The sequence below is a fragment of the Triturus cristatus genome, chromosome 5_2, assembly GCF_964204655.1.
Source record: "Triturus cristatus chromosome 5_2, aTriCri1.1, whole genome shotgun sequence".
NCBI classification, from domain to species: Eukaryota; Metazoa; Chordata; class Amphibia; order Caudata; family Salamandridae; genus Triturus; species Triturus cristatus.
The window spans coordinates 1,124,967,135-1,125,255,492 of NC_140588.1; the positions used below are offsets into that span (position 1 = coordinate 1,124,967,135).

The 288,358-nt window shown below is 45.8% G+C and overlaps 1 protein-coding gene across 1 annotated transcript; it reads right to left on the minus strand.

Moving 5' to 3' along the window:
* Positions 1–104,482: 104,482 nt before the first annotated feature.
* Positions 104,483–225,691, minus strand: LOC146829878 (vomeronasal type-2 receptor 116-like). Its single transcript, XM_085606554.1, has 4 exons — positions 225,110–225,691; positions 216,394–216,621; positions 157,754–157,877; positions 104,483–105,384 (listed from the first exon to the last, which is right to left on the minus strand). The coding sequence occupies exons 1-4, from the start codon at positions 225,689–225,691 to the stop codon at positions 104,483–104,485; spliced, it is 1,836 nt and encodes a 611-aa protein (XP_085462680.1).
* Between the last annotated feature and the right edge of the window lie 62,667 nt (positions 225,692–288,358).

Sequence of the window (288,358 nt, forward strand, 5' to 3'; positions counted from 1 at the left end):
GGTGTGTCACGTAACTATTAAAATATTCAAGGTAGGCATTCCTATGTTAAATCCAATGCATTTCCGACGCAGTCATATTTACATCACTTCCCAGCGGTGACATATCTTTATGATGCGTCACGCAAATATGAAATTGTGCTTGCAAGCCTACGCCTTCTAAATCCATGCACAGGAAATGACGTAAGTACCACATACATTGAATAGAAGTCCAGCAGAGCAGTTTTGTAGCTGATCAGCCAAAATGGACCTATTAATACTGCAGCTGGAAGTTTGGCCAAGGAGACGACAACCACCCCCAGACCAAAAACCACAACCTCACCCTCCAGAATCACCACAAAGGCAGCTCAGGAGAAGGGGACGCATCTACTGTCAAAGGACCACCCTTATTGGACTCCGTGATGATCGCGTCATCAAAATGTGTTGCCTCAAGAAAGTGTCCATCTTGACCCTGTTGCGTCAGATCTCACCACGCGAGAGACACCAAACGACAGGGTCAGCAACATTCCACTGCAGACAAAGCTACTGGTGGTGTTGCACATGTTGGCCTCAGGATCTTTTCAAGCAACCGCAGCATGAGTGGCAGGGGTCTCACAGGCATCTTTTTGTGCCTTCCTCCCTTCTGTCTTGGATGCCATCATTCGGCTCACACCACAACACATCCCAGCAACAGATGGACATTGAACAAGGCTTCTATGCCATCGCTGGCTTCCCACACGTACTTGGTGCAATGGACTGCACGCGTGTTCAACTGCAGCAACCTAACTCCTATACCCCAACAGGAAGAACACACACTCCATCAATGTGCAGGCCATTATAGACCATCGGCGACTCTTCACCAATGTACTGGCCACATATCCTGGGCGTGCGCACGATTCATATATCCACAGAAACAGCATCATCAATGGGCGTTCCCAAAATGGACAATATGGCAGTGGTCTCCTTGTAGGTAAGCAACAATAACTGTAACTATAACAATAACACATAACTATACTCCGCAAGAATATCTGGCCGGAATAATGCAATAAGGTAATTTGAAAATGCCAAACCACATATACACAATGACCACATAACATACAGTACAAAGCTGCATACATACCTAGCAGCTTAACAGAGAGTGCTAAGGGATAACAGATAGAAATCCAGGCAGATATCCTAAAAAAAGTTGTGAAGGTCAATAAGTCACACTGTCCACCTATGCACACATCCCATCTAATTCAAATCAACTATTAAAAGGCGTAATGCATTGTAAAGCATGAATGGAAATAGCTAACAAGCCAAATAGAGGGGCATATTAACAAGCGGCAGCGATAATTATCGCTGGCCGCTCTTAGCGAGAAAAATGTTAACTGGCAATCGCAGGAAATTATCGCCATGCTAGCATTGTATAACAACGCATAACGCAATGGTGATAATTTCCCAGCGATAGCAATGTTTTCCATGGAACATCGCTGGTTTTCCAGCGATGTTCCATGGAAAACGGCGATAACCTTGCTGATACAACCCTGTGCTCGTATCAGCATAATCCACCCCCAATGGTAAGTATAGCTAAGTCTGCATTTTAGCAGACATTAGTTTTTGGAGAAAACAGCTGTTTTCTCCAAAAATGAACGTCTGTTAAAATGCGTGGACAGCCTTGTAAATATCGCGATGTGCACATCAGCGATATTTTCAAGGTTGTGCTGCCCAGTGACGCCCACTTTGCATCTCATTAGAGATGCAAAGGGAGGCGTCGGGTAAAAAGGTGCTAATGCATGTTATCACCCTCTTGTAAATAGGGCGATAATTTTATCTCTGCTTTTTTGGCTTTAAAAGCCAAAAAAGCGGAGATTTGGCCCTTGTAAATATGCCCCAGAATGTGTACGTGCATTAATGTATACATACATGTCAAAATATATCATACACAGGATGCAGGTATTGGTGCACCATGTGACAAAGATGCCTGTGCAGGGCCATGTCAACAAAATGTGTGACAACACACGGGCAAACACATTAAACCATAACATTAACAAAATGTGTTGGATCGCGCACCTGCCCTTCAGGTAATTCTGGCATGAAGTGTGTCTGTTGAAGTGTCATCTTATTGATGTCAGTGCTGTGTGGAGGTAACGGCTGGTAAATGCTGCATGTGAGCAGGTGCCCACATGTAAAGTTCATGAGGTAAACATGCTGCACATTGTCCTGGATTACCCACAAATGGTCATTGCAAATGACATGTTGGCTCAGAGCTACCATCTGTGGTTAAAAAATATAGACCTGTATGTCTTATCACAGCTACTGACCGGATGACACCACAGCAGCGTGCATCATCCCGGGGACTGCATGACAGCCTGGCTGCAGCGTTGAAACACTCGCGCACCTGTCCTTCAGGTAATTCTGGCATGAGGTGTGTCACTGGCTTAGACTCCGAAGCCATGACAGAGATCCAGATCCCCCTCTGCATGTAATCAGCAGTTGTTGTTTACAAAGTGAAATACAAATCAGGAGTGTCATGTGCCTGTCTGTCAATTAGTGATGCAGATCATTGAGAATGTTGTCACTTCCCTCTACAGCTGCTGGATCAGGGACAGCTATGCCTACAAAAGCTGTGAGGAGACAGGTCCAGCAGGTGACACTAGGGGGGAACACCAAGGGACAGAAAGTTGTGGCTGGAGCTGGTGAGTTTGCCTGTATCATGTACATCTCTGTGTAACACCTCAGTGCTATGGTGTGAGCTGTCATTTGTGGTGGTACCCTACACAGGTCACATGATCCTCATCTGTTGATGCAAAGTACAGTTAATACAAACCCTTGTGTTGCACCACATGTTATACCAGGTCAATCCCTAATACGGTTGCAACCTCTGTTCCAGGGGATACTGAGGATGAGGATGACAGGCCTATGACCAGTGCGGGCCGATGGGGAATCAAAGAGGAGAATCCACTGATCCTCCAAGCAGTGATGTCGGCAGCAAGTACTGCTCAAGAGGAGGAGGATGAATTTCCTGAGGACGCGTCGACTTGGTGGATGATGAGGACAACATGTCTGATGACGACAACATGTCTGATGACGATACAGATGCCAATGAGAGCTATCATGCCAGATTGGCAAAATCGGTCAGGGCATCACATCCTCTGCCAAGCAACGTTTGTCAGCCTCCTCCCAAGCAAAGTATGGTCTGTCCCCAGCATCGAGCAAACCAGCCACAGCTCCCACGCATCACAACACAGACATCACTCCCTCACAGCCCTCACGTCCAGGACCAACATGGTGGTTCCCCTACCCGCTCTTCCCTAGACAGTGTATCCCTGGCATCATCTCCACCATCTGGGGGAAGTACCAGCCCTGTTGTGGTGCCGGTATCCCCTGGGCACCATTCTCCTGCCCACAGGCTCCCACCTGCCACCCCCTCCCCTGCTGTTGGACCTGCTCGTCCCATCCATGGCAGACAGCTGCAGAGAGGGCCTGCACCTGGCTATGATGGCCAGTGTGAGCAGGACTTCTTCCAACAGCAGACAGATGTGAGCCAGGACATTTGTGCCATAGGGGCTACCCTGTCTGACATGTCGGAGTCCCTGCAGGACATGGTCCACTTCCCTCAGGTGGTGGAGAGGCTGAGCCAAGTTTTGGACAGGATGGATAGGACTTGGCAGGACAAGTCCAGAAATGTGCGAGACATGATATCCATCCAAAGAGAAGAGAGTGCAAGACACCACGCCTTGGCCATGAAGATGATGGTGGGCATATTGAAAGTGATCCAAACTATCCCTTCACGGTCAACGTAGGGAGGGGAGCCATCACATCTGCACACAGGACAGCACATCCCCACACCTGTACCAACTGCAAAGCAACAGAGCAAAGGGAGACATCCACACCAGCGGGCTGAACTGGCACTCCCACCACCAACCCCTGTACAGGCACTCCCGCCACCTGCACAACCACCACCAACCCCTGTACAGGCACTCCTGCCACCTGCACAACCACCACCAACACCTGTACAGGCACTGCCACCACCTGCACAACCACCACCAACCCCTGTACAGGCACTGCCACCACCTGCACAACCACCACCAACCCCTGTACAGGCACTGCCACCACCTGCACAACCACCACCAACCCCTGTACAGGCACTGCCACCACCTGCACAACCAACACCAACCCCAATGGCCATAACCATAGCATTGTCGGGCCAATGTAGGTGGCCTAGAGATGTGAGAAGGTATGTGTGTGTGTGACACAGTTACAAGTGTAACCCATCATTGCAACAAGCCATTATGTGCATAGCAGATGACTCACCAAATATGTGTCCATATTCTGAACCAGACATTCAAAATGAAGTCAAACAAGTTGAAGTAATTAGAATTCCTCATTGAACTTTATGAAGGTACAGAAGAACAACCGTCCGTTTGGAAGGGAGAAAGAAAAACAAATGATGGTCTTGATGCAGAGGGAGAAGGGAACCTGGATTGGGGTGGGGCAAAGAAAATATAACACGTCAGGGAACGTCAGGGAAAACAGTCTATTTACAAGGGGAAAATGAAATAATAGTTCACGACAACGTCTCCGTCAAAAGTCAAGTGTCCTTCTCGTCATCCTCTAGGACCACAATGTCCAGATCCTTTGAGTCTGATGCAGGCACACGGCTGGCGGGGGCAGGAACAGGCACCACTTGTGTTTGTGACACATGAGGAGCACGGGGGAAACAGTGTGTGGCAACGGACATGGGGAGACATTGACGGTGGTATGGGAAGGGATTTGTGAGACAAGAGACGACATGGCTGTGGCCATTGAATTGATGCTGGTGGTGAGGGTGGCCAGAGATCGGAGAATGTCCTCTCGCATCATGCGTACCTCCATACACACTAGTAGCATGATGCGGGCGGACATGTCAGGCTGACCCTCACACATCCACATCAAGTCCACTGGCACAGCCACAGGAGGAACAACACCAGGAGGGGCCTGGGGGGGACAGGAGGGATGTGGTGCCTCAGGTCCGGAGTCAATGATGTCGTCGAGCTGGCAGCTACGATGAGGGGGACTGGTTGCAGGGGATGCAGCTGGAGCCCCTGATGGAATGGGGGACTCTAGAGGTAGGGAGAGGCTGATGGCAGGCCCAGATTGTGTGTTGGCCTGCCCCGAGGACACCTCTTCAGGGCCCACAGGTGAAGAGTCTTCGGGAGAGTAGCTCTCTACCACATCATGGGCCAAGGTGTCGTGTTCACCCCCCCCCCCCTTCAATGTCCCCAGCCTCCACCCGGGATGTAGCACCAGCATCAGGGTGTTCCTTGTCAGTCTGGGTGGGTGCAATCCCCTTGTCTACTGATGTTGAGGGTCCCTCCTCATCCTCTTCTTCCTCGCTGGTGGAAAGAGGGTGTAGCCGCCGGCGCACTGATGGCCTCGCGCTCCGGACCTGGTCCTACTGTCCTTCCATTTCGCCAGCTGTGCCTGCTGAAATGTGAGCAAAATCCTAATGTTATGGTTGTGTCATGCAGGACGAGACACATACATAGATGAGCCAAGGTCAGACTTTGTTTTCCTCTGATCACACTCTTCTGTTGTCAGTGTTTATGAGCTGACATTACGTGTATGTTCACCGTCATTTACTGGATTGAGTCTGACATGGCCATCTCACGTGGATGTTTGTGGCTTACACAACTGTATTGGCCAACCCTCAACCTGGCATTCTGGTGATCTGTGTGTCCTGCCACTGCTACATGTGCAGGTTCCAAAAGCAGTCCACCAATGGAGAACATAAAGAGTCCTGATTTCTCAGATTTTGGCCATTTATAGGGAGTCACAGCTATTTAAGGTCTGGACAAGTGTCATCTGGTTTGTAGCATTGTATGGGACACGACAAGTGGCGAATGTGGGTCACACATCCACAGAGGGTCTGGGCTATTTCTTTAGCTACATTGTGAGTCTAGTCTTTTGCTGTCCCCACACATGATCTGACAATCCAGTGGCACATATTGGCTTTGGTGACTGATAAGGTAGTGCAGTACACAGCTGAACAGTGGGGGGATTGTTGTGACAGCTACCTGTACATTTGAAATGTCAAACAGGCCACTGAGGGTGAGACGTCTGTCAGTGGACACACCTTGCAAATTGAGAAGCGCTTAAGAGTGATGCAAAGATGTCAAAGTCTGTCTTGACTCCATGGCACATGATGATTTGTCTCAATTGGAACCCAAACTCTACAAATGCAATGCAAGTCACAGCATCCAATTCCCTTTGGCCTGCCATGCGCACACTGGACAGTGTCTGTACCATTGCTCATCCAATGCACGCATCAGTTATGATTTCCTAGTGCCCTTTGTAGTGGTGCGGGAAGACCAGATTTCAGTATGAATGCACAATTGTGGCTCATTTAGCCAGTTGTCATGACGAAACTACAACTCCCAAAATGCACTCTGCCCTGTACAGTCCATATGCCACAGTGTGCCTTTTTAAGCTTGGTTACTGCTGCATGGACACGGAATCTGTGAATGGAGGCATCGGACACACAATGGTACAGCACTGTTTCACTCACATCATACTCCCAGACACATTTTGCATATGATGCACTTACCATGTCCCTGCTGCTCATGCTCCTCCAGCTGAGCATGGAGGGTCGGCCAAGCTGCTCGCAGGACCCTTCTGTGCAGTGGGGAGAGGCGAGGACGATGCACATGGTGCTGGTAAGACTGGCCCACCAGATCCTCAGCCTTGTGCCGGGACCACCGTTTTAGGTCCTCCCAGCGCTTGCGGCATGCCCTCGCACTCCTGGTGTGGACTCCCACTGCACTGCAGCGCTCACCGATGTTGGCCCACAGCCTGTCCCGGGCTGTATTGCTCAGCTGGTGTCCAGGGTCCCCATATAGCTGAGGATATTTGGCCAGCACCCCCTCAGCTAAGATGTCTAACTCCCTTTCAGTAAAAGGGGGTGCCTTCTCTTCGTAACCCTCAGCCATTATGGGGAAAATAAGGATTATGAGAGCAGCAGGATGTCAGAGGATCTGATCTCTGATAGAGGATGACTCAGAATGAACACAAAATGGCTGCCAACTATTTCCTGTGAGGTATTTCCTGCCTCCCACTTCCTGTAAAACATTTCCTGTATGAAATAATGTGATTTTCGGAGTTTACGGCCCGTAAGCGCAGTTTCCGGTTCCGGAGCAGAGGGTCCGCACACGCGCATTACGCTCCGTGATCGGGACTTCCGCTTTCGGGCTGTAAACTCCGAAAATGACCTGGAACACATTATTTCATACAGGATATGTTTTACAGGGAGTGGGGGGCAGGAAATACATCACAGGAAATAGTTGGCAGACATTTTGTATTCATCCAGATCCATCCACAATCAGGAATCAAATCCACTGCCATCCTGCTGTTCTGTTGTGGATAAAAATGAAATGACAGTGCATGTGAGAATTATAAATATGTAACAAAAGGGGAAGAGATTTCTGCACGGATGGGGTGGGGAGGGGCTGACACAACATCAAACCTCTGTTTCAGTTTCTCCTACTTTGCATTATGGTACATGTAGTCCATATTGGGTGCTCATTTCCAGAGTTGTGTGATGTGTTACGTAACATTGGGGTGGAGCAGTGTGGATATATCACAGACACATGGTGTCTGATTCACCCATGACATCACTCACGTTGTGGGCGCATCATTTGTGGGGGAGTCACATCTGGCCCAGGACACAGGCCCGACAATGCTATGGTTATGGCCTTTTCTGATTAAGTGACCCATCCTCATGAGGTCCGGCGAGGTCTCTCAGAACATATATCATTTTCCATCTGCGTCAATAGATTCTTTAGGGACATCCACTACACTGATCGCTGACATGGGCACATGAGCTGAAGCACGCTCAACCTTTTGACTACTGTCAACAGCTGTGATTTACATGAAGTTAGTGTGGCTTGCAAAGTTGTCTCAGGAAGGAATTTATTGACACAGTCGTGTATATCCAAGTTTCATCATTGGCAACAGACAGCATACCACATTTTGTCCATTCCACTACAGGTTGCTCATGTGAAAAACGTGGCAACGAGCTGCTCACGGACTTGCATGCCCTGACCTCGGTTATGTGCAATGGCCCAGTTTCCCAGATTCAGAGCTAGCCGAGGTTCCAGCGGCATGTGTAAGCCATGCGTTAAGGCAATGTTGTGCAAAACACAACATGCTAATATGATCTTGCACACAACTTCTGGGGAGTACTGCAGCACACCCCCTGTACGGTCGAGACATCTGAATCGCGATTTCAACAGACCAAAAGTGCGCACTATGATGGATCAAGTCCGTATGTGTGCCCTATTTTACCTAAGCTGTGGTACAGTGTTTGCACGCCTGTAAGGGGTGAGGAGATGTGCGGAGAGTGCATACCCAGCGTCACCTGAGGAGTGGAGAAAGGGCATTTGGTTACATTTCCCCCTTTGAATTGCACAGGACATGATCTATACTGTATTACATGCAGTATCTGTTGGGCCATGTATGTAGCTTTATGATTCTTATTGTACAATGGTTAATGTTGGGGGCATTCAGACATTTCAACAACACATTTACCTAATTTCTAACGCTTGGTACTTACCCAGTAGCCACATGTCGCCAAATTCTCCCGCAGCCATCCGCCGGGCAAGAGGTGACATGCGGAATATGAAGCTGTCATGGGTACTGCCTGGGAACACCGCATGCACATTAATGAACCTCCCACTGGCATCACAGACAGCTTGCATGTTGATGGAAGGCCATCGGTGTCTGTTGCAGAAGATGTGTGCAATGTGGCGGGGTGGCTGAAGGGCCACATGGGTACAATCAATTGCACCCAGCGCACGTGGGAATTGTGCAATGAGATAGAAATCTTGTGCTGCCCTTTGTCTCAGGGCCAGCGTACGTGGCATTTGTATGTGGTTGTGGGATCTTGCAGTGATGCATCTCAGTACCTGATGCAGGCACCGCGACTGGCTCGCTTGGGAAATGCCCACATGGTCACTGGAGACCCTTTGGAAAGACCCAGTGGCAAAGACATGGAGCGCAGAAAGGATCTTGAGATATGCTGGGATTGCATGTGAGCAGCAGGTCACAGAGTCAAGTTCCTGCTCCCACTCACATACCATATCCAAGATGACTTCTGGAGGGAAACGGTACCTGGCCCTTACATCTTGGCTGGAAATTCCAAATAGGTTGATCCTCTGTCTGAAGATCCTCTCTGCTCTCCTCCTCCTCCTCCTCAAGTAGTTTTGCCGCATGGCAAGGGGCAGTGCAACAAACACATTCAGTGACATGTTGTAAGGGTTTGTGTGTGTGTCTGCTCTGCAGTTATACATGCTGCAGAGCTAGGATTGGCTGGAGTGTGTCAGCTGATGCATGGTGGGGGATGGTAGGGACTTGGACAGGTGTTTACCCTTGGCTCAAATGATCAATGGCCACAGTAAATGTAGTCTGGCCCCAAATATGAGCTTCTGGCCCGAGAGCGGACTTTCCGGCCCGAAAGCGGAACTTCCGGCCCGACATCGGAACTTCTGGCCCGCAAGCGGACTTTCCGCTCCGAATGCGGTACTTCCGCTCAGAATGTGGAAATTCCGGCCCGAGTGCGGACGTAAAGTTAGTAGTCGTAAATCCATTCTGTGAATAGCAAAAGTAGTAACTTCATTCTGTGAATGCCAGAAGTAGTAACTGCATTCTGTGAATACCAGAAGTAGTAAGTGCATTCTGTGAATACCAAAATGGTAGTAAGTTTAGGATTTTGTCTTAAGTTTGTTCTGTGAATCGGGCCCAATGTATGTGAGTTTTGTGTTAGTCAAGATGTTTGTGGCATTGCCGTTTTGGACAGAGTTGAGTTGGCCTTTGGTGATGTTGTTTCTGTTTCTTTGTGGAGGGCGGTTTGTGCGCTGATGTTTTTTCTTTGTGGAAGAGTACACAGTGGTGGGCAGTCCATGGGGGTTGCGTGGGGTGGCTGAAGTGGATGTGTTGAGGTTGTGCCCTGCCCTGTGGGTGGGGGTGGTGCCAAGTTGTTTATGTCTGAGGTTTGCAAGGTTGTCTGGGCTTGAGCTGGATGCTGTGAGCCTGTGGAAGCTCTTGTGTGCAATGGTAAGTCCTCATCCTGGGTGGTTTTTGTGGTCCTTACTCTGGTTCTTGTATCAGTCGTGATGGCATTGTCAAAGTTGGTGGCAAAGGTCTGTTTTGTCCAGGTTTCAGTCAGGAAGGTGACGTCTGGTTTGATGGTGTTGAGGAAGTTCCAGATCTTCACGGTGAGTCTGTGCAGGGAGCGCACGTTGTGGAGGATGCCTCACAGGGCTCCAGAGGTGGTGGTGTTTTGTGTGTGAGGGGTGTTTGTGTATGTGCAGTCAGTGGTGAAGCTCTGATGGCAGGATAACTATCCATGGGTGGTGCTCTGTGTTTACAGCTTGCATTATTTTTATTATTTTTCTGAGTTCAGTGCAAGTATGTTCTCTGATTCATAGCGGAATAATGTTTTGAGATCCACGATCTCAGGCGTTGGTTGTGTTTGTGTTGTGGACAGCTGCAGATGGGCTTGCCTGTGTGGACATGCAGCAGCCAGCATTAAATAGGGAAAGGGGAGGGAGGTGCAGCTGGGAGTCATAAATCAGCAGGGGTGAGGCACAGCGGGTGCATCAGCAGCATAAAGGGATGGGAAAGAGGGCAGAGGATACAACAACCAGACAGGCACAACACGAGTGCAACAGTGACAAGCAAGGCACAGTCTGGGTACAATACATGGCAGAAGATAGAGGTTAACATGCGGCAAACATAGAGATAGCCAAACTACTATTGTGACTTATCACGGTCAAGAATGTGTTCAAATGTGCATGTACAAACACATTTTGATTGTCATCACCTTCCATCATAGTGCAACTGTGTCTGCGTAAGGCATTTCTGATGATTCTGGCAAAGCACATGCAACCTCCCAAGGATGCTACACATTATTGTGTCACTCTCAGTGAACAGTGATGTGGAAGTGACCCAGCATTTAACCTGTGCAAGTGTCAGTGGTACTACATTACTGTACTTGATGTTAAAAGAGTTACATAGTCTGGAAATTAGCTGCATGTGTCATGACAATATTAATATCAAAATGTATAGACTGTACACATGTCTGGCTTCCACAGCTGATTGTAAATCTGTTCATGTTTCATAGGTGGACCCCAGCCATATGCCCACGGGAAGGTACCAGGGAGTATCATTCATCATTTATTGTGATGTTGATGATGAGCAAGGATAAAAAATGGCTATGTTTGTAGAGAACTATGGGAAGAGCTCTACATCCAGCTGCTGTCTCAACTATTGAAGTTAAAAAAACATGACAAAGCACCTTGTGAATGTTGTACTGCGTGAAGACATGCCTGGACCTATAGAAAACATGAGTGTCCTACATGCCTTCCCGCAGTCCAGAATGCACAATGGAGGGCCTATTGCAACTTTGACTGGAGTAGCAGAAGCCAAGTGTGGACAGCAGCATCAGCCTCTACAGGGACTTTGCAGCAATCAAATGGCCGACCCATCATGCCCCGGACCAGAAAAAAGCAAATTGAATTGAGAGGAAGGGAAATTGGGATGAATGGGATATTTAGTGGGGATGGACGAGGGGTGGGGCAAAATAAGCATGCTGAATTGGGACCAGTTACACTCAGGGGGGACATAAATAAAGGAACTGAGAAGTAATCCATACCCAGGGCATTATTGTTCAGCTTGGTATGGGGCCGGTAACATTTTCAACCTACCCTCTGACTGCACGTCTTCAACAGTAATTCTGACAGGTGTCCCTTACCTCCTTTCAGGGCAACAAGAAAGTAGCTCGAGCCTTATAAATAAGTCAGCACATTAGAGCTCTAGGAGAATTCCATCACTCATCAACTGGCTCAAACACATTATTATGGCAAGGAGGGTGGGCTGGCTAGGCCCTACAACCAAATGCTTAGAAGGGGACTGCGTTGTACAACACTTCAACGATGCAAGGTGCGCATTTTTCGCAATGAAACATACTAGAGACTCATTAAATGACTCAATAAAGGTCTGCCCTCTGGGTTTCTTCTGCCCCCCACATCTGGAGACGAGCATGAGGCAACATATTTTAAGGCACAGGCCAAAAAGACACCCTCCTCCCCAGCCCCTCTCATTTACTCACTCTAACCGCTTTGATGTTCTTTCGGGTCTGACAGATATAGACTGACTGCCTGCTCAATCAGGCAGTCTAGTCGATCTGAAAAGTTCATGGCCATAGTGTCCTAGTTATTATTATTATTATTATTATTAACGAATTTTGTACCGCGCACGGTTACCCAGAGGCATCCCAGCGCTTATAGAGAATCAGAGCAAGCTGCCTGTGTGAAGCAGAACAGATTTAGAATTATTCTGGAAATAGATAAGTTTTCAAATGTTTCCTGAACCTGAGCAGGTTTGGTTCAGAGCGTAGTGAGAGTGGGAGGGAGTTCCAGGCGTGTGCAGTATGGATGGAAAAGCTCCTGCCACCTGAACGGGCTCTCCTAATTCTCTTTATCTGAAGGAGGTGTTTATTATCGGAGCGTAAGGCTCTGGTGGGCTTATAGGGCCGAATCATGTCCTTCAGAATAGCAGGTCCTTTCCCCTGAATGCTCTTGTGAGCAATACAGAGGGCTTTGAAGGTCACTCTCTCTTTGACCGGGAGCCAATGGAGTGCCTTTAGAGCGGGCCTGGCTGATTGCCTGGCCGGAACGTTCCGCAGCAGCCTGGCTGCCGCGTTCTGCACTTGTTGCAGGATTTTGAACGTTGATTCCGGTGCTCCGAGAAAGAGTGCATTACTGTAGTCCAGGCGTGAGATGATTAGACCTTGGACTAACAGCTTCCGGGAGAGTTCCGGTAAGAGGGGGAGAACCTTACGGGCCGAGCGGAGCAGTCCATAACACACGCCAGCGATCTTCTTGGCGTGTGTCCTAAAGGACAGATCAGGCTCCAGCCAGACCCCCAGGCTCTTAATTTCCTTCTTTGGGTCAGGCGGAGTGCCCATACAGTTGGGCCAGCTGCTCGGCGAGAGGGCGAAGTTTGAGTGGCCCAAGATCATCAGCTCAGTTTTTGAGCCGTTCAATTTGAGCGATGACCTGGTCATCCAGTCAAACACCTCTCTTAAGCATGAATGGAGCGTTTCAGGCTGCTTCTCCAGCTGTGTCAGACCCACCACTAGCTGAGTGTCCAGGGAGAAACTCGGATATGGTTGATATCTGGAGTGGGCAACTAATAGATCTTCCCAGTCCCTTTGCATTAAACATCAGCACCTCTAGCAATGACATCAAGATTCCTGAATCTCTCATTTGGGCCTTAATTCCTGCTTCCAATACGAATTTGGGGGGGGGGGAGGGGTCGGTATCTTAGCATGCCCACCGTACCACCATCGTCACTAACTAAGGTGGGTCTGTGAGGCAGGACCCTGCTACCCCCTGTGTAGAATCACCTCAAGGAATATTGCACAAATACTTGTAAAACTAACCAATGAGGATTGGGTGAATTTCATTAAGGATTTTGATATTATTTGTCTCCAAGAAACATGGCACCGAGTTGACATCATGTTGGATGGTTATTGTTCCCTCGGCAGCTGGAAGGGCAAAAGGAGGGCTTATGACTTTAATTTCAGTCAAATATGGCCATATACAAACCAATGTTGTAAAAATTACACCTTGGTACCGGTTAGTCCTTATCTCAAATTTAATTCAAGCTAAATTACTGCTAATAAACTGGCATTATAATATTTTTGACCAGAAGAGCTGTCACATGATCAAGGTTTTACAAGTACAGATAAATAACATTGTGGGGAAGTGGCAGCCCTTATGTATTTTGTGGGTGGGGGATTTTAACTGTACCATTTGTGCTTTTAGTAATACTGGAGTTTGTGGGCTGCTGGACACAGAGGGTCAGCCTCAGCCATATTTTACCCATACTAGACAAAGTGAGGCCTTGATTTCCATTATCATTGATAACAATTTAGGTCTCATTAATACTAAATAATTTGACTGCAATCCTCTACCTCAGTGCCCCACATATGTTGGAGGAGGTAGAGGAAGTACAATTAATGTCATTTTTATTACTAGGAAGTATTTTCCTGTGGTTGGTGATTTTGAGGTAGTGCCACATGCGGCAAGTGGCAATAATCCACTGACTGTACGCTTTAGCATAAGAGCCAGGCTAGGCAAAGGAGGTGGATGCTCTATTGATTTTAACCAAAACAAAGGAATGAGGCTAAATTGGGGTAAGGCTGATCCCAGTCAAATTCAAGCAAAAATTGTTTAGGCAAATTTAAATTTTATTATGAATTCCCTCCAGGACAATACTTCCCCTGATGAGGTGGTTGAAGACTTTGAAGTGATCTTTGCAGACCGGACCTGATCAGTTCTAAGAAGAGGACCCCAGGAGTTGCGATGGTTTAATGTGGAGAATTCTAAAGGACATAGGAATCTTAAAATGGCCCTCAATACCACTCCACGTGATAGAACACAAATCAGAAATATAAGTCAGATTTATAAGTGCACTATCAAACAAAGACAAGATGAACTGAGGAGTTTGGCCTGGGAGGACCTGGAGAGAGCGAGTGCTCTGAAAGATTCAAAGAGTTTCTGGGACATAATCAATCGCCCTCTATGTAAGGATGAACCTAAATCTGTGGATTCCCAGATCTCGGGGCCTATCCGGGAATTCCTCTTTTCAACTATATTCAATCCAAACAATGCCTTAATAGTCAAAGCAAGCGGTAAACTGGTATTTGATTTAAATTTGGCCTCACAATTAAGTTTATCGATTACAGTGATAGTGGTAGAGGAGGCTCTAACAAGAGGAACCAGCATGAAAGCCCCAGGCCCGGATGGGGTTCGTCTTGATTTTGTTAAAAACAATCCTAAATTATGGGCACCCATACTCACCAATGTTTCTAAAGCTGTAGTGATTGGCCCCATTTCATCAACCTGAAGGGAGGCAATTGTTGTTCCAGTATATAACAAAGGTAGTAGGAATGACCCTGCGTGCTACAGACCAATTTTGTTAATCGATGTCACTCCACTGCAAAATAAAAGGGGGATGGGTACTACCGAATAGTGCCTAATTGTTCCATCCATCTGGCCTTCATGGACTTGTCCAGTGCTTTTGATACGGTTAACCGGGAGAAATTGTGGGGGTTGATGGAGCAAATGGGTTTTAAAGAAGCTCTTATATCCCTTATACGTAGGCTTGACACCTCCACAACGGTTGCCGTACGTTATGGTCCCAGGGGGGAGAAGACGGGCCCCCTTGTGTCTACAGAAGGTGTCCAACAGGGCTGTAATTTCGCTCCCTTCCTTTTGTATTGTATACAAACGGTTTAAAATCTTTTTTTTAATAGAGAAGGAATTTGATTTCCTGAAAATTGGAGGCAAACCGATCCCATTGTTATCCTACACGGGCGATACTATTTTATTGGCCCTGTCAGCCAATAGCCTCCAAAAGTCACTTAATGCTTTTACTAATTTTATGGCATCTTTGGATTTAAAAGTCTGTGGCCCCAAAGGTACTAAAGGAAAATTTGAGGTTGGGGTCAAGACCATTGACAAGCTGAAAAATGTTACATACCTAGGGAACATTTTTTAGGATACTATATATTGGGACCATCTTATCACAGCTAGGACGCAACACACAAGTTGGTTGTGGAAGGATTATTTCGCTTCTCCCGCAAGCTAGGCCATAAAGCAGTGACAGAACTGGTTACCCTTTATAAAGCTAAATGTTTGTTGGTGGCATCCTATGGGGCAGGAGTTTGGGGCTACCACAATACCCGACAGTTGCAGGTCTTGGAAAAAAAATTTATAAAATGATTATTATTGGCTCCTAATAGTACCCCCACATATTTTGCCACCAGGAGCTAAGGTTGGCCTACCTTGAGGACCGAATTGCTATCGCTCATTGCTTTTATGGGCGAACATTTGGTCATCTGAGGACCTCATTTTCTCATGAGACGTTGTCAAAGATTGTATCAACTTTGATAGCGCACGGTCTATTCCCTGGCTTTGCTTTGTGAAGGAAAATTTATATGAGCTAGGCCTGGGGCAATATTTCGAAAATCCTGCAAGCATTAACATAAATGCAAACGATGTTATAAAAAATTATTTAGTGACGTTCCCTAAACAATCAGGTTGGGCTCATAGCTTATTACCCTGTCTGTGTGATAATTTGACAGTACAGAGCACGGTGCACTTTATTTTGTTCTGTGCCCCTTATAAAGATCTGGTGGGGACATTTTTAATCCCATTACTGAAAGAAATGAGGCCATGCACTTATATTGCTGGTTTTAATTTTCTACTGTCATTGTCTACTTTAACTATTTGCACTGCTGTATCAAATTTTATTAGAGTTGCAATGTCCATAAGAAAACATTGGGAGCCATTATAACTGAAGAAATCTTTAGTAATTCTTTCTTATGAATCAGTAACACGGTCGATAGTGCATGGATGACACTGGAGGTGGATGCTTAGGGTATTTGATATCAGGGTTCATATCTCGTTTAATATTGTATTAAATCAATTAAATCAATTCTATTGATTGTTTTTATGATTTGTTTTTATCCATGTTTCTGTATATCATGATATGTAAATGTTATGTTCGTAATGTATTTGTGCCAAACATTTCTGGGTTATTTATTTATTTATGCAACTTATAAAGCGCGCAAATACCCTTGGGTGTCTCGGCGCTGTGGACCGGTCAGAGGACGGCTGGCACGGATGTCTACTGATTAAAGAGCCAGGTCTTTAGTTGTTTTCGAACAGTGATCAGAGTGGGACTATTCTTGATGTGGAGGGGGAGCTTATTCCATAGTGTGGTGGTGGCGACGGTAAACGTTCTGTCACCCCAGGAGGCTTTTTTTGGATTCGGGGAACAATCAGGAGGTTTGCTGCTGATGAGCGTAAAGGTCTGGTGGGGTTGTAGGGACACAGAGATTTCCTTAGGAACTCCGGTCTGATGTTGTGGACTGCCATGTAGGCAATACATAGCGCCTTGAACTTGGATCTGCTCCTGACGGGCAGCCAGTGGAGCTGTCGAACCACGTTGGATATAGGTTTGAATTTGGGGGTGGCTGTCAGTAGTCTGGCAGCAGCATTCTGCACTAGTTGTAGCTTGTTTAGGACTCTTTCTTGGGCATTGATAAATAGTCCGTTACAGTAATCGACCTTGGACATGACTAGTGTGCTGATGAGAGTCCTGGCAGCGCTGGTTGGGAGGAAATGTAGAAGTTTCTTTATCATTTTGATAACATAGAAGGATGACGAGACGACTGCCTTGGCGTGGTGTGAGAATGACAGCTTGTCATCGAACTTGACACCTAGGTTTCTTACTTTTGAGAGGGGATAATCCCAACTCAACTGGCCACCAAGAAGGGGACAAGGAGGGGGAGAGGTTACCGAAGATCATCACCTCCGTCTTGTCGGAGTTTAATTTGAGGCAATTGTTTGCCATCCAGGCACTGATGGCTAGCATTCCCTCTTGGAAGTTTGCAGCCACCGCTCCCCGTCATTGTGGACCGCCAGCACTAGTTGCGTGTCATCGGCGTATGACGTTAGTAACATGTTGTAAGATTTGATGACCTTCGCCAGGTCCGACACATAGATGTTAAACAAGGTCAGACTTTGCGAAGATCCTTGAGGGACACCACATGGGAGGGCAAATGGCGGGGAGTTGAAGTCAGCGAGCATCACCAATTGGGTGCGATTGGAGAGGAAGGAGGCTAGGAGGTCCTTGGCTTTATGTGTGATGCCCATGGCTGTGACACGGTCGATCAGAGTTACATGGTCAACCGTGTCGAATGCTTCTGAGAGGTCCAGTAGCACAAGGACCGCGACACCTGCCCCATCAAGAATCTTCCTGATTTCATCGGATGCCTTGATGAGAGCAGTTTCAGTTCCATGGCCCTTTCTGAAGCCGAATTGGGTGTCGTCAAGTAGGTTGTTTTCGTCACAAAATTGTGCTAACTGCATGTTCATGATTTTTTCGCAGATTTTTGCTGGGAATGGAAGACAGGCAATAGGCCTGTGGCTTTTAGTATCTGAGGGATCGAGGTTGTTCTTTTTTAGTTGTGGCTTGATGAAGGCTTTTTTCCAGATGGAAGGGTACGAGCCTCTCCTGAACATCAAATTGCAGATGTTTGCCAGGTTAGTGCCTATAATGTCGGGAATCAGTTTGAGAGTTGAAGGGGGGCAAGGGTCGTTTGGGGGATCTGGATTTGACTGTGGTAATTAGATGAGGGATCTGTTCTGGAGAGACTTGGCTAAATTCCTCTAGTGTGGGGGAAGTACGTTGGTCGGTTGGGGTCATTTTGCGGGGTTGGGGAGGGTTTTTGTCTTCACTGGGAGATCCTGTGGGGATGTCGGTCGTAGTGTGGGCTGCTAAATTGGCATAGATGTGACTGACTTTTTCTTGGAAGTAGCTGGCCAGCGAGTTACAGAGTGTTTGGGAGGAGATTATAGGTGGGTTAGTCCCTTTTCCTGATAGCTTGGTAACTACCTGGTACATCTGTTTTGCGGAATCTTGCGCGGATTCGATTCGTTTAAGGTAGTAGTTGCTTTTCTCAGTGATCAGGAGGCTTTCGTATTTTGTAAGTGCCTCTCTATAGAGGACTATTTGGGCCGGATCGTAGTTTCGGCGCCAGCGCCGTTCTTGGTACCTGCATCTTTGTTTCTCAAGTCTTAGTGTCTCTGAGAACCAGGAGGCGGATGGAGTCTTTCTATTGTTGGATACATTTTTGAGGGGGACCACCCTGTTAACTGCATTCTGGAGCCAATGTGTGTAGTTGTTGACTGCGAGTTCGGTGCCGTGTGGCAGGTCTTGCTGGGTGGAGAGCAGGAGGGATTTAAAGTCTAGCGGTGCGATGTTACCCCATGTTTTGAACTGCCTGGGGGGAAAGAAGTTGTAAGAGGGGTGGTATTCGTTTTAGTTTAGATGTCGAAAAGGACTGCACAGTGGTCTGTCCATGGCAATGGGAGGACGTTCTCTAAGGAGATTTGTTGATTGTTGGAGAACAGTCCGTCCAATGTGTGACCGGCGGAGTGAGTGGGGAAGTCACTAGTTGCGAGAGGCCTACGGCCTCTAATTCGGCTAAGAGGGCTGACTTTTCTTGGTCATCATGGGCTTCTAGATGGAAATTGAAGTCTCCAAGGATGGAGAAATTACATTCCCCTGCTACTAACTCTAGAAGGCAGCCTATGGCTGAAAGGAATTCCATTCGGGAGCCTGGCGGGCTGTAAAGGAGGATGCCTTTAAACGGAAGGGAGTGGGAGACCATGATCGTGAAGGTGAAGGCTTCGCAAGTCTTGGTGGGGATTGATTCAGTCCTAACTGAGTATTTTTCTCTGTAGAGTGCAAGGCCTCCTCCTTTTTCGAGAGATCTGTCGAATCTGCAGGAGGAGTAGCTTCAGGCGTTGCCGTGCAGAAGTCTGGACCACAGGAGGGGTCACCCCAGGTTTCTGTTATGAAAAGAAGGTCAAGCTTGTAGTCTTCAAATATGTTCAGTATTTCGTATTTGTGTTTGGGGAGGGAGCGAGCATTTATGAGAGCGGAGCGAAGTTTTCCTTGGTGTATTGACCGTAAGTTGGAGCCTGTGGGTGGAGGTTAGCTAATGAGATTGGGCAATTTGGGCAGTGGGTGGTGAGCTGAGTGTCTGTGGCCTCAAGGTTGGGGTGAGGGCAGCTGTGTGTGTGTTTGCTGGTGCTGAGTATGTGCTTGAGATGTCTGCTGGTGTAAGTTATTTTCTTAATGTGAGACTCTGTATAAAAAGGGCCAGGGGACGTGGCCCTGGGCCCGGTCCAGGCGTGGACGGGTACAGACGGGCTTGCCTTTGGAGCGCCTTCAGCGCGCCTGCGGTGCACCCGCTTCATGCATCCGCTACATGTAGCAACCGGCATGTGGCTTTTAAGGTGTAGGAGAGGAGAACAGCTAGACTGCTCACCTGCGTGGAGTTTCAAAACCGGAAGTAGTATTCACTTCCGATGTGTGCGTCCAGCTTCCCTCCACTCAATCTGACACAAATCAGCAGTGGACCGGGGAATTGCGCAAGGAAAGTGAGGTAAAAAATATTTGAAAGCAATCTTATAAACACTCTTAAAAAGCAGTAATGTGCAATTTTTAAAACAACATCTTGTGGCAATGGCGATTACGTGCTGAGGCGAGAGCGCAAGATAGCTGTCGGGGAGCCGTTTGCCAGGCGCTCCGAGTTAAATTTCAATAGGCGTGTTCAGCAGTCCTCAGCGCGTCCGCTGCACATAGCAACCAGCATGTGCTTTTAAGGTGTAGGAGGGGAGAACAGCTCGACTGCTCACCTGTGTGGAGTTTCAAAACCGGAAGTAGTATTCACTTCCGGTGTGTGCGTCCAGCTTCCCTCCACTCAATCTGACACAAATCAGCAGTGATCTGGGGAATTGCGCAAGCAAAGTGAGGTAAAAATGATTTTAAGGCAATCTTAAAAACACTCTTAACAAGCATTTGCAATGCAATAGGTCTCGCATTTACGCAAGTTTAAGCTATTGGCATTATAAATGACAATGCTTTTTATTTGTTTTAAAACGAAAACAAAAATAAACGGCATTGTCATTTACAATGCCAATAGCTCAAACTTGTGTAAGACCTATTGAATTGCAAATGCTTGTTGAAGTTTGCTCTGGCCGACGCTACAGTCAATGTACTGTATTGCATTCATGATGTTTGGTTGATGTTTCTGCCTCAAATCCCTGGTTGGCAATGGCTAATGGATATAGTGAGAAAGGGCGCCATCTACATTTAGAGAAGCTTCTCTAGCCTACTATTTTGTATGTAGTCCATTCAAGATTAAACAACAGGATTGAATGAACGTTTATAGGGCACTAGGCTTGGTATGTAAACAAACAAGCATCGGCATAGCCAATAGGTCGCACATTTGGGACCTTATAAGTGTTTAACCATGCAACACTTGATGTTGTTGCACCAAGGATATTGTGCTGGATAACTAAACACTTATAAGTATTTAGCTATGCATCAGGTCCCAAAGGCTATGCCAATGCTTGTTTCGCTTATGGAGGGTGGTGACAGCACAGACAATTGGAAGTTGATGGGTGGTGTGGAAGAAGTAGGAGGGTCAACAGAAGGATGGGGGTGGAAGGGAAGGAGTAACACGGACAAGGGGGGGTGGTGGAAGGGTAAGAAGCATCACTGACAAGCAGGGGCTGGAGGGGAGGAAGAAATCAAGACAATTGGGGAGTGGGAGGGGAAGAAGCGACAAAGTGGGGGGTGGGGTGGTTGGGAGGGGAAGAAGAAATCAAGACCATTGGGGGAGAAGGGGGGAAGAAGCAACAGGTACAGGGGTACCCCGTCCTCTGTTACTTTACTTAGGTAGACTGTAGTGTAGAGCTCATATTCCTGCATAACGTACCCAAGTAAAAATATAAATTACACATTCTCTGCTTACTTTCTAAAGAGAAAGCTGCAATGTGCACATTGTGTTCTTGAGTTGTTATAAAAGTAAAACTGTAATGTACATATCATATCACTCCCCTTACCTTCCACTAGTAAAACTGTGATGTACACACCTTTTACCTGCTTACTCGACAATAGTGACTTTTTGTTCATACATGTTACACCAGCTTTCTTGCCATGACTTCTGCTTGCTCTATGATACTACAATTGTAACGTGGACATCTCCTGCTCTCATTCCACAAGTAAACCTGTAATGTACACATCATTCCCAGCCAAGCTTCCTTAGAAAAATAAACTGTGTAATGCACACATCATGTCATTGCTTCCTATATGAAAGTAAATAGGTCATAATATATACATACTCAGCTTAGTTTACACATGTATAAATGTAATGTACGCATTCACAGAAGTGAGGCGGTAATGCACACATCTACTCTACCTCACTTACACGTCACTGGCAGAAAAGCTGCGCAGAGACTCGTAAAAGCCTTTGTTCAATTCAAGAGATGCTCGTTCAGAAAACAGAACTGCTTCAAACATGCGCTTTCTTTTCCGCCTTTCTCTCTCTTGCTCGGGGCCAGAGTAACAGGCTGAGGTGGTGCATCTCCCAGGGCATAGCTTTGTATGTCTATCAAGCTACATCACTGTATCATTTCTCATTTTACCAATCCCTCCTAAGTCACATGAATACCATACATTGTAATGAGGGAGCCGGACAGGGCGATAAATATTTCCGGCCTGCATTTAGTTTGATGTATTGCATATCCCTAGCTGGCTGTGTAATAAAGTTTACAAGAGGTGGTCAGGGACTGCAGCCTTTTTGATCACAGTTGAGCGTGTGGCTGTGGTGGTTTGAGGATCAGGGGGAAGGGAGGGAATGGTGGTTTAGGAGGAGAGGGCTGTGGTGGTTTGAGGATCAGGGGGAAGGGAGGGAATGGCGGTTTAAGAGGAGAGGAGATGAAGCCTGGGTAGAAATCGATACAGATTCAGTTCAGACCAGCTATAGATCAGCCTCAGAATGCACTGTGAAGCCGCTGCTATATAACCCAATCACATACATCAACACCCAGCTGCTGCTCCGGGCCTGTGAGGCAGCTCTGACGCCTCAAACCACACATAATCACACATGTGCAACAGACACACAAAGAACAAGCACGCACAGACACACGGATCACCTACACATGCACAAAGGAACATACGCACTCCCACGCATACAAACGCGCACAGATCACTGATGTAGAAAATCAGAGACGCCCATATGTACAACCACAAACACAGAAAACGGACCCCACACAAACAGGTACAAACACACACACTCCACGCGATAATCTCGTAAGTGTGTTAATGTGCTGCCGGGTTGAAGGGTCTATCTGCAGCATAAATTGACACGATCGCTTTCGGCACAAAGGGGGGGATATGCAGACAGCTTCAAGAGGACAGGGAAGAGAAGGATCAAATCACGGACACCGAAAGAGATGGCGCACACAGGAGGGATGGGGTAACAATGAGTGACAGGGGGTGCGTGCCTATACAGAGTAAGTGAGGCAGACGGCGAGAAAGAGGATGAAGGGGTGGGCCACGGACAGAGAAGTGCCAATGGAAGTGGATTGATGTGCAGTGATCGCGATCAGCAGAAAAGAGATGCCGTCCTCAGGGAAAATAAAGGCACAGATTGCGGCAAAAGCAGAACCGTGAGGATGCGGAGAACAAGCTGCAGGGATGTACCTGAGGAAGATGGGTGAACAGAAACAAGTACAGGGAAGGATTAGAATAGTGAGCGTGGCGCTTATTATGAATGGACGTCAGGTCTACTAAAGGGAATCCAAATGCACTGCGTAAGCGCTTATGGCAGGGAAATGCACACACAGCATTTTGTATTCCTGGAGGGGAATGCTTTTACATGTTACTTGTTTATCAGTAAGTACGAGCAGGGCGGAAGTGGGCAGGTGCAGCCAGGGACAAATGCATGTCGGACAACAATCGCAATTAAAAAAAAAACGAGAAGGGAGGGGGGAATGCCAGCAAACAGAGGAGCCCGCGAAAGTGAAAGTGATCGTGATTACGATCGCTACGGAGTTAAGACAAATGGCGCTGCGCGCGTGCACGTTCACGTGCACTGTAGCTTTAGGCCACGGCAGCACTTTGAAAAGCCCAGATATAAAATGTCTCTTCGAGCCTTTGGCTCGCGAGACCTAAAAAGCAGTAATGTTGAAAAAAAGTTATTTTGAATGACTGATTGCATAAATTTTCTATATACATTTGTCAGTTATGTACACATTGAATGACACATGTGTACTTCTTTTCCAAAAGATAACATGACTGCAGTGGAGGAAAGGAATTTCCGTATACGTGAATCAAGATACTCACACATATGTGAGGTGGAGAAGGGCTTCCGATGGATGTCACAGGAATAGGAGAAGCAGAAAGTGGCCAAAACATGGTGTGCAAAGGATTCTGGCATGAAAAAAATGGAAATGGAAAGCCATCATCAAATGTCAATGTCAATGGAGGTGGGACTGTCCTACAGCCAGGACCATCTAATGCACCAACACCAGCCCCAGGACCCGTAGTTGCAGCGCCCTCTACTTCTGGACAGTGTTGTAGCCATGGGATCTCAACCCAAACTGTGGATTTCTTTAAATTAAAGATCCGTAGACATGAATTGCAGATGGTACATAACATGGACAAATGCAGCAATATTTGGACCATCTAATGCGCCAAATATAAATGACAATTTGTATATAGTTTGATATATTTGTAAGTAATTATAGTTACGATTAGTCACAGTGTAGGTGCAGGAAAGGTATATCATGTAGTGTTATCAATTTGTCATATACTTGCGGGTGGGTGGGTCATCTAGTATTCTATCTGTGTTTTACTACTTTATATGTTAGTTTATGTATAGGATAACTATGTTTATGTCTATTGTACTTTGATGTGTTAAGGGTGGTGGGGGTTGATGTGTAGTGGTCTAATGTGATTCATGTTTAGCTTAGGATGAGTTAAGTTAAGTTAGGTAGGTTAGCCATAGTTTGGATAGATCGTTTTTTGATAGATGTTTAGTTTTTAAGATAGTTTAGTATGAGTTGAAGAGATAGTTTGGTACAGATATTTCTTACCCTATTTTCAGTGTGAATAAAATTATGTTATATTGCAACATTTGATAGTATTGATTGATGGGCAGTAGTTTGAAATTTGTATGTGTGAGTAGTTTGGCACATGGAATGTAAACTCAGATTTGTGTTTGAGTGTATTATCATAGCTAAATCTAGCATGTTGCTGCTCCATGATGAAGTATCTGTACATGTCATTCCAACACCTGGGAATCAACTGTTTTGTGTACACACTTGTGTCTTCACATACATATGGCTATGAACTAATTAATGGCTATACAGGGAACATCTGTATGTGTATAGATCACAAATCAGTGTCAACTATGTTGGGTGATGACATATTTGGGAGCATAGGTGTTGTCTCTTACACAGATGGACAGAACATACACACTACACATTGTCCCTCTGGGTGTTGTTATAGCTAAATCATGGCAAGGGACAACTAGTTATTGTATAACAAGTAGTAATTGTATACCACTGCAAACCACAATGTCTGTATACAGGATAATTTGAGTTGCACGGATGGTGTATGTAGTACCAAGGGGCAACTTTGCCCACATCTTCGTTACTGGTATGAATAATTTCACTTGCTGTACATGTTGATTATTTCGACACTACATCATTAATGTTTCTGTGTGCTATATTTGAACAGGTATTGCTATATTTACATTGTCATACTTACCAGACATTGAGCAAGTACTTACACACTCTTTCACGGTGATCAAATGTATTTACACACAACAATCATAGTGACATGGTGTGATAGATCAAACATAAAACAAGGGCATATTGAGCTTGACACACAAGTTGTGAAGATGCACTCATGTTGACATGTTTGTGAGTATGGATAAAGAAAGAACATTATTTACACATTTTGTAGTGATTTATACATTGCTGTTGTCACAATGTATTGAACTTCAGTAATGAAGAATCTAATGATTTGTGGCACAGGTGTAACCGGTTTAGAGAGGAGATTGTCTTTTGGCAATATTTGTCATCAATGGAGAAAATGTTCTCTTGGTATACAACACCTGTGACCTGTGTCTCTGTGTGGTTTTAGTGTCCTGTCTTCCTTTTAAATTGTGTAGCTGATGAGTCGTCCTCATCAGATTTTTCCGATTGCTGCTCAGTTGGCTCTGTAGTTGCAGGGTGTATGGAGTAGTGATAACCAACAGCAGTGGCAGAGAAGTTGTGAGGTACCGCATTATTATGAGTCAAGAAGCTAGCCATTAGCGCATTTAACATAACTTGCTGGTTTTTGATGACAGTTAACAACTCACTATGAGTGCCAGACATTGTTGCTATGTAATGTCCTGTTTTTGCTCCATGTCCCTCGGTATGTCATACATATTTTGAAGATGATTCACAACATTCCTGCTGCCACTTTGTGGTGGCATTTGTTCATGCCTCTGACTCCTTATTGACAATATGTTTGATAATGATTGTGCAAGACCAGGTGTTGGGTTGTTGATGGCTTGTTCCTGAGCCATGTTTCCAGATTCACAGTTTATGCTTCTGAGTATGGCCTGCAGTGTACCGCCCACACTCTCCACAGCCACATGCACCTCTCGGAGTAGGTCACATTGTAAACCAACTGCTGTTCTTTAGAACTGTATCTGCATCTCCTCAAAGTCAGGGGTTGAATGTGTAGTGGCAGATACTGTGTTGGGACTTTGTTGTGTTTCTGAAGGAGCAGCTACCATATTGTTGTCAATCTCGGGAGGTGGTGTAGGTGACTGTATAGTGGGCAGTATGTCATCCAGAGTGTCTTTTTCTATTGTTGCCAGATTGTCATCCGTCTCTTCAAAATCATGTGTGTCATCCACAACTTGGGAGTAGGATCTGCTTCACATGTTTACCCCCACTTTTTGCTGATGTTTCACTGTTTTTCGACTTTATTCTGGCTGGGGCCCTGCTATTCAGGACCCCAGCCTAGCTGCTTCCTCTCTAAATTGATTCCCTGTACCTTAGGTACATCACAGATTGGATTCTGGAGTGCCTTATAAGCCCCTAGTATATGGTATACTATGTACCAAGGGCATGGGTACCCCAGAGGTCTACCAGGGGCTGCAGCATATATTATGCCACCCCTGGGAAGCCCTCCAAAATGACACCACAGGTCTGCTACTGCAGCCTGGGTAAGGTGGCGCATGCACCCCTTACTGAGCTATAGGTTCACTATATCTCACCCTATCACTGCACATATAAACCTACCAGTCACCCCTATGGCAGGCCTTATCAATCCTGAAGGCAGGGTGTTTTGTTTTGTGTGAGAGGGTGCAAATGCTTGAGCAGAGCCCCTCTGAAGCCTTTGGATTCTCTTCTCTGGGGTTGTCTGTGATGCAGCCTGACCATATACTCTTAAGTGCATTATAACCTAACGGTAAATGCAATCTTTGGACTGGCTGCACCGAAACATGTCTTATTTGGTGTCAAACACATTGGAATCATATCGCCACACCAGTAACTGGTGTGGGAGTATGATCCCACCCTTCCTGAGGGAGAGACATGACAGCACCGGTATACCCGGTACCAGCTAAACAGAGCCTAGCATCACAAAATGGATGCTGCCAGCCAGAGACACGGGTCTGGCCTCCTGCTGCTGACTGGAACTCCGGCAGGGGAGACCTGGACAATAGGTTTACTGTCACAGGGAGGTGTTACCACCTCCCAGACAGGCCTTAGTGGATTAGGGCTGGGTGGGAGCACTCCAGGAGTGCTTTGAAGTCTTCACTAGGGGCACATTTGGTGTCCCTGTGTATAGTCCAGCTCAAACCGGTTGCAGGGGCTACCAGCCCCTGCTCTGGCGCAAAACTGGACAAAGGAAATGGTTGTAGCCACCCCTCTTTCCTGACCCTCCCATAGGTTGGTCCCCAGAGTATGTCTAACCCCTTCCTTGGGTATAAGAATAGAACCTCTGGCTACAGGACTTTAGATTACACCTGGACAAAACTCTGCTACAGAAATCCTGGAACTTCGACGATCTACACGACTAGATGACTGAAGAATCTCCCTTGGAGTAAAGGAGCTACTCCCCTGCTAGGCAGGCACCAAAGATGCCCCTGTCCGATCTGCATTTCCAAAGCTCCCGCCGGACGCTGAAGAATTTGCAACACAGGAGGTGGGTTTCCAGACTTCCCAGAGGCTGACCCGAGTCCCCAGCAAAGCTGAGACCCATAGCCCTCGTGGGTGCCATGGAACTGGAAACCCTGGACACCGTGCACATTTGCAAGTGCACTAGCTTCTCGACATCCTTTGAGGCTGTGCATTGGATTACTTGTAGCCCAGACCCGAGCACCTCTTGCACCCAAAATTGCTGGCCTACACTCCACGAGTGTTCCGTGAGCCCGCCCTTTGTGTCATCGCTCAAGGTACCTTCGTGATCCCTGGTCTGTTGACTGGTGGGTCCCTGTGAAGGAAACTTTGACTTTATTTGGGCTTCCCTGTTTGCTCCATCACTTGGGGAGTCCCCAGGTCCTTGCTGGTCTGCACCAAAGCATTTCTCCTCTTCCTGCGTGAGTTGCTGTTGCCAAGGCTCTTTGTGTCCAATTAGGGCACCGATGCTGCAGCACTCGACATCCTTCGTGGGACAGCTCGAATCCAGCTCCTGTTTGCCCTCGATGCCTCCTGCTCCTCGTGGCTGAAGAGTCAAGCTTCCCCTCATTGCACTTGAAGCACCCGACATCGGTGGGCATTCGTGTATCGTGCCCCTGGTCACTGGCAAGTGACATAGACTCTGTCCCATCTGTTTTCAGGTTCTTCCCGTCTTTGGTCCAGGCTTGGATCCCTTCAGACACTTCTCCTCTTCCCGGCATCAGCACTTTTCAGTCTCCTGCCATTGAAAACGACGACGCGACCCGACACCATTTGACACCTATGCACCCGGCTTCCACTGGGTGAGGTAACACGAGTACTCCAGTGCTCCCGTGGGTGTTGGCCCTAGAACCATCTAAGTCCAAAAGGGCTAGTTCCTTGTCCACTCCTAAGTGTCCTTAAACTTTAAAAATCTAACCGCGACTTTCCCCATAGAAGCTAACGGGAGCTTGCAACTGTGTTCTCACACTGCACACGTCCCTCGTGGGTCCCCTGTGTCACTCTCTTGGGTGGTGCCTTGGGGTCCCAACGATTCTACAGGCTCTAGGCCTTGTATCTAGTCAAGTCGTGGTTCTTATACCACTTTCTTAATATATGGTTTGGTCCGCCCCTAGGGCCTAACGTGTATTGTGCTAATTTATTGTAATATTTGAAGTGTAAATTATGTGCTTTGCCTCTAGCCTCATAAAGAGACTAGAGGGGTGTGTTTAGTAATAAATACATATATTTTATATATATACCAGGTGTGGTTGTCCTTTCATTTAGCCACTCAAGCGATTATAGACTGGTAAAACAAGCTGCTTTACATTCCTTCAATATTATAAAATTACCATGGGGTAACCCTGTGTCCCTCAGAACCTGGGTAAATTAACAGAAAAGCGACAATGGTTCTGTTGGGTAAGTAAATAATTTCTTTAAAAGGAACAAATCAAGTGGTATCATTCAACAATGGCAATGATGGAACACAAAATAAACAAAGGCAAAAATGCACTTTAAGGGATATCAATGTTACTTCTTATTGGATAGAGCAATCAGTATATACATTTGAAAGGCTGTCAAGAAACAAGTGTAGAACGAATGGTGACACAGATTATAGTGACGTGAGGTGCTCAGTGACTTATAGTGAAGTGACGGTTTTATGTACAGGTGTAAAGATGAAATATGTACAAAATTGAAGGATTGGTCAGAACAACATTAATCAATGTCTCAGGTAATCAGCAGAAATGCTCATTTTTTGTGACCGTGAGACCTATTGTAGCTGAGCCAACGTTATACGCCGACGTTTCGACCCTGACAACAGCCTGATTGATAGATGTCAAAGCGGGTCTTCTTCAAGGCTAAGATGTAGACAGCCTAAAAATGAGAGATGTTTTATCAGGGTATGTGTTCCAAACTCCAAAATGTAATGTTTACAAATGGCAAAAGAGTTATAGATAAATTACTCACCCAAAGTGGGGGTGAACTCCTTACTTTCTCAGCAGATGCGTCATGCTGACTTGCTGCAGTTTTGCGGCAACTACGTCAGTTCTTCAGACATAGGCCTTTGCGTGGCACTGTGGTCTGTCCCAATGTAAATTTGCCGCATCCTTGGAAAAATGCGTTGCGGCAGCGGTGCATCAGTCCTTGTGAATCTGCCCCAGGATATTTAAAGGAAAAATGTACAATACAGGAGGTATATACTGGTGGTGAAGCTGAGGTGCTCTCAGACCACTGGATGACAATTGCTGAATTAGGGCTGGGGTATGGATGTCAACCTGTCATACTAGACCCTGTTGAATTAAAATGATAGCCCATTCAGAGGAGATATTCCAAAAAACGTAATTTAAAAAATGGAGAGGTCTGCTAATCACTTACCCATGTATATGAGGTTGAAAGAGGCCACGTTGGGTGGACTCTCTGTGGGAGAGCGCGTGCAGGATGGTGGTATCAGCTTTGCATGCTGATCACTGCATGAATTAGATAAGAACAAGGGGGGATTGCGGTAGCCCATAGGAATCCTATGATGGCGTCGCGTTCTGCATGGAGGAAATGAGTTGTTCCTTACCCGTAAAGAAGGATTGATATAATCTTGTGAGTGTGAACTCCCTATCCTGCAGAACTTCCTATCCTGCAGGGAAAGAGTGCCTGACCTCACGGCGGGAAGATAACGATGCGGCAGGGGAGCAGCTTAGCGTACTCAAGGTCGCTTTCTTGCGGCATGTCACTTGGCATGTTGCAATTGCAGGAGAATATGGGAGAAGACGGTATGGTCGCAATAAAATTATTGAAGATATGATGTGCATAAAGTTGTGCATAGAAACAATAATTAATCGCACACAAAGGGAGTTTTATTGAAAAGTGTAAAGACTTACGGGCGGCCGGGAAGCAGACCCTGGTCAGTGTAGTGACCTGCTGGTCACTGTTCCAGTTGTTTTGTTACCAGCCACTCCCTGAGGGCTGGCTCACACCCCACCCCCCACCCATCCACCACAGGCGTCACTGGACATGTGCCCCTGACAATAAAAGGCGCCAGGCACATGTGCACTGGGCCAGTTCCACTATGTAACCATTTGTGTTTGTGTCATGATCATGTCTGTATGAAGGCCCCGGGCCCCACACCATTACAATGGCGACAAGCGGGACCTGCCCGCATGTGCAGCTGCCTTGCTGGAGGTGCTTGAAGGGGGAGTGTCCTGCCTGTATTGACTGCAGCCCCATTGAGCTGGCGCAGGACGTGCCTGATGGCCTGCAGGGTATGTGAAGAGCACTGGGGTGAAAGAGGTGATCGGGAGCCCACCCCGTACCTAAGATGCCTGTGAACATATGGTGGCATCCGATCCAACTGCAGTGAGACCTGCGTGGGGAAAATGAGAGCCCCGTGAGGCGAATAAAGGAGCCGGTGGCATGCCCCTGCCAGAAGCCTGCTGAGGCCCAACGGAAGGAGGAGCGGGAGCCCACCCCGCATCGTGAGTGAATGTCAGGTCGTCAGCCATGTGGCGAGCCCCACTAATGGAGGAGGAACGACGTGTATGGGGCCGGTCTGCCAAGACGCCCACTGCCGGGACAGACAGTGCCTTGAGGTGGAGGCAGGCCCCATCAGCTATTGGGCGGAAGGTGAGCCCTGAGCCTGGAAACTGGGCCCTAAGAGAGCCTGAAGAGGGAAAGAAGAGAGGGGAGTCGCTGCCCACTCCTCCCCACTTCCGTGAAGAGGAACTTTGCCCCAGACTCTATCCCCAGGTCCCGGGGAGGGGACCACCAGAAAGAGACGCCGTAGAGCACTGGAGTCTCTGTTTGGCACTACAGCTCGTGAGGGGAGAGGCTGCAGCGGAAGGGTGGAGCAAAGAAGACACAGAGTGTGGCTCATGGCCGGGGAAAAGAGAAGAGGCAAGTGAGGGAGGAGCGCCCGCCCCGAGTCGTGGCCGATGCCTGCTGTGCCCTCTTGCGCAGCTGCAGCTGAGGGCGACCGCTGCTGTCCAAGTAAGAGGCTGGGCCTCAACAAAGGTAGAAATTAGGCTGAAGCAGTTTGGGGGTGGCAGCAGCCGTCTGAAAAAAACTACAAAAAGACCCTCCCTTGGTGTGGCGTGACCCGTCGAGGGAGCCGTAGGAGCCGCCCAGGTCAAAGGAGAGTCCCAGCACCGGCATTAATCCAAGAGAAGAGAGAAGATCTTGTGGGGCCTGGGAGTTAGGAAACATGCCTGGGACCATACTGGAAATAAGGAGCAATGGTGCCATCTAGTGGCCGTTCTCTGCTACCGCGGTTAGAAAAGAAGGATTATAGTGTATGGACACCCCTGCAGAACACTGGACCGAATGCTGCTGCCTGTGATCTGTGCCAGGGAGAGGCAGCTCCATGTGTTTTGTTTTAAGAAAAGAAAAAAAAAGAAAACGCAACAGTGACAAGGAAAGACAGCAGCAGCACAGGACCAGCTATCACAGCTCGAAGGGGTTAAGGGACAAAGAGCACCACCAAAAAGAAGGTAAAAAGGCAACACTGGACAGGGACACAGTGAGGACTGCCAAGGGCATAAGGTTAGTGTCAAGAGACTGCGCAAAGGAAACTCACACCTGCACAGACAAAGATGCTGCAACTTAAAGTTCATATAGGAAAGTGCAGCTGCTTACACCGAAAGGGCAGAACACCCCAAGCCTCTACCTTCCTACGTGGGGGGAGAGGCAACATCATCGGCCAGTGGCGATAGCGCTGAAAGGAACTAGCAGGACAAGGAACGCCAAGGCCGGCAAAGGAGAGATGCAGTGATGCCTACTGGCCACAGGTGGTCACTGCAGCAGCAAGAATACAGGAAGGAGTGCCACCAGGAGAACAAGGGTTCAAGACAACAGCCCAAAGCAGCAAGTCTCCGAAGGGACCGGAGGAAGTGAGCAGCATGCGTGCCTAGTGGCGTCAGGACGCCACCTCAAGTGGAAGATGAGCAAAGAGTGCAAGGAGAGACAGTGCGCCGAGGAGGTACCCCAAACACTGACGTGGTGACTGGAGCCCTAGAGGAAGTCAGGTGGTCACATGGTATGAATCCTGTGAAACCAGCCCGAGAGGAGGCTGCAAACAGAGAGCCACATCAGTGTGGCATTGAGGTGCCTGGAGCGCATCCTCGAGAGCAGAGAAGATGACCTGCCAGAGGGTCGCAGAGAAGACGACCTGCCGGAGGGTTGTGGCAAAAATTACCTTCCAGAAGGTCACGGTGAAGGTGACCTGCCAAAAGGTCACGGAGAAGAGGACCTGCCAGAAGGTCATGGCAAAGATGACCTGCCAGAAGCTCACGGAGAAGAGGACCTGCCAGAAGGTCACAGAGTAGATGACCAAGAGGTCTGACAAGATGACCGAGTAGAGGTCCATGGAGAGGACCAAAGAAGAGGTCAGAGAAGAAAAACTTGAAATCAAAGACTGGAGACTGAGAATGAGTCTTGACAGGAAGAAGGTTGCGATGACAGGTCTGGTCACCGAAGGAAGAGAATGCATTGTCCAAGGGGTAGGACAAGACCAGGGAAGTCTGTGTGAAGTGCACATCACATGGGGAGACCTGGTCGGTGAAGACTAGCAAGAAGATGGGACTCGACCGCGTCGCGAAGCGAGAAAACAAGAAGTAGGAAATGGTGTGGCATGATGCCACCGCAAAGAGACACGAAGAAGAAAGCTCAAGCAGAAGAGATGAGTGTGTGATATGACAACTTGCACACCAGAAGGCAAAGGTGACAAGTGCAAGAACATCTGGCATGGAGCACAGCACTTGGAGAAACTACCAAACTACCTTTCCTTGAGTCCTAGGAAACATGGTGATTGCAGATGCGAGCCGGCTAGACCATTCGTGACATCCACATTTGGGTTCGCACGGGAGGCTTGACGGTGAGACTGCTCGGACGTCCTGAAGAAGAGGATCCGACCATTCCACACCATTCCACACCAGAACGTCCAAGGATTAAAGGCCTCAGGGACGCCAGTGAGAGCGGGTCCCGCCACGAGAGATGAGTCTACAGCTGCCCTTCCACAGGTGTCAGGAAGACAAAGATCTTGTGCTAAGTTGCAGGAGAAAAACAACTACCCTTCAGGTGGAGCTAAGGACTTGAAGGCGTGACTCAAAGCGCTACCTCCACACACCTAGCGAGTGGCGTTGGAGCGACACGGCGATGTACACCAAGTCCAGTGGATGCCTGGTAAAGAGGGCCCCGGGTGTCAGACTTTAAGTTCTGTACGCTACTACACAGGAACAGAGATGCTAGCTCCCAAAACCACCCCGACAGCAACCTAGAGCTTAGTGTAACATGTCTCTAGAGAGGCTATCATGGGGAAAGGGGGAAAAGTGGATAAAATAACAAAAGAGAGAAGAGACTGTTCTGGACGGTTTCTTCAGTAGTCCGTCCTTCAGACTTCTATTGTTGATGAGAAAAACCTGTAGACAAGAGTTAATGTTATCCTAAAACTATTTAATCCTTAAACCTGTCTTTATCTTTTTAACCCTGTTATCTCGCTTCCTTACCCTACTAATTCCAGAACACAGCTCCTCTTCTATTTCTATTTAGTTTTTTCTGTGTGTGCTCTTTTATTCTTTAACTGAATTCTTCGTCTGCAATTAGAATAACAACCTTAACCAAATGTTTATCTTCTTTATGCAACCTTTTTCTTTTTCCCCTGTGTAATTCTGCTTACTTCTCTATTCTCTGTTTATTCTCTTCTATTTTAATCTTCCTTGCTATCTGCCTTTATTCGCAGTTTTTCTTTCTTTCTGACACACCTGCAATATATTTACATTTTTTGTTAAGGACTTCCACTCTCCTCTTTGACTCTGTATTATTTATATTCAAATTAGAATTCAACTTACTGTTTTTAGGGTCTTTTCCTATTGGTAATTAATCATTTGTTTTTAATGTATTTTCTCTTCCTGTTTCAGGTTTGCCTTATTGCTCTCAATTCCTAAGCTACAGACTGAGACGTCATATATCTCTATAGCGAGTATTGTTGCTCTTATTTTTACTATTTACACCTTACTAATGAGTTCTAACATGTAATTCTAACAACCTCTTCGTTGTTACAGGTCTTGCCGACTCAGCGCTCTACTCCAGTGCTGGGTTACAGAAATGTCGTTTTCTTCACAGTAAGTTCGTTTACGTATATAGCTATCAGCAAATGTACTTCTATTCCAGTCATGTAAAATACGCTTTTGATAACTTAGCTTTGTTTTCTTCTTCTCTTTTCAGATGCTCCAGTGCGACGCTGCTTCGTCTCTCTCAACGCGGTACAAATGCCTCAGCAACACGGAGACCTGCCGCTCTCCTCACTAGCCGTTTAACTTCTTTGAACACGGTTCATGGATTCGTTATCAGCAGACTCTCGAATGCCTTTCTCTACCCTGATAACGATAAACCCTCAAAAACTAACACAATAACAATTTCGCTATCACACTCTAAAACGCTCCTGACTCCCTGAAATTCTTGGTGAAGTGCGCAGTTCACAAGCAGCGCGAGCCTCACCTGGAATTCCAGCGCGTTCTCTGCTGGGCACTAAAACGCTAACAGCTACTTGATTCTGCTGGCCTTTTTAGGTGCCATTTCCGAGTCAGCTCCACCCATGTATCTTCCATAGCACGGGATTGTAAGCTTTGACCTTGCGATGCGCTATTAAACCTATCTGTCATTTTGGAGTCCTGACACCGGGACATACCGTGAGAGGGGAACACCTGCGATAGGGCCATCCTGGTGAAAGGGATGTCTTGCAACTATTCTACCATTTTGTAGAGAGAAGCAAGGCTGCCAGTGTGGAGATGCCACGACTACCAAGACTGATTGGTAAAAAGTGACATCTATCAGATCCACCATCACTCTACCTGCTCCGTCACCAAGAGAGCCATGCCTAGAAAGACATTGGAGTCAACTTCCATGCCCAGAGTTAAAAGAGGACAGGACCTGCAGGGCACCCCTGAACTGTGCCAAATAGAACTGGGGTCCCAGCTGCTGTCATATTATCTTCTTTGCTTTGCAGGCAGCTTAAGAGTCTCAGCAGAAGTTTCTGTTATTTACTGTGTTATTCTCTCCCATAGGTTGAACTCTGTTGTTTCATTTTGAATTCAGTTTTGGAGGGATGTAGTGACCTGCTGATCACTGTTCTAGTTGTTTTGTTACCGCCACTCCCTGGGGGCTGGCTCACACCCCACCCCCCACCCATCCACCACAGGCATCACTGGACACGTGACTCTGACAATAAAAGGGGCCGGGCACACATGCCTGGGCAGATCCACCAAGTAACCATTTGTGTCCATGTCATGATTGTGTCTGTGTGAGGGCCCGGGGCCCCACACCATTACAGTTAGCAGGATTATAAGACTTGGAAACCAACACGGGACGGCGTGTCACTGCATGTGTCAAAATTGAAAGAAAAAAATTACCTATACCTCTAGTGACTTCAACACTTATTCATATGAAGTAAGATAAACGAAAATTAATACTTTAATATTTAATTATGAAATTCGATAGCATCAACCAGGGCCTCAACTGCATGAGCGAGCTAAACAGAGCTCACGTTGTTCATTTTCATTGTGTAAGTACTAATGTGGTATTTTGTGTAGTTCATTATGTGTTCTTTTTGTGATCAAAGATATTAATTAAAAAATAAATAAATAAATAAAAGGCAGAAATTACTGCTTAGGTAAACGTATTCATTTTCGTTTATCTTCCTTCATATGAATAAGTGTTGAAGTCACTAGAGGTATAGGTCATTTTTTTCTTATGTAGTATAACTGGCCCTACCTACCCTCTAATCCTTTGGGCCAAACCCCTCCTTTTTTGATAAAATTGAAAGAAAAACATTATTTCAAACAAGCCATCTATTACTGTTGACATATCCCTATCGATACCTGATTGGATCACTTTCTTGGATCAAGAAAACCAATCCCAGCAATTCTTTCATTTTAAACTGTCTCGGGCTTGAAGCAAGGTTTGTGATTTGTACATTATTAAAGCTTTAGTCACATCTTTTTCCTCATTGGATATCTCTTTTGGGGCTAACTTCAACTGTGTTAATAATTGGCTCTTATCAACTCCGAATAACATAGGCCCAGTGGCAGCTTCTCCGCTAAGGCGGAGGAGCGTCGCCCCACTGCTCCTTGAGCAGTGCAAAAGAAAAAGACCATGATCACCACAAGAAGTTACTGTCATTTTATTGTTCTGTGCTCCAGCCAGGGCGGGCGGGGCAGGCTCGCCACAGAGGGAGCAGGAGGGGTCTGCGCTCCCTCACTGCGTGCACATGACAGCTGGACTAGGCTTGTAGGGAGGGCCAAACCGTCATGCGCACTTGGCATGTTCTCCAGTGGGCTGTGGTGCACAGCCCTATGGAGAAAATGGGCAGCCTCCCCAGGCACTGCCTGAGCGGCGTGATTGGCTGGGGAAAGTGTGGAAGCTGAGGGTGCTGCCAGCAGCCGGAGGAGAGGCGTGCAGTCACCGGAGAACCGTGCGGCTGCGGTGGCAGAGAAGGTAAGTTTTTTCGTTTGGTTGTTTTACCCGCCACCCTGCCCCCACCCCACCATCCTGTTCAGAAGCAGCCGCCATTGCTTGGACCCCCAAAGTAAAAGCTTCAGGTTGCTCCTCATGTCAGCCTAATGTTTCTCAGGCCTTGTGGGAAGAAAAATGCAAGTGGAAAGCAATGGAAGGTGTTAAAAAAGGTCATACATTGATCATGAAGACAAGGGTAGATTTTTATACACATAAAATGAATAAGGCCCCTAGTGGTTCCAAGGAAATCTTCACAATTGTAAATCTTGCTTCAATCCCAGGCTGTGTAACCCTGCTTCTCTGAGGTCTTTAATGATAGTAAAATGTTACCTCGTGTTTTAGTTCCTACAGGGAATGTAGACACTTTGCTAACTTTGGAACCAGCTTTATCTTCTAATGAGGTTAGTCTATCTTAGTTTAACATCATCTCGTTGGAGAACTCAGCCCAAAGTTAGCTTAAGTGTAGGTCTTGTCTGACCCTGGCTCTCTGCAAGATCTGAAGAAGGCAGTGGAGAGTATGCATTCCAAAGCATAACATACTTTTTAATTAATTGCTTCTGCCTGCTGGAAACATGCCTATGTTTGCTTCCAGTAGTCTTAAAGTGATTTGAAAATGTCAGATGTCTCACTATGTAGAACAAGACAGGCATCTGCATTCACCCGATGGGTTTCCATCCAGATCTCAGAGAGGAGTCAGCAATGCTCGAAGCTACTGACTCCATTGAGTTCTGCTTGCGTCGAGGTCGCGTGTCTGCTCTGACGCTTTTACAGTGTCGCGCGCCGTCTTGCGTGGACAGCTTGCAAGTGTTGGAGTCCATGGGCTGCTCCCCAGCTGGACACCATCTTTCCCTCCTAGGAGAATCCAAGTATTCATGGCCTCTTCCTTTGGCTCAAAGTCTAAAGAGCTGTTGAGTCAAACATTATTTAGTGTCCACAAAGCCTTTTTATCTACAATTGATCAATCCTGTGGCATCCAGGCCGGCTTTCGATACAGAGCTGATGATACAAATCCTGTCATTTCTCTGTAGGCCTTTAAGCGACACCGCACTCTGGTTGCCCAATTAATGATACCTATTTCTTAAATTTTGTTTGAACAAAAGAGATTTTAACCTTTAACGGCCCTCAATACATCTAGTTGCCCGACTGGTGGCCTAAAGAACGGGAAGCCCCCCTTGCCCCGCTAGTCCTGCTAAAGATCTGGAGGTCAGTTTTTCTTCTGCACCCATGCACTGTCAGTGGTGGCACCTCTTTTATGCTCTTTAAAGAGATACTTGGACATCTTGCCAGTCAGTGTGGAGACCCTCATGCATGCTCTGTGGACATCTTGCCAGTCAGTGTGGAGACCCTCATGCATGCTCTGTGGACATCTTGCCAGTCAGTGTGGAGACCCTCATGCATGCTCTGTGGACATCTTGCCAGTCAGTGTGGAAGACCCTCATACATGCTCTGTGGACATCTTGCCAGTCAGTGTGGAGACCCTCATACATGCTCTGTGGACATCTTGCCAGTCAGTGTGGAGACCCTCCTGCATGCTCTGTTTGCATCCAGAGTGGATGATGCTGCCTGGCGTCACCTCGGTCTGGCTTCAGCTGGCGCATAATGCTGCAGTCTGGCTAGATTTGAAGAGACCGGGTCATCACAACACAACATCACATCTCACATCCCTACACTGACATTAATTAGTAGATAATTCAATTTTAAAGGTGAGTGACCCTTTGACCTCCTGGCTGCAAAGCTTTTAAATGATCTTCCTTTGTTTACCTGGCATTGACACCACAATTGGCTTCAAAAACACAACCTGCCTCTTTAGATCTGCTCGATGAACGCTCACAGCTCTCTTTGTGACTCCTCCTGCTCACTGTAGCGCCTGGACGCCCATTTAGGAAGCTGTTGTGCTTTCATGTGACCAATAGATTCATGTATTGTAGGGACAGAAACGATGAATCCAGGACTCATTCAAGGTGAGTAAATTATCAGAAGCGAAGCAGAGGGGTTACTCTGGTAGCCTTTATTGAAAGAATCTTGCACCCCAACCACTCTGTCTCTACAGTATATGTAGAAATAAGAGAAGCTATTCAAGATATAAAAGAGTTTGCTTCCACCTCCAATGACCTCTCAGGTGCAGGACTGAGGGTGGTTTCAAGTAATCCCCCCACGGTAGCTGCTGGAGAGAGGCCAGGCAGTAAAGCATTCCTTCCCAAACTCAAAACAGCTTTTGAAATGAACACACCCAAAGGAATTACCACAAACATCCCCTTCCTTGGTTAGGAAAACTAAAATCCTTAAAAAGAATAAGAATTATTGGTAATGTACATAACACTTCAACTTTGGAAAAGAGTGGGGTTGAATGATGAACTCCTGATCCATTCTTCCAAATGTACACAAAACATGCTATAAATATTAAGAGTGGAATGCCTCGACTCCACACCAGACAAGCAGTCTTATACAGAATACAGGAAACCGAGGAAAGCCTTTATGCAGCAGGCAGACTATCCAAGGAAAGACTGGTGTGTCACCAATGCTGTGCACAGTATTTATTGAACTGTAAATGTAACTAACTTCTGCCACCTATATTCTATTTTCGGTTTTGTCACAATATTAAAAATACAACTTGTGATCCATTCACCCCAGGAATAAATCAAAACAGGATTTGGAACACATTGATGTTTTTTTTTTTTTGATTTGTCGCTAAATTTAGTACATTTGTTTCTGTGGCCGCTCTAGAGACCACTATAGGCTTCAGATACTAATGTAAAAGACATGCGTCATTGTTTATCGGGGTGGGCGGAACTTCGCAGAATCTCAGAGTTTTTATGTATCTCTGCAGAATTCAGCTCAGTAAAACCCCGCGAGGTCTGCCGACCCCTTATCTTTACACACAAAATCAAGGACCTTTTTATTTATTTTTTATTTTCACTACAAATTTAGTATAATATACACAAAACATCCTTATCAAGGAACTGAATGATTGATAGCAAGTTATGATTTGAAAGTAAAACAAACAAGCAGGTGCCTTAGTTGCCCACCCCAAAGAAGTAGCTGGCACATGCATCAACCAAAAATCAACTCGCTAAAATATCAAATCGCAAAAATCACCCGTTAGCGAGTGGCAAAAAACGATTCCCAATGCATCAACACCAATAGCGAAAAAATAAAGAATCGCTAAATATTTGCCCGGTAAAATAAAGAATCGCAAAAAAAATCCCCGTTAAAATAAAGAATTGCTAAATAAAAATTCGGAAATACCGAAATCACTATTAGCGCCTGGCATTAGCCAATTGCAAATAAAGAATCGCTAATGAATGCATCAAAAGTCGCAAATACTGAAAATTCCAAAATTCGCTATTTTGCATGAGCAGATTAAGGGGAATCAGAACCAGGAGGTAAAGTTGCAGGAAAAAAACAAATTCCAAAAATATTCCCTAATGTGCCACAGATGCTATCAATCAGAATGCCATACAAATAGGGCCAGGAGACCCTGTTTCCTTTCAAAAAATGGCAGCCCTCTACGTGCTTGCAAGGAGGATGAGAATCAATGCAGCAGCACAGCGCAGGAGAAGGGTCCAGGAGAGAGTCTTCAGAGTGCGCATCACATTGCTTGGCCAAAATGAGGATGAGGTCTACGACAAGTATCGTCTCAATCGTGCTATGATAATGCGCCTAATTGCAGACCTGAAACCACTACTGCAGCACCAGACATGTCGGACCAATGCTATTCCTGCGCACGTCCAGGTCCTATGCAGCCTGCACCTACTGGCGTCTGGAAGTTTTCAGGGGGTCATAGCGGTAGCGGGAGGCGTATCACAAAGCGCACTATCACGCTTCCTCCGCAAATTCATTATTGCCATGCTGACAATGATACATACCCACATCAGCTTCCCCACAACCCCACAGCAGTTGGACCACACCAAACAGGCATTCTACCAGGTGGCCCAATTCCCCCATGTCATAGGATGCATTGACTGCACGCATGTCCCCATCTGTCCAGCCTCAGCCTATGAGTAAATCTTCCGTAACAGGAAGTCCTACCACTCCATCAACGTGCAGGTCGTGTGCGATGCCAAGCACATCATCACGGACATAGTGGCACAATTTCCAGGGAGCACACACGACTCCTACATATTCAGACACAGTGGCATCCACAGGCGTCTACTCAATGGAGAATTCAGAGAAGGACTCCTGCTTGGTACGTACACATACCTCTTCATAACATCAGCATCACACATGTATCATCATGACTGTCGCTAAGCCTTTGCTTCCATCCTGTAGGTGACAGTGCATACGCCCTGCGTGAATATATCCTCACCCCCTACATCAATCCAGCAACACCACAGGAGCAACGCTACAACACGGCCCACATAAGCACCAGAAATGTGATTGAGAGGACCTTTGGGATTCTGAAGAGTCGCTTCCGAATCTTACATAAGACTGGTGGTGCCTTGCAATACAAACCTGATACCTGCTGCAGGATTGTAGCAGTATGTGCCATGCTGCACAACATTGCAACCAGAAGGGGGATACCCATAGAGGTGGACAGGAATGACGACTACCGGGATGACCAGCCACCCACACAACACCGACAGGCACACGTTCCAAACACAGCTGAGGGCCAAAGGAGGCGGACATACATCACGCAACATCATTTCTGACCCAGGTAAGAATGAGCCATGACGATTTCATTAGTAGTGCTACTGTTTAATTCACAGGAGTACTGATGTATGTGATGTCACACAGAAATGCAATGTAGGTTCCCTCACACATTGTGGACAAAAACATGCTCGTTGTAGTCACGGGAGTGCAATAGTCAAATAAAAGTGGGCCATGGTTACCCCACCATGGTCAGGGATGCCGTACAGTATGACTAGTGGCGCTTGCCACGAACGCCCAGCCTCCTATCACGTGGCTCCTCCACCTCACCACGCCCTGTCCCTGTGGCTGTGGAGCAGCGTGAACTGCGCCTCCTGGTGCTGGTCTCCATCACGGAGACGCTGCTTACACTTGAAGCAGCCTCACTGCCGTCCTCCCCTCCCAAGTTGCTGCCACTGAATGTTCCTGACTGCAAGTGTTCCACTGCAGTGGTCACCTGGCCTAAGGCCTTTGCCACGTCACCACAGTAATGGCCAAGGTCCACCTGCAGTGACACGGAGCGGCGGGACAACACAGCAGTGCTGTTGCAGAGCCTTGTGATGGCCCTGGTCGATGCTGTGGAACGGAGCAAGTTCTGTCTATGCCTCCGGCGCTCACTGTGTTGTCCTGCTCTGATGGCATGGGTGAGTTCCTGGAGGTCCCCACTGATTTTGTCATTGCCCTCTGGCACAACTGGGGTCATGTTCCGCACTGCGTCTGTCAGAGAGCACATGTGTTTTGCGAGACGCGACATGTTTAGGTTAATCGTCCCCATGTGTCTCCCCTGCAGGTGCTGAACACGCAGCATCTGAGCCTCGATGCCACCATATATGTACCTTGCCTGGTCGGCTCCATCGGAAGTGGTGCGCAGGGACCTGCGCCGCTGCGTGACTCGGCCATACGCTGGTGGTGGTGCTGGCGGTGTGACACCTGTCGGACTTGGCCCAGTTGTGGTTGCAGGACTCGGGCATGCATCCATCACCTGCATGGAGGGGACTTGTGCCCTGCGTCTTGCTGGTTTTGTCGCAGTTGTCGCAGGTGGTGGGGGTGGTGGTGGTGGTATTGTTGCTGGAGGAGGTGGGGATTGACCCTCCTGTGGAGTGTCGCCATCTGAATCAGCCGGTGTTTCTGAGATGATGAGGCGCCCACTATCATCCGAATCGCCAGGAGATGCATCTGTGTGTGAAACAGTGCATGGTTAGTTTGATTTAAACTACATCTGTTTGTAATTCGGCATTAATGTCCTACTATGAATTACATTATTTGACTCTATGTTTTGCCTGTACTACTGATCTCATTTATTTGAGCATTTATGACTATACATGCACACTTGGCTGACATGACTACGACATGATGCAATACTGATGTGAGGTCATATGTGTTGTGAACTTCTGCCTGCACACTGTGATTGAGCTGGGGGGATGGGTATACGATACGCAGAGTAGGGGCGCAGGCATGCATCTTACCTTGTTCAGTGGTGGCTGCGCCGGAGGTGTCCATCTGCGTAACTCCCACAACCGCCTCTGGCTCGATGGTCCCCTCGACTAGCTCCTCAAGGGCAGTGTTTGCAGGCACTGTGGATGGCCCCCCTCCTGTGCCAGCTGCCTCCTTGACCCTTTCTGCAATCCTCTCCTTGGGCCTCTTCCTGAGGTCATACCACCTCTTCTTCAGTTCATCGATGCTGCGGGGTGTCACTCCCACGGCATTCACCCTCTCCCTGATGCGAAGCCAAATTCTTCTCTTCTCCGCCTCGGGCACCTTGAGGGACAGCTTACCGAACAGCCTGTCATGCTTGCTGCTCACCCCCTCAATCAAGTGCTCCAGTTCCCTGTCAGAGAACTTTCTCTTCCTCTTCCCAGCAGTTTCAGCAGTGCCTGGTGCATCCTTGTCCATCCTGGTGAGGGTAGGGTGGATGGTTTGTGAGTGATGATTCAGTAGCCTCAGCCTGTGTCCTGTGCCTCCTCCTGTGAGCTCCTTAGGCGAGTGAATGAGGGTGGGTCAGCTTGACTTCCTGGTAGTGATGTCATCAGCCCTCTCCCGGAGCGACCAGTTTTTAGCGAAATCGCTATTACCGAATTTGCTATTACCGAAATCGCTAATACCGATTTCGTTAATACCGAGCTCGCAAAATGCTAATCGGTGTTTGCTCCACTCGCTAATGTGGATTCGGTAATTAATAGCGATTTTTAAGGAATCGCTTTAAATTACCGAATCTGTTCATGCATTCCGAAATGCGATTCCTTAATAACGAATCTTTATTTCTCGCTAGTAAGGAATCGCTTTTCCGAATGTTGATGCATGTGCACCTAGATGTCTTATACACAGCAATAATACAGACAAAACATTTATCACATATATCACAAAATAAAGATTAATTGATCCCTACAAACGCACTCAAGAAGAGCCCTGGCAGCAGAGCGAGGAAGGCTCTGGAGGAGGCCAACCTGCCACGCATACTAGACCCTGCACATGCCGGTGTGAACTACACATGAGAGGGTCAGAGCAGCACGAGTCGTGAGCCGGGAGGGGCAGAGACTTGCTAGAAAGACGAGGCAGCTGCAGGTGCTGCGGAAGTGGCCAGAGCACTGGAGCAGAAGTGCATTGAGGAGCACGGGAGTGGGGCAGGAGAGCTGCGGCCAGGAACACGACAGAGGCGGAGCGGAGGTGCCTGCTTCTTTGCCTGCGTGACTCCGTCTTTGCCTTTAGAGATTGAGACCACTGACATTTAAGAAAGCTCAAAAGAAGCAGGAGGGTCCGGTCCGGGTCCAGCGGCTACCTGAAAAACTCAGGGAAACACCACTTGCCACTTGAGAGGGCACCGCCGGCACTGCTACTGCCGGTACTTCGTTTGGGAGCAGGAGCGGGACTGTACTACATGTCCCGGGTGCTTTGCCACCATTGCAGCTGACCACGCGCCTGGGCCAACTCCCATTCATCTGCTTTCCTGTTAAGGTACAGTTTATCCTTTGTTATCCTGGCGCACAACAATGTTGAAAGGAAAGGGCTGCAAAGAGAAATCCGGAGGGAGGGTCGGAGCAACATTGGGCTCCGTCCTAGTACGAGCGGCAAGTGTCCTCTCCCATGAGATAGAGTTGACAAAAGACGTCTTTCTTTGGACTATGCCTCACTAAAACTGAGTCTATCCCCGACACCACCTCCCGAGCCTGTTACCTTACCACTTACAACGTTGCCAATTTCTGTAACTCCAAAAGTCCTGGCATTAGATAAGAGTGTCTGTCTTCCTGTAAATCACATTTCAGAATCTGCCCCAGGAAGGGACCTAGATTCCTCCCCCCAGATTGTCTCCCCTCTGAATTATTCCTCGCCGCTGCCACCCGCCAAACAAACCAGGGCGGGCGGGACCATAAATTGTGCAATACCCCAAAACCCAAGTCCACTCGTGCTCCGAAACCTAAACCTGCCCAAACGAAGGCCAACGTCATGAACCCAAAGGTAATATCGTTACCGGAGCAAGCAAAGTCTTTGTTACCTCCGGACACTAGTGGCATAGAGGCCTGGATGGGGATTATAGGGAAAAAAATGAGGTAGTGGCTCCTATTCTTGACAAACTGACCCAAATCGAGTTTCGCTTGGCGGAGTTGGAATTGCAGAATTGGACTCTACTTGCCAGAATGCCTGCCATCCGCACACCATCAAGAGAAATTCGGGACACTCCTCTAGTGGTAAATTTGAAGCATCTGGAGGCCCTGATAGTCATCTAATGCAAGACTCGAACGCTCCCCAAAATGCCAATCCAATTGGTGCCACGCAGAGCCTTTCAGGCCCGAAGGAAAGAGCCATCACTTCCCAGCTATTATTATCCCAGAAGGCAAAAATGAGAGTGGCACATAAGGAAAGAAGCCAAGAATAACATGCTGGAGTGCAACAGACCTTTAGGCATCACATCCTTCATCTTCCACCGGCCGCTGCACCATTGGTCCTGGTTCTGGTAAACGTCCCTCTTCTACCGTGAAAATCAGAGTGAAACTACCTGACAGTTAATGGACACATGTCTGCATTGGTTACTGAATAATGTTAACGTGACCGATCGGTCATGTTGGCTCATGAATTGATTATGGCCAGGAGAGTTGGTTGGGTACGGGGACAAAGTAAACATTATGATGGGGATTGCGTGCTAATCAATTTTAATAACACGCAAGTACTCCCTCCTGGCCAACCTACATATTCCATCATTAAGGAACACCGAGATAATACCCCTAGCGTTGGAATATCTTTACGGCAGCCAGGATGATCCCGGGGGGAGGGCTCAAATGGACAAAACTAGGAACTTGTTAACTGACTGGAACGGGGGTCCCAAGATAAATCCTGGGGTTAGCCTACAAAATAGATTCGCTACCCTGTCTAACATGGAGGATTGTGATTGACTAACCCTGTCACCCTCCCAATCATCCATCAAATCTCCCATCACGGCCATAGCAGAAAACAGCTTACGGGCACCTCTACTTAATCCAACAGCTTTTGAAGTGGTCCCTGTAGATGTAACTCTGGCGCAAGGAACTCAGGGACTTGGGAAGACCACCCCACCCCCCTCGAATATAATCAAGGGCTCCAGAGCAAACATGGTATTGTGGAATGTGTCAGGCTTAGCCTCCAAATTAATGAACCAACATTGGCTGAATGAGTGGCAGGATATGGAGTTAGTCTTATTTCAGGAAACTTGGGCAATAGACCTCCCTTTTTTACAGGGTTTCGTTCCTTCCACTCCCCAGCTGTGCCTGCTGCATCAGGAAGGGCAACGGGGGGTCTACTTACACTAATCTCAAATACCCTCCCACTCCAAGTTAGACAAGTCGGGCCGCTACACATCCATTTCCAGATACTAGAGTTGGACATTAGGAAACAGAATATTTGTACTCTTGTCAACATCTATAACAATGAATTTGGGAGAAAGTCTAGGACTGTGGTGGATGCCTCAGCGGTGGAGATTGACAAATTGTACAAAGGGAAGAACGGGGGAAATGTGAATCTCATATGGGCAGCAGATTTCAATACCCATCTATGTAAACTTACTGGGACTAGAGTCTGTGGTGTAGAAGCCACCGGCGGTAATCCCCTCCTGCATTTCTCGCACAATGGGTATGGAGAGGCCTTTAACAACTTGTTATCCAAGTGAAATTTGTTTATATTAAGCGAGTCTAATGAAAAAGGGCAAGGGTAATCTTTTAGAAGAGGCACTCAGGAAACCACCATCGATTTTGTTTTAGTGTCGGGACATCTACCACAGAAGGTAGACCTTTAGAGCATTAGGTTTTCACCCCATAGCGACCACGCCATTCTATTGACTCAGCTAAATATCCTTCCTACACCCTAAGAACATAATCTGGTTCTTGCGGATGTGAACCTGTCCAGAAAAAATGGTTACCAACTGAAATGGACAGTGGTAATAAAATCAAAGTTGGTCCCCGAAATTCTGGCACACATAAAGAAAGATATTATAGAATGCCTGGGAGAAGACCCCCACAGACACGGCCACCAGATTCACTGCCCTGCTGGCAAAAATAAAAAGAGCAAATACGCGGCAAAGCCCTCAAATTCCGTAGCAAAAAAGGGGTGGTTCGACTCAGCCTGCACTAAAGCCAAAACAGATCTTGTAAATGCTTTAAAAAATCTTCCCAGGGACTACCCCAAGATCCGTTCACTATGCTTAGAATATGAAATAGCCAGGAGGGTAAGAGAGAATGACTTAAAAACACAGATGTGGGATGATCTTGAACAAGCAGCACAGGCAGTAGCAAAGCTTTCTGGGAAGTTGTAAATGCTCCTTATTTTAAAGATATTAATGACCCTTACTAGATGTTCATGTAGACGAAGAGTCTTGGCTGAGACATTTCGAAGAGATCTTTAGGTTAACCCCTCCTCCATTCACACAAACACCCTCCCCACCTAACACTCCTTAGGAAGTACTAGTCTTTACTACACCCGAGCTCCGAAGGGCACTAAAATCCTGTATCTGGAGTAAGGCACCAGGGCCGGAGGATGTTCCGATTGACCTCTTCCAAATTGATTGCGATATGTGGGTCCCCTTACTTACAAACACATTTAACAGCATTGTGTTAGCCGGCCCACCGCCTTCGTGGAACCATAGTATAATAGTCCCGATTTATAAAAAAGGGGATGGGGCCTCACCAAAGAATTACCACCCTATATCCCTCCTTGATACCACAGCCAAACTAATGGGGAGGGTCCTATTGGCCAGACTGGAGGAGTGGGCAGAAACACATAATATAATCATGAAGGCACAATATGGGTTCCAGAGAGGTATGGGGACAGTCGACCAGTGCCTAAACCTTTCCCTAACTATAGGAAAGTACTCGAAGGCCAGAAATGGGAAACTTTACATGGCGTTCATGGACCTAACATCAGCCTTTGACTGTGTGTCACATTCTAGGCTATGGTCCATGATGCAGAACATGGGTATAAACCCACCGATTATTGGGTTCATCCACCAGCTGTATACCAATGTCACTGCCTGTGTAAGGTATGGTAGAAAGGGGGAGTGCACAAGTCATTTTAAAATTGAAAAGGGAGTTAGACAGGGGTGTGTGCTCGCCCCGTTCCCTTTTTCAATCTATACGAACGAGTCGAGTCCTCCCCGTCTGCTCTCTCTTTGGACGTGCCCAAATTTGATCAAACCCCCCATCCCGATTTTAGCATATGCCGATGATGCGGTGCTGATGGCAAGAACGGACCTGGCCCTACAAAAACTAACTAAATCTTATACCATCTTTATGGCTTCCCTTGACCTAAAAGTAAATGAAACAAAATCTTTCATAATTGTGGCCGCCAGAGGAGAGAATCTACCGCAATTCAGATGGGCGGCAATGAAATTAAGGTGGTTGACTCCTATTCATACCTTGGAGTGCTCTTTGATAAGGATCATTCTTGGTCCAAACTAGTAAAAACAAGAGCCCAGGGTATGCAATTGAGCCTAAACGCATTTAAAAGATTTGGGTGGAAGCTCATTGGACGTAACTAAAAATATTTACCAAGCCAAAATAAAATCAGCCACAACATATGGAGCAGGCGTGTGGGGGATGGCCAATACTGGCCTGTTACAGCAAATGGAAGACTCCTTTTTAAAAAAAACTCTGTGTCCTTAACCCAATCGGCTTCAAAATATATTCTACATCTTGGATTAGGGCTCTCCTTTCTGAGCGACACCATAAGAATGGCCCCGGTCCTCTTGTGGCTATCCATTTGGCAAAGAACTACGGTAGACTTGACACAAACCATTATAAGAGAATGCTGCAACTGAGACTATTACAAAGGAAGTGGGTGGCTAAATCATGTAGAAACTGTATTGAAGGCTATAGGGATGGAAAAACTCTTTCAGGACCCTGACTCCTGTAAGGGGGTCACAAAGAAACGGTTAAAAGATCTATATTCCCAAAGAGCAGAATACGCCCGCAGGGAGAAAACCCAGATCCATCCCTCTACTATTGTGTATGACTTGGACCCATTAATATCAGGAGATGGTTTTCATTACTTAGCACGGATAACCAACGCCCAGCACAGATTTATTCTACTGCGCTTCAGAGTAAACATGATCCCGTTACTCCTGGGATATCCACATGAGAAGTGTAGGCTAGCAGATCTCGATCGCTGCCCCTGTAACAACCTCGCGGCGCAGACAGATCTGCATATCCTACTATTTTGTCAAAAACATTCATAGGAAAGGAAATTATTTATACTGCCAATTCTGAGGCATCATAGTTTTAGGCAATGTCGGGTCGCAATGTATTTCTTAAAAGCCCTACGTGACCCATTTGTCTGTTTCTGTGTCACCTCATATCTACAGGCCTGCCTCAGAAAGAGGAAAAGGGTGGACATAGTTTCTAGCAGCACCCGGTAACCAAACTATGAACAGTTTTTTTCTATTATAACTGATTTTAAAGGTTTTAATTGGACCACAGCAACATTTGTTTAATAATGTTTTAACTGATGTATATATGAATATTTATTGATCTGGGTGTTTTTTATATGCATTCTTTTGCTTTAATGATCTGTTCACAATGATGGAATAAAGCTGTGTGAAACTGAAACTGAAACTGACCCCTTCACTGAACTAGTTTAGGACGGACGATGATTGGCTATCTAAACCGATCATGCCCAAGGTATTAAATTAACTGGTGCGACTGCTATTGGACCTGTTCAGAGGGGGGATAAAAACAGTGCTGTAGAGAGACAACAGAATTCCTTATCTAGCTCTATAGGAAAATCATACCATCATTTCTCTCATGTCCTGGAAATGTTGAAAAAAGAGCAATGTGTCTGAGGAATTGGACTGTTGCAATCTTTTTCAAGTAGTCTGCAGCCCTAATATCAAGAAACCAAAAGACATGCCTCCAGAGGGAGCTTGGGACATCCCTGCTTCCATAGGAGCATGCCAAGAATGAGAAGCCCTGCCAGGTAGATTATTAGCCAACAGCCATTCTTACTCCTGACAATGGACTGGCCTGAGAGGACACACATCTGCTGCCACTCACATATGAAGATCCTGGCCTTAACCCTGACAGGGGACCAGCCTGAGAGGACACACATCTACTGCCACTCACATATGAAGATCCTGTCCTTAACCCTGACAGGGGACCAGCCTGAGAGGACACACATCTACTGCCACTCACATATGAAGATCCTGGCCTTAACCCTGACAGGAGACCTGCCTGAGAGGACACACATCTACTGCCACTCACATATGAAGATCCTGGCCTTAACCCTGACAGGGGAGCAGCCAGATCGGACAGACATATATCACCACTCACTGATGTAGACCTGTTCTTATTTCTGATGGGAGACTTGCCTGAGAGGACACACATACACTGTCACTCAGGGATGTAGATTCTGTTCTTAACCATGCCAGGGACCAACATGAGTGGACAGACATACACCGCCACTCACCGATAAAGGATGAATGGACTTAGAAGAGAGACGCATCACCGCTCTCCTTACCTATGACAGCTTTCTTGCTCCGGTCTCTCCCTGTAGCTGATCTCACTCTGTGTCACTCCAGAGTAAACATCAATGATGCCCCCCAGGAGAAGCTGCCCAGGTGTGGAGAGGGTTTCCAGCCCCCATGGTTGCAGAGTGCAGGCAGATCTCACCAGTGCCTTCAAAGTGCAAAGGATGAATGTGATGTGCAAGTACCTGTGGAGCTCCATCTGATGGGGTGACCTAGAGCTGGAAGTCCACCAGAAGCCTCTCGGAGGAGGATGAAGAGGTGAGCTAGGCAGCAGTGTCAGAATGGCTGAAAGGTCCAAGGGAGCCTGCCCTGCTGCTCAGATCGGTCTCTGACTTACTGACTATCTTCCAAGGTATGCCTGATGCCACCACAGGCTGTACAGGTTCACAGATGCACCAGAGTGGTTCTCCTGTGACTCCACTCTCTAGGAAGCAGTGCAAGCATCTTATGAAGGCAAAATAATGACAAGGTAGGGGTGCTTAATTACACAGCTGAGCCCCTATTTCCCTGAGCATCTCACACTGTTATTAGAGAGGTGTGACCAACCCTCCCTCACTGAGAGGCAACATTCTCTTCTACTTTCCACGAGGAGTGGCTCTCACCTGGGGCTAGTAGTAGAATCTCTGAGGAGGCATGGAGACAGGTGCAGGGCCGACTTGGCTGAACGTAGTAATGAATGTAGTCTTACCTTTCAGGGTCCTTGCGCAGCGGTGAAATAGAGCTAGTGCTGATTTGATTATTGCCATGAAGTCAATATTACCTCCTCCATCCACCAGCTTCCACATTAAATCTCAATCAAGCTGCTTTTGGTAGTCTTCAATCTATCAATCAAAACATTTATAAAGCGCTCTACTCACCCGTGAGGGTCTCAAGGCGCTGAAGGGGGAGGGTGCTGCTACTGCTCGAAGAGCCAGGTCTTGAGGTATTTCCTAAAGGTGAGATGGTCCTGGGTCAGTCGTAGGTGGGTGGGTAGGGAGTTCCACGTCTTGGCAGCCAGGTAAGAGAATGATCTTCCTCCGGAGGTGGTTCTGCGAATCCGTGGTACGCTGGCGAGGCCGAGGCTGGTGGATCGGAGCTGTCGGGTGGGTGTGTAGAACGAGAGGCGGTTGTTGAGGTATTCGGGGCCTGTGTTGTGGAGTGCTTTGTGTGCGTGGGTGAGGAGCCTGAAGGTGATCCTCTTGCTGACGGGGAGCCAGTGCAGGTATCTCAGGTGGTCGGATATGTGGCTGTGGCGAGGGATCTCAAGGACGAGTCGTGCGGATGCGTTCTGTATGCACTGGAACCTTTTCTGAAGTTTGGCTGTTAGTCTTGTGGGATGTGGCATCCACTTCATATTCTGCTGCACATCTGGCCGTGTGCAGCTGGGTGAAGATGGAGCCTTTTTAATAGTTGACATCCAGGGTCGTATCACATGTGCTGAGCACTGCAAGTGGTATTTTAAAACACAGGTTTGGGCTGTCATCTTGAATAATTGAAGTGCTTGGGCAGCACTTTTTTAGCACCGTAATGGCCGTGCCCAATTCATAGAAGAATAAGTGCCGAGGCTCAAGTTCTTCTAAGAGGCCTGCATGAAGTGCAGCCAAATGTCGAGTTGTCAACAAGCGTCTTCCATTTACCATGCTGACCCTGCCTCTCAATCACACGTTTGTGGGTATCTTTATGTCCATGCTTTTCTCACTTTGCCAGTGTGTTTCAGACTTGCTTTTTGCTGCTTTTCTTTTTCTTGCATTGGGTAAAACACCTGAATAAAAAAAGTCCTGGGCCTCAAACAAGAGTGCTCAAATTAAGCACTGCTTAATGGTAAATGCTTGCTTGTCATGGGAACTTGCAAGGTATTTGTGGCTTTTGAATGGAAAAGTAGCAGAATGTGTTGACATTCACAGTAAGGAGCAGTAGATAACAACAGCAAACAAGGCCACCTACCAACCCAGTTAAAACATAACGTGGCACAACAAAACATTCACAACAGAACGCAATACATCAACTACAGTACAACATACAGAAACAGAAACTCTCAAAATGTCTTTTGGCATGTGCAACAATTGTATGAAAATCTCAAGAAGTGTCTATTTGGTGCTATGTTGGTACAATAGCATCCTTGTACCAATGATGCATAAAACACATTAGTACATGTACCTCTGTGCACACAAATATGATCGCAGTACCAAGGAACTCACAACAATAGTCAAAGAGAGTAGTTTAAAAAGTTCATAATCTCATTATAGTTCATTAAAAATTAAAGACAAAAGTTGGATGGTTGTAGATCGTAGCTGTATTAGAACCAGGATAAACAGCCGACACGTGTTTCGTCACGCAGTGACTTCTTCAAGGCTAGGTTTGCGGTCACGTTTTCATAAGTAACAGAAGAGATAAAAGGGGTGTGCTGTTGAGGAGTAATCATGATGCAGTAGATTCTATGTATATAGTTCTCCTGAAAACTGTAAATGCATCCAAATTGCTCCTCCTTTTATTATGGCAATGTGGCCTTCTGTTCTGTTCAGAGTCTCAGGACCTGAGGTCGCGAATGAAGATTCTAGACTGGGAGCACAAACCAGCCACGAGCATTGGTAGTGCGTCCTGCCCTGATTTAACAGACTATAATGTTGCTCTTTAACACTATGGACCACCTGTCTTGCCTATTAGTTTATTGATGGTTTGTGTTTAAGAACTCTGGTCCTCATTTACAATATTCTGACACCCGGCAGTGTAGCAAGCCGTCCTGCTGCTGTGCCATGCATCAAAAGAGAACCGCAGAATGCAATATATGACAAGACACTGTGCACTCCTGTCCTTCTCCCCTGTGGTGCCGCACTAAGGGCTGCATGCGCCAACGTAGGCACCCTGGTGCCCTGGGGTCTGCGTTGTAGAGGTGATTGTTTTTGTGCAGGAAGTGGTCCTTCCTGCACAAAAACAATCTCAAGAGGTATTTTAATCTTTCTATGTATTTCTTCTCACTGTGCCTCCCTTACGCCTCCCCTGGGGAGGCGAAGAAATCTGACTCCTTTCCAGGTTTACGAAAATTTGTAAATCGAATTCGTCGGGTTTCCTGGATGTTGCATGGGAACAACCACAGCAACACCCATGAAACTCCCCTTTCACTAAGAGTGATGTGTTCTAGGGCCTATCCAAGGTGCCCAATATAGAACCAGATCAGATTCAAATAATGATGTTTGTTTTTACCATTTGGTATCCACGAGTGCATGGTATGTTAAACGTCTACTCTGTGCCTAAAACCCTCCATGAACATTTTGACCTTATTTACAGCTTAAAAGTTCCAATTGTCACCTCTCCGTTTCTTCTTTGAATGGCCCTGTCCATGCTGTCCATCCTCTGCAGGCCTTTCCTCTGATTCATGTGTAAGTTTGCCTCAATCTCTGTTATTGTGTCTGTGCAAACTGCCCACACCTCATCTCAAAGCTTGAAACAAGTCCTTCTTGGTAAATCAGACCGTGCAACCTCGCGATACCTACTGTGCTCTCGCTCATCTACTGATTGCACCGACCATCTGCATGACCTGCAATCGGCACTCTCACTGAGGGTCGCACCCAACTGATGCGTATTGTAATCCACCTCAAAGACACTGATGGAACGGGCTCCTTGAGAGAATGAGACTAAACCCTTTACAAAAATAACCGCTGCATTAACCTCTTACCTTGGCTCCCAAGCAAAGTGCTGATTGCATGAAGCACTTCAAGACCTTGTTAGGGCTGATCAGAGCTAGGTAAATGTAATTGCGATACAATACTCAAGAAATGATCTTTTAGCTTTCCATAGTGTCCACTCCTGGTCCGTCCATCCCCTATCGACTTTTCAACAGATGTCAGCTGCAGGGCTAAAGGTCAGACAAGGGGTCAACCCTGAGGTGTCATCTTGGGTTAAAGGGTGAGCGATCTCACTTTTGACAAATATCACCGATTCTGGTAGCGCACTCGCTTGGTTAGTGAGTTGTCACAGGTCTTTCATGTACATGGCCTTGACTGCAGTGCAGAGAGACCGTTCACTGCTTCACACGGGGAAAAGAAATTAGAGGGAACATTGGTGGTGACCCCCGCTGGGATGATTATTCCTCTCAAAGAGTGACAGAGTGTTGTAACGGAAGAATAGTCCGGATTCAAGATGGTATCAACCAGTAGTTTATTAGGCAAGGGACAGGTGGAAATGAGGTGATGAAGTAACGAACTAAGAAGTAAGAAGTAAGGTACAATGTACGAAGAACGAAACCCCAACAGGGGCAGCCTCCTTGCTGCTCAGCCCTACTCTCAACTGACATTCACCCACGCACACAACACTCTATGACATCATACACTCATACTAACATTCTACACACATCCACTGGCCGAGCAGCAAGCTGGAAGCAGATGCCACTCAGAGTCCCTTTCTGAAGAAGGACATAGACACGATGCTTATCTTTTTAAATTCTGGTCTTTCACCAGGACCAAGCCACCTGGGCCAGGATCCATAATGGTTGGCCTGAAATTGTACCCTGGACCTGGTCTTCCTCAACAATTGGCTGTGAATGGCACTTTACTTTTTCTTGACACATTTTCCACTCAAATCTTTAAAGATTCATATCCCCGGTTCCCCTTATTGCATTTCTGTTGTTTGGTGTCATTTTGCCCATTTAATTTATCTCTATTTTTCTAAATCGGAGTGTGATTTTTATTGAGTTGTATCATTGACGTGTTAACTGTTTTGAAACTTCTAAATGCTTTACACTATTTTTTTTAATTAAGCTTTGTCTTCTCTGTGTCACAGCTATCAGGCGTTGAGCTCAGGTTCAACTTACTAAAACGTTTGACTGGACTTAACAGGTTAGCTACTTCATTACCTGTAATGGTCTACCATCCACCCCAATTAATAATTTGCGTTCTTACAGGCCCCAGAAGCAATAACCTTGGTTTTCCTTAATTTACATATATAATAATATTTCAGCATTTTAAGTTTAGTAAAAGCCATCTCTCAACAACCAAACATGGGTAATATTCATCAAAGGCGAAACAGAGGAGCAAGAGGCGTAGAAGAGAACACGAATGAAAAAACAGCATATTCTCTTCAAATACATTCTTAATACAAGAGACAGTATCTCATGAAGAAGGCTTCATGAGTACAAAGTCAAACAGCAAGTGCGAATCCCCCCTTAGTTTTGGCCTCGAGGAACGTCTCAGCCGGTCAAACCTGTCTGAAAAAGAAGGACCTGCCCCTGTGTAGAACCTTGAGTTCTTCAGCAAAGAGAAGTGAAACTCCAAGGTGCTGGACAGAAAGAGTTTCTTGAGTCATTGCAGTTCCCTATCTCTGTTCTCAGTAGCCTATTCCCCTGTCTCGTAGCACAATAACACATTTCCTGCTTCTGGGATGCTTGTAGCTGAACCTTTGGCCAGGATCCTCATCACCCTTCACACCTTCCAATCAGTTTTTATACCCTCTTCGCCAGAACGTATGTAGTCAGGACGCGGAGCATCAGAATTCTCAAATCCTGCTTCTTGGACAGGACGACAGCCGGGCACTCGCAGTGCACCAGCCAATCATGGAACCTCATGTTCCAATCGCTTGGCAATGTGCCTTAAATCTTCAAGTGGGGAAATGATCTCTCCCTGTGCATGTCCCATCGGTTTGTTTTGCAGTCACTTGTCCTGCTTGCTGAAGTGGCCAATCCGCTGTGTGGTTTTAGCAATAAACCCTCCAATGACAAAACTCTAGCATCAACAGCTGTTGAGAGACCCTCCTCTGTTGCAACAAGGCATGGAGAAAACCTCTGAAGGTGGCCCAATGGCTCAAGAATTCCTGCTTCCTTCCCCTTTCAGTTGGGTTCGCACAGCTCTTCCCATTCACTCCCCAGTTCAATGTTCTGAAGCTGGTCAGCATGCCTTCTTGAGTCCTTCACCATGACCATGAGGAGAGTCTCTAGCAAAGAACCTCAGTCATCAAGAGCTCTTAAGTTAAAAACAGGTCGTGGCTGCCCATAGAGTCATCTTCTTATTTCCCCAAACTATAAAGGCATTGTAAAACCTAGTAAATTCTGACAAATAGCAGGTGAAGGAGGAGAAATACTGTCTTCCTGACCATCCAGTAGCTGGGCAAACCCTCAGTGGTGAAAGGTCAGCAGGCCAGCTTCAGTACCTCTTCAGTGATTAGTAGCCAGATGCTCTTCAGTTACTGAGGATGCCACCACCCAGGTCACAATGTCCCAGAATCCTTCATCCAGAGGGAAGGTTCCAGGAGAGTAATGATTCATAGCAATGATGCTACAAGATGTCCTACTTTGCTGTACAGAGCAGACCAAGTGAAGTAGAGGTAGAGCATAGCATATGTGTGCATGCGTGTGTGTGTGTGTGTGCGTGTGCATGTGTGTGTGTGATATGGAATTGGGACTGAAAGCCACAATTAGAGTGTAGTGTCTCCCTCTCAGACTCTGTCAAACCTGACTGAGGGACCTGAGCTGCAGCACACCTTTCATCCCAATTGCGAAAGCTGAGTGATGATCTAGATGGAAAGAGAAAATATATATTAACTGCTCCGTAAGCTGTGGAAAGAGAATGATATAGAACTCAGCGGCCAGACTCATCCTCAACCTGCTCAAATGGACCCACATCCCCCCACTCCTTAGGAACCTGCACTGGCTCCTCGTCCATAAAAGATGCCAATTCAAGATGCTTGCACACTCCTACCAAACCCTCCATGACCAAGGACCCGCATATATGAACCAACATCTGAATGTCCACCAACCATCCAGAGACCTGCGTTCCACCTCCCTTGTCCTTGCACAGATGCAGCGTATAATCTGAAGCCACAGCAGAGGTTGTTCCTTCTCCTACCTCACCACTAGGTACTGGACCAGCCTTTCCCGCCATCTCCGAACATCGCCCTAGCTTGCAGACTTTAGAAAGAGACTCAAGACCTGACTCTTTCACTGAGACCAGCATCCCAGTGCCTGGATAATCTCACCTATGATTAGAAGTGCTATTTAAATGCTGATTGGATCATTGGTGTCTGTACATGAGTAAGAGTTAATTGCCCATCAAGCGTGTAGTAAATCTATGGTCTGCATTTGTTGACTGATGCGCTGTTTCCTGGATGTGGTACTTTAAAACTAGATCTGGCGTAGTGGTGGTACTACTGCATGACGAGATGTCATCGAAGGAATATCCTGCTTGGATAATAATGCGCCATGTTTCAAACATGAAACATAAGTGTGTTAATATACGTATTCATGACCTAAAATAGCAAATGAATCTTTGAAGTGAAGTGTTTAGTTGCATTTAGCCAAATAATGTATCGGTGTCAGTCCCTATTAAGTCACTATTAACAAAAGGCGATATAGTAGTAAATATCTTGTGTGTTAAATATACCTGCCAGTACAGTATACAAGGCCTGTAAAAAAAGACTGGATGAATATGTTATAGGTTTGTAGAGATTCTCAACCAAACAGGGCAATTCTGACATACAGCTATGTAAGTTGAAGATATGTTGGTTATGCAGTGAAAAACTGCAGTCTGTACAATCAATTGTGGCTAACTCCCATTCATCCCTATTTTACTTAAGCCACAAACACTAAAAGCAAGTTGAAGTTTGTGTAAATATTTGCCACAATAATCATTCTTCCAGCATGTACATGGAAGTTGTTAACTACTCCTAATTTGCTTTTCAATCTCTCTCATCAGGTGGTCAAGGGTATGGCACACCTTATGGCCCTGTTTAGCGAAACAGTGATTGAGCCCCAGAAAAGATTTAGCTCTATATTGTGAAGGACCCAAAATGTTGTAGGAAGGACTTTAGGAGTATGAAAATCCAGTTTTCGTTTCTTGTGAGACACCACTACACATCACCCATGGTGTGTAAAATGATTCTGGTCTGTGCCATCCTGCAGAGTATATGTGTCGGAACACATTTGGAATGGGACTACCAATGTCTACTAGCAAGTGCTGAGGAACAAGGTATGGAGACTAAGGACACTGTGCACTCATTGGACTGGCACACAAGAAGAAATGGTATTTGGTTGCAATTTCTTCTCATATTTTATGCTTTCAGAAGTGTAAATCTGAAAGTATATCTACATACGCACTGTAATAAACATATTTGGTTATACAAAAAATCTGTATGAAATGTTGTTGTGTTTTTGTTGATTAAAATGTACAAATGTTCTCCAACAACCCTTACAGTGGTCCATATATCACCGATATCATTTGCTTAGTTCATTTCCTTTGCAATATTCCACATCTGTAACTTGAGCAAAACATGTATGTGCAATGTATGGATGTAAGATGGTTGCTGAGTTGAGTCATCCTAGACGCATCAACATAGTTATCTAAAGTCTTGATCACACGTTCAAATGCCACCAGAGTAGTACTGCACGCATTGTCTGTAATGATCCAAACTGCTCTTGTGTGAAACTACCCTAGACTCCAGTCCAGGAGGGCCCAGATGGTGTCAGTGGCGGTGATCATGGCTGTCTCGGTGCTCTGGGTGCCTCGAAATCTGGACTGAAAGGGGTCCAGGAGGTTGTGTGTTCCAGTTGTTCGGTGAGTTCCTGGTTGATTGCCTTCTGGAGAACCTTCACTGGAAAAGGGGGCATGGAGTGGTAGTTCTTCGCTTCCACCTGGTAGGTGGATAGTTTCTTCAGGAGCAACCTCCCTTCAGCTTATTTCCAGTCCACAGGGAAGGAGGTTGAGGTGAAGGACGTGTTCATGAATTTCATGATCTTGTCGTCATTTGTCTTTTGCTCCCGAGGTTGAAGATGTGGTGTGGACAGGGGTCCGTGGGTGTTTCTGAATGCACAGAGTTCATGATGGAGATTGTGGCTTGAGTGGTGTGGGCGTCCGATGGGGTAAGCAGGTTTTGGGGTTTGTATTTAGTGTGTGAGCAGGCTGATGTTGTTGTCGGCGGGGAGTTGGGGTTCAAAATGTTAGTCAATGACCGCTTTGTTATCATGGAAGAAGACTGCCAGGATGTTGTACAGTTCTTTGGAGGGGTTGGTGTCGTTCTCAGGGGCTGCAGGGTTAGAGAACTCCTTCACGATGGTTGTAGGAGAGCAGGATCTGTTTCTTATAGTTACCTCCACTTTTTGCTGATGTTTCACTATTTTCGACTTAGATTGACTGGGATCCTGCTATCCAGGACCCCAGTCAAGCTGCTTTCTCCTCTAAATTGATTGCATGTACTTTAGGTACACTCCAGATTGGATTCTGGGGTACCCTTATAAGTCCCTAGTATAGAGTATACTATATACCCAAGGCATAGGTACCTCAGAGGCCTCCCAGGGACTGCAGCATGTATTGTGCCACCCCTGAGAGACCATTCAAAATGACCCCACAGGTCTGCTACAGCAGCCTGTGTAAGGTGGTGTATACTCTCCTTACTTAGATATAGGTTCACTTTATCTATTCTATTCTATATCACTGCACATATAAACCTATCAGTCACCCCTATGGAGTGGTGTGGCTCACTGGTTAGAGGCAGCAGACCCGGAAGCAGAGGACGGCCCGGGACCAGGGTTCAATTCCCGACGCGGCAGGGTCGTGCACCAGGGCCAGCGGACTCGATTAATCTCGCCTCTGTGCCTACTCTAACCAGGGATCACACTCTGCAACTCTGGGCATTAGCTTGCCTCATCTCCACAACGGCCCCCCACATTCACCGGGGATGCCTGGTTTCACCTTGGAGATACCCAGGAGGGATCATCTTACAGGGATAGCCAGGACGGGTTCCCCAGCGGTCTACAGCGCCAGGACGCCTCAGGGCAGCAGTGCGCTTTACAAGATGCATACATGGCATTCCTTATCAATCCTGAAGGCAGGGTGCTGGGTTTTATGTGAGAGGGTGCATCTGTATGAGCAGAGCCCCTCTGCAGCCTTCGGAACCTATTTTCTGGGGTTGTTTGTGATGCAGCCAACTATATATACTTAAGTGCATTATAACCTTGCGGTAAATGCTAACTTTAAAACGGCTGCATAGAAACATATTGTGTTTGGTTTCAAACACCTTGGAATCATACCTCCCCACCAGTAACTGATGGGGAGGTATGATTCCACCCTCCTAGAGGGACAAATATGACATACCTGGCTACCCAGTACCAGCTTTCTCGACCTGGACATCACAAAATGGATGCTGCCAGCCACAGACATGAGTCTGCCCTCCTGCTGCTGAGCCAAGCTCGAGCAGGGGAAGGCTTGACAATAGGCTTCCTGTCACAGGGATGTGTGACCACCTCCTAGACAGGCTTTAGTGTAGTGGGGCTGGGTGGGTGCACTCTGAGAGTGCTTTAATGTCTGCACTGGGGGCACATTTGGTGTCCCTGTGCATAGTCCAGCTCAAACCGGTTGCAGGAGCCATTTTCTCCTGCTCTGGTGTGAAACTGGACAAAGGACATGGGTGTAGCCACCCCTCTGTCCTGACCCTCCCATGGGTGGGTCCCCAGAGTTTGTCCCACCCCTTCCTTGGGAATAAAGTAGGAACCCCTGACTACAGGACTTTAGATTTTACCTGGACTAAACTCTGCTACAGAAATCAAATACTTTGACGATCTGCACAACGCTGGATGACTGAAGAATCTCCCTTGGAGTAAAGGAGTTACTCCCCTGCAAGGCAGGCACCTAAACACATCTGACCGGTTTGCATCTCCCAAGCTCCTGAGGACTCTGAAGATTTCTGCAACACAGGAGGTAGGTTCCCAAGGTCTCTGAGGTTGATCTGTTCTCTCAGCAATTCTGAGGCCCGTATCCCTCGTGGGGATTGTGCAACCCAAACTCCAATGCACCGTGTACTTTTGCAGCAGCATATGCTTTTCGGCAATCTCTGAGGCTGTGCTTTGGGCTACTTGTAGTCCTGACCCGAGCAGTAATTCCACCGAATATTTCCGGCCTACACTCCACGTGGGCTGGTATTTTGTGATTCAGCTTGAGGTCCCTTCGAAATCCCTGGTCTGTTGGCCTGTGGCTCCCTGTGAAGGTAACTTTGAGTTTCCGTGAGCTTCCCTGGTTGCTCCAGAGGTGCCCTGACTCTCCGTTGCTTAGAGAGACCCCAGGACCTTGCTGGTCCTCACCGAAGCATCTTTCCTCTGCCTGCGTGGGTTGCATTTGCCAAGGCTTGTTGGTGTTCAATCTGGACACTGACCCCCCCAGCACTCGACATCCTTCGTGAGACAGCTCACCTCTGTAGTTTGGTTGTCGTCGACGTCTCCTGGTGCCTGTGGCTGCAGAGTCAAGCTTCACCTCTTCTCACCTGAAACACCCGACATCGGTGGGCATTCATCTATCGTCCCCCTGGTCACTGTGAAGTGACCCAGACTCTGTACCCTCTGCTTTCAGGTTCTTCTCACCTCGGATCCAGGCTTGGATCACACCGGACACTTTTCATCTTCACGGCAGCAGCACTTATCCGCATCACACCATTGAAAATGACGAAGGTTCCCGACATCCCTTGACCCCTTTGCACCCGGCTCCTCTGGGATAGGTAACACGGGTATCTTGGTACTCTCAAGGGTGCTGGCCTTAGAACCTTCTATGTTTAACTGGGTTTGCTTAAAGTCCTCTCCGAAGTGTCCTTAATCTTTAAAATTCCAACCGCGACTTTCTCATAGGATTGTATAGAGCTCGCACCTGTGTTCAGCTTTCCTCCGTGGGTCCCCTGTGTCACTACTCTGGGTGGTTCCTTGGGGTCCCAGCGATTCTACGTGCTCTAGGCACTGTGTCTACTCAAGTTGTGGTTGTTATACCACTTTCTTAGTATATGGTTTAGTCTCCCCCTGGAGCCCACTGTGTATTGTGCTATTTACTGTTGTTCTAGTGATTTCATATTGTGTGCTTTGTTCTCTAATCTCATAAAGAGGTTAGTAGAGAGTGTTTAGTAATACACACATATATTTTATATATTCCTTGTGCGGTTCTCCTTTCATTTAGTAATTCAAGATGTTATAATCTGGTAAAACAAGCTGCTTTACATTCCTTCGAGACTTAGCCTGAAGGCTGCTCTCCATAGCTACCACTAGGATAGCTTTCAATAAAGGACGTCTTTAACCTAATCATCAATAAGGATCGTTTGGACTGGTCCAAGGTGCCCACTGTAATTAGTGGTCAGCATATACCAGGCCAACTTCTCACAATGGCTAAGAGCTCCTTGCTTCGGTTTGAGATGACTTGTATGCGGTCTGCTAGGGTGTTCTTTTGTGTTTCTTTCAGAGGCGTTGGTACTCGTTGAATGCTGTCTTGAGGGTGGTGTCTCATTGCTGGAGTGCCACTTCCTCTCTAGTTTCTTGAAGTTGCAGTTGGTAGATTTCAGCTCCATGGTGAACTAGCTAGTATTTCTGGTGGGTCCTTTGAGTTTGGCTGGCTTGGCGGAGGCGATTGTATCGGCTTCTTCTGTGATCCACTGAGAGAATTTCTTCGCAGCCTGTTCTCCTTTGGATATTATTTCTGGGAGATGGGAGTTGAAAGGGCTGTACCACTGGTCTTCCAATATATTTTTCCAGTTCCTGCACATGGAGCTGGGGGGCATGGTGCCAGTGTTGGTGGGTCCTGAGATGATGAAGTGGACGCTGTAGTGGACAGTCCAGGTAAGCTGTGAGAAAATAGGGTAACATGTGCATTGTATTGTATTTGTGGTATTTCTAAAGCGCATTACACCAACCAGTATCGAAGCGCTATACGTGAGGAGGGACAGACAGAGCAGTGGGTTACAACGACAGGCACATCAACGACACCATCCCAAAAGATTTGCTACTGAAACAAACAGTTTTTAATTTGCTTCCAGAAGCTCAAATGGTGCTATGAATCCTGATAAGTTCAGGAAGAGAATTCCAAAGCTTAGCAGTCACCAGCTACCTTATACAGTATACCTTATACTGTTCAGCAGATCTCCTAGAAACATACCATTTTAGGGTGGTCTTCAAATAATTTGAACCTGTAAAATGAAGGGCTTTATGCATTAAACACAATGCTTTAAACAACACTTGTTTCTTTATTGGCAGCCAATGCAAGAATTTCAATACTTCTCTGACAGAGGCATGTTTGGGTACTCCCAGGACCAGGCGAGCTGCTGCATTCTGGATGACCTGGAGCTTATTCAAAGATAATTGATTGATGTTTAAATATAGGGCATTGTAATAATCTAAACGCAAGGTGATGAGTGAGATTGCCACTGAGGCCTTAAACTCCTTCAGAAGCAAAGGTCGGATCTTTTTTAAGATCCTGATCATCCAGAAGCAAGAGATTACCCTTCTATTCACCTGGGAGTCAAAGTTCAAGGTGTTATTCAACAAAACCCTAAGGTTTTTGACTATCGCCACAGGAATGGGACGGGTACCCCAGTTTTTGGGACACCAAAGATTAGTCCAAATAGAGCTCTCTGCTCGAAACATCATAATCTCGGTTTTCTCCCCATTAATTTTTAACCAGTTGTCTCTCATCCATCTAATGGTTTCCAGCATATATACCCTAAAACTGTCCACTACCTCTTCTCAGTCATCAGTGATAGAAATAATGATCTGTGTGTCATCCGCATAGGATGACACCTGGAATCCAAAAGACCATATTAATTTCACATAAGGGGCAACGTACAGGTTGAACAGGGTAGGGCTTGAGGATGGCCCTTAAGGAACCCCACATGGAAGCTGAAAGGGGGCTGCTCTAAAGCCACCACAGCTGACAGTAATAGTTCTATTGCACAGAAAAGAACCCAGCAGCTCAAGAGCCACATCCTTAAACCCGACCTGTCAGTCTTTGCACCAACATGGATGGAGATCTGGTGTCAAAGGCCGCTGACAAGTCAAGTAAAACCAGGATGGCTGCTCCTCCCTGAACAACTTGCCTACGTATAGAATCAGTCATAGCAATAAGCACTGATTGGAGTTATAATTCTTCCTGAACAAATTCAGCGAAGGGTCCTGTGATGTGGATGGGGTCGGTGACCAGTTGCTTGAGGCTGATGTTGCTCATGTTTTCCAGGAGGTCGGTTGGGTTGGTGTGCTGGTGTCGTCAAGGTAGAAGTTAAGTTCCCCTAGGAAGTGCTCTGAGTCGATGGTGATCGGTAAGCGATGAGGTCAGTAACGGTGTTTCAGAAGCTGGGGCGTGGTCCTGGTGGTGTGTAGGGGAGGGCACCTCTGATGGTACTTTTTCTGTCTGTGTGAAGTTGGAAGTTGAGGTGCTCCAATAGCGAGGTTGAGTCATTCGAGGTGGTGGCGCAGCGGATGGTGTCCTTGTAGATGATTGCGATTCCCCCTCCATGTTTTCTGGTTCGGTCCTGGTGTGTTATCTTGCAGTCTTAGGGGGTGGTGATGGCGATGTCCTGCGCAGAGGAAGGATTCAGACAGGTCTCTGTGAGGAAGATGATGTCCAGGGTGAGGCATAAGATTGTGTCACAGATCTCCATGGTGTGTTTGCCGAGTGATCGTGTGTTGATTAGAATGCATTGGAGTTGTGTCATGGAGTTCTCGGTTGGTGTGGTGCGTACAGTCATGTTCGCGGTGTCTGAGGCATTGTTGGTTGCTTTGCTGTTGCAGGTGAAGCTGCAAAGCTGGCAGGAGAATGATCCTCTGGTGGTGCTTGGCGATGTGCGGCAGCAGTTGTGGTTATGAATGCGCCTGGGATCCAGGTCTCGGAGGTCTGTGGCGGTGTAACTGTGCAGGGTGGAAGAACCAAGATTTCTGGAGCGGGGTGCAGGTTGCGGTCCAAGCACAGACGGGCTTGCCTTTGGCACACCTTCAGTGACATGTCTTAGCAAAGCAGTTTCCCCACAGCCATGAAAGAAAGCATGGAAGGCAAAAGTCCAAAACCTCTTGGATTCAACACCCTAATTGTGGTTGTAAATCTGTGTCCTAAAAGAGAAGTGTTCACAAGGAACACACAGCTCCCCAGTCTTTTACCAGCAATGTGCAAATCCCTCCATAAACAGAGAAAATATATTTGTGCTGCTAGAGACAACTGCAATTTATAGAATATTCCAATGATTAGAAGGAGTTCTCAATCTAGAGAAAGATTGGACTGCTGAAGTGAGTAACTGAAACAGGACAAACATGGCCTATCCTGAAGCCTTTGTTTCAAAGGGGAAGGCTGGTGAAGGCATGACGGGCTTAGATCATGTGTTCATTTGAAGTTCTGAGTCTTTGAGATTATATAAATAAATGAAGACCTAGCCTAGTTGGGAAGCATCATTATATTTTGTTTATACTCAAAAATAAAAGCCCTTTTGTCCACATACTTCAGGCATGATATACTAGCTATAGCCATCCAATCACTAGTGCGGGTGGCCATGCAGAACTGTGACTTCTTCCAAGGTGTGTTCACTCTCTGTCCTCTGAGGTGCTCAAACGTGCAGGTTGTAGGAGACAATAAAGCGTGCCTAGAAGCAGTAGATGAGGTAGCAAGAGGTTGAGATGAAACACATTACTCAAAGGACCAACAATGTAAACCCTGTTGAGCACATATTTCCATAGCTGGCTTTTTGTTTCCACAATAATGTAAACATTTGTACTGCACAGTAATGATATTTGAGCTTTTTAGGCACCATAACATAATGTATTAGCAATGATGCACAGAAGATTGAATCTTCGACATGATATTACTTTTAATATATATCACTGGATATATTGTCTTTATTTGGGTCAATGTGATTGTTGCGTCATATGGTAGGAGTCCCATCTCATCCCACCTGGCACTTTTCTGCATCCCTCGAGAGACATTGCAGTCAGATGATGCCACCTGCATGAGCCTTTGAATACCTCAGAAGGAGGTCTGAAGGTTGACAAAATCAAACACAAGTGAATACTTCTTTTACAGGGATTGTGTTAAAGCAGCAACTGTGGTTAAGAATCACAGGAAACTCTGGAAACTGACATGAATCCATAGACTCTGCCCTGCATCTCCACCTGTAAGTGATCTGCTCCAGTCCTTGGGCACCAGGCACGTGGAGTGGAATCACAGCTTGGAAACCCCACTTGGCATCTATGACCTTGATGGCTGATCAGGAATCATAATTACCTCATTTTCTCAAAATGTCACAGTTATACTCAATAAAACTGACACAGGAATATATGCCTGACTTTATCTTAGCAGTCAGATGCACGAGATGAAGTGCCTGAAACATGCTGATTCTACCACAAAGCATGGTGGGGGGGAGACATGCTGATTCTACCACAAAGCATGGTGGGGGAGGGGGAGGCATGCTGATTCTACCACAAAGCATGGTGGGGGGGAGACATGCTGATTCTACCACAAAGCATGGTGGGGGGAGACATGCTGATTCTACCACAAAGCATGGTGGGGGGAGACATGCTGATTCTACCTGTCACGCAGAGCTTGAGGGGACGTACCTTGGAGCCGGGTACAGCGGGAACGATGTGTAGGGAGTTTACCCTATCCCCTCGGAGGTGCTAACCAAGCGTGCTCATAAAACACGGCTTAGTTACCACCCCCCCCCCCCGGGGAAAGGGAAAAAAGGGACAAATAAGCCAAACGAAAGTAATCAGCAGTGGTTTGGCAACGGCAGTGGCAGTCTTCACTAGGTAGTCCCTCCGTCACCTGCGCTTCACCCCAGAACCCTGTGTGTGATACATAAAACAACATTCAATCACGCAAGTGCATGGCGTTACACCACCCTCCTCCCTTCTCCCTTATGTGTCCAGACTCACATAGGTAGCCCGCGTATATCCTCACAGTAGCAATCGTCACTCAACAGACTTTCCAGGGTAGCAGGATAATGAAAAGGTACTTAACTCCGGGCATATGGCGTCATGATCTTCTCCCAGGGAAGACCGGTCTCTCGACTGTTACTAGGACGATGCCAAGTGTATCTACACAGCATGAGATGGTAGCCTTCGTGGGGAAGTCTCAAGATCCCAGAAACAACAGCAGTCCGCTGCAGGCGGAAGGAACTGCTTGGGAATGTCCTTGCAATTGCGGACAAAGAGCACTCGTAGAGTCGAAGGTGCTCTATAGTTGTTTTAGCTCCTCCGGAGCCGACAATTCACTGCTTCCGGGAGAAGATCTTCGGGGGTGCATGCGCAATGATAGTCCTCATGTACGTTAATGCTTCCGTGAAAGTCTCTCTCCTCCTTTAGGCAGTAACTCAGGGACGCAGGTGCATAGAAAGTCCTCATATGCGCTCGCGTTTCTGTGACAAAGTCTCTCTCCTCCGTAGGCAGTAACTCGGGGAAGGTTGCAGAATCCGCAACCGGCAATGGTATCCAGGAAGTGAACTTGGACGCAGGCGCACAGAGAGTCCTCGTATGCGCTCGCGTTTCCGTGACAAAGTCTCTCTCCTTCGTAGGCCGTAACTAGGGGAAGGTTGCAGAATCCGATACCGGCAATTGTATCCAGGAAGCGAACTTGAAGCTCGCGTAGGCTTTCTCGATAGTCCTCAAGGAAGTCTTCGTCGTGGCAAGCCCCGTCCTTCGTGTGGGCGGAGCTTAAATAGACCAATCTCTGGCTGTCCCCGTATCATGGGAACGGTAGTTCTTTCCCCAGCCTTCTGGGAAAGATAGTTTGCAGTCCCCAAACACTCATATCTTACATCGTGTGCCTCCTCTAACGCGCCCCCTCACCCGATTCATGACAGAACCCCCTGGCAAGGTCCGACGTCTCGACGGACTGCCTGGTCTCATGGGGTATCGGGAGTGAAAGCGCCGTAATAGGAGCGGGCAATGGAGATTGGCCTTGGGTTCCCATGTGCGGTCCTCTGGACCTTACCCTTTCCAATATACTAGGTAATAAACTCGCCCTCTGACGTTCTTTGAATCGAGTATGGTGTGTACTTCGTATTCCTCCTCCCCTTCTATGTCTACAGCTGCGGGCCTGACTGGTAATCTCGTACCTTGATGACAAGGTTTGAGTAATGACACATGAAACACAGGATGTATACGCCATTGAGGAGGCAATACGAGTTTCATGACCACCGGATTTATGGCCTCGGCTATTCTGTAGGGACCTATGTACTTGGGTTGTAATCTGTTATTCCCTTTAAGTTTCAAATACTTCGTGCTCAGCCACACCCTCTCTCCGGCTATATATGTGGGTTTAGTTGTGCGTTTTTTATCTGCTTGTGTTTTGTCTCTTTTACGAGCTTCTTCCAAATGTTCCCTGGCAGTGTTTAAAGTCTGTTTTAACTTAGCGTGATGTTCCTGTATGGAAGGGTGTTTGGATGTAACCGGAAACTCGAAGGGCAACATGTTTGGATGGAAACCCTTAAGGCAGTAAAAGGGTGAACAACCCAGTGAAGAATGAGAGGCGTTGTTATATGCAAATTCTGCTGTCCATAATAAGGCGCTCCATTCTTCCTTCTGTTGTATTGTGAAACAGCGAAGATACTGTTCCAGAGTTTGGTTGAGCCTTTTGGTTTTTCCATCCGTCTGCGGATGATAGCTGGTAGAGAGACGGGCGTCAATTTTCATTTTCTGGCATAATTCCTTCCAAAACTGGGAGGTAAACTGGGTTCCTCTGTCAGTGATGATGACTGCTGGTACTCCATGCAACTTTATTATATTTTGCAGGAAGATAGAGGCAAAGGTAGACGATGTGGGTATCTTGGTAAGCGTGATGAAATGAGCCATTTTGGTCAGGTGGTCAACTACCACCAGAATGGTGGTGTAACCTTGACTCGGAGGCATTTCTACTATGAAGTCCATGGAGATGGTGTGCCATGGGGCTGGTGGGATGGAATCAGTCGTAACAGACCACTGGGTCGCTGATGTTGTGTTTTAGCTTGAGAACAAACGGAGCATTCAGAGATGTAGGTGGTCACATCTTTATGTAAGGATTCTCACCAAAAATAGCGGGTTAAAGCAAGTCCCGTTTTATGTATTCCGGGATGTCCCCCCAAGGAGGAGTCATGTATCCACTGTAAGGCCTGGATTTGCAGAGGACGTGTGGGCAGAATGAGTTTACCCTCTTGGTACATCAATCCTTCTTTCACCGTTCTATGTAGAGGTGCTTCTTGTACCCATGTGGCCTTATCTATCATCGCGGAGTGGTCTCGGACTTCCGTGAGGAAAGTCTGTGAAGAGATAATCGCCACAGTCTCAGAGGGGAAGGTTGCCTTTTGTAGAATCACGGGGTATTCTTCCGTCTCTGGGTGTTCAATGTCTCCCGCCGAAGGGGGTCTAGAAAGGGCATCCGCTTTCCCGTTCTGGGGGCCAGATCTGTATTTGATAACAAAATCAAAGTCCGCAAAAAACAATGACCATCGTAGCTGCCGTGGTGTGAGGGCTCGAGCGCTTTTCAGAAACAACAGATTTCCGTGTATATTTCGACTGTGTGCCTGGCTCCCAACAGATGGTGTCTCCACTCCTCACAGGCTCTCTTGATGGCCAAAAGTTCTTTGTCGGATATGTTGTAATTAGTTTCACAACTGGTTAACTTCTTTGAAAAGAAGGCAACGGGATGTAATTGTCCTGTATCGGAGTGTCGTTGCGATAGTATTCCTCCTATGGCGTAATAAGAGGCGTCAGTCTCCAGGATGAAGGGTTGCGAGGCATCGGGATGTCAGCAAAATGGGAGCACAAGTAAAGCGACTTTTGAGAGTTTGGAAGGTTTCTTCGGCAAGTGGTGACCATTTGAATACCGCCCCTTTCCTCAGCAGGTGTGTCATAGGTTGAATGATTTTGGAAAAATCTTGGATGAATCTCCTATAAAAATTCGCAAGGAAACTCTGTAGGGACTTGACACTTGATGGTGATTCCCACTCTCTAATGGCCTGAGTCTTCTTAGTGTCCATACATAAGCCTTTGGGACCGATGACATATCCCAGAAATTCCACTTCTCTGGAATGGAAAAAACATTTTTCCAGTTTGGCGTAAAGGGAATGTTTGTGGAGGCGTTCCAGCACTTCGGTTACATGCACTATGTGTTCAGGCATAGATGAGGAGTACACTAGAATGTCGTCAATATAGACGATACAAGACACATCCAATAATCCCCTCAGTACTTCATCCATGAAGTACTGGAAGGCGGCGGGGGCATTACAAAGCCCAAAAGGCATGACCTGATATTCATAAAGGCCGAATTTAGTTCTAAAGGCCGTCTTCCATTCATCCCCCCGCCGCACTCGTACCAAATGATAAGCTCCACGGAGGTCTAGTTTCGTGAATATCGTTGCTCCTTTTAATTGGTCCAATAGTACAGGAATTAAAGGTAACGGGTACCGATTCTTTTTGGTAATGCGGTTTAGAGCCCGATAGTCGATGCACACCCTCAATCCTCCCTCACGTTTAGGAATAAAAAAAAGAGGCGAGGATGCCGGGGAGGTAGAGTGACGTATGAATCCTATATCCAGCAATTTCTTCAAGTACTGTTGAAGATACGTGGTTTCAGCTTCGGTGTGAGCGTATATGCGACTGCACGGAATGCTGGCTCCTGGTTCCAGATTAATCACACAATCATATGCTCGATGTGGGGGAAGAGTACTTGCTTCTTGTTCGTTGAATACGTTCTGGTATTTCAGGTAGACTTAGGGTAGCGTCGTGGTACAACTCACTAGCGGTGACAGCACTGTTAGCTAAGAACTCTGCGGGGTTACTTGTGGGGGGCGAAGTAGATCCTGCCTTTGAATTGCAATGTTCAATACAATAGGGAGAGTTCAATGTAACTGTCCTAGCTGCCCACTGTATATGCGGATCGTGGAGCATGAGCCATGGCATCCCTAGTATGAGAGTGAACTGAGGAGCATCAATTAAATCGAACTGGATGGATTCCTTATGCTCCGATCCAACCAGCATCTGGACCAAAGGAGTGTGGAACCTGATGGGCCCTGATGTTAATTCGGAGCCGTCCACGGCCTTTACTAATTCGGGTATCTTCTTTTTAATGCATCTCATGCCTATCTCATGGGCATAACTTTGGTCGATGAAGTTGCCTGTGGCTCCGGAATCCAATAAAGCATGGACAGACACCATCCCCATTCCTGGTACCTCCAAGGTTACGCAAACGTTGATATGGGCTACAGCGTTCTGAATCGTGTTAACTACCGTATGGCAGACCTCGTCTTCTGGTGGCCGCAAACAAGGGGTCTGAGTCGTGTTTGGGCAATTTCGTTTTCCGGCATCTCCGGCGAGTAGACCAGAGCAGGGACCTTTGGTTCGACCTTGCCTTCTCTATAAGGGAGCCCGGTTTTCGCCTTACACTCCTTAATGAAATGTCCTGCTTTCCCACAATATAAACACAGGCGCTGCTTTCTTCTCTTCTCCCTCTCCTCCGGGGTTAATGGTCCCCTAATGCCACCAATTTGCATGGGTTCTGTCCCTTCCGAGCTGGGTGGGGCCCCTTCCGTAACAGCTCGATTGCGAGGAGTTGGGTATCGTATTGTAACGCCCTGAACGTCTCAGGATCGTTTAACAGACACGAGAATGAGGACGCAACCACTAGTGAAGGGTTAGTTGTTTTAATGAAGGCAAATATAATACAAAGAATAAACAAGTTATTGTCACTGGAATCCTCCAGGCTAAGTACGTTACCAGCCCACAGCACGGATGGTCCTAACCGTCCTCTGCATATACGCCGGTCCCGGCGTATGCCAACAGAGGGCAGAAATGAAATGGCCGACAATGCCAATCGGTAGGCTGTGAGGGGCACGAAGAGTGTTGGGGAGAATCGAGGAGTCAGGGAAACACCCAGCCGGGGTCTCTACCTGAAGGGAGCAGCCGCTCAACCTCTTCCTCAGACTGCACCGGGACGCGGAGTCACCTCCTGGTGATGCGTCACCGATACCCCAATCACAAGCAAGAAGACTGAACCGAGAGCAGCCGCTCGATCGATCCTGTGGACTTCCGAGTCTGTAACGCGGCAAACACCTCCTGGTGTGCGTTACAGCTGGCAGTCCCTGTGTCTCTGGTCGGGCTGGGAGTTACGACTCCAACCAGCAAAAGCGCCACTGCGCTTGGACTCAGCCGAGTCAAAAAGCGAAGCTCAATGGTTGACCGGTAGAGCTTCCGGGTCCTTCACAGGTGACGATGGGGCAAGACACGGCCCAGGGAGTAACGACTCGACCTACCTCCGTTCTTGCCTTACTGGAGCACCACTCCGGAACACTGCTCTTCACGAAGCAGGTACGTCGGTGTGAACACAATATCCGACAGCGTTGTACCTCCCGGTTCCTCCCTTTATAGGGCGTGTTTTCCTTGAGTTATGTAACAGCTCTCCTGTTTACATAAGGGCGTGTTTCCTTGAGTTATGTAACAGCTCTCCTGTTTACATAAGGGCGTGTTTCCCTTGAGTTATGTAACAGCTCTCCTGTTTACATAAGGGCGTGTTTCCCTTGAGTTATGTAACAGCTCTCCTGTTTACATAAGGGCGTGTTTTCCTTGAGTTATGTAACAGCTCTCCTGTTTACATAAGGGCGTGTTTCCCTTGTATGACAGGAATTCTTGACACGTATCTCCGGACGTTGTTTATCTCCTTTCCTCTCCTGTAGCCGATGATCTAGTTGTACAGTGAGATCAATAAGCTCATCACAGGCTGAGGGCAAGTGGACTACCTGGGCCAAAACATCTTTCAATTCGCTTCTTAATCCTTGGTAATACAGGGAAGATCTTTTCTCCATTGGCCAATCAGTTTCAGAGATGAGTCTATTGAAAGTAGTGATATAAGTAAGTAAGTCTTGGTTTCCTTGCTTCAGTGTTATCAGTTCCCTGTCTAAGGAGAGGAGGTGGGCCTTCCAATCAAATAATTTACGCATTTCATCACGAAATGTGTCGAAATCACGCAGGGCAGGATCATCCCTTTCAATGAGAGGAAAGGACCAACTAGCTGCATTCCCTCCCAAATAGGACATAACGAACGCGGTTTTGGTCTAATCGTTAGGGAATACTGCAGGCTTACACATGAAGTGCAACTTGCACTGTCCCAGGAATATGCCAAACTTTTTTGGGTCTCCATAGAATCGTTCAGGTGGCGCTAAAGGCAGATGGGCAGGCTGGATAACTTGTATGGTCGAAGGATCTAAACTACCCCCTGACGCCTGTGCCGGTTGCCCTGAACTTACCCCAGGATGATGGGGAGGGGGCAGTGTCCAGGGTTTAATATATTGAGACCCTCGAACGTCTCCAGGTCCCTGGCGTGACAGACCTGCCACCTCTCTCCTCATAGAGCTCATCTCATTACGGAGCTCTAAGTTCTCACCCCTGAACGTCTCCATTCTCAAGGCGGTTAACGTTTCCATCACCGAGGTTAACACGGCTTGCATATCCATCGTTCAGGCTGTATGTAACCGTGGGGTTGCCACTCTGTCACGCAGAGCTTGAGGGGACGTACCTTGGAGCCGGGTACAGCGGGAACGATGTGTAGAGAGTTTACCCTATCCCCTCAGAGGTGCTCCCCAAGCGTGCTCATAAAACACGGCTTAGTTACCACATCCCCCCCGGGGAAAGGGAAAAAAGGGACAAATAAACCAAACAAAAGTAATCAGCAGTGGTTTTGCAACAGCAGGGGCAGTCTTCACTAGGTAGTCCCTCCGTCACCTGCGCTTCACCCCAGAACCCTGTGTGTGATACATAAAACCACATTCAATCACGCAAGCGCATGGCGTTACACCACCCTCCTCCCTTCTCCCTTATGTGTGCAGACTCACATAGGTAGCGCGCATGTATCCTCGCAGTAGCAATCGTCACTCAACAGACTTTCCAGGGTAGCAGGATAATGAAAAGGTACTTAACTCCGGGCATATGGCGTCATGATCTTCTCCCAGGGAAGACCGGTCTCTCGACTGTTACTAGGACGATGCCAAGTGTATCTACACAGCATGAGATGGTAGCCTTCGTGGGGAAGTCTCAAGATCCCAGAAACAACAGCAGTCCGCTGCAGGCGGAAGGAACTGCCTGGGAATGTCCCTGCAATTGCGGACGCGGTTCAAAGAGCACTCATAGAGCCGAAGGTGCTCTATAGTTGTTTTAGCTCCTCCGGAGCCGACAATTCACTGCTTCCGGGAGAAGATCTTCGGGGGCGCATGCGCAATGATAGTCCTCATATACGTTAATGCTTCCGTGAAAGTCTCTCTCCTCCTTTAGGCAGTAACTCAGGGACGCAGGCGCATAGAGAGTCCTCGTATGCGCTTGCGTTTCTGTGACAAAGTCTCTCTCCTCCGTAGGCAGTAACTCGGGGAAGGTTGCAGAATCCGATACCGGCAATGGTATCCAGGAAGCGAACTTGGACGCAGGCGCACAGAGAGTCCTCGTATGCGCTCGCGTTTCCATGACAAAGTCTCTCTCCTCCGTAGGCCGTAACTCGGGGAAGGTTGCAGAATGCGATACCGGAAATGGTATCCAGGAAGCGAACTTGAAGCTCGCGTAGGCTTTCTCGATAGTCCTCAAGGAAGTCTTCGTCGTGGCAAGCCCCGTCCTTCGTGTGGGCGGAGCTTAAATAGACCAATCTCTGGCTGTCCCCGTATCATGGGAACGGTAGTTCTTTCCCCAGCCTTCTGGGAAAGATAGTTTGTAGTCCCCAAACACTCATATCTTACGTCGTGTGCCTCCTCTAACGCGCCCCCTCACCCGATTCATGACAATACCACAAAGCATGGTGGGGGGAAGACATGCTGATTCTACCACAAAGCATGGTGGGGGGAGTCATGCTGATTCTACCACAAAGCATGGTGGGGGGGAGACATGCTGATTCTACCACAAAGCATGGTGGGGGGGAGACATGCTGATTCTACCACAAAGCATGGTGGGGGAGGGGGGAGGCATGCTGATTCTACCACAAAGCATGGTGGGGGGAGACATGCTGATTCTACCACAAAGCATGGTGGGGGGGAGACATGCTGATTCTACCACAAAGCATGGTGGGGGGGGAGACATGCTGATTCTACCACAAAGCATGGTGGGGGGATACATGCTGATTCTACCACAACGCATGGTGGGGGAGAGACATGCTGATTCTACCACAAAGCATGGTGGGGGGGAGACATGCTGATTCTACCACAAAGCATGGTGGGGGGAGACATGCTGATTCTACCACAAAGCATGGTGGGGGGAGACATGCTGATTCTACCACAAAGCATGGTGGGGGGGAGACATGCTGATTCTACCACAAAGCATGGTGGGGGGGGAGACATGCTGATTCTACCACAAAGCATGGTGGGGGGATACATGCTGATTCTACCACAAAGCATGGTGGGGGGGAGACATGCTGATTCTACCACAAAGCATGGTGGGGGGGAGACATGCTGATTCTACCACAAAGCATGGTGGGGGAGGGGGGAGGCATGCTGATTCTACCACAAAGCATGGTGGGGGGAGACATGCTGATTCTACCACAAAGCATGGTGGGGGGGAGACATGCTGATTCTACCACAAAGCATGGTGGGGGGGGGAGACATGCTGATTCTACCACAAAGCATGGTGGGGGGATACATGCTGATTCTACCACAACGCATGGTGGGGGAGAGACATGCTGATTCTACCACAAAGCATGGTGGGGGGGAGACATGCTGATTCTACCACAAAGCATGGTGGGGGGAGACATGCTGATTCTACCACAAAGCATGGTGGGGGGAGTCATGCTGATTCTACCACAAAGCATGATGGGGGAGACATGCTGATTCTACCACAAAGCATGGTGGGGGAGGGGGGAGGCATGCTGATTCTACCACAAAGCATGGTGGGGGAGACATGCTGATTCTACCACAAAGCATGGTGGGGGGAGACATGCTGATTCTACCACAAAGCATGGTGGGAGGGAGACATGCTGATTCTACCACAAAGCATGGTGGTGGGGATACATGCTGATTCTACCACAAAGCATGGTGGGGGGAGACATGCCGATTCTATCACAAAGCATGGTGGGGGAGTCATGCTGATTCTACCACAAAGCATGGTGGGGGGAGACATGCTGATTCTACCACAAAGCATGGTGGGGGGGAGACATGCTGATTCTACCACAAAGCATGGTGGGGGAGACATGCTGATTCTCCCACAAAGCATGGTGGGGGGGAGACATGCTGATTCTACCACAAAGCATGGTGGGGGGAGACATGCTGATTCTACCACAAAGCACAAAGCATGGTGGGGGGGAGACATGCTGATTCTACCACAAAGCATGGTGGGGGGGGAGACATGCTGATTCTACCACAAAGCATGGTGGGGGGAGACATGCTGATTCTACCACAAAGCATGGTGGGGGAGACATGCTGATTCTACCACAAAGCATGGTGGGGGGGGGAGAGACATGCTGATTCTACCACAAAGCATGGTGGGGGGGGATACATGCTGATTCTACCACAAAGCATGGTGGGGGAGACATGCTGATTCTACCACAAAGCATGGTGGGGGGGAGAAATGCTGATTCTACCACAAAGCATGGTGGGGGGAGACATGCTGATTCTACCACAAAGCATGGTGGGGGGGAGACATGCTGATTCTACCGCAAAGCATGGTGGGGGGAGACATGCTGATTCTACCACAAAGCATGGTGGGGGAGACATGCTGATTCTACCACAAAGCATGGTGGGGGGAGACATGCTGATTCTACCACAAAGCATGGTGGGCAGTGGAAGATGGAATCCTCTTCTTTCAGGTGAAATAAATGATCCTGGCAGCAACACACACACACCAGAAAACATCACGTTCAAAGCAGATAGAGCCCTTTTGTTCGAGAATTGAGCAGCAGCCACACTGCCCACATGAAGAAGCATATAAGAAGCAACATCTTATCAAAATAGGAAGAAGCCTTGGCAAAGGCAATACGTGTGGGATATTTTAGGGGGTGTAATTTGTTTCACTGGCTATACATGCTGGTGTATTTATGTTTCCTCTGCTTCTACACTCGTAGTGTTACAATCCACAAAAGTAAATGTATCTTGTGACAAACTATAATTTTGCAAACTATAATTTTTTTAAGCTAAGTGGCTTCATTTAGAATCAAGACTGTGTTGATGTGTACTTTGAAAGGATCAGCTATCATCCCAACAGACATGTTCATATCATGGCAGTTAGAACAATAGAACAGAAACTATTTATCATGGTGAGATCTGGCTTCACATCAGTACCAGGGTCAGGACTGCAGCAGCCCCACAGATGGCCTGCACTGTGCTTTGCAAGCCATCTACCAATGAAGGGAACGGGATGAGGTCATTAGCTGATGCTTGGAATATCCATCTATGTAGCGCTACAAGCGCTGCACCTCTAGGAGCGTTTCACCCTTTGGAGCTGCTAGTTGTGACACAAGTGCCCACGGCTTCCAAATGCTCCATGGCTCTCTCCATCTCTGAGGGTCACATGCACTGCCGCCTCAGCCTTCCCTCTGTGATCCACACGCGTTGTGATGTGCAGATGGTAAGAGCGCCTGCATGCCCTCTGGAAACCTGTGCATGTGTTTACGGCGAATGTTTCATGTTAATATTAACATGTAAGCATGAACAAGCCATCACTTGGGTATTATTCACTTCTGCACTGGCCATAGTTGATCTGGGCCTGCATCTTGAAATGGCTATTGCTTTAGAGTTCTCTTGATTCATGAGACATGAATTTTATTTCTAGGAGACACTGAAATCCCAATTAACAAACACAATGTGTCTTTCCCATGTTAAACGTTTCTCTTTATATGGTAAAGGATGCATAGAAGAGCTGTTTTCCTGGAGAAACCTAAGAAATTAAAGAAATTAAGAAACTTTTGAGCCCAAGATTGTATGCAGGTGGAACAAATGCTAGAATTATGTGATGTATGCCACTGCAATGTAAAGGAGAGCCCAGGACCTGCCAGGACACTTATGGAACACCCCCTGAGCAGAGTAGAGTAGGAGGCCCAGGGCACTCTCTTCACGACAGAACAGTCACTTACCTTTCCTTTGAGACACATTTATAACAGTTTGTCCTCCTACTTATTTATGAATTTGATTGATTTGAACTTGGTATTGACCTATGCATTCATGTATCGATTACTGATTTGACACACATGTTGTGACTTTGCATCTGTAAACAAGTTTAACATTTAATGACCTTTCTGATATGGAAACACATTCACTGCTTGTTTGTTTCACCTTGTGGAGTCTAATGCGCTTCACATTTTTTAAATGTATTTATTCGATGTCTAGCCTCACTTGAGAGCTTTAATTCAACAGATGGCACTTTATGGGATCTAAACTCAGCACAAAGAAAGCTCTCATAAGGTCAAACTTGCACTCTGCAGTAAGAGCTATCGCCCGCTCAGACCCAAAGGCGGAACCTATAGAAATGCACATGCAATGAATGCTGCTTCTGTCATTATTTCTGACCGATGTATAAAAATACAAATATCCAAGCCTCAAAGCTCAGTTGGAAACATGCTGCAGAAGAATCCTTGGAAATATGTGTTTCCAACATATAAACAACACCAACAGAAACCCCACATGAGTGCGCGCCTGCATTATTCGCCTTTGCTATGAGGGCTATCCACAAAGGTACATGATTTATGTGAGTACATCTAACAGTATCATTTACTTTAACACTTTTGATTAACTTTACAAAATGTGGCTAGTCAGAAAACTTGAGCGTAAAGTTACTCAAAAGTATAGACATGCATGTCTCCACACCCTCAGCATAGGGTGGTGGAGTCTAAATAATCCTAATTTACAACCGTATAGCTACTGAGTGTAATTTACAGCTGTATTTTACATCTGGTAGAGTCTTCACACTGGGGGCAGAGTCTCCACCCTGAGCGTGAAGACTCTGCATGGCAGGGAATATGGGACCCCTGCAGGACACCGTGCCTTGACCAAGAAGATGATGGAGGTGAGAGGCAAACCTCGCCAGCGTCAAGCCTCACAAGAAATGCATGCAGAAGATCCTTCAGAGAAACTGGAACTAGGTGCCCCCCACTGCACCACCTGCACTACCACCACCACCTGCACTACCTTACCCACATCCACCACCTTCACTACCTTGCCTGTTGAGTAGTTCCCTTGAATCCCCTGGACCTGCACGTTTTGGATGACCTAAACTGAGGGCTTGGTGTCCAAACCGCTTCCGGACACCCCCACAGGATATGTAAACTGTTAAACCAGCTAGCTCTCAAGTGCCACTACCACCCCCTGTATCTTACAGTAGTCTAGGTAGTTTCTGGGAACCACTGAACATGACAAACCTGAATCCTCAGGGATTGTGGAAAACAGTACGGTACGTTTCACTCAGTCACTCATGCATGCTTATTCTCAAAAAATACACAGGATGGCGATTCAATAAGTATTTATTGGTCCAGTGTCAGTCTTGTACAAAACATATTTGCTGCGAAAATCAGTAAACAGAAGCATACAAAGGAAATTGCAAGTACCAATATAGTAAACAGTAGATACATTTCTACCATAGTGCTTAGAAAGATGAACATATACAGTTCAGACAAGACAGTAGCTCTTGCATATTCCTAAAATGCGCACCCTCAGTACTTTGCCTAAATGTACTTAGACTAGATATGTAGGTGTAGCATGTATATGTGTATAGATATATATGTATATATAGCCAAGAATTCCTTAGGGAAGATGTATCCACTTCACCTAATGGTAGAGAACAAACAACTCCGTCTTTCCTTCAAGAATGACACCCCGCAAGGGATGTCAGACCGCTGCCTCTCAAAGATTCAGCATGCAGGTCCCCGTATGAGATTGGAAGGAACTCTCCTCTAATTTGAAGGGGGAAATAAGGGTCTTATGTACTAGAGTAGTCACTCCAGGGTTTCTTCTAGAATCAATATGTTTTGAAAACGATCATAAGAGTTTTTCCAAACAAATGCGAATGTGCACAGTGGGCTGTTGGCCAAGGATGAAAAAAAGTGGTGACCCTTATACAGAATAATTATGCCGTGCCTCAGGAAATGTTTATGTATGTGAGGTACAGGATTATTGTAGAATACTAAGAGCCTGGTGTCGAAGAGACAGGAGCAAGCTACTGGGTAAAAGGTCACCTGCTCGGAACGGGCCATGCATGACAAGACTATCCTAAAGGACATGACAGCCTACATCCACCACCTCGACTACGTTCCCCACATTCACCACCTGCACCACCACCACCTGCACCACCTTCTCCACATCCACCACCACCACGTGCACCACCTGCACCACATCCACCACCTGCACCACCTTCTCCACATCCACCACCTGCACCACATCCACCTCCTGCACCACATCCAAACCTATTTAAAACATGTGAATGTAATGCTCAGAGAACGACTCTCGCCATCCAGAGTGCCCCCCCAGTCACATTTTTTATGTTCATATTTAGTCACTTTTCGGAACCTCAGTTTCTTCCAAAGCAGCACATTCAATCCCACTGTACCCTGTGCAGACTGTATCCATCTTTTGGCTTCCTCAGGTACAGAAAGTGTTCCGAGGAGGGTGCTGAGGTTGCCTGGCACTAGCGTGTGGGTGGGGGGACTCCTAACCAATGGAGTAAAAACCCCAGGGTTACCCTACACGTGTTTGTCGCAGTTTCTGTTTGTCCTACTGCAAATAAATTCATTGGGCCCCTAACTACCTAAATCTAACATTGGAATCCCCCTAGTGCAGAGTCTGTTTGCCCACCTTGAGGTGCCATTAGTAACTCTTCATTGTCTCCCATAGAGCTCAGAACATTTCAATGTTTAATCAGTATTACAATGAGTAATTGAAGTATGATTTTAGATGTTTCCTAGCTGAAGATACAATTTTTAATGTAATAGTGCACCCCAATGTTTCTCTACAGAATAGTCAGGCTTGCTACATAAAAATAGCTTTTAGGTGCTGGTCACTGCGAGCACCTCATTAACATTAGCTTTCTACATGTCCTATTTAGGAAACCGTGACCCTGCCTAGGTAGCGGTGCTTTATTAATACTTAAATACAAGGTTTAGATCTGGCAAAGCTTTTTATTTTTGACAGGCTGAATTCAAGTTTTGACACTGCTACTGCCAGGCTACAATGGCAGGCCTGAAGGAAGGTGGTGGATGGCCTGATAAGAGCTGCAGTCGACTAGTGGCCCTAGTTAGACCCCATGCCATACAGTGGACACTCAACGGTAAGTTGAATATGCCATTTAGGAGAATGAATATACCAAGGAGGAGCGCAGCCACTTCACTACTCTTAAGGTTCACAGAAGACAGCCAACAAAGACAGAACAGGCACAAATGTGGGGGTGCAGAATGCAAAGCTGGTCATTTCCTGCAGATATTTTCACTGTTATTTTAAAAAGTGTAAGACTTTTAAAAACCACACTTTGATGTTGTTTAATATATCAGAAAAATAATATCTGGGGTAAATGAGCATATGTCCTTGGAAAGGGGCACCATATAGTCGTGACCCAGAGGGGAAATGGTAACTTTAAATGAGGTTGCACAAATAATAACAAAACATGTTAGGAAGTATAAAGGGAATTAGTCTATAAACAAAGAGGAAATAAAAATGAGCCAATAAGGCTCCAAACCTAAGAGGCCACTGTCCAAAGTAGAATAAAGCCAGAGGTTGTGTGCAACTCAAGGGCCTGGTTTCGAGGACCAATGTCACTGGCCATTCCCACTGTTGGTTTTGATCATGATTTGGAGATTGTCATCCGACGCAAACATAAATTGTCTGGCAGCATTAAGACCACTTTAAACAATTAAACAGAGAGGTAGAAAGGGAACCAGGGATCACAGACTTCTCAAGACCTGGCTCTTCGATCAGTAGCGGCCCCTCAGCGCCTTGGGACCCTCACGGGTATATAGCGCGCTTTACAAATGCTTGTTTGATTGATTGATTGATTGAGACAGACTGACATAAGGAAATAAGAGTAAGACCCGACTCCATTTTAAGTAGACTGATGCTCCGTTTTCAATATTTTTTAGAATCATAAGCATGTCTGCCTTTGATGCGGAGGTCGTCTGTCCTTATCTTTCCAACAACCAGTGAAAGAGTCAAGTCATTTAGATATAGTCATCAACAAGACACCAGAGGGGGTTCACAAACTAACCAGAACAAATCTTTTCTCCTGATTTACTTTCTAGTGCATAACCTGTGCTGCTCTGGAAAAAGTACCCAAAAGTAAGGCAAAGCATTACTTTGCCTCAAGGGGGCATTACACAGGTGGTACATGGGCGCTTACTCATGCAACCACCCATGGTTTGTGATGCTTAACCATATCTACTAATATTACCAGACAAGGTTTAGTGCCAAAAATTATCACCATTTAAATGTAGCCATTCTTATATGGCTGTTAGGGTCATTGCTAAGTTCGCATGAGCTCTGCTGCCATAATGCTGCTTTTGCGCACGTTACTACATGACTTTATTTTGCAAGACTCTGTTTGTGTCTTTCACATGAGAACTGTCTGCTGTCTGCGTTCTCTGCCTGCTTTTGGAGTTTAGACTGAACACGATGTGCAAGGTCGATAAACAATGCCCCTTGTTATTCTGTTCTGGTCAGTCTCTAGCACCTAGACAACACATACTAACACAGCTGCTGCTGGAAGCTCGTAAATTGATATTACAAGTATGCATGTTCTTCAAACACACACTTGGAGAGAGACCTTTCCAGGGAGAAGAGCTATGCTGTTCCTATGATGTAAAAATTCCATCTAGGCACTAAGGTATGGGGTCTGCTGACAAAGCCCAGAGATCTTCCTTTATATAGTGAACTTAAACTTACCAAGGGAATGGTGATTAGGCCTTATAGTCCTTTTTCCTCCGTCTGTATATGATGACACCCCCCTTTCTCATCCATGGAATTGTAACAATGCTAACTGTTTTAGGTTTATGCATTTTGCTGCTGGTAGTGGCTCGTATACTGCATTATAGAGCACAATAGTTAAAATAAACATGTTGAACTATAACCGTGACTCTGACAATCCTTATTGTGGACAAGTGCAAGTGAGTGAGCGAAAGGGTACGTCTTGCTACCGTGATTCCTGAGAGAGTCGGGAGTGTTGTGTTCTGGGTTGTCTAATTATTTGTAGCTTTGTGATTATGTCGGAGAACGAATGAGACATTATAGCTAGTCGGTTTGGGGATTTTGGGTACTAAGGTGGTAGGAAGGTACAACCCCTATACACCGAGGTCCTGTTTTCCATCTCATAGTTCTGTGTATTTACTGAATCCCTGCAACAGCATTAAAAGGACATTTTCATTTCTCCTTTATTTTCTGACTTTTCATGTGTGGACACTGTACAGCAAACATTCAAAGTAGGAAAAGTTAACAAACCTAAGGTGCAAAACCTGTAGTAGACTCAGGAATGCACTCTAGCTCTATGGCACTACGGCGTGTGCCTGGTGCACAGCAGTACAAATCAGCACCGGCTCTAGGGTGAGGGGAGGAGAGCCATATCTCTGGTAATATGGCCCTCTCATGCTCTATCTCTGTCATGTCACCTTGGAGAATCTGGGCCCATGTGAAATCAGTCTTGAACACGTGTCTTGTCATCTCAATTTCAAGGGGAAACCGGAACAATAGCCAAAACAGTGAAGTCTGAAAGAAGGCATCTTAACTAGCTTCTTGATGTTTATTAGTTATATCAAACATTCCTAAGGTGAAGTTGAAAATTCCATCCGAGAAAAGATATAGTATAAAAGGACTGCCACTGACCATTCATTAGGAGAGGTCCTTCGCCCCAGATAATTGCAAGCAAAATACTGCGAGAGACGATCCTGCCTGAGATGCTGCTGTATCGTACTTTCCACTTAAAGCTGATATCGAGCCGGAATCCAGGAGGAGCTGATAATGCTGCGACGCATGTTTGTCTTTCACAGGGAACATGGCCTCCCTGACTCCTGATAATAGGTATGTGTTGTACGCATTCTCACTAAGACAATCTAGATACTACTCCATACTCTCCTAGCGTAACCCTTAGAAGTAGGCTTAGGGTGTTAGGTTTTCGAGATGACATTTTAACCATGATAGAAATGCTTATTTCATTATCGTTGTTGGCAACATGCATTTGTGGTGTTTTAATTGTATTCTGTGTGGTTATCTTAGATGTTCTGAACAGCAGAGTGCACCTGTTGAAATCAATACATTTCTTAGTAAAACTGTCTTTTTCTTAGCACAGCGACTGTGTGCTATTAAGGAAAATGAAATATGTTTATTTCTAATTACCACTGTGCCCCTGGACCCCTGTTTAGGGACTGCTAGTAACTCAAAAGCATTGACACTACTTCAAATATCTATTGAGTGTGTTTATATGGGGCTAAAAATCCTGTCTTTTACATCAAGCATTGGTGCATTGAACTACAATCACTGGAGTCTCCCGTCGGTGTGAAAACAAACCTAGTAGAGACTCAGTTTACGCAACATTGGCATCCAATCTCCTGGACCTGGATGCTTTGGAAATCCTTTAGTAGTTTATTTTTTAAATACATGCTGCTTGAGTTCAAAATCCCTTCGATGACAGAAGACAAGAGGCGTTATGGCAAAACAGGAAGAGTGTATTTAATGAAACACTATGGCAGGGAGCACGGTTACTGGCACCGGGTCTGAGGGCTGCCTCAATTTACAATCTGTAAATCACTTTCTTATATACAAAACATGTTGAATTGTAAAAGTTTCCAGCGTACCATATATAGTGAGCAATGTTGAATGCTGCATTTGGAATCATGAAGTAATTGTCTAATGGTTACCACAGGTGGGTTTCGACCAGACATAGATATAATGTGGCCTGTTGTTTACATGTCCCGCTTACCATTTTGAGGAGTGGGTGATCACTATGTGTGCTAGGTCTTGATGAGCTATGTGTTCTTAACTCATGAGGCATCTGACTTTTATGGGGTTTTTAAGGAGCGCTTGTACCCCCTCTTGCCATGTATGCTTTACTGGGACAATCTCCCTTGTAACTCTTTTTAATGTTGCCGCGCCTGTCTGTGGAATTGATCAAGAGTTTCCTGCCTGAGTATCAGCTGGCCAGCTACGCACCCTCCACCTGAGACCTATCAGTCAGCAATCCCAGGCCTTGGTCTCAGGGCCTGCTTGACTACGTATTTGCAAGTCAGGGTTGATGTAGAGTTCAAAATGTGTAATTCTCCTAATAAGGACGAGATATCATTTTCACAGATGAATGTATTGTTTTTAAGATATCTGTAATAATCATTGGTACCTCCTAGAGCAAATAAGGGAGCAACTAATGCTGTATATTTGCAAAACTCTTATTTCTCATTCTGTGGGTTTTCTAATTCCATTTGAATCAGTATTTCTTCATTTAGCCCCTATTATGATAGCATTGAAGCTTTGATGCAGGGGGCATCGGTGGAATTTGATGTTATAGACAGTGCCTCCAGGCAGTTTCAGGCAGTACAGTCACCTCCAAATTGTAGGGCTTACAAAGATATTTAAATCCCTTTTTACTCACCAGGAACACCAGAACAGGTTTGCAAGTCCGTTGCCACATACACATAGAGACATGTCCATCTGGGACCCCTGCGCACTGAAGGAGTCACATGGCCAATTGTGGCTGGCTATACACCCTTTGCTCATCCTGACACATTTGATTTTGTAGGGTTTTAAATTACACAGTAGCCTTACACAGGAGACTTGTACAGTTTGTGCTACGTGCTATGAAATGTAGACCTACTTTTGAAATGGGACCGACAGTTCCAGCACAAGTATAAGCCATTAGTCAACAGACTATTAACACTATCATGGGAAAAGTGACAGCACCCACCTCGCCGGACACACACTCGACGCCGTCTTCTCATCCAGCAAGGACATCGTCTTCAGCCACGCCACCGGACTCCACTGGACGGACCACAGCTGCATCCACTTCAGCTTCAGAAGAACCACGATCCACCACCATCAGCAACAGGTTGCACGAAGAAGCTGGAACAAGATCACAGCCGACCAGCTTGCCGCATCCCTGAGCCAGCACCCTCCCGCCAGCTCAGCGAACCCCAGCCAGGCCGCCGACAACCTCACGAAGTGGATCAGCAACTGCGCAGATGACCTCGCCCCTCTGAGGACCCCGCCCAGCAGACCCGGCAGCAACAAGGCCCCATGGTTCACCGACGAACTCAAGAGCTCCAAGAAGAACTGCCGAGCCTTCGAGAAAGCATGGAGAAGAGACCCAACACCAGACAACATGACCACCCTCAAGCTCGTCACCCGAAAGCACCATCAACTGATCCACGCCACCAAGAAAACAGCATTCAAGGAGCGGCTGGACAACAACGCACACAACAGCAAGGAACTCTTCAACATCGTGAAAGAGCTCTCCAACCCCAACGCCAGAAACAACGACATCACCCCTTCGCAAGATCTCTGCAACTCCCTCGCCTCGTACTTCCACAACAAGATCGCGGACATACACAACAGCTTCAGCACACAACCAGTGCTCCCCACGACCGCACCAACGCCCCCCACCACCACCCTCAGTGCCTGGATCCCAATCAGCACCGAAGACACCATCCGCACGATGAACTCCATCCACTCCGGATCTCCGACCGACCCCTGCCCTCACCACGTCTTCAACAAGGCCGAAGCCATCATCGCACCCCACCTGCGGGACATCATCAACACCTCCTTCGACACCGCCACCTTCCCTGAGAGCTGGAAGCACGCCAAACTCAGCGCTCTACTAAAGAAACCAACAGCGGACCCCACCGAACTCAAAAACTACCGCCCCATCTCGCTCCTCCCGTTTCCAGCCAAAGTCATCGAGAAGACAGTCAACAAGCAACTGGCCGCCTTCCTCGAAATGAATGGTTCCCTCGACCCCTCACAGTCGGGCTTCAGGGCCAACCACAGCATCGAGACTGCCCTCATCGCTGCCACCGATGACATCCGAGCCCTGCTCGACAACGGAGAAACAGCGGCCCTCATCCTCCTAGACCTCTCCGCGGTGTTCGACACTGTTTGCCACCGCACCCTAGTGCAGCGCCTCAGCAAAATTGGAATCCAGGAGAAGGCACTGGAGTGGATCATCTCCTTCCTCGCTGGAAGGACACAGAGAGTCCGCCTACCCCCGTTCAGGTCAGAAGCCACCGAAGTCATCTGCGGCGTTCCTCAGGGCTCCTCGCTCAGCCCCACCCTCTTCAATGTCTACATGAGCCCCCTTGCAGCCATTGCACGCCAACACAACCTCAACATCATCTCTTACGCCGACGACACCCAGCTGATCCTCTCCCTCACCAACGACCCCGCCACCGCCAGAGCCAACCTACACGAAGGGCTGAAATGATGATGGATGATGACCAGCCGCCTGAAACTGAACTCAGACAAGACGGAAGTCCTCATCCTGGGCTCCTCACCCTCCGCCTGGGACGACTCCTGGTGGCCCCCCGCCCTGGGCACCGCACCCAAACCGACAGACCACGCACGCAACCTGGGCTTCATCCTGGACACCTCCCTCTCCATGACCAGACAAGTCAACGCCGTCTAATTTCTAATTTCTAATTTAAAATACTTCTAGAGCGCAGCGTACACCTTGCGGTTTCTTGGCGCTAGGGGGATAGGCAAGTGAGGGGGAACGACCAGGGAGAGGTGAAGGGAATTTTGAGGGAGTTTAAGTGAGGAAAGCCTGACTGAAGAGGAACGTTTTCAGATCTCTGCGAAAGGGGAGATACTGAGTGGCAGAGCGGAGGTGATCAGGGAGCGAGTTCCAAAAGGTTGGAGCCACGGTGGAGAAATTGGCCCCGCCCCACTTTTTGCGAGAGAAACGAGGGATCTGAAGGAGGGACTTGGAGGAAGACCGGAGTTCTCTTAAAGGTACATAAGACTTGATTAGTGAGGAGATGAAGGCGGGGGCAGTGCCCTGGCGGGCCTGGAAGACCATGCAGCCGATCTTAAATAGGGCCCGTTCCTTTATAGGAAGCCAGTGAAGCTCCCTAAGAAGAGGGGTGGAGTGGTGATACCGAGGAAGACCGTACACCAGCCGGGCTGCTTGGTTCTGGACAGTCTGGAGTCTACGCAAACTGTATGCGGGGATACCGTGGTAAAGAGCGTTTGCGTAGTCCAGTTTCGATATCACGAGTGCGGCCATAATGGTCTTAAGTGCCTGGGGGGAAAAGAAGCGGGAGACAGTGCGAATAGTGCGAAGAGAGAGGAAGCAGGAGGACACCACCGAGCTGATTTGTGAATGGAGGGTGAGTTGGCTATTTATTTTGACACCAAGTGTTTTGACCGTAGTGGAGGGGGTCGGTGCAGTGCCAAGGGAGGGGGGCCAGAAGAGAGAGTTCCAGGGACTGGACGAACCACCAGTGAGAACCAGCTCGGTTTTATCCGGGTTCAGCTTAAGGTGGTTGTGGTTCATCCAGTCCCTGATGAATGTCATAGTTGACTGGAAATTAGAGACCGAGAGAGGAGATAGGGACAGATCAAAGATGAGCTGGAGGTCATCCGCGTAATTATAGACGGTGACCTCCAGCTGCTGTAGTGCAAAGATGAGAGGAAAGATATAAAGGTTGAAAAGTAAGGGGGAGAGAGAGGATCCCTGGGGGACACCACAGGTGACAGGGAGGGGAGTGGCCGTGAAGTCGCCTAGCCGGACCGCCTGAGTGCGTTCCCTCAGAAAGGAGGAGAGCCAGATCAAGGCTGATCCCCCGATGCCGGCCGCCTTGACACGGGTAAGTAAGATGGTGTGGTCCACCGTGTCAAAGGCGGCGGAGAGATCAAGGAGGACCAGTGCCTGGTGTTTGTTTCCATCCATACCTTTTCTGAGTTTGTCCAAGACTGAGACCACAACTGACTCGGTCGAATGCCTGGGACGGAACCCGGCTTGGCGGGATGCCAGTCCCCCATTTGCCTCAACATGGGCGCAAAGCACCGCGGTAACATGGCGTTCCATCACCTTGCCCAAAAAGGGTAGCAGGGAGATGGGGCGATAGTTGGCCGAGATAGAGGAGTCAGCGCCAGGTTTTTTTAGGATGGGCACTATGGTAGCTGCCTTGAGCGCAGTGGGCACTATGTCCTGTGCCAGGGAGCTGTTGAGGAAGGCAATGGGGGGGTCAGGGCAGCTAGAGTAGATTTGCTGCAGGACACGTGCTGGGCAGACGTCCGCGGGAGACCCCGACTTCACTTTAGGGAGTATCTCCATAAAAGAATCCTGAGTAAGGAGGGGGATGGAGGTAAGCAGGCAGGGGAGGGGAGGGGGGGAGGGATCGACGAAGGCAGAAGAAGGTGGAGGGATATTGAGTTTGATAGTTGCTATTTTGTCTAAAAAATAAGTATTAAGCTGATCGCAGAGTGGTTGGGAGGGAGGGATATTGGGCGAGGTTCGATCTGAGAATGCCAGGTCATTCACTATCCTGAAGATTTCCCTGGGTTTATTTTCGGCAGAGGTAATTTTTGACGAAAAGTAGGCGGTCTTAGCAGCCAGGATTGCTGTTTTGTATTTGTCCAGTGCTGAAATGAAGTGGGTTTTTAATAAGGGATTGTAGTTTTTCCTCCATTGCCTCTCTGCCCGTCGAGCGCTCAATTTGAAATCTTTTAGGTGGTCATTGAACCATCTATTGCAGTCCTTTGGTCGGCGGATGGAGATGCGGCGTAGGGGCGCCACAGAATCGCAGCCTTCAGCCAGCCAGGTGTTGATGGCCTTGGCTTGAGAGGAAGATGGTAAGCCAACAAGAGTAGGGGTAGAGTCGCGAAGCATGGAGGTCAAAGAGGGGTAAACCAGTCTATTCCAGTTCCGCGCCCAGATGTTTTTGGCATGCGGAGTTTTAGGCGTCGCGTTACGGGGAATAGAGAAGGAAATGAGGGCATGGTCGGACCAAGGGCACGGCGAGACGGTGGCCGAGGCCACGGGGAGGTTGAGGGACCAGACCTGGTCCAGAGTGTGCCCATGGGAGTGGGTGGAAACGGATATGTGCGACACGAAATTAAGGGATGAGAGGTAGTCTGTAAACTCTTTTGAGGCTGAGCACTCGTGTGGGTCAGAGGGCCAGTAATTGAAGTCCCCTAGCACCAAGACCGAAGCGTAGTTGACCACCAAGTTGGCCAACAGGTCTTGAAAGGCCGGCAAGAAAGCGGGCGAGGGCTGGGGAGGCCGGTACATTAATAGGCAGGTAATGGGGGGAGAAAATGAAAGAGAGCGGACTACCAGGAAGTCAGCAGGGGGAATGGGAGGGGAGGGAAGTGATTGGAAATTCAACTCGGACCGAGCAATCAGGGCGACACCACCGCCTGCCTTGCCTGCCGGCCGGTCGGCTCGCAGGGCCACATAGGAGGGTGGGAGGGTGGCCAGGAGAACGGGGAGGGAAGTGTCGCAATACCAAGTTTCGGTCAAGAGCAGTAGGTCAGGTTTCTCGGAGTCGAGTAAGACGAACAGCTCATGGTGGTGCTTGACCGCTGACCTGGTGTTGAGTAAAATGACGGACAGTGCTGGCGAGCGGGGGAGGAGGTCAGGGGGAAGGGGGCAGGGTGACAGGGGAGCATGTAATGGGGGATTAGGGGCTGTGGGGGGAGAGGAGGCCAGGCCGAGAGAGGAGATCCGTCTGCGGATGGGATCCGGGAGTGGCCAATGGCCTCGGAGAGCAATTAGATCCTTGGATGTAGTTTTGACCAATACACATGCTTTATGCCGCTGACCGGGAGGTTTGGAGGGGGTGTGGCCAGCCGAGGGGGCGTGTCTCGCCTTGCCCTCGTGAATGGCGTCGGAATGAGGGGGTCGTTGCAGCGAGGAGCGCTGTTTGTGGAAGCCCAGGTACAGGTCTTGTTTCAACAGGTCTTGTTTCAACATCCTGCGCATGCTACGTAAGATCTTCCGGTGGATCCCCACCGAGACCAGGAAGACGGTCACCCAGGCCCTCGTCACCAGCCGCCTGGACTACGGCAATGCCCTCTACGCCGGAACAACCGCCAAGCTCCAGAAGAGACTCCAGCGAATCCAGAACGCCTCAGCGAGACTCATCCTCGACCTCCCCCGACACAGCCACATCTCCGGACACCTGAGAGACCTGCACTGGCTCCCGGTCAACAAGAGAATCACCTTCCGCCTCCTCACCCACGCACACAAAGCCCTTCACAACCAAGGTCTGAGTTACCTCAACAGCCGCCTCAACTTCTACGCTCCCACACGCCAGCTCCGATCAACCAGCCACGCCCTCGCCGCCGTCCCCCGCATCCGAAGAGCCACAACAGGAGGAAGGTCCTTCTCCCACCTGGCCGCCAAGACCTGGAACTCCCTCCCGACCCACCTCCACCTGACCCAAGACCACCTTGCCTTCAGGAGGCAGCTCAAGACCTGGCTGTTCGAGCAGTAGCGGACCCCCCCCCCTCCCCAAGCGCCTTGAGACCCTCCGGGTGAGTAGTGCGCGATTTATTTATTTATTTATTTTTTTTATTTAGAAGATTTTTTTATTTTTCTTCATTACAACAATGGATTATGAGCATTACCTATATCACAAGCCTTAAATACTAACAAATAAATTATACAATAAATCTGACCGATCACAATGTACACATTTATACAAATCAGCTATAATTAGTGAGCAAAGTCCAAAATCAGTGAAAAAAAATAAAAACTCGACATCAAAGTAAAGGCAACTACCTACCCCTCCCCCTAGCTATTCCTTCTTTGTCTCTCTTTCCATTTACATAATGGCTCCCAAATTCTTCTCCCCAAACGTCTTCCACTCCTCCCCTTTCGGGCAAAATTTTTTTCCTCTATATTATATGCATATAGGGTATTTGCCAGCCAACATTGCATTTTCGGAGGGCTTTTATCTAGCCATGCCCTAGCTATTGTTAGTCTATAGACAGCCATTACTACAAAAAGGAATTTAGCATATTGAGTCTGCTCGTCATCGCTCACCCCTAACATAATCCAAACTGGTGTAAGAGATATCTCAATATCCAGTGAGTTCGCCAAAAACCCCTCAATTTCCCTAATCAGAGTTCTTAGTTGTGGACATGTAGCAAAGATGTGTACGCTATCTGCTTCCAGCTCATTACATCTGGGACAATTGATTCCTTGATTCCCTCCCCATTTTGCAATCTTTGCAGGAGTAAAGTACAAAGAGTACAATGTTTTATAATGCTGCGACTGCAGCGGGGCAGCACATAATATCGTAGATCCAAAATTCAAAGAATCATAAAAAAGTCTAGTATCAATACCCAGTTTATCTTCCCATTTTTTACTAAATTTAACTAAATCATCCTGCTTGTCTTTCACCAATGCTGCATAAAAGGACTTGATGGTACAATCCCCCAACAGTTTTATTTTCTCCATTATTTCCATTTTATTAAAACCTGCCGGGCCCCCAACTTTATTATTAAGGAAACTTCTAACCTGTAGATATTTGAAAAATCCCCTATTATCTAAGCCGTATTTTCCTCTCAACTCTGAAAATTGCATAAAGCCATCTTGTGTATATAAATCTCCAATTTGCGTAACCCCCTTTAGTGCCCACTCTGCCATAGTATGATCTCCAAAAATTTCCTTGGGGAGTGACCTATTGTTACTTAATAAGACATATCTGTTATACCTCCCAAGTTTTACCCTCTTCAAGAATGCATTCCATGTCGTAACTGCCGCTTTAACAGTTTTAAACTTAGTCCTCTTAAAATAGCTATAATCAATGCACTTCAAAAAGCAGTTCTCAGCATTTACCCCTAAGGCGACAGCATACACATCTGTAGACATTTTCTGCATTCTAACATCGTCAGGGCTTCCACCAATAAGACCTTGAATATATTGCAGCACAGAGGCCATATAATATAAGCGAAAATCTGGTGCCCCCCATCCCCCTTTTTCTCTAGGGAGTGTCATGTACCTATAAGCTCTCCGGGTTTTACCTTGGGCCCATATAAACCTATTACATATAGCCTCTATGCAATTAAACCAGCTGGCTTCAATCAACAATGGTACAGCCCTGAATACATACAAATGTAAAATCATCATTTTGATAATATTTGTGCAACCAACTAGCGACAGGTGTAAATTGTTCATTCTTTCTAAATCTTTTTTCATTTGAGTTATCAAGGGATCCATATTTTTTTCCACAATTTTACTTACTTCTGCCGTCATTTGCACCCCTAGATAAGTTGCCGTATTTGTCACTCTTACATCGTTACACGTTACCCACTGATTTTTGACTATCTGTGTTTTAGTTGTGTTCAAACTATACCCAGAGAACTGACCAAACCTCTCAGCTTCTGATTCAATTGCCCTGATGGCGGCTACAGGGTCTGGAGTCAAGATGGCGACGTCGTCCGCGTAGGCTAGTGATTTAAGTCTACAACCGTTTAGTACTAATGGTAATATTTGTTGATTTGTTTCCAATTTACGAATATAGGGATCAAGATATAGAGCAAACAATAAGGGAGAAGAGGGACAACCCTGCCTTGTACCTCTCTGGATGTTAACTGCGGCTGAGTAACCTCTATTGACTCTTATCTTGGCCGTCGGGGCTATGTATAGCGTCTGCAGAGCCTTTATAAATCCTGGTCCTATACCGTGCCACCTTAGAGCATCCCATAGATAACCCCATGAGACCCTATCGAAAGCCTTTTCAGCGTCAAGAAACACCGCTGCCATTGGATCTTCCAGGATGTCTGCTACATCAAATGCCGTAATTACCTGCCTGGTGTGGTGGGTTGTTCCTTTCCCTGGAATAAATCCATGCTGAGAGGGTGTAACTAAAGATTCAATTGTCTTAGATAATCTTTTTGCCAATATTTTTGAAAACACCTTGACATCGGCGTTCATTAAGGTGATGGGTCGGTAGGAGCCTGGGACATCTGGCGGTTTACCTTTTTTTGGGATAACAATGATGTCTGCGCCACCCCAGGAACATGGAACAGTTTCACCCAGTTGTGCTGACGCCATTATATTAAACATGTCTGCTAGCAGAGAGGTCTGGAAGACCTTATAAAATTCAACTGGAATCTGGTCCGGGCCAGCAGCCTTCCCAGATGGGAGTTCCCTCAACGCTTCAACAAGTTCATCCACCTTGAGTTTCTCTTCCAGCTCTATTTTGTCTGACTCCTCCAAGTTTGATGGCTCAATATCCCTCAGATAAGCCCTCATGTCCTCCTCTCTTCCATGCCCATCTGCCTGATACAATTCCGTATAAAACTGCCTAAAAACCTCTCTAATCTGTTCTGCACCCTTAACTTTAATTCCTTGACCATTTTTGATCTCCTTAATATCAGCCATCCCCTCTCTTTGTCTAGCTCGCACCGCTAATATATGACCCACTCTTTCGCTAAGTTCATACGCCTTTTCTTTATTGGCTAAATATTTCTCCACCGTCTTTTTTGCCATCCCTTCCATGACCACTGCTTTGAGAGCGACTAGTTTTAACAATATCTGCTCAACTGGTGTGTGCGCATGTATAGCCAACATGAGTTCCTCCTCTGCCTCTCTAATTGATTCGTTATTTCTTTCTAGTTCCTCCCTTTCTCTTCTTTGCGTTCTAATAACATAACTAAGGGTCTCTCCTCGTATTCCAGCTTTAAAAGCGTCCCACACAATCCCTGGTGATGAAGTACCTCTATTAATTACCCAAAATTCCTTAATCCATTCAGCCATTCTTTCCCTATATTTATGATCCTGAAGGAGTGCTCTGTCAAATGTCCATTGCGTCGGCTCCTTATTTCTCCTTTGCCCAATATTTACATCTAACACTAACGGACTGTGATCTGATATGATCCTTGGTTCTCTTACTATCCTTGCACCGTCTAGCAGCCCTCTTGTAATTAAAAAAGAATCCAGCCTGACTAAGATCTGATGGGGCGCTGAAAAGAAAGTACTCCCGTCGAGATTCGGATGGCAATGTACCCAAGGATCCTCTAGAGAGTTATTCCTTACTAAATCTGCTAGAGCCCTATAGGTTCTTTTTTTCCTCCCCGCATACTTCCTGTTAGGGTCTAAAAAACTACTATCTGAATCATGAATATTCAGGTCGCCGCATAATATAATAGGCTCAGGCCACTGAGCAAGTTCTGCATCTAGGAATTGAGGAACGTCTGGGTCATCTCCAGTAGAGCCATAGACTGAAACAAGCGTAAAGGTTTCCCCCCTAAACGATAATTCTACTATAACCCATCTTCCCCATTTATCCTCCAGCTTTCTCTTAACTATTGTATCCTGTTTCCTGCCCAGTATCGCCACTCCTCTTGTCTTGGTGTTCTGATTAGTTTTTGCAAGAACATTAAAACCTAGTTGATCAAGTAAGTAGACCTTAGTGCCCTCAATGTGTGTTTCCTGAAGGCACACTAAATCCGGTTTAAAAGATTTTAACAGTGACGCAGCTTTTAACCTCTTATTGATCTCATTGAGTCCACAAATGTTTATTGATACTATTCTACACGACATTTATATTTCATAGCATTCCCTATTCCATTTTTCCAATTTAACCAGCAGGATTTAGTAGTTATCTTTAGACTTAGATCTTTCCAAAACAATTTCTCCCCCCTTTTAGTTTGTTTGTGTACCTTGATCCCTGCATCTTTTTTTAAGTCTTTTTTACCTCTTTCTTCTACACCATAACTGTGCCCAAAACCAGCATGTATGTCTCCCCCCCCCACCCTCCCCCCTCCCCCCTTTACCCCCCGCCCCTTGGGAGCCCCCCCCCCCCTCACTACAGGCAAATAGGCCAATCCTGGCCTATGTGTAGCCGACCGTACTCTGCAGCGTCGCTACTCTCTCCCATCCTGTTTACCCCTCTGTCCGGTATTGCCAAATAGGCTATTTGGCATTACCATCTAACCGTCTTACGGAGTTTTTGATGGAGTTCTCCGGGGAGACTGTGATGGGGTTCTGGTTCTAGCTCTACTCTCCTTCCCTTTATTAGTTTCCGAAATTTCTGCTAGGTATTCTGCTGCTTTTATCTCGGATGTAAACATTTTGGTATAACCTTTCCTGATAACTTTCAACCTAGACGGGAACAAGAGATATGCTTCTGCCCCTTGCTTTTGGAAAGGCCCAATCATCTGTCTTAATTTCCACCTTCTTTCCACGGTAACGTGGCAGAAGTCTGGCCTAGAAAAAAAAGTATTTCCATCAGCTGTAATTCTTGAGTCAGGTCTAGCTTTATCAATTATCTCCTGTCTTGCTAGAAAATTACCCAAAAAAACCAACATTGCTCTTGGGAGTTCCTTATCCTGCCCTCCCCGATTTTTCTTTTTGAACAGTGGGTACCTATGTGCTCTTTGCACTTCCACATCCCATTGCCATTTTGAGTCAGGAAAGGCCTCTTCCAAAATCTTAACCACATAACCTCTGGGATCCTGCCCCTCTTTTCCCTCCTCCAGACCCAAAAGTCTCACATTATTCCTTCTTTGGCGATTTTCAAAGCTTTCTAGCTTCCACTGAAGATCTTCAACCACCTTCTCTTGATCCGTTTTAAAAGTCTGCCAATCTGTCACTTCGTCTTCCACCCTACTTGTCCTTTCCTCCACTTGTAAGACTCTTTCTTCAACCTCTTCCTGTTTTCTACTTACTTTCCTTAGTGATGCTTGCAGTTTTTTTGTGTCTCTTTTCGCCCTTCTGCTCTCCATTCTTGCCTCCTTCTGCATCTGTTTCAAGGTCCCAAACAGCATTTCGAGGGTTACATTTTGGTTATTCTGCCTCCCCTCCTTCTCCCCTCCTTCCTGCTCACTTTCTTTGTAGGTCTCTGAAGTAGCGGAGTAGTCCCATGATAATTTCTTAGTCATACTGCTTCTTGAACCTCTTCCGCTTCTTTTTTTTACTCCCACAGTACCTTTTTTCTTTTTTGTGACTAATTCGCTAAATCCATTGCTAATATCTGAGTCAGAAGTACATTCAGTTCCACTCTCCTCTTCCTCTGATTCCACCTCGCTCGGATTTGATGAATCCGAGCCCTCATTGACCGAAAAAAACTCAGGCGAGCCTCCCCTCACACTTCTATCTATGCTTTTGTTATTTCTGCTCAAGTCCTGATCCAAGTGTAGCCCATGCTGCTCCGTTAAACTCTGCGTGCTGCCCCAGCTTGCCTCAGTGCCCTTCGAATGTTTATTGTATAACCCTGCCTCTACTGACAGGAGAGCGTCTAACATCTGCGTGTTGTTTTGTTTTTCTAATTGCTTAGAAGCAGTGTCGATGTCGGTATCACAGCCCAACTCCTTACCAGCCTCCACCTCTGCCTCCTCGCCTCCCGCGGCTTCTGGAGCTTCTACACGCCGCTCTGCATTCACCGCGCCATCTCCTGCACCGCTTCCCGGTTGCCTAGCAACCAGGCCTCCGCTGCTTGCGTCCTCGCGGTCCGTTGATTCTGCTTCCGCGTTTGTCTCGCAGCTGTCTCCCTGGGCGCCGGTAGCCGTCGGCGGCTTCTCATCCTGCCGTTCCTTTTGCTGCGGACCATCTGCCTGGATCTCTATTCGTGGAACAGACGGAGGAACCCTTGTGGTAAACGACTCTGGTAAGGTCGCTTGCCGCTTCTGATCTTTAACAATCGTTTGCGCAGCATGCACTCGCTGGGGCTTTCCATCTAGTGCAGTGTCCCTCGTCGACTTATACATCGCTGAGCGGGTCTCCGGACCTGCTTCCAATTTCTTCTCCTGCTTCTCCGCTTTCTTTGCTGCTGTGTTCTTCGAACTCCGATTTGGAAATTCCGCCGCTTTTCTCACAGAGGCTGTTTTTGGGATAGCCCCCTCTCTCACAGCAACTCCTGAGGGTTTAATCGATCCTGCTGACGATATTTTGTCTCTATCCGCCTTGAGCCTTTGGGACATCTTCAGAGGCACTTTCACGTCATTAAACAGACTTCTCCAGCAGTTCAGCCAGTCTATCACCTTCTTTATCACTTTCTTTGTAGGGAAGCCCCTCAACCAGTCTGGGTTGAGTGTATCCACTGTGTCAAGAAAAATCCGGTTAGTCAGACCCCACATCCCTGGGTTCACCAATACTCCATCATCCTAGGATAGGAGAGAGTAAAAAATGCGACTTCCCTCTACAGAGCCACGGCGGCCATCTTGCCCCCCGGTCTCGAGAGTGTTTGATTGGTTCTCCGAGTAGTGCGCGATTTAAATGTCTTTGATTGATTGATTGATTGAGCTCTCAGCCTCTCCCTCCTCTGAATGAAATACACCTTAATGAGAAGAGTAACGTCACCAGCTTGAGTTCCCAGGCAGGGATATCTAAGCGCAATGTGTCTCCAATGCTACACAGTGCAATGAACTTCACAGAGGAATCTGCTGTTGCCAATGTTTCACACAGCTCGATGATTTATTGTGACATACCACCTGAATCCACAGAAACTGACAAACAACTACATCTTGGAATGACTCTGACCTGGGGACAGGGGATTTTTCATCATGCTCCAAAGTCACACAGCGCCACAATCGGATTCCTGCCTTCCAATGGTCTCATGACCAATGCCGAAGTCCACCTTGGTGCTATGTCTGGACCAGTCCAGGAGTGCTTATGCTCATCACATGGCTAGCAGCAACAATCACTGTGCTACTGCTACTAAAGGAACTCTGCATTCCAGAAAGAATACCTGCACAGCATGTGGGTCGTGAACTGCAGCCGCTTCTCATCTGACTGAGCTCACAGAAGTCTCCATGCTGCAAACATCACCGCTTCAGCCCCCTATAAGATACTATTCCAATAACCGTACACATTCAAACATGTCTTGCCGAGCACGCCGTTTACACATACACTGTTCCACATACTCAATCTTGCGCATATCAAACGATCCATACAAAGGCCATCGTAACTCAGGATACTTTTTGGTGTATTTCCTCCACACTGTGCTGTACATTATAGAGGAAAGACCATGCTTCACATACATATCCCTATTAGGAGTCCCCTCTGGGGGGGCTGGAGCAGATTCCTCAAGATTTAACCGGTTTCCAAAGCAGCATCACCACTTACGGAGTGCGCTAAAAGCAGGCATGCTTCAAAAATAATGCAAAATATGCAGTATTATCAAAAATGCTCGAAGGACTGGTCGTGACGAAGGTGAGGAATTTGGCCGGGGATGTGATCACTGCCAGCGGAGTCTTTTAGTCCTGGCATTCTGAGGTTTCTTCCTTCCCTTCCGAGCTGACCATCTGGGTGGCGCCGGTCCTCGACTGAGAACTCTTCTGTCGGTTTGCCGTGTGACAGCCGTTTGGGCAAATTTTGGAACTTGGCAGTTGGAATCTGGACACTCTTGATTGGTAAGAACCGTTGTACGGTACTTGCTCCGAGTTTTTGAAGCCTGGGTTGGCTATTTGAGTTTGATTTGTGATGACCGGTCATATTCTTTTGGAAAACATTAGCAAAATATTTGAATTTTCCCATATTGCAGAGTCTCCCTGATATACACTATAGGGTACATTTTTAAATGTCAATTAAAGAAAAAATGCTACAGCACTATTCACTTAATGTTAATTAAAATATTTTCCCAAGTTTGGATTAGAAGAAATGCCACCTGAAGGAGAAAAAACTTGTGTTATGCATTAGTCATTAGCTAAAGTGATGCATAGGATGTATTAAAATATTTTAATAAATTGTTAATTAAATGTATTGTTGCATTCCTTTTTAATATGAAAAAGAAGTCAAATATGTTCAAATGTACACAATTTTTTTTCAATTATTTATTAAAATAATTAATGCTACCCTCTCCATGCTAGGAACACCACTAGAAAAGCGATGCTCTGTGAAGGAAGCCCTGTAATTTACTACATATCAACAGACGCTTGTCCCATTTATTACAAGCAGATTCCACAAATATGAGAATCAAAAAACAGAAATTAAAAAAATTGAAATAACCTTGTTTAAGACGAACAAGAAACATTTATCTAGGCTGAAGGAGGTATTTACAATGGATGTCTCTGCTAATTGTAAACCTGGGCTTTTGAATGTGGCAACCAAAATTACTCAAAGAGGTAAATAATCCAGGCCTCTTGAAAGGGCACCTAATTATACGTTCTCTTCAATTTTCTAGACTCGCAGGGTTCCGTTTTGAAGACTCCACCTCGGCACCAAGGACTGAGCGAATGTGCCAACACAAATCACAAAAACAGCTGGACTGCAACCAATACATAACCCACTGAGCAATGTTTCCATAAGACATGTTTCAGGGAACGATCAGCACGAGACATAACAGACACAGTTAGTGAAACACCAAATCCCCTTTCATGAATGAATAACACACTCCAAGATCACTAGAAAATAGAGTATGCATTTTAAAATGTTTGTTTTAAAATTCTATTCTAGTGCACGCAATATGAACCCTCACAGGTCCTCGTCCCATCTCCCCCTGCAACAGTTCTCCTGTCCAGCTTGCCCGCAGTCGTCCAGCCTCTGCTGCCTTCGATTTGTGTCTCGTCGGCTTGTTTTCTGCCTTTCTTCTTCTCGCTTCCTGCTTATTTATCTGCCTCTTCTCTGTTCACTCCTGACCTCTATTTTGCCTCTTTCTGCTCATTCCTGGCCTTTTTTTTCCCTCTTTCTGCTAATTTCTGACTTTTGTTTTACCTCGTTCAGCTCGTTTCTAACTTTTATTTTGCTTTCATCTGCTTGTTTCTGACCTCTATTTTGCGTCTTTCTTCTTGTTTCTGAACTCCTCCCACCACCCAGCGCCCAGCCCTCCTGTCCAGCTTGTACCCAGTCCGCTACCCTGCTGCCTTAGGTTTGGGCCTTCACTGATCATTTCCTGCTCATTCTTTGCCTTTTATGTGTGTTTTTCTGCCTTTTCTTCTGCTTGTTTCTAATACTTTTTCTTCCTCTTCTCTGCTCACTCCTGCCCTCTGTTTTTCATCTCTCTGCTCATTTCCGACCTTTGTATTGTCTCTTTCTGCTCATTTCTGACCTCTGTTTTTCCTCTTCCTACTCATTGCTGACCTTTGTATTGTCTCTCTCTGCTCATTTCTGACCTCTGGTTTGTCTCTCTCTGCTCATTTCTGACCTCTGTTTTTCCTCTTTCTTCTCATTGCTGACCTTTGTATTGTCTCTTCTGCTCATTTCTGACCTCTGGTTTGTCTCTCGCTGCTCATTTCTGACCTCTGCTTTTCCTCTTTCTACTCATTGCTCACCTTTGTATTGTCTCTCTCTGCTCATTTCTGACCTCTGTTTTTCCTCTTTCTACTCATTGCTGACCTTTGTATTGTCTCTCTCTGCTCATTTCTGACCTCTGTTTTTCCTCTTTCTACTCATTGCTTACCTTTGTATTGTCTCTTTCTGCTCATTTCTGACTTCTGGTTTGTCTCTCTCTGCTCATTTCTGACCTCTGTCTTTCCTCTTTCTACTCATTGCTGACCTCTGTTTTGTCTCTCTCTGCTCATTTCTGACCTCTGTTTTGTCTCTCGCTGCTCATTTCTGACCTCTGCTTTTCCTCTTTCTACTCATTGCTCACCTTTGTATTGTCTCTCTCTGCTCATTTCTGACCTCTGTTTTTCCTCTTTCTACTCATTGCTGACCTTTGTATTGTCTCTCTCTGCTCATTTCTGACCTCTGTTTTTCCTCTTTCTACTCATTGCTGACCTTTGTATTGTCTATTTCTGCTCATTTCTGACCTCTGGTTTGTCTCTCTCTGCTCATTTCTGACCTCTGTTTTTCCTCTTTCTCCTCATTGCTGACCTCTGTTTTGTCTCTCTCTGCTCATTTCTGACCTCTGTTTTGTCTCTCGCTGCTCATTTCTGACCTCTGCTTTTCCTCTTTCTACTCATTGCTCACCTTTGTATTGTCTCTCTCTGCTCATTTCTGACCTCTGTTTTTCCTCTTTCTACTCATTGCTGACCTTTGTATTGTCTCTCTCTGCTCATTTCTGACCTCTGTTTTTCCTCTTTCTACTCATTGCTGACCTTTGTATTGTCTCTTTCTGCTCATTTCTGACCTCTGGTTTGTCTCTCTCTGCTCATTTCTGACCTCTGTTTTTCCTCTTTCTACTCATTGCTGACCTCTGTTTAGTCTCTCTCTGCTCATTTCTGACCTCTATTTTGTCTCTCTCTGCTCATTTCTGACCTATGTTTTTCCTCTTGCTCGTTTCTGACCTCTGTTTTGTCTCTCTCTGCTCATTTCTGACCTCTGTTTTGTCTCTGTCTGCTCATTTCTGACCTCTGTTTTTCCTCTTTCTACTCATTTCTGACCTCTGTTTTGTCTCTTTCTGCTCGATTCTGACCTCTGTTTTGTCTCTGTCTGCTCATTTCTGACCCCTGTTTTTCCTCTTTCTACTCAACGCTAACCTTTGTTTTGTCTCTTTCTGCTCGTTTCTGACCACTGTTTTAACTTTATTATGCCTCTTTCTGCTTGTTTCTCACAATTTTCTTGTCTCTTTCTGCTTGTTTTATCACTCTTTCCGCTGTTTCCCTCCTCCTGCTGTTCTCCTCCTTGGCAGCCTCGAGAAAGAGACTCAAGACCTGGCTTTTCGATGGATCCACAGTGCCTAGATACCCCTAGGGGTGACATTGCTGTGCTATATAAATGCTGATTGATTGCTTGATGAATTGTAACCACAAAGATGGTAAAAATTAAGGCAGCAAATAGGTTTACAAATAGTGTAGCCAGCAAATAGCATTTTAAAGGTTTGCTATGTCTTTAAAGCACCAACAACTTTATTTGCAACCTCCAGGCCCATTAGCAAAACAACCCCCTCTGAGTTTCAAAGGTGGCTCAGGCTTGCACCCCTCAATCAGAACAATAATAATGGTATTTCTCAATTTGATGCAATCCTGCTATTTGTGTTCCCAGGATCAGCTATGCATACGTGAGAAGCACTCCAGCTGGACAGACAGACAGCCAGTGGAGGCAGCTTGTCTCCCAGGAGCCCTCGGGTAGAATGGATGCTGTGATTGTGTCTGTCTCACTCCCCAGGTATGAAGTTCCACTCTTATCTTGAGCTCTCTCTGCACAGAGATAACTGAGCAGCTTCATGAGAAGCCTCCAGAAGGAACCATCCTCAGAGAGGGGTGACCCGCCCCTTCAGCAGCGACCCTACATGAGACATGCAACCATCCTCAGAGAGGGGTGACACACCCTTTCAGCAGTGACCCTTCAAAAAGAAAATTACATGAAACATGCAACCATCCATTCTCTAGAAACATCTGCTATTTCAGAATAATGATTTAAAAATGAAATGTTCAGCTCTAATAAACACTATGAATACATGTACACAAGTTTACTTATTACAGATGCAGGACAGAAAAATGTGACGCGAATGTGCACTTGATATATCCGTATTCACTTTTGTTTAAACTTCTTTGTATTAGTTTCATCCGTAGTTACGCATACATTAGCAATCAGTATTATCGACAATCACATATTACATCATTACAATATCAAGGGGAAGAAAAGTCACATTTACACAATATCCTCTTCTCGACCGCCACTTCTTCTCATTTCAAGTTCCACCGTCGGGGAGATGCAGATATTCCCACGATATGCGTTCCATTTGCCCCATTTCTTATCCCACTTCTTTGGGCACCCCCATGTTATAAATACTTCCTTTTCTCCATATTCACTTTTGATTATTTGATTAGCACAAAGGAAAGGCCCTAATAGTTTCTAAACAGTGACTTTCCTCCTAAAGTTTTTTTGAAAATTATTCAGTTTTTTGTACTTTCTGAGTTGTTTAACCTGTCTTTACTAATCTACAAAACCCCTTTTTTAGCATGCTATACACCACCCATATATATAAGGAGTAAATTGAAATGCTCTCATTACTTCATATAGACTTTCAGGCCTTTCTTTAGTTAAAAATGGCCTAATTTTTATTCAGGCGGCTCTAAAATATAACATTGCTTACATAGCATGTAATATAACATGTATTTGTAAATTTCACCGAACCTCTATGGGCATGTTGACATTGAATATCATATGATCCTCGTTATCCGCTAATCAACCTCAGAAGTATGAAAGTCCTGAGTACATCCGATATTCGAACCTGTAACCATGAGATGAAGCATCATTGTATGGACTGGATGTGTCACTCCGCTGAGCCACCAGAGCAAACTGGAGGATGGTCGTGTCTGCTGCAGACATCCCAAAGATGAGGTTGTACTAATTATTAATGTGTACATCAATTGTAGTATTTACATTTTTTCATTTTGAATTAGGCCTTTGCATTAAGTACTGTTTTGTATTCATATCCGGCTTCCAAAGGATGATGTAACATTTAGGAATGAAGATGCATCCCAATAGTCCTGCACTAGATGACAAGATGGCAAAGATCTCCACGGCCACCAAATACTTCCCATTTGTGCTGAGATATGCGGGTATGAAAGAGACCCAGACTGCCAGAAACACAAGCATACTGAAGGTGAGGAACTTGGCTTCATTGAAACTCTGAGGCAAATTGCGGGCATAAAATGCAACCACAAAGCTGACAGTGGCCAACAAGCCCAGATATCCCAACATCAGATAGAAGAAGAGAACAGAGCCCTCGTCACACTGGATGATGGTGGTGCCCCCCATCTGTATCTTCACTGGGAATGGAGGGTCAAGAAGCAGCCAGAGTGTGCAGATCAGGACTGGAGTAAATGAACACAGAAGGACGACTCCACTGGGCATTCTGGTCCCAAGCCACCTTGATGAACGTCTGGTGGGATCACGAGCATTGAACGCTATAATCACAGTGATGGTCTTGGCCAGAATAGTGGAGATACTGATGGAAAATATAATTCCAAATAGGTTTTGGCGGATCATGCAGGTGGCCCTCATGGGATGGCCAATGAAGGTGAAGGGAGAGAGGAAGCAGAGCATGAGGGCGATGAGAAGCACATAGCTGAGTTCTCGATTGTTTGCTTTGACAATGGGCGTGTCCTGGTACTTCTTGAAGATGCAGAGAACAAGAAGAGTGATTAGGAAGAGGAGGCTGGTAAGGCACGAAAGTGTGATCCCCAAAGGCTCATCAAGGGACAGGAACTGGACAGTTGTTAGATGACATTGGGTTCTATCCTCATTGGGCCAGTGGTCTTCAGGACAAGGCCTGCAGTCAGTGGAATCTGAAGTAAAGAAGGGAGGTGGTTACTGATTACAATTTCTGTTCTTAGGAAGTGTCACATTGATACTAGGGAGAAAGTGCAGCATTGTGAGTCAAGAAATCACTGTTCTGTGGGTGGCACAATCAGTGCTTCAGGCCCACTAGTAGCATTTATTTTACAGGCCCTGGGCACATATAATGCATTGTACTAAGGACGTATAGGCAAATTATATATGCAAATTATGAACAAGTTAATCAAACAGTGTTTAGGGAGACAGCACGTGCACTTTGGCACTGGTTAGAATTGTCAAAGTGCACAAAGTCCTAAGGCCAATGCAAAACAAATACAGCAAAATTGGAGGCAAGAAGGCAAAACATTTGGGGAAAGACCACTCTAAGGCTGACAGGAATAGCAGCAGGTTAGTGAGCGGGTAATGCATTGTGATATAGTGTTCTTAAAACAGATGAGACTTTTCTCTTTCCTAACTTTTTGCAGAATGGGGCTGTTGAAAACTAAAACAGCGATATGATTAAGCATTCACTAAAGACATGAATTCTCTCTAGTTAAAACATGTTTCTTGTCTTATGTTAACTAAAGTCTGGACTCCATTTTGTATTGTCATGTCTCCACGTGCCTTGCACGAGAAGAGTCCTACCTTTTCGCTAGTTGCTCTTGTAATCTGCCTAGTAACAGTCTATAAATGCCCAGACTTGACCACATCTGTTATCAGTTAGTCCTTGTTTGACCATGTTTTCGCGGGCTCAGGAAATTGTTAACTCCGCCCACATATTGATCCTGTATCGAAAATGTCCATAAATGGTAATGAATTTTGCTCTATGTTGTATCCACCCACTTATGAGCCCCTCTGTTGCGTATAAAAGGGGACCACGTACGCAAGTTCTTTGTGCTACTCTATGCAATACTGAAGAGTGTTGTGTAGGTTGTAGGACCACCCTTAAGGGTTAATAAACTCTGTCTTTGAATTTACAGTTTCCGTGCCAACTTCCTTCTAGCTTTTGTTACAGGAGAGCGAACCCTTGTATTCTGCGGGCCTAGCTGGGGCCTGTACTCATCAATTGGCGCCCAATGTGGGGCTCATCGGCGACTCGGATGCTCGAAGGACTGGTCGTGACGAAGGTGAGGAATTTGGCCGGGGATGTGATCACTGCCAGCGGCGTCTTTTAGTCCTGGCATTCTGAGGTTTCTTCCTTCCCTTCCGAGCTGACCATCTGGGTGGCGCCGGTCCTCGACTGAGAACTCTTCTGTCGGTTTGCCGTGTGACAGCCGCTTGGGCAAATTTTGGAACTTGGCAGTTGGAATCTGGACACTCTTGATTGGTAAGAACCGTTGTACGGTACTTGCTCCGAGTTTTTGAAGCCTGGGTTGGCTATTTGAGTTTGATTTGTGATGACCGGTCATATTTTGTATGGATTATTGTGAGAATATATGCGTTGCAACACATATAGGCAGGTAATGTGGAGATATTTCTCCGGAGTGTTTAAATTTGAACGGCGCAAAGTTTAAGTGCCATTTTTGATAATACTGCATATTTTGCATTATTTTTGAAGCATGCCTGCTTTTAGCGCACTCCGTAAGTGGTGCTGCTGCTTTGGAAACCGGTTAAATCTTGAGGAATCTGCTCCAGCCCCCCCAGAGGGGACTCCTAATAGGGATATGTATGTGAAGCATGGTCTTTCCTCTATAATGTACAGCACAGTGTGGAGGAAATACACCAAAAAGGATCCTGAGTTACGATGGCCTTTGTATGGATCGTTTGATATGCGTAAGATTGAGTATGTGGAACAGTGTATGTGTAAACGGCGTGCTCGGCAAGACATGTTTGAATGTGTACGGTTATTGGTGAAGGAAGTGCGTGAGCGAGAGAAACGTGAGAAAGCGCTGATTGATAAAGAGCAACGGAAAAATGATCATGTGAGAGCACAGGAAGCGAAGCGTCGGGAGGAAAGAGAACTGGCGGAGAGACAAGAGAAAGAGCGTAGGTTGCAAGTGTCGGGTCAATATGCTGTCCGCCAGCCACTTTATCCTGTCCTTACTAATCTTGAAGATGATTTTCATTTATTAGATCGCTCTCCGCCCCCTTATGTTGGCGCGTCTGCCCCGAGGTCACAGGATTCTGGATCGGTTTCGGATAAGGTAGCCACGCGGTCCATATTATCAACTGCTCGTATGGGTGAGCTTCGGAAAATTTATTTTCGTGCGCTTAAAGGCAAGCTATCTCTTACTGAATTATTGGATTTTTTGGAAAGTTGGCAGGATAAAGAGAAGTTGTATTTTGCTGAAACTTTTTCTGACGAAGTGATTACTGCCTTTCGGAAATATTCAGATGTTTTTGAGCCTGATGATGTAGTATCAGATTCTAAAGCATTACGTAACGGTGTCTTTTCTCCCTCTAAGGTACCCGATGCGGTCCGACGGCTGTTTGCATTGCGGGATGCGGCGTTTGAACTTAAAGAGAAAGCACGCCAAAAGACAGTGGAGAAGGAGCAATCGGATTCACATGTCGGCGGGACACAATCGTCTACCTCCCATTCAGATAAGAGCGACCTAGTGCATGCTAAACCGATGCGAGAGGCGGCACCTTTGTATGTTCCTCCTAAAGGAGCAGGAACTAGTCCAGACATGTCTTCCCCCGATGCTAGGGGATATTTTGTGTATAATTGGGTTTATACTCCCTGGCAAAGGACTGATGTTATGGCATTAAAGAATGCATTGCCTGACCCCCGCAAGAATCCAGCGGCCTTTTATGAAGATGTTGAGGGGGCTTTGAATTCTTGTACTATGACTTTAGCAGATATAGATTTGTTCTTTGGGCTCATTTTACCACCGGATATATAAAGCGATCTGTGCGGAAGGTGGATGATATAGCCGCTTTTAAGGCTAGGTGGTCTGAGATTGAGGATGAGGATAGGGAGAGGAAGCCCGCGCACAAACCGCCCCAGCTTATTTTAGATCTTCCTGCTGCTATCTTGACCAAGTTGAAAACAATCATTCCCCCTAAAAAGATTGACTGGAATATGTTAGCCTCATGTAAACAGAAGGTTGATGAATCAGTTTCAGATTTCTTTACGCGTTTTGAGGAAACATTTCATGATTTCAGTGGTCAGTCGCTTACGGATGATACGGGTCGACATCTTTTTGTTGATAAATATGTGGCGAATTTATTACCGGGAATAGCAGCTCGATTAAAGGCGAGTGAAAGTTCTTGGTCCACCTCGTCTCCAGCATCCCTCCTGACTATGACTCAGTATTATGAGCGTCAGGAACAAGAAGCGAAGGGGCATGAGGAGAAGAAATCGAAAGATTTGAAAACTAAGGTGATGTTAGCACAAGTGTATGGTCCGCCTCGTCGGGGTGTCGAAAGAGGTAGAGGAGGATTCTATGGTCCCCCTTCAGGTCGGTCAGATGTTAATAGAAATCAATGTGCGTATTGTAAACAGTTGGGTCATTGGGCCAGGGATTTTCCGGTACTATATGCACCCCGTCAGGGACGTGGTCAGGGACCGCCGAGAGGTAGAGGGGGCTTTTCGAATTTTATCGAGAACTCTAATGATCGTGCTCGATTTGAGCCTAACGTGCAGCAACGAGATAGACCTAATGTGTTTGATCGGCAAAATCAGTATCAAATGTCTGGGAATGACCGTTCTGGGTACCATGATTCACAGCATGCGTAGGATTGCGTTGGATGGGGGTTGGAATCAGTTGAAGTGCCGGTTGATCAGAGGGGTCCTTCTGTTTCAGCAAATGTTCTGGGTTCTACTGATCAGTTCCTAGTTGATACAGGAGCTACTCGCAGTGCGCTGTCCAAACAATTGGTTCCGAGGGCTCCCCCATCTGGCTTAATGGTTACATCGGTAGGGTTTGATGGTACACTCTCTCGAAGCCCTCTATCCCGACCCCTTGCATTTCATGTTGACCAATTTTCTGCACCCTGTCCGTTTTTGTTTGCACCGAACACGCCTGACAACATTATGGGTCTTGATATGCTCAAGCACTTCAGAGCAACGATCCGCTGCTTCCCTACTGGAGTACGTGTGATATTAAACGATAATCACCCTCTGACAGAACGGATGTGTGTGGTTGCAGAGGATACTGTGTTAGCTTCTCTCCCTCGTACTTTGTGGGCCACTTCGGATACTGATGTGGGACAGATGGTGATTCCGCCTGTCCACATTAGTGTCCAGGAGGGTGCTGTGTTACCACGCCTCCCTCAGTATCATATTTCCCAGGAGAGGGAGGAGGCACTCATACAGATTGTGCAGGATTTGATTAAGGTGGGAGTAGTGGAGGAAGTTCCCTACAACGTCTGCAACAGTCCTATTTTACCCATTTTGAAGAAAGATACCGATACTAGGGTTTATCGTTTTATTATTGACTTACGAGAGGTGAATAAGATAGTGATACCCCAGTATCCAGTGGTTTCTGATATCACGACGTTACTTACTCTGGTCCCGCCAACGGCGACCACATTTTCAGTTATCGATTTGAAAAATGCTTTCTTTTCGATTCCTATTCATCCCGATAGCCGATACCTTTTCGGCTTTACTTTGAATAATAGGTCTTATAGATTTTGTAGAGTCCCTTAGGGTTATACAGAGAGTCCTAGTATTTACAGTCAAGCATTGAAAAGACAATTGGATTCCTTTGTTCTGCCTGATGGTGTCGCCCTTATACAATATGTCGACGACATCTTGTTGGCGGCCGACACTCCTGAGTTGTGTGAGAAGTGCACGTTATCCTTGCTTTCCTTTTTGGCATCACACAATCACAAAGTGTCGAAGAAGAAATTGCAATTCTGTAGACCAAAGGTGACTTATTTGGGTCACCTTTTGTCTAAGAAGGGGCGTGCACTCACACCAGATCGTATTCAAGCAATTTTGGACACACCAGTACCTTCCACTCAGAAGGATGTGCGTGCATTTTTGGGTCTTGCTTCTTTCTGTAGGCAATGGATATTGGGGTTTTCACACATAGCTAAGCCATTGTTAGCACTGTTGACAAAAGATACCCCAATTCCTCTTCCCTGGTCAAATGAGTGTGAAATTGCCTTTCAGCAATTGCGACAAGCCCTTTGCTCAGCACCAGTGCTAGGGACCCCTGATTATACGAAGCCCTTTACATTGTATGTACATGAGAAAGATGGATGTGCATTATCAGTTTTAGTGCAGATGCACGGCGACAAGCAGCGCCCTTGTGCATATTTTTCGGCTGTACTTGATCCTGTTGCCCGAGCATTGCCTGGTTGTTTTTGCGCGGTTGCGGTGACAGCTGTGTCAATACGCCAAAGTGAGGGAATTGTGTTATCTCATAAGCTGTTGGTATTAGTTCCCCATGCTGTTGATGCTCTGCTTAATCAGACAAAGATGCAGCATTTGACCAGAGCTCGTTTAACGGGATATGAGTTGACGCTTTTGGCTCCTCATATTACGTTAAAGAGGTGTGCAACGTTAAATCCAGCCACATTGTTGCCGTTCCCGGAAACTCAGTCTGAAGCACGAAAAGTACATGACTGTATTATTGTGACTGAGGAACAGACAAAGGGTCGTATTGATCTCCAGGATACGCCCTTTACAGATGTTGATGGAGAACTGTGGGTGGACGGATCATGCCTGAAGCTACCAGATGGTACGACTTCAGCAGCGTATGCAATTACCACATTACAAACAATAGTGGAGACAGCACGCATACCGTAGAAATCAGCTCAAGCAGCGGAACTGATAGCATTAACACGAAAATGTGAGCTCAGTGCAGGATTGTGTGTGAATGTTTATACAGATAGCCGCTATGCCTTCGGAGTAGCGCACGATTTTGGCCTACTCTGGAAAGAGAGAGGGTTCCTAACGTCACATGGAGCACAGATAATGTATGGAGAGTTAGTCCACAACCTTTTGACTGCATTAGCATATCCAAAGAAGATTGCTATAGTTAAATGTAGTGCCCATAAAAAGGTGGTTGATAAAGTTGGAGAAGGGAATGCTTTGGCAGACCGGGTGGCACGAGAGACGGCGATGCAGCCTGGCTCTACTGCAATGTATGTTGTGAAGTCACAGGCAGAAAGATGGCACAATGCTAGGAGAGAAGTGCTGGAAATACAGAGGACCGCTTCCGATAAGGAACGGGAGCAATGGTCCAATGATGGAGAATTAGATAATGAAGGGTGTTGGAGAAGTAAGCAGATGGATAAATGGAAGTTACCCACAGCTTTCGTACAACCTATGGTTCAGATGGCACATGGACTAGCGCATGTCGGAGCTTCCGCAATTGTCAAACTACTCACACGAGTTTGGGAGCATCCGGAGATCGCTAGTACGGCAAAGAGGGTAGTGCAGACCTGCATGATTTGCCTGAGGTACAACCCAGGAAAGGGTACACGAACTCCAGCAGGAGGATTTGCAACACCCACTGCACCCTTTGAGGTTTTGCAGATGGCAACACCCACTGCACCCTTTGAGGTTTTGCAGATGGATTACATTCAGCTTGAACGCTGTAACAATCTGAAGTATGTTCTAGTAGTGGTTTGCGCCTTCAGCAAATGGGTTGAGGCATACCCTACGAAAGACAATACTGCAATGACTACAGCAAAGATGCTATTGAAGGAGTTCTTCCCTCGATATGGTGTTTGTAGATTTTTGTGGAGTGATAACGGACCTCATTTTATAGCAGACGTTATCAAGTATGTCCTGAAAGGACTGGGAATTACCCAGAAATTTCATGCAGTGTTTCACCCTCAGTCTGCGGGATTGGTTGAGAAATATAACGGTACTTTGAAGCTTAAGATCGCTAAGATCCAAGCTTCGACTTCTTTGACTTGGCCAGACGCTTTACCGCTGGCATTATTGTCAATTAGATCGATACCGCATTCTCGGACCGGTCTCACACCCTATGAGATCGTGTTTGGACGCCCAATGAATATTTGGGTCCACCGAAACCGAAGTCAGTGTATGATGTACCTTGTGTAATGATGAATGATTATCTGGCACAGTTAACGGATAATTTGGTTTCTATTCATCAACAGGTTCGAGAAGCGCTCCCTGATCGGTCCACAGGTGAAGGACATAACTTCCGGCCTGGAGACCATGTCATGATCAAGGTGTTTGAAAGGACGAACAGTCTGGAGCCGAGATGGGTTGGTCCTGAGCAGGTCTTGCTCGCAACGAGGACAGCTGTGCGAGTCTCCAATCAGAGAACTGGATCCACTCCTTGCACTGTCGTAAAGTGCCGCCTAGATTAGTGGAGCCTGCTGTATTGACCGACCATCGAGAAATCCTGACTGCAGAGAAAGGCCGTGCTGTGGAACCGAACGACACTGAGGAGCTCTTCCCGGACCAAGCGATTCCTGGAGGAAGAAGATATCATCTCAGACCGAGGAGGTGATTTCTTTCTGTATCAGGACACGTTGTCAGGACGGCCCTTAGGTTAGTGAAACGGAGAGCCAATGAGGCAAGGGGGGGGATCAGCCCTGCATTAGTGTAGTGACACCCGTCTTGGCCCGCTGGTGAAGAAATCAACGGCTGCCTAAGGGGAAGAGTTCTGACAACCTTTTAGTTTCAGGAAGATATTGACTTTTATTATAAAATGGAGAAGAAGAAGATTTTTTGTGCGACAAGCTTTATTATCATTGTAGCTATTGTTGGTATAACCACGTGGTTTGTTGAGGATGTGACTCCTGCCCGTGAGTTGCTTGTTTTGACTACTCCAGTGCCTGAGGAGCATTATTTTTATACCCTTCCGTATCAAGAATTGAAGCATCGTCAGTCTTATTTGAATAATACTTTTATCCAGATGTTGCATCATACCCATGTTGCTACAAATGCTACGAACTGTTGGATATGTGGTATGATGCCAGCTCATCAGAAGAAAGGAGGAACGCCGTTCATACCTCTTCCTTTCTCTCATAATGGCTCTTGTAGAGCATGGTACACTTTGCTTTTTGCAACACGGAAACCTACAGTGGGACGATTACTTTTTAGACTTAATAGGGAATGTCATCAAGATAAAGAAGGCTATCCACAAGCGAATGGGACAATATGGGAGTGGGAAGAATATCGACCAGATAATGAATCGATCCCCTACATCTTCACGAACACCAGAGACACTGCTGGGAATGAACAATTTGTGATTCAAGTGGCACAAGCTCAAGCGGACCTGTGTGTTCAGAGTGTGGGTCATATTCCTGTTGGTGTTAGTGACTGTATTATTGTTTTGAATATAGATGGATTAAATAATAGTACTTTCTTAGCTTCCCATAATACGTACTTCGTATGTGGGAATAAGGGTTATTATCGCTTACCAGCCGGCTGGTCCGGAGTATGTTATGTAGCGTTCTTATTACCCCCTGTATTCTTAGCGCCTGCATCCTATCATAAAGACTTGAAGTTATTGAACAATGTAACTGTAAATAGGTATAAACGTACTCTATCTATTGATGATGTTGACCAAACTGACACTAGTTTACAGCAGTATGTTGATTTTAACTTAGGATTGTTTTTCTTTGTTGGAGCTGCTCTAAATAGTAGGAAGGTTCGACGATTAACAAGAGTTGTAGAGGCTGTAACGAATCAGGCTGCTGCTGCTCTTGGGAATCTTACGGAAGAATTACAAATCACTAGAATTGTTGCGTTACAGAATCGTATGGTATTAGATGTTATGTTAGCAGACAGAGGTGGAGCATGTAGAATTATCGGAAGTAGTTGTTGTGTATTTATTCCTGACCACACGCCATCAGTCTATAATGCTATTAATAAATTGCATAAAATCGCAGCTGAGATCCATACAGAAAATGGCACTTGGACCTTTTCTGGATGGTTTTGGGCATTGATTACTACATGGGGATGGAAAGTTTTAACTGGTCTCTGTATTATTGTAGCAGTTCTGTTTTCCTGTTGCATCTGTGTTCAGTGTGGTCCTTTACTCTGTTCTTTATGTGTGTCATTTTGTATTCCTGATAAGAAAGCTATTGCCAATGTCATCTATCAGAAAAATTTAAACAAGGAGGTGGAAGAGATGATGAAAATTGACATATATGATGATCATTCTAACAAGCCGAATGTCTTCAGTAAATGCTGAAAGGGTCGTCTGTTGAAAACTAAAACAGCGATATGATTAAGCATTCACTAAAGACATGAATTCTCTCTAGTTAAAACATGTTTCTTGTCTTATGTTAACTAAAGTCTGGACTCCATTTTCTATTGTCATGTCTCCACGTGCCTTGCACGAGAAGAGTCCTACCTTTTCGCTAGTTGCTCTTGTAATCTGCCTAGTAACAGTCTATAAATAGCTCCTTTGTCCGTCTGGCGCATGCCCAGACTTGACCACATCTGTTATCAGTTAGTCCTTGTTTGACCATGTTTTCGCGGGCTCAGGAAATTGTTAACTCCGCCCACATATTGATCTTGTATCGAAAATGTCCATAAATGGTAATGAATTTTGCTCTATGTTGTATCCACCCACTTATGAGCCCCTCTGTTGCGTATAAAAGGGGACCACGTACGCAAGTTCTTTGTGCTACTCTATCCAATACTGAAGCGTGTTGTGTAGGTTGTAGGACCACCCTTAAGGGTTAATAAACTCTGTCTTTGTATTTGCAGTTTCCGTGCCAACTTCCTTCTAGCTTTTGTTACAGGAGAGTGAACCCTTGTATTCTTCGGGCCTAGCTTTGGCCTGTACTCATCAGGGCGGTTCTGGAGGATGAGGGAATGTTGTTCCATATACTGGGTGCATGGATGGAAAAGACCTTGTGATATAGTATTCTTTTTTTCTGTAAAGAGGTAAGACTTAGCTCTTGCATAAATTGTAGCAGGATTGGGAGGAACTGGTAATGTATTCAGACAAAATATTGAGTTAAAAATATCGCCACACCAGAATATCGAGTCTAAAATGTCATGATATGGAAATACCGATAGCAAGAATATCTATGTAAACAATATTGATTTAAGGTAAGTAATTTCGAAGTTATAAATATTGTTTTAAAATATCATTTATAATTATTGTTTGCTGCTCTTACAATGTATGCCACTCGTTCTAGCGTAATTTGCAGCTGGAAATAGGACTGTGGATAGAATGGAGAGTGCTGTGGGGTTCAAGGCTCTGGAATTTGATGTCAATTGGTTTAAGTGCAGCGGTATTGCTTTGCCGTGTTTCTGGGCAGCTCTGTGTTACAAATAAACTTTGCTCTACACTGACTGCAGTGTGGATGTCTTCTCTATGAATGACGTCATTTTTATGTGGTGACGAGTTGCAGAGCTGCCACAGGACCCATGCAGTGTTGGCGTATTCTTCCAATAATCGGCTGGTGACTGCTGCTTCCCTATTCTTTTTCTGGGATCCAGCCAATTGTGTTTTGTGTTGTACACAATCTGAGTTCCAGATGTGGGTCATGGCAATAGTAGGTGACATTTATCGTGCATTTATACCTTCTGTGGGAGTTCTAAATTCACGGAAAATTTGTCTACGTAGTTGATCGATTATCTACTGACACTGCTGGAGGATTCTTGATGATTAACACTGAATTAGTTGCAGTCAGATCTATGGTTATGCAAAATCGACTTGCTCTTGACATATTATTGGCAAAAGAGGGCGGAGTCTGTAAATTATTGAAAACACAACATTGTTGCACATATATTCCTGATAAAAGTGTTGAATTGGAGGATATATTAAAAATATTACGAAATTAGAAGAAGAGTTGAAACCACTGGAAGTTGAAAGTGTATGGAAGAAATTGACAAATAGTATTTCTAACATAGGTAGTTGGTTTTCCAACAGAGGCAAAGGTATTCTAGGTCAAATAATATTGCCCATAATGGGAATAACACTATTAGTATTAGCAATAATGTTTTGGCACAAATTCTGAAAAGGGAAAAAGAGTTATGAAGTGAGTGAAAGGGGCAAGAAAAGAAAACTCAAAGAAATACAGCTGAAAGAATTAAAAGGAGACTTTTACAAAAGAATGAGAGGATTACAATGCAAAAAGGAAAAAGAAAGTAATGAAAGGGTTGAAGAAGAAATTGAGATGTGCTAAAGTTGGCATCTGATTCAGTAAAAATTAGTGATGGCATTAAATGCCATCACAGAGGGGATTGATGGAGCAAGGTTTCGTATAAAAGAGACTTGCTTGTATGCAATCCTCTCAAATAACATGTAATCACGTACCCAATCTGTTTTTTAAATACTTATATCGCATTACACACAATATACTGTATCTAGGGGAAGCTTTTATATGTGAATTACTAACAAGTAACCCGAGTGTCTTAAAATGGTTGCCAAAAACGCAGGAACTTCACTGCGCATGTGTCTACTGCATCTACGTAGTATGACTTCTTCTATGCTTGGGGTAAAACTTTGCAGCTGCGCAATAGCTCTTAATATAGCCGCTTGAAACTCACATGTTAATGTGCATGCTACTGCTTAAACTAAACCTTATAATTTCTACTAAACACTAATGCGAAAGATTAAATTAAATAAATCGGGACAGAGTAGAGATAAGTGGTATACAGTGAAATCATTTATTTTCGTATTCTAACGTGTCTTTTTCTGACTTTATTATTAGTTCATATTTGGGCTTCGGAGGGTGACTGAAATTCCTACCCCATTTGACTCGCACGCAGGCGCATAGAAACCTCCCGGAAACCATGATGGCACAGTTGAAACACAGCCAAGGCCACACTAGACAGAGACGCCTGAGAACTCAACCTATTGACCGGGACAAAGGAAGAGACTTAAAATAATGTTTCAAAATGTATTGATCGTAACATCTAATGCAGGTGGGATTAAAGCTTTGGAAAAGTAAATTAAGGGTGTTGTAAATTGAAACAACGATGTGATTAAGCATTTACTAAAGACATTAATTCCCTTCTCTAGATCATGTTTTCTCCGTTATGTTGACCGAAGTTCGGACTCCATTTTGTATTGTTATGCTTCCACGTGTTCCCCACGAGAAGAGTCCAACCTCTGTGTTAGTTGCTCTTGTAATCTGCCTAGTAACAGTCTATAAATAGCTCCTTTGTCCATCTGGCACATGCCCAGACTTGACCACATCTGTTATCAGTTAGCCTTGCTTGACCATGTTTTCGCGGGCTCAAGGAGTGTGTTAGCCCCGCCCACATATTGATTCAGTATCGAAAATGACCATAAATGGTAATGTTCTTCGGCCTCATGTTGTATCCACCCACTTATGAGCCCCTCTATTGTGTATTAATGGGGACCATGTACGTAAGTTCTTTGTGCTACTCTATGCAATACTGAAGAGTGTTGTGTGGATTGTAGGACCACCCTTAAGGGTTAATAAATGCTGTCTTTGTACTTTGCAGTTTCCGTGCCAACTTCCTTATAGATTCCATTACAGGAGAGCGAACCCTTGTGTCCTGCGGGCCTAGCTGGGGCCTGTATTCATCAATTGGCGCCCGTCACGTGGGGCTCATCGGCGACTCGGATGCTCGAAGGATTGGTCGCGACGAAGGTGAGGGATTTGGCCGGGGACGTGATCACTGCCAGCGGCGTCTTAGCCCTGGCATCCCGAGGTTTTTCTTTCTTCCCTTCCGAGCTGACCGTCTGGGTGGCGCCGGTCTTCGACTGAGACCTCTTCTGTCGGTCTTGCCGTGAAAGCCGTTTGGGCGATTGTGGAGCTTGGCAGTTGGAATCTGGACTCTTGATTGGTAAGAACCGGTGTACGGTACTTGCTCCGAGTTTTTGAAGCCTGATCTGGCTATTTGAGTTTGATTTGGGATGACTAGTCATATTTTGTATTTGTCTTTGTGAAAATATATGCGTTGCAACACATATAGGCAGGTAATGTGGAGAGATTTCTCCGGAGCTGTGTAACTTTGAACGGCGCAACGATTAAGTGCCATTTTTTCTATAATATTGCATATTTTGCATTATTTCTGAGCATGCCTGCTTTCAGCGCACTCCGTAAGTGGTGTTGCTGTTTCGGAAACCGGTTGAACCTCGAGGAATCTGCTCCAGCTCCCCCAGAGGGGACTCCTAATAGGGATATGTATGTGAAGCATGGTCTTTCTTCCATAATGTACAGCACAGTATGGAGGAAATATACTAAAAAAGATCCTGAGTTACGATGGCCTTTGTATGGATCGTTTGATATACGTAAGATTGAGTATGTGGAACAGTGTATGTGTAAGCGGCGTGCTCGTCAGGATATGTTTGAGTGTGTGCGGTTGTGGGTGAAGGAGGTGCGTGAGCGAGAGAAGCGTGAGAAAGCGCTGTTCGATAAAGAACAACGGAAGAATGATCATGTGCGAGCACAGGAAGCGAGGCGTCGGGAGGACAAAGAACAAACGGAGAGACAAGAGAAAGAGCGTAGGCTGCAAGTCTCGGGTCAATATGCTGTTCGGCAGCCACTTTATCCTGTCCTTAATAATCTTGATGATGATTTTTATTTACTAGATCGCTCTCCGCCGCCTTATGTTGGCGCATCTGCTCCGAGGCCACAAGATTCTGTCCCGGGTCCGGGTAAGGTAGATACGCGGTCCATGTTATCGGCTGAGCATATGGCTGAGCTTCGGCAAATTTCCTTCCGTGCACTTAAGGGTAAGGTGTCCGTGGATGAATTGTTCGATACGTGGGGGTCGTGGCAGGATAGAGAGAGATTGTATTTTTTGAGTCATTTCGCTGAGGAAGTGATTGCTGCTTTTCGGAAATATTCTAGTGTCTTTGAGCCTGAAGAAGTGACATCGGATGCTAAAGCATTGCATGATGGTGTTTTTTCTCCCTCTAAGGCTCCTGATACGGCTCGGCGGCTATTCGCCTTGCGGGACGCGGTGCTGGCCCATAAAGAAAAAGCGCGCCAACGAGCAGGGGAGGAGACGCAGTCGGATTCGTGTACCGCAGAAGGCCACTCATCCACCTCTCAATCAGATAAGAGCGATCTAGTGCATGCTAAGCCAATGCGCGAGGCGGCGCCTTTGTATGTTCCTCCTAAAGGAGCGGGGACTAGCTCCGACATTACCTCCGCCGATGCTAAGGGATATTTTGTGTATAATTGGGTTTATATTCCGTGGCATAGAGCTGATGTTATGGCATTAAAGAATGCGCTGCCTGACCCCCGCAAGAATCCAGCGGCCTTCTACGAAGAAGTCGAGGGGCCTTGAATTCTTGCGTTATGACTTTAGCAGATATAGACCTGTTCTTTGGCCTTATTCTACCACCGGATATGTGGCGATCTGTCCGAAAGGTAGATGATATAGTTGCCTTTAAGGCCCGGTGGTCTGACCTTGAGGATGAGGATAGGGAGCGGAAGCCCGCGCAGAAACCGCCCCAGAGTATTTTAGATCTCCCTGCTGCTATTGTGGCTAAGTTGAAGACAATTATCCCCCCTAAAATGATTGACTGGAATATGTTAGCTGCATGTAAACAGAAAGTTGACGAGTCAGTTGCGGACTTCTTTACGCGCTTTGAGGAGACGTTTCATGATTTTAGTGGCCAGTCGCTTACTGACGATACGGGCCGCCACCTTTTTGCGGATAAATATGTGGCTAATCTGCTGCCGGCAGTTGCGGCCCGTTTAAAAGCGAGTGAAAGTTCTTGGTCTTCCGCTACACCGACGGCCCTCCTGACTATCGCCCAGTATTATGAGCGTCAGGAGCAAGAAGCAAAGGGCCAGGAGGAAAAGAAATCGAAAGATTTGAAAACAAAGGTGATGTTGGCACAAGTCTATGGCCCGCCCCAACGGGGTAGTAATAGAGGTAGGGGAGGATCTTATGGTCCTCCCTCGGGCCGATCTGATTTGAATAGGAACCAATGTGCGTATTGTAAGCAATCGGGTCATTGGGCTAGGGACTGCCCGGTGTTGCATGCATCGCGTCAGGGGCATACCCACGGTGGCCCGCGAGGTAGAGGGGGTTTCTCGAACTTTCGAGGGAATTCTAACGAACAGGCTCGTTTTGACTCTGCTGGGCAGCACCGCGATAGATCAAACGTTTTTGATCGCCAGCATCAGTACCAAGCGTCGGGGATTGACCGGTCGGGGTACCATGACTCTCAGCATGCATAGGAATGTGTTGGATGGGGGTTAGAATCAGTTGAGGTGCCGGTCGATCAGAAGGGTCCTTATGTATCGGCTGAGGTTTTGGGCTCTACTGATCAGTTCCTAGTGGATACAGGAGCGACACGTAGTGCGCTGTCTAAGCAATTGGTTCCGGGGGCTCCCCCATCCGGCTTAATGGTCACATCGGTAGGGTTTGACGGTACACTCTCCCGAAGCCCTCTTTCGCAGCCCCTCATGTTTAAGGTTGATTCTTTTTCTGCACCCTGTCCGTTTCTGCTTGCCCCGTACACACCGGACAACATTATGGGTCTTGATATGTTAAAGCATTTTAGGGCTACGATCCGCTGCTCCCCTGCTGGGGTGCGGGTAATATTGAATGACAATTACCCCCGATCTGAACGGATGTGTGCGATGTCAGAGGATGCGCTGTTATCTACCCTCCCTCGTGCTTTGTGGGCAACTTCGGATACTGATGTGGGACAAATGGTGATTCCACCGGTCCACATTAGCGTCCAGGAGGGGGCGGTGTTACCACGCCTCCCACAGTACCGTATTTCCCAGGAGGGGGAGGAGGCTCTTATACAGATAGTGCAGGATTTGATGGCGGTAGGGGTAGTGGAGGAAGTCCCCTACAACATTTGTAACAGTCCGATTCTTCCCATACTGAAAAAGGATACGGATGCCAGAGTTTATCGGTTTATAATTGATTTGAGAGAAGTGAACAAGATCGTGATACCTCAATACCCAGTGGTTTCCGATATCACGACGTTGCTTACTTTGGTCCCACCTACGGCGACTATGTTCTCTGTGATCGATTTGAAGAATGCCTTCTTTTCTATTCCCATTCACCCTGATAGCCGATATCTTTTTGGGTTTACATTAAATAATAGATCTTATCGTTTTTGTAGGATCCCCCAGGGCTACACAGAAAGCCCTAGCATTTACAGTCAGGCTTTGAAAAGACAATTGGATTCCTTTGTTCTGCTCGAGGGGGTCGCCCTCATTCAATATGTCGATGACATCTTGCTGGCGGCTGACACCCTGGAATTGTGTGAAAAAAGTACGTTATCCTTACATTCCTTTTTAGCATCCCACAATCATAAGGTATCTAGGAAGAAATTGCAATTCTGTAGACCAAAGGTGACTTATTTGGGTCACCTTTTGTCTAAGGAGGGACGTGCACTCACACCGGATCGTATCCAAGTAATTTTGGACACACCAAGACCGTCCACACAGAAGGATGTGCGTGCATTTTTGGGCCTTGTTTCTTTTTGTAGACAGTGGATATTGGGGTTTTCGCACATAGCTAAGCCATTGTTAGCCCTCTTGACAAAGGACACGCCTATCCCAATCCCTTGGTCAGATGAGTGTGATACTGCTTTTCAGCAACTACGACAGGCCCTTTGTTCAGCACCAGTGTTAGGGACCCCTGATTATGCAAAGCCCTTTTCGTTGTATGTGCATGAGAAAGATGGATGTGCATTGTCAGTTTTAGTGCAGATGCACGGCGATAAGCAGCGCCCTTGTGCATATTTTTCGGCTGTACTTGATCCTGTCGCCCGAGCATTACCAGGGTGTTTTCGCTCGGTTGCGGCGACAGCTGTGTCAATACGCCAAAGTGAGGGAATTGTGTTATCTCATAAGCTGTTGGTATTAGTCCCCCATGCTGTCGATGCCCTGCTTAATCAAACAAAGACGCAGCATTTGACCAGTGCCCGTTTAACGGGATATGAGTTGACGCTTTTGGCTCCTCATATTACGTTAAAAAGGTGCGTAACGTTAAACCCGGCAACATTGTTGCCATACCCCGAAACCCAGCCTGAGGCGCGGAAAGCGCATGATTGTATTCTCGTGACTGAGGAACAAACAAAGGGTCGTATTGATCTCCAGGATACGCCCTTTCCAGATGTAGATGGAGAACTGTGGGTGGACGGATCATGCCTGAAGCTACCAGATGGTACGACTTCAGCAGCGTATGCAATTACCACATTACAAACGATAGTGGAGACAGCACGCATACCACAGAAATCAGCTCAAGCAGCGGAACTGATAGCATTAACACGAGCATGTGAGCTCAGTACAGGACTATGTGTGAATGTTTATACAGATAGCCGCTATGCCTTCGGAGTAGCGCATGACTTCGGCCTACTCTGGAAGGAGAGAGGGTTTTTAACGTCACATGGAGTACAGATAATGCATGGAGAGTTAGTTCATAATCTTTTAACTGCACTGACATACCCAAAGAAAATTGCCATCGTTAAGTGTAGCGCCCATAGGAAAGTAGTTGATAAAGTTGGAGAAGGGAATGCGTTAGCGGATCGAGTAGCACGGGAGACTGCGATGCAGCCCGGTGCTACTGCCATGTATGTAGTAAAGTCACAGGTGGAAAGATGGCATGATGCGAAGGAGGAAGTGCGAGAAATGCAAAGGACCGCTTCTGACAAAGAGCGGGAACAATGGGCCAGCGAGGGAGAACTGGATGACGAGGGCTGCTGGAGAAATAAGCAGATGGATAGATGGAAATTACCCACGGCCTTTGTACAACCTATGGTTCAGATGGCACATGGGCTAGCACATGTTGGAGCTTCCGCAATTGTGAAATTGCTTACCCAAGTCTGGGAGCATCCAGAGATTGCTAGCACAGCGAAGAGGGTGGTGCAGACCTGTATGATCTGCCTGAGGTATAACCCAGGAAAGGGTACTCGAACTCCAGCAGGAGGATTCGTGACACCCACTGCACCCTTCGAGGTTTTGCAGATGGATTACATCCAGCTTGAGCGTTGTAATAATCTGAAGTATGTTCTAGTAGTGGTCTGCGCTTTCAGCAAATGGGTTGAAGCGTACCCTACGAAAGACAATACTGCAATGACTACTGCGAAGTTGCTGCTGAAGGAGTTCTTCCCTCGATATGGCGTCTGTAGACTTCTGTGGAGTGATAATGGGCCTCACTTTGTAGCGGATGTTATAAAGTATGTCTTGAAGGGCCTGGGCATCACCCAGAAGTTTCACGCGGTGTTTCACCCTCAGTCTGCAGGACTAGTCGAGAAGTATAATGGTACACTGAAGCTTAAGATTGCTAAAATTCAAGCTTCGACGTCCTTGACTTGGCCAGACGCTCTGCCACTGGCGTTATTGTCAATTAGATCGGTACCGCACTCTCGAACTGGCCTCACACCGTACGAGATTGTTTTCGGACGACCAATGAATATTTGGGGTCCACCAAAACCTAAGGCTGTGTATGATGTACCTTGTGTAATGATGAACGATTATCTGGCACAGTTAACGGATAACTTGGTTTCTATTCATCAACAGGTCCGAGAGGCGCTCCCTGATCGGTCTACCGGTGAAGGACATGGTCTCCGGCCTGGGGACCACGTGATGGTGAAAATATTTGACAGAACAAACAGCTTGGAACCGAGATGGGTGGGTCCTGAACAGGTCCTCCTCGCAACGAGGACGGCTGTGCGAGTCTCCAACAGAAAGAATTGGATCCATTCCCTGCACTGTAGGAAGGTGCCGCCCGGATTGGTGGAACCTGCCGTGCTGACCGATCAACGAGAAATCTTGGCTGCAGAGACAGGCCGTGCTGCGGAGCCAAACGCCACTGAGGAGCTCTTTCCGGACCACGCGACTCCTGGAGGAAGACGATATCATCTTCGACCAAGGAAGTGAGTTTTCCAGTACCGGGACATACTGTCAGAACGGCCCTTGGGTTAGTGAAACGGAGAGCCGATGAGGCAAGGGGGGGGATCAGCCCTGCATTACTGTAGCGACACCCGTCTTGGCCCGCTGGTGAAGAAATCAACCGCTGCCCAAGGGGAAGAGTTCTGACAGACTTTTAGTTTCAGGAAGATATTGGGTTTTATTTTTTTTACTTTGACATGGAGAAAAAGAAAATCCTTTGTGCATTAGGGTTCATGTTGACAGTAGCCATTGTTGGGATAACCACATGGTTCGTGGAGGATGTAACTCCTGCTCGGAAGATTCTTGTGTTGACAACTCCGGTGCCTGAGGAGCACTACTTTTATACATTACCGTATCAAGAGTTGAAGCATCGACAGTCTTACTTGAACAACACTTTTATCCAGATGCTGCATCATACCCACGTTGCTACGAATGCTACGAACTGTTGGATATGTGGGATGATGCCAGCTCATCAGAAGAAAGGAGGAACGCCATTTATACCACTTCCTTTCTCTCATAATGGCTCTTGTAGAGCATGGTATACTTTGCTTTTTGCCACTCGGAAACCGACAGTGGGACGATTGCTCTTCAGACTCAATAAAGAATGCCATCAAGATAAAAATGGGTATCCACAAGCGAATGGGACAATTTGGGAGTGGGAAGAGTACCGACCAGACAATGAATCCATTCCCTACATCTTCACGAACACAAGAGACACTGTGGGAAAGGACAAATTTGTGATTCAAGTAGCACAAGCTCAAGCGGACCTGTGTGTCCAGAGTGTGGGTTTTATCCCTGTTGGTGTTAGTGATTGTATTACTGTTCTGAACATTGATGGGTTGAACAATAGTACCTTCTTAGCCTCCCATAATACGTACTTTGTGTGTGGAAATAAAGGTTATTACCGTCTGCCGGCTGGGTGGTCTGGGGTATGCTATGTATCATTTCTATTACCTCCTGTATTCCTAGCTCCCGCATCTTATCATAAGGATCTGAAATTATTGAATAATGTGACTGTAAATAGGTATAAACGTACTTTATCAATTGACGATGTAGATCAGACTGATACCAGTCTGCAGCAGTATATTGATTTTAACTTAGGACTGTTTTTCTTTGTTGGAGCTGCCCTGAACAGTAGGAAGATCCGAAGATTAACAAGAGTGGTAGAAGCTGTGACAAATCAGACTGCTGCTGCTCTTGGGAATCTTACGGAGGAATTGCAAATTACTAGAATTGTTGCATTGCAGAATCGTATGGTATTAGACGTTATGCTAGCTGACAGAGGAGGAGCATGTAAAATTATTGGAAGTAGCTGTTGTGTGTTTATCCCTGATCATACGCCATCAGTTTATAATGCCATCAATAAACTGCATAAAATTGCAGCTGAGATCCATACAGAAAACGGCACCTGGTCCTTTTCTGGATGGTTTTGGGCGTTAATTACTGCCTGGGGATGGAAGGTTCTAACTGGTCTCTGCATTATCGTAGCGGTTCTGTTTTCGTGCTGTATCTGTGTTCAATGTGGTCCCTTGCTCTGCTCATTATGTGTATCATTCTGTATCCCTGATAAGAAAGCTATTGCCGATGTTGCTCACCAGAAACGTTTAGCTAAAGAAGTTGAAGAAATGATGACAATTGACATATATGATGATTATCCTAACAAACCGGATGTCTTCAGTAAATGCTGAAAGGGTGGTCTGTTGTAAATTGAAACAACGATGTGATTAAGCATTTACTAAAGACATTAATTCCCTTCTCTAGATCATGTTTTCTCCGTTATGTTGACCGAAGTTCGGACTCCATTTTGTATTGTTATGCTTCCACGTGTTCCCCACGAGAAGAGTCCAACCTCTGTGTTAGTTGCTCTTGTAATCTGCCTAGTAACAGTCTATAAATAGCTCCTTTGTCCATCTGGCACATGCCCAGACTTGACCACATCTGTTATCAGTTAGCCTTGCTTGACCATGTTTTCGCGGGCTCAAGGAGTGTGTTAGCTCCGCCCACATATTGATTCAGTATCGAAAATGACCATAAATGGTAATGTTCTTCGGCCTCATGTTGTATCCACCCACTTATGAGCCCCTCTATTGTGTATAAAAGGGGACCATGTACGTAAGTTCTTTGTGCTACTCTATGCAATACTGAAGAGTGTTGTGTGGATTGTAGGACCACCCTTAAGGGTTAATAAATGCTGTCTTTGTACTTTGCAGTTTCCGTGCCAACTTCCTTATAGATTCCATTACAGGAGAGCGAACCCTTGTGTCCTGCGGGCCTAGCTGGGGCCTGTATTCATCAAGGGGCGGAAACATAGAACAATGGTCTTAAGAAAAATATACATTTTAGTATGGTGTGATGAACTCACCTCCTTGCCCTGTCCAATCAGAATACGGGAAAACACGAAATTGAAACATTTGGGGGTGGTACACGAAAACAGAATAGTATAATTGAGGTAAGTTAGCTAGCGACCAGTGTCAGACCCCTCATTCCGACTCGTCACAGACCCGACACGTATACCGCCACAGTCACTGTCCGAGACGCTGTCTCAGACCTTTCAGATGCCAGAGATCCTGCTTGAGAGAACGAGATACTGATCAAAAGCCTATCACCTAACAGGGGAGTTGCGGAAGAACTATTCGAGGAGACAAGTGCCAGAGAGGGGTGCGACGCAGGCGTAGCACTTAGAAGAGGTCACCTTCCCGGTCCTGAACCTGTCTTGATCTTCATCTCCTGTCCTGTCCTGTTTTGGGAGACCTTCACCCGACTCCTAGGCCAGGGGTTCGATCTTCACACTATCCTACTGCTCTCTATTTTTCTCCTTCTCCAGGTACCATCTTCATTGATGTTTTATTTGTGACTTTGCTTTGGTTGACTTTAAAAATTCTTCTTGAAGAAAGAAGGTGTTGTTAAACTGTATTTGATTTTGACTCACAAAATTATTGATTAGATAAAGATTTAAAAACTTTTCGAGTTTGTGGCTATTTCAAAAGTAAAGTTAATGTAATTCTCTACTTTAAACTAACTCAGCAACCTGATTCATTGAGCAAAGGAAAATTATTGACAAGGAGAAGGAGTTGGTAAGATTTGGTAAAGGTGAATATCAAATTACAGGTAAATCACAAAATTGATGACAGCTGGTTTTTACTAGCTTACTTGTATGAATGTTATGGGCCCAGGTGAGTATATGGTATGTGTGAGTAACCCAAGCTGGTAACCTGCTCAATCACCATGACTGGTCTCTCCATTGTTATCCCACCAACAGTAGATGATATTTTTTTTACTGGATGTGGGTGGGGTACCTCCCCACTTGTGGGATGGGGAAGCTGTTGCCTGGGTGTTGCGTGCCTGGAAAGATGTTGCCTCAATGAGCCCTTAAACGTCCCCTGATATCATGTGCTACCTACACTACATTATCGGAGTCACACATAGGTGGGGTTTTCAGAAAAACAAACCCGGATGGCTTAATACACACAATATTAGTATTGTAAAAGAGGGTCAGACCAACATTTTCCTTTTAATCGCACGGTCCTTAATGGTGGGCCACGCGCCTTAATCTCCAGGGACATTGCCACGTACAATGGTAGGATGCTTGGCAGTGGCGTAATGAAACTTGAGGGGCCCCCCTGCAAGGTATGTGGAGGGGCCCCCTTTGGGCTCAATCAGGAGCTCCTAGGCCGGAGTACTGTGCTTAGGGGGCCCCCTGGAGCTTTGGAGCCCCCCTGCACCATGGGGGCTGTGGGGGCCTGTGTTACGCCCCTGATGCTTGGAGGTCCCCTTAGTTGGGACAGCATGCTACACTGCTACCATACATGCCGCCTGCCCCCATACCGTTGCCCCCACTCCATTGTCTACACCACATTACCTGACAGGGGCTGTAGCAATGTTCAGGTGTTGTTTCTAACATGGAATGTCTGAGGGATGGGTACAGCATGAAAGAACACCCAGTAAATCAGTATACTAAAAGAAGGTATCCACACATAATGTTACTCTAAGAGACACACATTGCTAGGGGGAGGTGCGTCACTTCCAGAAGCCCTGGAGAGGCCATTGCAAAAACACAACATATTCCTGGTATGCCAGGGAAACACTTATATGAGTTACACCCTTGATACCCTTTGGGAGCACAAGGTTTGAATCAGACCTGGAAGGACAATATGTCTTTGTAGAGGGACAACTGGATGGTAAAGATGTCTTGCTGGGGAATATTTATGCCGTGAATGTAAAGCAACATCAATTACTAGCCCACCTCTCCACTCTGCTAATGTTGCGGTCCCATCTGCCCACTCCTGGGAGCAGTCAACAACTATGTTTTAGACACACAGATGAATCTGTCACCTCCCTGCTACCTAACTCCCGCATAGCTGGCGCAATGTCCTACCTATCCCATTGTGTTTCATATTGGTCCTTGACTGATAGTTGGTTCATGTTACACTAAAGCACAAGAGAATGCTCCTTTTACTCACCAGCACATGAGTTACATGAACGCCTCAACCAGGTTCTATAATGTTACACCCTTCAGCTGAGTTTCAAAAGGGTTAATAATATCTAGAACTAAACCCTGTCAAACCACAACACATTACTTCTCCAGTTAGCCTGGGGAGTGTCCAGCGATGCTTTGGTGTCTTACATTGCAGATCACTGGGGTTCTTCCACCAACCGGCTAGTGGATTGGGTGGTATTAAATTCAGTCATACGTGACACACTGTGGTGGGCATGAGAAATGTAATTCATCAGAAATGAATACAGATAAAGACTGTTGCTACCAGACAGGGTCGGTGCCTTCCTTTATCTGAAACGGGATACGGAACCGGGTATCTCAGTACAGAATACACTTGTCCTTATCATTGGATGAGTTACCACATAGATCCACCGTCACATTAATATACAACACTGATGTCTCTTGATACCGAACCTTCCTACATTGAAACATATGCATTGAAGAAATAAGGACTTGGATTACCATCCTGAGTTATACTACTAATTGAAGTAGTGAGGGATTTGAAGAACACAAAAGAGAGCCTAAAGACGATGACATTCATCCCACTTTTTTTGCCCTGAAGAAGTCCAAAGGTGGACGAAACGCGTCGGCTGCTTTGGCTGTTTTTGGAAGTTTTTAAAGATTGCATGACAAACTGTACAATAAAGAAGAAGTTTTTGAAAAAGAACAACTTTAAGAATTTGAACTTATTTGATATAAGCTGAGTGGTGCATTTGGTGCTGTTTGCGTATGTGTTAGAAACCCTTGAAAAGGATGTGGGGATGACCCCTACATGAGGGCCACCTCGACCGAGTGGAGAGAGTGGCATTTGTGCCTGATTGTGGTGTATTGAATATGTGGCACATCAAGCTGCGATGCATGCTGAGGGGGGCAAGGCAGGGCATTTGTTGGCATGGCTACTGAGGAGTGCAACTGCCACCACCCTGGTGAGTATGGTTCACATCTGTCCAATGAGACCTACCACGAGTCAGGTTTAAACACAAGGCTTTTGTGTGTATCATTGTATGCTCTATAACACCCCCTCATGCAGAACCACAAATTCTGGGGATCAGTTACAGTGCCCACTCTGGAGCAGGGCCACTCTGAGACTTTAAATCCCGGCTTAACGCAGCAGGAACTCTGAGGTGAAATTCAAACCTCTCCTATGTGTGAAACCACAGGATTAGATGGATTTTTCCACATCGAGTTTTATAAAACTTACAAGGAATTTTTGGCCCCAAGTTGCTGGAGCTATACACGGCTCCCCTTACTGTGGGACCACTTCCCCCGACCCCCAATGAGGCATTGTTAGCCTCATTCCCAAAGCTGGGGTGTGACCCCCTTGAGAAAGCCTTCTGTAGACTGCTGTCCATGTTGGGCAGCGACTATAAGATAATGGGCAAGGCTATAGCCACACTGCTCTTTGAGCATTGATTGGACCTGCTCCACTGAAATTAAATGTGGTCCAAACCAACTAGATCAACAACACTTAACATCCTTAGACTACATAGGACACTGGAGGAGGCTCCAAGTTTCTGTTTTTGTGCGGCTTGTGTGGTTTTAGACCAAGAAAAAGCATTTGAAATCTTAGACTGAGGGTATGTTTGCGAGACTGGATGCGCTGGGCATTAGTGGCAGAATTTAGCACCCGAGAAAATACCTTTACACAGTCACTACAACAAGGGTGAAAATTGGGCAACAGATATCGGCTGCTTTCACGGTCGGTGGGGACGTGCGTAAAGGCTGCCCCTCTCCTCCCTACTCTCCTCCATGTCCATGAATCCGCTAGCACAGAGTCTCTGGCAAGCAGCCATGACTGGGGCATGCTGACCCCTCTCCCCCCTACTCCTCTCCATGTTCATGGATCCGCTAGCGCAGAGTCTCTGGCAAGCAGCCATGACTGGGGCATGCTGACCCCTCTCCCCCCTACTCCTCTCCATGTCCATGGATCCGCTAGCGCAGAGACTCTGGCAAGCAGCCATGACTGGGGCATGCTGACCCCTCTCCTCCCTACGCTCCTCCATGTCCATGGAGCCGCTAGCGCACAGAGTCTGGCAAGCAGCCATGACTGGGGCATGCTGACCCCTTTCCTCCCTACTCTCCTCCATGTCCATGGATCCGCTAGCGCAGAGACTCTGGCAAGCAGCCATGATGGGAGCATGCTGACCCCTCTCCCCCCTACTCCTTTCCATGTCCATGGAGCCGCTAGCGCAGAGACTCTGGCAAGCAGCCATGACTGGTGCATGCTGTCCCCTCTCCTCCCTACGCTCCTCCATGTCCATGGAGCCGCTAGCGCACAGAGTCTGGCAAGCAGCCATGACTGGGGCATGCTGACCCCTTTCCTCCCTACTCTCCTCCAAGTCCATGGATCCACTAGCGCAGAGACTCTGGCAAGCAGCCATAATGGGAGCATGCTGACCCCTCTCCTCCCTACTCTCCTCCATGTCCATGGATCCGCTAGCGCAGAGACTCTGGCAAGCAGCCATGACTGGGGCATGCTGACCCCTCTCCCCCCTACTCCTCTCCATGCCCATGGATCCGCTAGCGCAGAGTCTCTGGCAAGCAGCCATGACTAGGGCATGCTGACCCCTCTCCCCCCTACTCCTCTCCATGTCCATGGGTCCGCTAGCGCAGAGTCTCTGGCAAGCAGCCATGACTGGGGCATGCTGATCCCTCTCCTCCCCACTCCTCTCCATGTCCATGGGTCCGCTAGCGCAGAGACTCTGGCAAGCAGCCATGACTGGGGCATGCTGACCCCTCTCCTCCCTACGCTCCTCCATGTCCATGGGTCCGCTAGTGCACAGAGTCTGGCAAGCAGCCATGACTGGGGCATGCTGACCCCTCTCCTCCCTACTCTCCTCCATGTCCATGGATCCGCTAGCGCAGAGACTCTGGCAAGCAGCCATGACTGGGGCATGCTGACCCCTCTCCCCCCTACTCCTCTCCATGTCCATGGATCCACTAGCGCAGAGACTCTGGCAAGCAGCCATGACTGGGGCATGCTGACCCCTCTCCTCCCTACTCTCCTCCATGTCCATGGATCCGCTAGCGTGGATACTCTGGCAAGCAGCCATGACTGGTGCATGCTGTCCCCTCTCCTCCCCACTCCTCTCCATGTCCATGGATCCGCTAGCGCAGAGACTCTGGCAAGCAGCCATAATGGGAGCATGCTGACCCCTCTCCTCCCTACTCTCCTCCATGTCCATGGATCTGCTAGCGCACAGACTCTGGCAAGCAGCCATGACTGGGGCATGCTGACCCCTCTCCTCCCTACTCCTCTCCATGTCCATGGATCCGCTAGTGCACAGAGTCTGGCAAGCAGCCATGATTGGGGCATGCTGACCCCTCTCCTCCCTACTCTCCTCCATGTCCATGGATCCGCTAGCGCAGAGAATCTGGCAAGCAGCGATAACTGGGGCATGCTGACCGCTCTCCTCCTTACTCTTCTCCATGTCCATGGATCCGCTAGCGCAGAGACTCTGGCAAGCAGCCATGACTGGGGCATGCTGACCCCTCTCCTCCCTACTCCTCTTCATGTCCATGGAGCCACTAGCGCAGAGACTCTGGTAAGCAGCCATGACTGGGGCATGCTGACCCCTGTCCTCTCTACTCTCCTCCATGTCCATGGATCCGCTAGTGCACAGAGTCTGGCAAGCAGCCATGACTGGGGCATGCTGACCCCTCTCCTCCCTACTCTCCTCCATGTCCATGGATCCGCTAGCGTGGATACTCTGGCAAGCAGCCATGACTGGTGCATGCTGTCCCCTCTCCTCCCTACTCTCCTCCATGTCCATGGATCTGCTAGCTTACAGACTCTGGCAAGCAGCCATGATGGGAGCATGCTGACCCCTCTCCTCCCTACTCTCCTCCATGTCCATGGATCCGCTAGCGCAGAGACTCTGGCAAGCAGCCATGACTGGGGCATGCTGACCCCTCTCCCCCCTACTCCTCTCCATGTCCATGGATCCGCTAGCGCAGAGACTCTGGCAAGCAGCCATGACTGGGGCATGCTGACCCCTCTCCCCCCTACTCCTCTCCATGTTCATGGATCCGCTAGCGCAGAGTCTCTGGCAAGCAGCCATGACTGGGGCATGCTGACCCCTCTCCCCCCTACTCCTCTCCATGTCCATGGATCCGCTAGCGCAGAGACTCTGGCAAGCAGCCATGACTGGGGCATGCTGACCCCTCTCCTCCCTACGCTCCTCCATGTCCATGGAGCCGCTAGCGCACAGAGTCTGGCAAGCAGCCATGACTGGGGCATGCTGACCCCTTTCCTCCCTACTCTCCTCCATGTCCATGGATCCGCTAGCGCAGAGACTCTGGCAAGCAGCCATGATGGGAGCATGCTGACCCCTCTCCCCCCTACTCCTTTCCATGTCCATGGAGCCACTAGCGCAGAGACTCTGGCAAGCAGCCATGACTGGTGCATGCTGTCCCCTCTCCTCCCTACGCTCCTCCATGTCCATGGAGCCGCTAGATCACAGAGTCTGGCAAGCAGCCATGACTGGGGCATGCTGACCCCTTTCCTCCCTACTCTCCTCCAAGTCCATGGATCCACTAGCGCAGAGACTCTGGCAAGCAGCCATAATGGGAGCATGCTGACCCCTCTCCTCCCTACTCTCCTCCATGTCCATGGATCCGCTAGCGCAGAGACTCTGGCAAGCAGCCATGACTGGGGCATGCTGACCCCTCTCCCCCCTACTCCTCTCCATGCCCATGGATCCGCTAGCGCAGAGTCTCTGGCAAGCAGCCATGACTAGGGCATGCTGACCCCTCTCCCCCCTACTCCTCTCCATGTCCATGGGTCCGCTAGCGCAGAGTCTCTGGCAAGCAGCCATGACTGGGGCATGCTGATCCCTCTCCTCCCCACTCCTCTCCATGTCCATGGGTCCGCTAGCGCAGAGACTCTGGCAAGCAGCCATGACTGGGGCATGCTGACCCCTCTCCTCCCTACGCTCCTCCATGTCCATGGGTCCGCTAGTGCACAGAGTCTGGCAAGCAGCCATGACTGGGGCATGCTGACCCCTCTCCTCCCTACTCTCCTCCATGTCCATGGATCCGCTAGCGCAGAGACTCTGGCAAGCAGCCATGACTGGGGCATGCTGACCCCTCTCCCCCCTACTCCTCTCCATGTCCATGGATCCACTAGCGCAGAGACTCTGGCAAGCAGCCATGACTGGGGCATGCTGACCCCTCTCCTCCCTACTCTCCTCCATGTCCATGGATCCGCTAGCGTGGATACTCTGGCAAGCAGCCATGACTGGTGCATGCTGTCCCCTCTCCTCCCCACTCCTCTCCATGTCCATGGATCCGCTAGAGCAGAGACTCTGGCAAGCAGCCATAATGGGAGCATGCTGACCCCTCTCCTCCCTACTCTCCTCCATGTCCATGGATCTGCTAGCGCACAGACTCTGGCAAGCAGCCATGACTGGGGCATGCTGACCCCTCTCCTCCCTACTCCTCTCCATGTCCATGGATCCGCTAGTGCACAGAGTCTGGCAAGCAGCCATGACTGGGGCATGCTGACCCCTCTCCTCCCTACTCTCCTCCATGTCCATGGATCCGCTAGCGCAGAGAATCTGGCAAGCAGCGATGACTGGGGCATGCTGACCGCTCTCCTCCTTACTCTTCTCCATGTCCATGGATCCGCTAGCGCAGAGACTCTGGCAAGCAGCCATGACTGGGGCATGCTGACCCCTCTCCTCCCTACTCCTCTTCATGTCCATGGAGCCACTAGCGCAGAGACTCTGGTAAGCAGCCATGACTGGGGCATGCTGACCCCTGTCCTCTCTACTCTCCTCCATGTCCATGGATCCGCTAGTGCACAGAGTCTGGCAAGCAGCCATGACTGGGGCATGCTGACCCCTCTCCTCCCTACTCTCCTCCATGTCCATGGATCCGCTAGCGTGGATACTCTGGCAAGCAGCCATGACTGGTGCATGCTGTCCCCTCTCCTCCCTACTCTCCTCCATGTCCATGGATCTGCTAGCGCACAGACTCTGGCAAGCAGCCATGATGGGAGCATGCTGACCCCTCTCCTCCCTACTCTCCTCCATGTCCATGGATCCGCTAGCGCAGAGACTCTGGCAAGCAGCCATGACTGGCGCATGCTGACCCCTCTTCTCCTTACTCTCCTCCATGTCCATGGATCCGCTAGCGCAGAGACTCTGGCAAGCCGCCATGACTGGGGCATGCTGACCCCTCTCCTCCCTACTCCTCTCCATGTCCATGGATCCGCTAGCGCAGAGACTCTGGCAAGCAGCCATGATGGGAGCATGCTGACCCCTCTCCTCCCTACTCCTCTCCATGTCCATGGAGCCACTAGCGCAGAGACTCTGGCAAGCAGCCATGACTGGCGCATGCTGACCCCTCTCCTCCCTACTCCTCTCCATGTCCATGGGTCCGCTAGCGCACAGACTCTGGCAAGCAGCCATGACTGGGGCATGCTGACCCCTCTCCTCCCTACTCCTCTCCATGTCCATGGAGCCACTAGCGCAGAGACTCTGGCAAGCAGCCATGACTGGGGCATGCTGACCCCTCTCCTCCCTACTCCTCTCCATGTCCATGGAGCCACTAGCGCAGAGACTCTGGTAAGCAGCCATGACTGGGGCATGCTGACCCCTGTCCTCTCTACTCTCCTCCATGTCCATGGATCCGCTAGCGCACAGAGTCTGGCAAGCAGCCATGACTGGGGCATGCTGACCCCTCTCCTCCCTACTCTCCTCCATGTCCATGGATCTGCTAGCGCAGAGACTCTGGCAAGCAGCCATGACTGGGGCATGCTGACCCCTCTCCCCCCTACTCCTCTCCATGTCCATGGATCCGCTAGCGCAGAGTCTCTGGCAAGCAGCCATGACTGGGGCATGCTGATCCCTCTCCTCCCCACTCCTCTCCATGTCCATTCAGCCACCAGCGCAGAGACCCTGGCAAGCAGCCATGACTGGGGCATGCTGACCCCTCTCCTCCCTACTCCTTTCCATGTCCATTGATCCGCTAGTGCAGAGTCTCTGGCAAGCAGCCATGACTGGGGCATGCTGACCCCTCTCCTCCCTACTCCTTTTCATGTCCATGGATCCGCTAGCGCACACACTCTGGCAAGCAGCCATGACTGGGGCATGCTGACCCCTCTCCTCCCTACTCCTCTCCATGTCCATGGATCCGCTAGCGCAGAGACTTTGGCAAGCAGCCATGACTGGGGCATGCTGACCCCTCTCCTCCCTACTCCTCTCCATGTCCATGGATCCGCTAGTGCACAGAGTCTGGCAAGCAGCCATGATGGGAGCATGCTGACCCCTCTCCTCCCTACTCTCCTCCATGTCCATGGATCCGCTAGCGCAGAGACTCTGGCAAGCAGCCATGACTGGGGCATGCTGACCCCTCTCCTCCCTACTCCTCTCCATGTCCATGGAGCAACTAGGGCAGAGTCTCTGGCAAGCAGCCATGACTGGTGCATGCTGACCCCTCTCCTCCCTACTCTTCTCCATGTCCATGGAGCAACTAGCGCAGATTCTCTGGCAAGCAGCCATGACTAGGGCATGCTGACCCCTCTCCTCCCTACTCTCCTCCATGTCCATGGATCTGCTAGCGCAGAGACTCTGGCAAGCAGCCATGACTGGGGCATGGTGACCCCTCTCCTCTCTACTCTCCTCCATGTCCATGGATCCGCTAGCGCACAGACTCTGGCAAGCAGCTATGACTGGGGCATGCTGACCCCTCTCCTCCCTACTCCTCTCCATGTCCATGGATCCGCTAGCGCAGAGACTCTGGCAAGCAGCCATGACTGGGGCATGCCTACCCCTCTCCTCCCTACTCCTCTCCATGTCCATGGATCCGCTAGTGCACAGAGTCTGGCAAGCAGCCATGATGGGAGCATGCTGACCCCTCTCCTCCCTACTCCTCTCCATGTCCATGGATCCGCTAGCGCAGAGACTATGGCAAGCAGCCATGACTGGGGCATGCTGACCCCTCTCCTCCCTACTCCTCTCCATGTCCATGGATCCGCTAGTGCACAGAGTCTGGCAAGCAGCTATGATGGGAGCATGCTGACCCCTCTCCTCCCTTCTCTCCTCTCCATGTCCATGGATCCGCTAGCGTGGATACTCTGGCAAGCAGCCATGACTGGGGCATGCTGACCTCTCTCCTCCCTACTCTCCTCCATGCCCATGGATCCGCTAGCGCACAGACTCTGGCAAGCAGCCATGACTGGGGCATGCTGACCCCTCTCCTCCCTACTCCTCTCCATGTCCATGGATCCGCTAGCGTGGATACTCTGGCAAGCAGCCATGACTGGGGCATGCTGACCTCTCTCCTCCCTACTCTCCTCCATGCCCATGGATCCGCTAGCGCAGAGACTCTGGCAAGCAGCCATGACTGGGGCATGCTGACCCCTCTCCTCCCTACTCTCCTCCATGTCCATGGATCTGCTAGCGCACAGACTCTGGCAAGCAGCCATGACTGGAGCATGCTGACCCCTCTCCTCCCTACTCCTCTCCATGTCCATGGGTCCACTAGCGCAGAGACTCTGGCAAGCAGCCATGACTGGGCCTGCTTATAGGAAACATGATTCATGTGTTCTTATTCGCTGATGATGTGCTAATCTAGATCAAAGACAAGACATTATGCATTGTTGAGACAGCGAATATTCTGGGCTCCTTCAGATCAGCTTTGGCACTAGGGGTATGTTGGTTGAAATCCTGCGGCACGCTGTGGTGGACGCTCACGTCCTCCAATGAGAGCCCTGCACATTGTGCCATCTGGGTATCAATGTGTATCATACGTCCTGTGACCTCATAGATGGGAGTCTCATGAAGGCACTCGTGTACCTCCACTCTCTAATAGCTTCTGGTGCTCCCTTACCCTCAGTGCAGGGCAGAGGGCGCTTTCTTGGATGGCGATGCTTCAGCACCTATTGTGTCACTTTGTTAACTTACCGGTGGGCCTCCCCTTGATGGTTTCATCTGGAATGAGGGAAGGCGATAGGTGGCACTGGCCAAGGTGCAGCTCTCTGAGTTCAAAGATGACCTGAGCGCCTGAGCTTTGAGCATTACTACCAGGCATCACAGCTACATCTGCCCACCCGCTGGCTGGAAGGGAGAAACATAGTGCAGCTGGGACGGGCTCCTGGAAGGTGGAGGCAGCTGTTGGGGCAGTACTCCCCTCCCCCACTAGTGGTCTACTACAGCTGGCTTATGAAAGTGGGAGCATTCAGAGAAGAGATTGGCTGGGAGGGATTGGCGCTTTGGGAGGTGGCGGGTGTGTGCACCCAGGGCAACCTGTTCCTGGATGGAGCCCCTATCCCCTACGCTCATCAGGTGGACACTGCACGCCTCCCGGTAGGCCACTTTCTGGGCTATAGGAGGCTGGCGTGCGAGATGGAGAGATTGTGGGGTACAGCAGATTTGAAACCTGACCTGCATTAGGTGGGACAAGCCATGTACAGAGTGGGTGGCCAAGACCCTAGCCCACACACTGCCGGATCCCCTGTATACTCTCTGGCAGGCTTGGGAGGGGGACTTTGGCCTTGCTTTAACCTCAAAAGAATGGGGCAGAATAGTGTTGTACCCTATAAATGCATCCTGAAATGTCCTCTTCCAACATACACAATACAGCAGCCTGCATATCTCACCCTGGTCATGCTCCATAAAATCTATCGAGGCTTCAATGGGAGCCTGCGCTGCCCCCCAGCAGGTCGGGGCATGCTCACATTTCTAGAGTTGCCCGATGGCTCGCAGCCTTTGACAGCAGTCATGGATGCCCTGGGCACAATCCCAAAGGCATGACTGGCAGCGTGCTGTGCATTTACAGGTACAGAGCGGGGCGGCCACCAGCTGCTTTTTCGATGTGTCACTGTCTATGATGCATAGGTTAATGGCAATGCATGGAAGGCTGACATGCTGCAAAGGCTGTCAGTGACTCTGACGTGTGGCAGGGCCACAGTGCTCCAGTGACATGAGGGGCGTGGCTTGTGGAAGAGCGATGTACTGGGATGATTTGCTGACCCCCCTCTAGAGCCCACAGGACAGCCCCGTCACCTCGGACAGGTCAGGCACATGCCGCACCAGCCTGTCGGACTCAACCCCTCTTTTTCACTTCCCCCTCCTACTCCCCGCCCTGTGTTGCCGCGGCGCAGAGAAGACACAGTTTGGGGCATAAATGGTAAGTCTAAACTACACTTAGCGCGCCACTGGGTCCCCATGGGGTAGGCTGCGGGGCGTGCATACACATTACATGTTTTCCTTTTCGCAGGTGTATTTGGGTTGGCTCGTAGTTAAAGCGGTTTGTGGAGTTGCTGGAATATGCTCTTTCGAGACATAATGTCTGTAATGTTCTTGTAAAAATGTACGCGCTGTATGATATATCCACAGAACTGCATGTGACAAAATCCAATAAAGATGCTTTAAAAAACTCTTTCAATTAAAGGAGTTCATTATCTGACCAAAATAAATCCTTTAGTGGTGTAAAAAGTTGTTCAGAAGGAGTTCTGCTGTGGAGGAGTGAGAGAGCGAGCTCTCTCTGCCCACCCTTCCAAAAACATGGGGATTCAAGATTCCGCTGCCCTTTCTCTTGAGAAGTGAAAGTCTAAACCTAAGTGAATATACCCTGTACAAAAAAATCTAAACACAATATTATTTTTATAGAGTGCGTGGCGACCTAAACAGGATTCCTCTGCGCTCATCACTGGTATCCCAACCAGGACTATCAACACGCACAGATTCCAAAAAGCAATGTCTTTAGAAGTGTTTGGAAAGCCGAAAAGTAACGGAAAGACTCATAGAAATAGGAAGGGTGTTCCACAGCTGAGGACCAAAGTAGGAGGAGGACCGTCCCACTTGATGGGCTCTCCTCACTCTGGGACCTGCAGAGACGTTGGTATTGCAGCATCACAGAAGACTGTTCAGCCACTTAGACATCACCAGAGATTTAAGGCAATGGAGACCTGAGTTTGAAGTAACTTCATGCGTGTAGCACAAAGTCTTAATGTTAATTTGCTTCTCAATCAGAAGCCAAAGAAGGTCTTGAAGTATCCAAGAAGTGTATTTAGGAGGGTGAATTAGTAGTCAAGAAGCCAAATTCGGAACTATCTAGAGCCACTGAATATGGGAGAAAACAAAGTATTCTCTTTAGCCATTTTATAACATTGAAGCGGGGGAGGCTACTTAAGTTATTTGATGGTTCATTGAGAGCCTATTATAAATCCAGAAACCTAGGTTCTTGACTACGGGCAACAGAGTTGTAGAGGTACAGAGAACTTCCAGCTGTAAATGGTGACCAAAGAAATGGGGTTGAATACCCACCAAGAGAAATCACGGTGTCAGAAGTTGGCCTGGTATATGATGTCCAATAATTAAAGTGGGCACCTTGCACCAGTCCAAACAACCCTTATGGAGATTTAAGAGGTCAAAGATATCCATAGAAAGATATCCAAGTGGTAGCTGTGGAGAGCAGCCTTCAGGATAAGTCTTGAAGGAATGTAAAGCAGCTTGTTTTACCAGAATACAACCTTAATGTATTGGTTAAATGAAAGAAGAACTAAACAGTTTTTTTTTTTGGCAGAGTTTTATATAGCGCGAACGTGACCCGAATCGGGTATCGGAGCGATTTACATAGCACCAGTTATGTTGCATGAGGACGCACCGTTACATGAGTGGTTATAAAAATATGTGTTTATTATTATAACACAACTTAAATACCTCACAGTATCTGCTACATGCAGATAAACATAAAGCACACAGTACTGTAGCACAGAAACAAATGTAAGTAGCACTGATACACAGTAGGCTCCAGGGGGAGACCAAACCATATACTAAAATAGTGGCATAAGAACCACGACTCGAGTCAAGACAGTGTCTAGAGGTTGTAGAATCACTGGGACCCCAAGGAAGCACCCGAGGTGAGTAAGCAGGGACCCCACGGAGGACGGGTGCAGTGTGAGAACACAACTGCGTGCTACGGAAAAATTCAATGGGAGAGTCGTGGTTGCAGTTTTAATGTTTAAGGACCCTTCCCAGTGGATTACAAAGAAACCCTTTAGAACATAGAAGGCTGGAGATCTGTACCACCCGTGAAAACCAAAGTACCAGAGTTACCTCTCCCAGGGAAGCCGGGTGCATAGGTTTGAAGAGGCATCGGGACCCGCAGTCGTTCTCAATGGGAGTGTTCAAAGAAATGCCACTGCTGAAAATAAGAAAAGTGTCTGCTGGAATCCACAGGTGGATTCTTGAAGGAAGGACCTAAAAGCAGAGGGAACAGAGTCTGGGTCACTCAGGAGTGACCAGGGGCTTGGTAGACGAATGTCCACCGATGTTGGGTGCTTCAGGTGGGAAGAGGCAGACCTTAAGATGTCAAGGATGACCAGGAGCCAGATTCAAGCTGTCCCACGAATGATGTCAACTGCAGAGGGGTCGGTGTCCGGCAGGAGCACCAAAAAGCCTTGGCTGCGGCAACCCAAGAGGAAGGTTGAGGAAGGTCACAGTCTGGCCCAGCAAGGACCAGGAAATTCTCCACAGCAAGGGGAGTTAGGGCAGGCCTGTAGCAACCAGGTGAGCCCAAGAAAATCAGTGTTGTCCCTTAAATGGACCCACAGGCCGAAGGCACTGGTTTGAACTGGTCTATGCACAGAGACACCAAGTGTGCCCCAGATGCAGACTTTCAGGCACATTGAAAGTGCACCCACCGAGCGCCAATACACTAAATCATGTCTGGGAGGTGGTCACACCTCCCTGTGACAGGATGCCTATTGTCCTGCCTTCCCCTGCTCAAGCTTGGCTCAGCAGCAGGAGGGCAGAAATGTGTCTCTGGTCGGCAGCAAATATTTTGTGCTGCCCGAGTCGAGAAGGCTGGTACCAGGAAGACCAATGACCTCACAAAGCTTGCTTCAGAAGGGTAGAATCATACCTCCCACACCCGTTACTGGTGTGGAGGTATGATTCCAAGGTGTTTGATACCAAACATGACATGTTTTGTTGCAGCCATTTTCGAGATAGCATTTTATGCCTATATGTCTGGCTGCTTCACCGACAACCCGGGAGAATGGTCTCCAAAGGCTGCAGAGGGGCTCTGCTCATGCAGGGACCCCCTCTCACATAAACCCCAGCACCTATAGATATAGTAAACCTATATCTAAAGTAAGTGAAGCAAGCACCAACCTAAACAGGCTGCAATGGCTGGCCTATAGTTCCATTTTGCAAGGCCTCTCTTGGGTGGGGTACCTATGCCCTGGGTACGTGTGTACCATATTCTAGGGACTGACAAGGGTACCCCAGTATACAATCTGGAGTGTACCTAAGTACATCCATCACCAACCAGAATCCTTGAACTGGATCCAAGCCCAACAGAGCCCCCCCAACCCAGTGCGCTGGCATCCGTAGCCATCACCAACTGCTCCTGGGACATAAAGGGAGAACCCCGAAAGAGGTTTCACACTGCCAGCCACCAGGACAATTACCCGGCCATATCCACAAGCCCCGGAATCAGACATACGTAACCAGAGACCTCGGACTCCAAAGCCCCAGAACAAGAGTACCAGGGGGCACAAGTGCAACCAGGCCCAAGGAACAATCAACACGGCAGCAGACAGGAACTGCTGAACCCACAACCATGGAAGACCAGGCTACCAACACCATCCACAGCCCTTGCACCAAAGGTAGACAGTGAGGCCCCGACAGGAAACCTTCCCCAGCTTGATGTGGAAGCCCTCCCTGAACAGCAGTTCCAGGGAGTGGCACAGAAGGAACAGCTCCACGTTCCAAACCACCTGAACAGCTGAATGAGTCTGCAAAACAAAACCAAAGGGGATGATGGTCAGAGCGTTGAACATTGCAAGCACTCACCCCCAGTCAACTGATCTGGGTATAATCCATCATCATTCTTTAGCTCACTCTGCCACCCAAGTTCAGACATGGCCATGTGCAAATAAGTCTGACCCTGTGCCTCATGGGAACAGTCCTCAAGGGTATGTGCCTGAGCCATAAGGAAAGAAAGAAAGAGGAAGACAGCAACCAGTCATCCAAGGTAGGAAACACAAAAATCCCCTGAGCATGCAACAATCCCGCCACAAACCATAGAAAACCTTTTAAGCGTCCGAGACCACAACCACCGGGCCACAGGGACACAGTCCAAGTGAAGGCACACCCACTGCCTAGGACAGAGGTAACACCGAAATGCCCAAGCATGTACTCCCAGCGAGTGCCACCGCCTCCCGTGGACTGGCTGAGCAACCGGTCGGGACAATGGCACCGTAGGCAACACGCCAGCACCGTGCTCCACAGCCGCCGGCAGTAAGCCAGCCTTGAAAGCACAGGGCCAATGCAAACCAGCTTCTGCCAGGACCTGCGCCCTCTCTAAAGCAGTTATCCATTTATGGATGTCATCCCCAACATGGTAGGGAGGGACGATCTTGCTCAGGTTCCTATTGTCAAAAGAATGTTCTTTAACTCTAGGGACACTGTTGCTGCCACATTGGGACTCTAGTACCACATTTGTTCTTGCTCTCCGGACTTCTAGGGACTCTTTATCAAGGGCCAATTGCTCTTGCCTGTGCCTAAGCCTAGCTTTCTCAATTTCAAGAAATTTGTATTCCCTATCAAAAGAGAGGTCCCTACAGACTGTCCTGAGTGATATGACACTGCAGAGGGAGATCTCGATCTCCTTGGTAAACTCTGCACTCTTCCAGGAGGGATGAAGAGGGGGCCATCTTGGCCTTCTTCAGCATCTCCCTGAAGATCTGAGTTGTCCAGGTGGGAACCATCTTGTTCCTTCTGGCCAGGGTTTGAGTCTAGGTCATAAAATGTGTCACCTCCTGACCTGTCCTCATTCCCTGTCCCACCCACTCCGTCCTGTCCAGGGGTCTTCCTCAGGTCATCAACAGTAACATCTCAATGAGACGTTGAGTGTTGGCACTTCTCCGTGTCTTCAGCTATCTAGAGGCAAACAGAGATGTCCATTCTTGGAAAGAGAGCTCACTGTATCTAGAAGGCAGCGAGACACTGGCATCTCCTTTAGTAGAGATAGTAAGTGTGGTGTACTGTGCACCTACCTAACCTAGTGAGAAACTAAACTCTCTTAGGTTAGAGAAAGAGTGTCCTAAACCCTTCACTTATCCAACCCCAAGTTCAGTAGAACTTACTTATCCAAGCTAGTATTATATGTACCTAGTACTTCATGGTTTTCAGTTAATAAATACAAAGATTTATCTGGTAAAACAATGCAGACTTGAATCCCACCCGCTGCACACCAATGTGAGAAATTGGCCTGGTATATGATGTCCACTAATTAAAGTAGACACCTTGCACCAGTCCAAACAACCCTTCTGGTGATTTAAGAAGTCAAAGATAACCTTAGAAAGCTATCCAATTGGTAGCTGTGGAGAGCAGCCTTCAGGCTTAGTCTTGATGGAATGTTAAGGAGATTGTTTTACTGTAATGCAGCCTTATTGTATTGGTTAAATGAAAAGAGAACCACACAGTAGTTATAAAAATATGTATTTAATATTATAACACACCTTAAATACCTCAAAGTATCTGCTACACACGGATAAACATAAAGCACACAATACTGTAGCACGGAAACAAACGTAAGCAGCACTAATACACAGTGTGCTCCAGGGATACACCAAACAATATACTAAAATAGTGCTATAAGAACTACGACTCGATACAAGACAGTGGCTAGAGGTTGTAGAATCGCTGACACCCCAAGAACCACTCAAGGTGAATAAGTAGGGACCCCATGGAGGACTGCTGTAGTGTGAGAACACGACCGTGTGCTACGTACAATTCAATGGGAGAGTCGCGGTTGCAGCTTTAGTGATTAAGGACCCTTTCCAGTGCATTACGAAGAAACCCTTTAGAACATAGAAGGTTGGAGAGCCACCCCACCCGTGGATACCAAAGTACCAGAGTTACCTATCCCAGGGAAGCAGGGTACACAGGTGCAAGCCTTTCCTACCAGACGCAGGCAATGGCATAAGGTCACCCCTGAAGCGTTTCAGGAGCAATTTGTTGAACCTTTCATTAGCTCTTCAGAGGATGTTAATACGGTTTTAGCCAATTATAATCATGCAATTCTTAAAGCGGTCGACTGCATTGCCGCCATGAAAACGTTTAAACCACGCTTAGCTCGTAAACGGGAAGCATGGTTTTCGGAGCATTTAAAATCATTTAAACAATTGGCTAGAAAGCTAGAAAGGGTGTGGAGAACGACCCATGGTGAAACTGACAGGAACCATTACTGGGCAGCTCTCACCACTTATCATAAAGAAATTCGATGCGCCCGAAAAACACATATAGAGTCTCTTCTCTCTGCCGCAGGAAATAGCCCCAGGATTTTATACCAAACCCTCCAGTCGTTTGTGAAACCAGCTGCTTGCGAAACTCCTGAACTAGCGTCACAACAATTATGCAACGAAGTTGCTCAGTTTTTCACTAACAAGATAAATAGGATACATGATGACATCACTAGAATCAATTTATCCACTACAGGAGATACACCTTTATTCCTGGAAGAAGGAAAAGAACCAGGATCGATGACCTTGGACACCTTTCCCCCATCTCCCTGGTAGAGATTGAATGCTACCTAGGCCAGATTAAGAGCGGTAGTCCCTCAGACATCATCCCGGCCAGAATCGTACCGGTAGTAGGAATGACTCTTAGCCCACAGATTCAATGTCTTGTGAATCTCTCACTGATGGAGGGTCAAGTTCCTGGGGAATGGAAGAAAGCATTAGTGAGGCCCATCAGGAAAAACCCTTCCACTCCCTGGACTGATATGTCTAACCTTAGGCCTATTTCCCTACTTCCTTTTTTGGGGAAACTTATAGAGAAACATGTTAATAAACATGTATCAAACTATATTGAACAGACTGGTAGGCTAGATTGTTCTCAGTTTGGCTTTAGACCAAAACACAGCCCCGAATCTGCCCTGCTATCGGTGACTGATGATCTTCACATGTACCAAGACAGAGGGTACTCTGTTATCCTGGTACTATTAGATCTGTCGGCAGCGTTCGATACGATATCCCATAAAATCCTAATCGAACGCTTGACCATGATCGGCATTGAGAGCACAGCATTAGCCTGGTTAAAGAGCTTTATATCTAACCGTACCCAAGCTGTCAGCATGGGCTCATTTCGGTCGATTGAGACTAACATCACGAAGGGGGTGCCGCAGGGCTCTTGTTTGAGCCCGACTCTTTTTAACATCTATGTGGCACCCCTGGCCAGAATTCTGAGAGAGTTTGGGTTCATCCCCGTCTCCTACGCGGATGATATCCAGCTCTTATTTCCTTTCAAAAGTCTCACCGACGAAGTGAGGACGGCCTTTTCCGAAGGCATGAAAGCTGTGGCAAAGTGGATGACATCGAACTATCTCCAATGTAATGTAAATAAGACCGAAGTCGTGCTTTTCGGGGAGGCAAGAGCTTTGTGGACGCCGGACTGGTGGCCATGCGAGATTGGCCAAGTGCCAGAACCTAAACAGGTTGTAAAAAACCTAGGGGTACGCCTCGATCGAGAGCTCTCTTTTAAACAACATTGTAACTGGGTGGTTGCCCAATGTTTCCATGTTATTGGACTCTTACGAAAAGTTTTTCCAATATTACCGGACTCCACCAGAAAAACTCTGGTACAGGCACTAGTATTGAGTCACCTGGATTATTGCAATGGAGTCCTTTTGTCAGCCTATGAGGGTGTCCTAGCAAAACTCCAGGTGATACAAAATACTGCAGCGAGGCTAGTGTTGAATGCCCCTCCCAGAACGCCATCGAAACCCCTCTTGGATAAATTCCATTGGCTCTCAGTCCGTAAGAGGATCAATTTTAAGATTTGCTGCCTGATCCACAAGAGCCTACATGGATGTGGGCCCTCCTATTGGAAGGATAAATTTATCCCATATAATCCCACACGATCTCTCAGGTCAAGCAGCCAACTTTTATTGAGATTACCAACCACAAAGAAGGCCAGACAAGGTGGCAAAGCTTTGTCGGTTGTCGGACCAATTTCTTGGAATAAACTTCCTCTCGAGCTTAGGCAATGTCCAGAACATCTTAATTTCAGAAAAAAACTTAAAACATTTTTATTTTAGATTTAATTCATGTACCCTATGTCCATACTGAACTGAACTATAAGCTAAACTGTTGCTGCTGGTCTCCTTCTTTCTCTCTCTCTCTTCGCTTTCTGTGCGCAGAGATACTCTGTATAGAGTCGATTCTAGCGCGTTACAAACTATAAATAATAATAATAATGTGGCATTGCAAACCACTGTTGTACATTGCTGGAAAGAAGAAGAATGTCTGGTAGAACCCACAGGTAGGTTCTTGAAGGAACGAACCTGAAAGCAGAGGGGACAGAGTATGGGTCACTCAGGAGTGACCAGGGGATCGGTAGACAAATTCCCACCGATGTTGGGTGCTTCAGGTGTGAAGAGGGAGACCTTGATTTTGCAGCCACGGGGACCAGGAGATGTTGAGGATGACCAGAAGCTGGAAGTTAGCTGTCCCATGAAGGATGTTTAGTGCTGAGGGGCCGGTGTCTGGCGGGAGCACCAACAAGCCTTGGCAGCGGCAACCCACAAGGAAGGTCGAGGAATGTCATGGTCTGGCCCAGCAAGGACCAGAAGACTCACAATAGCAATGGGAGTCACGGCAGGCCTGGAGCAACGAGGGGAGCCCAAGAAAATGAGTTTTGTCCCTCAAATGGACCCACAGGCCAAAGGCACAGGAGTCATGAGGAGACCTCTAGCAGTTTCACAAAACAACAGCTTGCAGGGAACAGAGTACAAGAAGGACAAAGTCCTTTATAAGAAATGTACAGAGAGGTTGGGGCTATTGACAACCCAATTCACTTAGTTGGGGAATGCGAACAAGCATATGCACTTACAAATATACACAGTGCACAGGGGTTCAGGTTATGCAGTCTCTACCATGGATACTGGCCTCAAACTCAGTGAGAGGTCAGCTCACACTAAAGGAACATAGGAACCCACCTCCTGTGTTGCTGGAGCCTTCACAGTCCACAGGAGCTTAGGATCAGCAGACCATTCAGTTGCGTTACTGTGCCTGTGCATGCAAGGGAGTGACTCCTTCACCCCAAGGGAGATACTTTAGTTGTCCTTGACGCTCCACAGGTCCTACTTGGAGCCTATTTGGTGCACAGGAACAGACAATGCTTTGGACGGAGAGGGAGATGAAGTTGGGCCCAGTCAAAGTCCAGCGTAGCCCAGAGAGTCCAGACAGTCAAAGGTCAGTGGTTTCTTGTTCAGAATCTTGTCTGCGTCGAATCTAGGGTCCTACAGCCAGGTAAGCCCTTTTTTACCCACGGGAGAGGGTTGGAGAGATTCAGAGGTCCCTCCCAGGGGAGGGTCAGGACAGTGGGGAGGATATTCCCCTGTCCTTTGTCCAGTTTTGCGCCAGAGCAGGAGTTAACGGCTCCCAGGACTGGTTTGAACTGGACTATGCACAGGGACACCCAGTGTACCCCAGATGCCGACTTTCAGGCACTTTGGAAGTGCACCCATTCAGCCGCAATACACTAAATCCTGTGTGTGACAGGATGCCTATTGTCCTGCCTTCCCCTACTCGAGCTTGGCTCAGCAGCAGGAGGGCAGAAATGTGCCTCTGGTCAGCAGCAACCATTTTGTGCTGCCCAGGTCAACAAGGCTAGTACAGGAAAGACAAGTGACCCCACAACGCTTACTTCAGAAGGGTGGAATCATACCTACCACACCGGTATGATTCCAAGTTTTTTTATACCAAACACAACATGTTTTGTTGCAGCCAGTTTTGAGACAGCATTTTACGCAAGCATATACTGCACCTCAATCTATATGTCTGGCTGCTTCACTGACAACCCGGGAGAATGGTCTCCGAGGCTGCAGAGGGGCTCTGCTCATGCAGGGGCACCCTTTCACATAAAACCCAGCACCCTGCCTTCAGGATTGTCAAGGCCTGCAAGAGGGGTGACTGATAGGTTTTACGTGTAGTGACCTATAGATATAGTAAACCAATATCTAAAGTAAGTGGTTCAGGCACCAGCTTACATAGGCTGCAGTGGCAGCCCTGTAGTTCCATTTTGCATGGCCTCTCATGGGTGGCATAATACAAGCTTCAGCCCATGGGAGACCTCTGGCTACCTATGCCCTGGGTACAGGTGTACCATATACTAGGGACTGATAATGGTAGCACAGAATCCAATCTTGAGTGTACCTAATGTATGCCAGCTGGTACGTTATCCAATATAATACATGGTCACACTATCACTTTTCCCATAACCATCTTACAACTTTGGTGCATAGTTCTTTCATATGAACGAGCTAGCATGCTTGTAAACAAGAAGAACAAAAATGAAACCTCTGGTGTAAAATAGAATGCATCTAAAACCTGTTAGTTATTTATTGCAAACAGATATTAAAACAGATCAATACAAGTTAACTTTTTTTTAAATCTGTAGTAAATAGGAAAGTGTTGAAACATGCAGAACGTTTCTAACTTTCCTCTATCTAAGGAGTGAAAAAAATAAACATGCTCTCTTTGCTCGTTATAGTAAGTTACAATTCAAGCAGAAGAAATAAAATCAGCGTTCTGTTGTAGTTGTTGCTTTAAACAGCTGTTTCAATTATGCTTTGTGACCTGACCTGCCTTTCACCTTGGCTGCTGACCCCTACAGCAGACATTGTTATGTCAGAACTTGACTGTACTAACTTATAATAGTCACATTCTGACGTATAATCGGCAACTGGTTGCGTCACAAGTCTCCAAATATAAAGAAATCAGAGACTGTTGTTTATACAAGGATTATCGAATCCCGTGTATTATACATGAATATAAACAAAAGAATTAATTTGAACAGCTAAACAAAACAGAGCAAATACTTATCTTCTGATGGAGCAGCAAAGAGGAGGGTGTTTGCTGCACTGTGCCGATAGCTCTATAGGTTGCCACATGGTGATTTGTGGATTACCTTCATTTATTTATTTTTATTTATTTATTTATAAAGTTTTATATAGCGCGAACAAGATCCTGAAGGATAACAGAGCGCTTTACAATATGAACGGGTGGAATAACAAAAAATGCAGTATCAACAACGAGCAAGTGAGCGTATCCCTCTTAGGGCAAGAATCTGTTCATAAGGAATCGCTTAGCTTCCAATTTGAAAGCCTTCGTTGAAGAGATTCTGCGTATTTCCGGTGGAAGAGAGTTCCAAATCTTTGGTGCAGCGCCGGAGAAGGCTCGGTGACAAGTTCTTTTTTTGTTAAGGATGAGTGGTTTCAAGAGGAAGGTAGTGGCACTTCTTGTGGCTCTAAAACCACATGATACTTCAAGTTTTTGCACAAGGTACCTGGGAGTGTTGAAGTGAAGGGCTTTGTGAGCCAGAACAGACATTTTTAACTGAATTCGAGCTTCGTAGGGCAGCCATTTGAGAGATTTTAGGACTGGGGATATATGATCATATCGTTTGGTGCCTGTGACCAGTCTAGCCGCCGCATTCAGAGTTGACCTTAGTGGAGCCAGGGCGTATTTGGGAAGGCCATAGAGGGTAGCACTGCCGTAGACTAGCCTCGGCAAGACGAGCACTTGGACCACCTGCTTGAAATCATTTAGTGGAAAGAAAGGTTTGATATTTCTGAGTGACCTCAACAAGTGGTTTACTACCTCACATACATTGTTGATATGATTTTTCATATTCGGGTGCTTGTCCATGGTGACTCCGAGAGGTCACTGCACTAATAGCATGAAGAGCCTGTTATATTAAGGTGTCAAATTTCCAGTCTTTGCATTTTTTCTTTGCTCCTACTCCAACAGTGAAGAAAATAGTCATAGTTAAACCTCTGGTCTTGCAATCGAATAAACTATTTCACTTCATACCCCATCTGCTTCCACCATCGTAGTGCATATATCATACACTTGTGGTGAGGATGCAGTTTTGTCGAACTGGCTTGTGATGCTGATGTTTTTTACCCGAAAGCCCCATGTATCTAGCAGAGGGGTCCCTATTCTATTAATGATGATGCATTCTGCATCAGTAAAGCCCTAATTATAACTTTTACAGGCCAGCGAAATGTGAATGCCATTACTTCTTTAGCATGTATTAGCTAAGCTGGTTTTGATTTCACGACATAACAAAACAAAAGGATACAAAATGCTGTCTGCATTTATCAACACAATAAAATCAGATTATTTTGATTGCCAGTGCTTGCTTTTTATTCCTAGGCTCTGAATTAGAGTTTGGCAGATGCACACACAATTCTAACTCAGGACCCATTGTGTTTACAAGTAAGTTGTGACAGAATGGAATTGTGTAAGTCATCATGTCATGAACTAGTTGTCTGTTTGCAAGATTTATGACTGTGTTGCAAGGGTGTCAGTGACAATTAGTCTAAGTGCCTATGACTAGCCGAGTCAGCTGGAAGAAAGACCTGCTCATAGATTGATACAAAGAAAGACATGACAGAACAGAAGGGAGTGAGCAAGCACTGGACTCTATAGGCAGAAGTAGAAGATTGAGGTGTGGAGGCAGGAGCTGAGAAGGAGGGACTGGGACAACAACCTAAGTCCAAGAACCAGTCAGGAACATAATAGGGGAGCACTTCTAGGTGACCTTAACTAGTGACATCAGGATCCAGTCTGTACCTTGCAACTGATTGTGTGGTATGGTTCTCACTCCACTTAGTTTGCCCAGCGTTAGCGTATCCCTCGTATCCCTTGGTGTTTTTTTCCATATGTCACGTGGTTGCCACACGTTCTCTGGCGATTCCATCCTGACGTATCCCCTGCCGCCTCCTGTGCTTCTGAACTAGGACAGCTTGTTACCAATGACCCGATATCTGGAGCCTGGTGTAAGTCTGTTTGCTGCTTGAGATTAATGCTCTGTGACTGAATTAATTACCAGTTTCTTGAGTATTCTCTTCTACCTCAAAAATCACAACTTTGTACTGTGAGCTGTCCCATCGATAACCTAATAAGAAGTGCCTTACACTGTCAGTTCATTGCAGTCGGTGCCACAAACTTGTTGTCTCTTCTTTCCGTCTTTAATCCTTTCCCCCTTTTTCCCCCTGGGCAAGGTCCTGGTGTTGAGCCGATATCCAGCAGCTCACCTCCTGCCCTCACAAGGAGGATGCTGGTGGAGTATCACCAGGAACTGTCTCAAGCTGGAACCATTGGCCAAGTCCTAACAGATAGGCAGAGAGTACTGTATCCAGAAATGCGGAGGTTATACATACAGCTGAAGTGTTAACAAAACAAGACACTCACTAGTGATCACAAGCGGGACACCAGCATACCAGGATTAGCACCATTAATTCATCCAACTTTTTTTGGCATCATTTAAAGATGTGTCTTAGTTAAATAAGGACATACAGTACTACATTACTAAGGAAGTTAATGCCTCGGAAATGCGAGTCAATACTCAAAAGTTTGAAAAAATGCAGCAAACCCCCCACAAACATAGGCTCTTCAAAGAGCTCCATTAGTCGATGATCACTGACCATTGTTACAGGTGTAGGAGAAACAGTATGAAAATTGATCTGACCTTTATCTTCAACCACATGTATTATTAGACAGAGCTTTTAAACAACTCATTAAATACTTGCAGCTAGACCACAACAGGGCCATATTGAAAAAACATTGTCAATATACCCTTCCCTGATGTATACAAACAAGTGATGAAAATAATCTCAGCTACTGGTATTGACCAGGGCCGCATCCCAATCTATCATTATTTTGCACACCAGGTCACCTAAGTTTGGACTCAGCCATAAGAAACTCAGTCTAGGCCCCGCTGGATTCGGATTAGCCCAACCTAACAGGCTTCAATTCCGAATATAAGAAGTACTTACCTGGACCGGTCCTTCAACCAAGGAAGGCATTTCAGATTTGGTTTCTCACCTACCCTCTGCTGCTCTCTCTCCTCCTGTCTTCTTTCTCTCCTTCATCCCTGCCCTCCTCTTAATTTCTTACTTCTCCCTTTTGTACCATATCTCCTCCATTTTTATCCTCTTCTCTTCTCATACTCCTCTATCTCACTTTTGGTGCCTTTTCTCCCCTGCTTTAGCCTCTTTGTGCTACAATCATAATACTCTATATCACCTTTTGTGAATTTTCAACAATTGTTAGGCTCTGTGCCACTTTCATGCTTTTCCACTTTCACTTTCTGTGCCTTATCCTCCTCTGTTCTTGCCTCTTTTTCACTACTTTCCATTCTCCTTCTCACCTGCACTTTTCAGCCTCTTTTTCTGCTCCCACTGCAGTGCCAATATTCTACTTTCACGTCCTTTCTCTCACTTGAATGCCTCATGCTCCCCGTACCCCTGTGCTTCTTCACACCTCCTCCCTACCTCCTCTTCTGTAGTATCTTCTTCCTGCCTCTTCTTTCTGTGCCTGCTAGCCACACTCACCAGCCCCTCGCTTCTCCCCTCCCACAATCTACTTAATGGTGGCTGTGGCACTAGCATGCTGGCCCACTCCATCTTCTGCTGCAGTGCCACACCACACACCACGTTTGGACCCTTCGCATGCACCCATTGCCGATTCACCTGCAAAAGCACACCCACACATGTCCTCCACACAACAACCTGTTCACCTTCCATTGGACCAAAGCCACACACACACCAAACCAGCTCCACAACAAACACTTGCATGCATGCTTCTCAACACCCGCTCTTTCAGCAAACATGCCACTGAGATGTGGGATCTCCTCAGCAATGGTGCACCACACCTTCTCTTCCTTACAGAAACTTGGCACAATTCTGTGTTAGCACCTGACATTTCCGTGGCTATTCCAACAGACTGCAAGATCACACAACAGGACCACCTTCACAAGCTAAAAGGAGGACTCACAATCATCCACAAGGACACCACCAATTGCTCTTCATCCATGCACATCAAAACCCCCTTAATGGAACACATACACTTCAGACTAAAAACAGATGACAACGTCACCCTGTAAGGCTCCCTTGCAAATTGACCACCAGGACCACAAACCAAATTCATCAACCTCATCACAGACTTCATTGCTCCCATCACCATCTACTCCAAGGACTCTCTGGTACCCTGTAACCTAAATTCCCACCTCAAGGACCCAATGCACCCCTGTTCCTCAGCCCTTCTCAAAAGCCTAATCAACATCTGCCTCACCAAGCTCGTCAAAGATCATGTGTGACTCTGCCTCAATGCTCACATAGACAGACCACTCGATAATACACTTCCAAATCATCACACAACAAGTCAATGCACCTACCAGCACCTACCTACAGAGCCATTACCCGAGCAAAGTAGCAGAGACAGATGGGCTCAATGCTCTCAAAACAGACCAACCCAACACCACCAACACCCTCGGCAAGGACATCACCAACTTAAGCTAATGGATCAAGAATTGCACAGATTCTTATGTACCCATCAAAAGCAAGAACCAAAGAAGAGCCAACAAACAAGCCAGTTGGTATACAGATGACCTCTGGGAATTTAAACGCTATTGCAAACAGCTAGAAAGAAAATACTAATGCCAGAACTACTACAAGGCTGCACTCAGACACTACCACAATATCTGGATGCATAGAGAGGAGCTCCAACAGGAGAGCTTCTCAATCTTTCAAGAGTTCACCAACCCCGAGACCGCAACCAACACCATTACCCTATCACAGGAACTCTGTGACAAATTATCAAAAATCTTCCACAGCAAAATAGCATGGTTATACAGCAACATTGAATAACAACCACACCCGAAAGAGCTAATCACCAACGTGATCACCAACAACTGCAACAGAAAGCTGACTGAATGAAAAACACAAACCAAAGAAGACACTGTCGCAATCATGCAAATAGTACACTCTTGGTGCCCAATGAACCCATGCCCACAGCACATCTACAACATGGGAGGACCACAAATCAGCAACACCCCTACCCACATCATAAACACCTCCATCAAATCTGCTACCTTACCTGAAGACAGGAAACACACAGCAGTCAACGCCTTCCTCAAGAAAACCAGTGGTTGATCCAAGTGAGCTGAGCAACATCTGACCCATACCTATCTTCCTATACCCAACAAAAATTATGGTGAAGGCTATAAACAAACAACTCATTAACCACCTCAAACTCCACAACCTTCTGTACTTCACCAAATCAGGATTTCAAGGCAACCACAGCACTAAAACAGCACTCATCTCAGCGACAGATGACATCTGGACTATATTGGACCTTGGAAAAACCACATTCATCATCCAACTTGACCTTTCTTCAACCTTCGATACAGTCTCCCACTACACCCTCTTCAGAAGATTGCACAACACAGGCATCTAAGGACTGGCACTCAACTGGATAGGCTCCTTCCTCACGAAGAACACAGCATGTCAGACTACCACCCCACAAATCTGAATCCAAGAATCTAATCTGTGGAGTCCCTCAAGGTTCCTCTCTCAGACTCACCCTGCTCATAATCTACATGACTCTGCTAGCCAACATCATTAGATCCCAAGGCATCACCATCATACCCTACATCAATGACACCCAGCTCATTCTTTCTCTGGCTGACAAATCCATCACCACCACAACCAACTTCTCAAACTACATGATCAAAGTAGCATACTAGATGAGATCAAATTGCCTGAAACTCAACTCTGACAAGTCAGAAGTGCCGACCTTTGGGAACAAGAACTCTCCATGGGATTCGACCTGGTGGCCATCAGATCTTGAACCTGCACCCACATCAACAAACCACACCAGAAACCTAGTAAGCGTCCTGGATGACAAGCTCCACATCACAGTGAGGGTCAACGCATTCAACTCTTCCTGCTTCCACATTAGTTGCTTGCTCTGCAAGATATTCAAATGGCTACCTCTGAACACCAGTCTAACTGTCACACAAGCCCTCATCGCAAGAAATCTAGGCTATGGCAACGCACTCTGTACTGGGTTCCCCAAATATCTCCTTCACTGGTTTCAGACCATTCAGAATACCACAGTAAGACTCATCCTCAACCTCCGCTGGCACACCATGTCTCACCACACCTCAGAGAACTCCAGTGTCTTTCCAATCTGAAACGCAACTGATTCAAACTCGTCATGCATGCTTACAAAGCACTGCACAACATCGGACCAACATACATAATCAACCACCTATACTTTCATCAACCCAACAGAAACCTATGTTCAGCCACACCCTCATTTGCACATACCCACTGCACCCTCAAAAGCAGACTGGGATGTTGATTATTCTCCTACATTGCACCTAAACCTGGATCAACCTTCCTAACACATCAGGGCCTCCTCCTCACTTCTTGAATTCCACAAGATGCTGAAGACCTGACTCTTTGGATAATTCTGTGGGGTCTGATGGCCAACATCTTTCATCTCATACCTACATGCCTGCTCCAGCACCTGGATATCCTCATGGGTGATTAGCTGCACCATCCAAATGTTTGAAAATCACATAATAAGAAACCCAGGACTGCTGTTCTCTAGTTAGGGCTTATAAGTCAGGCATTTAAGATAACAGGGGCAAAATTAATTTAAAGAAATTGTAACATCATGATCCAATTGTTTGTTACTAACACTATGACCCTCAAACAACAACATATTCTCTTGTCCAATAAAGCAGCTAGCCGAATCTACCTGGGAGACTACAAAGCTGCCATAATCAGAGCAAAAATGACACACTTCCAATTTCATATTGCGGAATCTGCACATTCCTCAAAGTAACTTTCGCAGTCTAATAACAACTGATTACTCACAATTCTCTCACAATCTAACTGTGGTCATTCAAGCAACTCTGTGAACACTAGGAGTGGGTGGTAACGTTTGCCCTGTTGGGGGAGTTTGTTGAGCTTTGCGCACTCAACGCTCTGCTTGAAGTGCGGCGTTTGGCAAAAACCCTACCAACCACTACATGGAGAAGTTTATCACTCACCCCAAAAATATACAATGACAATGAATTGGAGATCACCACACTACAAGCAGAGTTTCCACTTCAAGAAATACACAAATGATTACCTACCTAATCTTTTGATGTGCTTCTGTAGGGGGAGGACTCTAGAAACGTCTCCCACTTCAAAGCTGGCACCAAGAATAAGTATTGAGCCACAATAACCAACTTATCAGTGCAATCCTGGACCTGTGGAGGACTCAGAAGGTCTGCTATGCTGCTCTTCTGCAAGAAGGACTGCTACTCTGCTGCCCTGCTACTCTGATGCCCCGATGTGTAAGAAGGACTGGACCTGCATTTTGAACCCAGGACCACCTGAGTGACTCTAAGGACTAGTTGGCTGGCCTCCTAATCAGAGTCTCAGGGACAGAAAAGGCTCCAACTACCTTAGACCATGCACTTGCTGAACCAATTGCTTTCTGCTCAGTGCAGAGTTGTCGCTGCACTGAAAATCAGTGCAGCGATGACACTATTCAGGCACATACTCTAAATATACTGACCACATGAAAACTCTCTAGCAGTTCTAACCTTCTGGACCCACTAGACTACTCAATCAAATGTCTTGACCAAGTGGAGAGAACAAGTGAAGTGGTTGTGATCATTAACATAGATGCTATCCAAGCCAAATGAATTTGATTTGAAAACCCCTCCACATTCCATGCCTGGAACAGGAACTGAAGACAAGAACACAGTTCCAATGAAATGTGGATTTTCTATCACACATCGGGGGATAATAATGCATTGATTGATTACGTGGCACAACTCATCACTGGCACAATTCTTTTGTTTAGGGGATATTACCATCCACTTGAGCAACCCTATGGACTCTCAACTAAATAACGTTGTTGATAGAATCAACATGATACAACTTTGAAAAGATCCATTCTGCTTATAAATAAGGGTGTCCTGATGGCTGAACCTTTTACTGGATGAAAACCGATTAATTTCACCCTAGTTCTTTGGTACCTTGTCCAGAATACTTGACATTCATGGCATTCCATATACTGTAGGAGTGATCAGGGACACAGAACAGGGTGTTATTTCATATTTAGCTACTCCTGATAATCAACGGAATCAAAGGTGAAGAGATCTAAGACAAGAAGACATTTTAAAAAAACATGTCAAGGATTTTGGTGATTAATTCCATAGATATGACATTCTAACAGATGTTAGTGATACTCCATGGACCTGCTTGAGTCGTGAAATTAATAGATATGCACTCCTTGGTCTTGTAATTTTCCAAACATGACCACGTCCCACTCCAAGGAGCACTAGTGACGCATATTAATAAGACTAAAGGATACTCACCTGTCTCATTTGAAATCTCTCCAGCAGAGCAGGGAACACAGTCAAAACAGCACACAGGCCAGCCTTTCCTCACAGACTGCCTAAACCCAGGGAGGCAGCTCTGGCTGCAGAAGGAACTGGGAGCCTGCGGAAAAGAACAGATACAGAGTGAGAAATTAAAACCATAACAGACATGATAAAAAATAAATATATAGAGGGGCATATGTCTTGGTGCGAAATGATGATACCACACTGTATTGACCATGCCACACCACAACATACCATACTATTTCACTATAGGCCAAACCATGCAGTACCCCACTGTAGCACAGCACACTGTAACACATCATATCTGCTGCTCAGCAAGAAGTCAACAACGTCTCCTTATCATAAATTGAAATAAATCCTGGCTTCTAATCCTGCTTGACCTCTCCACAGTCTTTGACCCAATCAACCATCAAGTTGCTGTTTCCTACCCTAGATCCATGCAAGCACTTTTCAGATGCAGATCATACATCATGCACATTGGGAGTAAAACAACCTAAAAACTCCCCAACTCTTGTGGAGTGTCACAGGGTTACATCTTCTTCCCAAACCTCTTGAACCTACACATGCTGAAGGACAACATCAAGATCGATTGATACTCTGAGGATTCGACTTGAAATTTTCTTCAACCAACGACATTCAGAGACTCCAACCTGTTTTGAGCTAATCCAAAACTGATGTCAAATACCTCAGTAAAGCTCAAACTGACAAATACCGAATTCCTCTATTCATCTATTGATCCAAATATTATCACTACTGATTTTTCAAAAATTAGACAGGCAATATTTTCTTTCATGTAACACTTCACCAACAAAAACAGGACAAAATGGTACCAGGTATCCGATTCATACAAAGTGAAACCCAGCTTTACAGATGCCCATTTTGGCAAAACGGTTCAACCACTGTAGGGAGGCAACCATTTCAGCACATTGAGAACCTCACGGGTGAGTGGTCGTGCTCTATAAACCCCTGATTGAATGAAGTTCTCAAATGCCTCTCTGAAACCACTTTGGCACCCTCAAAGGCATCCTACACATTATACCTCTTCTCAGTAAATTGTTGTAGAAGGTTAACCACATCACCCCAAAACTAAATAAACAGCACTATCTCCTTGTTTCCCATAGCATCATATTCACAACCAGCTGCCTCACCTACAAGGTGATTAGAACCAATAACCCTACATGTCTGGCCAAGAAACTCCCAATATTGACTAAAATGTATTCAAAATATTATTGTTAACACACACACATATATATATATATATATATATATATATATATATATATATATATATATATTACCTACTGGCGGTCGCCAGTAGGTAGTTATAGTTAGGACCACGTTTCCATAGGAAAACCTCAACATTCTATTTTGAATAACTTTGGCGCCGGTCGACGAATCCTCGCGAATTTCTCAAAATAGGTGGGGCGCTACGCTCCGCTCCTACCCTGAAAGTCTCGGGGGGATCCGTCAAGCGGGGGCTGAGATAAAAGGGGGGTCCCAAAACGCGTTTTTCCCATGCATTTTTCCATAGGACCTTTAGAACGAGCTACAGCCCGAACGGCTGAACAGAATTACTCAAAATTTGGCAGAGAGGTAGTCCCTAGGTCAAGGAAGTGCCTTTTGTAGGTTTGGTGTAAATCTGTTCAGTAGATTCTGAGAAAATAGCCTTTAAATCAATATATATATCTGAGCCCGCTTACGGTACGCTTACCGTACGCTTACGGTAAGCGTACGGTGGCGTGCGCGAGCGCGATTCTGATTGGCTCTTAGATCTTAGTAAACATTCGAATCGGTCGAAACCAGGAAGCGGCGGCCGCCATTTTGTGTATTTCACTCTGAAAAAAAAGAGTGAAAACAAGGAAAGGGGGCAATGAGGAGAGTTACAGACCCCCTAACATTTGTAAGGGGGTCAAAGAAGGACAGAAAAGTACAAAAAAAACATTTATTGATTTTAAAAAAAATCACGGGGTACGCGTACGGTAAGCTTACGGTAAGCGTACGGTAAAAAAAAATAAAAATAAATAAATGAAAAGCAGATTTAAGAGTTTAGATATTAGGGAGCTCTAAAAAGAGCTGTTGTGTTTATGAAGTCATTTTTTAAGTGGTACCTACAAGTAAGTACCGATGCAGAGTCTAAGGTTCAAGAGGAAGACTCTGTTCCCTTCATCATTGAAGTGCACACCATCTCCTCTATAAATGTCTTGCATGTCATAACGCAAGTTGTTGTGGTAAATGGCACCCATACCATAGTCACGGAGGAAAGCAGAAACAGATTTGTTGACGTGCTTTCTTGCTTTGTCAATCTGTGGACAGAAATGATTGGACCAGTTCCATTTTTGCCTTTGGCATATGTTGGAAAACACAAAGGCAGTTTTAGGGAAAAGTGTAAACAGTTGTGCAAAGGTGTCCTTCATAAGCATTTCCAGACCTACCCCAGTCAAAGTGCCTAGGTCATTGCCACCACAGTGCACTATTATGAGGTCAGGGTGTTGGATTTGAATGAAGGATTTCACCAATGGCATCAATTGGTGCCACTTTAACCCTCTCTGACCAATCCATTTAATGTCTACATTTGGCAAAGCAAGGTCTCTCACCATACCTGTTTTCTCTGCAAACTTTTCACTCCAGAAGACATAGCTGTGCCCTACAATCCACACTGTGAACATCTTCAAAGGAGAACTGGATGCACTCAGGAGGTGTCTTTCAGTAGAATGGCAATATGAAAAGAAAGACAGTTTGGAAATGGAGGCATACATATTTTTTTCAAAACAAAAAGAACTGATTGGCTGTTTCATACCATTCTAGAATAAAAACTAGGCTGTATGTGTAAATTAATAGAAGCATGTTTTGTATTGGTAAAAAAAAATGTGTAACCAAAGAACAGTACTATGGATTTGCTGTTAGGTTTGAAAAGTCAAGCACTCTTGCTCTGTGGAATTGAAACATTGTTTGGCGAACTTCTGACCTGACTCCACACAGCAGTGTTCCATGAGCTGTTGCTATGGTAGCAGGCAGAAGTCAAGTTGGGGGAAGGGTACTAGGCAGAAGTCAAGTTGGGGGAAGGGTACTTTTGGAAAAGGGTTGGTTTTCAACCAATAGAAATGTGTGATTACATTTGAAAAAAAGGGGGAAGCACTGAGATTTGAAACTTACAAGTATATGTGTGGAAAAATAGAGGGAAAGTTTGCCATTATCTGGTTCTGCTGAGAGGAGAGAGGTGAACACAACAGAGATCCTGGCTCTGATAATCTGCTGTTTGAGTGTCACATTTCTTTCACAACTAACTAATTTTAAAGGTGAGTTTACAGTTTGAGAGGGGATGTATGTGGTAACTTAAGAAATGAATAATAGAAATGGAAATTGTTTTTGTTGTAGTTACACATGGTGGTTTCATAATGTGTCAGTCTGTAAAAGTGATTTTCACTTGCCCCGAAAAAAAAAAGAGCAGTAAGTGTGCTTTCAAATTGGCAAAGAAATTTCGTTTTGGGACTAATGTGAAAACATGACTCTGTGTGCAGAGAGGAATTATAGGCAGAGATTTATTGCGTCTTGCTCTGGTGATTTCACAGTTGCATTAGATGGAAAGGGGGAGCGAATTTTTGGGGGAAGAAGCAGAGTCTTAGCACACACCCATGTGCTTGCCATGTATAGTCATGCACAGTATTTACAAGCGAGTGGGGTTTTCAGGTTTCAGTCTGTAATGCAAATACATTCAGCATCACTAAGGCTGGTTGCCCTTGCTGGAGTGTAGGCAGTCACCGAGAATACACATGGTGGTGGTCTGAAAAAACAGTTTGGACATGTGCATTTAAATAAATCAAAAAAAGTGGTTTCATAATGTGTCAGTCTGTAAAAGTGATTTTCACTTGCCCCGAAAAAAAAAAGAGCAGTAAGTGTGCTTTCAAATTGGCAAAGAAATTTCGTTTTGGGACTAATGTGAAAACATGACTCTGTGTGCAGAGAGGAATTATAGGCAGAGATTTATTGCGTATTGCTCTGGTGATTTCACAGTTGCATTAGATGGAAAGGGGGAGCGAATTTTTGGGGGAAGAAGCAGAGTCTTAGCACACACCCATGTGCTTGCCATGTATAGTCATGCACAGTATTTACAAGCGAGTGGGGTTTTCAGGTTTCAGTCTGTAATGCAAATACATTCAGCATCACTAAGGCTGGTTGCCCTTGCTGGAGTGTAGGCAGTCACCGAGAATACACATGGTGGTGGTCTGAAAAAACAGTTTGGACATGTGCATTTAAATAAATCAAAAAAAGTGGTTTCATAATGTGTCAGTCTGTAAAAGTGATTTTCACTTGCCCCGAAAAAAAAAAGAGCAGTAAGTGTGCTTTCAAATTGGCAAAGAAATTTCGTTTTGGGACTAATGTGAAAACATGACTCTGTGTGCAGAGAGGAATTATAGGCAGAGATTTATTGCGTATTGCTCTGGTGATTTCACAGTTGCATTAGATGGAAAGGGGGAGCGAATTTTGGGGGGAAGAAGCAGACTCTTAGCACACACCCATGTAAATATGTGTACTGTATTATAAAATGTTTTAAAAATATTAATACTTTTTTCTTTTTTTCCAGATAGATATAGAAAATTTTCGAAAACTACAAACATTTTTAAAACTATTTTTAAAAAAAACAAATGAATAAATATTTTTTCAGTGAGTATGGTAAGTCAATAATAATAATTGTAGTCTCTCAAGGACCTTGTAATGTGTTTATTGATTTTTAGTGTTTTTAAAAAAAAAAAGTACGCGCACCGTACGCGTACGGTAAAAAAAAAATAAAAAAAAGTTTTTAAAAACATATGTAAAAAAAAGATGAAAGATAAGGTTGGCTCTTAAAAGAACCGTTGTGTTCATGCAGGGACAGAGGAAAGGAAGCATGGGAAAATTATTCAAAGCGACAAATGTGTTGATCTATTTTGTTGTTCACTAGGGAAACACTGGTCTCCCTATAGCAAATTAGATCTTGACAAAATGTGCATCGAATATCAACCTTCCGAAATCGAGGGTTGATTTCCAGAGGGCCAGCAAAAGGAGATTCTCCCCCCACAGATGAAGGGCTCACCTGACCTGCAGAAGAAGGAGTCAGCCCTGCAGATGATGATTCAGGCTGAGCTGCTGTGGATGTACTGGCTTGTCTTTCTGAAGAGTTACCTCCAAAAAGATGACCATGTGTCCTTCTGTGTACATCCTGGAGGTGTCTCTTCATGGTGTGATTCCCAAAGGAATACTTCCTGTTAGGATTACCTCTAGAAAGTACACGCTTACACAGCTTACAAGTCACTAAGGGTGCATTTACCTTTTGCTGGCCTTCAGGAAAAGTAAAATAATCCCATACATAAGAGGGCTTTTGTTTCCTCGATCTCTGCCTCAAGACAGTGCTGCTAGTGCTAGCCTCACTCTCAGAAGAGCTCTGCTGTTCTGCCATCGTATCCCAAAGACAAACCAGCTCCTTCTCCCAAGGGATCACAAGCAGAAATGAGGGGAATGGGTGTGGTGTAGGAGAGTTCTAGAACTGAAAGTAGTTTCAACCAATCAAAAGTTGTGTTTCATGATCACATGACCTACCGTACGCTTACGGTACGCTTACGGTACGCTTACGGCAAAAGTGCGCATGCGCGTAAAAAAGACACGCGCTTGCGCGCATGCGCATAACAGTGACTCCCGGCACTTCCGCGTAACGTGCGCGTGTAGCGTACACGCGTACGCGTCCCACGCGGAGTACGCGCGGCTACGCAAATTGCGTAACTATACGCAAGCAGCGTAGGAAAATTACGGACGTTGCGTAAACCGTACGCTTACCGTGAGCTTACGGTACGCGTACTAAAAAAATAAAAAAAAAAATAGAAAAAAAGTACTGCAAATAAATTTTACATGTTTATTTTAAAAAATATATAAAAAAAAACATATTTAAGTATTTTAAAAATTTAATCATAGTCTTTATAAAAGGTAAGAAAATTAAAATAAAAATATGTTAGAAAAAATAGAAGAAAAAAAAAAATTAGCATTTAAAAAACCTTGCAAATTCACTGAAAAAACCATGGGTTTCACACACGTTATAGTTAGGAATTAGCATTTAAAAAACCTTGCAAATTCACTGAAAAAACCATGGGTTTCACACACGTTATAGTTAGGAATTAGCATTTAAAAAACCTTAGAAATTCAGTGAAAAAACCATAGGTTTCACACACGTTATAGTTAGGAATTAGCATATAAAAAACCTTAGAAATTCAGTGAAAAAACCATAGGTTTCACACATGTTATAGTTAGCTGGACATTTTACTCGTAAAAAACCAATGAAATTCCCCCGTTATAGTTAGTTCAGCTAACTATAACTCGCGCGCCCGCAATGAACTGCTGATGACGTCACATATTACATCACTCATGACATGGTCAGTGACATCACTCATGACATCACTGATGACATCTCAAATGACATCACTGATGACCTCACTGATGACATCATCCTTGTGATAGAGTGGCAGACCTCCTCTTCCCCTAATAAAACCTTTGATACACACATTCAAAAATAGAGACTAAAATTTACAAAACAATGGACATACCAATAACAGTTACAACAACCTCTTCAGTAATTCTAAGATCCACATACACATCCACTCATTCACCAACAGTCCAATACAGTCACTCATACATGTACTCACTTTTCATATGTACTCATACACCTATACATCCTGTAACACAATGCCACTCATCCATAGAGCTACTCACACACATAGTCACTCATGCTAATAAAGAATCAAACATACATTTACTTGCATATACAGTTATACACACACCACCACACTTACTTCTACGGAAACTTACACATACTTAGTCTTTTAAACAATCACTTATGGAAATACATACTTATTCATACAGGAACTCTTTCAATCTCTCACTCTCACATATACTCACATATATAAACCAATAGTCACATATACTAGTTTTAAACATATGTAGTTACTCATAAAGACACTATTGAGACAGTCATTCACTCACTAACACACCCATACATACACTCATCCACCCATGCAGTCCTGCACACATGCTCTGTTCAACACATACAAACAGTGAGTCACTCATTCATGCACCTATGCACTACGTCATACCCCCCACCGAACCATGCAGACACTCAGACTGATACTCAAAAAAACAACTAATAACCTATATAGACACCCATGTAGCTACTCACCAACCCATGCAGCCACTTATACACAAAGTGAAAAAATGATACAGATATTTATATATTTAAACATTACTCACTAAGCCATGTATTCACTATGATACACTTAATCAGTCAGTTACATAATCAATTTTTCAAAAAGAAATCATCCATTTAGACAGTAATATACCCATTTATTCTTCCATCAACCTTGAGATATACATATATAAAACATATTTAATTTTCAGAAAAACACACATTCACTGGATGATGTCATCAGTGAGGTCATCAGTGATGTCATTTGAGATGTCATCAGTGATGTCATGAGTGATGTCACTGACCATGTCATGAGTGATGTAATATGTGACGTCATCAGCAGTTCATTGCGGGCGCGCGAGTTATAGTTAGCTGAACTAACTATAACGGGGGAATTTCATTGGTTTTTTACGAGTAAAATGTCCAGCTAACTATAACATGTGTGAAACCTATGGTTTTTTCACTGAATTTCTAAGGTTTTTTATATGCTAATTCCTAACTATAACGTGTGTGAAACCTATGGTTTTTTCACTGAATATATAACTCAGCTTCCTGTGATTTATCAAACTTCCTTTTGTTTGCTTCACCAAACATCCTTCCTCACCAACGACTTTATATTTTCCATTGTTGATGTCTTCTGCGGCTTTCCGTGAATAAATGTAGTTCTGCAGCACTTCATAGAGACACATGTTCTCCAGATGTTGACTTCTCTTGGGATAATATGTGTCCAACATGTTTGATTTCAAAATATCTGTACTTTCTGGGTCATTCTCGGCCAAATATTCAATTTCTCCAACAGATTTCAGTACCCGATTTCTCATTGCTGCAAGGCCTAAACTTGCCCAAATTATTCTTCTTGACTTCGAGTAGAGACTTGCAGAAGATAACCTATCTGAACATTCGTAGGATCCAATTTCTCGATGCGATAACATCTTCAAACTGAAACTGTACAGCTTCTTACTGACAGTCTTCTCGTGAGAAATCTCTTCCCACATTTCCTTCAATTCTGTTTTTTCTGATTTCGTAATGTAAGACGTTACATATCGAGCAACAGCAATGGAATTGTCAGCTACATACTGTATATCCATGTTAGCGTTCCACATGGATAAAATGACTGGGTTGTAGTCATTTATATTTTTTGATTCTTCTTTTCTTTTTAGGTTGTAGGTATTCTTAGGTGATTTTCTTGTGATAGTATGTCTCACAGCTGACATAAAACTGTTGACTCTTCCATTTGAAAGAACAGGTCTAGGAAATCCAAATCGACATTTAGTGTAGTATTTATCTTTGCTCTTGTATTTCCGTCGACAGTATTTTCCACACCGATGACTTTGGAAACGTAAAACTTGCTCCTTTAACTTTTTCTCTTCTGTGCTTTTTGGTATAGCACATGTTGCATATTCTTCAATGTAAGATAACACTGCTTCATCAGTATCTGTTCCAAACTTTGGGGCATCCTTGATCCACAACAGCATATGAATATGAGGAGCACCTCTTGCCTGGTACTCTTTTCTCCAAAAGAAATCTACTACTTCTCCAAGAGGTGGATTTTTTTTTATTGCAGATGAAGGACATCATAGCCTCAAATCTATGATTGAAATATCTGCAAACATTAACCGGATCCAATGAGCACAGTTCTCCTGCTGTCTTGTATTCGATGTTTTTAATGTTTGAATTTGCCTCTCGTAGAAAATCCAGTAAATCATCCCAAGCGTACTCCGCACAGCTTAGGGTAACGAACCATGTTGGTGTTCCTAAATTCCGTAACATGCATTTTAGTTCACCATGGCGTCGGTACCAATATTCATTTGTCCCACGCTGACAAGCCATCAGATTGATCAGTTGTGTTTCCAAATGATCATCTCGGTGCTGCACTTTCTCCATAAAATCCTTAGCAGACACATTTTGTAAATGTACTCCACTTTTTAAAATGTGATTTACTGCATAAGACAGTGCAGACAAGTCGCTTTCAAATAAAAGATGGAACAAATAAGGAATACTTTGTCGAAATCTGGGATCTTCAGCATATAGTCTTGTAGTCCGATACTCAGAAGCTGGAATCTGTTCTGGACGTTCATCGTATCGTCCTCCTTTTCCTTTAGGAAACAGCTGGGGAAAACATCGAGCTTCCAAGCTCTCCTCCCATACACTCATGGGAGTTCCTTTTGCTTTCTTCATCTGAAAGAGATCAATATTATCTCCCATAACTTCTTTTGAATGAAGAGGATGTATGCTAAAATGTTCATGAATTTCTTCTTCCTTTGACTTGTCCACTTTTTCAATTTGTCCAGTTGGTGTTTCTGTGTCTTCTTGTAAATCTTCTTCTTCTTCTTCTATATAAATTGATTCATACCATTTGTTATTCCTTTTCAAATACAAATTTGCTCTTTGTACTTTCCGCACATCTACCAGCTCCTGCCAAATCTTCTTATTCTTTGTAGGTACACCATTAACCAGAATAACTAATGGTTCAGTTTCCAAAGTATCCGCATCAATAGTTTCCATATTTTTTTTCAAATCCAAGGGCAAATACACCACTCTTCCTTTTAAACCTCTCAGTAAATCAGAAGGAGGTAATTTACCAGTTTTGGGCTCCATACGTACTATGGTCTGGAACGGATGAACACATTGAATGAGTATAGACTCATATGTATTTAATTCAGAAAGTTCAGCAGGAATAGCATCCAATTCTAAATTATTATGTACAGCTCTGGTCGGCATTCTATTTTCCTCTAACTTGTTGTAACAGTATTTACAAATACGCTGATCTTCACCCAAATCAAAACAATTTTCTAGAAATATATATGTGGCAAAATCCTTCCACTTATAATTATCTTCATTTTCACTCTTTCTGTAGAGATCAACATTCCTAGTTTGTTTTCTATAATGAGTTCTGCGGCAACAAATACAAGTAAAATTTGGTCTTTCATTAGAGACTATTGCAAATTTTGTTATGTGATCATTAAATGTGTTACTTACAGAGGGTTCTACATTCTCTTCCACTTCTTCCTCATTTACTGTGTCCTTCTCTGCACTGTTTTGTTCAGGACCAAAGTAACAAAACTGAATTTCATCAACAACCTTCTCTACATCTGATACCGTTCCTCGGAACAGAGCCCTATTCAATTCATTTAACTTTATTGCTGGACTTTTGGCAAAATACAACCGTCTCACAAACTTTCTCATTTCAGTATGATGAACAGCCAGCATCCTAAAATGATGGAAAACACTATTGCACACTTTTCTAGATAGACAAGCCAGAGAATGACCCTGCAAACCAGTATTCTCTCTCACTCTGCATGGATCCAGACTTTGAAGCACCTTAATCTTCTGTTTTATACTTTTTTTACTATATTCTCTTAGAAACTCTCGAAATTTGTCAATAGATTCCTGACGCACAGTGCAAATACTACTACAATTCCAAGTGTACACTGGGGCTTTAGGACGTCTCCCCATAGCCTCATCTGCCATCACTTGTACCTCATCTCTTGGAACCATTATCTCCTTCTCCATTATGCAACCATTTTTTACTTCGTAAGAACGACCTCTGGTGTCAACTGCATGCAGCAAACTATTACTTTGAAAATAGCTCTCTTCATTAAAAAAAGGTTCACTACTTGAACTATGCATCCACTTTCCTAAAAACACTTTACAAAAGTTTGTTCTGTTCACTACTCTTTTCCTTTTGCTATGTGATTTCAGTACATTAACCATTTTGTCTAATGTACGCATCCTATTCAAAATTAAAATGAATAGTTTCCTTTTTAATTCTAATGCCTTTGCTGCAATGGCTTCTATTTCTTTTTTTCTTTTATAAAACTTTGTCTTTTTCTTATATTTCTTCACATCCTTCATCAAATTGGACATAACTCTTCTCTGAAACATTTTTCTACGTATCTCTTTAAACGCTGTTTTTCTATTTATATAAATCTTTTCTGTTGCTGAAGGTATATTTGCATTAACTAAATTGTCAATTTTTTCCTCTCCTTTTTTGTTCAAAACATCCTTTCGAGTACAGACATTTTGTACATTTTTCATTCTTTTGAATATATTTTTTATATATTGTTTTTTCTGCTTACCAGAAGATTTTTTCTTTTTCCCAACATGAGCATCTTCTACTAACTTTGGTCCTCTAGTTGTCTTCAAATATAGGTTTTTTTTGTGCGTTTTTTGAACTCTGGATTTTGTAGGCATCTTAAATTTTGTCCACTGCTCTTCAGCAATACCTGAAAAAAACTAAAAAAAATTCCTTTATTTTATTTAAATATATTACTACATTTCTTTTCACAATAGTCACAAAACGTAATTTCTTTGCCAATTTGAATGCACACTTACTGCTCTTTTTTTTTGGCAAGTTAAAATCACTTTTACAGACTGACACATTATGAAACCACTTTTCAGTTTTTTTAAAAAGCCCATGTCCAGACTGCTTTTTCAGACCACCACCATGTGTATCCTGGGTGACTGCCTACACTCCAGCAAGGGCAACCAGCCTTAGTGATGCTGAATGTATTTGCAGTACAGACTGAAACCTGAAAACCCCACTTGCTTGTAAATACTGTGCATGATTCCACATGGTAAGCAGCTGGGTGTGTGCTAAGAGTCTGCTTCTTCCCCCAAAAAATCGCTCCCCCTTTTTCCTACTAATGCAACTGTGAAATCACCAGAGCAAAACGCAATACATCTCTGCCTGTAATTCCTATTTGCACACAGAGTCATGTTTTCACATTAGTCCCAAAACGAAATTTCTTTGCCAATTTGAATGCACACTTACTGCTCTTTTTTTTTGGCAAGTGAAAATCACTTTTACAGACTGACACATTATGAAACCACTTTTCAGTTTTTTTAAAAAGCCCATGTCCAGACTGCTTTTTCAGACCACCACCATGTGTATCCTCGGTGACTACCTACACTCCAGCAAGGGCAACCAGCCTTAGTGATGCTGAATGTATTTGCATTACAGACTGAAACCTGAAAACCCCACTCGCTTCTAAATACTGTGCATGATTATACATGGAAAGGAGCTGGGTGTGTGCTAAGAGTCTGCTACTTCCCCCAAAAAATCGCTCCCCCTTTTTCCTACTAATGCAACTGTGAAATCACCAGAGCAAAACGCAATAAATCTCTGCCTGTAATTCCTATTTCCACACAGAGTCATGTTTTCACATTAGTCCCAAAACGAAATTTCTTTGCCAATTTGAAAGCACACTTACTGCTCTTTTTTTTTGGCAAGTGAAAATCACTTTTACAGACTGACACATTATGAAACCACTTTTCAGATTTTTTTTAAAAAGCCCATGTCCAGACTGCTTTTTCAGACCTCCACCATGTGTATCCTCGGTGACTGCCTACACTCCAGCAAGGCCAACCAGCCTTAGTGATGCTGAATGTATTTGCATTACAGACTGAAACCTGAAAACCCCACTCGCTTGTAAATACTGTGCATGATTCCACATGGCAAGCAGCTAGGTGTGTGCTAAGAGTCTGCTTCTTCCCCCAAAAAATTGCTCCCCCTTTTTCCTACTAATGCAACTGTGAAATCACCAGAACAAAACGCAATAAATCTCTGCCTGTAAATCCTATTTGCACACAGAGTCATGTTTTCACATTAGTCCCAAAACGAAATTTCTTTGCCAATTTGAATGCACACTTACTGCTCTTTTTTTTTGGCAAGTGAAAATCACTTTTACAGACTGACACATTATGAAACCACTTTTCAGATTTTTAAAAAAAAGCCCATGTCCAGACTGCTTTTTCAGACCACCACCATGTGTATCCTCGGTGACTGCCTACACTCCAGCAAGGGCAACCAGCCTTAGTGATGCTGAATGTATTTACATTACAGACTGAAACCTGAAAACCCCACTCGCTTGTAAATACTGTGCATGATTATACATGGAAAGGAGCTGGGTGTGTGCTAAGAGTCTGCTTCTTCCCCCAAAAAATCGCTCCCCCTTTTTCCTACTAATGCAACTGTGAAATCACCAGTACAAAACGCAATAAATCTCTGCCTGTAAATCCTATTTGCACACAGAGTCATGTTTTCACATTAGTCACAAAACGAAATTTCTTTGCCAATTTGAATGCACACTTACTGCTCTTTTTTTTTGGCAAGTGAAAATCACTTTTACAGACTGACACATTATGAAACCACTTTTCAGATTTTTTAAAAAAAGCCCATGTCCAGACTGCTTTTTCAGACCACCACCATGTGTATCCTCGGTGACTGCCTACACTCCAGCAAGGGCAACCAGCCTTAGTGATGCTGAATGTATTTGCATTACAGACTGAAACCTCAAAACCCCACTCGCTTCTAAATACTGTGCATGATTATACATGGCAAGCAGCTGGGTGTGTGCTAAGAGTCTGCTTCTTCCCCCAAAAAATCGCTCCCCCTTTTTCCTACTAATGCAACTTTGAAATCACCAGAGCAAAACGCAATAAATCTCTGCCTGTAATTCCTATTTGCACACAGAGTCATGTTTTCACATTAGTCCCAAAACGAAATTTCTTTGCCAATTTGAATGCACACTTACTGCTCTTTTTTTTTGGCAAGTGAAAATCACTTTTACAGACTGACACATTATGAAACCACTTTCAGATTTTTTTAAAAGCCCATGTCCAGACTGCTTTTTCAGACCACCACCATGTGTATCCTGGGTGACTGCCTACACTCCAGCAAGGGCAACCAGCCTTAGTGATGCTGAATGTATTTGCATTACAGACTGAAACCTCAAACCCCACTCGCTTGTAAATACTGTGCATGATTATACATGGAAAGGAGCTGGGTGTGTGCTAAGAGTCTGCTTCTGCACCAAAAAAATCGCTCCCCCTTTTTCCTACTAATGCAACTGTGAAATCACCAGAGCAAAACGCAATAAATCTCTGCCTGCAATTCCTATTTGCACACAGAGTCATGTTTTCACATTAGTCCCAAAACGAAATTTCTTTGCCAATTTAAATGCACACTTACTGCTCTTTTTTTTTGGCAAGTGAAAATCACTTTTACAGACTGACACATTATGAATCCACTTTTTAGATTTTTTAAATTGCACATGTCCAGACTGCTTTTTCAGACCACCACCATGTGTATGCTGGGTGACTGCCTACACTCCAGCAAGGGCAACCAGCCTTAGTGATGCTGAATGTATTTGCATTACAGACTGAAACCTCAAAACCCCACTCGCTTCTAAATACTGTGCATGATTATACATGGAAAGGAGCTGGGTGTGTGCTAAGAGTCTGCTTCTTCCCCCAAAAAATCGCTCCCCCTTTTTCCTACTAATGCAACTGTGAAATCACCAGAGCAAAACGCAATAAATCTCTGCCTGTAATTCCTATTTGCACACAGAGTCATGTTTTCACATTAGTCCCAAAACGAAATTTCTTTGCCAATTTAAATGCACACTTACTGCTCTTTTTTTTTGGCAAGTGAAAATCACTTTTACAGACTGACACATTATGAATCCACTTTTTAGATTTTTTTAATTGCACATGTCCAGACTGCTTTTTCAGACCACCACCATGTGTATCCTCGGTGACTGCCTACACTCCAGCAAGGGCAACCAGCCTTAGTGATGCTGAATGTATTTGCATTACAGACTGAAACCTGAAAACCCCACTCGCTTCTAAATACTGTGCATGATTATACATGGAAAGGAGCTGGGTGTGTGCTAAGAGTCTGCTTCTTCCCCCAAAAAATCGCTCCCCCTTTTTCCTACTAATGCAACTGTGAAATCACCAGAGCAAAACGCAATAAATCTCTGCCTGTAATTCCTATTTGCACACAGAGTCATGTTTTCACATTAGTCACAAAACGAAATTTCTTTGCCAATTTAAATGCACACTTACTGCTCTTTTTTTTTGGCAAGTGAAAATCACTTTTACAGACTGACACATTATGAATCCACTTTTTAGATTTTTTTAAAAAGCCCATGTCCAAACTGCTTTTTCAGACCACCACCATGTGTATCCTCGGTGACTGCCTACACTCCAGCAAGGGCAACCAGCCTTAGTGATGCTGAATGTATTTGCATTACTGAGTCCAACCTCAAACCCTTAAACTATTCTTTTATTATACCAGTACACCTTAATTTATTGTGAAAACATAGTCCATATTATTTTACTTGTTCCTCACATTTAAATTTCTCCCAAAACAGAAAATAATAAAAACAACTTCAACAAAAAGAATTACATTTCTATTATTCATTTCTTAATTTACCATATACATCCCCTCTCAAACTCTAAACTCACCTTTAAAATTAGTTAGTTGTGAAAGAAATGTGGCACTCAAACAGCAGATTATCAGAGCCAGGATCTCTGTTCTCTACACCTCTCTCCTCTCAGCAGAACCAGATAATGGCAAACTTTCCCTCTATTTTTCCACACATATACATGTAAGTTTCAAATCTCAGTGCTTCCCCCTTTTTTTCAAATGTAATCACACATTTCTATTGGTTGAAAACCAACCCTTTTCCAAAAGTACCCTGCCCCCAACTTGACTTCTGCCTAGTACCCTTCCCCCAACTTGACTTCTGCCTGCTACCATAGCAACAGCTCATGGAACACTGCTGTGTGGAGTTAGGTCAGAAGTTCGCCACACAATGTTTCAATTCCACAGAGCAAGAGTGCTTGACTTTTCAAACCTAACAGCAAATCCATAGTACTGTTCTTTGGTAACACATTTTTTTGTACCAATACAAAACATGCTTCTATTAATTTACACATACAGCCTAGTTTTTATTCTAGAATGGTATGAAACAGCCAATCAGTTCTTTTTGTTTTGAAAAAAATATGTATGCCTCCATTTCCAAACTGTCTTTCTTTTCATATTGCCATTCTACTGAAAGACACCTCCTGAGTAGGGGTGGGCGGAATTGGCGGAAGGCACTTCCGCCAATTCTCGCGAGAATGCAAGCAATTTCCGCGATCACGCGATATTTCCGTGATCGCGGAAATTGGTGCTTCCGGCCTGCCGCTGCCGCCCGCTACAGGTTGCGGGTCCCTCGAGTCAGCTGTCCATCGTAGTGGGGGAAAGGGCGGAAGATGTTGCCCACCGCTGGTGTGTGGGGCGGGGCTTCCATGCAGTTCACATGCTGCCCGTGGGCCAGAGACGCCGCGGGCCAGAGACCGATCAGAGCAGCTGGTGTCAGGAACTACACGGGGATTGCGCGACAGGTAAGGACCGTCACCACAGCTAGTTTTTGACGGTCGATATGGGGAGAACAGCACACCTGCCCAGCCTCGACCTAGCTCCCGAATGTATTGTGCCGATGAATGCGTTACTGAATTTGAGCTTCAACTCGGGCACCTGCTTTATTTATATCTGCAAGTGCTTGGCCAGGCAACAATTTCCGTTCCCTCCCGGAAATTGCGACAATTCGGCATTTCCGCGTTCCGGTCGGAACGCGGAAATGTCGAATTGTCGCAATTTCCGGGAGCGGAACGGAAATTGTCGCCCACCCCTACTCCTGAGTGCATCCAGTTCTCCTTTGAAGATGTTCACAGTGTGGATTGTAGGGCACAGCTATGTCTTCTGGAGTGAAAAGTTTGCAGAGAAAACAGGTATAGTGAGAGACCTTGCTTTGCCAAATGTAGACATTAAATGGATTGGTCAGAGAGGGTTAAAGTGGCACCAATTGATGCCATTGGTGAAATCCTTCATGCAAATCGAACACCCTGACCTCATAATAGTGCACTGTGGTGGCAATGACCTAGGCACTTTGACTGGGGTAGGTCTGGAAATGCTTATGAAGGACACCTTTGCACAACTGTTTTCACTTTTCCCTAAAACTGCCTTTGTGTTTTCCAACATATGCCAAAGGCAAAAATGGAACTGGTCCAATCATTTCTGTCCGCAAATTGACAAAGCAAGAAAGCACGTCAACAAATCTGTTTCTGCTTTCCTCCGTGACTATGGTATGGGTGCCATTTACCACAACAACTTGCGTTATGACATGCAAGACATTTATAGAGGAGATGGTGTGCACTTCAATGATGAAGGGAACAGAGTCTTCCTCTTGAACCTTAGACTCTGCATCGGTACTTACTTGTAGGTACCACTTAAAAAATCACTTCATAAACACAACGGCTCTTTTTAGAGCCCCCTAATATCTAAACTCTTAAATCTGCATTTCATTTCTTTTTTAATTTTTTTTTTCTTCCGTACGCTTACCGTAAGCTTACCGTACGCGTACCCCGTGATTTTTTTAAAAATCAATAAATGCTTTCTTTGTACTTTACAGTCCTTCTTTGACCCCCTCACAAATGTAAGGGGGTCTGTAACTCTCCTCCTTGCCCCCTTTTCTTGTTTTCACTCTTTTTTTTCTGAGTGAAACACACAAAATGGCGGCCGCCGCTTCCTGGTTTCGGCCGATTCGAATGTTTACTAAGATATAACAGCCAATCAGAATCGCGCTCGCGCACGCCACCGTACGCGTACGGTAAGCTTACGGTAAGCGTACCGTAAGCTGGCTCAGATATATATATTGATTTAAAGGCTATTTTCTCAGAATCTACTGAACAGATTTACACCAAACCTACAAAAGGCACTTCCTTGACCTAGGGACTACCTCTCTGCCAAATTTCTAGTAATTCTGTTCAGCCGTTCGGGCTGTAGCCCTGTCTAAAGGTCCTATGGAAAAATGCATGGGAAAAACGCGTTTTGGGACCCCCCTTTTATCTCAGCCCCCGCTTGACGAATCCCCCCGAGACTTTCAGGGTAGGAGCGGAGCGTAGCGCCCCACCTATTTTGAGAAATTCGCGAGGATTCGTCGACCGGCGCCAAAGTTATTCAAAATAGAATGTTGCGAATTTCCTATGGAAAAGGGGTCCTAACTATAACTACCTACTGGCGACCGCCAGTAGGTAATATATATATATATATATATATTCACTGAAAAAACCATAGGTTTCACACACGTTATAGTTAGGAAATAGCATTTAAAAAACCTTGCTAATTCACTGAAAAAACCATAGGTTTCACACATGTTATAGTTAGGTGGACATTTTACTGATAAAAAACCAATGAAATTCCCCCGTTATAGTTACTGTAGGCAACTATAACTCACGCGACCGCAATCCTCTGCTGATGCTAATACTGTATTTAGACACTTATTTGCCCATATCTTCTTCCATTAAATTTTAGCTATACATATATTACAAATATTTTTTTTTCATAAAGACACATATGTCATCAGCAGAGGATTACGGTCGCGTGAGTTATAGTTGCCTACAGTAACTATAACGGGGGAATTTCATTGGTTTTTTATCAGTAAAATGTCCAGCTAACTATAACATGTGTGAAACCTATGGTTTTTTCAGTGAATTAGCAAGGTTTTTTAAATGCTATTTCCTAACTATAACGTGTGTGAAACCTATGGTTTTTTCAGTGAATTTGTACGGTTTTTTAAATGCTAAGTTACTTTACGCCATTTGTGGCGTGCGCGCCCACTTAACGCAGTTCGTTCCGTGCACGGTTTTTATCAACTTTAATAAGCCCTGTACATTTGGTGGCCTTCGGCCACCAAAAGCACAGGGGGTGAGGTCAATGTGGATAGTGTTTTTTTTATTTCGATTTTATAATTTCATGTTGCCAAAATTACGTTTTTTTTCTCTATTAATAAGCCCTGCACATTTGGTGGCCTGCGGCCACCAAAAGCACAGGGGGTGGGGTAAGTGTGGATAGTGTTTTTTTTATTTTTATTTTTTTACCGTAAGCGTACGGTAAGCTTACGGTAAGCGTACGGTAAGCGTACGGTAAGCGTACCCCGCGAAATTGCCGAAAAAAAAATAAAACCGTTTTTGCTCTTGGGGGATGTTTGGGGACTCCCTCAACATGACTATGTGGGAGGGAGTTGTCAAAACAGCCCCGTAACATGTTTTTGGCCATCATGTTTGATAAACAACACTCAGTGCGAGAGACAAAATGGCGGACGCCGCTTCCTGGTTTCGGCCGATTCGAATGTTTACTAAGATCTAAGAGCCAATCAGAATCGCGCTCGCGCACGCCACCGTAAGCTTACGGTAAGCGTACGGTAAGCGTACGGTAAGCGTACCGTAAGCGGGCTCAGATATATATATTGATTTAAAGGCTATTTTCTCAGAATCTACTGAACAGATTTACACCAAACCTACAAAAGGCACTTCCTTGACCTAGGGACTACCTCTCTGCCAAATTTCTAGTAATTCTGTTCAGCCGTTCGGGCTGTAGCTCGTTCTAAAGGTCCTATGGAAAAATGCATGGGAAAAACGCGTTTTGGGACCCCCCTTTTATCTCAGCCCCCGCTTGACGAATCCCCCCGAGACTTTCAGGGTAGGAGCGGAGCGTAGCGCCCCACCTATTTTGAGAAATTCGCGAGGATTCGTCGACCGGCGCCAAAGTTATTCAAAATAGAATGTTGAGGTTTTCCTATGGAAACGTGGTCCTAACTATAACTACCTACTGGCGACCGCCAGTAGGTAATATATATATTTATATATATTATCTACTGGCGGTCGCCAGTAGATAGTTATAGTTAGGACCGAATTTCCATAGGAAATCTGAAAATTCTATTTTGAATAACTTTGGCGCAGGTTGACGAATCCTCGCGAAATTTTCAAAACTAATGGGGCGCTCCGTTCAGCTCCTACCCTGAAAGTCTCGGGGTGATTCGTCAAGCAGGGGCCGAGAAAAAAGGGGGGTCCCAAAACACGTTTTCCCCATGCATTTTTCCATAGGACCTTTAGTCGAAGGTACAGCCCGAACGACTGAACAGAATTACTTGAAATTTGGCAGAGAGGTAGTCCTCAGGTCAGGGAAGTGCCTTTTGCAGGTCTGGTGTCAATCTGTTCAGTAGTTCCTGAGAAAATAGCATTTAAAAGCATTTAAAAGCATATAAATATCTATAAGCGCGCACCGTGCGCGCACCGTGCGAGCACCCTAACGTGCGCAAGCGTAATTCTGATTGGTGGTTACATGTTAGTCAACGTTCGAATCGGTCGAAATCAGGACGTGTCGGCCGCCATTTTGTTTGTTTTCAGTGCGAGCGTGAAAAAGGAAGGTGGCGAACGTGAAAAGGGGGCAGGGTAGAGAGTTCCTGACCCCCTAGCCTTTGTCAGGGGGTCCCTGGAGGACCCCGAAGGCAGAAAAAATAAATGTAATTTTTTTTTTTTAAATCGCGGGGTGCGCGCACTGTGCGCGCACGGTGAAAACCCCAAAGAAGATAAAATAATTTTTAATACGTAGTTTATTGTAAAATAAATATATAAAAAAAATAATAATACATAAATAAATTAGCATTTAAAAAAACGTACAAATTCACTGAAAAAACCATAGGTTTCACACACGTTATAGTTAGGAATTAGCATTTAAAAAACCTTGCAAATTCACTTAAAAAACCATAGGTATCACACATGTTATAGTTAGCTGGACATTTCACTCGTAAAAAACCAATGAAATTCCCCCGTTATAGTTAGTTCAGATAACTATAACTCGCGCGACCACCACTCTATCACAAGGATGATGTCATCAGTGATGTCATGAGTGATGCCACTGACCATGTCATGAGTGATGTAATATGTGACGTCATGAGCAGTGGATTGCGGGCGCGCGAGTGTGTGAAACCTATGGTTTTTTAAGTGAATATAGATATAGATAGATATATTACCTACTGGCGGTCGCCAGTAGGTAGTTATAGTTAGGACCCTGTTTCCATAGGAAAACCGCAACATTCTATTTTGAATAACTTTGGCGCCGGTAGACGAATCCTCGCGAAATTTTCAAAATAGGTGGGGCGCTCCGCTCCGCTCCTACCCTGAAAGTCTCGGGGGGACTCGTCAAGCGGGGGCTGAGATAAAAGGGGGGTCCCAAAACGCGTTTTTCCCATGCATTTTTCCATAGGACCTTTAGACACAGCTACAGCCCGAACGGCTGAACAGAGTTCCTTGAAATTTGGCAGAGAGGTAGTCTACAGGTCAAGGAAGTGCCTTTTGTAGGTTTGGTGTAAATCTGTTCAGTAGATTCTGAGAAAATAGCCTTTAAATCAATATATATATCTGAGCCAGCTTACGGTGCGCTTACGGTGCGCTTACCGTACGCTTACGGTGACGTGCGCGAGCGCGATTCTGATTGGCTGTTAGATCTTAGTAAACATTCGAATCGGTCGAAACCAGGAAGCGGCGGCCGCCATTTTCTCTCTCGCACTCTGAGTGGGGATTAAAAAACAAAGGACAAAAACATGTAAAGGGGCTGTTTAGACAGCTCCTAAGCACCTAGCCATGTTGGGGGAGTCCCCAAAGATCCCCCAAGACCAAAAATGGAACTTTAATTTTTTCGATAATTTCGCCGATTACGCTTACCGTACGCGTACGGTAAAAAAAAATTTTGAAAAAAAATTATCCATACTTTCCCCACCCCATGTGCTAATGGTGCCTGAAGGGCACCATTTGTGCATGGCATATCACAGATGTGAAAAATTAAAATATTACCTTTCACAACGAAGCGCATCATATGTCCTCCATGTGCGCACGGTGCGCGAAGCGCATCGTGCGTACATGGCCCATCTAGCGTAACGTGGGCACGCGGTGCGCGTAGCGCACCGCGTGCCCACCGTGCGTGCACGGCACTAACTGCGTAAAGTGGGCGCGCAGTGCGCGAAGCGCACCGCGTGCTCACTGTGCGCGTACGGTGCTTGAAGCGCACCGTGCGCGCACGGAACGAACTGCGTTAAGTGGGCACGCGCGCTACGAATGGCGTAAAGTAACTTAGCATTTAAAAAACCGTACAAATTCACTGAAAAAACCATAGGTTTCACACACGTTATAGTTAGGAATTAGCATTTAAAAAACCTTGCAAATTCACTGAAAAAACCATAGGTTTCACACATGTTATAGTTAGCGGAAATTTTACTGATAAAAAACCAATGAAATTCCCCCGTTATAGTTAGTGCAGGCAACTATAACTCACGCGACCGCAATCTTCAGCTGATGACATATGTGTCTTTATGAAAAAAAAATATTTGTAATATATGTATAGCTAAAAATTTATGGAAGAAGACATGGGCAAATAAGTGTCTAAATACAGTATTAGCATCAGCAGAGGATTGCGGTCGCGTGAGTTATAACTATAACGGGGGAATTTCATTGGTTTTTTATCAGTAAAATTTCCGCTAACTATAACATGTGTGAAACCTATGGTTTTTTCAGTGAATATATATATATATAGATGCCTGCTCAAAGGTTGCCCATGTAGTGGGAAGCACTCCAATGCTGTTTTGGGTATAAAACCTTTTATTGCCATAAGGGGAAAAGTGTCACCAACAGCGTAGACAGTTCAACGGCGCCCTTTCCGCCTGACGCGTTTCAAAGTAAAATCTTCTTCCTCAGAGGCGTGGACGCAGGTGAAAGTTCTGTGCCTTCAGGACCACCCTTCTTTAATGCAGGTAAGCCCGCCCAGTATGGGCCGTTCCGATAGAATGCAAGCAAAGATTGCTGTGCCTCGTAGTCCTGATGGATTGTTTATTTCATCCCCACATAGGTGATTAACTACCGCAAGGTTCCAACCCCCGAATGGGCCTCGATGCACACGCTTTCCCTCTAAATCCATGTCAGCGTCCCCAACACGAAGATCCGGTAATTGCCGATCTCCTGGCCTACTACTCCGGGGTGGTGCACTCCCGACGGCTGGGCTGCCGCCAAAAATGCCTGCTCAAAGATTGCCCTTGTAGTGGTAAGCACTCCAACGCTGTTTTGGGTATAATACCTTTTATTGGCATAAGGGGAAAAGTGTCACCAAAAGCGTAGACAGTTCAACGACGTTCTTAACGCCTGATGCGTTTCAAAGTAAAATCTTCTTCCTCAGAGGCGTGGACGCAGGTGAAAGTTCTGTGCCATTATGCCAATAAAAGGTTTTATACCCAAAACAGCATTGGAGTGCTTCCACTACAAGGGCAACCTTTGAGCAGGCATTTTTTGCAGCAGCCCAGCCGTCGAGAGTGCACCACCCCGGAGCAGGGGGCCAGGAGATCGGCAATTACCGGATCTTCGTGTTGGGGACGTCTGCACTTTTGGTGACACTTTTTCCCTTATGCCAACCAACCATCTATCGAGTGAGGAGACGCTGTGGAGAGCTCGTGCTGGCTGCCGTTCTCTTGCCGTTTTCTTGACTTCTACAGCCTGCCTGCCATATCACTGATCCTTGTGGTACCCGCTGCGCGGGTCCCGCATCGCATACCTTGTTGGAACTGAGGCTACATCGGACTAGAGCAGCAGGGCTGTGAGCGCCAGGGCTGGGACTCCATTTCCCAGGAGTCCCTGCGTTTGGTATCACCTGCACCTGGACGCTCTCCCTGTTTGCCCCGCCTCCGACCACCGACTGAAGAGTGCAGGCTTGCACTAGTAACATTAGAAGACAACCATCTATCGAGTGAGGAGACGCTGTGGAGAGCTCGTGCTGGCTGCCGTTCTCTTGCCGTTTTCTTGACTTCTACTGCCTGCCTGCCATATCACTAATCCATGCGGTACCTGCTGCGTGGGTCCCGCATCGCCTACCTTGTTGGGACTGAGGCTACATCAGACTAGAGCAGCAGGGCTGTGAGCGCCAGGGCTGGGACTCCATTTCCCAGGAGTCCCTGCATTTGGTATCACCTGCACCTGGACGCTCTCCCTGTTTGCCCCGCCTCCGACCACCGACTGAAGAGTGCAGGCTTGCACTAGTAACATTGGGAGACAACCATCTATCGAGTGAGGAGACGCTGTGGAGAGCTCGTGCTGGCTGCCGTTCTCTTGCCGTTTTCTTGACTTCTACAGCCTGCCTGCCATATCACTGATCCTTGCGGTACCCGCTGTGCGGGTCCCGCATCGCCTACCCTGTTGGGACTGAGGCTACATCAGACTAGAGCAGCAGGGCTGTGAGCGCCAGGGCTGGGACTCCATTTCCCAGGAGTCCCTGCGTTTGGTATCACCTGCACCTGGACGCTCTCCCTGTTTGCCCCGCCTCCGACCACCGACTGAAGAGTGCAGGCTTGCACTAGTAACATTGGGAGACAACCATCTATCGAGTGAGGAGACGCTGTGGAGAGCTCGTGCTGGCTGCCGTTCTCTTGCCGTTTTCTTGACTTCTACAGCCTGCCTGCCATATCACTGATCCTTGCGGTATCCGCTGCGCGGGTCCCGCATCGCCTACCTTGTTGGGACTGAGGCTACATCAGACTAGAGCAGCAGGTCTGTGAGCGCCAGGGCTGGGACTCCATTTCCCAGGAGTCCCTGCGTTTGGTATCACCTGCACCTGGACGCTCTCCCTGTTTGCCCCGCCTCCAACCACCTATTTCCTTTATCTGGAACTGCTGCTGACGCTGCGTGGGAGCGCGCGGGAGTGCGCCGGGAGAAGCCCGGGACAAGGGCGGGACAGTCTGCGACAGTCCGCAACTGGCAGAGACTGGACTGGGCTATTTACGCTGCCCATTTATTTTGGTAAAACGTTATTATCGTTGGTTGCCCCTCCTATTGTGATTGGCTACGTGGCTGTATATATTGTTTTGGTGTTGCTATTGTTAAGGCTTGGGTTTTTTTTTTTTTTTTTTAGCAGATCACTTTGTATTTCTAAGGGTAATCGTGTCCATAGTGTATTGTGGTGCACTATGTCTAATCCAAAGCTTCCTACGGCCATAAATACTATGGATAACTATCTGGTGCAGGTAGTAGCTAAAATCAACACTGAGAGGAGAGCCTCTCTGGGGTTGGATGTATCCCCGGAACTTGCATTGATGGATTTCCCCTCAGCTGATTTACCTGATTTAGCTAGTAGCAGTAATAATGTGATACTATCTGAATCTGTTGAAAACATCAACTTGACCCAGCCTAGTTGTGCTGCTGTGGCAAGTAATAGTGAGGAGGAGACTGAATTGTATACAATAGGGGAAAAAGCCCCAGTGGTTGTTCCACGTATGACAAGAAGAGTAGGAAAGGCTCAGCCTACTCGTGGAGGCCTACGCTCAAGTCGGAAAAAGCCGGCTTCCCCACCTAATAAAGCAGCTGGGGTTGAGGAAGAGGGGTCGACTGATGATATTTGTATGGCCCTATCCAACGCTCAGTTTAAGAAGCTGTTGGGTATGATTGACTCGAAAATTGGTGGCATCGTTAAACTTCTGGTTGGCAGGATAGAACAGTTAACTGCAGAAGTGAACTGGCTGGGGGATCTCTTGGAAAAAACTTTAGTTAAAGTAGGGAGTCTACCTGACGAAATTGTAACTAGATTGGAGACTAAAAAGGGTACAGGTAGTCCGGATGATGGAGGAGCAGTGATTGCTTTGCCTAGCCAGCCGGGGGTTCCACAGCTAGCCACAGGGGTGGCCGATTCAGGGGATGCTGTCCCCCAAGGTGAATCTATGGCTGTGAACACAGCAAAGGGTTCGGCTGAGCTCATTGTTGAGGCTTCTCCTCTGGTACTTGTGTTAGCCAACGTCCCCATATTGTCTCCAGGTCAGGAAGAGTCTACTCCTTCTCTGTTGTCTAAGGCTCTATACTGGCTGTCTAACAACATGGTGATAACTCCCTGGGGCAAGCAACAGCTGGCAGCAGAATTAGTTATGGCAAGGAGGGTGGAGTGGATTGGAAGCAGCCCTAAAAGATTTCAGGGTGATTGTGTTGTTTTAAATTTTTCAAACCCTGAAGTATTAATCGATATTCTTCCAAATCTGTTACCGCCACAGCGAAGAACTGCTGATATTATCCCTCTGACCCTAGACTTTTTCTATCACCGGAGAGGGAGGGGCCCCAACCCGTCTATGCTGCGGACGAAATGGAGCATGGTGTCAAAACTGGGGAGAAGGGGGTCACAATCTGCCGAATGCGGCTTTAACACAGGAATAAGGGTTGTACATTCTGAAGAGTGGGGAATACATTTAGAAAATAGGTTCTCGGCTCTTTCAAACTTAGACGAATGCGACTGACTTCTTGGGGCCGAAAGTATTGTTCTATCTGAGTCAAATGATCAGGGTAGAAGCAGTCCATCTACATTTCAGGGTATCGATTGTGGAAATAAGTTATCTTCTTGTAAGGCTATCTGTAATAGTGGCCAGCCTAGTGCTGTGGATTTAGTTATGGGTAACCTTGGCACTCCTAATCTTATCCTTAATACGCTAGTGGGTACTATGACGGGGGCACCAAACTTAATCTCTTGGAACTTGGCAGGTTTTCACTCTAAAATTGAGTGTGGGGATTGGCTTGGCTTTGTTACCTCATTTGATGTATGTTTATTTCAAGAAACCTGGGCATGTGAACCTGTTTTTGTCTTGGGGTACTTAAATTTTTCTGTACCAGCTATAAAAGGACCAAGAGGGAGACCGATGGGGGGTCTTACCATCTAGGTTCAACAGTCCCTCAAATTTTCTATTAAATGTATGGTGACTAATTCTAACGATATCCAGTTAATTAGGATAACTAATGATACTTCAGGTTCTCTTGATGTTTACAACGTGTATGCTAGAACCACCGAGGGTGGACAATCAGGAGTGTTGAATGCCCCGGGCGACCTCCTTGACATTAATTCACAAGGCAAGATTATTATTATAGCAGGTGATCTTAATCGGACCTTTGAGCCCTTAGCGACTGGCGAGGCTTTTCTTGGAGCTGAAGAGGATTCACTTTGGGGTATCCCTGCTTTAGAACTGAAGCCAGTCACACGTTGGACTGAGGACATAATAGGCCTGAATGCTATGTGTCTCGAAAAGGGACTAAGAGCCTTAAATGGTAGAACAAGATCAGATATAAAAGGCTCTATGACTTTTGATAATGGGAGACACAAAAGTAGAATTGATTACGTAATTTGTAGCATGAATCTATGGTCGTCTGTATGTGACATGGAGGTTGTTGAGAGACCTGAGAGTGATTACGTAATTTGTAGCATGAATCTATGGTCGTCTGTATGTGACATGGAGGTTGTTGAGAGACCTGAGAGTGATCATCACCCTCTGTGTGTGGTGCATAAATGGTGGACAGCTTTGAACGATTTGAATTGCTCTAACGTCCTTGCCCCTCCTCTTGTCATTCCTGGCAATGATTTGCGCAGGTTAAGATCGGCTACTGTGGAGACCAACCAACAGGTGATTGACACTATTAACCTAGAAACTGATAAATCTATTATGGCCATGGAATTGATTAGCGCTCCTCTTGGCTTGGCTGAGGTGGTTAAGATCCACGATTCTCTCTTTGGTCAAATAAAAAAACATTTCCTGAAACCGGTTGCACGTAAAGGGGCAAGAGTATGCAAAAATGCAAAATGGTATAACGCCAATTGCAGAGCCGCCCGGCTCGCTTTGGGCCGTGTAATCAAAAAGAGGGATCCAGTGGCTATCTCCCTAGCCAGGAAGGACTATAAAGTCTGTATAGTAAATGCCAAAAAAGCTTGGGACGAGCAGCATTGGTTAAATCTGAAAAGAGCTAGTGACAATAGGGATTCCAGATTGTTCTGGAATATTGTTATGTGGGGTTGCGAGAAAGCAGCGGACCCCCCAAGTAACAATGTCCCCCAAGAAGACTGGGTGAAATTTTTCAGCTCTCAATACGCCAGTAATAATCAGATAGCTTGTGAGGATAGTATTGCCTGGTCTTTTTCTCAAGAGAATCTCTTCACCGATAAGGAGACAATGTCTGCCCTCAACACAGTAAAAAGAGGGCGTGCCCCTGGTTTAGATGGTGTCCCTGCTGACATCTTTGTAAACGATAAGGTGCGATGGTGTAAATATATTCATTTATTGATTAACTCCATCGCAAAAGGTGCTGAGGTTCCGGCATCCTGGCGGGGTGCTGTGATCATCCCAGTGTTTAAAAAGGGCGATAGAGCTCAGCCAGGTAATTACAGGCCAATAAGCCTCATTGACACCGTGCAAAACATAGTTGGCCGCGTTGTTGTAAACAGGCTCCTTGACTGGGCAGAGGAGAATAATATATTGTCTCCCTTCCAAGCAGGGTTCCAAAGAGCGACGAGTACTGTAGACCAGGTCTTTCGCTTTCAATTACTGCAATGGAGGACTGTGGTGCTGGGAGAAGGCAGCCTATATGCGGCCTTTGTCGATTTACGGGCTGCCTTCGACCTGGTGCCACGGGCCAAACTGTGGCAAGTTTTACATAGCATAGGGGTTCCACCGGAGCTATTATCGCTGATAATGCGGCTCCACGAGCAAACTTTTGCGAAAATTCAGTGGGGTGGATATGGGATGGTCACAGCGGACTTTTCCGTTGAGCGTGGAGTGCGTCAAGGATGTTCAATGGCTCCGACCTTGTTCACTCTATTTATTAATGGTGTAGTCTCCCGCATGTTATCAGCGCCAGTGGATGCTCCTTCACTTGCAGATTTAAAAATTCCCATTTTAATGTTTGCGGACGACACGCTTATTTTATCAAAAACACCTAGTGGTTTACAGCGTGCTCTGACTATTTTTGATACATTTTGTGGCGAACATGGCCTAGAGGTGAATGTCACTAAAACCAAATTAATGTTTTTTAAGCCGCATCGTAATTTTAAACCAAAAATTGTCATGAATGGCCGGTCCCTAGAGGTGGTGAAATCATTTATGTATCTGGGCATACAAGTTGCAGATAATAATAGGTGGTGCGAGCACATAGACATCGCTACATTGCGACACAAGCAATTATCTGGTGCCATTAGTTTGGAACATAGGAAGTCTTTGACTAAACCTATTAAGCCAGTACTGAAGGTTTACGAAGCGAAGGCAATTGGTTCCGCTCTTTATGGTGCGGAGATGTGGGGGTTCGAAAAATTGAGTTCCCTACAAATCTCCGAGAACAAGTTTCTACGTTCCATTACAGGTACCCCGAGAAGCAGCCCATTGTTGCCTTTAAGGTATGACCTTGGTAGGAAACAAATCACGGACCTAGCTAGACTCCGCCCAATATTGTACTGGCGAAGGCTCTGGACAACTCCAGAGCTTTCTCATTATGCGGAAGGGTTTATTGATGTTATTAAGGCTGACCGTTTCCATAAGATCGGATGGCTTAAATCATTAAAAGCATCATCGATTGAGCTTGGGCTAACCTCATTATGGGCAGACCCAGCTGGTGTAACCTTTCCTGCTAAATCTGTCATAAAAAATATATTTTGGGAATATGTTGTGCATAGGAGTCTGAGTAAAGCTAGTACTGGGTCCCTGACTGCTGGCTTTCTGGAAGTCAAATTATATCCCTCTTTGGAACACTATTGGGACATTATTACAAAGCCGGGAGACAGAAAGCTCCTTTTTCAGTTGAGAGTGGGAGCTCTTCCCATAAGGTCCTTCACATCAAAATGGGTAGAAGGGGGGGTGTGACTCTTGTCCGGTATGCGGGCAGGGGAAAGAAACTCTTGGCCATTTTCTGTTCGTCTGTCAGGCTTATTGTGAGCCAAGACGTGTTTGGTTATCACCTATGTGCAGGAATCTTGGGACTACCTGCAGCTCTGTTGCTCTGCGTATTATATGCACAAGCCCAGTTACTTGGATATTGATTGCCACCGCTAAATATTTGGGATGGGCATGGACGATCAGGCAGAGACTGCTAGTTATTTAACTATTCTCTGTTTGAAAATGTTTCCCATGGATATTATCATTAATTAATTTTAGATAATTAGTTTTATATGTTGGCTAAATTTTTAAGATGTATCTGTATTTTATCATATTTTTTGTTAAACAGGTATTATGGGAAATTGTCTGCAAATGAATGTACCTTAGTTGATTTAATATTGTATTATTTGATTTTAATCGATTGTATTTCAACTGCATTTTAACTATGAGTGTTTGTCCTGCTTTTATGAGTAATCACTCGAATAAAGCATTATTTGACCTTGACCTTGACCGTATGCCAATAAAAGGTTTTATACCCAAAACAGCGTTGGAGTGCTTCCCACTACAAGGGCAACCTTTGAGCAGGCATATATATATATATATATATAGATATTATCTACTGGCGGTCGCCAGTAGATAGTTATAGTTAGGACCGTGTTTCCATAGGAAATTCGCAACATTCTATTTTGAATAACTTTGGCACCGACTGACGAATCCTCGCGAAATTTTCAAAATAGGTGGGGCGCTCCGCTCCGCTCCTATCCTGAAAGTCTCGGGAGGATTCGTCAGGCGGGGGATGAGAAAAAGGGGGGTCCCAAAACGTGTTTTCCCCATGCATTTTTCCATAGGACCTTTAGTCCAAGCTACAGACCGAACGGCTGAACAGAATTACTTGAAATTTGGCAGAGAGGTAGTCCTCAGGTCAGGGATGTGCCTTTTGTAGGTCTGGTGTAAATGTGTTCAGTATTTGCTGAGAAAATAGCATTTAAATCAATATATATATCTATAAGCGCGCTCCGAGCGTGTACGGTAAGCTTACCGTGCGCGCACGCTGCCGTGCGCGAGCTTAATTCTGATTGGTGGTTAAATGACTGTAAACATTCGAATCGGTCGAAATCAGGAAGTGTCGGCCGCCATTTTGTGTGTCTCACACTGATAAACAAAGGTGGAGAAGGTGAAAAGGGGGCAACGAAGAGAGTTGCAGACCCCCTAGCGTTTGTCAGGGGGTCCAAGAAGGTCCCAAAAGTATGAAAAATAAATTTAATTTTTTTTAAAAAAAATCGCGGGGTGCGCGTACAGTAAGCTTACCGTACGCGCACGGCAGAAAAAAACCAATAAAAAAAATAGAAATAAAAATCAAATTTAAGTGTTTAGATATTAGGGGGCTCTAAAAAGAGCCGTTGTGTTTATGAAGTGTTTTTTTTGTGGCACCTACAAGTAAGTACCGATGCAGAGTCTAAAGTTCAAGAGGAAGACTCTGTTACCTTCATCAGTGAAATGTACACCGTCTCCTCTATAAATGCCTTGCATGTTGTAACGCAAGTTGTTGTGGTATATAGAACCCATACCATAGTCTTTGAGGAAAGCCGAAGTAGATTTGTTGACGTGCTTTCTTGCTTTGTCAATCTGCGGACAAAATTGGTTGGACCAGTTCCACTTTTGCCTTTGGCATATGTTAGAATATACAAAGGCAGATTGAGGAAAAAGCGACATCAATTGCACAAAGGTGTCCTTAATAAGCATTTCCAGACCTACCCCAGTTAATGTGCCTAGGTCATTTCCACCACAGTGCACAATAATAAGATTAGGCTGTGGGAGATGTAGAAAGGTTTTCACCAAAGGCATTAATTGGTGCCACTTTAACCCTCTCTGACCTATCCATTTAATGCCTACATTTGGCAAAGCAAGGTCTCTCACCATACCTTTTTTTTCTGCATACTTTTCACTCCAGAAGACATAGCTGTGACCTATAATCCACACTGTGAACATCTTTCAAGGAGATCTGGATGCACTCAGGAGGTGTCTTTCAGTAGAATGGCAATATGAAATGAAAGACAGTTGTAAAATGGAGGCATACATGTTTTATTTAAATAAAAAGAACTCATTGGCTGATTCAAATCATTTTACAGTTAAAACTAGGCTGTATGTGTACATTTTTAGAAGCATATTTTGTATTGGTTCAGAAAATTGTGTTCCAACAGAAGATTAATTTGTATTTTCTGTTAGGTTTGACAGGTGAAGCACTCTTGCTGTTTGGAATAGAAACATTGTGTGCTGAACTTCTGACCTCTCTGCTCACACCAGTGTTCCATGAGCTGTTGCGATGGTAGCAGGCAGAAGTCAAGTTGGGGGAAGGGTTCATTTGGAAAAGGGTTGAAGTTTTCAACCAATAGAAATGTGTGATTTCATTTGAAAAAATGTGGGAAGCACTGAGATTTGTAATTAACATGTATATGTGTGAAAAAAGAGAGGGAAACATTGCCATTTACTGGTTCTGGAGAGAGGAGAGAGGTGTAGAGCTCTGATATTCTGACTCTGATAATCTGCTGTTTGAGTGCCACATTTCTTTCTCAACTAACTAATTTTAAAGGTGAGATATGAGTTTGAGAGAGGATGTATGTGGTGATTTTTGATATAAATATAAGAATTGTGATTCTTCTTTAAAAGTTATGTTTTACATTTTGTGGTTTGGGAGATATTTAACTGTCTTGAACTTGTAAAATATTATGGATTATGTTTTCACCATAAGTTAAGGTGTAGTGGTATCACTGAGGAATACTGTTTTGTGCCTAGAATCAAACCATGAGTCTGTGTGCACACAGGAATTGTTGTCAGAGATTTTAATAGTGTTGGTCCGGTTCTGTAAGAATGGCATTTGTACGAAAGGGGCAGCTTTCTTTTTGTAAATATGATGGTTTCCATTCAGCATAAATCAGTAACACACAAATGGGAGGCAAATGCTAACACATTTGAAATTGATATAGTAGATTTTGCTTCTATTCATGCAATTGCTGAGCTTGGTCATACATATACAAAACTGCAATTAAACCTTGCCACACATGTACTTTTACATACATTACTACAATGTTTATGCTGTTATGGATGCATGCATGCATATGTCTCTTGTAACTGAAAATACACAGTCTGCAGAAGCACACTCTTAGCACACACCCAGCTGTTTATCCTGTAGAATCATGCTTAGTATTCACAAGTGAGTGGTGTTTCAGGTATCAGTGAGTAATGCTAATACATTCAACATCACTAAGGTTGATTTCCTTTGCTGGAGTGTAGTCAGTCACCCAGGTTACACATGTTCACGGTCTCAAAAAGCTGTTTGGACATGTACTCTTTTCTGTTTCTGAAAACTGTAATGAAAATGTGTCAGACTGTTAGAGTACTTATCACTTGCAAAAAAAACAGTAGTAAGTGTGCTTTCAAATTGGCAAGCACATTTCGTTTTCTGCCTAGAATCACAACATGAGTCTGTGTGCACACAGGAATTGTTGTCAGAGATGTATTTCGTGTCACTCTGGTTCTTTTAGAATTGCATTGGTAGGAAAGGGGAGGTTTTGAATGTTGTCAGAGATTTTATTTCTGTTGGCCTGGTTCTGTAAGAATGCCATTTGTAGGGAAGGGTCAGCTTTTTTTTGGGAACTGTGATGGTTTCCATTCAGCATAAATCAGTATCACACAAATGGGAGGCAAATGATAACACATTTGAAATAGATATAGTAGATGTTGCTACTAAACATGGAATGGGTGAGGTTGGTCCTACATATACAAAACTGCAATTAAACCTTGCCACACATGTACTTTTACATACATTACTACAATGTTTATGCTGTTATGGCTGTATCCATGCATATGTCTCTTGCAACTGAAAATACACAGTGTGCAGAAGCAGACTCTTAGCACACACCCAGCTGTTTATCCTGTAGAATCATGCTTAGTATTCACAAGTGAGCGGTGTTTCAGGTAGCAGTGAGTAACGCTAATACATTCAACATCACTAAGGCTGATTTCTTTTGCTGGAGTGTAGTCAGTCACCAAGGTTACACATATTCATGGTCTCAAAAAGCTTTTTGCACATGTGCTGTTTTCTGTTTCTGAAAACTGTAATGAAAATGTATCATACTGTAAGAGTACTTATCACTTGCAGAAAAAACAGTAGTAAGTGTGCTTTCAAATTGGCAAGCAAATTTCGTTTTCTGCCTAGAATCACACCATGAGTCTGTGAGCACACAGGAATTGTTGTCAGAGATGTATTTCGTGTCACTCTGGTTATTTTAGAATTGCATTCGTAGGAAAGGGGAAGCTTGTTTTCTGGAAATGTGATGGTTAGCATTCAGCCCAAATCAGTATCTCAAATGAGAGGCAAATGCTAACATATTTGAAATCAACATGGTAGATTTTTCTTCCACTCGTGCAATGGGTCATGTAGTTGCTACATGCTAAAAACTCATACTAACCCTTACCACACATGTAGTCTTACATACATGTTTACAGTGTTTATGCAGTTATGTAAGGGTCCATTCAAGTCTCTCTTGAACCTGACAGTAGACAGTCTCCAGAACCACATTCTTAGCAGAGAGCTAGCTGTTTTTCCTGTACACTCATGCTTACTAATCAGCACTGTGTTTTAGGTAGGAGTGAGTAACGCTAATGCATTGAACATCACCAAGGCTCATTACCTTTGCTGGAGTGTAGTCAGTCAGCCAGGTTACACATGTACATGGTCTGAAAAAGCTGTTTGGACATGTGTTCTTTTCTGCCTCTCTAAACTATAAGGAAAATGTGTCAGACTGTTCGAGTAATTATCACTTGCTCTACCACAGTAGTAAGTGTGATTTCAAATTGCCAATAAAATTTCGTTTTCTGCCTAGAATCACACCATGAGTCTGTGTGCACACAGGAATTGTTGTCAGAGATTTAATTCGTATTACTCTGGTTCTTTTAGAACTGCATTCGTAGGAAAGGGGAAGCTTGTTTTCATGAAGTGTGTTGGTTAGCATTCAGCCCAAATCAGTATCTCTCAAATGAGAGGCAAACGCTAACATATTTGAAATCAACATGGTATATTTTCCTTCCACTCGTGCAATGGGTCATCTAGCTCCTACATGTTCAAAACTCAAATTAACCCTTATCACACATGTACTCTTACATATATCTATCTAGTGATGAGGCAGTTGTGCAAGCGTCAATGCAGATGTCTCTTCCACCTCACAATAAACAGTCTCCAGAAGTACACTCTTAGCACACAGCCAGCAGCTTCTTATGCACAGTTATGCTTACTAATCAGCACTGTGTGGTGTTTCAGTTTGGAGTGAGTGACACTAATACATTCAACATCACCAAGGCTCATTTCCTTTGCTGGAGTGTTGTCACTTACCCAGGTTACACCGGGTTATAGTCTCAAGTAGCTGTTAGGACATGTTCTTTTTTCTGCTTCTGAAAACTATAATGAAAATGGGTCAGACTGTTATAGTAATTTTCACTTGCAAAAAAAAAACAGTAGTAAGTGTGCTTTTGAATTGCAAATCAAATATCGTTTTCTGCCTAGAATCAAACCAAGAGTCTGTGCGCACACAGGAATTGTTCTTAGAGATTTAATTTGTGTTGGTTTTATTGTGTTTTTCACTTGTAGGAAAGGGGTAGATAGTATTATAAGATTTGAAAAGCTCATAAAAAATATAGTAATATATTTAAATTAAAAAAAGGTATTTTTTTTTAGTTTCTTTCAGGTATTGCTGCAGAGCAGTGAAGCAAATTTAAGATGCCTATAAAATCAAGAAAGCGAAAAGAACAGAAAAAACATGTATATTTGAAGACAACTGGAGGACCCAAGTTAGTTGAAGATGCTCATGTTGGAAAAAAGAAAAAGTCTTCTGGTAAGCAGACAAAGGAATTCTTTAAAAATATATTCAAAAAAAGGAAAAATTTAAAAAATGTCCCCACTGGAAAAACTGTTTCAAGTAGAAAACAACAGGACAAAACTGAGAATTTACTAAATGCTAATGTACAAGCAGAAGCAATAAAGATTGACTTAAAAAGAAAACAGCATTTAAAGAGATCCGTAGAAAAATGTTTCAGAGAAGAGTGATGTCCAATTTGCTAAAGGATGTTAAAAAATATAAGAAAAAAGCAAAATTTTTAAAGAGAAAAAAAGACATTGAAGCCATTGTAGCTAAGGCTTTAGGTTTAAAAAGAAAACTATTCATTTTAATTTTGAACAGGATGCGTACATTAGATAAAATGGTCAATGTAATGAAGTCACAAAGCAAATCGAAAAGAGTAGCGAAAAGAAATAACTTTTGTAAAGTGTTTTTAGGAGAATGGATGCATAGTTCAAGTACTGAACCATTTTTTAATGAAGAGAGCTATTTTCAAAGTAATAGTTTGCTGCATGCCACCACTGGACGAGCTTATGAAGTGAAAGATGGTTGTATAATGGAAAAGGAGAAAATGATTCCAAGAAATGAGGAAGAAGTGATTGCGGATGAGGTTATGGGGAGACGTCCTAAAGCCCCAGTGTATACTTGGAATTGTAGTAGTATTTGTACTTTGCGACAGGATCTATTGATAAATTACGTGAGTTTTTAAGAGAATATAGTAAAAAAAGTGTTAAACAGAAGATTAAGGTGCTTCAAAGACTAGATCCATGCAGAGTGAGAGAGAATGCTGGTTTGCAAGGACACTCTCTGGCTTGTCTATCTAGGAAAGTTTGTCAAAGTGTTTTTCACCATTTTAGGATGCTGGCAGTTCATCATACTGAAATTAGAAAATTTGTGAGAAGATTGTATTTTGCTAAAAGTCCAGCACTAAAGTTAAATTAGTTGAATAGGGCTCTGTTCCGTGGAACTGTATCAGATGTTGAGAAGGTTACTGATGAAATTCAGTTTAGTTACTTTGGTCCGGAACAAGAAAGTGCAGGGAATGACACAGTTATTGAGGAAAATGTGGAAGAGAATGTAGAACCCTCCGTAAATAAGAAATTTGAAGATCAAATGACAAAATTTGCTATCATCTCTAATGAAAGACCAAATATTACTTGTATTTGTTGCCGGAGAAGCCATTATAAAATCCAAACAAGGAATGTTGATCTCTACAAAAAAATTGAAAAAGAAAATAATTATGAGTGGAAGGATTTTGCAACATATATATTTCTTGAAAATTGTTTTGATTTGGGTGAAGATCATCGTATTTGTAAATACTGTTATAACAAGTTAGAAGAAAATAAAATGCCAGCTAGAGCTGTACATAATAATTTAGAATTGGTTGATATTCCTGCAGAACTTTCTGATTTAAATACGTATAAGTCTATACTCATTCAATGTGTTAATCCGTTCCAGACTATAGTACGTATGGAGCCCAAAACCGGTAAATTACCTCCTTCAGATTTACAGAGAGGTTTAAAAGGAAGAGTTGTCTATTTGCCGTTGGATTTTGAAAAAAAATATGGAAACCCTTGATACAGATATTTTGGAAACTGAGGGCCCGATTCACAGAACTAACTTAAGACAAAATCCTAAACTTACTACCATTTTGGTATTCACAGAAGGCACTTACTCAATTTGGGCTTCGCAGAAGGCACTTACTCATTTCGGTATTCACAGAAGTTAGGAGTCCTAACTTTAGGACTCCTAAATGCCTTCTGTGAATACCGAAAGTCTTAAAATTAGGATTTTTCTCAGTTTAGTAGTAGTATAGTTAGGACTCCTAAATGCCTTCTGTGAATACCGAAAGTCTTAAAATTAGGATTTTTCTCAATTTAGTAGTCCTAAGTTTAGGACTTCTAACTTTAGGACTCCTAAATGCCTTCTGTGAATACCGAAAGCCTTAAAATTAGGATTTTTCTCAGTTTAGTAGTAGTATAGTTAGGACTCCTAACTTTAGGACTCCTAAATGCCTTCTGTGAATACCGAAAGTCTTAAAATTAGGATTTTTCTCAATTTAGTAGTCCTAAGTTTAGGACTCCTAACTTTAGGACTCCTAAATGCCTTCTGTGAATACCGAAAGTCTTAAAATTAGGATTTTTCTCAGTTTAGTAGTAGTATAGTTAGGACTCCTAACTTTAGGACTCCTAAATGCCTTCTGTGAATACCGAAAGTCTTAAAATTAGGATTTTTCTCAATTTAGTAGTCCTAAATTTAGGACTCCTAACTGCCTTCTGTGAATACCGAAAGCCTTAAAATTAGGATTTTTCTCAGTTTAGTAGTTGTAAAGTTAGGAGTCCTAACCTTAGGACTCCTAAACTGGGAAAAATCCTAATTTTAAGGCTTTCGGTATTCACAGAAGACATTTAGGAGTCCTAAAGTTAGGAGTCCTAAACTTAGGACTACTAAATTGAGAAAAATCCTAATTTTAAGACTTTCGGTATTCACAGAAGGCATTTAGGAGTCCTAAAGTTAGGACTCCTAACTTCTGTGAATACCGAAATGAGTAAGTGCCTTCTGTGAATACCAAAATGAGTAAGTGCCTTCTGTGAATACCAAAATGGTAGTAAGTTTAGGATTTTGTCTTAAGTTAGTTCTGTGAATCGGGCCCTGTACCATTAGTTATTCTGGTTAATTGTGTACCTACAAAGAGTAAGAAAATTTGACAGGAGCTGGTAGATGTACGGAAAGTACAAAGAGCAAATTTATATTTGAAAAGGAATAATAAATGGTATGAATCAATTTATATAGATGAAGATGAAGAAGATTTACTAGGAGACACAGAAACACCAACTGGGCAAATTGAAAAAGTGGACAAGTCAAAAGAAGAAGAAATTTATGAACATTTCAGAATACATCCTCTTCATTCAAAAGAAGTTATGGCAATCACTATTGATCTGTTTCAGATGAAAAAAGCCAAAGGAACTCCCGTGAGTGTATGGGAGGAGAGCTTGGAAGCTCGTTGTTTTCCCCAGCTGTTTCCTATAGGAGAAGGTGGACGATACGATGAACGTCCAGTCCAGATTCCTGCTTCTGAGTATCGGACTACAAGATTATATGCAGAAGATTCCAGATTTCGTCAAAGTATTCCTTATTTGTTCCATCTGTTATTTGAAAGTGACTTGTCTGCACTATCTTATGCAGTAAATCACATTTTAAAAAGTGGAGTACATCTACATAATGTGTCTGCTAAGGATTTTATGAACAAAGTGCAGCAGCGAGATGATCATTTGGAATCACAATTGATCAATCTGATGGCTTGTCAGCGTGGGACAAATGAATATTGGTACCAACGCCATGGAGAATTGAAATGCATGTTACGGATTTTAGTAACTCCTACATGGTTCCTTACCCTTAGATGTGCAGAGTACGCTTGGGATGATCTTCTGGATTTTCTTCGAGAGGCAAATTCAAACATTAAAAACATTGGGCCTGATTCACAGAACTAACTTAAGACCAAATCCTAAACTTACTACCATTTTGGTATTCACAGAAGGCACTTACTCATTTTGGTATTCACAGAAGGCACTTACTCATTTCGGTATTCACAGAAGTTAGGAGTCCTAACTTTAGGACTCCTAAATGCCTTCTGTGAATACCGAAAGTCTTAAAATTAGGATTTTTCTCAGTTTAGTAGTAGTATAGTTAGGACTCCTAACTTTAGGACTCCTAAATGCCTTCTGTGAATACCGAAAGTCTTAAAATTAGGATTTTTCTCAATTTAGTAGTCCTAAATTTAGGACTCCTAACTTTAGGACTCCTAAATGCCTTCTGTGAATACCGAAAGCCTTAAAATTAGGATTTTTCTCAGTTTAGTAGTAGTATAGTTAGGACTCCTAACTTTAGGACTCCTAAATGCCTTCTGTGAATACCGAAAGTCTTAAAATTAGGATTTTTCTCAATTTAGTAGTCCTAAATTTAGACCGCCAGTAGATAATATACACATACATATATATAAATGCATATGCATATATGTGCATATGTGTGCGTGTAGAGAGAGGTAGAGAGGTAGAGGTGTAGAGGTAGAGACGTAGAGGTAGAGAGGTAGAGGTAGAGAGGTATAGAGTAGTAGAGAAAGAGGTAGAGAAAGGTAGAGAGGTAGAGAGTAGAGGATGAGTAATAGAGAGTAGAGAGAGAGTAGTAGAGAGTAGTAGAGAGAGTAGCAGAGAGTGAGTAGGAGAGAGCAGTAGAGTGAGTAGTAGAGAGTGAGTAGTAGTGAGTAGTAGAGAGTGAGAAGTAGAGAGTAGTAGAGAGTAGTAGAGAGTGAGTAGTAGAGGGAGTAGTAGAGGGAGTAGTAGAGAGTGAGTAGTAGAGAGTAGTAGAGAGTGAGTATTAGAGAGTGAGTAGTAGAGAGTAGTAGAGAGTGAGTAGTGGAGACAGAGTAGCAGAGAGAGAGTAGTAGAGAATGTGTAGTAGAGAATGAGTAGTAGAGTGAGTAGTAGAGAGTAGTAGGGAGAGTAGTAGAGAGTGAGTAATAGAGAGTAGTAGAGAGTGAGTAGTAGAGAGTAGTAGAGAGTGAGTAGTAGAGAGTAGTAGAGAGTAGTAGAGAGAGAGTAGTAGAGAGTGAGTAGTAGAGAGTGAGTAGTAGAGAGAGAGTAGTAGAGAGTGAGTAGTAGAGAGTAGTAGAGAGTAGTACAGAGTGAGTAGTAGAGAGTGATTAGTAGAGAGTAGTGGAGTAGTAGAGAGTGAGTAGTAGAGAGTAGTAGAGAGTGAGTATTAGAGTGAGTAGTAGGGAGTAGTAGAGAGTGAGTAGTAGAGTGAGTAGTAGAGTGAGTAGTAGAGAGCAAGTAGTAGAGAGTGTGTATTAGAGAGAGAGTAGTAGAGAGTGAGTAGTAGAGAGTGAGTAGTAGAGAGAGTAGTATAGAGTAGTAGAGAGTGAGTAGTAGAGAGTGAGTAGTAGAGAGTGAGTAGCAGAGAGAGTATAAGAGAGTAGTAGAGTGAGTAGTAGAGAGTGAGTAGTAGAGAGAGAATAGTAGATGACTGTAAACATTCGAATCGGTCGAAATCAGAAAGTGTCGGCCGCCATTTTCTGTATCTCGCACTGAAAAACAAAGGTGGATAACGTGAAAAGGGGGCAACGAAGAGAGTTGCAGACCCCCTAGCGTTTGTCAGGGAGTCCACGAAGGACCAAAAAGTACGAAAAATACATTTAATAATTTTAAAAAAAAAATCGCGGAGTGCGCGTACGGTAAGCTTACCGTACGCGCACGGCAAAAAAAAAAATTTAAAAAAAAAACGAAATAGCAATCACATTTATCAAATAAATTGAAGGACCCGCAAGGGAGAGTAAAAAAAATTGTTACTGTGTAAAAAAAGGCGAGGCGCGCACGGTATGAACTGCCAACGTGGGCGCTCGGTGCGCGAAGCGCACCGAGTGCCCACAGTGCGCGCACGGTGCGCGAAGCGTACCGTGCGCGCAGGGTGTGCGCACGGTGAAAAACCAGAAAAAAAAATAAAAAATAAATACATAACTTAGCATATAAAAAACCGTACAAATTCACTGAAAAAACCATAGGTTTCACACACGTTATAGTTAGGAATTAGCATTTAAAAAACCTTGCAAATTCACTTAAAAAACCATAGGTTTCACACATGTTATAGTTAGCTGTACATTTCACTCGTAAAAAACCAATGAAATTCCACGTTATAGTTAGATCAGGTAACTATAACTTGCGCGACCGCAATCCACAATGTGTCATTTCAGATGTCATCATTGATGTGAAGAGTGATGTCACTGACCATGTCATGAGTGATGTAATATGTGACGTCATCAGCAGTTTATTGTGGGCGCGCAAGTTATAGTTACCTGATCTAACTATAACGTGGAATTTCATCGGTTTTTTACGAGTGAAATGTACAGCTAACTATAACATGTGTGAAACCTATGGTTTTTTAAGTGAATATATATATATATATACATACATATATATAATCTGCATATCTATAGAAATACAAATATAAATGCATGCATACATATACATATATGCATGTTATGTACATGAAATTTTGAAAAACACTAATAAAAGCAAAGCTAAAAAGCCACCTAATTGCAAACAGAATTGCTTTAACTTAAACGAGGGCGAGACCTATTGCATTTTCAATGCTTGTTTACTTTGGTTCCATCAAGAAGGCATTCAGATGTAACACATTTGCCATAAATTCTGAATGGTAGCACTCTAGTTCCTCATTAGATCACTGTAGCAAAGCTACTGCTCACCAGGGAAGTCTGCTGCTGGTATTCAAAGTGCATGTTTCAGTCTGCATGTCAGAACTTTTTAATGAAATAGAAGAGGATTTGAGAAGTCAAAATGTGCCCTAAGTTTTCTTTCTGCAGTACTAATCATAATTTCTATGGCAAAATGAACCCCCTCATTTTGTTCCACACTTTTGTAATAAATATAGAATGTTAGCAATCTAGTTGTTCATTAGGATACTGTTGAGAGGCAGAGGCCAGGAGCACGGACTCTGAAAATTGAAGGCAGGTAGGAGGGTGCAAAGGCAACAATGTAACCACACTGGGCAGGCAGGGGCAACAAACCAACAATACAGGACTTGCAAGAGAGGCTGTGGCAATGTAATAGACCATTGTGGGCAGAAGGAAGAGGCAATCGTAGTACAACCATACTTGCCAACAGACCCGATTCAGCCAGGAAACGTCCAATGTTTTTATGCTCAAATGGGCTTTATTTGATCTGTCTCCTGTCTACAATCTCCTCTTTTTCAATGTAACTCAAAGGGGAAAATCAATACCCCAGTTGTTTTTCAAAATCTCCCTCTTACCAAGTTCAAAATGTTCGCAAGTATGGTACATTGGATCATGGAAGGAAATGGGGTAGGGACATGGACTTGGATAACAGAGGACAGGAGGGACATGGAGAGGTACACCAAACTGACCCTGCAGGGCAGGCATCAGGGTTTGCAGCAGCACAATACACCACACAGGGCATGCGGGACGGGAGTGCAGCAAAACAATCCATAGAAAGCAAGAGGGAGGGGACAGGACCATGCACATGGACAACAGAGAACAGAGGGGCAAGAGGTAATGGTAGCTAGCTGACCATAATGGACAGACAGGAGAGAAAGCTGCAGCATAACAGACCATAAAGGGCAGGAGGGATGGATCAGGGGCATTACAATGGAACAGACAAGCCAGGAGGGAGAGAGTAGGGGTCTGCACATGTAAACAGAGGGCTGGGGGCAAGGGGGCAGGGCAGGAACAGCAAGATAGCCATGGAGGTCAGGCAGGATGGGCACTAGAAGCAAGACACACCATGAAGAGCAACTGTGAGACTGTGATGGCATACACACAGACCATGGAGGGAAGGTGGGAGGGGGTCAGGGGCAGCTAACTGACAACACAGGGAAGGTGGGAGGGGCCATGGCAGCACAGAAGACCATGCATGGCAAGTGGGAGGGTTAGTGGCAGCACAATGGCTATGATGGGCAAGAAGGAGGGTGCAGGGGCATGCACAAAGGACGATGGAGGATAGAAGGGAGGGTCAGGAACTGTGCACAGACAAGAAAGTTCAGGGGAAGGGGCCTCACAACAGACCGCACGGGGCAGGCAGGAGGAGCAGTTGCAGCACAACAGACCAGGGAGGGCAGAAGGGTGTGGCAGTACAATGGACCATGTAGGACAGGAGGAAGAGGATAGGGGCATGGCATGTGGACAGGCAGGGTGGAGGTGGCAGGGACAGGTTACAGTCATCTGACAATGCTGGGCAGGTGGGAGGGGAGTGGCAGCTCAACAGAACACTCAGAGTAGATAGGAGTGGCAGGTCCATGGAACATGGTGGGCAAAAAGGATGGAGCAGGGGCATGCACAAAGACATCGGAGGGCATCGGGAAGGAGAATAGGGGCAGCAAGCTAAGCACAGAGTTTAAGCAGGAGGTCAATGATGGGGCATAGAATTGGGCAATGGAGGGCAGGAAGAGGGGACTGGTACATCATACTAAATTGAGGGCAGTGGCAGCACATCAGACCATGCATGGCAGGAGGGAGGAGGCTAGTCCATGGATTCACACAACAGAGGATAGGGAGGAGGGGGATGGGGCAGAAAGCTAACTGTTCAGAGAAGGCGGGTATTAGGAACTTTATTGTTTTTAAAACGTGTGTCTGTGCGAACTACTGAAAATATGAACAAGTATGCAGCATAATCTCACTTTTATTCATGAAGAAGAGGACGTTTGGGACTGTGACTCCGGGCTCACTTGGCAGAAACACCCCCTGACCCTCCACCCCCTATCGCAAAATGTAATGCCCGTGAAAAGGGTAGGGGAACGCAGTGTTATATAGAACATAGTCCTGAGAGCACCATTGAAAATGAAAACTAGATATAGTGTATGGTATAAACTATGCACCAAAAAGTGTGATATAAGATGAACCGGGCGTGAAATATAATATGCAATACATTGTGCGCAATGACAGATTCATTGGAGAGCGCGAGATAGCACAGGCACTAGCGCGTGCTATGCGATGTGCGCCTTGGAGTGTAATATGCACAGGGCAGTGTTGTGTAACCTAACTAGTCTCTAAAGTTGTAATATAAAATATGTGCTGGGGAGTGTAACGTTGCATATGCACTGTGACAAAGATATGGATCCCAGATTGTAATATGTATGGCATAGCACTGTGCGTTATAACATAGGCATCGAGGAAGGCACGTTAGATGGGGCAATATAACCCGTGCGAAGACAAGTGTGGCATGACATATTCACGGGGTGGTGTTACAGTGCACATGGCCTAGAGAGTGTCATAGCATATGCACTAGCTGGTGGAATACAACACAGAGGTGTGTAGCACTCGGCAGGCAATGGTGGGTGTAACACAGCATTGGGCTCTGCCAGGAGCGCGCTGTGACTCTCAAGTGATGTTCGTCCCCTTTCCAGAGAGTAAAATAAAAAGTATTACACATCCGGCAGTGGATGTGTGTTTTATTAACCTTGAGGGGGGTTTCTTACATACATTTGGTCGATTTTTTGTCGAATCCCCTTTGAATGGCTTGGTGTGCATGTGTATTAAATGTGCCCGTCAATAGCTACCCATGTTTGTATAAATAAACGACAAGGGTGTCTACCGGGATTAGGCAGGGTAGGGCATCAGACATGTCAGAGCTTCACTAGTGGTGTAAATACATTCCACGTGGATTCATTGTATGCATAGTCGCCTTTTAATGAATATCACTCAAATCGTCATGGTGATAGGTACGTACGGTTCGTCCAGCATGTCCTAGGTGTGTCTATAAATATATATTTTTTTAAAAATAATATAAAACAGTGGCCGGCCCTGGGGATTGGGGTCAAAAAAATATAATTAGGAGACAGGCCCTGGGGGATGGGGTCATCAGGGCCAATAAATTAGAACAAGAAGGGGAACCACACAGCCCCCCTTCTTAAAAAATTAAAATAAATAAAAGACTGGCATTGTGCCGGAGGCCACGCCCCCTCCTTGCAGCACTCTGCAAACACGCCCCCTGGCGAGTTGTAAGTTGGGGAATTAATTCTTCTTCAATACTGAGGGTCCCTGAGGGCCAACTAGCCCAACAGGCATCTCCAGTATGCGCCAGGGAGCTGCGCTGCAGACAGGTGTTCTGAGGCCAAGTCCCTTTTTACACCTCTCTGCAACGCAGCTCTGTGGCGCTTACTGGAGGTACCTAGTGGTCTAGTTTGACCCTAGGGACCATTAGGATTCAAGGGGACTTAATCTCTCTACTTAGAACAGCCACAGGGCGTGTTTACACAGTGGTGAAGGGAGGGGACGGGGCCTGAGGTGACGTGTACAAACACGCACTATGGCATGTTTTAAATTGGGGAAATAATTCCCTTTCAATCCCCCTAGTGTTTGTCAGGGGGTCCAAGAAGGACCCAAAAGTACGAAAAATACATTTAATAAATTTTTTTAAAAATCGCGGGGTGCGCGTACGGTAAGCTTACCGTACGCGCACGGCAAAAAAAAATAAAGAAGTAACAATCACATTTATTAAATAAATTAAAGGACCTACAAGGGAGAAAAAAACAAATGTTACTGTGTAAAAAAAAGCGAGGCGCGCACGGCATGGACTGCGCAACGTGCGCGCAGGGTGTGCGCACAGTGAAAAACCAGAAAAAAAAAAAAAAAAAAATACATAACTTAGCATTTAAAAAACCGTACAAATTCACTGAAAAGACCATAGGTTTCACACACGTTATAGTTAGGAATTATCATTTACAAAACCTTGCAAATTCACTTAAAAAACCATAGGTTTCACACATGTTATAGTTAGCTGTACATTTCACTCGTAAAAAACCAATGAAATTCCACGTTATAGTTAGATCAGGTAACTATAACTTGCGCGACCGCAATCCACAATGTGTAATTTCAGATGTCATCATTGATGTCATGAGTGATGTCACTGACCATGTCATGAGTGATGTAATATGTGACGTCATCAGCAAGTTATAGTTACCTGATCTAACTATAACGTGGAATTTCATTGGTTTTTTACGAGTGAAATGTACAGCTAACTATAACATGTGTGAAACCTATGGTTTTTTAAGTGAATATATATATATATATCAATTTGTCACCGTATATTGCTTGAATCTCTGAAAACATTGGGTCCGGACCATGATATAGTGCGATTATAATCCTTTATTTAGTGCAAGACGGCATGTATATGTGTTAAAATGGTAAATAATAAATATTTTAATATGTAACATGGATATTATGTAAATTAAATATGTTTAAATAATATTTAAAAATATATATAAATACAGACTTATTTACACAAACACTCATATATATGTACATGTACATGTTTATGTACTCATATATAATGTAAAACTATTATTAAAAATATTTATTTTAATTTATACAATGATTTTCTATGTTATACATATATAAATATAAAAATGTAGCATAATTTGGAAAAAAAATTAATTGCTATTTTCATTATACATAAAAAATTAAACAATAGAAAAATATGTTTTACTAAAAGTATCTTAAAAATTACACAAATTTCTATATATAAAAAATCATTTTTTTAAAATCTCATAATCGTTCTCTAGATCCCCTGAAAAGTGTCAAAGGAATAACTTGGCGAAATGGCTCATTTGAATTGCATAGAAAGGAATTCAGTTTGACCTGGTGGCATGTTCATGGCAGGCCTATTAGCAAAATGGACTTTAAATAACTCTTGGACACTGGGCAAAACAAATTGGCCCCTAACGCACATGTTCATGCTGTGAAGATCTACATCCAATTTTGATCCTGTGTGTGGTGGTTCTGTGTCTTGAATTCTTCAGCAGTAGGTGTGCGAAATGAAGTATAGCAACGGAGGGGGTTAGGAGAGCTGTGCCCGGTAGGAGAGTGCTTGTGGGAAAGAGAGATATTGTGTGCAGGCTGAGGACTTTTCATATTTTCACGCACGAGATGCAGATTCTGTTTTGTGTCAAACAGTGTGCTCTCTGCAGTACTAGGGTGAGTTATCAAGCATCTCATTTGAGTCATGCTGTATGTGGTTAAATCCTTCAGTTGAGCATTATTAGAATAGACCCATGAATGCTTACGCAGTGCCCTATATACGTTAGCATTCGCAGCACAATTTTCTGTTTAGATGCCATTTTGAATGCTGATCAAAACTAATCCTTTACTCTTTCTGAGAAAAGCTTCAGTTGAGTTTTGTTTCTGCAATAATTAACTGTTTGTGCCAGTGCATCATTTTCCCACTAGATAGAGGCCCTCTCCCACTTGTCTGATGGTGGGCCCAGGGTGAAACGACCTTGGACTGTGCTAGGTTGTGCAAGATACGAGAACTGAAACCTTTTTTTTGTATTTCACTGTCCAGCTGCATCTGGCTGGAAAATTCCATTGTGGGCCTGTCTTTGCCTAGCTATGAAATGTACATAATGTAACTCTACGCATGCTGTTTTTTAGTTTCCTCTGTACCACTCTTCAAGACTGTGCAGACCAGGCTCCACTGTGAGTGAATCTGAATAAAACAATTATTGGTATATTCTCCACTGTTCCTCCGACTCTTCATTTGGAATGGAAGGCTGATATGTGGTCTGAGGTGACCCGGGTGGCCCCAAGCGGGTCACTTCCTTCAGCATTAGTTTGTTTGCTGTTGTTTTGGTGTGGTTGAATTTAACGTGATTGATTGAGGGACTGAGACCACATTAAGTGGCTGTGGTGGCTACCAGGACGGATATGTGTTTAACTCTTGGTCGTATTTTGGGTGTTTCACCATAGAAGTAGGTTATAGTTCTAACAACCTTGATTTAACCTGGTATTATGCTGTATTGTTTTACTCCCCAATCAGTGTTTGGATGATACAGGAGAGACGGGGAAGAGGAACAGTAGCAGGTGGTACTGTATTCTCAAAAGATTTTAGACATTGAGTCAATCTTATGATCTCTAGCCATAGTAAAAGCATTTAGGGGCTTCAGAGAATCTTGAAAAAGTATGCAACATGCAGGTTGGTTGGCAACCGAGGATTTGTGAGAAACTGGGTTGTTTGTTAACTGGAGTGTGAGCCCTGGGCAAGCAAGAGTCATGATCCCTTGCAGAGTGAACCTCTAAAAGCCACTAAATAAACCTTTGCCTAACCCTGGGTAACTTGGCAGAAAAAGCAGTCAGGATATGGCAATGTGTGAAGTATTAATGCAGCGCACAAACAGTATTAAATTGAAAACCCAACACAGAAAAATCCCACACCATTTTAGAACCATAGAGTCAATTTTTATTCAATATTTAACACCAAAATGACAAAAACCCAAATAGTAGAACCAGAGTCATCAAATTGTAAAGTTTTAAGTAAAACTTAGTACCTAAAAGATCAAAGCGCCAACTGTCACAACCGTCAACATCTAGTCATGCGGGACCGAGAAAAAGTAAAAAATATATGGCTTACCTTGATGGAGCACGGTTCGAATACAAGAAGTGGATTGGGCTCGGTCAGCACTAACCTTCAGACTTAAAAGAACTTTTGAGAAAAATAACATGAGAAGGAACGGTTTAGTGGGGCAAGGCTGCGAGTGGTGTCCAACAAGGGAGCATTTCCATTTGGTAGCCTTGGATCATAGCCGCAGTGAAGATTTCTAGGTTTGGACTTAAATCTCTTTTTGGAATGTTGAACATCTCCAGCAGCTCGAGGCAGAGGGCTTGAACCAAATACAGTTTCACAAGGCTGAAAACCTCTTTGGCACAGGACCGCTGAACAGAATTTTCTGCTGCAGAAAAGAATGTAGCAGGAGAAGCCTTGAAGTCAATCTGGACAGCGATGCAGCTTGGGAGGATAGGCGAGCAGGTTTTTCCTGATCTCCACCTGATTTATAGAGCAGTTGTTGGACAAGAAGTTTGTAAGTCCTCAGTTTTGGGATGCGGCCATCTGGGCAATTAGCACCACAATCAATGGTCCAGGACTGGTGGTACACCACGTGGGGGATCATGACTCACTCTGGCTGGGTCCAGGTGCACTGTCACGATTATGGGAGCCTTTTGTGCCCCTGTAGCTCTAACAGGAGGCCAGCAAACTATCCCTTAGATTCACTCTGGTATTTCTGGGAAATGCTGAAGAAGCAGGGTTCAACAGCTGGGCTGGCTTTTGAGGGTTCAAAGCAGGTTCCAGTCAGCAAAGCAGTTCTTACAGATATAGTCTTGCAGAGTACACAGCAGTTCATAGCAGTAAGCAGTCCTCCGAGAGCTCTTCCATAGGTCAAGCAGTTTGCACTGTTGCCTTTGCAGCATCATCAGCCATGAAAGAAATACATGCAATGTGTACCCCAACACACTGATGACTCATTGTGTGTATCACATGAGTTTGTGGCTCACAATTTTCAACTTTGCCACCTGTTCCCAAACTATCTTGTGCTTTATTGTGCACCCTTTTGAATCTCAGAATCCATTCTGGCTCCAGTAGTTTAAGTACTCATTGTAAGACTGGAGACAATAATATGAATCACTCACTATGAGTGTGGGAATCTGGGATCCATATTTCGCCAGTATAAGAGCCCTAACTTCAGCCAACTGTGCAGTGCAAGTCACCAAGTGACTACCGGTAGGTGTTCTTAGGATGGATTCTCAATCTTGTATGTATCGCTTTATGGCTGCAAATGCTGCTGAGTATTGATGCTTTGTTTCTATGGTAGGCTGGGCAGTACCATCAGTATAGATTATGTAATCATGCTGATTTAGATGCAATATTTCATTAGGTAGAGGATTTTCAGGTTCATATTGCAGAAAGGCTTGTGTTTGTAGTGTAGAGACAAATCTGTAACCTACATCTGTTGCAGTGAGTGAGTTAGCCCATTGTATCCACTGTGCATGTCATGCTTTAGCATTTGGAAAGCTGTGCTTGTGATGGTCTCTAAGGTCTGCACTGGGGTCATGACAATTAATAGTTTACCCTGAGCCAAGGCTTGCTCCCTCACCACAGCAGTGTGTACCACTGTCAGTATTTTTTCTGTTGGTGTAAAAACCATTTCAGCATTATTGTATAAATGCGATTTATATGAAATTGATACAGTATCACCTTAATTAAATATGACATAGGTATAGCCTGATGCCCCTGGGATCATACAGATTTGGTGTGCTAACACGTGTGTACGTTTTTTAAGCTAAGATATCAGTTTCTATGGAACACAAAATATTTGTGTGTTCCTGTGTCCAATGCATACTTGAAAGTCTGAAAGTATGACGATGTAGAACGGTTTAACCTGTTCTGCATATTCTGCGTGATCTGTATGTTCTGCCAAAATGTTGGAATCCTAATATGGATTGTGACCTTTTCAACATAGCTGGAGGATGTAACAATGCACACATCTTAAAGAAATGTGTTGCAAGGCTTTTGCCTTCATTCGACAGCTCATATTCCAGACTCAGGACATTGAGGCGGACAATCTTTGATTTTTTAAAGTTAATTTGTAGCCCATGTGAGCAAATCCCACAATTATGCAAACCACTCTTGTCAAATGTATTGATAGGTCATCATCCATCAAATACACGTCAATGACATAGGACAATGCCTGTCCATCAAATTGCTCTGATAGCTCTGTCACTCTAGCTAAACACATCTCAGTGCTATTCCTATATCCCTGGGGCAATCAACAGACTTGCCTCTGAGGGCCCAGTGTGCTGAATGCATTCAAATACCTGCTTTCAGGTGCTGTATTTTAGCAGAAAAATCCATTTGAGATGTCTAGTGTTGTTTCGTATTTTTTCCACATTATATTGTTCATTAGTGCCGTGCTGTGTGCGTTTTGTACTGTAAATGTGCAAGTAGCTGTGTTTAAGTGTCTGTAATCTAATACTAGATTATTAGAATGATCAGGTTTCATCATGGATAAACAAAAGATTATTAATTATAGAGTTACAACTTTCTATTATACCATGGTATTTAAGTTGTTGGAGTAATTCCCTAATTTGCTTTTTAGCCTCATGTTTGATGGGGTATTGTCTTTGAAGTTTCAGGGTCACCTCAGTGGTATTTCATGATAAAGGGTACAGTCATCTCACCCCACATGTTTGCGGTATAAAGCTAGGGCTTGCGCTAATGCCGATCCTTGGCATATGAATGTTTAATGTGTTCCAGAACGAAGCTGGAGATGGCAGGATAAATTATCATTTATCCGTTTGCGCAGTTCATAACAAATTCTGGTGGCCAATCATTTTCAGCCAGAAGAAAGTCAAAGCTTAATGACAAGTTCTCCCAAAAGAGAACTTTAATGGGTCTCTGTATGATCCCATCCATCTGGAGTTGCATCTTGTATAACAGATGAGGAACACCTACATGTGGATTCGGTGTTTCCACCTGGATATGTTTGGTAAGCGCTATTGCCACCAGAGAGTCCATCAGTTTCCAGCAAACTATAGTGACCTCTGCTGTGCTGTCCAGCATGATCACATCCCATTCCCAATCAGAAGCAGCGTCCTAAATATTTCTGGCATGCTTGACCTTAAGTCTATCTACCGTCTTCTTTTTGAATTTAGGTTTGGATGTTTTAGGTTTATCTTCCTGCTCTACTTCAGTTTCACGTACTCCTCCGATCTGTGCTCTGATCATCCACCTCTCCACACATGTTTTTCCTATGACTCCTGAAAGGAACAATATGAACGTGTATCAGTATCCTGATACCTGTCAGGCAGTCTTATATTGTCACCTTAAGCAGGTTATAGTGCTTTGCTGTGGCTTCCTGTTGAGGAGACCCACCCTGTAATTTAACTTTGTCTTCTTTGTGGAAGACTCACATGCTCGCTTTGAGTTGCCCTTTCCAGAACTAATCTTCAGTTGTGGTTTCCCTGGTTTGGTTCCCAAATCATCCCTACCTAGTGTTGCATATGTTTCTTTGATAATTTTAGGAATTCCTGCTCCTGTTGTCCCAGAGCCAAATCGAAGAGACTCTGGCGTGTAACCAACCCCGCTGCTTCCCCTTTAATGTTACTTAACATAATGACAGATACTGCAGCAAAGTTACTCATTCTGAATCTGATGAAGCACATCTGACAAAACAGGTATTGAAGGGGTACTCTGTGTTCTAATATACACTGCAGCAAAAAAACTGTACCACAAGTGGTGCAGTTTTCCACAGGGGGAGCCATCCCCACTGACAAGCATATAGTGAAAACGGTGCTTTCCTGGGGTTCCATATGAGGAAGCACTGCTTCAAGCTGACTTGCTTTTTTCACAATCCAGAACTGAATCTCCTTCCATCTGACGGGAACCTTACCCATGACTACATTTAGTGTTTGTGGCCTAATGTCCAGTGTAGCCAATTGTGGTTGTGCAAGTTGTGTAGACCTTCCAGGATTCAATGTCAATATTTGCATAACAAACAGTGTCAAACATCTGTATATTGTCACTATATGTATGTATAGGCCATGAAATTGTACTATTGATAAATTATCGCTAAGTCTGGCCATGCTGCTCCCTCATTGATAAGGGGACCTCGTCTAATGTTCTCTGTTGTGTGTGGTAGGGTGCCATGAAACCAATTTCTGTGTTCTTGGCATGTTAAAGATATTTCTATTTCTTCATATTGTGTATACTTATTTGTGTGTATGTGTAAAACAGTCTTGTTGTTTTGTCTGCTGCTGAGAATTTATTCCACGAATAGAATACCTCTGTCCTATATGCTTCATGAGCCCCAACCACGAAGACCACATCTCCACCGGTTCCTGCAAGACTATTCTGTAACTGTTCAGCCTCTTGTTCGTGGAGAGAGAAAAAGAATGCAGAAAGATTAATAGAGGGTTTCCAAATATTCCTGCCTGCTCAGTTCGTATACAGGGGTGAATGTGGCAGGGTTAGGACACATCTGCTGCTCTGTGAGCGGCTCCGATTGTCTTCCCCTTTTAGCAATAACTCTTTGCAGCCCGTGGTGTGCCTTTTGGCAGTGCATGAAAAGTTAATTATTGAGAGTTTCTTCAAAGTCATTATCTTGCAGCTTTGGTAGCAGAGCTGTGCAGTTCTGAAGAAGAGGTCAAAGGTCTTGACAGTGGTTCCCAAACTGTGTTCATGGCGCCCCTTGCTAGTTTTGATAGCGCACCAGGGTGCCACGGCGCACAGATTGGGAACCACTGCTGTAACAGTTCCTAAGTAACCATAGGCCTGCAGTTCTCAGCGATGTTAAATTTGTCTTCTAAAGACATAATTGTGAGTGCATTTCAGAGAGGGTAACACAATGGAAACATCCTTTGAATTGTCCAAGCTTGAAGAAAAACCTATAACCAATACAGAGGGGTTACTTACTCAGCTACGGAGGATAGCCTCTACCACCATGGACATCTCCAATAAACATGAATCAGCTGGGCTGGGACTGCAACAACAGCAAAGACCTAGCAATGGAAGCAGAGTGCACCTCTCATTTGAGCATGGAAATGCATTAGTTTTTATATCCATGCTTCCATGTTGAAGCGTCAGCCAGGCTCACATTTGATTATTGTCTTGTGATAGTCGTGTCACCTCATGGATGAATAACATACAACAACATTGGCACAATGTGTATCTAGGCTATGCACTAAATGTTCAAGATGATATAATAGTGTACTTACAAACTGGAATTTGTAAGCAACATGGATTCAGTGAAACAATTCAGGCAAGCAAATGTGTGTCAAAAGTCATTGTGAAGAAAAGAAGGCAATTTAAGAAACATGTAAAATGGCAGGGTTTCTTTCTGGTGCTTACCCAGCCACGTGACACCATGCTATATTGATCGTCCATGTAAGCACCGCAGGATTGCAGGGCACTGCTCTTGATTGATTGGCCTCCTTTCCTAAAGAACTGGTCCAATCAGTCAATGTTCCCCGTGTCGCTCTGTTAAGGTTCAACTAACTTGCAGTGTACCCCAGGGATCCCTCTTACCCCCTTATTTGTTCAATATTTATATTTGCCCTCTAATACATTCCCATCAGGAGGAAAAGGTGAAAATATACAACTACACTGATGATATACAGCTGATTTTTTAAGGCATTTTTTCAAATACCATAGTTTAGAATGAGGACTCGATGAATAGTCACCATTTGAAGTTAATCGCAGACAAAACTGAAATTGTGGTCAGGAAGAACAAACCGCATCAGTTGAATCCCTCCCTTTGCCCTCCTGCGATGAGATCACTTCCCACACCCCAGGAAGCTGTTTAAAGTCTTGGGATTGTCATTCATGAGGATCTATCCCTGAAACATCAGATACGAGCGGTGTCTTCCTCCTGTTATCTTCAACTTCTGAGAATAAGGAACAATAGAAGATGCTTCACGGTGAAACCTGTCATCCAATAGTCTAACAGATTCCGGATTGATAATTCCAATGTGCCATGTCAGGGACTCCCTATTGGCCTAAATACCATGTTGCAATTAGTTCAAAATCAGGCGGCCCGGCTGGTCTTCTGTCAGCCTAGACACTGTTACACTAAGCCTTTGTTGAAAAAGCTACACAGGCTGCCGGTACCGCAAAGGACCATTTTCAAAACCGGCTGCATTATTTTTAAAGCTCTTCAGGGCAAAGGCCCATCCTTCTTGCCCTCTAGAATTCACCATCGTAGATCAGCTCATCGGAATTTACTCACTGCCTGAAGAAGTAAAAGAAAGGGGGTAGGAGGGACCTGATTTCCTGTATTGACTCCCAACACCTGGAACATTCTATGCCCCAACATAAGATCATCATGCAATTATGTGAGATTCAGAAAATTCTTAAAAACCTGGCCGTTTAGACAAGCTTATTGATAACTCGGCTGCTAGCTGCTGCTTCCACCACTACCTTAGAGCCAAGAGACCTTAAGGTGTACATGTGCTCTATGAGTTCCCTATTGCATAACAATGTTATCTTCCTTGCCAACCTTACCTTATCCAAAGTAAACATTCACCCACAATCCCACAGGTACTCATCCACCGGGCACTTCACTTACCAATACAAGAAGCAAAGGGAAGACAAACATGAGAGTAAAGACAAACTCCATGTCAATGACACATCCATCACAGCCAATGGCGGCTTTCTCTCTAACCTTATCATATCTAAAGTGAAAAAACACACACAATCCCACAGGTACTCATCCCTTCACTTGACAATACAAGAAGCAAAGGGAAGACATCCATGAGAGTAAAGACAAACTCCATGTCAATGACACATCTATCACAGCCAATGGCGGCTTTCTAAAGTGAAAAAACACACATAATTCCACAGGTACTCATCCACCGGGCACTTAATTTTCCAATAAAACAGACACACCAGCCCTCTTACAATATTTCTACCTCAGTGGCCCCATGTAGCAGCTTTACTCAATACTCCCTAATAACTACATAAAGAAATGGTTAGCTACAACATTCTACAGTACATTTCTATCCTTGCATTTCTATTTCTATTTACTGACCTCAAAGATGTAAAACATTTAAGTGAGGTTTGTGGCCAACGTGGAGTACCTAAGTAGAAACTGAAAAGCTTTACTCATTATCAACAAAGAAGCGCCTCACGTATCCCAATCACTTTTTTCTTCACATTTCTTGGACATTGAGTCTAAAATTATCATTCTTCCATTACCTCCATAACCTCAGCAGATCATCTGAACCTCCGATGATAAATCGTGCACAGTTCCTTAATGTGATGACCAAAAGTATGTTTTTACCATGTCAGCACTCCACTGTGCTCCTTTATCTGCACACGAAATACAAACGTTTATTCAACATGGCTCTTAATGATTCTACCTTCACAGTACATCTACTCACAAGTTCACATACGATTCCGCTGGACCTATGAAGGAGATTGTCCTCTAAACTTATAAACACCAACTGATGGAAATAAGCCTTTTAAGGCTTCATTCATTCTTCAGAAACGTAATGTACAAGACACATCCGCTGAGCAAGATTCCTATTTACACACATCCCATGCATATACAGAACTAGACCTTGATATCGAGTCTTACCCCACATCTCTCCTAAAAAAATGAAACCACCTTCCACTACACATCAGAACCTCCTGCTTACTTCTTAAGTTCCACAAATGTTAAAGACCTGGCTTTTCCAGTAGCTCCCCCTCCTGCCTTAGACGAGGCATAACCCATTTGCTCATTGCCAGGATACCTTCCCTGGTGATGTGGAAAAAAGGGTACACTTACCATAACTACTCTGTTTCCAAACATATCCAGCTGCCCAAAGTGTCATGACCAAGGCAACTAGAAAGGCAATCAAGGAAAGTGCACAGTGCACCTCACCACACAATTGGAGAAAATACACCAGAAAGCCATATAAGCATGGAGATGAAGACACAGGTACAGGAGGAAGGCATAGTTAGAGACAACTAGAGGAAGTAGTGCAAGTACTGTAGTGACAATCACAATCCTTATGTCACAGCCAGTGTGGCTATCCCAGCACACAATTCTGCAGCCATTATTAACAGGTGGCATGACACGTACTAGAGATGCCACATCATTTGCTCACCATTTTAAAAAGCTCGAGAAAACAACAACATAAGGGCATTTATAAATCCCCGGGGCTGAAGGTTTGGAAACTCTATAATGAGCAAGGACTGAAGAATTCAATTCCTCAGGCAGTGCAAATGCTACTTTGAGAATTGCTTTCAGGCATTCTGTCATTCTGTAGAATGACTAACAGCAGTGCTTGAATTGAACTGGTGCTAGCAGGTGGGAGCCAAAGAAACAAACTATGGGCCCGATTCACAGAATTAACTTAAGAAAAAATCCTAAACTTACTACTTTTGGTATTCACAGAATGCACTTACTACTTTTGATATTCACAGAATGGATTTACGACTACTAACTTTACGTCCGCACTCGGGCCGGAAATTCCGGCCTGGAGGTGGAGTTTCCGGCCCGGAGGCGAGGCTTCCGGCCCGGAGGCGGAGCTTCCAGCCCAGAGTCGGAGCTTCCGGCCCGGAGGTGGAGATTTCGGTCATGGCTAAATCTCCGCCACCAGCCGGAATCCCCACCTCCAGGCCGGAAGCTGTGCCTCTGAGCCTGAAGATCCGCCTCCGGGTCGGAAGCCCCACCTCCGGGCCGGAAGCTCCTCCTCCGGGCCAGAATTTACGGCCCGAGTGCGGACGTAAAGTTAGTAGTCGTAAATCCATTCTGTGAATACCAAAAGTAGTAAGTGCATTCTGTGAATAACCATAAGTAGTAAGTGTATTCTGTGAATACCAAAAGCAGTAAGTGCATTCTGTGAATACCAAAATGGTAGTAAGTTTAGGACTTTGTCTTAAGTTAGTTCTGTGAATCGGGCCCTATGGCTTTAGTCACAGATCTCTGTACTGGGGTTGAATATTTGAAATTGTTCAGCATTCTGTCCATCAATTGTTCTTTTTGCATCTGTTGCCATGAGTGGGACGGGTATGCCTAGACATTGGTCCCATGACCCCTATGCAACTGGAGTCTCATTAGCATAGCTGATGAGGGGTGATAACCCAAAACCGGTCCTAGGATGCTTGTTTACCGTCTGGGGAGGACCTGGTCTGGCAGTTTGGGCTGGACTGTTCCCATAGGGAGCAGGGTCAAGACTGATTTGCATATGGCTGGGACCTAACTGTAATCGCATTGTGAGCAAAAAAAGATGGATTTAGGCCCAGATCTCTGTACTGAGGTAAATGGTTGACATTATTCAGCATTATGTCCAACAATTGTTCTCTTTGCATATGGAATTGGGTCAAAGTCTGTTGGTAGATGCAAAGGAACTCCCATTAAGCACCCATGGAAGCCTACCAGAGGCAATGTAATGCAAGCAGTCCTTTGTGTTAGTTTCTGTAACAAAACAGCACAACGTGTGACTTTTGGTGTATTGTACATCTCACCATTTGCATTGGGTTGGAATTTAAAAAGTGCACAAACTCTTTGTAAATCTGTGCTCGTGTCTATGTGAAATGACATCCCAGAGTCTCCCATTCAGGACAGCAAAAAAAGCAGAAGAAGATTATTGAGCCTGACTGGCTCTATATTCATTTCAATGATCTAATATTTTCTTAGGTTTTGTATTATCTTGTGTACTCTTTATTTTCTTTTTTGATGGTGACGAGGGATGATAATGGTTGCAGGGGGATCATAGCTAGCAAGGGGCAGATGGTAACCTTGTCGGATCTTGGCAGGCAGAGCACACAGTGACCCCAGTGGTGGTCCCTTTTCCTTAGTCCATCATTTCTACTCTTGTATTGTCAAGATTTGTTTTCTTCAATGACCTCTGAATACTAACAGGTCTCCACTGCAAAAGCCCCATTCCTCACCTGTTGCTCACTCATCCATTCTCGCAGTCCTCCTCCTGAGACTTGCAGAAGTGCAAATAACACATCAATAGACATGTGTGATGAATGCTGCTCTAAAACGATCCACGCGAGATACTGCCGAGCCACTTAAAGTGTGCGTTATTTCTCCAGCTACACTGCCTTTGAGGCATTTCAAAAGGACTGACTGTTATTCAAACTTGCCTCAGAAACTCAAAAGAAAAGGAAATGCCTATTATTTGAAAAGATTATTATTTTTCATAGATCAGCAATTTGTGAGAACAGTTCTCAAGAGCTCCACGTTTCTTTCTGACTTGAATTTGCCCAACTCTGACCACACTGTGCTGCAATTTAAAAGGCCTGTCTGGTACAGAGTTTGATTAAAAAGGGAACACAGGATCCGGCATCAATTTGGTCCTTGCATTAGATGGTACTCTCTGCCCCTTCCCACAGTAGAATCCACAAAGATTCTCACCTGGTTGTCTCCTGTGTTCCACATCAGGGCATCGTCCTCTATCCTGATCTGCTTCCCTTCAGGGGCACTGGAGTCATAGGTCACCACTTTCACCAGTCTCATGGAGCCTTCAGAGGAGATCTGGATGTTTATAAAATCAAACACCGCTGGCACATCGCCATTCTCATCAAAGAAGATTTCCTCTCCAGAGGTGGTGTTAAAGCGCACACTCCTCACATAGTGCAGCATCTGGAATTAGAACCAACAGGACTCTGTGAAAATAATAAACACACTCATTTATTTCATCTTCTCTATCAAGATGATATGGTACGTAGCAAGGTTATTGGATGATTGCTGTGAAAAATATCTAATAAACAAAGAAATCCAGACAAATGCAGTGGGCCACATACCTGGTGGTGAGGACACCTTCGCTCCGTGCTCCATCGTGTTACCCTAATATCTTCCTAACATGGACGGGAGTGAAATTGATTCCCTGCCTAGTTACTGTTTTATTTCCACACTGATGAGTACTATGCACACAACATCTTGACATTCAACCTCAATGGATCCCCATCCACCCCACCCTGGTACTGACAGACCAGAGGTTTCATCAAAATCTGCCCCTTGTAGGGTAAGAAAAGCCTGCATGACAGCAATATATATGTATGTGCAATTTAACCCTTTCAAGCCTGTAGCATCCAGCCCAGCTCTGGAGCATACCTATGACTATGCCACACACAGAGCACTGGAAAACATGTCTTTATTCTTCAGCATGCGACCATTACCTGAATGCACTGCCATAGACTTTTTTGACCATGCCAATACACACCCAAAATACCTCCTAACTGCTTACATAACTTTGTAAGGGTCCACGTAGGACCACAAGGGTCCTACTGCACTTAATCACATGACACTACAGCTCCATCTTGTTAAAAAAAAAATACGGACAACACATATGCATTATAGTTTCTCAATGAGCTATCGATGTGCTCGCACTAATCATCCAGATCGAGTAGTATGAGTTAAAGGAGTCGCACTGTCATCTGGTATCGTAGATGTGGAGTCAGATGAGTGACTTGGGAAATCAGATGGGCTTGTCTCAATCATAAGGTCTGGAGCCGACGAACATCCACACAGATGGTTGAAATGTGAAGAGTTTCTCAAAATGGACTTTTAGGGACATTGAGCATTTACCATATGTTCATTGCTTTCCACAACTCTCGATGTTTCAGCATCAAACGAATGATGACGTTCTGTGTTTTTTCACGACTCTCAATGCTTCAGCATCCAACGGAGTGGTAATCTTTTGTTTCTTTTGTTGTTTAACTAGGACCCAGTCTCCATCCTTGAAACCCGTGCCCGAGTGCATCAGCCCTTACCTGCATAGACCTATATGATACATTTGTGAGAAGTGACCGTGACTTGAATCTCGTCAACGTCTATCACTGGGCATGTGGACCACTGTGGTAGCTTTGTCCAATGGCTTTTCTAAACCTCAAGGTGGTGGAACTTTCACCTGTTATGGAATGGGGAGCCCACCGCTAGGCATGTAGAGCCGGGCATATGCCTGATCTGAGATCGAGTCCTTTGAGCGCAGAGCATTGAACCACTTTCTTCAGGGTGCTCATAAATCATTAAACAGCACCATTGATCTGTGGCCAGAGAGGTGTGCTTTTCTGATCCTTGCCATTCAAGCAACTAAGAAAGTCCTTGAGCTCTCTGCTGTTAAAGACTTAAGAATGGGGGGAACACACCACGCTGCGAAAATATCATCCAGTCTCTCAATGACTTTGTCATGGGTGGTCAATGATAAATTGTCCAATAAGGGAAATCTTGAGTACTCATCAATAGCTACCATGAGATGATGACAATTTTGTAAGGGTTTAAGAAAATCAACTGTAATTCTCTCTCATGCTCATTTAGAAAGTTCAGACATACTTAGCGGATGCTCTGTGGTCTTGGGAGATAAGCAGTTACACAGGTGACATGCATTCAGTTCCTTCTTGACTCGTTTGTCAAGGGGAAGAAACCACACTCAGGGGCCTATTTGCAAGCAGGTTTAGTGACATTCTTGTGGCGATAGGGGCTTTGCCTTATTTGCAAGGCAGCATTAAGCCAATACCATGGCTAAATGCCACCCTGTAAATAAGGCACCCTTTCACGCTATACTTAGCATAAAAGGGGTGGGCAATGGGTTTTGTGGTGGGCGTCCCACCGCAACACCCATTGGTATTGATGCTGCTTCATATTTACAAGGGTGGCATAAATATGGGGCAGCGCCAAAATTAAGACCAGGAATAAGCTGGTCTTAAACATGCGCAATGAGGATAAATGCTTTATTTATCCTCATTTTTAGGTTTCGCATGGCATTGCAGCGCAATGCGCTGCTCACTTTGCGAGACATGCAGTATACACTATTGTGGGGGGAATCTCTGGCCACTTTCCTGCCATATTTTTGATTGGCTTTGTTGCAGGGATTCTGCTTATGCGCAGAACTATGCGCAGGAACCCAGGCCCTCAGTGAATTGCGGTGTACCAAAAACTCACCTCAGAACCCAGAACCCCTTATCCGGCCAGCATCAGTGTCCCATTCGTTATCCGAGGTTTAGCTCGGCGGTCCCAATGTATAGACAACCCAGAACAAGCGACTTAGTATATTTCTCAGGAATGGTGGAAATCAGAAACACCTTTTCGTAATTATTCTCGTACCAGTCCACAACAGAATAAACAGAGACACGGTAAAAGTTTAAAGAGTTTATTTTATAAACCTTGTGTCCTAAGATGCAGCAGTTTGGCTAACATTAGCAGACAAACGATTAAAATCAAAACCATCAGCATAGTTACAATACCATAGAAAATGAAAGGAGCAATCATACTAAAATGACAGTGGATCTAAGCCACCTTCCTTTCTCTAACACACTAATAGTATTATTAGACTAATAAAAGGTCTCTAGGCTTGAATGGGGAACCCCATACCGTAAAAATCAGCTCAGAGAGTTCACATCACAGGATCAGCTATGCTCTGCTCCTAGGAACGCTCTTGTTCCGAATGTAATGAAAACGTGTAACACTGCAATATTAAAAGCACTCGACTTTCAGGTATTTGCAGCTGCGTGCGTGTTATGGCTAAACTAGTGGGCCGATCAACCTGAACTCAACAACATGCACCGTCTAGTGACCCAGACTGTTTCTTTTACACTGTTTACAGACCAAGGTCGCTGCTCACTGTTTGGGATGTTAACAACAGACAGTTCTCATGTGAAGCAAAGTTGAGTAAGCATTTCTCAATTTAATAACATGTGACTACAGTGTCGTGTGCAAAAGCAGCAAAAGCGGCAAGATGGCTTTCTAACATCTAACGCGGTTGTGCTAACTTAGCATTGTACATATGTAGATAACGATCTTCACTACACCCCCCCTTGATCGGACAACTAACCAGTAGGGGCGCACTTGCAAGAACGCAGAGTTCAAGTTTGATAAAACGGAACCCAGGGCATGAACTGTAAGTCCATATAAGGTAAGTGAAAAAGTTCGAAGAGAAAAAAAAAAAAAAAAAAAATTAAAACGGAGTAAAAAAACCATGTAGAGGATAAAAAAACATCATTGAAGGACGTAGGACGAAATGAAAGTACAAAAGTCAATCCATCAATGTATAGGCACAATAAGTTGCAACAGCTTCCAAGAGGAAATCATTGGAACGTTCCGCAAAATTATCTGCCATCCAGTTCAGGACGGGGAAGGAACATACATGCTCCTCAACCACCGGAGCTTCCAGCACCAGACGAGGACAACTGGCGTGTTCCTCAAGATGACTTCTCGCTAAGAAGTCATTTGCAGCCATTCCGATGTCCCAATTTCCAAGAACTCCATGCGCTGATGCACAGGCCATAATCCCGACACCAGAACAGTCCAACTCATGAGCCACTAAGGGGCTCATTAGCCGATCATAATCCGGGTCAGGACACACCAAGTTTGACAGACACAAATCCAGAGCCCATTGGAACGGACAATCTAGGCAATGAAAGACTGGCTGCACACAAGTAAAGTAGGCAAACCGGAAGGACAATCCATAGGCTACGCTCAAAGTTGCCAATGGCAAAGTGCCATAGTATTCAAGCATCCGGTTACGAAGTTGTCGTGTGACGCAAGTCGTGCATCCATAGCGCAGGGCGCAGATCAACAAAAGTATTCCAGCTATGAGGGCGAGAAGCAAAGGGAGACCTCCGAAGACGCTGGAAAAATAGAATGAAAAAAGGCCGGGACCACTCCAAAAATAGTTTGAAAAGAGGTCACGCCCCCTGAGGCCACAATTAAAAAAAAATGAGCAATGCCACTTGTGGACGAGGCATTAAAGATAGTCTGAATCAGAGTCCCAAAATGAAGTGGTAGATCAGTATTCATAAGCGCTTGCACCTCAGTGCGCGTGTTTGCTACGTGAAGGACAATTGTTTCCCGGGATGAAGTCAACGCGACTTCTTTCTGAGACAATAGAGCCCTTATTCTGCTCATCTTGTTGAACTCTGCTTTCAAGGTTGGAATAGAAGGCCAGATGGATACATCGAGCCGGCCATGTGGGGGTGGGAATAGGACGTTATTACAGCAAACTACCCTCTGTGATACAGTCACTATGTAGGGAATTCCCACTAACATCCCACAGCAAGCTTAATCATTTAACAGCAAATAACTACCGTTAGCAAGCTGCATAAAAGACGGCGTTATAACTGGCACAGGAATCCCTTTCAGGACGCAAGCTAAATTAGGGGTGTGCACATTACATGCACCATGCAATTGAATGTGCCTACACACAACACAGTGATACTGAGTGGAAGTGCACTCTTCACCTTTCAAGTAAACCTGCTTGCCGTCTCTCACACATCTATATGTGAAAGGGAGTGACCAAACTTCGTGCAGGAAGGCGGTACCAAGTTGTTCATATCTGCCTAACGCATAATGTTTCATGCATGAACTAAACTTAAACAGGGGGAACGGTAACGTGATCAACCCATGTACAAGCCACACAGCAGAATTCAATTCAGCAACAGAGAAAGGCAAAGGTTCTAACTTTTCAATGTGTAGCAATGAATATGTAGCATCTTTCATGGACATAAACTGCTGTTTCGCAGTTAAATTAAAAGGAAGGAACAAAGATGAAGTATTCATGTAATCCCAAGGGACTTTCCCTACCTTTAGCGTTTGCAACGTCCATGCAAACTGCATAATAGAGCGCAATTGATTTTGACCATGATACAATACAGACAAATCATCCTGCACAATGTCTACCACAGATGATACAATATTATCTAAGGTATAAATTGTAGAAGAGAGGGTGTTAATACTATTATCTATTACAGCCAACACTTTTTCCATATTGGCTTGATCAATAGCACGTAATCTGGATGCAGCCTCAATTTGTGATAACTTCCAAACTTCGTTATAAACCGCATACACCCATCGTTTGGGCCTGCCAACTGCAGGACCCTTAACAAAATCATTCAAATCTATTTTGTCATTTAATCGTGCTAAATGAAGTTTAACAGACGCTAAAGTGGAATGTTGCAGCCAAGACAGGCATAACTTCCCTACTGAGTAGGTAGTTACATTGTGAGAAGATTCAAAACGGTGTATACCCCTGCTTAAATCCAGAAACCTATGTTAACAGGAGTCCGAACTCGTTTGCCACACCAACCACCCATCCGGATTCAATTCAGAAATATTGAAGGACGTGTTGGAAACCTGTGTCTGCAACATAGCAAGAGATAGATCCGTATGATTACCCCAATTGGGAGAAGCACCCAGATCCGGAACGGAGGGAAAATTTAATTTTTTAGACGTAGCCAATCCAAAACAGGTTGTCTGAAAAATCGAGAAATTTTAAAACAACATATGATTCGGGATTAGACAGGCACGATGCAAAGCTTCTGTTCCCTGTACTTGCCATCGTTTGGAATAGCCAAACCGATTTAAGATCGACTGTAGCTTTCCACAGATCATACCCGCCAATTACCAACTCGTCCATAAAGGACTTGGAATACAATAATTTGGTGTGTGTCAGCCTAACTTTAGAAGCAGACTTAGGCGCAATTTTAAAATGAAAGGAGGCCGGATTTGACACACTAAAATCAGAAAAATAAGTGAACTTTTCCACTAACGTGGCAGAGCTGCCCATCCTAGGGGTGGGGCAGTGTTCCCATTGTGTATAATTTACAAAATTTCTATACGTATTTGCTTTGTGTAGGAAATGCGTGCCATAATGTTGATAACAAAATTGCTCATCATAATTAGCAGTATCTAAATATAAATCCTCAGCATCAAATGCAGCATATTTCAAATCAGAAAACAGTGCTTCTATGGCTTGTCCATCCCAATCATCTGAGTGAATGTTCTGCTTAACGACATCACCCATAGAAACACAAAATACATTTGGCACATTAATCACTTCAGTGGGGCCATGAATGTGACATTTAACGGCATCCCAAGCAATCCCATCACGTACAGGCCAGGCAGTAATCTTCACAAAAGTCTGGTCCCTCTTCATAATGTGTGATGAGGAGTGGGGGGCCAGAGTTCCATTAAGTAGTCGAATCGTAGACCTTTCATTCAGGTAGTGTCCATTGATAAGTCTAAAAAACACTACCACAAAGCCAATGGACATAAACAAAAAACACATATGAGCACCAGCCAAATGTAAGTCCAAGGGGGTATTAAAAAATGTCTTTTGAACCAAGCCACAAAAAGTGAAACTTTGGACGGGGCAATGGAAGTCACTGAACGAGAATCAAAAGAGTCTTGTGAGAGGGCAACTGTGGTGGATTGTAAAACAGGCAAGGTAACATCCGCAGGATAAGCATACTCAACTTCTTCAAGCACACCACTAGGCGTTTGTGGCAACAAGGGACCAGTAACGGCATGCATCTCGATGGCAACATCAGGCACTGTGTTAGAAGCTCGGGCCACAACAGAATTTCTCAGCATCGAAGGGCAGGAAACCGCCGGAGTCATACTAAGAAGAATCTGCCACTCGCTGTAGTTTGACATTGTCAATCAAAATGTACATGTTATCCTTTCGACCAGGAAGTGGAGGTAAAATTACTGTTCTAGTACCCTGCACTCCAAGCACTGGAACCGGTGCACGATAAGAGGGGCCAAACTCCTTCTTGTTCTCCACCTTCTCACGGACCAGATCACCAACTCGAGGTAGCCAGCCAACTACAGGAATCTGAAATTCAGCTTCAGATGAGGAGGGTACGTGTTCCTTCGCTAGACTGTTTCTGGCTTCTTGAAGACTCTGCAATACAGCACAGTGTTCATCTACGTCAAAGGGTGCGGCTGACGCCGCCATGTCTAGACCATCAAGGTCTGGAACAAATATCCGAACACCAAAGAGCATCATGTATGGGGTCCGCCCACCCAGAGACCTTCTAGGGAGATTATTAAGTGCACGTTGCACGTCATACAAGTGGGCTAGCCAGTTCCGGCCAGTACCCAAAACTCTGGCTGTCAAAGATTGCTTTAAGTCACGGTTCATTCGCTCCACTACACTATTACCCTCAGGCCGGTATGGAGACGAAAATTTGACTTGGACCCCCAAATTTCTCATGGCCTCTTTGTACGCCTTAGAGGCGAACGCCGGGCCCTGATCAGAATGAAAGTGTCAGAGGCTGTGTTCCACTTGCACGGGAGCAGAAGGACGCTAGCTCCCAATGCCCCTTCTAGGTGTTTCCACAAGCGCTATTTCATTGTTCGCGCAATGCTGAAACCCCAGAGGGGGAAAGGGGAATTGGACAGAGAAGAGACTGCTCACACCGTCTGCTTCTTGCTTCAGCGTCAGGCGTCTGCTGTTGGTTCTTCTTGTAATTGGTATTGCTGTAAAAAATGCATTAATTACTTTACTGCTTGAACTCCTCCAAAACCCCTCCCACTACTTGCCCTCTGTAACTCTACCTACCCTGAAGTGGTGTGAACTTTGCTCCTCTTCTTATTTTGGGTTGTGTGATTCTTGACCCTGGTTTCTCTGTAACGATATTATTTTGATTAAATACTAATTCTCAACTATTGCCCCTAGTCCCTTTGGGATGTGTATAACTACCGGTTCTATTTCTCACCTCCTAGGCCAAGTTGATCTTTATACAGCTGTTTTATTTTTTCTAAGGTTGTTGGAATCTTCTTATTAGTCTTTGTCCTGACTTAGCATCTCTTTCTCTTATTTAAGGTTGGCTCTCTGCTTGCTCTCTGCTAGCGTTTAGCCCTAGCTGTCCTAAAATGATAACTTGTCAAATACTCCTTCTGGTTGGTATTGCTCTTGCCCAATACTCTTTGTCTCTTCACACTATGATACTTGTACTTCCTTTTAGATTAAATAAGCAAACATTTAAGCTCAAGCGTCTTCTTGAAAATTTGGTCTGTGCACTCGCTAATACATAGCTGGAGAATGAATACGGAACAGTCTTACTGTAGTCTGAAGCTTCTCTGCTAGAAGCCGAAGTATCACTGAAAACTGCATAGGCCTTCGAAGTTACAATTGCTGAGGAAAATTCTAGTGCGTACTGTCCTCCTCACGGTTCAGGTGAAGTGCGCCTCAGTACGCGCTTGACACCTGCTCGACAATGATTGCGCCGCAGAACTAGAACGCGCCACGTAGTTTCCTACCGCGGTTAATTGGACCGCCATCTTGGAAACTGCCTGTGACTCTTTTCTCGGTTCTGTGTCTCAGCTTACGCTTTAAAGCTAATACACTCACAGAGAGTCTTGACTTGGGCATCTTGTTGGTAATCCTGACAGTACCCTCCCTCAAAGTAGCTCCTCTCGGCTTGGGTTTGTCTGGAAATTTCTTATGAAACTCGTCTATTAATCTTGGAGCATGAACATCTGTGGACAACTCCCACGATCTCTCTTCGGGTCCAAAACCCTTCCAGTCCAGAAGGTAATACAAGCGTCCTCTCCGAATCTTGGCGTCTAGCACTTGCTTCACTTCAAACTCCTCTCCTTGTTCGGTCTGAATTGGCCTTGGTGGTTGATTTATGCGCACCTCATTTGATGTCTTCTTTAATAAGGAAATATGAAACACTGGATGAACAGATAACCCTGTTGGTAGCTTCAATCGATAAGTCAAGGCACTCTGCTTTTTCTCAATGGTATATGGGCCGATAAACCTAGGTTGAAACTTCCTATTTCCTTTTAATCTTAGATTCTTAGTGTTCAACCAAACCTTATCACCCTCTCGTAACTCTGGTTCCTTTCTTCTCTTCTTGTCTGCATAATGCTTGTAATTCTCCTTAGCTATGGTTAAATTTTTAATAGCCGAACTATGTACCCTAGTCATGTGTTCCACTAAGTCTGTAACTGCTGGGACATCTGCTTCTTGAAAATTTTAAGATTGGTTGGGATGTCTACCTGTGTTCAGATAAAAAGGTGAATAGCCTGTGGATACATTTTTTGCATTATTATGTGCGAACTCAGCCGCCCACAAATATTCTGGCCATTCCCCTTCTTGATCTAACAGACATAATCTAAGGTATTGTTCCAGTTCTTGATTTGCTCTCTCAGTTTGGCCATCTGTTTCTGGGTGATAACTAGTGGTGTACCTAGATTCGATGTTCAACCTCTCAGTAAATGATCTCCAAAAATGGGAAAGAAATTGGGAGCCCCTGTCTGAGATTAAAACTTTGGGTATCCCATGAGCTCGAACTATATTCTGACTGAATACTTGAGCTAATGTCTTGGCAGTGGGTATTCCCTTCAAGGGTATAAAATGTGCCATTTTAGAAAAAGAATCTACACAAACTAGTATTGTATCAAAACCTTGACTAGATGGTAATTCTACAATTAGGTCTAAGGTGACTGTGTGCCATGGGTAAGGTGGAGTAGGCAAAGGCTGCAAATACCCCTGTGGAGCTCGTCTCTCCGGTTTTCCCCTTGCGCAAGTCTCACATGTGGCTACATACTGATGTATATCCTTGATCATATTTGGCCACCAGAATCTTCTTCGGATCAGATCTTCTGTTTTCGATATTCCTTTGTGACCTGCTAATACATTATCATGACATTCCTGTAAGGCCTTTTGTTGCATCTCCAGGGTGGGCAGATATAGGGCTCCTTTGTGATACAGTAACCCCTCTTTTACTTCTCAATTGGAATCTTCTTTTAACCATTCTGCTACTTCTTCTGGGGTCATTACATTCTGATTTTCTTCTTCAGAGAATTCTTTTAAAACCGCACCAACCACTCGCTCTGCAGGTATTATTTCTTGACTCGTGATCTCCTCTGGATTTTCTTCTGAACCCAATCTTGATAAGGCATCTGCCTTACCATTTTGTGATCCAGGCCGATAAGTGATGATGAAATCATAGTCTGCGAAATATAGGGACCATCGCAATTGCCTGGGCGTTAAAGTTCTAGCAGATATTAAAAACTTCAAATTTAGATGATCTGTATAGACAGTGACTACATGTCTGGTGCCCATCAAGTAGTGCCTCCAATCCTTAAAGGCGTCTTTTATTGCCAATAGTTCCTTTTCCGTTATGGTATAATTGACCTCAGCCGAGGTCAACTTTCGTGATCGAAAGGCCACTGGATGCAATTGCCCTGTTGTCTTGTGTCTTTGTGATAGTACCCCTCCTAAGGCAAAGTTAGAGGCGTCTGTTTCCACATAGAATGGTTCGGAGGGATCTGGATGAAGCAAAATTGGTGCAGATGTGAAGTCTTTTTTCAATAGCATGAAGGCCTCCTCTGCCTCCGTGGACCACTCAAAACTCACCCCTTTCTTTAACATCTTGGTTATTGGAATCAGTTTCTTAGAGAAGTCTTGAATGAATCTTCGATAGAAGTTGGCAAAACCGATAAAACTTTGTATCTCCTTCACCGATTTCGGGGATTCCCAATCCATTACTGCTCTTATCTTGTTTTCATCCATGGTGATTCCTTCAGGGGAGAGCACAAAGCCTAGGAATTCCACAGAGGAAACCTTGAAGGCGCATTTCTCCAATTTAACATATAGTTTGTTCTCCCGTAACTTTTGTAGCACCTTCTTCACCTGCTCTTCGTGCTCCTCCACCGTGTTTGAATAAACCAATATATCATCTAAGTACACTATGACTGTTTGATCTATGAACTCCTTTAACACATCATTTATGAAGTGTTGGAATGCTGCAGGAGCATTACACAGTCCATAGGGCATCACTTGGTATTCATATAGCCCATGTTTTGTTCGGAAGGCGGTTTTCCACTCATCACCTTTTCGTATGCGCACTAGGTGATAAGCCCCCCTTAAATCCAATTTGGTATAGACTTGTGCTCCCTTTACTTGATCCAATAGGACAGAGATTAAGGGTAAGGGGTACCTGTTCTTAACGGTGATCCGATTGATGGCTCGATAGTCAATACAAGTTCTCAATTCCCCATTCTTTTTGGGGATGAAAAAAGGTGGCAAAGAGACTGGGGACTGAGATGGTCGTATGAACCCATTTTCGAGATATTTTTCCAAGTATTCCTTCAGGTGAGCGTCCTCTCGCTCTGTTAGAGCATAAATTCTACTGCACGGAAGGTTTGTGCCAGGCTCCAATTCGATTTTACAATCGTAGTCCCTATGTGGAGGGAGTCTGTCAGCTTCTACCTCACTAAAGACATCTTGGAATTCAGAATACTCCTCAGGCAATTTGGTAGTTGTTATAACACAGATCGTTGCCTCTTTCTCGCTCAAAAAGGACGCAGGGGTGTTCGTGGATTCGCCCGAACATTTCTTATAACAATTCTCCTCACAATATTTTGATCTTAGCACTATGGTTCGGGCCCCCCAGTCTATTGCCGGATTATGCTCGGTGAGCCATGGCAAGCCCAAGATTAACTGAAACTGTGGAGCATCGATCAAATTAAACTGCAATGTTTCCAGGTGACCTTCGTCTGACTCCAACTCAACGGGTTCTGTATGACTCACAATGGGGCCAGACGAAAGGTTGGTACCATCTACTGCGCGAACTGCTTCACTGCGCTCCTTCTTGATGGCTCTCAACCCGATCCCTTCGGCAAACTTCAAATCGCAAAAATTGCCAGTAGCTCCCGAGTCCACCATCACGGCTACTTGAGTTAAGGTCTTCTCTTGGAATCGCATGGTCATCATTATAACTAAATGTGGGGATGCAGACTGTAAGGTATTAGCCAAAGTATGTGCCTCTGGAGTTGTTTCTTCTCTTGCAGCCACCCGTCCAACTCCATTTACTGGTGGTGCATGGCGTTTTCCGCCAGTGATTGCTTAGGTTTCTTAGGACAGTTTCGAACAAAGTGCCTGCTGCCTCCACAATAAAGACACAGTTTATTTATTCTTCTTCGTTCCTTTTCCTCTTTTGTGAGGGGACCTCGAATTGTCCCAATTTGCATTGGTTCTCCTCCCCGACCCGAATCTGCTTCCTTCCCTCCTTCCATTTTGACTCGGTCAAATCTTGGAACACTGGAGCGAAATTCCTTCCTTTTCTCACCTCTTCTCTCATTTTGACGAAAGTCTATTTCCAGCACTAAATCTATTAGTGCCGAAATTTCCGAGGGTCTATTTGGTACTTGAGCCAATGCGTCTTTTAACTCATCTTTTAAACCTCGGTAGAACACTGCTGCCCTCTTGTTTTCTGGCCACTCCGTCTCCACCACCAGTTTATTGAACTGCGCCAAATAGGAAATTAGATCACGATTCCCCTGCTTCATTTCCAGCAACTCGTTGTCTGTTGCCTGCGTGGCTTTTCGTCTGTCAAAAATTCTCAGGAACTCTTTTTTGAATTCATCTAGATTATACAAAATGGAGTCATTTCTGGACACCATGGGCATTGACCAAGAAGCTGCATCACCGCTTAGGTATGAAAGTATAAATGCCACTTGAGACTGCGCATCTGGGAAAAGTGCGGGGCGACACATAAAATGAAGGGTACACTGAGTCAAGAAAACTTGAGCTTTCTGGGGATCCCCATTAAAACGTTCTGGAGGGGCTAAGGGAATTACAGGTGATAATGAATGAATTACTTGAGTTGTAATTTTAGGCTGAGAGGTTGAAGCATCGCTTGAATTTCCTTCTGGTGAAGTGGGAAATTTTACACTAGGAGCTGACAGGAAATTATTCATTTTAAAAGTCAAGTCAACGGTTTCCTTTCTAAGCTCACTATTCTCCTCTCTCACTGATATTAATTCCCTGTGAATTCCTTCTAGAACCTCCCCCAACTTTTTGAGGTCAAGTCCCTCAGCCATTCTGCTCAGGTGCGATTAAATAAAACGTGGTCACTTCACTCTGTCAGAGGCTGTGTTCCACTTGCACGGGAGCAGAAGGACGTTAGCTCCCAATGCCCCTTCTAGGTGTTCCCACAAGCGCTATTTCGTTTGTTCGCGCAATGCTGAAACCCCAGAGGGGGAAAGGGGAATGGAAAGAGAAGAGACTGCTCACACCGTCTGCTTCTTGCTTCAGCGTCAGGCGTCTGCTGTTGGTTCTTCTTGTAATTGGTATTGCTGTAAAAAATGCATTAATTACTTTACTGCTTGAACTCCTCCAAAACCCCTCCCACTACTTGCCCTCTGTAACTCTACCTACCCTGAAGTGGTGTGAACTTTGCTCCTCTTCTTATTTTGGGTTGTGTGATTCTTGACCCTGGTTTCTCTGTAACGATATTATTTTGATTAAATACTAATTCTCAACTATTGCCCCTAGTCCCTTTGGGATGTGTATAACTACCGGTTCTATTTCTCACCTCCTAGGCCAAGTTGATCTTTATACAGCTGTTTTATTTTTTCTAAGGTTGTTGGAATCTTCTTATTAGTCTTTGTCCTGACTTAGCATCTCTTTCTCTTATTTAAGGTTGGCTCTCTGCTTGCTCTCTGCTAGCGTTTAGCCCTAGCTGTCCTAAAATGATAACTTGTCAAATACTCCTTCTGGTTGGTATTGCTCTTACCCAATACTCTTTGTCTCTTCACACTATGATACTTGTACTTCCTTTTAGATTAAATAAGCAAACATTTAAGCTCAAGCGTCTTCTTGAAAATTTGGTCTGTGCACTCGCTAATACATAGCTGGAGAATGAATACGGAACAGTCTTACTGTAGTCTGAAGCTTCTCTGCTAGAAGCCGAAGTATCACTGAAAACTGCGTAGGCCTTCGAAGTTACAATTGCTGAGGAAAATTCTAGTGCGTACTGTCCTCCTCACGGTTCAGGTGAAGTGCGCCTCAGTACGCGCTTGACACCTGCTCGACAATGATTGCGCCGCAGAACTAGAACGCGCCACGTAGTTTCCTACCGCGGTTAATTGGACCGCCATCTTGGAAACTGCCTGTGACTCTTTTCTCGGTTCTGTGTCTCAGCTTACGCTTTAAAGCTAATACACTCACAGAGAGTCTTGACTTGGGCATCTTGTTGGTAATCCTGACAGTACCCTCCCTCAAAGTAGCTCCTCTCGGCTTGGGTTTGTCTGGAAATTTCTTATGAAACTCGTCTATTAATCTTGGAGCATGAACATCTGTGGACAACTCCCACGATCTCTCTTCGGGTCCAAAACCCTTCCAGTCCAGAAGGTAATACAAGCGTCCTCTCCGAATCTTGGCGTCTAGCACTTGCTTCACTTCAAACTCCTCTCCTTGTTCGGTCTGAATTGGCCTTGGTGGTTGATTTATGCGCACCTCATTTGATGCCTTCTTTAATAAGGAAATATGAAACACTGGATGAACAGATAACCCTGTTGGTAGCTTCAATCGATAAGTCAAGGCACTCTGCTTTTTCTCAATGGTATATGGGCCGATAAACCTAGGTTGAAACTTCCTATTTCCTTTTAATCTTAGATTCTTAGTGTTCAACCAAACCTTATCACCCTCTCGTAACTCTGGTTCCTTTCTTCTCTTCTTGTCTGCATAATGCTTGTAATTCTCCTTAGCTATGGTTAAATTTTTAATAGCCGAACTATGTACCCTAGTCATGTGTTCCACTAAGTCTGTAACTGCTGGGACATCTGCTTCTTGAAAATTTAAAGATTGGTTGGGATGTCTACCTGTGTTCAGATAAAAAGGTGAATAGCCTGTGGATACATTTTTTGCATTATTATGTGCGAACTCAGCCGCCCACAAATATTCTGGCCATTCCCCTTCTTGATCTAACAGACATAATCTAAGGTATTGTTCCAGTTCTTGATTTGCTCTCTCAGTTTGGCCATCTGTTTCTGGGTGATAACTAGTGGTGTACCTAGATTCGATGTTCAACCTCTCAGTAAATGATCTCCAAAAATGGGAAAGAAATTGGGAGCCCCTGTCTGAGATTAAAACTTTGGGTATCCCATGAGCTCGAACTATATTCTGACTGAATACTTGAGCTAATGTCTTGGCAGTGGGTATTCCCTTCAAGGGTATAAAATGTGCCATTTTAGAAAAATAATCTACACAAACTAGTATTGTATCAAAACCTTGACTAGATGGTAATTCTACAATTAGGTCTAAGGTGACTGTGTGCCATGGGTAAGGTGGAGTAGGCAAAGGCTGCAAATACCCCTGTGGAGCTCGTCTCTCCGGTTTTCCCCTTGCGCAAGTCTCACATGTGGCTACATACTGATGTATATCCTTGATCATATTTGGCCACCAGAATCTTCTGTTTTCGATATTCCTTTGTGACCTGCTAATACATTATCATGACATTCCTGTAAGGCCTTTTGTTGCATCTCCAGGGTGGGCAGATATAGGGCTCCTTTGTGATACAGTAACCCCTCTTTTACTTCTCAATTGGAATCTTCTTTTAACCATTCTGCTACTTCTTCTGGGGTCATTACATTCTGATTTTCTTCTTCAGAGAATTCTTTTAAAACCGCACCAACCACTCGCTCTGCAGGTATTATTTCTTGACTCGTGATCTCCTCTGGATTTTCTTCTGAACCCAATCTTGATAAGGCATCTGCCTTACCATTTTGTGATCCAGGCCGATAAGTGATGATGAAATCATAGTCTGCGAAATATAGGGACCATCGCAATTGCCTGGGCGTTAAAGTTCTAGCAGATATTAAAAACTTCAAATTTAGATGATCTGTATAGACAGTGACTACATGTCTGGCGCCCATCAAGTAGTGCCTCCAATCCTTAAAGGCGTCTTTTATTGCCAATAGTTCCTTTTCCGTTATGGTATAATTGACCTCAGCCGAGGTCAACTTTCGTGATCGAAAGGCCACTGGATGCAATTGCCCTGTTGTCTTGTGTCTTTGTGATAGTACCCCTCCTAAGGCAAAGTTAGAGGCGTCTGTTTCCACATAGAATGGTTCGGAGGGATCTGGATGAAGCAAAATTGGTGCAGATGTGAAGTCTTTTTTCAATAGCATGAAGGCCTCCTCTGCCTCCGTGGACCACTCAAAACTCACCCCTTTCTTTAACATCTTGGTTATTGGAATCAGTTTCTTAGAGAAGTCTTGAATGAATCTTCGATAGAAGTTGGCAAAACCGATAAAACTTTGTATCTCCTTCACCGATTTCGGGGATTCCCAATCCATTACTGCTCTTATCTTGTTTTCATCCATGGTGATTCCTTCAGGGGAGAGCACAAAGCCTAGGAATTCCACAGAGGAAACCTTGAAGGCGCATTTCTCCAATTTAACATATAGTTTGTTCTCCCGTAACTTTTGTAGCACCTTCTTCACCTGCTCTTCGTGCTCCTCCACCGTGTTTGAATAAACCAATATATCATCTAAGTACACTATGACTGTTTGATCTATGAACTCCTTTAACACATCATTTATGAAGTGTTGGAATGCTGCAGGAGCATTACACAGTCCATAGGGCATCACTTGGTATTCATATAGCCCATGTTTTGTTCGGAAGGCGGTTTTCCACTCATCACCTTTTCGTATGCGCACTAGGTGATAAGCCCCCCTTAAATCCAATTTGGTATAGACTTGTGCTCCCTTTACTTGATCCAATAGGACAGAGATTAAGGGTAAGGGGTACCTGTTCTTAACGGTGATCCGATTTATGGCTCGATAGTCAATACAAGTTCTCAATTCCCCATTCTTTTTGGGGATGAAAAAAGGTGGCAAAGAGACTGGGGACTGAGATGGTCGTATGAACCCATTTTCGAGATATTTTTCCAAGTATTCCTTCAGGTGAGCGTCCTCTCGCTCTGTTAGAGCATAAATTCTACTGCACGGAAGGTTTGTGCCAGGCTCCAATTCGATTTTACAATCGTAGTCCCTATGTGGAGGGAGTCTGTCAGCTTCTACCTCACTAAAGACATCTTGGAATTCAGAATACTCCTCAGGCAATTTGGTAGTTGTTATAACACAGATCGTTGCCTCTTTCTCGCTCAAAAAGGACGCAGGGGTGTTCGTGGATTCGCCCGAACATTTCTTATAACAATTCTCCTCACAATATTTTGATCTTAGCACTATGGTTCGGGCCCCCCAGTCTATTGCCGGATTATGCTCGGTGAGCCATGGCAAGCCCAAGATTAACTGAAACTGTGGAGCATCGATCAAATTAAACTGCAATGTTTCCAGGTGACCTTCGTCTGACTCCAACTCAACGGGTTCTGTATGACTCACAATGGGGCCAGACGAAAGGTTGGTACCATCTACTGCGCGAACTGCTTCACTGCGCTCCTTCTTGATGGCTCTCAACCCGATCCCTTCGGCAAACTTCAAATCGCAAAAATTGCCAGTAGCTCCCGAGTCCACCATCACGGCTACTTGAGTTAAGGTCTTCTCTTGGAATCGCATGGTCATCATTATAACTAAATGTGGGGATGCAGACTGTAAGGTATTAGCCAAAGTATGTGCCTCTGGAGTTGTTTCTTCTCTTGCAGCCACCCGTCCAACTCCATTTACTGGTGGTGCATGGCGTTTTCCGCCAGTGATTGCTTAGGTTTCTTAGGACAGTTTCGAACAAAGTGCCCGCTGCCTCCACAATAAAGACACAGTTTATTTATTCTTCTTCGTTCCTTTTCCTCTTTTGTGAGGGGACCTCGAATTGTCCCAATTTGCATTGGTTCTCCTCCCCGACCCGAATCTGCTTCCTTCCCTCCTTCCATTTTGACTCGGTCAAATCTTGGAACACTGGAGCGAAATTCCTTCCTTTTCTCACCTCTTCTCTCATTTTGACGAAAGTCTATTTCCAGCACTAAATCTATTAGTGCCGAAATTTCCGAGGGTCTATTTGGTACTTGAGCCAATGCGTCTTTTAACTCATCTTTTAAACCTCGGTAGAACACTGCTGCCCTCTTGTTTTCTGGCCACTCCGTCTCCACCACCAGTTTATTGAACTGCGCCAAATAGGAAATTAGATCACGATTCCCCTGCTTCATTTCCAGCAACTCGTTGTCTGTTGCCTGCGTGGCTTTTCGTCTGTCAAAAATTCTCAGGAACTCTTTTTTGAATTCATCTAGATTATACAAAATGGAGTCATTTCTGGACACCATGGGCATTGACCAAGAAGCTGCATCACCGCTTAGGTATGAAAGTATAAATGCCACTTGAGACTGCGCATCTGGGAAAAGTGCGGGGCGACACATAAAATGAAGGGTACACTGAGTCAAGAAAACTTGAGCTTTCTGGGGATCCCCATTAAAACGTTCTGGAGGGGCTAAGGGAATTACAGGTGATAATGAATGAATTACTTGAGTTGTAATTTTAGGCTGAGAGGTTGAAGCATCGCTTGAATTTCCTTCTGGTGAAGTGGGAAATTTTACACTAGGAGCTGACAGGAAATTATTCATTTTAAAAGTCAAGTCAACGGTTTCCTTTCTAAGCTCACTATTCTCCTCTCTCACTGATATTAATTCCCTGTGAATTCCTTCTAGAACCTCCCCCAACTTTTTGAGGTCAAGTCCCTCAGCCATTCTGCTCAGGTGCGATTAAATAAAACGTGGTCACTTCACTCTGTCAGAGGCTGTGTTCCACTTGCACGGGAGCAGAAGGACGTTAGCTCCCAATGCCCCTTCTAGGTGTTCCCACAAGCGCTATTTCGTTTGTTCGCGCAATGCTGAAACCCCAGAGGGGGAAAGGGGAATGGACAGAGAAGAGACTGCTCACACCGTCTGCTTCTTGCTTCAGCGTCAGGCGTCTGCTGTTGGTTCTTCTTGTAATTGGTATTGCTGTAAAAAATGCATTAATTACTTTACTGCTTGAACTCCTCCAAAACCCCTCCCACTACTTGCCCTCTGTAACTCTACCTACCCTGAAGTGGTGTGAACTTTGCTCCTCTTCTTATTTTGGGTTGTGTGATTCTTGACCCTGGTTTCTCTGTAACGATATTATTTTGATTAAATACTAATTCTCAACTATTGCCCCTAGTCCCTTTGGGATGTGTATAACTACCGGTTCTATTTCTCACCTCCTAGGCCAAGTTGATCTTTATACAGCTGTTTTATTTTTTCTAAGGTTGTTGGAATCTTCTTATTAGTCTTTGTCCTGACTTAGCATCTCTTTCTCTTATTTAAGGTTGGCTCTCTGCTTGCTCTCTGCTAGCGTTTAGCCCTAGCTGTCCTAAAATGATAACTTGTCAAATACTCCTTCTGGTTGGTATTGCTCTTACCCAATACTCTTTGTCTCTTCACACTATGATACTTGTACTTCCTTTTAGATTAAATAAGCAAACATTTAAGCTCAAGCGTCTTCTTGAAAATTTGGTCTGTGCACTCGCTAATACATAGCTGGAGAATGAATACGGAACAGTCTTACTGTAGTCTGAAGCTTCTCTGCTAGAAGCCGAAGTATCACTGAAAACTGCGTAGGCCTTCGAAGTTACAATTGCTGAGGAAAATTCTAGTGCGTACTGTCCTCCTCACGGTTCAGGTGAAGTGCGCCTCAGTACGCGCTTGACACCTGCTCGACAATGATTGCGCCGCAGAACTAGAACGCGCCACGTAGTTTCCTACCGCGGTTAATTGGACCGCCATCTTGGAAACTGCCTGTGACTCTTTTCTCGGTTCTGTGTCTCAGCTTACGCTTTAAAGCTAATACACTCACAGAGAGTCTTGACTTGGGCATCTTGTTGGTAATCCTGACAGTACCCTCCCTCAAAGTAGCTCCTCTCGGCTTGGGTTTGTCTGGAAATTTCTTATGAAACTCGTCTATTAATCTTGGAGCATGAACATCTGTGGACAACTCCCACGATCTCTCTTCGGGTCCAAAACCCTTCCAGTCCAGAAGGTAATACAAGCGTCCTCTCCGAATCTTGGCGTCTAGCACTTGCTTCACTTCAAACTCCTCTCCTTGTTCGGTCTGAATTGGCCTTGGTGGTTGATTTATGCGCACCTCATTTGATGCCTTCTTTAATAAGGAAATATGAAACACTGGATGAACAGATAACCCTGTTGGTAGCTTCAATCGATAAGTCAAGGCACTCTGCTTTTTCTCAATGGTATATGGGCCGATAAACCTAGGTTGAAACTTCCTATTTCCTTTTAATCTTAGATTCTTAGTGTTCAACCAAACCTTATCACCCTCTCGTAACTCTGGTTCCTTTCTTCTCTTCTTGTCTGCATAATGCTTGTAATTCTCCTTAGCTATGGTTAAATTTTTAATAGCCGAACTATGTACCCTAGTCATGTGTTCCACTAAGTCTGTAACTGCTGGGACATCTGCTTCTTGAAAATTTAAAGATTGGTTGGGATGTCTACCTGTGTTCAGATAAAAAGGTGAATAGCCTGTGGATACATTTTTTGCATTATTATGTGCGAACTCAGCCGCCCACAAATATTCTGGCCATTCCCCTTCTTGATCTAACAGACATAATCTAAGGTATTGTTCCAGTTCTTGATTTGCTCTCTCAGTTTGGCCATCTGTTTCTGGGTGATAACTAGTGGTGTACCTAGATTCGATGTTCAACCTCTCAGTAAATGATCTCCAAAAATGGGAAAGAAATTGGGAGCCCCTGTCTGAGATTAAAACTTTGGGTATCCCATGAGCTCGAACTATATTCTGACTGAATACTTGAGCTAATGTCTTGGCAGTGGGTATTCCCTTCAAGGGTATAAAATGTGCCATTTTAGAAAAAGAATCTACACAAACTAGTATTGTATCAAAACCTTGACTAGATGGTAATTCTACAATTAGGTCTAAGGTGACTGTGTGCCATGGGTAAGGTGGAGTAGGCAAAGGCTGCAAATACCCCTGTGGAGCTCGTCTCTCCGGTTTTCCCCTTGCGCAAGTCTCACATGTGGCTACATACTGATGTATATCCTTGATCATATTTGGCCACCAGAATCTTCTGTTTTCGATATTCCTTTGTGACCTGCTAATACATTATCATGACATTCCTGTAAGGCCTTTTGTTGCATCTCCAGGGTGGGCAGATATAGGGCTCCTTTGTGATACAGTAACCCCTCTTTTACTTCTCAATTGGAATCTTCTTTTAGCCATTCTGCTACTTCTTCTGGGGTCATTACATTCTGATTTTCTTCTTCAGAGAATTCTTTTAAAACCGCACCAACCACTCGCTCTGCAGGTATTATTTCTTGACTCGTGATCTCCTCTGGATTTTCTTCTGAACCCAATCTTGATAAGGCATCTGCCTTACCATTTTGTGATCCAGGCCGATAAGTGATGATGAAATCATAGTCTGCGAAATATAGGGACCATCGCAATTGCCTGGGCGTTAAAGTTCTAGCAGATATTAAAAACTTCAAATTTAGATGATCTGTATAGACAGTGACTACATGTCTGGCGCCCATCAAGTAGTGCCTCCAATCCTTAAAGGCGTCTTTTATTGCCAATAGTTCCTTTTCCGTTATGGTATAATTGACCTCAGCCGAGGTCAACTTTCGTGATCGAAAGGCCACTGGATGCAATTGCCCTGTTGTCTTGTGTCTTTGTGATAGTACCCCTCCTAAGGCAAAGTTAGAGGCGTCTGTTTCCACATAGAATGGTTCGGAGGGATCTGGATGAAGCAAAATTGGTGCAGATGTGAAGTCTTTTTTCAATAGCATGAAGGCCTCCTCTGCCTCCGTGGACCACTCAAAACTCACCCCTTTCTTTAACATCTTGGTTATTGGAATCAGTTTCTTAGAGAAGTCTTGAATGAATCTTCGATAGAAGTTGGCAAAACCGATAAAACTTTGTATCTCCTTCACCGATTTCGGGGATTCCCAATCCATTACTGCTCTTATCTTGTTTTCATCCATGGTGATTCCTTCAGGGGAGAGCACAAAGCCTAGGAATTCCACAGAGGAAACCTTGAAGGCGCATTTCTCCAATTTAACATATAGTTTGTTCTCCCGTAACTTTTGTAGCACCTTCTTCACCTGCTCTTCGTGCTCCTCCACCGTGTTTGAATAAACCAATATATCATCTAAGTACACTATGACTGTTTGATCTATGAACTCCTTTAACACATCATTTATGAAGTGTTGGAATGCTGCAGGAGCATTACACAGTCCATAGGGCATCACTTGGTATTCATATAGCCCATGTTTTGTTCGGAAGGCGGTTTTCCACTCATCACCTTTTCGTATGCGCACTAGGTGATAAGCCCCCCTTAAATCCAATTTGGTATAGACTTGTGCTCCCTTTACTTGATCCAATAGGACAGAGATTAAGGGTAAGGGGTACCTGTTCTTAACGGTGATCCGATTGATGGCTCGATAGTCAATACAAGTTCTCAATTCCCCATTCTTTTTGGGGATGAAAAAAAGGTGGCAAAGAGACTGGGGACTGAGATGGTCGTATGAACCCATTTTCGAGATATTTTTCCAAGTATTCCTTCAGGTGAGCGTCCTCTCGCTCTGTTAGAGCATAAATTCTACTGCACGGAAGGTTTGTGCCAGGCTCCAATTCGATTTTACAATCGTAGTCCCTATGTGGAGGGAGTCTGTCAGCTTCTACCTCACTAAAGACATCTTGGAATTCAGAATACTCCTCAGGCAATTTGGTAGTTGTTATAACACAGATCGTTGCCTCTTTCTCGCTCAAAAAGGACGCAGGGGTGTTCGTGGATTCGCCCGAACATTTCTTATAACAATTCTCCTCACAATATTTTGATCTTAGCACTATGGTTCGGGCCCCCCAGTCTATTGCCGGATTATGCTCGGTGAGCCATGGCAAGCCCAAGATTAACTGAAACTGTGGAGCATCGATCAAATTAAACTGCAATGTTTCCAGGTGACCTTCGTCTGACTCCAACTCAACGGGTTCTGTATGACTCACAATGGGGCCAGACGAAAGGTTGGTACCATCTACTGCGCGAACTGCTTCACTGCGCTCCTTCTTGATGGCTCTCAACCCGATCCCTTCGGCAAACTTCAAATCGCAAAAATTGCCAGTAGCTCCCGAGTCCACCATCACGGCTACTTGAGTTAAGGTCTTCTCTTGGAATCGCATGGTCATCATTATAACTAAATGTGGGGATGCAGACTGTAAGGTATTAGCCAAAGTATGTGCCTCTGGAGTTGTTTCTTCTCTTGCAGCCACCCGTCCAACTCCATTTACTGGTGGTGCATGGCGTTTTCCGCCAGTGATTGCTTAGGTTTCTTAGGACAGTTTCGAACAAAGTGCCCGCTGCCTCCACAATAAAGACACAGTTTATTTATTCTTCTTCGTTCCTTTTCCTCTTTTGTGAGGGGACCTCGAATTGTCCCAATTTGCATTGGTTCTCCTCCCCGACCCGAATCTGCTTCCTTCCCTCCTTCCATTTTGACTCGGTCAAATCTTGGAACACTGGAGCGAAATTCCTTCCTTTTCTCACCTCTTCTCTCATTTTGACGAAAGTCTATTTCCAGCACTAAATCTATTAGTGCCGAAATTTCCGAGGGTCTATTTGGTACTTGAGCCAATGCGTCTTTTAACTCATCTTTTAAACCTTGGTAGAACACTGCTGCCCTCTTGTTTTCTGGCCACTCCGTCTCCACCACCAGTTTATTGAACTGCGCCAAATAGGAAATTAGATCACGATTCCCCTGCTTCATTTCCAGCAACTCGTTGTCTGTTGCCTGCGTGGCTTTTCGTCTGTCAAAAATTCTCAGGAACTCTTTTTTGAATTCATCTAGATTATACAAAATGGAGTCATTTCTGGACACCATGGGCATTGACCAAGAAGCTGCATCACCGCTTAGGTATGAAAGTATAAATGCCACTTGAGACTGCGCATCTGGGAAAAGTGCGGGGCGACACATAAAATGAAGGGTACACTGAGTCAAGAAAACTTGAGCTTTCTGGGGATCCCCATTAAAACGTTCTGGAGGGGCTAAGGGAATTACAGGTGATAATGAATGAATTACTTGAGTTGTAATTTTAGGCTGAGAGGTTGAAGCATCGCTTGAATTTCCTTCTGGTGAAGTGGGAAATTTTACACTAGGAGCTGACAGGAAATTATTCATTTTAAAAGTCAAGTCAACGGTTTCCTTTCTAAGCTCACTATTCTCCTCTCTCACTGATATTAATTCCCTCTGAATTCCTTCTAGAACCTCCCCCAACTTTTTGAGGTCAAGTCCCTCAGCCATTCTGCTCAGGTGCGATTAAATAAAACGTGGTCACTTCACTCTGTCAGAGGCTGTGTTCCACTTGCACGGGAGCAGAAGGACGCTAGCTCCCAATGCCCCTTCTAGGTGTTTCCACAAGCGCTATTTCATTGTTCGCGCAATGCTGAAACCCCAGAGGGGGAAAGGGGAATTGGACAGAGAAGAGACTGCTCACACCGTCTGCTTCTTGCTTCAGCGTCAGGCGTCTGCTGTTGGTTCTTCTTGTAATTGGTATTGCTGTAAAAAATGCATTAATTACTTTACTGCTTGAACTCCTCCAAAACCCCTCCCACTACTTGCCCTCTGTAACTCTACCTACCCTGAAGTGGTGTGAACTTTGCTCCTCTTCTTATTTTGGGTTGTGTGATTCTTGACCCTGGTTTCTCTGTAACGATATTATTTTGATTAAATACTAATTCTCAACTATTGCCCCTAGTCCCTTTGGGATGTGTATAACTACCGGTTCTATTTCTCACCTCCTAGGCCAAGTTGATCTTTATACAGCTGTTTTATTTTTTCTAAGGTTGTTGGAATCTTCTTATTAGTCTTTGTCCTGACTTAGCATCTCTTTCTCTTATTTAAGGTTGGCTCTCTGCTTGCTCTCTGCTAGCGTTTAGCCCTAGCTGTCCTAAAATGATAACTTGTCAAATACTCCTTCTGGTTGGTATTGCTCTTACCCAATACTCTTTGTCTCTTCACACTATGATACTTGTACTTCCTTTTAGATTAAATAAGCAAACATTTAAGCTCAAGCGTCTTCTTGAAAATTTGGTCTGTGCACTCGCTAATACATAGCTGGAGAATGAATACGGAACAGTCTTACTGTAGTCTGAAGCTTCTCTGCTAGAAGCCGAAGTATCACTGAAAACTGCGTAGGCCTTCGAAGTTACAATTGCTGAGGGAAAATTCTAGTGCGTACTGTCCTCCTCACGGTTCAGGTGAAGTGCGCCTCAGTACGCGCTTGACACCTGCTCGACAATGATTGCGCCGCAGAACTAGAACGCGCCACGTAGTTTCCTACCGCGGTTAATTGGACCGCCATCTTGGAAACTGCCTGTGACTCTTTCTCGGTTCTGTGTCTCAGCTTACGCTTTAAAGCTAATACACCTCAGAGAGTCTTGACTTGGGCATCTTGTTGGTAATCCTGACAGTACCCTCCCTCAAAGTAGCTCCTCTCAGGCTTGGGTTTGTCTGGAAATTTCTTATGAAACTCGTCTATTAATCTTGGAGCATGAACAATCTGTGGACAACTCCCACGATCTCTCTTCGGGTCCAAAACCCTTCCAGTCCAGAAGGTAATACAAGCGTCCTCTCCGAATCTTGGCGTCTAGCACTTGCTTCACTTCAAACTCCTCTCCTTGTTCGGTCTGAATTGGCCTTGGTGGTTGATTTATGCGCACCTCATTTGATGCCTTCTTTAATAAGGAAATATGAAACACTGGATGAACAGATAACCCTGTTGGTAGCTTCAATCGATAAGTCAAGCAGCCTGCTTTTTCTCAATGGTATATGGGGCCGATAAACCTAGGTTGAAACTTCCTCTATTTCCTTTTTAATCTTAGATTCTTATTCAACCAAACCTTATCACCCTCTCGTAACTCTGGTTCCTTTCTTCTCTTCTTGTCTGCATAATGCTTGTAATTCTCCTTAGCTATGGTTAAATTTTTAATAGCCGAACTATGTACCCTAGTCATGTGTTCCACTAAGTCTGTAACTGCTGGGACATCTGCTTCTTGAAAATTTAAAGATTGGTTGGGATGTCTACCTGTGTTCAGATAAAAAGGTGAATAGCCTGTGGATACATTTTTTGCATTATTATGTGCGAACTCAGCCGCCCACAAATATTCTGGCCATTCCCCTTCTTGATCTAACAGACATTATCTAAGGTATTGTTCCAGTTCTTGATTTGCTCTCTCAGTTTGGCCATCTGTTTCTGGGTGATAACTAGTGGTGTACCTAGATTCGATGTTCAACCTCTCAGTAAATGATCTCCAAAAATGGGAAAGAAATTGGGAGCCCCTGTCTGAGATTAAAACTTTGGGTATCCCATGAGCTCGAACTATATTCTGACTGAATACTTGAGCTAATGTCTTGGCAGTGGGTATTCCCTTCAAGGGTATAAAATGTGCCATTTTAGAAAAAGAATCTACACAAACTAGTATTGTATCAAAACCTTGACTAGATGGTAATTCTACAATTAGGTCTAAGGTGACTGTGTGCCATGGGTAAGGTGGAGTAGGCAAAGGCTGCAAATACCCCTGTGGAGCTCGTCTCTCCGGTTTTCCCCTTGCGCAAGTCTCACATGTGGCTACATACTGATGTATATCCTTGATCATATTTGGCCACCAGAATCTTCTGTTTTCGATATTCCTTTGTGACCTGCTAATACATTATCATGACATTCCTGTAAGGCCTTTTGTTGCATCTCCAGGGTGGGCAGATATAGGGCTCCTTTGTGATACAGTAACCCCTCTTTTACTTCTCAATTGGAATCTTCTTTTAGCCATTCTGCTACTTCTTCTGGGGTCATTACATTCTGATTTTCTTCTTCAGAGAATTCTTTTAAAACCGCACCAACCACTCGCTCTGCAGGTATTATTTCTTGACTCGTGATCTCCTCTGGATTTTCTTCTGAACCCAATCTTGATAAGGCATCTGCCTTACCATTTTGTGATCCAGGCCGATAAGTGATGATGAAATCATAGTCTGCGAAATATAGGGACCATCGCAATTGCCTGGGCGTTAAAGTTCTAGCAGATATTAAAAACTTCAAATTTACTAATTCTCAACTATTGCCCCTAGTCCCTTTGGGATGTGTATAACTACCGGTTCTATTTCTCACCTCCTAGGCCAAGTTGATCTTTATACAGCTGTTTTATTTTTTCTAAGGTTGTTGGAATCTTCTTATTAGTCTTTGTCCTGACTTAGCATCTCTTTCTCTTATTTAAGGTTGGCTCTCTGCTTGCTCTCTGCTAGCGTTTAGCCCTAGCTGTCCTAAAATGATAACTTGTCAAATACTCCTTCTGGTTGGTATTGCTCTTGCCCAATACTCTTTGTCTCTTCACACTATGATACTTGTACTTCCTTTTAGATTAAATAAGCAAATATTTAAGCTCAAGCGTCTTCTTGAAAATTTGGTCTGTGCACTCGCTAATACATAGCTGGAGAATGAATACAGAACAGTCTTACTGTAGTCTGAAGCTTCTCTGCTAGAAGCCGAAGTATCACTGAAAACTGCGTAGGCCTTCGAAGTTACAATTGCTGAGGAAAATTCTAGTGCGTACTGTCCTCCTCACGGTTCAGGTGAAGTGCGCCTCAGTACGCGCTTGACACCTGCTCGACAATGATTGCGCCGTAGAACTAGAACGCGCCACGTAGTTTCCTACCGCGGTTAATTGGACCGCCATCTTGGAAACTGCCTGTGACTCTTTTCTCGGTTCTGTGTCTCAGCTTACGCTTTAAAGCTAATACACTCACAGAGAGTCTTGACTTGGGCATCTTGTTGGTAATCCTGACAGAAAGGTACCACATGCAAAACTCCCAACAAAGACACGCAAATCTTTTATGACAGTGCGAGAATCAGCACTCCTTTGTGGCCACACCCACAGAAAAAACGTGTGCAGGTATCAACTGCAACCAAGATGTATTTGTACGCAGTATCAGAGGTACAAGGACCGCAGTGATCTAAATAAACACAACCCAAGGGTTTATTAGATATGTACAACTGAGTTTGTGGTGGGCGCGCCGCAGTCAAAGGTTTAATCTGCTGGCAAATGTCACAATTAACAACATAAGAACTGGCTTGTTTATACAAACCGCACCACCAGTAACGTTGTTGTAACAGAGATACAGTAGCTGCAACGCCGGCATGCGCGGACGCCATGCCCTCGTGAGCCGCTAATATCAAAGAAGGTCTGCAGTTCGCGTTGGGAATCAATCTGTCACCAACGTCATTAATCCTCACTAATGGGACTTTATCAGGACTTAAGCGATAATGGTAACGAGCAGGGAAACCTCTCAGAGGCTTCCTTCCCTGCTCTGTAGCGGCAATAGCAATAGCGGCACACTCTTGGTCGTTGGTGACCAAGAGTGTGAATTACATTCACGAGAGGCAGATGTTCTTTAAGATCTGCCACTCGAACCCAAAGCAGTTTATGATTAATCGTGCTACCTTTGGAATCATGGTAGTCATTCTGAGACCAAAAATGTAGATTGTCGTTGTAAGATTGAACACAATAAAAGGAGTCACTCACTATAAGGGTAGTGACTCGGGGATCAGCAAACTCTAGCTCTAGCACCAGAGCACGAAGCTCCGCCAACTGCGCGGTACAATCACCCAATGACTGCGTATGCACGACATCGGACTGGAATTCTCCATTTATAAAAGTACCGATTACAATTGCGCAAGCCGCTGAATAGGCGTGCTTTGATCCAGTTGCGGGTTGCGCAGAACCGTCAGTGTATATGACACAATGGTAATCCTCGAGCGGGCGCAAGGACAGAGGAGCAGGATGAACAAATTCATACTGCAAAAACTCCTGTGTCTGAAGTGCCGCGTCAAAGATAAAAGTGACGTCCGGCGAGGTCAAGGAAGTGGACCATTGTATCCACCTTGGATGCAAAGCTTTAGAATTCGGTACACTCGCTTTTGTCACCGCCTCAAGGGCAGGATAGGGTGTTACCGCCAACATGCGTTTTCCTTGCGACAGCGCTCGTTCTTTCAGAATCGCCATCTGCACTGCTTTCAGAACCTTCCTGACAGCGGAAAAACGCAGTTCAGCTGAAGTGTACAAGTGAGATTTGTAAGCAATGGGAACGGTGTCGCCCTCATTGAACGTTAAGTATGTGAAACCAACTGTGCCGGGCACTATTCTTATGACCAGGTTAGTGTGGTTATCACATGTCAGTAAGTACTTAGAAGCAAGAAGATCAGCTTGCAATAACTGCAATATAGCTGAATACTCTGGCAGCCAACAAGATTTGGAAAAAGTAGGTTGTACCAAGGCATAAAGCGGCTTGATAAGCTGGGCATAATCCGGGATGTAAGTTCGACCGAAATTCAGAAAACCCAGCAGAGATTGTAATTTCTTCAGTGAAGTAGGAGCACGGAGGCATGCGCACTTCTCTAGAAAGTGTGGAGCCAATCCTCGACCTTCATTGTTGAGTTCGTACCCCAAGAACAACACTGTATATTCCGCAATATGTGACTTCGCAAAGTTGAATTTTTAACCGAAGTCTGCAAACAAAACAATAATGCGTTCAACGCGACGGAGATGCGGGTCCAACTCGTCATCTGTGAGATAAATGTCATCCATGTACGAGTACGCATCCAGGTCTATACACTCCAAGAGGGAGACCACGAGAGCGGCAAAGACTCCCGGGCTGTTCTTATAGCCCATTGGTAATCTTTTGAATTGTTTTTGTTTGCCACCAGAGGTGAACGCCGTCCACTCACTACTAAGAGAGGACAGGTTATGGCTGTAAAAGCCATTAGAAATGTCAAGTGTGGTGTTAAACCTTTTTCTCATGAGACTATCGACGAGAGCTGAACTGTGGGTGTTCTGTACTGCAGAGGTCCGACAATGAGAGTTTAAGTGCCGGTAATCCAAAACTAGGCGGTACGACCCGTCAGGCTTCGTCACAGTGAACAAGGGATTATTCATAGGTGACACACATGTTTCGATTACTCCTTGATATTCAAATTGTTCAAGGATGGACGCGACGTGAGGTCTAGCTTTGCGACGCATGGGGTATTGGGGTTGAGGTTGGGGCATAGTCCGCAACGGAATCTCATGGCCGGGAGACATTTTATCCCAGCCAACCTGATTTCGATATAACGCAGGCGCTTGCACCTGAGACCATTCCCCTGCGTACTTTTTAGCTAGGACCTTAGGCACTGTGTGCGCAAAGGACGGGAGGATTACCTCCTCCCCTCTAGGAGCATCTAAAACGAAAGCCGGGGGCCAATCTGCCTCCGCCAACAGAATATCATAGGTAGTGGTCAGATTATCCCAAAAAAAACCTTGAATTGTACGTTGTATGTCAGCTTCAATTTGAATGACTATATTATACAGTCTATCAGGGGGAGACACCCGAGTGTCAGCAGTTTCAATATTCACAAATATATCAGTTGCTGTCGCCACCAGATATGGACGCAGTGCTTGTCGCACTACTGTAACTTCCGCCGCGCTGTCTAGCAGCGTTAGCGCCCATGTCAGGTTCTGAAGCTGCGTCCGTACCATCTGAGGCATACCTCGCTGTCAGTGCAGCAACTTTCTTCTTCTGAAACGGGGGTCGTTGACGTGCAGAGTCCTCTTGCTTGCCTTTGCCGTCAGCCTGTCGGGACTGCTCACATGCTTGCGGGGCACCCTGACTTTTTCCAGCGCCTCCACCACCGGACTGTGAAGCTGATGTTTCCTGTGAAGAACGAGGAGAACGTTGTTCAGTAACCTGAAATCGATCAGGTGACTTAATAGTAGCACGATCACGCAGATCATAAGTGCGTTCACTACCTGACTGTACTGGAGAGGCAGGACGAGACCCCTGTTTCTGTTGCTGCTTCTCCTGTTTTTTCGCCCACCAACTTTGTTTTGGAAAATTAGGGCGTTCGTCCTTACCAGACGAGTTTGCCTTTGTCTGCTGTATGAAATCAGGATTCTTCACAGTTGGTTTAACACCTAAAGCGCTACGACCAACTTGTTTACAGGCGTTCGCGATAATTTTCGCGAATTCCCTCGGCTTGTCGTCTTCGTTCACTGCGTCTAATTTATTAAGCACTTGGAATTGCATAGCATCTCCTTTGTTGTTGCCCAGTATCATGGTAGCAACCACATCGAACACACCGACAAGCCGCATTCCCAACTCAACAGCAGCCTCCGCACCATGATTCTCCTGAACACGTTTTATAACGGAGGGCAGTACCGACAGAGACGGAGTGCCAAAGCACTTCGAGTATGTCGCTGCAAAGACCTTACCCCAGTTCTCACAATCGGCCATATCTGGGACTAAGTCTTTCGGCAAAGCGATGGTAAGTATCCTGTGTTTCTCCACAGGAGTCGTACGCGGATAAACCGCTTCTATCTGGTCAAATTTCTCAGCAAGCCAATAAGGGAAATCATCCCTATTTTGGGGTCGCTTGCCCACAACCGAATTGACCATAACAGGACTAATAACCACCGCGTGGTGGTCCGTCGGTTGTCCCGCAACAGCAGTAGCGACCACCTGCACGTTGCGTGACACGTACTGCACTAAAGCCCTATGTACTGTAATAAGGGCAGTGTGCAGTATACGCAACTCAGCCACCGTTACCAGTAGGTAGTGGGGATGAGGCGTGTATCCGGCTAGTACCGGCCATGTGGCCCCTGCAATCGACAAAGGGCCCATTCTCGCCGGTACAACCGCATGGGGAAGGGCGCCATTAAACGAAATGCTATGCTGCCAGGCAGAAATAGGAATTTCCTGAGTCCTATATGGCGTATAGTTTGCTGGTATCTGCGTGGCAGTAGAGGTGTGGAACGTATCATCGTCTTCACTCACTGCCGGCAAAGTAACCCAAGAGTAGAACTACTAAAACGGAAACAACGCATCGACACTTACCACAAAAATCACAGCCATACCATCGTCCGGCACCCCATACTGCGCCAAATGATGTTTCAGGGGTGCCCAGCTATGAGCCGGAATATCGACCGCCATTAGGACACTAACAGTAAATCTACAATATATCAGTAGCACTAGGGTTCAGATTAAATAACCTTTTTAATGATCACGCTTGAAGGAACCTATTTAGTCAAAACACAGGTAGGTTAAACCGTCAGTCCCGTTATCCGGAAACCAGAGTGAGGGTGTTGTGGACTAATACAAGCACTACTAAGGCGTCTCAAATCAATAGACCAAAAGTTAGGTGCGCCATGTTGCAGGGATTCTGCTTATGCGCAGAAATATGCGCAGGAACCCAGGCCCTCAGTGAATTGCGGTGTACCAAAAACTCACCTCAGAACCCAGAACCCCTTATCCGGCCAGCATCAGTGTCCCATTCGTTATCCGAGGTTTAGCTCGGCGGTCCCAATGTATAGACAACCCAGAACAAGTGACTTAGTATATTTCTCAGGAATGGTGGGAATCAGAAACACCTTTTCGTAATTATTCTCGTACCAGTCCACAACAGAATAAACAGAGACACGGTAAAAGTTTAAAGAGTTTATTTTATAAACCTCGTGTCCTAAGATGCAGCAGTTTGGCTAACATTAGCAGACAAACGATTAAAATCAAGACCATCAGCATAGTTACAATACCATAGAGAATGAAAGGAGCAATCATACTTAAATGACAGTGGATCTAAGCCACCTTCCTTTCTCTAACACACTAATAGTATTATTTGACTAATAAAAGGTCTCTAGGCTTGAATGGGGAACCCCATACCGTAAAAATCAGATCAGAGAGTTCACATCACAGGATCAGCTATGCTCTGCTCCTAGGAATGCTCTTCTTCCGAATGTAATGAAAACATGTAACACTGCAATATTAAAAGCACTCGACTTTCAGGTATTTGAAGCTGCATGCGTGTTATGGCTAAACTAGTGGGCCGATCAACCTGAACTCAACAACATGCACCGTCTAGCGACCCAGACTGTTTCTTTTACACTGTGTACAGACCAAGGTCGCTGCTCACTGTTTGGGATGTTACCAACAGACAGTTCTCATGTGAAGCAAAGTCGAGTAAGCATTTCTCAATTTAATAACATGTGACTACAGTGTCGCGTGCAAAAGCAGCAAAAGCGGCAAGATGGCTTTCTAACATCTACCGCAGTTGTGATAACTTAGCATTGTACATATGTAGATAACAATCTTCACTACAGCTTCACTGATAAATGCTGCCTTTTCACTTGTTTTCGACTTCTTAGTCCCTCCTCCTGACGGCCATGTTGTCATTTATATCCTTCCCTGGCTATTGGCCCCTTTACTCCAAAAGTATTTTTGCCCTGTGTTCCCCTCCACCCCCTCCCGCAGTCCTTGACTTTTTGGCTCCCCCCTCACACCCCCCCACTCCTGTTCATGCCTTCCTGGAACCCCACCTTCCCATTTCCAATGCAATAGGAGTCGCGCAAATACGAGTCCTGTTGCATTAAGAAATGCTTGTTTATTGTGGGATTGGCTGGTTGATTGCACTCTTTTTTTATGTCGCGCTGCTGGCGGCTTTTTTTGTCTGACTCTATAACACATGCGCATTACAAGCATGCAAATGCTTCACTTCCGCCTCTAGTCTCTCACCGCTCTCCCTCCCTTTGGTAGCCTGCCTTGAACTCTTTCGCCCCCTCCCTCTCCCCGGTGAGCGTGCGAGCGCCGGGCTCGGTATTCCAGGCTGCTGCCTGTCACCCACGCCCAGCCTTCCTCCCACGCAGGATCTGTGTCACAGGCCTATGTGTGGGAGGGTGGGAGGGAGACAGCTGAGCTCGGAGCGGAAGATCCCAATCCGAGCGGCAGAGGGAGGAGGGGGAAGGGTGGGTGCGGAGGAGGAGATAGGAAGAGAAGCTACTGTCCGCGCCCAGCATTACCACACTCCCACCCACAGCTGCATGGCTGCCCGGCTCCAGCACAGGCGGGCCCTGGGCAGAAGGGGACAGGAGACCCCCTGGCCGCTAACAGATGGGTAGAGCGCCTGTCCTGCTGTAAGGGGGTGCTGTTGGCACTGAGTGAACGCACAAGGCAGCCACCGCCGCTTGGGGTAAATTGCACTCACTCAGTGCTTGCCTTTTCACAGCTCGGGTAAGTGTCACTCACTCATGCTTGGTACTTTAGGGGACTTCTGAACTTTTTATTTTTATCATTGCATCATTCCTTCAGGCGTACAAGGCACCTTGTACTTTTCATCATAACGCGGTGAAATCACAGGGTATCTGACTTTTCATAGGGCAGAACAGTGCACTCTACAGTTCACGTGCGACTGCATTGCCCTGCAATGCACGTGGTGCACTGGCCTACGCTATAAGCCTCACCTCACTCTCTGGGAACTTTGCACGGTACAACTTGCACCGTACAACACTTAAGTTCCCATAGCGTGCAACTACACTGCTTGCAGTGTACCCCTGACAACTGCATGTGTTTTGAACTATACTTTTCACAACCATGTGTATCCTCCGGTGCAATGCATGATATCATTCACAGCTCTGAATGTACATCGGCGTGCACTGCACACTCTTCATCTTAGACCACTCTTGATTTGATGTACTTCACTAGTTTGTGCACCAGCTTGTGTTCTGCTCTACACTCCACAACACCTGTATCTTACTATTCAAAACTATTCGCAGTTGCATACCGTTTACACTATGCTCTTAACTCCGCTGCATGTCTGCACACGCATCCCTAGCTCACTTAACGTACCTATTAGTTCCACTACACGACGGCATCTGATCCGCTCTTGTAGACTGCGTAATATTACCATACACTTGTGTGATCCGCTTCATGAAACTCGCCAATTAGACAGGATTGTGTACACTTTATTGCACTGGCGTCATGCGTTGTTCCGCAGAAACAAAGCGTTGCACACAGCTTTACCCTTTGCGTGTACTCTGTGCTTCACTGAACTATACATTTCTACTGTGCGCTGTATTGAACACGTCACATCAGTTTTCGCCTGAGTGCTCGATTTGCTTTACATTACCAACACCCTGCACACACTCTGCAGTGCACACTGCACAGTGCTACTGAAGAGTCCTGTACTTACTTCATGGTGTTGTATGTTATGCACTGTACAGTTTCACTATATCATACAGCATGGGTATTTGGATTGTGGACTTGAGTACACCCTAAGCTTCAGTTTTTAAAGTTTTGTCACTTTACTAAGCAAAAAGTACTTTAAAGGTAAGCAGCACACGCATTGCTTAAACTCCAGCACGGCTTTCCGGGCTAATAGTAATGTGCGAAGCTGCTGTGCTCTCCGTGCCACTGGAATCAAGCTATCCTGGCTGATGAGGGGTGAAACCCCGAAACCGGTCCCAGGATGCTTGTTTCCGGTCCATGAAAGACATGGCTTGGCAGTTCGGGCTGGACTGTTCCCATGAGGCACAGGGTCAAGACTGATTTGCATATGACCAGGTCTAAACTGGGGTGGCATGGTGAGCAAAAGAACTATGGATTTAACCCAGATCTCTTGACTGGGGGTGAATGTTTTGATTTGTTCTGCATTCCGTTCATCAATTGTGTGTCTTTTGCACTCTTGATGTGCTGTCACGTGTCGTTTGGGGGGTACCACGTGACTCCATGTCAGGAAGACATAACATTTCGGGTCTCGCTCCCGCCTTTCAATGCATTGTTTTCATATGAGGCAGGCAGCGGGTTCATTTGACTACAAGTCCCAGAGTGCGCTCTTGCGTGAAATGAAAGACTAGGAGTAAACCAGGTTTCCATATGACGGAATGATAATATGGTTCTTTTTATTTTATTCAGACGTGTAGTACTTTAAATTCGCATGTACCCAAGGCTGCCCATGTGACTGACAAATGCAGTAACTGAGAAGCACAGTTCATATTTCAGTTATTTCACTTTTTGTGTTGTTTGAAATATTAGTGCCTCACACTTTTTTTTTTTGTGTTTACATTTTTTATTAGCATTTCCGAATCATTAAACAAAAACAAGAAAACTCAAATACAAGTGATAAAGGTAAGGATCATATGATAGAAATTAAAAAGTACATCCATATATAAAACAATATTTAATATTATGCTATCTAGGACAATAAATATATGTAACAATATATAAAGGAAAGAGTGAAAAAGCAAATACAATTAAGTTTTAAAAACTAAATGATAACAAATACAAACATGTTAAGAAAGTGAAAAAGGATTCCATATCTGTGAAAATAACTCTAGTTGATCTTGAATATTATATATAATCCTTTCATGCAAAGCATTTTGAATCATAGCAGATAACCAGGACTCTTGAGATGGTGGAGTGGAAGATTTCCATTGTCTTAATATACAGATTTTAGCAGTTGCAAGCGCGGTATGTAGGAAACGAGATTGTGGTTTAGAAAGAGTGGGAACATTTCTGAAATCATGTAATATAATATTAGCTGTGGAGAGGGGTAAATGCAGTGAGATAGACTTATGTAAGGTCTGACCTATGTAAGACCAATAATGTTTAACCAATGGACACGTGCAAAGAATATGAACAATATCACATCCAGAAGCATTACATCTCCAACAATTGGAATGCGGTAACAAGCCTGCCTTATATAATCTAACCGGAGACCAATGCCAGTCATGTAGAATTTTAAATAAGCAAAACTTTAAATGAGCTTCTCGAGCTCCCTTATCCAAACCATCTAGAATATTCATCCATTCCATATCTGAAAAAGAAGTCTGTAAACGTGTTTGCCATTTATGTCGGAGATCGCAGGATAATGGGTGGGAAAATAATTGAGATGTAATTGTTTTGTAGAGACCTGAAATGACACCTTTTTGTTTGTCCCAACTTTGTAAATAAAACATTATTGGTGATATAGATAATGACCAAAGTGTGGAACCAAGAGCTTTGAGAAGAGATTTTCTAACTTGATCGTATTTGGCATGCTGCAGCGGGGGTAAGTTGAATTCATCCATTAACTGTGATAGAGGTTTAAGATCCCCGTCATGGAGAATTTGGTCTAGTGTGAGAATGCCTGCTGATTTCCATTGAGGCCATAGAAAGCTTCTACATTTAATGCGTATTCTGGAGTTGTTCCATATAGGAGCCTTTACATGTAAACGAGAATTAATGCCCAAGATACGATGCGCTCTTTGCCATATATTACTTGGGGGTTACGTGGATCTATTCGGCTTGAACCAGATCCATATAAAACTGCAAGACCATTTGTTGCAGAGAGAAGATGTCGCTCAACATGGAGTGCCTCACACTTTTTTGTTGTTGCTGCAAATAATATCCCCCACCGAGGACCTGTTCTGGGGGTGGGGTGGGGGCTGGGGAGGGACGCTGGAGGTATCTTGGCTCAAGCACATTTGAGGATGCGTCATATGCAGGTGAGACTATGAACGCTGCACTGTACGTGCGGTCCTAGGCTTTAGGTCTGGCATAGAGACAGTTTTTTGCCAGTCTCATGTAATACAAATTGTGGGGGCAGTGGGTCAGCCTACATTCGGCCACTGGCTCTTTTGCACAGAGAGTGAGTATTTAGCTTTATCACAGGCAGACATCCGCTTAAAAAGAATTGCAATCAAATCCCAGGAATTGTTGGCTCATACTTCACTCTGCTATTGCGTCTTTCTTTCCATTCTTGATCCGTTTTCTATTTGTTTCGTCTCCTTGAGTGTTTAAACTGTCTTCAGATTACAATAAATCAAACCTATGCACCTTTTCTTTGTACCAATAAGAATCGTATATTCCTGTGTTTTACATTAAAACTAAAAAGTACACCTATTAAGCACCCATATGTAATGGTTAATTTTTACAGTTTAATATTTTTATTGCAAGCACATGACTGGCAAGTTTAGATATTGACTTTTTAAATATTTTTTCTTCTTTATATTTTTGTTGCATGTCTCTGCTGTAAAAAATGAACCATTGCATCATATTGCCATGATCAGACCTATTGGCTTTACCAGTGCTTGTTTTATCCATGTGTCAGTCAGAGAAGCTTGGGCATAGAGCCCCACAACTAATTATGAATTAACCTCATGGCCAGGTCATGCTTATGTGCTCTAGATTTTGATTTTGGGTTCTCTGTTCCCAACACTGGTACTCTCCCTCACTATTTCCTACCTTTTTGTTTTGTCTTTTATTCACATATTACTCCTGCATATTTTTTTTGCTCTCTCTGCTTAGGGCCTATTTTTTGTTCTCGTCTTTTTTGTGTTGAAAAGTCACGCAGCGTTTGAATGAACAGCCTGACTGTGTGTTTTTGGAATGTGGGAGGCAAAGGATGTGCTGGTCGAGTTCAGGAGTCCAGCTGGGGTCATTTTAAGGGTTCAGAGGAGATGGGAGTGCTCGCCTCCCTGCTTCTACTTGAAAGAGAATCTGTGTGTATTCGTAGGCATCTTACAGAAACAACTACTTGTAACTGTAAATATCTAGGAACATGTTAAAATGGACTTGTCTATTGTAAGGACATTGAACTTCACAGTTGTTCTCGTGATTTGCAATTCTTGCTACTGCGAGAGCATTTAGATGAAAGCATTTTGTATAAAATTATGAGCTTCTATTCATTACAAAGCAGGGACTCGAGTGGCCTGGGACGCTTGGGAGTTGTGCGATCACCTCGTTATGGGTGGCGCGCATTATTTCCCCCCTGTTGGCAGATTCCTCGTGCAGCATCCAGTCTCACTTCTGCAGACACAGACAATGGTTTTTCTTTAGGGTATGGACTACTACAAGCTGCCCAGGGTCTGACCACCTCACCAATCTGGGAATACTCTTGCTATCCTGAACGTCAACCCAAGCCAAGACGGTGCAAAGAGGCCAAGATATTTTGGTACATTGGTGTTTATGCCTCGCTGATTGGCTGTTGACTCCCAGTATCAATGGATGGCTCTCCCTATGTCTTCCTGGACAGGCATTGAGTTCTGAAAATATAAAAGAGCCATGGGAAACTATGGAATGCCCCAGTGCAGGCGAACTGAGGATAATTTACATTCGGATCGAGTCACGTGATACTGTACCAGCGCATCTAAGGTTTGCTGTAGTGTCATCTTTTAGAACACAGACACAGTGGCACTGAATTGTGCCATCCACATCCAGATTTTAACCAGCAACCGTGCCAAGGCTGAAAAGAGCTGAGGAACTTCAAGAAAAAGAAGTGCTCTGCTTTTGAGCTCTCTCTCTACGATATTAAACCTTCTAAGCTTATATCACATCACGTGCAAAACTTAAATGCATTTCGAGGCCCGCTTTAAAAAACTGCCTGTGCTCAGCACCGGTGAGACCCGGCCCACTTAAAGCCATGTTTACACTCCATGAAACACAATCCCACTCCATATAACTCAACTACACTCAAAACCACATAATTACTATCCACATAATCCCACTGCACACCATGCCATATAATTCCACTCCACACATCCACTCCGCACCACACAATTCCAAGCTACACAATTCCACAACAAGCAATAACACGCTCTGATATGGTTGACTTCAGGTCTACAAGCACAGTTTCTTTCCCGTACCTTTTCAAGGATGCCGTCCTTCAAACCCACACTATCCTCCTCTTCTTAGGGTGTCTTCTACGTACACAGGTGCCCCCTCTTTATAAGTCTGTAGCCTGCTCTCCCCTACTTTCTCTCTTTCTTACACACTTTCTGCTTCTCTGTCAGGAGTTCATTCACATCTTCCTGCACTAACTTCATATTCCTCTCTGGCTTCCTTTCTAGCTCTGTGCAGCTCTCACCCCTATCTATTCACCATGCCTCATAATTCCACTCCACAAATACACTCCACACCACAGAATTCCAGATGTAACAATTCCAATACAACCAACATAATTCCACTCCACATAATACACACGCACTACACTCCAAACAAGAACACATAGGTAAAAGACGTCATTTACAATGCCAAAAGCTCTAAAGCTTACAAATGAGAGACCCATTGCATTGCAAATGCTTGTTGCTGTTTCTTAGTGTGCTGCGTTGTGCAGCACACATAGAAACAGCAAAACGCCATTGATTGTTTATGTGCAGGAAGGTGTCACTTCTGCACATACACAATCATTGTAATTTCTATGTGTGCTGCTCAATGCTGAATTCTTTGTACGGTCGGGGGAGGAAGAGGTTCTGCAAGATCTCAGGGGCACCTACAGGTAAGTGTTTACAGGAAGCCGACTTCACATCACAGCACTCCAGTTTCCTTACCAATAGCCAGAAATACTCAATACCATTTGGATAATTTCTGAGGATTAGATGTAGTTGTTCCACAATAGAGGGGTTTACCCGACATGGAGAAGAATTGTAGAGCAGACGATTGCCTGTAGGATATCCCAAGCATCCCATCAAATACCCTTATCAAAGAGAATCATATTCCAATCAATGCTCCCTCCTACAAGGAAAGAATACATGAAAAGAAGATAGACTAGCATGTGTCACTTATCAATCCAACATAAACTATAAAGTCAGGAGGATTTTTGGATAAAATGGAACATTCTGAATCCCAAAGCACTGGCGTTCAGGTGCAGTGCAAACCTCAGGGACAAGTGAGGCCGCACCAGACTGAGACAACATTTGGGAAACCAACAAGGAACCATCAGTGGCACTACTTTGATAATAGGCAACCATCATTGGGGCACATGGCATGCCTGTGAAACAGCTTTGGTGACAGAGCGATGGGTATACAAAGGTTGTATTTGCACCCTTACACGTGACTAACTGTAGGAGTCATAATGTGTTATGTCCGTGTGGCCTTGGGTACATCCGAGAAACAGGCAGAGAGTTTAAAACTCACTATGGAGAGCACAAATCAGCAATCAGGACTAAGAAAATACAAGTACCTTTGGTTCAATACTGCCCAGAAGCACAACATTCAGGAAATGACGTTAAGTGGCTCATTCTGCAGAAAACCAAGCAACGGCAGAGACGCCAAATGATAGAGGTGCACAAAGAAAGGGAAACCTTCTGGATATTCTTCCTTAGTGCAGTCAAAGAGGGTCTCAATGAAGAAATAGTGTGGACACTTACTTAACAAACACTTGAGTATCCCTTCGTCTAAGCATCGCTGCTCAGAGCAGAGCATCAATCGACGCTGTTACCACCAGTCAAGGGCCTTACTAAAGATATAGGTGGTCATTACCTTGGATCCTTGATAAGATCTTTCGCGATTTCCATTCATTAACAGGAACCCTTTTTGACTCAGGCATAGATGTCGTCCAACTACAATACAAACAACATGGGCAGTCGCAACGGCCCCTCATTCTCTGCCTTTGTCTGGCTGCAAACAATCAAACTATTGGCAGGATCAGATCATGATCAATTGGCAGTCTGTCCAGGCTCTCTGCCACGTGGGACCTGAGGCCGACTACAGGATGTGAGAGGGGTCCCAGCGGGGATCTTCTCTCTGCCACGTGGGACCTGAGGCCGACTACAGGATGTGAGAGGGGTCCCAGCAGGGATCTTCTCTCTGCCACGTGGGACCTGAGGCCGACTACAGGATGTGAGAGGGGTCCCAGCAGGGATCTTCTCTCTGCCACGTGGGACCTGAGGCTGACTACAGGATGTGAGAGGGGTCCCAGCGGTGATCTTCTCTCTGCCACGTGGGACCTGAGGCCGACTACAGGATGTGAGAGGGGTCCCAGCAGGGATCTTCTCTCTGCCACGTGGGACCTGAGGCTGACTACAGGATGTGAGAGGGGTCCCAGCGGTGATCTTCTCTCTGCCACGTGGGACCTGAGGCCGACTACAGCATGTGAGAGGGGTCCCAGCGGTGATCTTCTCTCTGCCACGTGGGACCTGAGGCCGACTACAGGATGAGAGAGGGGTCCCAGCGGGGATCTTCTCTCTGCCATGTGGGACCTGAGGCCGACTACAGGATGTGAGAGGGGTCCCAGCAGGAATCTTCTCTCTGCCACGTGGGACCTGAGGCCGACTACAGGATGAGAGAGGGGCCCCAGCGGGGATCTGCACTCTGCCATGTGGGACCTGAGGCCGACTACAGGATGTGAGAGGGGCCCCAGCGGGGATCTGCACTCTGCCATGTGGGACCTGAGGCCGACTACAGGATGAGAGAGGGGCCACAGCGGGGATCTGCTCTCTGCCACGTGGGACCTGAGGCCGACTACAGGATGAGAGAGGGGCCCCAGCGGGGATCTGCACTCTGCCATGTGGGACCTGAGGCCGACTACAGGATGAGAGAGGGGCCACAGCGGGGATCTTCTCTCTGCCACGTGGGACCTGAGGCTGACTACAGGATGTGAGAGGGGTCCCAGCAGGGATCTTCTCTCTGCCACGTGGGACCTGAGGCCGACTACAGGATGAGAGAGGGGCCCCAGCGGGGATCTTCTCTCTGCCACGTGGGACCTGAGGCTGACTACAGGATGTGAGAGGGGCCCCAGCGGGGATCTTCTCTCTGCCATGTGGGACCTGAGGCCAACTACAGGATGTGAGAGGGGTCCCAGCGGGGATCTGCTCTCTGCCACGTAGGACCTGAGGCCGACTACAGGATGTGAGAGGGGCCCCAGCGGGGATCTTCTCTCTGCCACGCGGGACCTGAGGCCGACTACAGGATGTGAGAGGGGCCCCAGCGGGGATCTTCTCTCTGCCACGTGGGACCTGAGGCTGACTACAGGATGTGAGAGGGGTCCCAGCAGGGATCTTCTCTCTGCCACGTGGGACCTGAGGCCGACTACAGGATGAGAGAGGGGCCCCAGCGGGGATCTGCACTCTGCCATGTGGGACCTGAGGCCGACTACAGGATGTGAGAGGGGCCCCAGCGGGGATCTGCACTCTGCCATGTGGGACCTGAGGCCGACTACAGGATGAGAGAGGGGCCACAGCGGGGATCTGCTCTCTGCCACGTGGGACCTGAGGCCGACTACAGGATGAGAGAGGGGCCCCAGCGGGGATCTGCACTCTGCCATGTGGGACCTGAGGCCGACTACAGGATGAGAGAGGGGCCACAGCGGGGATCTTCTCTCTGCCACGTGGGACCTGAGGCTGACTACAGGATGTGAGAGGGGTCCCAGCAGGGATCTTCTCTCTGCCACGTGGGACCTGAGGCCGACTACAGGATGAGAGAGGGGCCCCAGCGGGGATCTTCTCTCTGCCACGTGGGACCTGAGGCTGACTACAGGATGTGAGAGGGGCCCCAGCGGGGATCTTCTCTCTGCCATGTGGGACCTGAGGCCAACTACAGGATGTGAGAGGGGTCCCAGCGGGGATCTGCTCTCTGCCACGTAGGACCTGAGGCCGACTACAGGATGAGAGAGGGGCCACAGCGGGGATCTTCTCTCTGCCACGTGGGACCTGAGGCTGACTACAGGATGTGAGAGGGGTCCCAGCAGGGATCTTCTCTCTGCCACGTGGGACCTGAGGCCGACTACAGGATGAGAGAGGGGCCCCAGCGGGGATCTTCTCTCTGCCACGTGGGACCTGAGGCTGACTACAGGATGTGAGAGGGGCCCCAGCGGGGATCTTCTCTCTGCCATGTGGGACCTGAGGCCAACTACAGGATGTGAGAGGGGTCCCAGCGGGGATCTGCTCTCTGCCACGTAGGACCTGAGGCCGACTACAGGATGTGAGAGGGGCCCCAGCGGGGATCTTCTCTCTGCCACGCGGGACCTGAGGCCGACTACAGGATGTGAGAGGGGTCCCAGGGGGGATCTTCCTCCTGTACAATTCTCAAGTTAGGCCCCTCTTTTACTGCAGTTTAAACTGACCCCTTTTTTGGCATGTTTAGAAGCTTTGTTTTGCGGCTGGACATCCACTTACAATTAATGCTATGGGTTGAGCAGGAGGTGCTTTCTATTCTTACATTAATTAGGGGAGTGTGTGGTTTTGTGTTTCGGTCTTCAAATCTCTGAAGTTTGTTTGGCTTGCATAGGAGCTTCGATAATAGTAGGCTAGTTCAGCGTCAAAATATACTGAGATTCCTATTCCTCCCATTGTACTTTATCGCCATCTTGTGGCCATTGAAAAACAAGCTCAACTTTTATGCGTCCATCCCAGCAAAGGGAGAGAAACTGGAACTGCACTGTTTTATGGCACTTCAGGACACCTTTATTATGCGTGATTATCTCATGCATTGCAGTAATGTGGAAGAATGACTGCAAAAGCGTGATTCTAATGTGAGATGCGTGGCACTTGACAGGGATGCAAAATATCTAGTACCCATATTAAGTTGGCCCCCAGCTCTCTTGATAACGGCTCCTTCCCCTTGTACAATTAGTTAGGTAAGCCCTTCGCCACCCCAACAACATGGAGTATACCTCTAATTCGCAGGCATCCTTCCAGATGCCCTCCAACTGATTCCCGATATTCCTACATGTATACTAGGTGCATTTATAGTAACACACACAGTGATCTTTTATGTCTATAGGACTTCCAGCATCCTTCCAAGATGGTGCCCATACTCCATTGGGTTACGCCCCTTATTCTGGAGCACCGACTTTCCCAGCAATGCTGCACAAGTGTCTTTAATGCACTCAGTGCCAGAGTGGAAACCCAAAGCAGCCCTGGCAATGATGTCGGACCGGCCGCCATCAGGTGGCGGTATCAACAATGTACGTTCCTACAACAGAATCTGTTTTTGATATCTTACAAATAGGTAATCATGTTTTTGTGGTCTGACCAGTGGTTGTGTTTTTTTTTAATTTTTTATACTGCTTACAGATCTTACCCCATAGGCCCACCATAATCTATGTTTGATATTGGGTGGTTCTGAAGAAGGTGGATCAGCAGTATTTTTCACCCACCGAAACATGCGTTGACTGTTTTGAGAGAGATCCTGTCCTGCAACAAGACAATGGCAGAAACTGGAGATCTTTCCCCGTTGTAACTTGTGTTGTATGTGAAGTGTGGTTGGGATGGGGTTAAGTGGTACATGAAAGAGGCTTTGTTTGCTGTGAAGGAATGAGTGAGTGGATTGTGAGATGGGAGGAAAAAAAGTTACGTACATGATATTTATTTAAATGTACAAAGTTTTTCTTGAAAATGTACAAAAAAAGTATTTTCCTTATTGTGAAACATGTGTTTTGATAATGTGGAAAAGAGAGATTATGAGGTTAAATAATTAAGAATAATATTATGGATTTGTAAATGGCATTGAATGGTAGTATGCATTCACCTATGTAAATAATGATCAAAGAGAAATATACAAATAAAATAAAATAATCTGACAAGACAACATGCATATATGGTCCTAAACTGTTTCCAGTCAGCCCACTCAGCACTTTGAGTTGCGACTGAAGAGATACAAGTCAAGTGGGATTTTGTGCTTTGCTTGGTATTGCCTTTTTCATTCATAACTGTGGTATCTCCTGAGGGAAAATAAAGGTCTTTACCATATTTATTTTTAACATCATATGGACTGGACCTGAGTCCGGAGGGACCTCTTCGAATTTCCCTATTCAAATATCTGCAGCATCCCTCCATCTGCATGAGCTTGGCATAGCCAGGAACACTTCCTGGGCTTTCGTGGAGGAGGAGGACACTTGCCATGTTGACCCCCTGCTAGCATAGGGTTGATTGGACTTGTTCCTTCAAGCCTGAAAGTTGATGAGGAAGGATTTCTGATGCCTTTTCCTTGCATTCCTACAAGGAGTTTCTGATTTAACTTAGGATCTATAGAGTTGTGCAGATTTTTGATTTTTAAAGGCCCTTCTAAGCATATCCTCCAGTCAATGTCCAAAAATGTATTTCCAGAGCGAAGCATGTGGCGTAACCCCGCCTTCCAAGCACCACATGGTTTGCAATCCCTTAGATGGATTTGGCAGCTACTTTGGAAACCCCAGGAAAGGCTGAAACTTCTGAAGTGTCACAGGAGACATCCACAAGGAACTTGGGCAGCATCTCCATGTTTGAAAAAGAAGCTAAAGTTAGAGCTTGAAAGTATTTTACTAGTGGTTGAGAACAATATACTGCGTGTAGTGTTGTTGTTAAGGTCAAACTTAGTCCTAAATAGTAGTTTTTCATGGATTCTTCCACTTTCAGATTCACAAAGTCTGTCTTGGGGACATCTTCAGCAATCAGTATGGAGACACCTGTGAGATTAGCCAATATTTTTATTAATTATTCGAGCTTTAGGAATTTCCATATCACCTTTCGCCAAAGAGTATGAGTGACTCAACAGCTGTGGAACATTAGTCTGCTCTGGTTTCCTCCACTCCCTTGAAAGTGGGCCCATCACTTCCCTATGTGTAGACAAACAAGTCATAGGGAGAAAATGTAACTGTGTAAATAGGGCAGTGCTAGTTCCTTAGGGGCCTATTAGGATGGCGGTCGGAAAATCTCCCTGACCGCCATGGTAGCGGGAAAAGGCCGCCCGCAAGGACCGCGGCATAACCGTCGGTCCAATTAGGATGCTCTGTAGTCGAAATCCGACCGCAGCGGTCGGATTCTAGTGATTAACATTGCGGGGGTCGCTGCTGCCACCAGTACCGCCGCAATGTTAAAAGGAGCATGCCCTGCATCTCCCTGCACTGCCTGGCAGGCACTGCACAGTGCCTGCCACCGGGCACAGGAAAATGTTAACCCCCCAGTGCACCCACACCCCCCAACACATTGGGGGCCTGCAATGGGCCCCTACAACATGTCTCCGCCACCCTTCCCATGGCGGTTCCACTGTAGCGGAAAGGCTGGCTACCGCCGGCATCATAATCGTGCCGGCGGTGCTTGGCACTGATCTGCCACAATTGTAGCGGTCAAGCAAAGTGGCAGGCGGAAAATCACATTGCCGCGGTCACGATCGCGATGCTAATAGAAGCGGCGGTTTACTGGGTTATGATCGCGGGTGGATGGCTGCCGCCGGTCCGGCGGTGGCAGTGGCGGCCATCCACCTTTAGACCCCTTAGAGTCTAAAGATTATTGATCAGGTAACTAAAAAGGAAAGAACATTCAGCTTTCTGAATGAATTTACTCTTATGAGTGATTACAGGGACCTGCACCTCCTCCTCATCAAACTTATGAGATGACAATGAGGAAATGGATGATGGGGAAGAAACTTTAACTGAGGAAACAGACATTGTGGGTGAAGATGGGTCCTGCACTTATTTTTCCATTCCTGAAGAGCATCTGACAAAGAGACAACCACCTATTGCATTTGTTCCCCCAAAAGCTCCAATCACGGAAAGCAGGAACAGTAGTTGTCCTTTTCTCATCACCATCCTCATGTCTTGAACATGGCACAGCTTACAAGAGCGCTTCTTCTGCTCCATGGTAAAGAAGACAGAACTGAGGAATGACTGCCCTTATGTAGTGTTTTCTGAGGACCCTTTTCTGTCCTGACAAATGCCCGTCCAAAATGAATGAAGGAAGAATATATACAGTAATGCATTCATTATTTCAATATCAATTACTATATAAAACAACAATCTTTATTAGATTTATATAAAGGGTCACTCAACTTCACTCATTGATTTTTCAGGAAAGTTTATGAGGACAGATTTGAACCCCTATCTGTGTGCACAGGGTCACTGGACTAAAACAGAGACAAATACCAGAGATCTCAGTATTCAGGTCACAATTGGCTGCCAGAAGAATGTACCTTTTGTTTCTTCAGCGTGAAAATCCCTTCCCAAGGGAAACACGTGCCTGAGGACAGGCAATCTCAACGCCACCCAAGAAGGGATGCCACAAGACCCCAGAGGATGAGGATCAAAGCGGAGCGTTTGTTATGAAACAGGCAGCAATGTGAAGTGGCAGCTGGGGGAGTGAGGCATCAGCCTAGGGCCACAGCAGCACAGAAGATCCGCTCAGGTGGGAGATGGTGACCCTTGACCCTGTCACCAGGCAGGTTGCTCCCCTCACCGCTGCACAGCCCCCCTGTGTGCCCTGAGCCCGCCGCTGCTGCCACTCACATTTTGTTGTGTCCCGCTTCCCGATCGCCTGCATTCCGATCTGATGTAACTATTACTGTGTTTTTCTGCTGTTTTCTTCTGTGCCCCTGATTGTCTCCAGCTCTGTTGTCCTTCCCCCATATGCCCCCATTTTGCCCAGTGTTCACTTTTTGCATTCTGTAACTCCCGCCCGCTCCCCCCTCCGTATTTCCCGCTGCTGCGTCCCCTGCGCCCCAGCCCCCCTGCTTCCCATTCGCCATCCCGCTCCCGCCTCCCAGCTGCTCCTACCTCCCGCAGCCCCACATATGTAGGCCGCGCAGCAGCCGTGCCGCTGGCGCGCCGCTGGCGCGCCTGAGGCAAGCCCGTCTGCGCCGGCCCGTGCCTGGACCGCGCCCAGCGCCAGGACCCCTGGCCACCGCTAACACCACGACGCCCGCCTCCGCTACCACTCCAAAACCCTCCATGCACTCAACGCCAGACGATCACGCACCTGCTGCCTGGCTGCCCCGAAGTGCACCCAAGGACCCTTCTCCTGCCGGAACTGCAGCTTCACCATCATCCAGCCCTCCAACCCACCCAGCGAAGAACCCAACTTCCTCAGACGCATCCTGCTCAACAACCGCTCCGCCTGCAAACACGCCGTCAAACTCTGGGACCTACTCGACACCAATGCCCCAGACGTCGCCTTCCTAACGGAGACCTGGCTGAACCCCTCCTCGGCACCCGACATCACCATAGCCATCCCGGAAGGCTACAAGATCACCTGCAAGGACCGCAACAACGGAGTAGGAGGAGGAATCGCCATCATCCACAGGAACACTCTCAAAGTCTCAACCAACACCGATGACACCCTCAGCACCACCGAACACCTGCACTTCCAGATCCACACCGACCCCAACACCACCCTCAGAGGCACCCTCGTATACAGACCCCCCCAGACCCCGACCGCAGTTCAGTGACTCCATCGCCGACTTCATCAGCACACACGCCCTGGCCTCCACGGACTACATCCTCCTCAGTGACCTGAATTTCCACCTCGAGAACAACGATGTTCCCAACTCTTCCACCCTGATCGGCAACCTCACCAACCTTGGACTCAGACAACTCATCACAACACCCACCCACTCTGTCGGCCACACGCTTGACCCCTTCTTCTCATCAAGCACCCACATCTCCTTCAACCGCACCACCGAACTCCACTGGACCGACCACCGCTGCATCCACTTCACCTTCTGGAAACCCACCACACACCACCACACCCAACAGATGTCTTGCCGCAACTGGAGCAAGGTCACCGAGGACCAGCTAACCACCGCCCTCGCCCAGAGCCCACCCGCAGACCCGACCGACCCAACGCCACAGCCCGCAGCCTCAGACAGTGGATCGATGCCTGCGCCAACACCCTCGCCCCGCTCAAGAAACCCCCCAACATCCACACCACCAAGAGATTCAGCTGGTTCACCGAAGACCTCCAGGCCTCCAAGTGAACCTGCCAAAAACTCAAAAAGAACTGGACCCGTGAACAAACACCGGAAAGCTGCACAGCCCACAGGAACGCCACCCGCAGACACCACCACCTCATCAGATCTGCCAAAAGGACCTCCTTCAAAGACCGCCTAGACAGCAACGCACACAACAGCAAAGAGTTCTTCAGCATCGTGAAGGAACTCTCCAACCCCAGCTCCAACACCAACGACATCCCACCATCTCAAGACCTGTGCAACTCGCTGGCCACCTTCTTCCATTGCAAGATCGCAGACATCCACGACAGCTTCAGCGACGTCACCACCCCAGCAACCGCTGAGACGCCCGATCCCACGACCACCACCCGCACCAACTGCCTGCTGGCCTGGACCAACATCAACGACGATGACACCATCAAAATCATGAACACCGTCCACTCCGGATCCCCGGAAGACCCCTGCCCACACCACATCTTCAACAAAGCCAGCAGCACCATCGCACCCCACCTCCGGAAAACCATCAACATCTCCTTCGAGACAGCGACTTTCCCGGAGAGCTGGAAGCACGCAGAGATCAAAGCCTTACTCAATAAACCCAAGGCAGACCCCAAAGACCTCAAGAACTTCTGACCCATCTCCCTGCTCCCATTCCCGGCAAAGGTCATCGAAAAGGCCATCAACAAAGAACTGACCAGCTTCCTCAAAGAAAACAACATCCTGGACCCGTCCCAGTCCGGGTTCCGCAGCAACCACAGCACCGAAACTGCCCTCATCGCCGCCACCGACGACATCAGGAACCTGCTTGAGAACGGAGAAACCACGGCCCTCATCCTCCTGGACCTGTCAGCCGCCTTCGAAACGGTCTGCCACCGCACACCAAGAACACGCCTCCACAACTCCAGAATCCAAGAGAAGGCCTTGGACTGGACCACCTCCTTCCTCTCCGGCAAAACTCAGAGCGTCCGCCTCCCCCCCTTCCACTCCGAAGCCACAGAGATCATCTGCGGCGTCCCCCAAGGCTCATCCCTCAGCCCAACGCTGTTCAACGTCTACATGGCACCGCTCGCCCACGTAGCACGATGACACGCGACCTCAACATCATCTCCTACGCCGATGACACCCAGCTGATCCTCTCCCTCACCAAAGACCCCCACACTGCCAAAGCCAACCTCCACGAATGAATTCAGGCCATCGCCGACTGGATGAGAAACAGCCGATTGAAGCTGAACTTGGACAAGACGGAGGTCCTTATCCTCCGACCCACCCCCTCGGCCTGGGATGACTCCTGGTGGCCGACTGCAGTAGGAGCCCCCCTACACCCACCGACCACGCACGCACGCAACCTAGGGGTCATCCTCGACTCCACCCTCTCAATGACGAAGCAGGTCAACGCCGTCTCCTCCTCCTGCTTCAACACCCTCCGCATGCTTCGCAGGATCTTCAAGTAGATCCCCACTGAAACAAGAAGGACTGTCACCCAGGCCCTCGTCAGCAATAGACTGGGCTACGGCAACGCACTCTACGCAGGAACCCCGTCCAAACTCCTGAAACGGCTCCAACGCACCCAGAACGCCTCGGCCCGCCTGATCCTCAACATCCCTCGCCGCAGCCACATCGCACCCTACCTGAGAGACCTGCATTGGCTCCCTGTCAACAAGAGGATAACTTTCAAACTCCTCACCCACGCACACAAGGCACTCCACAACACTAGACCAACATACCTCAACAGCCGACTCAGCCTCTACACCCCCACCCGCCAGCTCCACTCCGCAGACCGCGCCCTCGCCACCGTCCCCCACATCCGAAGAGTGGCCGCCAGCGGCAGATCATTCTCCCACCTCGCCGCCAAGACATGGAACACCCTCCCCATCTGCCTGCGGCAGACCGAAGACCTCCTAACCTTCAGGATACTCCTCAAGACCTGGCTCTTCGAACAGTAGCAGCGCCCCCCCCCCCCTCTCCAGCGCCTTGAGACCCTTACAGGTATGTAGTGCACTTTATAAATACTATGATTGATTGATTGATTGATTGATTGATGAGCGCGTTCAACTGCTGCAGACCTTTTATCACAATACTGGACAGGTAGCAGGGCGCGCAAAATAACATATCGCATTTCCCCGCCACAGCCTCATTTATGCCTAATTTAGGCAGGCGCTAGGTCAAAATCATGAAAAAAATATTGAAATATCTAAAACATATTGGAAAGCATTTCCTAAAATAAATGATTCGAACCCTCAGTTCCATAGTATCTGATGGCATTTAGAAGGGAGCATATACTTATATATATAGAACAAAGAAGTGGCTACCTGCATAAGAGCTCATCCCTTTACTCCTGACACAGTGTCTCGTGCAGTTTCTGACTTAACAGGAGCTAAAGGGGAGACCAGGAACTCTAACTGCAAGAGGCCTCAACTCCCAGAACTTACCTCAACATGTCGGTTGAGCAGACAAAGGAAGAGGAAGTGTGATGTCACTGCATCGCTGTTGCCATATTGGTAGGAGGGACATGGAAAAGGGCTGGGGGTGTCATTTTTTGTTGATAGGCTCCAGGTAGGTCATGTGGTGCCTGGGTAGAGGTTGGACACCTCATATAGTAGGTAGTGTTAAGACAAAATGGGTTGAAGCGGTAATGCTGGGTTCTGGACCCTGATGACTCCCCTGTTGAGTCGGTCCGGTCGGGCAGATTCCTGCAGCTGACATAGACCTTGTATGGACCGCAGCACTGTGACTGATGTGGGTAATGAGCTGAAGCAGTATCACCATAGTCAAACCAAAGCAAGTGCACAGAGACCTCTGGAAGCAAACACTGAACTGCATCTGAAAACCAGTGAGGCACGCGAGGGCCCCAGAGTGCACCAGGAAGAGCACGCGCACGCTCCACAATTACTGGGTCCCTTTGATCTTTGGTGTAGAATGTGTCTGTGTTTGGGGTTTGCCTCCATGCAGATGTGGTTCTAGAATACTGAGTTCCAAATATTGTCTGGGTCCTAAATATCGTTAGCAAAAATATCACCCCATTGGAATTCATAATCCAAAATCTATACCCATTACTACAATAATGAGGGCAGGATATTTATGTCAGACAATATTTTGGTATAGAATATTCAGATTTTCAACCACTGGGGCTGGCCTACTTATGGTCCAGTAAGTACATTTGGTGTTGGATGAAATTGGATTTAAGAATAGATATTGTTTGGCTAGAATTGATTAGTAATCTGTGGATAGACCTGGGCCGAGCATGGAGTTGAGAATTTCTCAGAAGCTCTGTGTGGCCCGTCAAAGAAGCTTTGAGTGCGTTGTCAGGCAGCACATTCTGAGATGCTGGGCTCATCTGTGGTTAAGTGCTCACACTGCAAAAACCGCCTTGGTGAATCCAAACTTGTGGCCACTCAGAGGTGTTATGTGATCTCTTTGAAGGTCAGAGGGCAAATCACAGCAGCTGGATCACAGAATGCAAAGCTCATAGGAAGAGGTCAACAGTAGGCTTCTTCTTCACTACTGATGAGAATGCCATGGTTTCTGGAATGAGTCCATAGGATGTTGTTCTAGGAATCAAAGTCCAAGGTGAACCATCGAGGCAGGGTTCCATGAAAGGTGCATATTAACAAATCTGTTCCATTATTTGTAATTTCTGTCTTCATCCACTTGATTCTATATTTACCCCTTGAATAGGGAGATTACTGGTGTTCTTAGGAGAGAAGGCCTCCTCATACCAGCAGAGGAGAGGCCCACGCGCCCCAGTCCCACTCTGGCCCAGACCTCCTCCACTTCGACGCCTCAAGTACTGAAAGTAATGGTCCTGAATACACGCTCCCTCCATAAACACGCCATAGAAATTCTCACGTTTCTACAAAACGAGGCCCCAGACATCCTGGCCTTGTCGGAAACTTGGTTAGATGAAGAATCGGGACCCACTTTACTAGCGGCGCTCCCAGACGGTTATGACATATTCTGGCACAACCGCCCCGTTGGTAAAAGAGGAGGAGGGGTAGCGTTCCTTTTCAAAAAACACTTAAGGATAGAGAAAGTTTCTGGTGAAACTCTGGCAGGGGCTGACATGCTGACCATTAAGGTCTGTCATCACTCCTCGAGCATCACGATCTCCATGCTCTACCGCCCCCCGAAATGCCCCCCCAACTTCACTAACCTCCTAATCGAATCTATCACCAACCTCCGCTCACGCTTTCAACACCTCCTGGTAATGGGAGATTTTAATTTCCACTGGGATCAACAACCCAGGGAGGCTCAGGCTCGCCAATTAGAAGAGACTCTAACCGAGCTCGGCTTCTCCCAATTAATTACCACTCCTACTCATGTGCAGGGACACACTCTGGACCTGGTCTGGTCCACCATCCCTTCCTTATTACTTAAAGAAGTCATCCCATGCCCCTGGTCAGACCACTCTTGTATTCATTTGATACTTCCCCTTACTGAACGCACAAGGCCACCCACTGCGACCTGGAAGCTCGTGCGCACCTGGTCCAAAATAGAAGGCCAGACGCTGCTAAACGCCCTCCGCGATCTCCCTCCCATAAAATGGGCGGCAGCGGATGTAGAATCTGAGGACGATTTAGAAGGGGGGGTCGCTGCCTTTTCCGATCGACTCTCTGCAGCAATTAACACAGTGGCCCCGGAAAAGAAAATTAAAATCTGCATTAAAGGCAAAGGGGCCCCGTGGTTTTCGGAAGAACTTAGGACTTCCAAACGAGTTCTACGCCAGCATGAACGACTATGGCGGAAACACTACAATCCTCAGGCATTGGCAGACTACAGAAGAGAACTAGCCTCATATAAAAAAGCGCTACTGCGTAGCAAGGCACTTTTCTATGAAAACAGAATCCTGTCTGCCCCCAATAAACAAAAAGAAACGTTTAGAATCCTGAAGGAACTTAGTCAAAAACAATCGCAGACCACCCCACCCAGCAAGGAACATGTAATAACTTCCTCACATATTTTTCAAAGAAAATTCAGGACATCCTGATGGAGATCGGCAATTCTCCCTGCACACCTTTACCTAAAGTAGTGGATGACTCACAGGTCATGGCGGCCGAGTCCCTTTCCTCCTTTCCACTCCTGGGAATGGATGCCCTCCGAGGCCTGGCCAAAAAGACTAAATCCGGCTCCCCTGCCGACCCCTGCCCGCCTAGGATCTTTAACCTTGCATTCCCAGAAATCGAGCACGACATCCTGGCTCTTCTCAATGCCTCCCTACGCTTAGGGAAGGTTCCTAACGGCTTCAAGGAAGCTAGAATTACCCCCCTCCTTAAAAAACCCGGCGCTGATATATCCAATATGAAGAACTACCGCCCCATTTCCCAACTCCCCTTCCTCGCTAAAATACTTGAACAACACGTGCTGCAGAATCTTTCCAGATTCCTTGAAGATCACCATTTCCTGGGGGATAGGCAAGCAGGCTTTCGGGCCCACCATAGCACCGAACTGGTAATGCTATCGGTCCTCGACGACATCAGACTAAATGCTGACAAGAAGATGCCTTGCGTGTTGATCCTTCTCGACCTGTCGGCAGCTTTCGACACGGTCAACCACGTCACTCTGCTGGAAAGATTACGCTCACTGGGAGTGGTGGGACCTGCCCTACAATGGGTCTAAACAGAGACAAATACCAGAGATCTCAGTATTCAGGTCACAATTGGCTGCCAGAAGAATGTACCTTTTGTTTCTTCAGCGTGAAAACCCCTTCCCAAGGGAAACACGTGCCTGAGGACAGGCAATCTCAACGCCACCCAAGAAGGGATGCCACAAGACCCCAGAGGATGAGGATCAAAGCGGAGCGTTAGTTATGAAACAGGCAGCAATGTGAAGTGGCAGCTGGGGGAGTGAGGCATCAGCCTAGGACCACAGCAGCACAGAAGATCCGCTCAGGTGGGAGATGGCGACCCTTGACTAGGCCTGGGCAAAAATTTCGTTCCGTTCGCGTAAATTGCGATAATTTGACATTTTTGCGTTCCGCGGAGAGCGCGAAAATGTCAAAAATTCCGGTTTCCGCAGCTTGGCGATAATTTGTTTCTTGCTCGCGCTGTAAAATGATACATTCTCGCGCGCGCGCGATCGCCTTACCTGAATCCCTGCGTTCGCCGACAAGTTTTCTTGATCCGGTCGCGTTCTCCATGAGATGTTGTATTGTTTTTAGCCATTTGCGCTGTCTCGCGACAGTTCGCGCCCGCAGTGACGTCATGCGTCGCGCGATCACGTCTTTCTTCTCGCGATCATGCACCGCGAGAACAACTCAAAACAAGATGGCCGCGCCCGCAAGCAACCACATGGGTAAGTTGGCGACCCGCAACCATGCAGAAAATCTCGCGAACATGCCGGAAAAAAACTTCTGCATCTTCGCGATATTTCTGCTTGTTTGCGATAATTTTAAACATTCTTGCGATAATTTGCGAAGGTTAATTCCGCAAATTCCGCCCACCCCTACCCTTGACCCTGTCACCAGGCAGGTTGCTCCCCTCACCGCTGCACAGCCCCCCTGTGTGCCCTGAGCCCGCCGCTGCTGCCACTCACATTTTGTTGTGTCCCGCTTCCCGATCGCCTGCATTCCGATCTGATGTAACTATTACTGTGTTTTTCTGCTGTTTTCTTCTGTGCCCCTGATTGTCTCCAGCTCTGTTGTCCTTCCCCCATGTGCCCCCATTTTGCCCAGTGTTCACTTTTTGCATTCTGTAACTCCCGCCCGCTCCCCCCTCCGTATTTCCCGCTGCTGCGTCCCCTGCGCCCCCGCCCCCCTGCTTCCCATTCGCCATCCCGCTCCCGCCTCCCAGCTGCTCCTACCTCCCGCAGCCCCACATATGTAGGCCGCGCAGCAGCCGTGCCGCTGGCGCGCCGCTGGCGCGCCTGAGGCAAGCCCGTCTGCGCCGGCCCGTGCCTGGACCGCGCCCAGCGCCAGGACCCCTGGCCACCGCTAACACCACGACGCCCGCCTCCGCTACCACTCCAAAACCCTCCATGCACTCAACGCCAGACGATCACGCACCTGCTGCCTGGCTGCCCCGAAGTGCACCCAAGGACCCTTCTCCTGCCGGAACTGCAGCTTCACCATCATCCAGCCCTCCAACCCACCCAGCGAAGAACCCAACTTCCTCAGACGCATCCTGCTCAACACCCGCTCCGCCTGCAAACACGCCGTCAAACTCTGGGACCTACTCGACACCAATGCCCCAGACGTCACCTTCCTAACGGAGACCTGGCTGAACCCCTCCTCGGCACCCGACATCACCATAGCCATCCCGGAAGGCTACAAGATCACCTGCAAGGACCGCAACAACGGAGTAGGAGGAGGAATCGCCATCATCCACAGGAACACTCTCAAAGTCTCAACCAACACCGATGACACCCTCAGCACCACCGAACACCTGCACTTCCAGATCCACACCGACCCCAACACCACCCTCAGAGGCACCCTCGTATACAGACCCCCCCAGACTCCGACCGCAGTTCAGTGACTCCATCGCCGACTTCATCAGCACACACGCCCTGGCCTCCACGGACTACATCCTCCTCAGTGACCTGAATTTCCACCTCGAGAACAACGATGTTCCCAACTCTTCCACCCTGATCGGCAACCTCACCAACCTTGGACTCAGACAACTCATCACAACACCCACCCACTCTGTCGGCCACACGCTTGACCCCTTCTTCTCATCAAGCACCCACATCTCCTTCAACCGCACCACCGAACTCCACTGGACCGACCACCGCTGCATCCACTTCACCTTCTGGAAACCCACCACACACCACCACACCCAACAGATGTCTTGCCGCAACTGGAGCAAGGTCACCGAGGACCAGCTAACCACCGCCCTCGCCCAGAGCCCACCCGCAGACCCGACCGACCCAACGCCACAGCCCGCAGCCTCAGACAGTGGATCGATGCCTGCGCCAACACCCTCGCCCCGCTCAAGAAACCCCCCAACATCCACACCACCAAGAGATTCAGCTGGTTCACCGAAGACCTCCAGGCCTCCAAGTGAACCTGCCAAAAACTCAAAAAGAACTGGACCCGTGAACAAACACCGGAAAGCTGCACAGCCCACAGGAACGCCACCCGCAGACACCACCACCTCATCAGATCTGCCAAAAGGACCTCCTTCAAAGACCGCCTAGACAGCAACGCACACAACAGCAAAGAGTTCTTCAGCATCGTGAAGGAACTCTCCAACCCCAGCTCCAACACCAACGACATCCCACCATCTCAAGACCTGTGCAACTCGCTGGCCACCTTCTTCCATTGCAAGATCGCAGACATCCACGACAGCTTCAGCGACGTCACCACCCCAGCAACCGCTGAGACGCCCGCTCCCACGACCACCACCCGCACCAACTGCCTGCTGGCCTGGACCAACATCAACGACGATGACACCATCAAAATCATGAACACCGTCCACTCCGGATCCCCGGAAGACCCCTGCCCACACCACATCTTCAACAAAGCCAGCAGCACCATCGCACCCCACCTCCGGAAAACCATCAACATCTCCTTCGAGACAGCGACTTTCCCGGAGAGCTGGAAGCACGCAGAGATCAAAGCCTTACTCAATAAACCCAAGGCAGACCCCAAAGACCTCAAGAACTTCTGACCCATCTCCCTGCTCCCATTCCCGGCAAAGGTCATCGAAAAGGCCATCAACAAAGAACTGACCAGCTTCCTCAAAGAAAACAACATCCTGGACCCGTCCCAGTCCGGGTTCCGCAGCAACCACAGCACCGAAACTGCCCTCATCGCCGCCACCGACGACATCAGGAACCTGCTTGAGAACGGAGAAACCACGGCCCTCATCCTCCTGGACCTGTCAGCCGCCTTCGAAACGGTCTGCCACCGCACACCAAGAACACGCCTCCACAACTCCAGAATCCAAGAGAAGGCCTTGGACTGGACCACCTCCTTCCTCTCCGGCAAAACTCAGAGCGTCCGCCTCCCCCCCTTCCACTCCGAAGCCACAGAGATCATCTGCGGCGTCCCCCAAGGCTCATCCCTCAGCCCAACGCTGTTCAACGTCTACATGGCACCGCTCGCCCACGTAGCACGATGACACGCGACCTCAACATCATCTCCTACGCCGATGACACCCAGCTGATCCTCTCCCTCACCAAAGACCCCCACACTGCCAAAGCCAACCTCCACGAATGAATTCAGGCCATCGCCGACTGGATGAGAAACAGCCGATTGAAGCTGAACTTGGACAAGACGGAGGTCCTTATCCTCCGACCCACCCCCTCGGCCTGGGATGACTCCTGGTGGCCGACTGCAGTAGGAGCCCCCCTACACCCACCGACCACGCACGCACGCAACCTAGGGGTCATCCTCGACTCCACCCTCTCAATGACGAAGCAGGTCAACGCCGTCTCCTCCTCCTGCTTCAACACCCTCCGCATGCTTCGCAGGATCTTCAAGTGGATCCCCACTGAAACAAGAAGGACTGTCACCCAGGCCCTCGTCAGCAATAGACTGGGCTACGGCAACGCACTCTACGCAGGAACCCCGTCCAAACTCCTGAAACGGCTCCAACGCACCCAGAACGCCTCGGCCCGCCTGATCCTCAACATCCCTCGCCGCAGCCACATCGCACCCTACCTGAGAGACCTGCATTGGCTCCCTGTCAACAAGAGGATAACTTTCAAACTCCTCACCCACGCACACAAGGCACTCCACAACACTAGACCAACATACCTCAACAGCCGACTCAGCCTCTACACCCCCACCCGCCAGCTCCACTCCGCAGACCGCGCCCTCGCCACCGTCCCCCACATCCGAAGAGTGGCCGCCAGCGGCAGATCATTCTCCCACCTCGCCGCCAAGACATGGAACACCCTCCCCATCTGCCTGCGGCAGACCGAAGACCTCCTAACCTTCAGGATACTCCTCAAGACCTGGCTCTTCGAACAGTAGCAGCGCCCCCCCCCCCCTCTCCAGCGCCTTGAGACCCTTACAGGTATGTAGTGCACTTTATAAATACTATGATTGATTGATTGATTGATTGATTGATGAGCGCGTTCAACTGCTGCAGACCTTTTATCACAATACTGGACAGGTAGCAGGGCGCGCAAAATAACATATCGCATTTCCCCGCCACAGCCTCATTTATGCCTAATTTAGGCAGGCGCTAGGTCAAAATCATGAAAAAAATATTGAAATATCTAAAACATATTGGAAAGCATTTCCTAAAATAAATGATTCGAACCCTCAGTTCCATAGTATCTGATGGCATTTAGAAGGGAGCATATACTTATATATATAGAACAAAGAAGTGGCTACCTGCATAAGAGCTCATCCCTTTACTCCTGACACAGTGTCTCGTGCAGTTTCTGACTTAACAGGAGCTAAAGGGGAGACCAGGAACTCTAACTGCAAGAGGCCTCAACTCCCAGAACTTACCTCAACATGTCGGTTGAGCAGACAAAGGAAGAGGAAGTGTGATGTCACTGCATCGCTGTTGCCATATTGGTAGGAGGGACATGGAAAAGGGCTGGGGGTGTCATTTTTTGTTGATAGGCTCCAGGTAGGTCATGTGGTGCCTGGGTAGAGGTTGGACACCTCATATAGTAGGTAGTGTTAAGGCAAAATGGGTTGAAGCGGTAATGCTGGGTTCTGGACCCTGATGACTCCCCTGTTGAGTCGGTCCGGTCGGGCAGATTCCTGCAGCTGACATAGACCTTGTATGGACCGCAGCACTGTGACTGATGTGGGTAATGAGCTGAAGCAGTATCACCATAGTCAAACCAAAGCAAGTGCACAGAGACCTCTGGAAGCAAACACTGAACTGCATCTGAAAACCAGTGAGGCACGCGAGGGCCCCAGAGTGCACCAGGAAGAGCACGCGCACGCTCCACAATTACTGGGTCCCTTTGATCTTTGGTGTAGAATGTGTCTGTGTTTGGGGTTTGCCTCCATGCAGATGTGGTTCTAGAATACTGAGTTCCAAATATTGTCTGGGTCCTAAATATCGTTAGCAAAAATATCACCCCATTGGAATTCATAATCCAAAATCTATACCCATTACTACAATAATGAGGGCAGGATATTTATGTCAGACAATATTTTGGTATAGAATATTCAGATTTTCAACCACTGGGGCTGGCCTACTTATGGTCCAGTAAGTACATTTGGTGTTGGATGAAATTGGATTTAAGAATAGATATTGTTTGGCTAGAATTGATTAGTAATCTGTGGATAGACCTGGGCCGAGCATGGAGTTGAGAATTTCTCAGAAGCTCTGTGTGGCCCGTCAAAGAAGCTTTGAGTGCGTTGTCAGGCAGCACATTCTGAGATGCTGGGCTCATCTGTGGTTAAGTGCTCACACTGCAAAAACCGCCTTGGTGAATCCAAACTTGTGGCCACTCAGAGGTGTTATGTGATCTCTTTGAAGGTCAGAGGGCAAATCACAGCAGCTGGATCACAGAATGCAAAGCTCATAGGAAGAGGTCAACAGTAGGCTTCTTCTTCACTACTGATGAGAATGCCATGGTTTCTGGAATGAGTCCATAGGATGTTGTTCTAGGAATCAAAGTCCAAGGTGAACCATCGAGGCAGGGTTCCATGAAAGGTGCATATTAACAAATCTGTTCCATTATTTGTAATTTCTGTCTTCATCCACTTGATTCTATATTTACCCCTTGAATAGGGAGATTACTGGTGTTCTTAGGAGAGAAGGCCTCCTCATACCAGCAGAGGAGAGGCCCACGCGCCCCAGTCCCACTCTGGCCCAGACCTCCTCCACTTCGACGCCTCAAGTACTGAAAGTAATGGTCCTGAATGCACGCTCCCTCCATAAACACGCCATAGAAATTCTCACGTTTCTACAAAACGAGGCCCCAGACATCCTGGCCTTGTCGGAAACTTGGTTAGATGAAGAATCGGGACCCACTTTACTAGCGGCGCTCCCAGACGGTTATGACATATTCTGGCACAACCGCCCCGTTGGTAAAAGAGGAGGAGGGGTAGCGTTCCTTTTCAAAAAACACTTAAGGATAGAGAAAGTTTCTGGTGAAACTCTGGCAGGGGCTGACATGCTGACCATTAAGGTCTGTCATCACTCCTCGAGCATCACGATCTCCATGCTCTACCGCCCCCCGAAATGCCCCCCCAACTTCACTAACCTCCTAATCGAATCTATCACCAACCTCCGCTCACGCTTTCAACACCTCCTGGTAATGGGAGATTTTAATTTCCACTGGGATCAACAACCCAGGGAGGCTCAGGCTCGCCAATTAGAAGAGACTCTAACCGAGCTCGGCTTCTCCCAATTAATTACCACTCCTACTCATGTGCAGGGACACACTCTGGACCTGGTCTGGTCCACCATCCCTTCCTTATTACTTAAAGAAGTCATCCCATGCCCCTGGTCAGACCACTCTTGTATTCATTTGATACTTCCCCTTACTGAACGCACAAGGCCACCCACTGCGACCTGGAAGCTCGTGCGCACCTGGTCCAAAATAGAAGGCCAGACGCTGCTAAACGCCCTCCGCGATCTCCCTCCCATAAAATGGGCGGCAGCGGATGTAGAATCTGAGGACGATTTAGAAGGGGGGGTCGCTGCCTTTTCCGATCGACTCTCTGCAGCAATTAACACAGTGGCCCCGGAAAAGAAAATTAAAATCTGCATTAAAGGCAAAGGGGCCCCGTGGTTTTCGGAAGAACTTAGGACTTCCAAACGAGTTCTACGCCAGCATGAACGACTATGGCGGAAACACTACAATCCTCAGGCATTGGCAGACTACAGAAGAGAACTAGCCTCATATAAAAAAGCGCTACTGCGTAGCAAGGCACTTTTCTATGAAAACAGAATCCTGTCTGCCCCCAATAAACAAAAAGAAACGTTTAGAATCCTGAAGGAACTTAGTCAAAAACAATCGCAGACCACCCCACCCAGCAAGGAACATGTAATATCTTCCTCACATATTTTTCAAAGAAAATTCAGGACATCCTGATGGAGATCGGCAATTCTCCCTGCACACCTTTACCTAAAGTAGTGGATGACTCACAGGTCATGGCGGCCGAGTCCCTTTCCTCCTTTCCACTCCTGGGAATGGATGCCCTCCGAGGCCTGGCCAAAAAGACTAAATCCGGCTCCCCTGCCGACCCCTGCCCGCCTAGGATCTTTAACCTTGCATTCCCAGAAATCGAGCACGACATCCTGGCTCTTCTCAATGCCTCCCTACGCTTAGGGAAGGTTCCTAACGGCTTCAAGGAAGCTAGAATTACCCCCCTCCTTAAAAAACCCGGCGCTGATATATCCAATATGAAGAACTACCGCCCCATTTCCCAACTCCCCTTCCTCGCTAAAATACTTGAACAACACGTGCTGCAGAATCTTTCCAGATTCCTTGAAGATCACCATTTCCTGGGGGATAGGCAAGCAGGCTTTCGGGCCCACCATAGCACCGAACTGGTAATGCTATCGGTCCTCGACGACATCAGACTAAATGCTGACAAGAAGATGCCTTGCGTGTTGATCCTTCTCGACCTGTCGGCAGCTTTCGACACGGTCAACCACGTCACTCTGCTGGAAAGATTACGCTCACTGGGAGTGGTGGGACCTGCCCTACAATGGGTCGCCTCCTTTCTGACAGATCGCACCCAAAGAATCCTGATGGGCGATTGGGTCTCGGAGAAAGGCCCTATTACATGTGGAGTCCTGCAAGGATCTGCACGCTCACCTCTTCTGTTCAACATATATCTCAGTCCTTTAATCAAGGCCTTATCGGATATGGACTGCCAGATTTTTAACTATGCAGATGACACGCAGCTCATTCTCCACATTGAGAACTCCCCCCATGCACAAGCCAGGGCAAAAGAGATTTTAAGCTTTACGGTCAACTGGATGATGGCAAATTCACTTAAAATTAACCCTGACAAAACCGAAGTCCTGGCAATGTCAGATGACCACAATCCGTGGAACTCCCTCTACTGGCCCCAGGAGCTGGGTGAGGCCCCTGTCCCGATCCCGGTGGTCAAAAGCCTGGGTATCAAAATAGATGACAAGCTTACCCTGGCCAACCAAGTTTCCACGGTCTTTGGCACCTATGTGGGACTTCTCCGACTGCTAAGGAGACTGTCCCCCATTCTCTCATTTTCTACTATGAGAACTATTGTTTCTGCCATTATCTTGGCCCGGCTCGATTATGCCAACTCCCTGTACATTGGTCTTCCTGACTTTTTGGTCAGAAGACTGCAGATAGCAATGAATGATGCCGCTAGGCTCATTTTCAAATTACCGAGACACACTCGAGCCTCGACTCTTCTCCAGCGCCTTCACTGGCTCCCGGTGAAACAAAGGGCTAAATTCAAGGGCCTGTGCATCGCCCATAAAGCCATTTATGGCCAAGCTCCCTCATACATCAAACAGCGCCTCACAAAATACGTACCAGGACGTGTACTCAGGTCCTCCACAGGGAGTCTGCTTCACTGTCCCAGCTTTAACTATGTCTCCAAAGGAGGGAGGGCCTTCTCCTCCGTTATTCCCACTCTCTGGAACAAGCTTCCCAGCCAACTTAGAGCTGAAGACCGCCTTCTCCCTTTTAGGAAACAGCTGAAAACCATCCTGTTTGTTGAAGCCTGGGCTTAACATAGCGATCAAGTGCACTGCTTGGATTCTGCGCTGCTCTTCTTCTATAGCGCTTAGAGACCTTTTCGGTATTAAGCGCTCAACAAATCCAATTTAACATAACATAACATATGTGGAACATCTACTTCATACTTCTCCAGGTATTTCAACTGTCCTTTCTCTTTCAAGCATCTTCTGGAGAGTTTGATGATTAGCGTCCTCAATAGTTTTAATCTTCATGTCCAATCAAGATTCATACCATTCCTCCTAAAGAGACACACACTGTCCTGTACAGAGTGGTCCTGTTGAAGTACTGGGTATTTTAGACCCAGCGGTGCAGGGGCACCCACCCTATGACTTCTGGGTTCACCCTGTTCCAGACCTACAGAAACACAGAGTCTTCTGGGTGAAGTCAAAGATTCATTTATTGGCTGCAGACCAATTACAGGTATCCTAGAAGTACAACAGCGTGTATGTTCTCAGGAGACTGCTGAAAATCATAGGAATGGACTTCATCTTAAATACCCTTTTTCTTGCCTCAAGCATACATTCCTAGGTTTATGATATGGCCATTACAAGTATACATTACAAACGAAAAAGCAGAGTCATGATGACCATCCCACATTCCAGTTCGGCCAGCCCACAATGATTTACACAGTAAGGTTCAGATCCCACATCGGATGTCAATAGACCCCCCAATAAACATGAGCATCTCCTGTTTTGGGAAACAAGTCATAAAGCAGGAACAAGCAGGTGTGAAAGAGATTAGCCGGAGGATTGTGTAGAATGAAAGGGTTTTATGATGGGTCAAGCCCTGATGCTAATCACAGGTGGACGGAGGAAGGGGAGCTCGTGAGACCGGTTTGACCTGGGGCAGCAGAGCCAGCTGCCCAGGTCACAGAGAAGTCAGAGGAGAAGCCCATGTACTGTGAGGCCCGTATTTACTCCATTATAGCCTATGTGAGGGCAATGACAAGATGGCCACTGCTTCCAAAATGGAACCCGCGTAGTGAAGCAGAATAACGTGTACACAGTGCATTCATAGCTAGAACGATATATAAAGCACTCATACATGCCGCATTTACCATTTGCGGTTTGCTAATACCAAGATAGACAGGGGTAGGGCCCTGTTCCCTACGCGGTAACAAAGATTAAAGTACGACAGACCCTCCTTTTGCCCTTACATAGGCAATCACTATACTCATCTTAATCCGAGTCTAGGTCAATGTTCACGAAGTCATGGAGATGTTGCTGTAGCATCATCCTATTACTTAGCTCGTCCCTCGATACAGGTTTCCTTATACATAAGGTAGCACAGAGACCACATATCGCAGGAGCACACTGTATGCACAGACAGAACAGGAAAAGAATGGCTAAGATCATTCCAATGACCATCAGAACTTTCCAACCCCAGGCGGATATCAATTCCCAGAACCACCCCACCAGTGACCAATCTCCTTTATCCACGTGTATGGATTCAGATATTTTATGGTTTTGGAGATGGCTTGATACACTGTTGGAGCATTATCTGGTATGAAAATGCAGCAACTGGATTGGATGACCTTGCATACCCCACCGCGGTCTGCAAGAATAACGTCTAGAACCATGCGGTTCTGTAAAGTCATAAGGCGATCCGCTTGGAGCTCAGCTGTCAGATTACCAAGGGCACCAGCCGTTACATTGACAGTGGATTCAACCACACGAGTCAGCTGTCTCAGGTTCCTACTATTGACCATAGGTCCCCAAAACGGCAGGAAACCCAAGAAGAAGTCTCCCACTTCCTGACCCGCAGTGTCCTCCTTACTAATCACGCCTCTCACAACTCTGGTCTTGTGATAGTCGGAGGCGGCAGTAAATGTAGGCGGTAGCAGGTTTGCAATATAACATGTGCCCGAGAAATCAGGGGGCAACCATGTATATGCTCGATCATTACAGATGAAATATGTGCCCTTGGCAGCCAAAAACGCAGGGGAAAACTGTGACGGGAAAGTGTACGTTTCAGTACAGTCACTTCTTCCCAGTTGAGCTCTAGGATTCTGACCATTACCCTGTAAGCAGAACCGACCCATGTGGGGTACGACCCAGATTGGAGATGAGATTTTTCGCTGTCTTTCACCCAGACTAATACTATACCCCGTCGCGTTCCATCCTACATACGGTCTCAACTCTTCTTTGGGAATGGATGAGTATGCATCAATATCCCTACTCATATCGGCAACTCCTTTTATCAAAGCCTTATTATTGGTGATAGGTCTGATGGAACGCGGTTGGCGAGGGGAGTATGTACCTAGAGCATAGAGAAACATGGTCTGGAATGCCCATGACGATCCATTGTAACTATACGGCAGCACCAGGTAGGGAATACCCTTGTTAATGGTATGTGGCATTAACCCACACACCCAGCAATTGGTCGTATTCATTACTAGTTGGTGCTGGTGCAAGAGCTGGATAAACGAGTTATTTACGAACTCCGATCGTCTGGTCTGTTCGTGTTCAGGCAAAGGGTGAAAGGAGTGAGAGGAGGCGGTAGAAAGAGGTATAGGCTGTTCAGTGGGTGTAATGGGCTTTTGAGCGTAGAAAAACACAAATCCTACGATGAACATCATTATGCTACACAGTGTAAAAAGGCACAAAAATACAAAACATTTACTTTTTACAATTCTACACATCCTTGCGTTAAAGTTCATTTCCTCAATCGGTCTCTCCATCTTAAAAAACTCCATCCTCTACTCGGGCCGCTCGCGGCGGATGAGTGTCTTCTGCTAAGGGGCATGCCTGTCAGTCCAGGGAAACGCCCTAGACCAACCAGAACCGTTGACCTAACGTCTTCGGCCTGTACCCCAAAGTCTTAGCACCGCGACCCTGCGGCAGAACTCGGATGGTGGTTCGAAAAACAAAAATCAAGAAAGTCCTTCAGATGGGAGAGCAAAAATGTCAAAAAGGAAATAGTAAGGAAATCTTTATTTGCCCATGGGCCTTGGTCTCAAATTATAGCGGAGACGGCCAGGTGCTGTTTGGTCTTGAAACAAAAGTTCAGGCTCAGTGGTGTCCTGTCGATTTGATGGTGGCACAGCTTCCTGCAGAATATTGTCACTCTCTTGGTCTGAAACTGTGCCTCTTATGCGTGCGTCACTGAATGGTACAAAACGAGGTACAGTGTCTGCCTCAGAGTCGGCGATACCCTCCTTGACCCACTGGTCGTATGGCAGAGGCAAGGGGACTACTTTGCAGTGGGTACCATGGATCCAGTGTTTCTTCCCTTTTACTCGTACCGCTGATCTTGTCGACAGGAGCACAAGGTGAGGGCCGATCCAGCGAGGCTCGTCGTTGCTCTTACGCTGGAAATTTCGGATCAGGACCCACGAGCCACGGTTGATAGGGTGTCCAGGAGGTTCAGAAGCTTGGGGAAGAGTATCATGTACCTGTTGGTGCAAAACACGCAGTTTAACAGTCAAATCATACAGGTAATCGAGTAGTACTGGATGCTCAATCTCATTAAACTTCGTAGGCCTCGGTACACCCCATACGTTGGCCGGACGGCCAAAAACGACCTCGTAAGGGCTAAGTCCCACTCGTGAGTGTATGGTCATTCTGGTGGACAGGAGTGCTAAAGGCAGAGCATCAGGCCATTTAAGACCGGTGCTCGCCTGAATTTTGGCCAGCTTGAGCTTTAAGGCTCCATTGTAGCGTTCTACTAGTCCAGCTGATTGGGGGTGATTTGCAGCGTGGAACTTCTGCTTTATCCCTAGCCCTTCACATACATTCTTCATCACTTTACCCACAAACTCACTTCCATTATCACACCACACCATTCTTGGCATTCCAAATCTAGGGAAAAATTCCTTCACAAGGGCTTTGGCTGTGGATAGGGCAGTGTTATCTTTCAGAGGATAAGCCTCTATCCATTTTGAGAAAGCACAAACAACCACCAATACATATTTCAGGTTTTTGCATCTTTCCATGTGAATAAAGTCCAGCTGCAAAACTTCGAATGGACATGATGGGGGTGCAAAGTGACCAGCTGGAGTTGGGGTTCCCCTACCAGGGTTGTACTTCAAGCATACCATGCAATTCTTGACCACATTCTCTGCACACTTGGGAATCCCAGCATTCTGCCATACTGGAGCCAACAACTTGCATATACCTTTCGTACTGATATGTGCCATTCCATGTGCCATAGTAACCACTGGAAGCACATATGCATCAGGCAACAACCATCGCTTATGTTCTGTCAGATCAATCCAACAACCATTCTCATCCAACTTACCCATACTTTCTCTCCACTTGCTTAACTCTTTCTCTGTGGCTTCAGCCTGAAGCGACTTCACACTCTCTATTGTGTTCTCACACATTCCCACATCATTAACCCATCTTGCGGGGCCTGCAACATACATTCTAGTCTTCACATTCTGTGCTGTTTCTTTCGCGGTCTCATCAGCAAACGCATTCCCACGTCCAACATCATCTGTGACTTTCCTGTGCGCACTGCATTTCATGATCGCAACTTGCAACGGTAGGGTCAGTGACTCAAGGAGATCATTCACCAACTTGCCATTCTGAATTTTAGCTCCATGCGACGTCAGGAACCCACGCTCCTTCCACAGTCGCCCAAAATTATGAGCCACGCCAAAGGCGTACTGGCTATCTGTGTATATATTTACTCTCATTCCTTCAGACAACACGCATGCTCTCGTGAGGGCGATTAATTCTGCTGCTTGGGCCGAATTATGTGGCACTCGTGCAGTTTCCACGACCGTGTGTAAAGTCGTGATAGCATATGCAGCAGTCGTGTCACCATTGGGGAGCTTAAAACACGAACCATCCACCCATAAAGTACCATCACACTCAGTCAGGGGAGTATCTTTTAGATCTACTCTCCCTTTCGTCTCTTCTTCTGTTCTGAACAGACAGTCATGTTGCTCAATCTCATCTGAGTCTGCTGGAATTGGCAACAATGTAGCTGGATTCAGTGTATTGCATCTCTTTATGTGTATGTGATTTGCTAACAGTGTGAGCTCATAACCTGATAATCGCGCACTAGTCAAGTGTTGTGTCTTGGTTCTATTTAATAATGTGTCTACAGCGTGTGGAACCATAACAATCAATGTGTTGTCCATTACCAAACCAGCAGATTGTCGGATAGACATTGCTGCAGCAGCTGTCGCTCTCAGACAGCTTGGCAATGCCCTCGCTACAGGGTCCAAGGTTGATGAAAAATATGCGCATGGGCGCGGTCTGTCGCCAAAAGGCTGTGTTAACACTGACAACGCACATCCATCTTTCTCGTGAACATACAATGTAAAAGGTTTGCTGTAGTCAGGAGTGCCCAACACAGGTGCTGAACATAATGCATTGCGCAATTCCACAAAACTTTTCTGGCACTCTTCAGACCATGGGATAGGATTCGGTGTGTCTTTGCATGTTAAGGCTACCAAAGGTTTTGCCAGCAAGGAAAAACTTGGTATCCAATGCCTACAGTATGAAGTGATGCCCAAGAAAGCACGTACTTCTCTCTGTGTTCTTGGCACACTCAACTGTGCAATGGCTTGAATTCTTTCTGGGGTCAGTTTCCTTCCCTCCTTCGATAAGAGATGACCTAAGTAGGTCACTTCTTGTCGACAATATTGCAGCTTAGAGAGAGACACCTTGTGATGGAAAGCGGATAAATGGCGCAACAGTGACAATGTGGCTTCTTTACAGATCTTCTCAGTATCCGCGGCAATTAGTAAATCATCCACGTACTGAATCAGGATAGCGCCACTAGGTAAAACAAGTGCATCAAGCTGTGCTTTCAAAGCTTGACTGTATATGGATGGACTCTCACAGTAGCCCTGGGGAGCGCGTTTGAAGCGGAAGCTTCGGCCTCCCAGACTAAAGCCAAAAATGTCTCTGCTCTCTTCTGCAATTGGGATGCTAAAGAAAGCATTCTTTAAATCGATCACTGAAAACCATGCAGCAGAGGCTGGAATCATTGTTAACAAGGCAGTTATATCAGGGAAAACCGGAAACTGTGGCACAACAATCTTATTAACCTCTCTAAGATCAATCACAAATCTGTAAACAGGTGGCTGTGAAGGGTCCGTTCGTTTTAAGACAGGTAAAATCGAACTATTGCAAACGTTGCCTCTTGTCTCTTCAATTACACCCTTATTAATCAAGTCGCTGACAATGTCTAACAATGCTTTGGGCCTTCATTTGAGATTTTGTACTGGGGAATACGCGGCAGTCTGACATTAGCCTTTAAAGTCACCACGTATGGTGGTATCTCCAAGAGGCCCACATCATTGGGACCAGTAGCCCAAAGGGCATCCGGAAGGGATGATAATTCAGGTGGCATTGTATTTTTAGACAAATACATTGGGGAAATCACTTTCCTACCTAATGTAAGTTGTACTCCTGAAGGAGAACAATACAGTGTTGCGTACAATCTTTTCAACAAATCTAATCCCAGCAAATTCTCACCACAACCTGTTGTTAGGATCAGGGGTGCTTTCAGCTCGCAAGGTCCAACAGAAAGTGACATGGGACTAGAAATCGGGTTCCTAACTGGGGCACCAGAAAAACCTACCGAAACATTTATATCGCCAGACAAAGGTGCGCCAGGGAGTTTTGAATGCATGATTGAACTCTTTGCAGCACCAGTGTCTAGCAGAAAAGGCTCCGTTACATTTGCTGTAGTTACCTCAACATACGGTCCACTCTGATCCACTGGCACTGAAACAACTCCCTCTCTCTGTCTATGGCTGTCCTAGTAATCATTACTTTCTGCATCACCGTCCTCTGCATAATAATCAGTATTATAATACTGGGCCGTATTACTAGTCGCGTTAGCTTGCTGATCAAAGCTATTGATGGTATTTTGAGGCGGCAGAGGACGCGCGTTCTGGGGAGCATTTCCACGCCCTCTGCCTCTAGGAGCTTGCTGACCACCCCTACCTCTTGCGCCATACGCATTACCGTTCCGCTGCATTAATTTAGGGCAACTATATTTATAATGACCTTCCTCTTTGCAGTATGAACATTGGTTGGGACCTACAGGGACACGTGGTTGATAATACCCGTTCATTTGCTGATTGTTCTGAAACTGTTGGGGTTGGTGATAGACACCTTGGGGTTGCCTATAATTATTCTGACCTCCACGTGGCGGATAGGCCTGCTGTAAAAGGACCTTTGTCTTTAATTCCTTCGTTTTCTTTTCTGTTCTATCTTTCTCGTCTTTATCTCTATTTTCATAATACTGTGCAGTAGCCAGTATTTGCGCTGAAGAAGAAACAGCCCAAGAACTTTCTGAATCTTTTAACTTTTTACACAGGTCAGGGAGTAGATTCTGCACAAACTTATCCACAAACAACCGTTGGCCACCCTCAGTACTCATATCTTGCCCACTGTGATCAATAAACGTTTCTTCAAACCTAGTAAAGAAGTCTGACACTGTCTCATCTTTCTTCTGCTTACATGCAGATAGCTTGTCCCAATTTACGCGCATCGCAGGCATTATTGTCTTCATATACGTGATGATTCTACCAGGCAGTTCAGCTACTAAAGGTTCTGGTTTCGCGCCACCAGTTTGTCTAGCATCAGCAGCAATAATGTTAGCCCATGTATCCCCTAGTTCTACATCGTGATCTACATTACGAATTGACCCCCATAGAGGCTGTGGAACAACATTACCAAACAACATGTCTATGTCGGCCAGATTCATAACGCATGACCCTGCCGTCTGTGACAACTCTTTATAATAACCTGCTGGGTTTTTACGGGGATCAGGTAAGGACTGCTTAAGTGCTAACACCTCTGAGCGCTTCCATGGAACATGCACCCAAACACGCTGGAAATGCGCTGGCACAGCGGCGATACCGGCACCAGCTGCAACTGCTTCCTTCCATACCGGGGGAACTTCTCTCATGGGGTATTGTCGCGCTTTTACCTTTTTCCCCACAAGGACATCTTGTTCAAACAATGACTGTTGACAATCATCATTCCTGAAGGACAATACAACCGCAACTGCTTTATCTACCTCGCGGTCCACAATTATACCAGTTCCAAAATCAAACCTCACTC

Bases quoted from the DNA above. Each gene is read 5' to 3' on its own strand.
- LOC146829878 (XM_085606554.1), bottom strand. From the start codon at position 225,691: ATGACTAGGGTACATAGTTCGGCTATTAAAAATTTAACCATAGCTAAG. The intron at 216,622-225,109 runs GTGAGTGTATTA...TTCTAATTCCAG, and splicing joins TGCCCAAGTCAAGACTCTCT to ATGCTGCACTATGTGAGGAG. The intron at 157,878-216,393 runs GTGAGAATCTTT...TCTTTTCCGCAG, and splicing joins GGAACACAGGAGACAACCAG to GCTCCCAGTTCCTTCTGCAG.